General features: G+C 38.2%; 12 protein-coding genes across 23 annotated transcripts; 6 read left to right on the top strand and 6 right to left on the bottom strand.

The window, feature by feature from the left end:
- Positions 1–7,648: 7,648 nt before the first annotated feature.
- Positions 7,649–9,046, top strand: LOC148844900 (uncharacterized). The gene has a single exon (XM_088954257.1). It carries the CDS (start codon positions 7,649–7,651, stop codon positions 9,044–9,046), a length of 1,398 nt encoding a protein of 465 aa, XP_088810383.1.
- A 27,051-nt stretch (positions 9,047–36,097) lies between these two features.
- LOC148844899 (protein RETICULATA-RELATED 4, chloroplastic-like) lies at positions 36,098–46,080 on the bottom strand. Its single transcript, XM_088954919.1, has 8 exons — positions 45,233–46,080; positions 42,747–42,815; positions 40,981–41,112; positions 40,774–40,827; positions 40,603–40,647; positions 37,278–37,417; positions 36,528–36,653; positions 36,098–36,439 (listed from the first exon to the last, which is right to left on the bottom strand). Exons 1-8 carry the CDS (start codon positions 45,767–45,769, stop codon positions 36,391–36,393), a joined length of 1,152 nt encoding a protein of 383 aa, XP_088811045.1. The 5' UTR covers positions 45,770–46,080; the 3' UTR covers positions 36,098–36,390.
- Positions 46,081–68,095: 22,015 nt separating this feature from the next.
- VLN2 (villin 2) lies at positions 68,096–84,671 on the top strand. Its single transcript, XM_088953672.1, has 22 exons — positions 68,096–68,609; positions 69,382–69,512; positions 69,961–70,060; positions 71,944–72,012; positions 72,209–72,445; positions 72,535–72,712; positions 72,858–72,990; positions 73,127–73,286; positions 73,360–73,510; positions 73,590–73,690; positions 73,810–73,968; positions 74,922–74,990; positions 75,068–75,136; positions 75,251–75,388; positions 76,275–76,403; positions 78,780–79,106; positions 79,201–79,341; positions 79,420–79,545; positions 80,256–80,318; positions 81,886–82,120; positions 83,701–83,894; positions 84,095–84,671. The coding sequence occupies exons 2-22, from the start codon at positions 69,457–69,459 to the stop codon at positions 84,206–84,208; spliced, it is 2,949 nt and encodes a 982-aa protein (XP_088809798.1). The 5' UTR covers positions 68,096–68,609; positions 69,382–69,456; the 3' UTR covers positions 84,209–84,671.
- A 9,423-nt stretch (positions 84,672–94,094) lies between these two features.
- Positions 94,095–95,336, bottom strand: LOC148844897 (F-box/kelch-repeat protein At1g57790-like). Its single transcript, XM_088954252.1, has 2 exons — positions 95,009–95,336; positions 94,095–94,795 (listed from the first exon to the last, which is right to left on the bottom strand). The coding sequence occupies exons 1-2, from the start codon at positions 95,334–95,336 to the stop codon at positions 94,095–94,097; spliced, it is 1,029 nt and encodes a 342-aa protein (XP_088810378.1).
- Positions 95,337–97,778: 2,442 nt separating this feature from the next.
- LOC148844896 (Chlorophyll A-B binding family protein) lies at positions 97,779–103,739 on the bottom strand. Its single transcript, XM_088956217.1, has 6 exons — positions 103,511–103,739; positions 103,255–103,421; positions 100,087–100,233; positions 99,543–99,675; positions 99,238–99,330; positions 97,779–98,116 (listed from the first exon to the last, which is right to left on the bottom strand). The coding sequence occupies exons 1-6, from the start codon at positions 103,691–103,693 to the stop codon at positions 97,814–97,816; spliced, it is 1,026 nt and encodes a 341-aa protein (XP_088812343.1). The 5' UTR covers positions 103,694–103,739; the 3' UTR covers positions 97,779–97,813.
- Positions 103,740–103,885: 146 nt separating this feature from the next.
- Positions 103,886–111,083, top strand: LOC148844895 (large ribosomal subunit protein uL1c-like). Its single transcript, XM_088953509.1, has 7 exons — positions 103,886–104,450; positions 104,799–104,978; positions 105,073–105,127; positions 108,130–108,257; positions 109,521–109,604; positions 110,363–110,488; positions 110,586–111,083. The coding sequence occupies exons 1-7, from the start codon at positions 104,094–104,096 to the stop codon at positions 110,721–110,723; spliced, it is 1,068 nt and encodes a 355-aa protein (XP_088809635.1). The 5' UTR covers positions 103,886–104,093; the 3' UTR covers positions 110,724–111,083.
- A 3,265-nt stretch (positions 111,084–114,348) lies between these two features.
- Positions 114,349–121,486, bottom strand: LOC148844894 (Adenine nucleotide alpha hydrolases-like superfamily protein). Of its 10 annotated transcripts, none has more exons than XR_016102445.1 (8): positions 121,042–121,485; positions 117,204–117,552; positions 117,025–117,111; positions 115,550–115,671; positions 115,387–115,465; positions 114,876–115,281; positions 114,686–114,747; positions 114,349–114,588 (listed from the first exon to the last, which is right to left on the bottom strand). XR_016102445.1 is itself a non-coding variant. In XM_088955664.1 (8 exons), exons 1-7 carry the CDS (start codon positions 121,365–121,367, stop codon positions 114,699–114,701), a joined length of 1,413 nt encoding a protein of 470 aa, XP_088811790.1. In that variant the 5' UTR covers positions 121,368–121,485; the 3' UTR covers positions 114,349–114,588; positions 114,686–114,698. The 10 variants fall into 10 exon arrangements, 8 of the variants coding, with proteins under 8 accessions (XP_088811790.1, XP_088811791.1, XP_088811795.1 ...); XM_088955664.1 differs by having other exon boundaries at positions 114,881–115,281; XR_016102444.1 differs by having other exon boundaries at positions 114,519–114,588; positions 114,855–115,281; positions 121,042–121,486.
- Positions 121,487–122,509: 1,023 nt separating this feature from the next.
- On the bottom strand, positions 122,510–190,610 carry SMC5 (structural maintenance of chromosomes 5). Of its 2 annotated transcripts, none has more exons than XM_088953670.1 (30): positions 190,404–190,610; positions 190,028–190,205; positions 189,790–189,943; positions 187,090–187,163; positions 181,484–181,633; positions 181,165–181,269; positions 180,943–181,088; positions 154,216–154,327; positions 153,927–154,082; positions 153,201–153,322; positions 152,963–153,107; positions 152,772–152,837; positions 151,065–151,193; positions 150,882–150,980; positions 150,554–150,719; positions 150,331–150,476; positions 150,181–150,244; positions 148,720–148,844; positions 144,972–145,049; positions 136,717–136,789; positions 134,553–134,656; positions 125,775–125,891; positions 125,627–125,704; positions 125,247–125,346; positions 125,104–125,158; positions 124,942–124,990; positions 124,762–124,849; positions 124,586–124,658; positions 122,966–123,069; positions 122,510–122,879 (listed from the first exon to the last, which is right to left on the bottom strand). In XM_088953670.1, the coding sequence occupies exons 1-30, from the start codon at positions 190,439–190,441 to the stop codon at positions 122,824–122,826; spliced, it is 3,150 nt and encodes a 1,049-aa protein (XP_088809796.1). In that variant the 5' UTR covers positions 190,442–190,610; the 3' UTR covers positions 122,510–122,823. The 2 variants fall into 2 exon arrangements, with proteins under 2 accessions (XP_088809796.1, XP_088809797.1); XM_088953671.1 differs by having other exon boundaries at positions 190,039–190,205; positions 190,404–190,601.
- Positions 190,611–190,959: 349 nt separating this feature from the next.
- On the top strand, positions 190,960–199,161 carry LOC148844892 (uncharacterized). The gene is made up of 6 exons (XM_088953668.1): positions 190,960–191,062; positions 193,541–193,667; positions 193,768–193,817; positions 196,053–196,119; positions 197,725–198,021; positions 198,815–199,161. Exons 3-5 carry the CDS (start codon positions 193,797–193,799, stop codon positions 197,979–197,981), a joined length of 345 nt encoding a protein of 114 aa, XP_088809794.1. The 5' UTR covers positions 190,960–191,062; positions 193,541–193,667; positions 193,768–193,796; the 3' UTR covers positions 197,982–198,021; positions 198,815–199,161.
- An 8,716-nt stretch (positions 199,162–207,877) lies between these two features.
- On the bottom strand, positions 207,878–209,984 carry LOC148844891 (phospholipase A1-Igamma3, chloroplastic-like). The gene has a single exon (XM_088953468.1). The coding sequence runs from the start codon at positions 209,561–209,563 to the stop codon at positions 208,040–208,042; it is 1,524 nt and encodes a 507-aa protein (XP_088809594.1). The 5' UTR covers positions 209,564–209,984; the 3' UTR covers positions 207,878–208,039.
- A 16,856-nt stretch (positions 209,985–226,840) lies between these two features.
- LOC148844890 (uncharacterized) lies at positions 226,841–230,556 on the top strand. Of its 2 annotated transcripts, none has more exons than XM_088952952.1 (3): positions 226,841–226,942; positions 228,440–229,998; positions 230,147–230,556. In XM_088952952.1, the coding sequence occupies exons 2-3, from the start codon at positions 229,447–229,449 to the stop codon at positions 230,267–230,269; spliced, it is 675 nt and encodes a 224-aa protein (XP_088809078.1). In that variant the 5' UTR covers positions 226,841–226,942; positions 228,440–229,446; the 3' UTR covers positions 230,270–230,556. The 2 variants fall into 2 exon arrangements, with proteins under 2 accessions (XP_088809078.1, XP_088809079.1); XM_088952953.1 differs by having other exon boundaries at positions 226,842–226,978.
- A 39,927-nt stretch (positions 230,557–270,483) lies between these two features.
- Positions 270,484–272,657, top strand: LOC148844889 (uncharacterized). Its single transcript, XM_088954905.1, has 2 exons — positions 270,484–272,209; positions 272,323–272,657. The coding sequence occupies exons 1-2, from the start codon at positions 271,649–271,651 to the stop codon at positions 272,443–272,445; spliced, it is 684 nt and encodes a 227-aa protein (XP_088811031.1). The 5' UTR covers positions 270,484–271,648; the 3' UTR covers positions 272,446–272,657.
- Positions 272,658–288,358: the final 15,701 nt, after the last annotated feature.

The raw sequence follows: 288,358 nt of genomic DNA, 5'->3' as shown, positions 1-288,358 counted from the left end.
TAGAAGAAGCAAGCACAATTTGTCAATGGTCATTGTCCACCCAGCACCCACACACACAGTTGTAAAAATGCACTCTATTTTCAACGGTCAAAACCGTAGTGATGCAAAAGGCCAAGAACACCGTACACGTAGACATGATGGTGAAGTAATCCATAAACCCTTTGATTGGCTTTTTGGACGTGGTAAGTAAAGTCTGAGTTATACAGTAGCAGATTGCTCTGTCTCTGACCCTCCAAAAAGTTCTTGATCAGATTACTACAATCGTTCGTTCTAGTACAATTCAGAGATAGCCTATCACAGGGTGGGACCCTGTAACAGATATAATTGATAGTGGCCAAAGCAAGTATCATTGTCATTTGTCAATCTGTCATCGCCACAGTATTAGGGTGGCTTCTCTAGACGGTTCCCTCTACTTTTGCCATGTAAAGGAATCTTAGGGCAGATCCAAACCGTCCATCAGAAAAGGGGTTCTCTCCATTTTTTTTTTTAATTTAATAAAAGATTTGCTTTTAACACGTGGCAAGATCTTTTTTTTTTTTTTTTTTTTTGCCTTGGAACTTGCCTCATGGGTGAAGGACTGAGCGAGGAACCGTAGAAATTCCTTTCGGACCCAAAACATGTTGAAGATTCCATGGTCTCCCGGGAAAGCTCACAGATCCAAGGAAGACAACTTGCCGTTTTGTAATCCAAATGATACCAGGAATTCTTCTGTCCAAACATTATTTATGGGTCGATTTCAGGCGGGAAAACTTAGCCACATGCCCGAATAAGCTCTTCTTTTGTCTCATGAAAGAAAGCCTTGTGATTGAAAATTTAGATGGTTAATGTGCTTCAGGCAAAAATTTATAGGATTGATGTGAATTGTCAGAGCTAATACATGGTCAATTAACCCTTGTGGTCGAAGGATTATGGTTTCGTTTGGTTTCTTTGTTGAGGAAAATTGCAGAGGCTCATATTATTTAGATTGTTACTTTTTTTGGTGGTGATCTCTAGTTAGTTTTGGTATGTTTTGATCGGTCTTATTGGAAATTGGATTGAGTTTTGGGTTCTATAAGTTTTCCATCTGTTTCTTATATTCAATGAAGAATTGCCTTTCGGCATAAATAACAACCATCACCCTTGTGGTTATTGTGTGTATCAAATTGATTACATTAAAGTGCATTGTACTGGTAAATTTATTGGTGAGTTTCCTTTCCTATACAATGGGGGTAGTACATCTCTGTCATTTTAAGCTCGCAACCTTGGTCGCAGTTGATCCCTGGTCTATGCTACAATGAGTCAGAGATCTTACCAAGTGAATTAATTAGTTTTCAATTACCATCCCACCAACAATTATAGAATTATACTAATAATTATATATACACACATACACACACGATATATTACCGATATATACAACGGATGGTACAACGGATGCATTTCAATGGTTTCATATATCAATAGGACATTGGAACGATTTGATTCATATTGTATGATATGCATCAATATGTTGAACCTTAGTTAGAAGTGGGTTTTGTTTTATCATGTCAATAAATAATTTTTCAGAAAGATGAGGGGAGGTGTCAATATTTATAGAAGCCTTAGAGGAAGTTTAAGGGTTTTTTATATGTTTTTTCCAAGAAATCTGCATTGAGGTTGCTTCAGGTAGCAAAGGCAACATGGCCAAAGATAGAAGAATGAGGAAGGTTTGGATTATTGCAACTTTTCAATTTAGGAAGAAAAGTAATTAACCTGATAGAAGGTAGTCAATGACATATATATGTTAACCAATTGGAATGAAAAGTCAGTGGAAGGTTTCCCTATGAGGTGGTGATTGGGATGAGTAAAAGCACCAATAGTGAATGTAGATGGGGTTTTCCATTTTTCTAAGAAATACTTGCCTCTTTATTGGGGATGTGCCCTAACCACAGGGCAAGAGCCTTAAAATGAGGTTTTTGAAGGGATGGCCCTGACCCAACGGGACAATTTACAGTGAAATCGACATTCAACTCAATGATGGGGTTTGAGCTCTCAAAGAGACAAATGGGAATTAGGAAAAATTAACTGTTACCCAAAAATTAAAATATTTTTGTGGTTTCTTCTCGGTGGGAGATTACCCACAGAAATGAGACTGATAACTAATAAACAAAAACTTTAACATTTTCAGAGATTTCCTATTAACAAAACAGATATAGATGTTAGTAGGTCAATCCTGTCCGTGGCCAGATCCAGACAAAATAATCTGAATCACTTGAGAACAAACATGTGGAAATAACAGATTGTAGGAGGAATTAATTTTCTTACTGTACGAGTAATATAGAAAAACAGAAATGAGAGAACTTTTAGGGGATATTTGCTAATGTGAATGATTTTATTTTCTAAAACAAAGCCATTATTACTGACATAGTTGTGTTAGAAAACAAAGACATTCACATTGGTGGACATTCTCTTAGTAATAAAATCCAAAACATGGAACAGATGATGTAGAAAGCAAGAGACTTAAAACGAAGAATGGGCAGAGTTGAGTTAGACAACAAGCAAAAATGGGTCAAATGGAAACCACTAGGCATGACATGAAAATAAACTTTAATGCTTTGGGGCATAGAATGGCTCCACAACTATTGGTTGCATTGTTAGAGATTAAAAAAAAAGACAAAATTATCAGGCTCAGATTTTATATGTATTTACACTGCACATATTTGTATTTATACTCCTTCTAAACTGAGTCTCACTTGCAAATGTAAGTAGGTTAGGAGATTGCATCATCAACATTGTGGAGGCTTGGATTACTAGGGCGGTGCGTCAATTAAGCAGCAATTAAGGTCTCTACAAGCAAATAGAGTATGGATAGAAGGAGATTCAAAGATGATGATAGACTACCTCAACAATAAGGACCGGGACAGCAATGAAGATGGAGAAATTGTGTTTGGATCGATAATGTTCTCGTGAGTAGCAAATCTGAACTGAGGAAATATACTCACATATACTAGGAAGATAATCAAGCAGTGGATAGACTAGGCAGGGCAGAGAGTGATGGTGAGGAGCCTCCTTATAAAGTTGATTTAGGCCTTGTTTGGAAGTGCTTATTTAACAAATAAGTTCTTATCCTAATAAGCATTCATAAGTGCTTTCTGAAAAAGCTCTTATTTTAAACTGGGGCAATATAGTTATTTTTTTTAAATGACATGGCGGGCCAAGACAAGTCAGAAAGCAAATAAGGGCTTATTGAATAAGGCTTAAGAATAAGCCCAAAATTTTAGTTTCTTGAAAATGGGCTTATTTTTAGGAAAATGCACTTGGTTTTTTTCACCAAATGCACATAAAGTGCCTCTTAATGTGGTCGTGGCCTAAAATAAGTACTCTCAAACAGGTTTTAGATGACATCATCATTATGGGCTAAAGGTGTGTTTGGTTTATCGCTGTTTATACCTCAAATGTTTTGGATTGATCAATACAAATGGGTGAGAGTAGAATAAGCAATAGGATTAGTCATTTTAGGTTTGTACAAATAGAAATATGTAGAATGCAAAAGCCTTGTATTTTGTATTATTTTATATGTATTTGTATGTTATATATTTGTATTTATTTATTTGTGTTCTTTCCAAATTGAGCCTTATGCACACTTAGTGAGCACATTAGTAAGAGCACACAATTAGTATGCAACACCTGTCCTATAACTATGCAGTCTATGCTTTCAAAGCCCACCCATGTAATGACCTAAGCATGCTTGTGGGACAGGTACTGTTGCACATTGCTTGTACGTGTGTTTATTTAGAGCTTGTTTGGTATGTCTTTTTGCACAGTCTTTTGATTGATTACAAGTTAGGAAAACCGATTTTTGGTCTATTTCCGTTTGGCGCACGGAAGATTTAACCACCAAAAGACAGAATGTCAAAAAGATACGAAAAACCCATTTTGGGTTGATTTCGTGAAGCTCCAAATGAAACTTCTCACGTCTTTCGCATTTTATTCTCGCGTTGAAAGACGTGCATCTGCCAAACCTGCTTCGAGCTGCTAAGATCTTCATGTAAAAGCTCAATGCATCTTTTAACTGTCAGATCTACCAAATATCTTCCAAAAAAGACACACCAAATGGGCCCTTAGTGTATTCACTAAGTATGCCTATCAGATCCATACTTCTAAATATAATGATTATCCATGGACCATACAGAGATCAAGACGTGTGGGACGTGACTCTATCTTACAGCTCCTAACAATACTCGAAATAAACACAACACAAAAATTATAAAGGTTTGGTATCATTGTTGTTTTTATTTAAAACTTTTTGAGTTGATCAATACAAATTGGTTTGCAAATACATATTCTCACAATGCATATGAGGATTACTTCAACGGGAAAAATGCATGTCTCTAACTTGCAATTGAATCGTCACCTAAGAATGGCAAATATTTAAGGTGGTTCGATTTAGGAATACAAATACAAATATATAGAGTACAAAATCTTGTATTTTGTATTATTTTATATGTATTTGTATTGTACATGTTTGTATTTGTACTTCTTCCAAACTGAATTGCGGTAGAAAAAATATTTGTCTCGCATATTTGTATTAATTAACCCAAAGCATTTAAAGTAGAAGCAAGATTCAAAGTATCGAAATTGGCAGATACATCAATAGGGCATACCAGCTAGTATCAGCCCCTTTTTTTAAGCTTTTACTTTTTTGTTTTAGTTCAGAAGGGCCGATTTAAGTCCCGGCTACCCTCTGAACCAGGCCCTGACCTGATACAACCCCTATAAGGGCATATCGGGAAAGGCCCAATATGATACATATCAGCCAATATGAGCTGATAGATAAGGATTTCTTTGAACCTTGGATAGAAGCAACAATTGATAATACCAAACTACCAAAATTATCAGTGTAAGACAATGGATACGATTAGGCTTGGTTGGTCCAGCGTGAACCCGTACGTGTCAAACCAAATTGGTCCAACTCAATATAGACATTTGATCTAGTGGTTACCCTTAGCCATTTGTGCTAATATTACTTCCAAAGAATATTTTATAATATTGGTTAATCAAATAACTAAAGGAAGTAATATAATTAGGGGCACCATACCCATTTGATTGGGGGAGACCCTCTCTCTATCTGATCACTGAAACCTCCACCACTATTCCTGTACCTTCAGAGATTGACCACTGCGACCATGAAATCCACCGTGCTTACAATCACTTTATCAAACTTTAGCTTCATCCTCCATCCTCTTAACCCCCGATTTGATCTCAGGTCTCAACTACAACGAGTCAGAGATTCGACCAACGGAGCCACCATCAGTAAGAATCAAATTTAAGTAAAGATTACCACAATTGTCTGGCATTTTTGCCAAGTTTTTCAAATCTCATTGAATGCTTGAAAGCAACACGGGCATCTGGTTGAGTGAGCTCATAGCTCATGTGGATCATTCTAGACTCACCACTGAACGATCCCCAGTTCCCCACCAAAAAAAATAGACTAATTTATTTAACCATCTCAGCTCTAGGTAAATTATTTCTTACAATTTCACTCAAATGTAAGTACATATATCTCTCCACAAGTCCACATATCTCTAACTTTTGCCAGATAGGTTTTTCAATTCTCAGACTCAGACTCAGTAAATGCTTCCAGGCAATGGGCAGTTGGGTCAGCGAGCTCATGTGCTTACACTTTACAGATGATATGAATTCACCACTGAACAATAAGCCCCACCTCAAAATAGACTTTTATCGTCTATCTTAGCTGCTGCAGGTAGTTTTTCTCTGAAACTTCTGCCAGATTAAAATTTTCAATCTGAACTCACCATGATCATGACTGAACGTCTAACCAGTTAGCTGTAGGTAAATTATTTCTTTTTATATTTCACTCAAATCTAAGAAAACCACTCAATATATCTCTGAACATTTTGCCAGATAAAGTTTTCAATTCTCAGTAAATGCTTCCAGGCAACATGGGCATTTGGCTGAGTGAGCTAAAGTCGTGTTCTACATATGGTCTGAAATTCACCATTGGACGAGCCCCACCTCAACACAAACTAACTTTAACCATCTTAGCTGTAGGAAGCTGCAGATGATCATGTCGGCAATCTCTTAAATCGGACCCATTTAATAGTAATTCCTTTTATCAATGCAATTACAATCCATTAATGAGAGAGAGAGAGAGAGAGAGAGAGCGCATCTGTAACCTTGATTAAAACTAGTGATTAACAATGAATTTAAAATGAATTAAGAGGAATAATCACGACTTTTGGTGTCAACTGGGTCAACTCGGATCAGGTCATGAATTCCCTCTCGGAATCTTAAAACCGCAAATCTCGATAACGGCAACAGAAACTGTAAACCATCTGGCAAATGTATTCTGCTTATTTTGCAATAAATAATACACTCTTCCCTAAACTAACCCACAAGTGTAGGATTTCGAGGGCTTATTAAAGGGAGAGATTTCCCTCATAATCACTCATCAGATTCATTACTCTATATAACACCTTCATCCATCCAGTAATAGGTCCCACGTGGATGACCTACCAATTTTGCCACGTGTAAGGATGTTGTGAATTATGATGGGAAAAGAGAGTAGTTGATCATTCTATAATGTGGTAGGTAAATTCATAAAGCCAGAGTTGGGGAAAAGACCTTCACTTCCAGAGTTCCAGTGTAGTAAAACCTTTCAGTTTCAGACCACGTGGCTAGCTGTTTCTTCCAGCCTTCCCAATTTAATGAGCCCATCTCTGTGCTTACGGAACAGGACAGAACTGACCCATGGGCCATGGCCCATCCATCCTCCTTTCATTTCGACCATTGAAATGGCACATCTGGACCCACAAAACCCAAATGGCTCCACACTCCACAGTCCACACCAGTATGCAGTATGATCATTTCCACTAAAATCAACCCATGATGAACCCTGGAAACTTCACAGCATCCAAATATTTCTACTTTGTATGGTTAATAAGATCAGCCAACCTATTTACCAATCTTGGAGACCCATGGCACCCAATTAACAAATTACATTGGTGGGACCCATTACTTGATAAATCAAGCAACTGGATGGCTGACACTTGTATGCATCATAAAGGGTTTGCAAATTGCAACTATCATGCCCCCCACATCAAATCAGTTAAGCCCTTATACTCACCTCGTTAATGTGCGTATGCCTAGTTTGATGCTTCCCTTTCAAGCTCCAAGCATTAATCTTCCACACTTATTACTCGACGTCTTACTACTTTCTCAAATTTGTATCAACGCTCTTTCCTTTCTGTGCTCTGCTCTGTCTGTTTATGTGATAGCCCTTCAACAAAACTATCATTTTTACTCTTCACGGTAGAAATAAAGCAGAGCCCAAACAAGCAAAGACATTTCTGTCACTCTCTCACAACTCATAAAAGATAGAACACAGCGAATGAACAACAGATAGAGAGAGAGAGAGAGAGAGATGGGCATCTCTGCCAAGGCCAAGAGCAGCAGCGAAAGCTGGGGTTTGGGTCTTCTCTTGGTGTTCTTTCCAGACGACGAGAATGGCCACGACCACGACAAATACATCGACAAGAAGAAAAAACTGCTCACCTCTTCTTCTTCTTCCTCCTCCTCCTCTTCTTCTTCACCTTCTTCATCCTTCAAATCTACTGGTTCTATCAGATATGGTAGTAATAACCTCCTCCTCAGCAAAGCTCAATCAACAATGTCCATTTGTGCTCTTATAGTCTTCTTTACACTCCTCGTCTTCACTCTCTGCACTTTCGAACCCACTCAACCCAAAACTAACGCCATTAATTCTCTATCTCCATCCAAGACCAGACTACCCAGAAGATGGCTCGCCGAGAATTCCAAAGGCTACCAAAATTATAAGAGCAAGAACAAGCGGCCTTCCTCCTCTTCTTCGTGGTTTGCTTCTATTTGGAAGAGGGAAGTTCGTCATCAGAAATCTAAATTCGTTTCGGATTCTTCGGCTGCTCTGCAAGGAATGGGAACTCTGTTTAGGAGAGGAACCAGAGCAATGAGTGATCTTGTTGTGGCTCATACCAAGGAGGACGTTACGGATGACGAGCTTCGCTTGTTTATGAGAAGTCTGCATCGATCTGGTCTCACTGCGAGATCAGATGTCGCGCTTATCTTCCCTTCTTCCGCTTTAGCTTCCCCACTTGGCATTTCTTCGAATTTTTCTTCTGTAATTCGGGAAGAAAACGATTCGTTCTTGAAACTCGTCCGCCATTGCAGAGACAATAATACTAGTTCGACTACCGGGAAGTTGGTGGGTTTTGATGTAACTCAGTTTGTGAAATCGGACAAGAAGGAGAAGAAGGTGAGGGAGCCATTGTGGGGGCGGCGGAATCATGCGAATTACAGCAATCCAGGAGGTGGCGGCGGAGATGAGTTGAATGAGTTGAGTTGGGGATCGGTGGTGGCTTTCGAAGCCGCGGAGCTTGACCCGGAGGGCTCGCTAACCGGGTTCTTAGACCATGTGCCAATGGCATTGAGGAGGTGGGCTTGTTATCCGATGCTACTGGGCCGAGTCCGGCGGAACTTCAAGCACCTTATGTTGGTCGACGTCAAGAACGTATTGATACTCGGCGACGCGCTTTCCCGAGTCAGGAACCGGAACTCTGAATCAGTGTACTTATCATCGACAACAGCGACAGAAAATCCGCACGGAAAGCACAGCCGGAAGGACTCGGAGAAAACTCAATCTCATAATCAGAAGCCATTGACGGCAGCAGTAATAATGGGCGGAACTCGAGGTGTCCGACGGTTATCAAATGCGATGTTGACGGAGATAGCTAAAACTTCAATGCAGCACAAGAGCAAGAACTCCATCTCCGAGTCAGGGCTCTTGAATCAACTCGTTCAGAACGGGTTGTTATGGATGAAGAACATAGAGATAGTCACTGCAACCGAGTCCATCCCCGATTCGACTACACTCGTAAGTCGAAAATCAAATTCTTTTACCTCCCCATCCACCCCGTCGCTTCATTCAATTGTTCATCACGGTAATAGTAATACCAATATCTATTCCATTCTTCTCAAAGAATTCTGTTCATCTGTTACCAGTTCTGTTTATAGAGACTGTCAATTACAATAAAAACATATTATACTTTGATCAAATAATTCTATAGAACAGATAATGTCTTTTCTGGGTTTTTATTTCTTTTTAATTGGAATAAGACATTCTTTTCGCTCCTCACACTTGGCTGCTGCTTTATTTTCTATGTTCATTGAAAAATTGTTAGTATGTAAGCTCGAGAGAGCCAACTCAACGAGTCAACTCACCCAGTCTGCCGAGTTTTTTTTTTTTTTTTCATTTTTTTGTGGCAATGGGTCCCATTTAAGAAGTTCTTTTACACCAGAGATCAGCAAGGTTGGGTGATTTAGAGCATGATTGAAATGCCCATGACCATGAGTTAGTGGGTCCCACAATCCGGAAGTCTATAGTAGACCACTCTTGTGGTCTACCTAAGGACTCTTTGGATTGTATATTGTATATCCAGATTATTCTCTTCATTAATGAGTTGTTAATGGGTATCGAGGAGCGTGAACGGCAGAAAATGAGAGATGAAGAAGGTTGGATTCGGCGTTTGTTTCTACTTTCTAGAGTGAGAAGAAATTTTTTTTTTCTTTCCCCTGGAGAGAGAAAGGGAGGGAGAGAGGGGGGAGTCATGGAGGGAATGTGAGGCAACTAAGCTTAGGGAGTAGTAACCTCATTGACTAATGCCCATGTGCTCATCAGGTGATAATTTCCGCCTTCTTTCCTCCATTCCTTTGATGGGTTGGCTTTTGCTTTTTAGCAACAAAACTGCCAAACAGACCCAGACTCAGACCCAACTGAATTGCTAATTATAAGTTGGGTTTTGCTTGTTCTACAAGGATTTTAATGAATTGGAAGTTTGGAGCAATACAAAACTGCTTCGTTACCCCCAAAACAGATCTCTTTCTTCTAAAAAAGGTTGAAGTCAGTCTGGCCTTCTCTCTCTAAATTAATGAGTTGGGAAAGCAATGAAAAAAAGTTGCTCATGGAAAATTGTAGGCTGAAGCCAGAAGGGAATTGATTGACAACCTCAAGTACTACATATGATTCAAAGTTCATGCCAAGTAGACTGGTCCATACAACATTACAACATTATTGGTCAGAGACGTGATGTTCACATTTCCCTGACTCTAGTCTATAGAGGTGGTGGTCCATTGATGTAGCTATTCATTTATTATTATTGATGAGTGAATTGTGGATACCTTGGAAAGGAGAGAGAGAGTAGAAGAGTAGAAGATCTTTCAGGAGAGAAAACATTCTCAGCTGGCCCAACAATCTTTGGTGTTTTGTGAGATGTCAATTGTGACTTACAGTTTGGATTGTGGTGCTCTGCTCACAAATTTGTGATGATGATTAAATCTGCCCATACTAAAACACAAGGCACCGACGCAAATAATAGATACCACGTGGAAGAATAGTATCCAAATAGTGGGCAACACGTGTCAATATATGTTCCAATTGGTGGGCCAAAACAAAAGGACAACATTGATCAATTTTTCTTTTTCTTTCTTCTAACTTGATGGAGAGGTGGGGTTGGAGAGACAGAAAGATAAAGCAGACAAAGGATTGGTTTCAAAGGTTCTTGTGAGCAAGAATCCATATTTCGTAACCTATCAATTTATATGTATCGTATCAGCAAGTCACCGAGGAGGATAGGCAGGCCTAAGACAAACTCTCTAGCCAATTTTGGAAATAATAAAGAGAATTAAAGGTCCGTTTGGTTTGTTGGAATAGGGGTTTGAAATTGGAATTGAAATCGGAATGGTTTATTTTAATTGCAAGTTCTGACTATTTGATTAGGTGAAATTGGAATCCCATTTTCATTCCTAATCAACCCCCTCCCCCGAAAATGAGCTAGAATCCATTCCAATCAATTCCAATCCAAACAGGTAATGGAAATAGACCATTCCAAAGGATTTTGATTTTGATTCTAATTTCAATTGTGAACCAATTGAAACATCTGATAGAAAGGTTATGGCATTTTGGTTGTACCAATATTTTGAACCATGTCTGTGAGTGATTCTTTGTCATGTTAATTTGCTTTGTTGGAATTTAGTGTTGGGATTCATGTATGAATAATGTATGGCAGTTGGAGAGGAATGAGAGGTGCAACAGACTATAGTGACTTATAACTCAATATTAAGTGATGTTCATCTCTTGTGTTTAAATACTAAGCAGATATACGCATGGTAGGATGAGAAATAGAATAGAAAGGTCTAAAGGGTCACCTCCCATGGTGATGAACTGATGATGTTTTAATGTAAGAATAGAACTGCCTTAAGTATGTGTTTGGTTCTGTTAATGTTTATTGAATAAACATTTGTATTTACATGGTGTTTGGAAGTGGGCACTTTTGGGACCAATTTTCAAGAAAAAATGCCCATGCTTCCGATACTCGTTTTTCACAAAAAAAAAAAATGCTTCTACCACGTAGGCAATAAGCAACACAGTCTTTTTGGTAAGGTGATTTTCATCACCGTTTTTCATGTATGTGCTGACAGGTAAGCACCATATGGGATACACATCAGTCAACCGTTGAGGGAAACAATTCACCAATGAATTTGGCGTTTCATGCATCAGCAGGGTCCCGATTTTCAAGGCATGCTCGATTTTTTAATAATCGACTGAACCAAACAATGAGATACATGGGCATTTGTTAAAATGCCTATGTGGATCCGACATGACACTATTTTCTTGAAAAACGGCCACGGTCCAAACATCCCTTTATTTGCTGGTAAAACCAAGAAATACAATAATTACAATCGTTTATGACAATTAGGCACCTCTATGCTCCACATCAGTGTAATAGTGAAAAAACGTTTGATGCTTTGTAAAAGTTAAAAAAAAAAAAAATAACTTCCATAAACGGTTGGCATGTAAAAAAACCAAAATTCACTTTTTTTATTTTTAATACATGCAAAACAACAAGAGAGAAAATGCTGAAATGACACCGACAAAAAACATTTATTGAATAAACCCAAACCGAACTAAACACCCTCTAAATTAACTTGAAACACCCCCAACCCCCACCAAACCCACTCCTTTTTCTCTTCGGGCTACAGTGCGACTGCATACGGGAATTCGATTAGTCTTCACCTCCAGTAATTTCCCATGTGATTAATGGGATCCGGATCATTTGCACTTGCACTGGATTTGTGACAAGTGTCCCTTGCACGTGCTTAGATATTGAGGTATAGGAAAAAAGTATATTATGGTGGGATACTTGTCACACACTGAATGATATTATAGGGAAAAGAGCATATAGTGAAGAATAGACTTGTTCAGTCTATTAGAAATTTGGAAAAAGGCAAACCTGAACTCAACCTAGGTATAGTTAAGAAGTGCAGGAGATCGGGAGTGGCAATTATAATTATATATGTTTCATTGGACTTAATACTAGCTTAAAAAAAAAATCAGTAATTATCACTATAGTTCTAAATCGTAAGTGCAGGTTTCATATATTTTTTACTGACATGGAACATTATTGATTTTACAGCCTACTAAATAGCCATCGTGTTCAATTAATTCTTGCTCTTATATTTCACATGTTCACAGCCATTTTGTTTGTTCCGAGGGTCCATACACAAATATGATTAATCCAAGGTAGAGAAGGCAAGGGGTTTAGGGAGGAATTTATAAATTTTAGACCTTTTCTCCCTCTTCACCTCTTCCCCAAAATTCATAAAAGCCGGAATTTCAAAATCTAAACCCTTTGTGCATATGAAAATATAAAATTCTCACGACCTTGTTTTGTTCGTATTTGAAAGTGGACAAATCATATTGGGTCCAAAATCTATATCTATTTTTTTGTTATATATAAGAAATAAATAAATATAAATTTTTTCAATTATTTAATTGAAACATGTAAAAAATGCATTAATTATCAATTATCTTTTACATAAAATATAAAATAGTTTTAAATTTAACAACATATAATACATAAATTCATATGCCTTCAAATAATGATTTAATTATAATTACTAGGTGTATTTTAGTAAATTAAATCTACAGATCGAGGAGGATCAGGCCAGGTTGAGGGAAGCTTCTGTAAACTTTCTATTAATATCACAATTTTAATCTAACCAAACATATCCTTCGGAATCCTGCCTGCTCACAATTGGACAGGATATGGGTGTCCAATTCTCTACATGAACCGGACGATACTGGGATCAATCATTCTGATATGTAGGGCCCATATGTACAGAAGTGATGACAAATAATATAAAAATAGTAAGTTGATTAAAGAATGGGCAAAGTCACAGAGTCACAGAAGCAGTAAATGGGGTCTAAGCTAACTGTAACTTGCCATGTGATTCACATTGCAGAGGTTGAGGTCCCACTAGGCCCATTTGGTAGATCAGGCCAAATTCATAATTACAGATGAATAATTCCAAGAAAAGACTTTTGTTGGTCATTTGAGGCCTCTCTGACCAACAATGTATTGTCTTTTTTATTTTCTCAGTTGAAAAATCATTTCTTATATGGACTAATAATTTGAAGGTGGGCCCCCATATTCCAGCCAACTGTATGGCTGAATTGGCTTTATGTTTAATAATTTGTTAGTGCTCGATTCATGGACTACTTGGCGCTAGATTCATGGATCGGATCCCATCGGTTTCGGTTCAGTTGTAAAAGAAAAAAAATCAACGCTTTCATAGGAGTGACAGCTAGCTGAGTTTTTTACGAGTTATTTGAGTTTGATTGGGTTTAAATCGAGCTTCGAGTCTAGGTCAGACCTAATAAAGCTTGGTTCACGAGGATTACAATTTTAATCAAGTTTCTACAAATATACATTTATACATATTCACATATATATATATATATATTTTATATATAATAAAAATAATAATTGGTTATTATAATTATTAATTTTTTATATAAAATTTTTACTTTTATAAAGCATTTGACTCATAGTCGAACTCGAACTTATAAACTTTTGATTCGAGTCAAATTCGAGCTCAAGTCTCTAACTCGAATCAAGCCTTAATACTATCTTGATGAGTCGAGCTCGAATAACTATATAGATAATTTGGCTCAGTTTGAATCCACCCCTACTTTTAACTAGATGGGAAATTCGGTACTCATTGACCAAAGGTTCTAAATATCGATACAGGTCGATACACTCTACCGACCTATCGGCCTGTACCGATGCTCTTTTTTTGTATTTTAATTTTTTTTTTTCAAAACTGATTCAGAAGGATCAATTTAAGTCTTGACTACACTCTGAATCATGGTCTGACTTAATACACCCCCTATAGAAATGTATCGAGAAGGCCCAATATGATACATATTGGCCAATACAAACCATACTTAACGATATTTTGAACCTTGGACCAAAAATTTAAGGCTACGCCCTAAGCTTGTAGGAATTTGGCCAGTTAGCCGCCCTGCTCAATTGGACTTAATTACAGCTATTCCTCTACACATTTATTTGTACTCTCAACATTTCTTTGTACTTTTTTCATACTGTCTTTGAGATTGCCGCTCCCATTTTTTTAATGGATTGTGCTGATGTTTGATACTATTCTATTTCTACCTTTAAAGTTTTTGAGCTTTGATCAATACAAATTGATGAAATGAATGTGTGGGATTAAAATAGTATTAAATTTGATACTTTTTACGTAGAAACATCAATGCTATCAAACACAACCTATAAAAGATGGTTAAAAGTAAAACATCTACCAGCAATATGTTGTAAGTTCAAGGGGTTAAAGCCTAAAAGAACGAAGACAAAAATAAGAAATGATTTAATCATTCATGATTAAACAAAAGGTGTTTGGTGATATGTAATTGTTATACTTTCTTTCTTGAATCTTGTTAAACCAAAAGAGAGAACATGGTCAAACATAGTACCATAAAGCCAAAATATGGTCAAAGAGGATAGGTAGGCCCTACATTTACCTTTTTGTTCCTAGCACCAAGCTAAAAAATTGAAAAATTTTGCAAATTGGGTTTTTTGTTAATTCGTTCTAGATGGAGGTATCTATTTAGTCCATCAATATTATTTATTTATTTACTTATTATTTAAATAGAGGGTGGGCCTTGGCCTAACTATTAATATTGGATTGCTCCATTATAATTTAGATCATCAAGATTTAAGTCTTGGAAAAAGCTTCTTTGTATGTACAAGAATATAGCTGTGTACACCTATTCATCTTCAGACTAGTATTGACAGGAGCGTCGTGCATTGGGTAAGGATAGATTCAGTAGGTGTTTGGCATCGGTGTTGGGAATATTGTGTTGTTTTCTGAAATAAGTGGTGCTTAATTTTATTTGGAATCGATGCTGTCATATAGGCTGTTTTCTGAGAAAACAATACTAGTTTTGTTTGGTATCAGTGCTGGCAGCAAGGTTTTCAACATGGTCTATATTATCCAACGTCCAGTATAATGCCATATCATTGCACCATTTTCTCATTGTTCCATACCACACTTTTCCAATTTCCAAGGCATGGTCTGGAACAATATTTTTTCTAGAAAAAAGATACCAAGCAGGACAGTGTTGTTTGAAGTTTCACTTTCTCTTATGCAGTTTTCTAAGAAAATGGCATCAATACCAAATACCCACTCAATGCTCACAAAATTGTGTTCACGCCACTTCCAATTTCGCACTTGCTGTTCTTATTTATTGTTTGAATAACCAAATTATTCCTTCAAGCTATTGTTTTGTTTTTATTTAAAACTAGTAGTTGAGAACTGATGGTACGGAGGGAATAGGCATGGCATCATTATTGTTGTACCCATGTAGTTTGAAGTGCTATAAGGAAATTATCAAACAAAATACAATCTCAGACTTAGGGGGTGTTCTGTAGTGTGGATGAGAAATTGGTGGGTGTGGACCGATCCACACCACACTACAGAAACACCACTATGGGTGTGGACTAGTCCTATCCACACAGTTTGTCCACACCACACTTTTTATGATTCCATGTATCTCATGTACATGAAATTAATAATATACACAGTTAATCATAAATATGTAACTTTTGCATTTTGTATGATAAATATTTAAAAAAATGCATCAATGAATTAATATTAACAAAAAAAATATATCAATGTTTTTATAAAACAAAAGTAAAATAATTAAAAATATATAAAATATATATTAAATATTTAAAAAATATATATTATTTCATTGATGTTGACATTCCCAGTGGTGGCTTGAATGGGTTTGTTTGTGCTTTGCCTAATAAGTTCTATGGACATGAAAATAATAACTTCCATATTCAAAAACTAGCTCTGCTCTCATCTGCAAAGCAGGTGGTGGAGGTTAACAGGGAGTATCATCCTATTGGTGACCCAGCTCTGCTCTCATCTTAATGAGTATCGTCCTATTGCACCTAAATAAGTATTTTATTTCATCACTATAATTGATTCTTTGTTTTCTTTTATTTTGCCAATCTAAATTCTTGTGTTGAGATTATTGTGTCATACGACCAATTTTATTCACAAGTAGTAATAATGTCAAAGATTGTTTGAATCACAGGAAAATGTGATAAGTGGAATTTTGTGCAAATTCATAGGTATAATTTGGTTTTAAGTATTTTCTACCTATTTTTCATAGAATAAAAAGAAATCTAAAATTTGTAATAGAGTTAAATAATGGAAAAAAAATATGATCAAGATAATAGGAGAAGAATAAAAGAGAGAAAGGAGAGAAAAAGACTACAATGCAATACCCAGAACTAAAGAACACGCATGTTGGAGATTATGACCACCAACCAACCAACGCAAAACCCAGAAAGTAACAAAAAAACCAATAAAAAAACAGGAAAGCAATGTAGAGGTTCGGTGAAGAGAAAAGAAAAGAGAGTATGTTGTTAAAGATAAAAAAAGGATGCAACATGGGTCTTACCTTCGGTGAAGAATTTGGACAGCATCGATGGAGCACAGCGGAGGCAATGGAGCACGCAGAGGCAGTGGAGCACAACAGCAGAGGTTTGACAGAGGAGCACAGCAGCAGAGGCGGTGGAGCACGCAGAGGCTGTGGCGGTGGAGCACAACACAAGAGGTTTGGCAGAGGAGACCTTGAACAAGATGTAAGGTTATAGATACTGTGTGTGAAACACATTATCAAAGGCAACCCGTGGAAGAAATCCATCCACGAGAAGAAGTCGTTGCCGAGAAATTAGGGTGTGGATGGGGCTGGTCCATGAGATAATGTGGACCAGTCCCATCCACAGTGAACCGAATGCTACTTTCACCTCGTGGCATGGACTAAAATGGTCCATCCGTGAGATGTAAACAGTAGCGAACAACACCTTATTTACCCTCCATCGGTGGTCATTCCTTAGCCCAGCCCGGCCGGGCCTAGGCTTATATTTCAGGTTCAGAGTGCAAGAGGAACCAGAATTTGACCAAAGCTATGCCCTTATAATAGGTCCCCTACTAACCCTTTTTGTGTAATGCGATTGTCTGTTCGCGATTGTGTTCATGTTTTATCTTGGTTTCGACTACATTTTTATTTTATTACTTGTTCTAGAACTAGTAAGCCATGGTTCTCAGAAAAATCCCTATGTTTTGAACATCACAGGTGATAGTTTTTTAACTCAACCATATGATTTAAAAAGAAAGTTGGTGTGATTAAGTGATTCTACGAATCTTCGGTAATATTCTTATATTGTATAAAATGAAGGGTTTAAAGTATCAATATAATACTTCCGATACAAGGCGTATTGTATTCGTATCAATAACCATGGGTACCGAATGCTATGACTAGGTATATATCCCATGAGCCAGGAATATGAGACTCAAGCTTGAAAGTACACACGGGACTTGTTAAAATGCAATATTATTGTATACACTTAACAAAATATATAAGAGATAAGTAGACTACACTCCATCTCAGAATTTTGAATTCAACTGCTGACCTATAACAATTCAAAATTTCAAATACCTCCATCTATAACACCAATACCCGCTTATGTATTAGCATCAATTCCGAGCTGGCACCTACCCCAATTATACGGTGGAACTAAGATTTATTGGGATGGACTGAATAGTAAAAACCCCAATATAATTATATATATTTTTAACATATCATATGTATTTTTATATATTATATTCTATATATTTTTAACATTAAAGTATATTTTAATGTGTTATATATTATTATTAATATATATGATAAACAAATGACCTTAAGATCAAAGTTGGATGGTGATATAGATGAATAGCTTCTATATCACCAATGAATGTTGGTTGTTGTTTTATTGATTTGTGATTACATTTGTCTTCACAAAAGCAATTTTGGAAGCATTTTTTTCAAAAACTAGGGCTGTCAATGGACCGGGTGTAGGTATTTGACCCGATCCAATGCATGTCGGTTACATATAGTCCGGATCCAAATAGATCCAAATTCGATGGAAAGGGAATCCAATTCCATTTATTTTAATGCAAATGGGTCTGATGGATATGAAATAACAAAATTTACATGAAACTAATATATATATATATATATATAAAGAAACTACAGAAATGTATCAGAAATTATAGAAAAGATATAAAAAAATTTTCTAATATGCTGGCAGTTATTCTTGTGGATTAAAGCAATTGTCGATCCCTAAACAGGTTCATCTCATAGAGGCATAACTAAAAAGTGGGATGAATTCGATCTTATTCTCTCATCATGTTATAGGCTTATACTCAAAGCTAAATTAAGTAAAAATGTAAAATGGCATCGCTTGAGCTGTGCTAGCGATCAGACTAAAGAAACCTCCTTCTCTATGGTCCCTGCACTGCAATTGGCTGTCCTGACTTTGCTTTCTTGCTGCGTACAGTGAATATGAGTTTTTCACTAAGGACATCTTAAAAGGGGTGTGCTTTAAAAATAAAAAGCCCCCCTAATTTATATTTGGACTCAAATTTTGATATATATATATATATATATATATATATCATATAATATGCACTGAGAACTTTGAACTCAAGAGTCGAAGATCTGATCTTGGAGTCAATAAAACCTTGTGATGTAATTGTTTCTGATCACGTATCATTTTTTCGTGATGTATTAATTTTTTGGTTAAGTACCTCATCATTTGATATGCTCCCAGGTGGCCTGTGGCTCAGAGGATGAAGTGGAGCTCCCTGGTGGTGAGCTGCCTGGTGGTGAGCTACCTTGATGAGCTGTTTGGTGAGCTGCCTTGATGAGCTGCTTGGTATGCTGCCTTGGTGACGAGCTCCCTAGTGTAGTGCGACCCGACTGCTCCCTGCATGAGATAATCTACTCCTCTTTGTAGACGGCAGGAGCTGAGGAACCTGCGAGAACTGAATCAAAGAACCCAGGGGTGTTGACCCGGCGGGGTCACAATGGCTAAGTTAGAGAATGAGAGAGCTAGAGAGTAGGGGTTACCATCCTTTTTTCCTCCCTCTCCCCTCTGGGGGGTGAGGTCTTTATATACTAGAGTCCTCATGGGTTACTGTAACGGTCACTGGATCCCTGCTGTGATGGGACCTGTTGCGTGTTAGGTGGGTGAAAAGCCTTCAAACGGTAAGACTCGTCACATCCCATCGGAATCGGGGTACGGTGGTGAGCTCCTCAGGGTTGTCAGGTTGGCGCCTGTGTCAGGCGGCCAGGTCGGTGTCTAGGCCAGGTTGTTAGGTCGGTGCCTGGGCCGGGTTGTCAGGTTGGTGCCTGTGTCAGGCCACCAGGTTGGTGCTTGGGCCAAGTTGCCAGTTTGTGCTAGGGCCAGCTCGCGCCAGGGCTAGGCTGCCAGCTCGTGCCAGGGCTAGCCCGTGCCTATGCCTGGTCGTGCCTGTGCCAGGCTAAGGGTGAGTTGCCTGTGGCGAGCTGCCTATGACGTGCTACCTGTGGTGAGCTGCCTTATGGCGAGGTGCCTGTGGCTAGTTTGAGCTGTCTAGTTGTCAAGAGGCTACACATTTGGCATGAGGTGCTAGGTGTCACAATTTCACTAGAGGGCCAAATCCGCCCACATCAATTGCCCCCCACTCCCAAGCTGAAAGTAACTCGGTGAAGGAAGTAGATTTCTCCTTTCGGCCCATAATTCAATGAGCTCGTAAGCGCTGATTCAGTTTCTTAGGCTTTGGGAGCTGCTTGGAAGCGAGCTGCTCGTAAGGCGCTGAGGTCTCTTCCAGTTCGGTACTGTAGCCCTTAGGCTCTGAGAGCAGCTTATAGTCCATTCTTGTTGACTTTGTCCATGTCGACGAGGCAGCTGGCTCTTGAGCAGTATCATGGCCCTTAGGCTTTGGGAGCGACTCATAGTCCACTCCTAAACTTTGTCCATGCCTGAGGAGGTAACTGGGTCTTTAGCAGTAGTGTTGCCCATGCCATAGAGGCAACTGGGTCTTTCAGCAGTAGTGTTGCCCATGCCGTAGAGGCGACTGGGTCTTTCAGTAGTAGTGTTGCCCATGCCGTAGAGGTGATTGGGTCTTTCAACAGTAGTGTTGCCCATGCCGTAGAGGCGACTGGGTCTTTCAGTAGTATTGTTGCCCATGCCGTAGAGGCGACTGGGTCTTTCAGTAGTAATGTTGCCCATGCCGTAGAGGCAACTAGGTTTTTCAGCAGTAAATGTTGCCCATGCCATAGAGGCGACTGGGTTTTTCGGCAGTAATGTTGCCCATGCCGTAGAGGCAACTGGGTTTTTCAGCAGTAAATGTTGCCCATGCCATAGAGGCGACTGGGTTTTTCAGCAGTAATGTTGCCCATGCCATAGAGGCGACTGGGTTTTTCAGCAGTAATGTTGCCCATGCCATAGAGGCGACTGGGTATTAAGCAGTTAATGTTGCCCACATCGTAGAGGCGACTGGGTTTTTCAGCAGTTAATGTTTCCCACATCGTAGAGGCGACTGGGTTTTTCAGCAGTTAATGTTTCCCACATCGTAGAGGCGACTGGGTCTTAAGCAGTTGTATTGTGGCCCATAGGCTTTGAGAGTGACTCGTAGTCCACTCTTCTTGACTTAGTTGCTCCTTGGAGACTTGTTTCTGAGATTGGTGCCTTCTCAGTTCGTAAGTTTGTGCCTAGGCCAGGCCGCCAGATTGGTGCCTGTGCCAAGTCACGCCAGGTTGGCGTGCAGGCCACGCCAGGCCGTCGAGTGGGTGCCTTAGAGATACAATTGCATTGCATCCACCTTGTAATGCGGGAGCTTTAGTTTCTTTGAGTTTATAAGAACTGGAAACTATAAAGCGAGTGCTTCAGTTCCTAAAAAGGTGAGGACTTAGCTTTCTGGGAGAGGACTTACCTTTTTATAAGATAAGAACTTAGCTTTTTGTTGGATGAGAACTTAGCTTTTTGTAGCGTGTTCCCACAGACAGCGCCAATTGATGGTGCGCAATCTGGTCACTCCTAGCTGGAAGTGGTTGCTCTCCTACCTGGCGTTGGAAGAGATACCTACGAGGAAGAAGAAAGAACCCGGGGGGCTCACTCGATGAGAACACTCCGATGGTTAAGTAGTAATCGGATTGAAAGCTGAGAGAGAGAAAGAGAGTTGTAGAGAAATCAAAGAGCTAGAGTGATGATCACGCAATACCTTCACCTCTGGGGGTCGGGGTCCTTATATACTAGTATCCTGACATGTCAGGGGCAACCGCCTCTGAATCTCCGCTACGGCGATCTATTGCCAAATAACGGCTTGGAGTGGTTAGTTGTTATTTGGCAGAGGTGATCGTTGCAGAGTACAGTCCTGCCAGACAAGAAACAACCTCTAGGGTTGGCAGATACAACGCCTCCAGGCGAGAGACGTGGGTGCAGTCTTCAGGTTTGGCAGGTACGGTTGTCAGGCAGAAAACCCCCTGTGATACTATTCTGCTGCGAGCTACCTTACACCGAGCTGCTGGTTATGCGCCTAGGTGCTTCTAACCGAGGCAGGTCTCCGAGGTAGCCTACTTAGGTTTGGACAGGAGCGAGCTTATTCTAGTTAGGGAGCTGACTAGCTTAACCCAAAGTGTCTTCAGTTCAGGATTCTCCCTACTTGAGAGAGTCTTAGCTCGGGGCAACGGAGTATTATCTTGTAGCAAGTTGTCATTCATGGCGAGCTATCAGACTAGGTTATAGCGAACTCGTTACACAGAGTTGGTGCGAGCTCGTTACGCTGAGTTGGAGCGAGCTCGTTATGCTGAGTTGTAACTTATGTTGAGTCACGCCCCTCGTTATGAGATTGGACCAAATCACCTTCCATCAGTTAGTTAACTATATTTTGGCATGTTTTTAGAGAATTAATCTTATCATTTCTGAGTTTTTTGCAAATTTGCAGAGGAATATTCTGTTTTAAAAATGACTTTTGAGTTTTTGATATATATGAAAATTGCTTGAACTAATTCATTTTTGGGCTCAAAATTCAATAAATTGATGCTGAACCCGTAAATTGATGCTGAACCCAATAAATTGGGCTCAAAACTCAATTTTGTGCTCAAAACTCAATAAAGGGTAAGGGTGGTCAGTGGTCCTTAATGAAATCAAGTGCCACTTGACCCAATAAATTGATGCTGAACCCGAACCCGAACCAACTGTATGGCTGCATATCCTTCAACAGTTAGGAGCTAGCGAAGATGTTTACCTCGATGAGTTTAGTCTAATTGAAAACTATAATTAATGATTAATCATGAATGGTGCAACTTCTTCAGCATTTAATTTTGACTATAGTAATTTTACATGATCAATACCACCCCAGCCATTGATTTAGATGACTATTTTGTCTATCTCTATCTCATATTTCACTTGGGTCGGGCGACCCAAATCCCAATCAATAGAAAAAAAAAAAATCCTGACATAGAGCCTAAAAGATCTAAGAATAAGACCAGTAACTGATCCTGTTATTAAACGGGTTTATTAGTTATTAGGTCTGACGCAATAAAACTTCAATCCAATTAATGCCTCATTCGTATTTTGGTAAGTTTTTCCTGTGAAACATTTATTTATCTATATATATATATATATATATTATTCATATAAGTGCGAATGAAATATATTGAATTTTAGAATTTTTATTAGACAGTTTTATCCCTATATTTTGAGGTCTTTGAAGGGTATACATGTAACTATAATTTGATAAAATGTTGCATATTAATTAACACAATAAAGAATGAATAGAACTGGATATTGGTTTTGTCTAAAAAACAGCTAATTAATAAATATAGTTGGCATTACTTTTTTCTTTATAATTGATATAATAAATTGAGGCTGATCGCTTTAGTATATGAAGCCTAAAAAGAAACATTTAATTACCCCTTGCAACTAACAACAGCTATAACCTATAAGGCAGTAAGGGGCAGTAGCAGAATCAAAAGCATGAATGGATCAATTTTTACGCCCTCAACTCTAATACAGCTACAAAAAACCTTGTCTTCTCCTAAACCGTATATCCCCCTGGCCACCTAGAGGGAGAGAACCTCCGCTTACTAACCCTCCTCCCTGCTCAAAAAACCATGGCGACACTTCATCTCTGCACTTCTCCAGCACTGGCACACAAGTACCGACCGACCAACAGCTTTGCCTTCAGCTTCAAGCCACAACGTCTCGGACCAGTCGGCCACTCCTTGTCTACTGTAGTTCGGTTTTACAAGGTGACAATCGAACACGATGGTCATGGCAGACAACCATTGATGTAGACCTAGATGAAACTATCCTCGCCAAGGCACTAGACTCCAGCTTGACCGTCCCACATAACTGTAAGCTTGGTGTGTGCATGATGTGTTTGACTCGACTGGTGAGCGACGAGGTTGATCAGAGCGAAGGCATTCAATGATGATGTCGTTGAACGCGGGTACTGCTCTGTGCTTCCTACCGTCGATCTGATTATCACATTCGGACCATCCATGAAGAACAATTGTTGTCGATAGAATTGGCAACTGCAAATGATTAGGTGCAAAGCAGCGGATGTCTGTACCTATTACTTCTCCCCCTCCCCCTTTTTTGTAATTTGGACACTTGGAGAGAATAATAGAATGAAGCTTGTTATTTTAGTTTTACAACCTTTACTTTACTGCAGTTGTTTATGAGTTTTGAGAGAAATAGATTGATTGAAGATTATTAGTTTTGTTCTTACAACTCACACAAAACAGTCTATATCCATATAGGATTTTAAAATCAGAGAAAGGACAAAACTTAATAAAATCCTTCCAAGGTTGACCTCGAAAATGAGAATAGGTCGATGGAAAAAATACAAAGAAATGTACATGCATTCAATAAAATGAAATAGTAAGAGCAGAAGAGAGGTAATATGCCCAAACCATCACTCAATCAAGATTATGGGTCCAGTTTGAGTAAAACCCGAAGAGAAGTTAAAAACCACTGACTTGATAAAAAAAAGTCCAACCTAGACAATTGGACCATTGCCCCATTCGACCCGGTGATTGGGTCGTGGGTTGCATACTAACCATGTATGCAAGCTTTAGGAGGCCTAACTTTGCATTTTGATGTCCAATTGTGGTGATTTTTTTTTTAGGTAATTTTTTGATATTTGTACATCCCAATGTTCCATATCTAGTTATTTTTGTCAAATCCCCTTTTTTCCTCAAATTGCAATTTTTAATATTTTTATGAATAAAAAAATTAAAGCTAAATAAAATCATAAATTAGACACCCCATTTTTGTGTTGTTCAGTCATTTTGCAGCACTTTGAGCTTCAAGCATGCTTTAGCTAACCTTTCAACCGACTTGGGGGCATTTTTGGAATTTTATAAAAGTTAGGGCCTCAGAAATCCGAGACCATAAGTACGTAGAGCCAAAAATCCAAATCCAATAATACTAAGATCACTTGAATTTGACACCGTTTACCCCTTCATCTTAAGACCCGAAATCGGAACCAATTTCGATCGTCCAATCGGAGTCATTTTGATCCTAAACCTCATTTCATGTCAAATTAGAAATCCAAAAGCATATGTATATCACATAAATCAAAATCCAATGACACCAAGATCACACGAATTTGACACCGTTTACCCCTTCATCCTAAGACACAAAGCCAAAATCGATTTCAATCGTCCAATTGAATTCATTTTGATCCTGACACCTCAGTTCATGTCAAATCAGAAATTTGACACCATAGGTACATAGAGCCTAAAAATCCAAATCAAACAACACCTCGATCATTGAAATCTGACACCATTTACCTATTCACCTTAAGACCCAAATCCAGAGTCGATTCTAATCGTCCAATCAGAGTCATTTTCATCCTAAACCTCATTTCACGTTAAATCAGAAATCCAAAACCATAGGTGCATAGATCCCAAAAATCCAAATCCAATGACACCAATATCACCCAAACCTGACACTGTTCACCCCTTCATCCTAAGACTCGAAGCTAGAACCAATTCCAATCGTCCAATCGAAGTCATTTTGATCTTGAACCTCATTTCACATCAAATCATAAATCTAAACCATAGGTACATGGAGCCCAAAAATCCAAATCCAATGACACCAAGATCATCCGAACCCAACACCGTTTGTTCCTTCATCTTAAGACCCGAAATCGGAACTGATTTTGATCATTCGGTTTCAGTTATTTTGATATTGAACCTCATTTCACATCAAACCATAAATGTAGGGAGAGCCCAAAAATTCGAATCCAACACTAGTTACCCCTTCATCTTAAGACCTGAAGCTGAAACTGATTCCGGTCATTCGATCGAGATCATTTTGATCATGAACCTTACTTTATGTCAAATTAAAACTCTAATACCATAGTTACACAGAGCCCAAAATGCCCCATCTCTAAAATTATATTGAGTAGGTGGTCTTTGACTTTTGAAATTTTTATTGGACCACAAATGCCCCATCTCTAAATTTTGAATTGGAAAACAATATAAGTTAAAATTGTTATTTTACATCTTCATTTAATGCTTTTATACCATTATTAAAAGTGTGAATAATGGTGTGGAGCTTTTGTATTAAAATACCCTTATTTTTTTAATTTAATTCCTCTCTAATTGTGATGGCACAAAATGCAATTTGAACTAAATTTCTTCTCATTAGATTTCCTCTCATTTAGTTGTGTTATTAACTCTCATTCCTTTATTGAATCCTATATTTAAGATATTATTTTTATAAAATAAAAAATATAAATTTTGTCAATTAGATCTACATGCAATGCTTTTAACGATATAAATACATGTTTTTTTAAATTTATCCAAAAATGAAACTATTTTTCCATCATCGTTGGTGAGTAAGCAATTCAGTCATCTAAGTCAAGTGGGCTAATCCATGATGTCATAATGAAATAAAAACTTTCAAAATATAAACAAATAACAAATGTAGAAAAATTGGGTATACACACACACTTATTAAAGCAAAAATAAATATGATAAATAATAATTATTCTTATTCATGGAAAGCAATCCAAAAGTAAAAAAATATTTTTGTGGTGGCAAGTCAACAATTCAATTCAACCTTTTGAGTTAAATATGTCAATCTTTAATATCATAATTAAATAAAATGGAAAAATATAAAAAAAAAATAAAAAACATTATGTACTGATACAAAAAATTGTAAATAACATTTAGGCACCTATCTAATATTTTTATATTAATCATATTAAAAAAATAAGTGTGATAAATAATAATTGCTTTATTGATGTTAGAAATAAAATATAAAATTTAAAATCAAACTAAAAATGAATTTGTTTTATTGGTGGTAGGTTAACAATTCAACCTTTTGGGTGGTATGTGTAAATCATTGATTTCATGATTAAACAATAAAAAAAAAAGATAAAAATATAAAAAATATGAAAAAATAGAAACTCAATAGAAAACATTTGGACACATATCTAATATTTTATATAAATCATATAAAAGTTAGACACGACAAATAATAATTTTTTTAACTTTTTATTGATGATATAAATAAAATACAAAATTCAAAATTAACTAAAAAGTGAAATTGTTTTCTTATTTGATGGTAGATCAAATCAACACTTCAGGTCAAATGCATTAACTTGTGAAGTTTTAATTAAATAATAAAATTTTATTTTAAAAAGATAAAAACACAAAATTATACAAAAAATATATACATTATATAGAAAACATCTAGGTATATCTCTATATTAATAAACCATAATAAGTGTAACAAATAAGAATAATTTTATAGACATAAAAATATAAAAAGAATTTAGAAATATATTATATACTATCATCATTATAAAATTTGTCACGTGCAAAGCACGTACACAAATACTAGTCTAGGTAAGTCTATTTATCCATGTTTTATTTTTTAAGTAAAAAAGAAAATGACCATTTTAGTCTTTTAGCCATAAAAATCCATTATTAAAAGGGATATTTTTATCCCATTCAAATGTTGGAAACTTTCCCTGTGGTGGGAAAGTTATTTACCCATGAGGTAAGTGATACCCAAGAAAATAAAATTTTCCCGATCCCCACATTAACCATATATAGTATGGTATTTGGATCATCCATTAGTATTAGTGTAATAAGTACAAATTAATGTGCAAGTAAATATTAATCATATATGATATACGATATTTGTATTTAATTTTTATTAATTTATGAGATAATCTGTATGGAATAATCTTTTTGGTAAAAGAAGTTATTCCGCACAGAGAATGTCACATGAACCCCTTCTAAGCCGTAATCAGCAGCTATCCCTCAACATGATACATGTTGAGCATTTACTTCCACATGCACTAGCATAATAGAATGAAAATAATAAGGGCACATTTGATTTGTGTATGGGAATTGAATAGGGATTTGGATTTGGATTTGGATTTGGATTTGGATTTGAATTTGGAATTGGAATTGGAGTGAGTCATTTTGATTTTAAGTATTTAGTTGGATAGAATCAAAAATCTATTTTTATTCTTGCTGGAATGATATTCTCCCATTTTAGAGGAGAATGGCTATTCCCTCCCCTCATTTGAAATGAAATTTCATTCTAACTTATTCTAATTCTAATTCCTGTTTGAATATAGGCGTAGGAACATTTCGATTCTTAAAGAATTTTGATTCCAATTCAGATTCCGATTCCGACTATGGGACCCTAAGTTTTATAATGTGTACAAAAAAGTTTTACTTGTATCAAATCTATAGCTGCCCCGGTATGGGCTCTGGACCATTGACAATCAAAGCCGGACAAAAGAGGACAAAATGGAGAAGGGCGTCGCTTAAGCCCAAAGGTTTGGGTGCCCCACGGCCCACGGCCCACCTACAGGATATTGGCCATCGTTTCCTGTTCCTCGTCCCCGGTGGTGTTCCAGCAAAAGTGGGGCTCTTGTCCACCGAAAGCGGTGACAGCAAGTGTCCTCCGGTATAGTACCTTTCCGGCATCAAAGATTCAACCATCAAATTAAACCGAGGGAAAAAAAGTTAATTTCTATGGTACCTCTGTCACGGAGGTGGAATGGTTATTATTTTATGGTCTATTTGGCAAGTCTTTTTGAAAAGATTTTGTGTAACTCTGACAGTTAGTAGACGTATTGAGCTTCTGACATAAGATCTGGGCAACCCAAAGACCGTTTGACAAACGTGTAACTTTTCGTACATCATTTCGGGTCTTTCCGTGTGAGATTAAAACGTGAAAGATGCGAGAAGCTTCATTTGAAGCTTCCTGAAATCAGCCCAAAATGGGCTTCACGCATCTTTTCGGCGCTCCATCTTTTGGCAGTTAGATCTTTTGTATGCTAAATAAAAATAGACCGATTTTCGATCTTCCCGACTTATAAACAGCCCAAAGATCATACGGAAAGACATGCCAAACGGGTCCTTATTGTTGAATATTTATACCGTAGAACTCACTACTTGGGGCTGTTTCATCTGTTTCAAATGGTCCAGTCACAAGGTCCCATTACTGTCATAAAATTAATGTTTTTCTTTTTAATAAAAAAAAGGTAATGTTTTCAAATTTTAATGGGTGCCACATAGGATATTGTGCTTCAACGGCCAAAAAACCTATTTGTTAATTGTTAGAATGTTTTAAGTGAGAAACGAGCGAAAACAGAAATACCTAGAAATCAGTGTAACTCATAACCACTTGAAACATTAAAAAGGTATTTCAAGCAAAAAGCTAGTGTTTCTCGCAATGATGACGTGGCATGATAACAACATTGTCAAATGCCAATGTAACCTTTTTAACATCTCTCCTATGTAGGTGAACCATTGCATGCTGTTTCTAGTGAGGTATTGCACTGCTGTTTTCGGTAGAAAATACATCACTGAAAACAGCCACGGTACGGTACCAAACACCCACTGAATCGCCCAGTTGGACCAATTGATTCATCATCCAATCAGGTTTTTGGGGTCATTTAGCCTCTAAAGTCTAAACCACTTGCTAGCAAAATGAAAATTGTTGATTCAATACCCAACTGGTTAAACCATTGAAGACTCATCTAATGAGTAATGGATTAGATATTAATTCTTCTTTTTCTTTTTTACTTTTAGCCATTTCCATTATCAATAATGATAATTCTGAATGGAATGACTTATTTAGTGGATAAAATAATTAAATATTAAAATATTTGACAATTTAGTAATCAATCTAACTTTTGAGATAAAGTGGATGAACAGAAAGATGTATAGCTTTTTATTTTTATTTTAGTGAATGAGCTTTCTTTTTAAATATTTTATTATTTAATTACTTTATCCACTAAGAGACAAAGCAATACATTATTCAATTAGAGTGAAATCAACATTCTCAAGCAAGCCCCAAGTAAAAGAAAGTTTTTCTTTTCTTCTATTTAAACTTTAAAGCCATTTAGGCAAATTCCTTTCAACCCAAAGTCTGATCAGTACAAATCATCAAGAACTATTATATAGAATATGTTACATACATGTTTGGTGAGGACTGAGGAGACAACCAGTCAAGCACGGCTCTTTTCTGAAGTCAAGACTGGTTACATGGTTGGTGGGAGGGATGATGTTGTCTCCCAAAGTAATGGGCATTTCATGTGGATATGTCATTGGGTAGAAATTAGTCATGGGAGGTGACATTTTGAGTCAAATATTGGGAATAGGATGTAGAGATTATGACCATTGTTATATAAAAATGAGCTCTCTCTCTCTCCTAGACATAAACACGCAACTTTTGGACACAGATTTCCTGTGGTTCGATTCATTTTTCGTGTAAAAGTTTTTCGGTTGAAATAATGTCAGATATTATTTCTGCTCCTTTCTACCCTTTCTAATTTATATAAATTTCATTGTAAAATGAGAAAGAAAAAGCATATTTATTAACTCAATCTAGTTGAAACGAACGGAGACAAGGGAAAATATTTAAGGGAAAAAATGACTAGGAAATGTTAGAATTTAAGAAAGTAATAGAAAGAAATAACCTAATTTATTAGCCCAATCTAGTTGAAACTGGGTGTAGATGGGCCGGGTTGAAGTGAGCCCAAGAGACTAGTTACTACTAAGGGTGTCAATGGACCGGTTTTGGATTGGACCCCATCCAAATCAGAATCAATTGAATTGGACCAGTCCAGACTTAATGATCCAAAATATTTATCGGATTGGACTGGACCTATTCCATCCGTAATGAATTTATATTGGATTGGGTTGGATTGAGCTAATATCTGATCCATTGATAGAAGATAGGAATATAGGTGTCAATGGACCAGGATAGGATTAGAATTAATCTAAATTAAAACAAATTTGGACAGATTGGATGGTCCAGACATTGAATTGGATTGATCCAAAATTATCCAAAGTGTTCATTGGATTGGATTGGACCTGGTCCATTTGTAACGGACTTGCATTGGACTGGATCGAATTAGACCAAATCCAGTCCAATTGACAACCCTAATTACTACTTTGTCATAAAGCTAGGCTCAAACACTGTAAATACAAAATAACTGGATTGGGCCATTGATCATAGGTCGAGTTTCTGCTTTTTAATATCAAACTCAGTTTTAGGCCCAAAGTCTGGTCCAAGGCAGACTAGAATTATTTCTTCATATATATATATATATATATATATATATATATATATTAAAACAAAGTGGTCAAGAATTTTTTTCCTTTTTGTATTATTTTTTATTCCATGTCATTTTTGAAACAACCAATGAGATGCACTTTCTAAGAACCTAAATAATCTCTTCTCCTAAAATTTCTCCTAAACTACCCCCAACTTTCTCCAAAATTATCTCTAATTTAGTAGAGTTTATCTCCTAAATTATCTCTAATTCCTATTTATCCTCTCCCCTACTTTTTATCTATATCTATCTAAATAAAGTTGATGAGGGCGGATTTGTCCCTCCAATGATATTGTGACACATGGCACCTCAAAACAACTAGGTGACAACCGAAACCACTTTGGCAACAACTTGCCTTAGCCAAGTTGATGGTGTCCCACCTGGCGGTCTGGCACAGGCGCGGCCTAGCACGCATTCTACTATGAGAGTACTGACTTAAGTATCGGAGCGACCTCACCGGGTTAGCCACCCCGGGTCCTCTGACATTTGGTTCCTTGCAGGTCTCTAAAGAGCAACGAAGTTCATCAATCCAGCTCGTCACCAAGCAGCTCTGCACCTCATAGGCAGCTCGGCACCTCAGCTCGGCACTAGGCAGCTCACCACTAGGCAGCTCGGCACTAGGCAGCTCACCACCAGGCAGCTCGCCACTAGGCAACTCCACTTTGGCCTGAGTCATCGACCACTTGGAAGTAGACCAAATGACAAGGTACTTAGCCAAAAAATTGATACATCACCAAAAATCGATACATCAATTGGCGTCTGTGCCAGGCCGCCAGGTCGCGCCAGTGCCAGGCTGCCAACTCCCGCTAGGGCCAGGCCGCCAGGTCTCACCTGTGCCAGGCCGCCGGGTGGGACACCATCAACTTGGCTAAGGCAAGTTGTTGCCAAAGTGGTTTCAGGTGTCACCTAGTTGTTCTGAGGTGCCATGTGTCACAATATCATTGGAGGGCCAAATCTGCCCTCATCATTTGCCCCCTCACTCCCGAGCCGAAAGTAACTAGGCAAAGGGAGTAGATTTATCCTTTTGTCCCGGAATGAATAATTTGATGAGCTCGTAAGTGTCGATTCAATTCCTTAGGCTCTAGGAGCGACTCACAGTCCGCTCCTTGATTTTTCCCATGCTAAAAAGGCAACTGGGTCTTATACGACGAGGAGGTCTTCGCTAGTTCGGTATTTTGGCCCTTAGGCTCTAGGAGCAACTCATAGTCCACTCTCCTTGATCTTGCCCATGCCGAAGAGGCGACTGGGTCCTATGTGGTAATTTAGCCCTTAGGCTCTGGGAGCGACTCGTAGTTTACTCTCCTTGATCTTTGATTTTGCCCATGCCGAAGAGGCGACTGGGTCTTATATGGTGAGGAAGTCTTTTTTCAAATCCCCAGTTCACACCAGGGCCAGACCGCCAGGTCGCGCCTGCGCCAAGCTACCAGGTCGCGTCAAGGCCAGGCTGCCAGCTCGTGCCTATGCCAGGTCGCGTCTAGGTCGCCAGGTCGACACCTTAGAGCTACGACTATGTTGCATCAGCCTCGTTAGTGACGTCGGTTACCCACTCACCATCTCGCATGAGTGCTTTGGAACGCTCGACCGACAAGGGTGTCTATGCAGCCTGTTGGCCGCCTACTCCCGCGGAAGCCACGTAGAGCTCATCTTTATAGAGGGTACCTCGCGAAGAGGACTGATGAGGTTTTATCTGAGTTGAAATAAAGTTGGTAGAGCTGCTTAGTCTATTGGCCATCAACTTCCTACAATCTTTGAGTTCTAAAAAGTGAGGACTTTGCCTTTTAGAGGATGAGAACTTAGCTTTTTGTATTGTTTCCCACAGATGGCGCCAATTGATGGATCGGTTTTTTGTGCTAAGTTCCTTGTCATTTGGTCTGCTTCCAAGTGGCCGATGACTCAAGTGGAAGTGGAGCTACTTGGTGGCAAGCTGCCTAGGGGCGAGGTGATTAGTGGCGAGCTGCCTAGTGCCGAGTTGCCTGGTGGTGAGCTGCCTAGTGCCAAGATGCTTGGTGGCGAGCTGCCTATGAGGAGCCGAGCTACCTAGGAGGTGTCGAGCTAACTAGGTGCCAAGTTGCTTGGCGACAAGCTGGATTGATGAGCTTCGTTGCTCTTTAGAGACCTACAAGGAACCAAATGTCAGAGGACCCAGGGTGGCTAACCCGGCGAGGTCGCTCCGATGCTTAAGTCAGTACTCTCATAGTAGATTACGAGCTAAAAATCATAAAGTATGAGAGCTAGAATTTTTTTACTTGCTTACTTGCCTCTGTGGTTGGTGCCTTTATATAGTCATTGCTTGGCGTGGGCTTCACGCACAATATCTGAGATTTCTGCAAGGTCGTCTAAGTGGTTTGAGATTCCTAGAGGTAACCACCATGCACGTTGACCACCCTCCAGATCGTTCGGCATGTGGGGTAACTTCCAAGGATCGTGGGAGTGTTAGGATATGCATATCGAATTTGTCGGTGAGCACGTCTCGCAGGTCGCTAGGTCGGCGCCTGTGCCAGGTTGCCAGGTCACGCCTAGGCCAGGCCGCTAGGTCACGCCTGTGCCAGGTTGCCAGCTCGCGCCAGGGCCAGGCCGCGCCAGTGCCAGGCTGCCAGTTCGTGCTTGTGCCAAGCTACCAACTCGTGCTTGTGCCAGGCTTCTACGTCGCGCTAGGGCCAGGTTGCCAAGTCGCACCCGTGCTAGGCCGTGCTTGTGCTAGGCCGCAAGGTGGGACACCATCAACTTGGTAAGGCAAGTTGTTGCCAAAGTGGTTTCGGGTGTCACCTAGTTGTTCTGAGGTGCCATGTGTCACAATATCATTGGAGGGCCAAATCCGCCCTCATCAAAAGTTTAGATTAAAAAAGTTAAGAATTATTTAAATATTCTAGCAAAATTATATAATATCTTTAAAATATTTATTAAAAACACAAAATAATTTTATATTTTTACAAAATATATCATGAAATTATGTACTAACAATTTAAATTATGTTTTTCTGGATTATCAATTTAAATGTTTTTAATTATTTAATAATATGTAATATCCTTAAATAAATAAAATTCAAATAACAAAAAAATTTAAATAGTTTATAGATTATTTAAATATTTATCATTACTAGATTTTAAATAGTTAAAATGACGGAATTATGTAATAAATTTAAAAATTCTAAAAAGTAGAAAATTAATTATAACATAATATTGTAAATAACTAATTTCACTTATATCAAGTAATAATTCAACAAAATAACTTTCAAAAAACTTAATATTTATTACTGATAATTTTAAACTCTTAATTTGTATTTATTATATAATTATATATATTAAAATTAATATTTATTATATTTCAGTAATTATTTATTGTTTTCGTTATAGATGTATTTTCAATGATTTGGTAAAATTTATTTTGTTTTGTTATTTAACAAAAAAAATCAATAATAATTGGAGATTAAACTACTATTATTGAATTTTTTAAATTTAATTTTTTGTACTTATTGTATTTATTATATTTTTGTTATAACTTATTGATTAATTAATAGTTATTAGAGATTAAACTATTTATTAGCTAAGTTAATATATTTTTAGTACTTATTTATTTTTGTAATTTTTGTAATTTTTCATTACCAATATATTTTCAATAATTGTGTATTTTCGGTTAAATTTTCAATAATAATTGGAGATTAAACTATTATTATTTATCAAAGATAAGACTATTATTTTAGCTAAAAATATGAGTGTTCATGAGTTGGTTCAGTCCAGCCGTGAGCTATTTGGCCAACAAAATTGACCTGGTCAAGTTGGGGAGTTGGTTAGATGAAACCGACTAACCCTTTTGTGAAAATCGATCCACTCAAGTTGTATCGGTTTGGGTTGGCTTTCACAAAAAGTCAGTCGATTCAAAAGATTTAAACTTAAAAATTAAATTTAATTTTAAAAATTCCAGTGCAATTATTAAAAATTAAATTTAAAAATTAGATTTATGAAATAAAACATTTTAAACTAAGAAATATGGAAAATTTCTCACTTTTTCATATTAGAAATTATATTTAAAATCTAAAATATTAATACAAAATTAATAATGAAATTATGTAATAATAGTATAAATAATGATTTTATGGATAACTAAATTCTATAAATAATTAATATTTTAAATTTTAAATATTTTACAAATTTTTTTATTTAATAACTAAATATTTTAAATAACAAAATATTTAGCATAACTAGATTTTAAATTGTTAAAATAAAGAAATTATGTAATAAATTTAAAAAAAGTTCTAAAAAGTAGAAAAATAATTATAACATAATATTGTAATTAATAATAATTTAATATTTTTACACAATATTCTAAATAACTAAGTTCTATTGTATCAAATAATAATTCGAGAAAATAGCTTTCAAAAAAATAAAATTTACTAATAATAGTTTTAAACTCTTAATCTGTATTTATTATATAATTATATATATTAAAATTAATATTCATTGTAATTTAGTAATTATTTATTGTTTTTTTGTGATAGATGTATTTTCAATGATTATGTATAAATGTTTTGTTTTCTTATTTAACAAAAAAATTTCAATAGTTATTGGAGATTAAACTACTATTATTGAATTTTTTAATTTAATTTATTGTACTTATTGTATTTTTGTTATAACTCATTGATTAATTAATATTTATTAGAGATTAAACTATTTATTGACTAAGTTAATATATTTTTAGTACTTATTGTATTTTTGTAATTATTATAAATTTTCATTACCAATATATTTTCAATAATTGTGCCAATGCCCATTAGCCCATTACCATCAACGGAAATAAGAAACCCTCATTGGAAAAGTGAGAAGTGAGTTGTGCGATTGTCCAATTCGTCTTCAAGAAGTTGAGAAGAGAGAGTGGATGTGGATCAGTAGAAGCAAGAAGGAAAAGTCTAATATGGATACCCAAAAGATTGTCCTATCAAACTCCTTGGCTGGTTTTAGTTTTTGCTAATTCTTACTCTTCTTAAAAGAAATGAATGATATATGGATTGAAAGTGTGGTTCTGTACCCACATTGACTTTCCATCTCTTTTCTTATGTCTGATACTTGGCAGTGCAGATAATTCTTCAGCTGTCTAGTTTCATTCACGACCAAAAAATGTCAGCATAATTGCATTTGCACGCCAGGTAGATGCTAGCGTATCTTTGGAGGTAACGGGAAACAACTGAAATATATATATATACCTTTTTTTTTTTTTTGGGGGGGGGGTGGGTCAATAGAAATAATTAGAACCAACTATCAAAATGAAAAATATTTGTTTTTCGGTAGTCAAAATGTGAAGGCCGTAACACAAGCTCCCCCCACTTTCACAACACAGGCATGACCTTTTATGGATGCTAATACTACAAGAAACAGCTAATTTATGCAACAAAAAATATGCTCAAAGCCAGACACACGAAAGATCAACCATTCCCTTGATCTCATGAAATTTCAGCAAAAATTGGTGTCCACTTGAAAAGGAAAAAGAGAGAAAATCTAAGAGAAATAACGCAAACAATGCAATCCTCTGGTCTGTGTTTTACTCGCGGACTTTTTGAATTCCTACCCAACGGGCATAGTCCACCCACCTGTTCAAACAAAGCATCTCTGTTAGTGATAAACTGCAAAAAGAGAGTCTCAAATCGGTTGTGATGAAATTTCAGAAGATTTTCTTACATCAAAGACCCCAAGTATGTGTTGCCTGTCCGGACCGCAAAGCAGATTGCACTCAGTAAAAGCTTGTGGTGGTGTAACAAGGGTTCCAAAATCCGTTGTTCAATAACACCAGCCAGTACTTGGTACCTGTTGAACAAAAAATGATAATCAGCTCTATAAACTACAACTACAAAGGAATCAACCACAAATCCATTATAACCGAGTATTTCCTGGAACCCAGACCATTCTTATGTCACGTGATGAATATGTACCCATACATATAGTGCCTGCTTCTGGCAGGCTTTAAACCAGCCACCTTCAGCTAGGAGTCTGTCATAGCTATGTCCTAGGACCATTAGCTTTGGAATCAAGTCCAATTGTGTTAGATCATAATCTGTACCCGATGCATATCCACATCCAGGTGCAGCTAAATTATATATTTGCCTATGCCTCTCTGGGTGTACATGGACAGTCTTCAAGGCAGGAAATATATCCCCTTACAAGTTTACAATCATTTCTAATAATACACTGAAAAAATCCACCAATTAATGTTCCTTTTTACCCAATCTTATATGTGAATCATATCACATTGTGATCCTGGATGAAATTGCTACCCTTACAGCAAGAATACGAGGTTTCTAGAACAAGGCCACATAGAATGATAAATGATTGGCAAAAGCTCTAACTACAGATGAAGGGAAACTGAAAATAAGGATTGCAAGATGACATAGCATAGATAAAACAAAGCAAACACAATGGCATTCTTCATACCTAAGGTTGCTAGAAACGGCCATATAAACACCATAGGCAACACTGGTTGATAATAAAGGGACATCCTCAGCTTCACCAGCAAAAGACTTGTCAACAGTCTTTCTTGCATTTATCAAGGCATTGGTTACACCTGTACCAACCTGGAAGAAAAATATTCAACTTTCATCATGTACTTGCATTTACACAATTCGAGCCTTAAATACCTTTTTATGATGTCAAAATGATCTAAGATTGGGAAAGATAAATAAAAAGGGTTGAACTTTGTAAGTCTAAGTGCTTTAAAGAACAAAATAATTATAGATAAGATTAAGGGAATTGTATCAATCTCAAATATCAGAAATGCACAGAAAGTTACAGCCATGTGTAATAGAGAAGCATTAATCACTCACTTTAGAAACAATATACTTTCCCAATGAATAAAATCCTGATCATGTCCAAAGAAGTTAACTTGAGAATCTAATGTAGGTAGAATAGTAATTGGATGAAGCCTCAACAACACAAACACACACATCAAAAATACCTTAGAATATATTAAAAGCAACAGACCCCCCCCCCTTTTTTTTCTTCAGTAACAGTGAATTTTATTAATAAGAAAAAGCTAAATTACAAGGTAAGGAGCTAAAAAATCTTAACCTCCAGATACCCTATAAACCCGAATTCATGAAACAATTACAAAACAGCCCAAAAAATTGAGTTTCTGTTCACCCCTTGCCTAGCTAGACCATCTGCCAGTTCATTAGCACTTCTCACTATCCATGTACAATGGATTTCAATATCCTTGGTGAGCCATTTGAATTTCCTCTTTTCGTTGCTGTATTTCCAGAGTGTAGAACTGTCCTCTTTTAGCCAATTTACTACATTTCAGAATCACCTTCTATAATCAGTTTTTTACAGTTCATTTCCTTGGCCTTTTGAATCCCTTCAAGAGCTCCTAGGATCTCAGCCCTCAGAGAATCACCCACCCTAATTGGACCAGAATACATAGCTAGCAGGTTCCCATTTTCATCCCTTATTACTCCCCCAACTCCGGAGGGCCCTGGATTACCCATGCTGCTGCCATCAAAATTCAGTTTGGTAAATCCCTGAGGTGGAGGTGTCCAACAGGAATTTGAGGTCTTCCTGATTGAGCCTAACTTCACAATCTCCTTCCACTTTCTGGCCATCTCATCAACTGAGAACACTGCAAACAGCTCCAAAGTTTTTAACCAGTGAATCACCCTAATGTGGATAGTTTCCAGAATTACTTCCAGGCTTCTCTCCTCAGCAGAAAATACCCTTAAATTTCTCTCCTCCCAAACAGTCCAACACACTGCAGCCCTACCACATCTCCACATGATTTTGGCCCTTTCGGTTAACCCATTAGGCATGGAAGTAAATAAGCTTTGCACATCCAAAGGGGGAGTCCACCTGCAACCAAACTAGCAAGAAATTAATAAGTGATATCCAGACTCACCATCAAATTTACAAAGAACACACCAGTGAGGAAACAAGCAACTATTGGGTCTTTTCTTTGAAGTAGATCCCCTGTATTAACTCTTTCCAGAAAGGCTTCCCAACAGAAGCACCCAACCTTTGGAGGAATAGGTTGACACCATACTTCTTTAACAGGAAACGACATTCCAACAGGAGAAGGGGATAGAAGGGCCTTGAAGAAAGAGGCACAGGAATGGGAGCCTGGGGAGTGAGTGTCCATATTCTACTATCTGACTTCGATGGCTCAATGAAGATCCCTTCCAGAATGGATAATAAGGTTGAAATGCAGGTTAACTCTGTGTCCCTGGCATCTCTTCTCAAGTTCAAATTCCAACCGAACCCAGAAGGAAAATTAGAAGGAACGAGAAAGGAGGAAATCGGTTCATTTTTAAGGGTAAAGATAGCAAAGAGGCTTGGAAATTGATCTTTCAAAGAGGAGTTCCCAACCCATACATATTCCCAGAATTTAATGAGGTTACTTGAGTGTAATTAGAAGGAACGAGAAAGGAGGAAATCGGTTCATTTTTAAGGGTAAAGATAGCAAAGAGGCTTGGAAATTGATCTTTCAAAGAGGAGTTCCCAACCCATACATATTCCCAGAATTTAATGAGGTTACTTGAGTGTAATTCATACCTGACCCAAGGATAGGACAAGGGCAAGATGGCTTGAATAGCTTTCCAAGGAGAAGCTCTTGTAGTCCTTGCTAAGATCCCGGAGTCCCATCCATTGCCTGCCAGCCCATGTATACTTTCCACTATCTTAACCAACAGTCTTTCTTTCTCCAATGAGAATCTCCACAGCCATTTCCCCAACAGTGTTAAGTTCCTAACCCTTATATTCCCAATTCCCAAACCCCCATCCTTCTTGCATCTACATACCACATCCCATCTGACCCTATGGTCCTTCTTCTCCGCTCCCGGCTCCAAAAGAAAGTATCTCATTAGTTTTTCCAGCCTACTAGCCACCTTAGCCGGAATCTTAAAAACTGAAAGGAAATAGACAGGAAGGTTGGCAAGAGTAGACCTTATCAAAGTGATCCTCCCACTGAGAGATAAATAATTCTTCTTCCAGTTGGCAAGTCTTTTTTCGAACCTCTCCACAATAGGGGCCCAAAATTCACCTTTCTGAGGATTATCTCCCAATGGTAAACCAAGGTAGTTTAAGGGCCAATTGGAAACTACACACCCCAGAATGTTTCTACATTCACAAACCTTCCCCTCGCCCATATTGACTCCAATTATAAAACTCTTCTCAAAATTTACTCTAGGGTTTTGACATTTGCTCGAAGAGTTGTATGGTGAGCTTTAGGTTTCTAATCCTATTGATGTCCCCTCCTTCACAAAATAGAATTGTGTCATCTGCAAATTGAATTCAAGAAGGTCTGATATGCCCTCATCCTTTCTTTTTGTTTCATACTTCACTTTTCTTCTCTAATACAATTTCCCGATCAATGCTGATAAAAAAAAAATCCTGATCAAATACCAGTAAAAAATACAAAAGCTAAAACAAAATTTATATTCCTAGCCTATTTTCCTTCTCCGCATTCTTTAGTCTCAATTCGGAAACAATATAAATATAAATATGTACAGTGTAAATAACTAAATAAATACAAAATACTAAGTTTTGTATCCTACATATTTGTATTTGTACTCATTCCAAACTGATCCTTATGTTTCCGTTTTTACAAGCTAATATGCTTCAAATCTTAAAAACATTATGAAAAGTCAACAATGAAAAAAATTAATAGGACAAAGGATAAAAGCCTCACAGAAGAATATATAAGTTTCCAGAGGTTAAAACCACATAAAAGGTTTAATCTAAATCAAAGGGTCTCCTAAGAAAACTGATATACCAGAGATGCGCCGGTTCCAACTGCAAAAAGCTTGGCTCCATTACGCTGCACAAAAGATCCAATACCACAAGTTAAGACGATGCATTTGGAAATGATATTTTAAATATCTGTGATTTAATTCAATAAATACATTTTTCAAAAATAAATCAATAAAGCATATATCAACAATACCACTATGGCTCCTATTCTCTGTAAAAATGAATAGGATGTTCCAGCCAATGCAACCTGCAGACATGATTCCAATATCAAGTAACTGTATAAGAAACAGCTACTAATTCAATGACTTACTCCCCCCCTCCCCCAAAAAAAATAAAAATAAAAATAAAAAAAAATAAAAAAAAAACTAATTCAATGATATCTGCATAAATAAACAGTAACCTGAAAGGCATTATCAGGACAGCTGTGGAAGAACTTAGCAATAGATCCAGCACTGACTGCAAGAGGTGGCCGAAGAGAAACTGTGGGAGCAGGAAGCCAGACAAGCATAAAATCTGCAATTATGGCCATAAACTAAGAAAAAAATTGCATTAGCTAGATAAATAAACCAGTTTTTTATCAATAATATTAACAAATAAATCAGTTCAAAAAATATCATTTCAACTAATGAACAAAACCAGAACAATTATCAAGATAAGGGCTTTTTGTATGCATAGAAATCGGTATGTTTTGGACTATTTGTATTTATTCCCCATTATTTTTTCAGATTCTGTATTTATACCTCCGAGTCATTAGGTTAATCATGCCAGCAAGGTTGCACCATGTACACTCTGTTTGTCAACTCCTTTTCCCAATTACAGTTCCAATGTTCCATAATTTTTTGTTTCTGCAGTTAGGGGGTCAAATTTTGTCTCATCATTGTGATGTTTGGTATCATTAAAATTGTTATTCCATAACCAATTAACAAAACTAAGATCTCGCATATTCCATGTGATTTGCAATTTTCAGAAGCTATAGCCACTTTACTAGAGACAGGATTGGGGTTTTCACAAAATTTATTTTAATTAAACCTTCTTTATGTACTTTCTTGGTTCTTCAGAGTTAAATTGATGAATAAAGTCATGTTCTAATCAATATATTGAGATTTCCAATTAATGGTAAGGCGATGTATACATCTTCCTCTTCTTTGCCAATTTTTTCTTTTTTTCCTTCATCCCCAATTTCCCACCCCAAGGTTCCATATAATCCACCCCTACACTTCAGTCACCAAATTTCAATTCCTTAAAACCAAATCAGCCCTTTATAGAATCCCAAATACATACCCAAAAATCTACCTACATATTCTTATATTCCCAAATTCCATTACACATAGATAACCATATCATAAGTAAGCTATGGTCACTTTACAGTGTTTATTACTCATTAGCTTGAAAAAAAAAAGAAAAGAAAGTCAGGCATCAAAAATATTTTGAATCTTTTCTATCTTCACTCAAATGAATGAGAAACATGGTAGGACCCCCATGGCTTACTCAATGAGAGCACACTTGTCTGATTGACACTCTTACATACAAGTGATCCACATTTTTTTATATAAACAAAAAGACAATCATATTTTGACGTTTTAAACTGCAAATGACCAAAATAACCAGAATCTGAAACATTGGTAATATTTAATGAGGTAATAACTATAGAAGTAGATTTTTGTATTAAGGGTACAAATGTGAAAGACCTATTGATGTAAGGGAATAAATAGAGAACTGAAAAAACAGGCTTCCCCCCTTGTAATTTTTCTTTTCTGCTGTTTGAGTTCTCTTTCCTCTGTGTAGTACATCTGCTCATGTACTTCCGGTTTTTTCTAATGAAATCTGGTTAACTTTTTCTCAAAAAAAAAAAAAAGAAGAAAACACAGGCATATAATACAATCAATTATCTATTCTACCAATGAAAGCAGACAAGTAAATTGTCATCCAAGAAAACTAACCTATTTCACACACTTCCTTGTGGAAGTCGGGTTATTGTAATAGACATTCTTCTAATACAGGACCTACCCCTCTAAATTAATTTAATAAACTTATATATGTCCTCTGCTATACAAGCATAATAATATTCCTGTAAGAACTTTTCAAGTGTCCAACAAAGTCCAGCATAAACATAACCAAACAAATTTTAAATTAAGAATTCATTTTACTGTTAAGAAAAGGGCATACCACATCAGCTAAGACAAAATCCAACTCCTTCTTAAAATTCTCTCTACGTCGGTCATACTCTGCAGCAGTCTGGAGTCATAACTCAAACAGATTATGATTTTATAATTGGAGGAACTTTAAGAATAAAATACCAGTAAAAAAAGAAGTCAAACAAAGAACACAAAACGATAACAGAAAACTAATTAATAAAATGCATTAATAGGCTTACATTTTAGAGAAAAATAACTATGGCACAGTCAACCTCATAAAAGGTACATAAAGCTAAGCTTAACAAGTGATAAAGGCCATATCCAATGTTGGTCCCAGCACCCAGCTATCAGGGGTCTTGGGAGGGGTAGACTGGATATGGTCCTAACCTACACCAGTAATGGCCCATAAGACTATAAATATACTAATCCTTATGAAATTCATCATCATCATCTAAAACTTCTCCCAACTATATGGAATTGGATAGCTATCTATGTGAAGGTTAGGGAGAACTCTCTTGCAGTTAGAAGATTTAGAAAGAAGAGTAAGCACCAAGACGTTTTGCTAGATTGAAAAGGAGTCTTTGTGGGATTGGACCACACAAGAGGCTATTGAAACCTTGGAGGATTCTACGGAAGAAGAGAGTTCTTGGTCTGGTTTTTTAGGTTTTGATGGCTTCTTTGACTCATTGGCTCTTTTTAAGGACTAGGGTTATAGGTGCATTTTCAAATTCTGGTTTGGAGGTATCTCTCTTGCTTTGAGCCAGTCTTGGGTGGTGAGTTGTTTTTTTTTTTCCTTTTCTCAGTTTGTTTGTGATGAGTTGGTGGATTTGGACTTTTGTTTTGTTTTGTTTTTTTTTTCTTTTTCACCTTCCAGGCTTCCTTGTATCCTTTCTTTTTTGTCTATTAATAATTTTTATTTTATTACCAAAACACTGGAGCATATCAGTCAGCGAGCAAAAGTCCATGCTTGAAAACCAATAAACATAAAATCTAAGTTGAAAAGAAAATGATTAGGTGTCTTCAAGACATAATTTAGTCCAAAATAACTTCACAATTAAGCAACGAAGCATCCAAAAGAAATGACAGTCAAGCAACAACACAAGGCTAAGCTCATTCACCGGAAATTTTCATTCTCATCAGTTAAAATTACATATTTTAAACTTAATTTTAGACCAATAAACAAATAGTGACAAGGAAAAAAAAATAAGTTGTTCAATAAACACTATTGAGAATACTTATGAATAGGAGGCATCAGTTTCACAGGTCAACTTTGGAAGAAGTTAAGACTGATGAAACATTATAACAACAAAGCATGTTCAACACTATACTCAAAATTCTACCTAGCAAGTGGACCTTTTTTTCAGAAGCCTGTTGACCAAATTAAATTATAAAACATTCTTTCCATTGCCTATTTCAGCAATGAAGATTTATCAATACATAAGAACTTTTTTTGAAACCTACATAAGAACATATATACAGGATAGCAAAATCATCAATAATATGGCAATAGTTGCTTCAATTCCCACTTACTGAAAACCTAAACCTATTATAAGTGAGAAAATGGATATACAAGCATCATATATTTGCCACTTTATTAAAAAAAGGCTATTTTTCTGGTATCAGCTTAAGATGGTTGCAAGTTTCATTCTCCTCCTGTAATAGTATCCAAGTTGCAGTCAGGACAAGAACATCTTCATGGTATAAATAGAAATCCTTCATTGGGATTCCACAAACAACAGTCGATAATCTTGACCACAGAAAATAATAGAAAACCAAATGCAACCAAGTACATAAGCCTGACATATTTCACGCATTGCAATTATATTTCCTAAAACAAAGAACCTACTCTTATTGGTACCCGGGTGCAATTGAAGTTAAAGAACTGTCCATAAATGAAAAATATTTCAGAAAATTCAAGGATACCCCACATACATTCTTGGTAATCAAATACTAGTACCCCAAAGCATAGAACATTTGACCCCACCACCAGTTTCATTACATTATTCCATTTATTATCAGATTCAACAAGCAACTCAATTTTCCAGTTCCTTAAGGCTCCATTTGTTAATTTAAAATAGGCTGAAAAGTTCTCAATTTGTAAAAATTGCAATTACTTCTATGCCTCTTCTAAAGCCGAAACCTTAGTTTAATCCATTTTTGCATGAAAACAAGCTCAGCCTAATCTGATTTTCCCCTTTACAATTTGATTCCAAGACTTCTGTCAGCACAAGCATCCCCCTTATAAGAATGAACCAGTTAGAAGCTCAAAATAGTACTTTCATTGAAAAGCTAAACTTTCAAAACCAAGAAGAAGAAAGAAGCTTCAGAAATCCACTTCCAAATTAAGAAATTACCATTCATACAGGACGACCCATAAAACAGCCACTACATTAGACGCATTACTGGTTCACAAGATTATTTGAAGGAACCCATATGGTAAGCATTTATTATCAGCCAACCAGTTTATTAAAAAAAAAAACATAGAAATAAGGAATCTAGCAGAAGAAGAACACCAACCTTAGTGAAAATGCCAACGCCGCACTCCATGGTGACCTTAGCCAAGAAAAGATCATCAGCCAACAACCGTTCCTTAAACCCCCCAAAATGAAGCAACCACCGAAATACCGGTGACTTCTCCAGATCAAAGTAGCGAAAAACGATCTCTCCAGGAATCCTTCCAGCCTCAATCGCCGAAGCCAGATCCGACGGAATACTATCCAAAGACCTCCCAATCTCTGCTAGCGCCAAAATCGCCTCCGTCTTGTTCTTGTCGCCGGAATCTCCTCCTTCACCATGACCACCACCTCCTCCGCCACCACCACTGTAGTTCCCGCCATTTCCACCATTGCCACCGTTACCGCCCGAGAAAACTAAAACCATAGGCTTCCGACTCTGCTTCACCTGCCACGTCAAAGGGAAGCCGGAGACGGCTGCGTTGGTGGCAGTGGCAGCGATGCGGGGGGTAGTGAAAGGAGAACCATAGGATGAACGGTGGTGATTGAGCTTGGGGAAACCAACAGAGCGTGCCGGATTGAGCGTGGCGGAGATCGCCATGGCCGTCACGTTCGATTGGTGGTATCGCTGTTATTCTCACTCGCCCAAACAGAGTTTGAGAGAGAGAGAAAGAGAGAGAGAGACTGCGTTTGGAGGTGTTGTTACTTCGGTGGTTGGAGGGCGAAGAAAACAGTGAGAGAAGAAATTGCGAACTACAAAGAGCACGCGCGCAGTTGCCAGTTGGGTTTCTTTGGGTTCCTGTTAGTTTTTCAGGTTAGGTCTTCTTCTTGGAGTCAACGGGCTAACACAGTGCCGTCGGATTGGAATCTTTTTGTCTAAAGATTTGATAAACAATATTCTATAGCCACGTTGAGAGTAACCCATTGAACTAGAATCTTTTATATTCCCATTCTTGGGTTCTCGGTCAATTCCACCAAATCACAAAATGAAAGATTCTAATCTAACGTCTCATATCTAGGAAAGACAGCTGTGACTGTCCCCTACGAGGAGGGTAGGTTCAGGGAGGGTTAGGTTGGATTCTGGTTTTCCGACAATCAAGGAAGGTTGCCTGAAGAATGATAGTGGGGTCCATATGACACGTGGGAAGACAGCAGAGCTTTCCTTTTGGGTCTCTATCTATGAAAAACAAGGCAAAGATTCTGATCCTACTGATAAAAGTGTAGCAGCGATATTTGAAGAGGAAAAAGTCAAAAGGAGACGGTAGGGAGAAATGATGTTGTACACAAACATACATTCATTCTGTTTTCTCATAACACGTGAACCGTTGGATTCAGATACATGAGTTCGTGATATACCGAGTTAGCGGCAAGGATTCTGAGTCAGACTGTCGATTCATTGAATTGACAGCTTCGACGTTCGGATCCACTGTCCCTTACCTATAAAACGCAATTTAAATTGGGAAGTGGGATATCAGATATGTATGACATCGGAGATACATGGAAATTTAATAACGGCCGGGTCAGACCCGTCTCGTAAGGACTAAGGAGATCCACATCGTAAATTGTTCTAGGGTTGACTTGCGCCCAATCCAAGCAATGATCTTAACGATCTGTTTGGGAATCCTCATGGCTAATTAGGACGATTATATTTAAAAAAAATCCCTCATTTTAAGTAATTTATTTTTTTTAAAAAGTAATTTAAAAATGTCAAGGATTTGACTCCTTATTGAGAAATCTGTCTTTGTTGGGGATCCAGGATTGAGGATCATTTTTATGCCTGATAGGATTGGGGTTAAGGAAAGGGATTTGTTTCAAAGTCAGAATAGGATCCAAATTTTGGTCCTCATGGGCTTTCAACCTTTTTCATTGTCTATGTGTTGGTTATTTTTGGCACGTGTGTGCAGATCTACTATCTATAAGACACTACAACCATACATTGGAAACATCTCCCATAAATGATAACATGCAAGTATGGGAAATGAATGACGACATATATTATGGCTGCACATTGAAAATATGTGAACTTATAAATCATGGCATAGAGGGGTTAAGGGGGCAGAGATGGAGCATGGTGCACAAGAGGTCCATTAACCATATCATAGAAAACTTGCAATTATGTAATGTAAGTTTAATCCTGTGCCTCCATTTTTTGAGGGATGTCAAATGACAATCTCATCTACCGAATCATCGACGTCTTCATTTTTAGGACTGCTCGAAATTCATTCACTTAATCAGTTTTGAGTCAGTTCTAAATCGTGTTATTAATTATTACAGAGGCCACTGAAAAAAAAAAAAAAAACAATAGAGTAAAAGATAAATAAATAGATAAAAGAAAAGAGACGATGAAGAATCAGCTACTTTGTTTCTTTTCCATGATCTTTGATCATGACATGTATAACAAACGTTTGTTACCATGTGCTGCTTCATGGTTTGAATCTTTGGACCAAAGAAGCTTGGCATCCTAGTTATACTTCATTGAAGATAGCATATTTCGAGCCCATGGAAAGTAAGATCCACAGTTTCCATACAAGGAAGATCTACTAACAAGCCCTTCCAAACGGGCCCTTGTCTTGGGTTTGACCTTTAGCCTCAAGCATGTAACGTAAAGATTCTGAAGGTAACCAGAAGCCTACTTTCCAACAATATCAAACAAAACTTGGCTGAAGCATCAGTGAGGTTTTCTTTTTAACAGTTCTTACAAAAGCACATACGCAGATAGCCTCCTTGCATGACAAGGAATATTAGAAAAAGAACACACGCAACAAATGCATTATAAATAGTATGGGTCCATTTAATTTATAGGAATAAGGGTTCCAATTCCAATAGTTTGGTTTGGTGGAATAGCATTCCCCATTTGAAGAAATGGTTCTTTCCTCCCTCTCCATTATGAGAATTCCATTTTAGCCATTTCCAATTCTGATTCTCGTCCAGACCAAACAAATGGAAAGAATAGACCATTCCAATTTCAATTATAAAGGCAAGGTTTTAAAACCGATCCAGAACTAGAATCGTTCTGGCCATCAGTTTCTGGGTCAACAGTTCGACCGTCTGATTTGAACGAATGGTCCGTTCCAATTGAAAAAAATAAAATAAAATAAAATAAATAATTACAACAAAAAACAGCCAAAACCGTTGAAAGGGTCGAATGGGTTGACAGTTCAACCACTCAAATCAGTGGGTTGCTGACCAATGATCAATGGTTTTTAGCCAAAAGGCTAGGTTGAGGGTGAAATGGCACCAGTTGCCTAAATGGTTCTTAGGCCGAATGGTCCGACTGTCCAAATCAATAACAATTCAAAAACACTGTCTAAAGGATTCCAATTCTAACTACCAATCAAACAGACCTTGTGTTCCTAGAAATGTCAAATGGGTGGGGTAAAAGGATCGAGGTCAAGCTCACCAAATGTCTGACTTAAGAAAAGTATAAAGAGAGACTTAGAGGTTAGCTCCCTCAAAATTCCCATTGCGATGGTTGTTTAATTTATAGAAGAAAGATCTTAGTCTTTTGCCTTTTTTAGAGCCTTGTATTTGCATCAAAGTCATGAGACCATCTCATTTGAATAAGCTGCTTTTCATGAGTTTGAAGCAAGCTGACTATTTGCGGTGGGCGCCCCCAAAATTCAATCTTATGCTTAATTAGTTAATTTATGATAAAATTCTAGGGAAACAATTTCTCCCCTTCCCACTCCTTATAAAGAATATTGTATGTGGAGCCAGTGCAACCAAATTTAATATAGTTAGATGTGATTATCATATTACATGGGTACATAATGTTTTAGCTAGAAATGTCACGATGCCATTAATGACTTTGTGAACGCTTTTTAATGTCAATTTCTCTTATATAGAATAGATAATTAGATACTACCTGAATACCATAAATAAATAAATAAATAAATAAAACTCTTGCATAAAAATATGGTGGAAGATAGGCGTAATAAGAAATTATTTAAGCATTTATAATTCAATAATAAAAGTGGTATTAAACAGAATTAAATAGAATGGATTGGTATACATAATTTTTTTTTCAGAAATAGGTTAATGGAAGTGGTACTAAATAAAATGGAATGGTGTACATATTTTTTTTTTCAAATATAGGTTTCTTAGGCCTGTGTAGCCCCTGAAATAGGTCAAATTCCCAAAGCTCTATTATTTAGTGTATCGATGATGACCCATTAATACGATAAGTAAGTATTACCCAATGCATGCATGATGACATTTTTGAACTTTGTTTCTATGCACTTAGTTGCTCATTCGTATATAGGAATGGCAATGGTGTGGGTTCACGGTGGCGATTATATTCTCTGTTCTCGTCCCTAATTCTTAAATTAATCCTCATCTCTGTCCTCGATCTCAATCAAGGATAAAGTTTATCTTCCATCCCTGATTCCCAACAAGGATGGGATCCGTGGGGACCCGAATCTCCGAAATGTTTTCAGATAATAGTATTTTTTTAAATAATAAAAATTTTAAATTATAAATAATATTTTAAATATGTTTTATTATACATATATATAATATAAATAATGTAATAGTATATTTAATATAAATAACATTTAATATATATAATCGGAGTCGGAACGGGGCGGAGACCTCAATCCCCATCCCCATCGGGTCTGGAAAGTTGGATCCCCGTCAAGAATAGGAAAAATTGCCATCCCTATATGTAATGACTGATCATCTATGCATGCAAGTGTAACCCAATGTCTTGAACCTCCAAGTTGAAACTGGCTAGTCAGACATTAATAACAATAATTCTCATTTATCGTATTTATTTTGTTTAAATATGATTAATATATAATATAATATCCATATTTTTGTATTTTTCTTAACATTTTATTCGTTTTTTATCATTTTATTATTTTCATTTATAATATAATTCACACTTTCACAGGTGTATGACCAAGTACAGCTGCACAGGGTTCACCCACTCATATGTCATAGCTCATTTTTACTATTAAAATTATAGTTATATTCTTTTATTATGCATGCGTCGGTGTACACTCATGCAACGCAGACCCAGAATTGCAGATCTATGGTTGCATGCATCACAACATCAGGCTTATCTTAATTCCATTTAAAGAAATATTAATTTGTCATGGTCATTACCTAGGTCCTATGCAACGCCTAAAAAAAAATTCAATGATACTGGTAGCATAGTCACTGCAAATGCATATGAACTTTGTACAAGTTTTGTACACGCCAGAGGGGCGGCACAAACAACAACCAAACGAAAGAAACCATATAACCAAAAGACCCAAAATAACGGGCCCAGTCTATCATAAGGCCTAAGCCCAAGAAACTGAAAAACACAAGATGCCAAACATAATACATACACTCGGGATTTTCTATCCACAAACTGTTTCCAAATGCCGGTCTAGTGTCAAGTGGGTAGGGGATGTGGGAACAGTTAGGCTGTGTTTGGTTTGAAGGAAAAAAATAGGGAAAAGAAGGGAAATGTAAGAAAATTTTTATAAATCTTGTATAAGTTTCCCTATATTTTCCTTCCTTTCTTTATCTTTTTCTTCAAACCAAACATAACCTTAATGGGTAGAACTGTAGGAAATCTTAGCTCAACACAACAATCAGTGGCAAGCCATTTGGGATCTATCCAAAAGAACCTTACCCACGCTTACCCATATTATCCATAACTTTGCTTGGCTACAAAAGTATCAATTCACCAAAGGCATGTTGGAAATTGTTGAAGACTGATAAATCACAATCAGCATTCTATACTGAGATTTGAAGCTAGTTAATTGAGAGAGGATGGTATAAATTTATATGATCCAGCTGAAGAAATGATCTAATTAAAGAGCTGAACAAAGTAACAAAAAAAAACATAATGGTACTAAAAAAATGAAGTTTATGTAACTGTAACCAATAAAAAAGCAAAGTTAGCAAAGTTTATACAACTGTGACAACTATTGACAATTACAATATTAGGGGAATTTCAAAATCTTTATTTTATACATGTTTGAGAGGCACAACAAAAGCAAAGGGGTGTTCTTTTTAGGGGGGAAAGTTGGCCAATGGGATTTTGATTTCCATTGACCAAAAATCCCATGTTCTTTTTTCAGATTTATGTGGGGATCAAGGAAAGTTTATTTTCTTAGGTACCAGGTAAGTGATACCCATCTCTTAGGTGTAAATAACTTTCCCACCCTGGGGGAAAGTTTCCAACACTTGAAAGGAACAAAAATGCCCATTGTAATAATGGATTTTTATGAATAAAATGATCATTACCTTATTTACATAGGAAATAAAAGAACGTGAGAAAATATATTTACCCGGGTAAATCTTTCCTGGGAAACAATTATCTGAGTAAGTGCATTTACCCAAACAAGTAATTTACCGAAAATGTGAGCGGGGTCTAAATATGAGACATGCAGATTTTTGAAATGTGGGGTTTTATTTTAATTTCTATGCCTTCTTTAGATTTCTCTTGTTAGGAAATTGACAAAGCTATTATGATTAAAGAATATAGAAGTTGATGTTAGCAAAGATGGCAAAATGGGTAAGTTGGGAACCTCCAAGGTGAATTGGATTAGGGTCCCACACTACTCCCATATCAAGAGGCCTTATTAATGGTGTCATTAAGGACATCTTGTAATGGCTTTACATGTTGGATCAAATTGAATGCTAGCTTTATTAAAGCGGGGGATACATGGCTGAACATTACTCAAGCATTTAATGATTCTGAGTGGTTGGCCACGATCATAATGCCCTTTAAGGCTCAGTTTGGAAGGAGTGTAAATGTAAATTTGTAGGGTGCAAATACATACAAAATATATAAGGTTTTACACACTATAAATTTTCATTTGTACTCATTCGAAACTGAGCCCAAGGGATTAAGGCCAAGCGTAAAATATTGCAAAAGATGAGGTTACCCTTCAAGGTGGCCACGTGTCGATTGCTGATTGGAACATGTAACTTTGGTTGTATCAGAATTCAGAAGTATTTAAACCAAATCCCCATCTAATATCAGAGCCATTGCAGAATGTCCAAGAGAAAGCTGAAAACCACACTGTTGTCCATTATTGTAGCAGCTCTCAGGAATTATTCTACTTCACTTCATAGGCCAGTCACAGTGAGATCAATCTCATCAGGCCAAGATGATATATACTCAGCTGAAGGCCTCACTTTAGGTGATTCATTCAAGCAAACCTGATCAAGATTCAAGACCCTTAGTCTATGTTTTGAAGGAAAAGATAGGAAATTATCTTTACAAACCTTGTATTGATTTCCTTACTTTTCCTTTCTTTTTTTCTATCTTTTCCTTCAAACCAAACATAGCTAACCTTAATGTTTTCTTGCTATTTTAATTTACTTGTCATAGATGAATGGATCAAAAAACTTGTTTCCCCTCCTCTTTCTTTATTTGAAGCATTGACAAGATCAAATATGCCAGGACACTCTTGTAAATATCATAATATATACCCTTACCTCTGAGGAGCTCCAAAAGAATAAACCCAAAACTAAAACACCTCCCTTGTAAGTGACAATTGAAGCTTGGCTATATTACGGGTGTCATGAAAGGGAGTACAAACCTAGCAAATCCAAATTCAGCAAATATGCTTTAAAATTCTCATGTAGAAGGATATTAATTGATTTGATGATCGATCCAGTGTAGGAATTGCAGCTCATAAGATTTGGGCAAATAAGCCAAGCCCCTTCTTGCTCCTTGAGCTATTCAAAACCTAGTTTTCTAGTCAAGTGAAGAAGCCCCATCAAGCTTCTCATGTAACAAATGGTCAGGTCTAGCTAGGCGCCTGTTCTTCATGTAAGAATAGTTTAAAGCCCCATCAAGCTTCCCAGCTGCATATTTGGCGAACATCCCATCCATGTATATTGTTATTCATGAGGAGATGTCCCAGTACACGGTGGAATGTGTTGTAAGGTTGGTGTGAGACTGTGAGGAATAAACTCTGATTCCTGGGGAGGTGTAACGTGTTTTTGATGTACGGCTGTAGATAAAGTCAGCACTTTGTGATCTTCAGATCCTAGCTCTTCATGGACTGTAATTTTAAGCTTTAAAACTCCTATACTGAAGAATCCCTCCTCCTTGGGGCCAGTAAAAGGACACTACAAAACGACCTTTGCAAGAAAATGACAACTTAATGATTCACTAGGAAGCAAAAAATGGATTTAGGTGCAGAATTGCTCCTTATGCCACCCTTACGGCTCCTTGGGCAACTTTTCACTCAATTGGCCCTAGAAATAATACAAAGTTAAAGCAAAGGCTAGGGCCTTTCGTATGAGTTTCTTTTTCCTTTTTGAATTCATACTTGTTGCTTTTGAAATAAAGGTTCGGTTCTGCTGATGTAGTGATGTGAACTTTAGTCCATGTAAAGAAGGCGATGCAAGAAAATGGGGACCGAAAGAGAAACAGCTAGCCAGAAGCCTAGAAAGAAAAGAGTGGAATAGCTAGGAACCCATCACCAAATCAGCAGGACCACACATCAAAAATAATGGATGGTCAGGACAGATTATGATATAAAGTTCAAATGTGTTAAGACACATTCCATTTAATCATATATCTCTGTTTGATTGTTGTACGTAGTAATTGTTTTATTTACTTATTTTTTATGCACTCACTTGCTTTCACTAATTACAGAATCTCCTCTGTTGGGGTCATTGCTTGGTTCAATTATAAAATCTCAAGTTGACAAGAGTGAAAACATAAATAGTAACTAATCCTGGATAGCTAGGACTAATATTATGGTCCTTCGATAAAACCAGTTATGTGTGGAATAAAATTAGCCAATTTTCTTTTTTAATCAAGGGGCTTTAAGTTACTAAGGATGATGGATGAAGTTTTTATCATCACATTAAGGACTGTAATAGTAATTTGATAATGGATATTCACATTAAGGTTCTGTTTGTTTTTTGGTAAGTTATTTATTTAGGTGGATAAGTCTTTTTTAGGAAATATTTACTTAGGTGAGTGTATTTATTCATGTTCTTCTATTTTTCAAGCATAAAAAAAGGAAATGACCATTTTAATCATAAAAAATCATTATTAAAAGGGGCATTTTTGTCTCATTCAAGTGTTGGAAACTCTCCCCCACCCCCCCAACCCTCAAGTGTTTGGTCGAGTGTTTCCCAACCATTTCAAGCACCACTGAATGCCTTGAATTCTTTGAAAGCAACTTTTGCCGAAAATGCCATTTTAGCATTTTTTCTTTTGCTATAGAATAAAACAATTTTGCCTTTTTTTTACTTATATGATGCCTAATGGCACCTAATTGACACAAAACAACACTATAAAATAGCACAGAACCCAAAATTACTTTACCGAATTCTAATGATATCAAACATTGCCTTAATTTAAGTGCCTATTTGACATGACTGAACTAAAGATTCAGCTAAGTTGGTTCAGTTGTTCTCAAGTGCTTTAGATAAGCTTTTCAAAAAATGCTGACATGGATGAGTCTGAACCTACTGACACAACACATTGCTGGCTACACTTATCCAGCCACATATATGAAGCATCGGTTGTATTGTGGTCACTGATATTCTCAATGTGCAGCTGGATGAGTGGGGCCAGTGAATCCGGACTCAAAGAGAATAGCCCTTCAAATGACCGACCAATATTCGATCTGGGCTTTCTATATTTTATACTGATCCCACCTCAGAAAGCAAGAAGGCACTACGACCTCCCAAACAAGCACTAAAACATAGGTTTTCAATAGCTTCAAAAGAAATGGCTACATCATTATTCCAAGTGGTAAGCATAGGATGGGTGAGTGATGGGCCCAATATTCTCTATATCAGCAGGAAGTATAACATCATATCGCGCAATTATATAGAAGTACTTTACAGGAACATACAATATTGAACAGTTATCCTCCTCATGTACATAAAATTCAACACTTTGTATTTTGTACCTTTTGTTAATATATCCATTTGATGATTCCAACCAAACAGGACCTAAACTCCATTTTAGCAGCTGGCCCATTAGAAGGGGAGATCAGCTTCGGTCAATGCAAGGCCCGTTATAATACTGTTCAAACAGCCTTTAGGCCCTTTACAGCCTTGCATCGGGAACATCTCCATACTTCTGTGCTTTATTTTATGGGAGATATTCTCAATGCAATGCTATAATGACTGTTCAAATGGGCTTTGCACTGACTGAAACCGGTTTCTCAAAATAATGACCCATACTAGAAAAAAATTGGGTTAAGTACACTGTAGCCCAATGCAGAATTCTGAATTACAATCCCCCATAGTCTACTAGTAGCTCCCCTATAAGCCACATCTTCTCCGTGGATTTAACATCAATCCATTATTACGATTCATCCCTTATACGGTCGGGTTAAAAAATTCTGAGCTGAATTGATCGATCATTCTCCAAAAAAAAATGTTCTTAGTCAATTTTCAACAGAAGAATCTATAGTGCCAACATTCCAGTCCGTCCACTCGTCATACTTGAGGGGATACTTTTTGTTTGTATTCTTTAATCAATTAGTTTCTTAAAATAAGATTTCTTTAGGAAAATTTATATTTTTCAGGTTTTTCACACTCCCAAATGCTGTGGTGGAATCTGAAAGAATGTATGGCATCCTGTGTATTTTGTGGCTAGTGCCATTTTGGTTCCCGAACTTCAAAATATGATAATTCAATATCCGGATTTTCAAAACATGATAATTGAGTACTTATCATTAATCAGTAGTTAACATGTCATTAAATGACATTTGAAAAGGATATAAATGCCTTTTAAGTGATATTTAAAAAATAATTAAAAAATGGTCAAAAATTATTGATTGGATCAAATGGATCGACGGTTTGACTGCTCAAATCAATAGATTATTGACCGATTCAACAATTTTTGGCCATCAAATTTGAAATAAAATCCCGTATTGATAAAAACAAAATGGGCTCTTGACAGCGCATCCCTCCTGTGAATTGGAAACATCTCCTCATGATAATATATACAATATAAATACATACATATTAATAAATTAATACAAAATAAAAGGTTTTACATTCTACGTACATATTTGTATGTATTTATACTCCTTTTAAACTGCGCCTTTAGAAGTCAGAACCAAGGGGTGAGATTTAATTTTACTATAAATTTTTCATTATCTGATCCTGCAGAGAATTTAGACATGAAACTTTCAAAAAAAAATAAATGGATAAGGAAAAGAAAAGGAAAAATATTGGAAAAAAATAAAACCTTTGATCGACACTCTGAGAATGGGATGCTGCAGAAGTGATAATGCATAATCGAAGGAAATGCAATTGGATAGAGTTAATATACAGACAAAAGCAGAAAAAATAAGATATAGAATATGAATAAGACAAAAAGGTGATCATGAATTGGAAAAATAAATGTTATTACTTAATGGTCCCCATAACCTGGGATCTTAGAGCTAGGGATGGATTGGAGACAGACCTAACCTTTTGGCATTTTCTTTCTACTTTTTTGGCATGGAGTGGCTGCTATTAGAGATACCTAACTTTAAAATTGATGTCAGATTGTGGGGCTAGTGATAGGGGACGCCCCCTTTGGCACAACATGGAGAGCCTGTGGGGATGTTTGTCAAGTCTTTTTCAAGTAAATCTTTCTATTGTGTCAAAGTCATCGTTTTCGAACTGTCGTTGATTCGGACAGTTCGACTCTTTGCCCCAATAACCATTCAGGCAATCGATTATATTTTACCGTAAATTTAGTTTATTGTCAAAAATCGTTGAATCGGTCAATAATCTATTGATCGGGATGATCGAATTATTGACCTGTTGATCTGTTTAATGATTTTTGGCCTTTTCTTTATTGTCAAAATGGGCTATCTATTTGAACTGGACAATCGAACTATCAACCTAAAAATCAGTGGCCAAAACGGTTCTATTTCCAAGTTGTTTTTTAAAACCAAGGTGAAAAACTGCATGAAAAAATGTACCAAATACCCTCTTTTTTCTGCAGTTTGAAACCTTACAATCAACTTGACACAAGTGGCTACTCTTAGAATTGAATCCACATTTTGTTCAGTTACATGCTATAATGTTATTATGCTTGTTTTTTTTTTTTTGTTCTGTTGTTGTGTTTATTGTTCTTATTTTATTCCATGTTCTGTTGACTTTGTTATACAATATTCAAATGGTAGGGATTTTCTTCTGAAAATCTAATAAAATTTCTGTCCAAGGTTATATTATTGAAAAAAGGGGGGTGTGTGCCCTGTATTTCAATCCCAGCAGGAAAATATTTTTGGCAAGCAAAATTTTTGTAAAGGAAGATATTTATTTATGAAAAATATAAAGCTCAGTTTGGAAAGAGTACAAATGCAAATATGTACAGTAAAAATACATACAAAACAATACAAAATATAAGGTTTTGCACTTTTACATATTTGCATTTGTACTTCTTCCAAACTGAGCCTAATTGTTATTCATTTTTTTTAACATTTGAATGCAAATGTTAGGAGCCTCACCTGACAATTTAAGCTTTTAGGTTGCACAGTTCCTTCAAATGATATTAATCTATTTAGACAACTGATCCAGTATTTAGTCCTTATTACCCTCATTGTAATTAATTAAATTTTAATATAAGGTGCGGAAGCTTATAGGATATTTCATTGAGAAAGAGTATAGTCGGAAATTATAATCAAGTCTTATCAGATCAGATCTAATGGTCCCTATGTTATGAGCCCGGGCGTAGGATCTCGTCACGGGGCGGTTTGTGGGGAAAACTCCTTGCCTTCCCTTGCCCTTCCCTTTGCGAGTTGACCCTATGGTGGCGAACTGAGGGGGTGATTTGTTCAAGAGATCACCCTAACTCTCCTAAGCACTTCCTTGGTCGAAAATTCAATGTCTTATTCAAAATTCGATACTCCTTTAAATAGGAGATTACAGGAGGGTTTCCTTCTTGTATTCGGCTAGGGTAGTCCCTCTCTTATCGCAACTTAAACTTCTATCGAAACTCAAACTTCTACTTCTAAGGGGAACACAAAAATAGGGGATAAGGGAAAGGTACAACTGGTGTGGGCCCACCCGGATGAGCTGTCGTGTGGGCCCCACTCTACTACTGGCGTATGTGTCTCACCTTGCTGCTGCCATGTGGTGCGTGCCGCTGCCGTGTGGTGTGTGTTGCTGTCGAGTGCTACTGTCGTGCGGTGTGTGTTACTACCGGGCGGTGCGTGCCGCTAGGCATGCGGCTGGCAGACTGTACTGCGACACGCTACCCGGGCGGTACGTGCCGCTACGCGCGCTGCTGCATGTGGTTGCGACGCAGCGTGTTGCCAGGTGTTATGTCCATAACATTACACCCCTCTTGGACAACGAGCTTGTCCTCAAGCTTGAGGTCGGGGTAGTTGTTGTGTAGGTCGGTCTAGGGAATCCAAGTGGCCTCTACTGATGGTAGTCCGTCCCAATCTACTAGAATCTCGAAGGTGCCCTGATTGATGCGTGATCGGACAAGAGCTCTAGGTTGGAGGATGGGTCTGCCATCCTTGAGAGGGGGTAGAGGAGGCACTTGCATTGGGGGAGTCCCTGTAAAAGGCTTTAGTAGGGACACATGGAAGACGTCATGGATTTTGTTGTGCTCTGGTAGTTCAAGTTGATAAGCAACCTTCCCGATCTGTCGAAGAACCTTGAAGGGCTCGTAAAACCTTGGGGTCAGCTTTTGGGGGCCCCGTCGTCTGAGGGAGAGCTGCCGGTAGGGCTGGAGCTTTAGCCAAATGAACTGTCCTGGCTGGAAGGTGACTTCGCGGTGGTGCTGATCATAGGCTATCTTCATGCGTGCCTGTGCCTGCTGTAACCGTAAGGAGACTTCAGCCAGTAGGGCATCGCGGTCTTGGAGGCTGCGGTCTACTTCTTCCAATCGTGTTGAACCCAGTTCGTAGGAGAGAAGACGGGGAGGGTCTTGCCCATACACCACGCGGAAGGGAGTCATGCCAAGAGATGAGTGGTAGGATGTGTTATAGCAGTATTCGTCCCAAGGAAGGCGGTCCACCCAGCGTCGTGGTTGGTCCCCTACGAAACAACGGAGGTACATTTCTATGGTGCGATTGACAACCTCCGTTTGGCCGTCTATCTATGGATGATAGGCGGAGGAAAAGGCTAGTGTCTTGCCCTGTAATTTGAATAGCTCCTTCCAGAAGGTGCTAGTGAAGACTGCATCCCTGTCACTGACGATGGACTCGGGCAGACAATGTAGGCGAAAGATGTGTGTGGAAAAGGCATGGGCCACAGAAACTGCGTTGTAGGGGTGGGACAGTGGAATGAAATGAGCATATTTGGAGAAGCGGTCCAGCACTACGAATAAGATGGATTTCCCACCGACTTTAGGCAAGCCTTCAACGAAGTCCATAGAGATATCGGCCCAGATCTGCGTTGGAATTGAAAGAGGCTGTAGGAGTCCTGCTGGGTGTAAGTTCTCCCACTTTTGTTGCTGGCATACGAAGCAGTTCTGGATGAAATCCCTAACCGAGCCTTGCATGCCATGCCAATGAAAGTCTGCACGGACGCGGTGTAACGTCTTCTGAACCCCTTCATGGGTGGCATTATGGATGCTGGCGAGACTGCAATTCTTGCACAAGTCTCTCCATGTTGGTGATTGGGGCAACACGCTCAAGGGACAATCTGTTGGGAGATATACCCTTCCTTTGTACAGCACAAGTCCCTCGTGGATGGTCCAATTTGGTTTGGTCGTGCCTGACTGCAATTCTTGCACCAGGTCTCTCCATGTTGGTGATTGGGGCAACACACTCCTTAGGTCCTCCAGTAGGGTCACGCGGGGCTGGGAGACCGCGCAGAGGTGTGTTGTGTCCTCTTCATGCCTGGACAGCTCATCAGCGGCCCGGTTAGAGGCTCCCGCCTTGTGGTCTACGCGGAAGTCAAACCCTAGCAGTTTGCTTGCCCAGTGTTGTTGGGGTGGAGTAGTAAGTCGCTGCTCTAGAAGGTACTTGAGGCTGTAGTGATCTATTTTGACAACGAAGGGCCTGCCCCACAAATACGACCTCCAGTGCTGGATGGCCTTGGCCAGTCCGATCAATTCATGTTCGTAGGCCGGTAGCTTGAGGTGCCGATTTGCTAGTTTGCGGCTGAAGAAGGCTATGGGGTGCCCTTGCTGTTGTGGTACTGCGCTGATGCCTGTGCCAGACGCATCACACTCCACCATAAATTCTCGGTCAAAGTTTGGTAGTTGCAACACGGGGGTCGTGGAGAGTGCGTCCCTTAGGCTTGTGAAGGCAGTGTTAGCTGCTTCATCCCATTGAAATGCATTCTTCTTCAACATCTTGGTTAATGGGACCGCCAGGAGTCCATAGTCCCTTACAAACTTGCGGTAGTATCCCGTGAGCCCCAAGAACCCGCGAAGAGCCCTAATGGTCTGAGGCTTTGGCCACTCTCGAATGGCTTGAATCTTGGAATTATCTACCAAGACTCCTTCCCTGCTGACTATATGGCCTAGGTAAAGGACCTGCGGCTCTCCAAAGGAGCACTTTGTTCGTTTTAGGAAGAGCTTGTGTTGTCGTAGCAGCTCCAGAACTGTCCTTAGGTGACAAATGTGCTCCACGCACAAAGTGCTGTAAATTAAGATGCCGTCGAAAAATAATAGGACGAACCTGCGGAGGTGGGGCCGAAATACCTCGTTCATCAGGGCCTGAAAATGTAGATGGGGCATTGGTGAGACCAAAAGGCATGACCAGGAATTCAAAGTGGTCGTGATGCGCTTGGAAGGCTGTTTTCTCCACATCTTTAGGGGCCATTCGGACCTAGAAGTAGCCTGACCTGAGACCCAGCTTAGAAAAGTACAGAGACCCTTGGAGCTCATCTAGCAATTCGTCTACCACTGGAATCGGGACCTTGTCCTTGACAGTTCTATTGTTGAGCTCCCTATAGTCCACATAAAATCTCCAGGTGCCGTCTTGCTTTGGCACCAACAAGACTGGTGAAGAGAATGGAGAGCGGTTGGGGCGTATGATTCCCTGTTCCAGCATCTCTGTACACTGCCTCTCTATCTCATCCTTCTGTAGGTGTGGGTAGCGGTACGACCTCACGACAACGGGTCCTGCTCCTGGTGTCAAGGGAATCCGATGGTCACACGACTGGCCAGGTGGAAGGCCCTTGGGCTTTGAGAACACATCTGAAAAATCGGCAAGAAGCCTCTCCATCTCTACAGTGTGTAAGGCGTCGCCATGGAGAGTATGCACCCGAGGTTTTCTTGCTCTCATCTTGGTCCCTTTCCATGCGACCTGTCTCCCATGTAAGTCAAACGTCATGGTCAAGGCACCGAAATCCCATAGGATAGGGCCGAGGGTGATGAGCTACTTAATTCCCAGCACTATGTCGAACTCATCTAGGGTCAGTACAAATAGATCTGCGATGAATGGTTCAGAATCCACCTGGATTTGGATGCTTCGGCAGATCCCTAGACTATGAACTCTCTCCCCGTTTGCTACAGCCACTTGGAGCCGCAGTCTGTCTTCCATTGGCAGCTTCAGTTGGAGCGCAACCTACTTGTTGATGAAGTTGTGGGTGCTCCTTGAGTCAACCAGAATCCGTACCTGTTTTCCTGCCACCTGGGCCTGCAGCTACATGGTTTGGGAGTTTTGGATTCCAATGATGGCATGGAGGGAGATCTCGGGTTCTAGTGCCGCCTGTTCCTCTTCTTCCTCCTCTAGCTCATCTACCAGAAGGTAGAATAACCTTTTGCAACGGTGGCCAGCTGAGTACAACTTGTCACAGTTGAAGCATTGGCCCTTGGCTCGATGCTCTGCCATCTCGGCCCTGGATAAGCGTCTGATGGGAGGTGTTGTCGTGCTGCTACCCATGCTAGTTGCATATCGGGTAGTGTTGTTGGTGAAAGGACGTTGTTCCCTGTTGGCAGCCATCGAAGGTCCTCCTGTGGTAGACCTTGGGTTCGCCCAAGTCATTGCGGGACGCCCCATGCTAGATGGCCCTCGGCTGATCTGTAGCTTGCGCTCGAAGGCTCGGGCTAGATTCATTGCTGTGACCAAGTTGGGTGGGCTCTGCATCTCCACATCAACTCTCAGAGGTTCCGATAGGCTGGCTGTGAACATATCCACCTATTGGTCTGGCCGAACTGAAGAGGCTCTGGCGAGAAGGGTCTGAAACTGCCGCTGATACTCTACGACAGTCCCGATCTGCTTGAGATTAATGAGCTCCCCCAAGGGGTTGCTTGTTAATGGGGGTCCGAACCGGAGGGCAATACGACTTGAACTGGTTCCAACTAAGGCCTGGTTCTTCCTACTCCACTCGGTAGAACTAGAGTTGTGCTTCATCGGTCAAGTGGAATGCTGCCAGCTGACCTTGTCCTTCTCTTTCGTGCGCTGATTACGGAAGAATTGCTCACTGCGGTACAACCATCCCAGTGGGTCACTGCTGCCGCTGTATGAGGGGAACTCCAGACAACTGTATTTGGGTATGATTGCTGCTATCAGGGTGTCATTCGGTCATCCATCGGAGCCCTCTGCCCGATCTGGGCGGCGGCTGTTGTTGGTGGCTGCCCCTTCAGGGCTCCTTTCCCTAGTGGAGAAGTATAACTCCAGTAGACGCCGAAGTTCCCTGACATCCTCTTTAACTTCTCTTACTTCCGCGTGATTTTCCACGAGATGGTGTTCCAGCTTGTGAACCTTGGATGATAGCTGCTCCATGTTGCCCATGACGCTTGGCTCTGATACCAAAATGTTATGAGCCCGGGCGTAGGATCTCATCACGGGATGGTTTGTGGGGAAAACTCCTTGTCTTCCCTTGCCCTTCCCTTTGCGAGTTGACCCTATGGTGGCGAACTGAGGGGGTGATTTGTTCAAGAGATCACCCTAACTCTCCTAAGCACTTCCTTGATCGAAAATTCAATGTCTTATTCAAAATTTGAAACTCCTTTAAATAGGAGATTACAGGAGGGTTTCCTTCTTGTATTCGGCTAGGGTAGTCCCTCTCTTATCGCAACTTAAACTTTTATCGAAACTCAAACTTCTACTTCTAAGGAGAACACAAAAATAGGGGATAAGGGAAAGGTACAATTGGTGTGGGCCCACCCGGATGAGCTATTGTGTGGGCCCTGCTCTACTGCTGGCGTGCACGTCTCACCTTGTTGCTGTTGTGTGGTGCATGTCGCTGTCGTGTGGTGCGTGCTGCTATCGAGTGCTGCTGCCGAGCGGTGCGTGCCGCTAGGCGTGCGGCTAGCAGACTGTACCACGGCACGCTGCCCGGGCGGTACGTGCCGCTAGGCGCGCTGCTGCCTGTGGTTGCGACGCAGCTTGTTGCCAGGTGTTATATCCATAACACCCTATTACAAACCCTAAGATGTGGGTTAGGAGTCTATCTTGACCCGACCAGGCCCTTATTCATTGGGAAAAAACTTTAGCTGTTGCAAGCCGATAGCCTATGCTGTTGAAAGAATTTTTGGGAATGCCACATTACCATGAGAATGGGTAAATTAGTAATTATATATATTAAAATTGGTCCTACCATGTCAGCAGTCCTCTCCTTGCTTCAAACCCCTTCTTAATTTTCTATATTTTTTAAATTTTTTAAATTTTTTTAGTTCCACATATTTACCCATTAAACCAATAACAAAATCACATATGCTTAACTATTTCTAACAACTATAAAGAAAGAGGGATTTGTTTTTCTAATGTTTAGCAAAGTGGCACCACTTTCCCCCACTTCCTCTTAAATTGTCTCTAATTCCTATTTATCTCCTAAATTATCTCTAACTCCTATTTATCTCTTAAATGATCTCTAATTTGGTAGAGTGATTCTCTCCTAAACTATCTCTAATTCCTATTTATCTTCTCTCCCGCTTTTTATCTATCTATCTAAAGAAAGTTTCAATTTAAAAAAATTCAGAACTATTTAAATGTTATAAAGAAATTATATACTAAATTTAAAATATTTATTCAAAACAAAAAAATAATAGATTTAATAATATTCATATTATTAATAATTCAATATTTTTACAAAATTCATCATGAAAGTTTGTAGTAACAATATAAATTATAATTTTATGAATTATTCAATTTAAATGTTATTCAAATAAAAAAAGTAACATTAAAAAATAAAAAATTATTTAAATATTTCAATAACTAAAAATATTAAATAAAAAAATTAAAAGTAGCTAAATAATATAACAAAGTATTTAATATTATGTAATAACATTAAAATAAATAAAATTCAAATAATGGAAACTTTTAAATATTTAAATAACAAAATATTTAACATAACAAAATTTTAAATAGTTAAAATAACAAAATTATGTAATAAATTAAAAAAAATCTTAAAAGTAGAAAAATAATTATAATAGAATTCATAATATTCATATTAATAATAATTTAATATTTTACAAAATTCATAAAATGACAATGATGATGAGTCAACTTTTCGAAAGAGAGGGGTACTAATAATAATTAATGAATTCTAGTTAATTAATTTCAGTTATTAATTATTAATTATAATAACTCACTAGTAATAACTAATTACTGATAATAATTTCTTATAAAAATTACTGCTAATACATAACTACTGATATTAACTAATTACTGTTAATATTTCTCATTATTAATTCGGAATGATAATTAATAACGATTTTCATAATTGTAGTTAATAATTCAGAAATAATAATTATATATATAAACTCATATTAGTTATTTTGAAAATAAATATTGAATGTTAATTATTTGTATTTATATAAAATAATTAATTATATTATTATTATTATCAGTAATTATAATTAACTTATATTAATTAATATGATTGTAGTATTATTATCATCAATAATTATAATTAATTATTACTAATAATAATGATTTCTGATAAAAATTTATTACTGATTATAATTACTTACTTATAATTAATTCCTTAATTATAATAATGATAATTATTGGGATATAATAATTTTATATTTATATTAATTCATATTATTTTTTTTATAAATATATAATTGGTGTTAATTATTTACATTATTATTATTATTATTATTATGATAAGTAGTTATAATTAATACTGTTACTATTCTCCAATAAATATTTCATTTCGTGGAAGTTAAATTATAAACTTTCAATTATTCATTATTGTTAAACTAAAAGAATTATAAAAGAAATTATTATTTTAGGAATTAATTAAAAATCGTAATTATAACAAATTAATTACTTCATAATAATAATAATAATAGTAATAATTTAATATTACTGATTTCAAAATCAATACACACATAATAAGAATATATTATTAGTAAATAATAGTAATAGTAATATAATTATATTGATTTCATAATTATTAATATATTATTAATCTATATTACTCAATAAAGACATGGAATAAAAAATATTCAAATTACCACTAAATGAATGAACTAAAAATCTATGAGTATTCTAATTGACTTGAATTTGACACATCAACATGCCCAAAATTATAATTTCTACCTGCATTTTCTATTTCTATCTCTCAATTCCCATGATTCAAACATACGATTAGATTATGTATAGGTTTTCCTATCTTTTCCTAAAGATAAATTCTAGCCAGTCTATGTGCATTCTGGGGAGCTTGGACTTAAAATCCATAACCATGACTGACCAAAAGAAGCGTTGCCACCTAACTAGGAGGTGACTTCCATACTTAGGATGGTCCCATTATTCTCCTTTCTTTCATGTTTCCTCTGTTGGATGGGCTTCGAAGTCCTAATTATATTATTAGTTGATTATAGCCATACATGATGATGATTTGATTATAGTATATTTTTCATCTCTTACTTTAGAGGATGGATGCATTTGGAAATGTTGTTTGGCATTGATTGTTTTTCTTAACAACTCTTTGAATGATTTTTTTTTTTGCTTTTTTACCTCTTCGAATGGATATCATATATGATTTTTATACATTCATATGTCCATAAATATTAAGCACTATTGGTGATATTGTTGTAAACATCCATCTAAGTTTACTATTTTATAAATAGATTAGTGATTTCAAAATTATTGATACTTTTTTTGGGGTGATTTGCTCAATAGGACATTGATTTTTTATTGTTAAATAGTAAATTTCAAATTAAATGATACTGTAGTTGCCCCTTAGTATGGGGTCATTGTCTAGATAAAAAACATGGTAAGTCTCTTAAATCAAATAAAGAGCCTACCCTAAATGTCTATTATAAATAATTAAAAAAATAAAATAATTCATATTAAATCAAATAATTACTTACTCAAAACTACTAAATTAAGTTAATAATAATAACAACCAATTATTTATAGAAATAATTAATAATAATAACAATCATCAAGTACTTATTTAAGTAAATAATAAAAAACAAAATAACAATCATCACTTATCATTAATGTTTATTCAAAGCATGCCCCATAATAATTACCAAATACATAATTAAACCTTAAATAAGAATCAATATTTATTAATAGTCATTAAAATTGTTAAGCCAAATCATTAATGGTTATTCTAAAATGGAAAATGTGAATTAACAAATCTATTATATAATAATTATACTCGGTTGAAAAAAATTTTAAGTAAATATTTAAATAATTACAAATTTAGTTAATATTATTACTAAATAACAAAAAATTTAAATTAAATACTAAAATAAATTAATAATAATAATGGTTAAATTAAAGTAATAAATGTTTCAAGTTGAATTTAATGACCCGTATAATTTTGCAGGTTTGACATATAAGGGTCAATTTATGTAGACCCGTACATATATATAGATTAACTTCCCCGTACTTAGTACGGGGTCATTCACTAGTTGGGTGACAATTTTAAGCTATTTTGGTGGATAATTAAGCAGAAGCTTTTTATTAGCTTGTGATTTCTATTTTTTTTTGGGTTTAAGGTGGGGGCCACATTTTAAAAATTCTAAATTCCCTTTTAAATGCCATTAATTAATGACCTCAAAGTTATGCTTTAAATTTATCCATAAGCCTGGATAATTTTTAAACTATCGGATTGAGCCTTCCCAAACACAGCCTAAGAATTATATAAGGCTTGGTTTAGAAAGATTATAAATACAAATATATACAATGCAAATATCTATACTGCTTGTAAAAGAGCAAATGCCCATTCTTTTTGGAATTTTTATTGGATATTTTCTACTTCTTTGTCTAAAAATACAATAGGCATAAAGAGGATGTATATGTCATTTACTCCGTTTAGAAACTATCCACTCAAAAAAGTTTAGAAACTGCCCATAATACTGAGACATGCAAATGTACATACACGTTTACTAATAAATTTAAAAATACAAAATACAAGTAAGAAACACTGTGGTCTAGGACAAATTCACACTGGTGTAGTTATGAATTGATACAAATTAGACATTATACATGAATAAGATGGACAAATTAGTACTTGGAATTAATTAATGCTTCACATTCTTTTGTCTTGGAAGTTAGAAGGTGTCCTCTTGACCAGGCTACTTGCCTTACTTGATAAGGAAGTGGGACCCCCTTGCAGAATGGGGTGGGACCCATATACAACATATCAGAATTTGATTCAACCAAGGTAGGCCCCTATCATGTATTAGGTGCATTTTCGTCATCAGAATTTGATTCAACCAGGCTGGGCCTCCTATCTGTAATCCAACGATAGAAAATGGAAGATGGAAGAACAAGACCTGAAGATGTTAGATGACCCCACATTATGATAAATTGATAATGGTGATGATGACGATACCGAGTCACCGAGTTGACTCGTTTGTACCAAGTCAATCGACGCACCTGACACATAACCGTTGCTCCGTTGGTTAGAACACGAAAAGTACGGGGATGAATGGTGAAATCCGCTACGCGTTGGCCTAAAACATCATGGCCTTTGGATATATTTTTGGAGCCCACCTTACGTCACTAATCCATTTCAAGGTGGGCCACATCAAAACATCGAGGGCTGTGATTCACGACTTTAGCCCAAGGCTACGCAAACGGTCGTAGCAGATATCTATTTCTCCGGTTTCATCCCAGATTCCCGACATACGAAAGAAAAAGGAGCCAAAGCCTAAAATCAAGGAAATTGTTTGAAAAAAAGAAGCCATATTTGAATCTTCTTTATCGGTTTCCAGTTTCCACCGTTGCCGGTGCCACCATGACCGGATCTTCAGGTTCCTAATTTCCTCACTCTTCCTTCTCCTTTTATTGCTTCATTCCCTCGCATTCCCCTTCTCCTACTCATCCCTTTTCCGTCTCTTATCTAACAAATTTAAAGAAAAATTCAAGTATAAGAACAATTCTCTGAAATCTGAATATCTGAAGAAAGCTAAAAAGTAAGAGATAGATAGATAGATAGAGAGAGAGAGAGAGAGAGAGAGAGAGAGAGAGAGAGAGAGAGAGAGAGAGAGAGAGAGAGAGAGAGAGAGAGAGAGAGAGAGAGAGAGACGAGAGAACCAGAGTGCAATTACTCGTTTTTTGTTAAGCTTTTGCCAGCTCTGCATCCCTTCTCACCACATTCCGGCCATCTTCTACTCTGCAAGGAGAGATAAGAAATCGCCGGTATGTTCGGTTTGCATTCTTATCAATGAGATTCTTTTTGATTGCTTATAAGTTTGCTGTTTTCGATAACTGCAGTAGTTGTATGAAGATCTGGTTTACCTTAGATTCTTGTTACGTCAATTTAATTTGTTGTCCAAAAATATTTAATGTTAACTGTTTTAGTCATTTTTACTTGATAATTCATAATGTCTTTTTTTTTTTTTTTTATTGTGGAAAAAATTGGAGGCTTTTTCCTTTGGTGTTTCTATCGTGCACTGTACTGATTGATACATCGTTGAAGTGGATTTTTCTGATGGTTTTGTGTTCGTTGGATTTACTTGATGTTTTGCAGGACATTGTATTCCTGAATCCATCTGAACTAATACTGAATTGTAATTGAGCATATTAGATGCGCCTATATGTTTTTCATGTACTAATGGATATTCTAATTGTGCATTGTCTTTAAACGGAGTTATTGATTTTTGAGTAATCTTCTTAGATTTTTCAGAGGATTAGGAATATCATGGATGCATTTTTTCATTTTATAACTGATTATTGCATAACTTGTAGATCTATGGTCGTTGGTTTCTCCCTAGTATTGCTTCCACAAAAAAAGTTTCTCTACTATTGCTTATGATCTGTCATACCACTTCTAAATATGTTTGAGGCTTATTCTTTTTTTAAGAAATTCATAGTCATGTCAATGTTTTCTTTTTCTCTTTTCTTTCATTTTCTGGTTCTTCAGTATCTCATATATGTTTGTGTTGTGTTTGTTATTTTTTGAAAATTTTAGACACCAGAAATTTGGGAATTGGAAGGCATCCTCTGAAGCCTGTATAAGAGAGATTGATAAAGAAACTGCTGCACAATGGCAAGCTCTACAAAAAATGTGGATCCTGCATTTCATGGAGTGGGCCATAAAGTGTATCCTTTATATGAAAATTCAAATGATAAATGTTTTTTTCTGGTATTCAGCTACAGTCAGCCAAGTGCATTTTTCTGTCTCCTGCTTCCTACTAACTGGAATGCTTGGATTTTCTCAAATTCCATTATTGCTTGGTGCAGTGGTAAAATCTCAGCTTGACAAACATGAGATTGTGTGTTTCAGTCTGAGAGTGACCACTTTGTGTAAGAAAGTGTCAATGGTTAGGTCTATATCCACTCCACCTCCCGCCCTCAAGAAAAAAGAAATACACTAGATAGCTAGGACCAACATTGGGTAATGACCCTTCTTAGTAAAGCTACAATTCATGGTTGCTGATCCTAAAAAAATGAAAAATTTTCTGGTATTCACTAAATTGCATTTGGACCTTTGTATGAGAGAACAGGAATTAGTGCAACTTTCTTAGATTTTCTACTTAACATTGTACAGTGGGACTGAAATTTGGCGAATTGAGAACTTTCAGCCAGTTCCTTTGCCAAAAACTGAATATGGTAAATTCTACATGGGGGATTCGTACATTATATTGCAGGTACTTTAAGTCAGTCTATTATATTTGTTTTTAAATTTGGACATGTTCCTTTACTCCTATCCTTCTGTCATTTATGTTTATATGCTTGCGGGTAATTTCAATCATATGTTTTGGTTCTCTTTTTCTTCTCCTCTTCTCCTCTTCCCCTTCCCCTCTTTCTTTCCTGTTTTCAACTTAAGTGCTGTATTTTATTCCTTTCTTCTGTCTTCAGTGTTCTTGGACAATCTAAATTCTTAGCACTGAGTCCTATGTCACTTTATACTAGATGGTATTTTCTTAATATCATCTTATATGTGGTAGAGACTTGGGATGAAGTTAGAGCTCCCAAAGAAAAGGCATTTACAGCTCTGTTCACACAGATCTGATTTAAGAAAGCTCTTCAAATTTCATGCATCAAATAAAAGTTGAATTACATAAAATGGAAAGTACCCATCACATAATTATATAATATGGTCAATTTATAAAATAATTGATTAAAAACATATATGCACATTCCTAAAACATCTGCAACAGCTATTTGGGCATCTGATACAATAACTATGGCTAATAGATTTACACTGATGGCCAGTTAGGGAGCCTCTGGTAACTTCCCAAAGCTCCACCGATTGGTTTCTATTGGCTGTAACCATTCTACTACCTGCTGCTTCAAAATAAGTGGTCTCTACCCCCAGCTGCTGCCTCAGGCCCAAGGATTAATTTGTCACGAAGTGTGTTTACATTTACAGAGTTTGTTTCGTGAGGCAGCCTCGGTCTGTTTCCTGTAATGATACTCTTATATATTCTTGGAAACAAGATTTCTTTCTCTTTTTCATTAGTTCAATCCAATTTCCGTTATTGATAAAAAAGAAACTGTGCTACTGGTTTATAGAGTGACTTAAGGAGTGAAGAAAGGGCCTTGCACTTTTTATATGTCTTATTTTCAGATAATGGAATTCTCAGTTACCGGCAAAATAGGTGCTGTTAATTTTCTTAAATATTTTTTAAGTACTCTTGCATATAAAATAAGTGCTTCATGCTTAAAAAGTCAACTGCACATTGGTTCAGGAATTGACCTGAACCTTTTTTTAATCAATAACAAGAAAATTTCATTAATTAGAAACAATGTACATTAGGGAGTGGTAAGCTCTCTTCGCTCATCCAAAAAACATACTAAAAATCCAGAAAATTACAACTGAGCCCAGAATAAAGCCGCCCTTTTCACCCCTTGTTTGGCTAACCCATCAGCAAAGGAATTGACACTTCTTTTAATTCAGAACACTCTAACTTCAATGCCCTGAGCCAGCCATTTGAAAATTTTCTTTTCATTACTATAAGCCCATAGTCCATGTTCATTCTGTTTTGCCTTCAACCAATCCACCACCAGTTTGGAATCCCCTTATATTATCAGTTTGTTAATTTTCATCTCCTTGTCTCTTTGTACACCTTCCAAGGCTGCTAGGATCTCAGCCCTAAGGGAGTCACCAACTCCAATTGAACCTGAGAAAAGAGAAACTAGATTCCCTTCCTCATTCCTTATCACTCCCCCAATGCCTGAAGGCCCTGGATTCCCAACATTACTTCCATCAAAGTTTAGCTTAAAAGTTCCATTGGGAGGAGGGGTCCAGGAATTGACCTAAACCTTTTTTTGCAGCTTATTGACTGTCAGTACTGTAAACTGTATGGTCTGGTCATTCCTTATATATGTATCCGATTTTGACACATTTCTTTAAGTTGGTGTTGCTTCTTATTTTTGGAATAATACTGCTCTTTTCTGTGTTTGATGAACTGTTTTTTCTATAGATGCATTTGCAATTATGCACCCAATTTCTGTAAGTCTAATGTTATGGTGCGAAGTGTACTCTCTTTTAGGCTTTTTATGAACTCATCTAGCAAATATGCTGCAGACAACCGCTGGAAAGGGAGGCTCTCATCTATATGACATTCATTTTTGGATTGGGAAAGACACGAGTCAGGTGGTCTTCTAGAATTGCTATTATTCTGCTTTTATTAGTTTTTTTCCTACAATGTCCCTGATAAGGGCTATTACCTACCTAATACATTGTCACTTGTAATTATCTATATATTATTTTTATTCTCATCAATAACATTTAACAGTTACTGAAAACAATCTGTTCTAACTCGAAGCTGTAATTTCCGAAATTGTGATAGGATGAAGCTGGAACTGCAGCAATCAAGACAGTTGAACTTGATACAGCCCTTGGAGGGCGTGCAATTCAGCATAGAGAACTCCAAGGGTATGAGTCAGACAAGTTCTTGTCATACTTTAAACCATGCATTATTCCTTTGGAGGGTGGTGTTGCTTCTGGATTTAAGAAACCTGAAGAAGAAACGTTTGAAACTAGACTCTATGTTTGCCGAGGAAAACGAGTTGTCAAATTGAAGCAGGTTTCAGATATTCTCAACTTGAACCTGAGGCACTTATTTTTTTTAATCTGGGATGAAGGGAAAACGTGATATTATTTCATGTCACGCAGGTTCCCTTTGCTCGCTCGTCACTGAATCATGATGATGTGTTTATCCTTGATACGGAGAACAAGATTTATCAGTTTAATGGTGCAAACTCCAATATTCAAGAAAGAGCAAAGGCTTTAGAAGTAATTCAGTATTTCAAGGACACGTATCATGAAGGAAAGTGTGACGTTGCAATTATTGGTAAGGCCACCTATAATTTTGATGTTTTGTTTTCTCACATAATTTATTTTCTGAATATTTTAATATTTTATGTTTAAATTTTGTACCTATATCTGCATGCATACGTAGTTCTCTTTAAATATCTAAATAGTGTTTTTTATGCTAGATGATGGAAAACTAGTAGCTGAGTCAGCTTCAGGTGAATTCTGGGTCATTTTTGGTGGTTTTGCACCAATTGGGAGAAAGGCTGCAACAGAAGATGATGCTATTCTGGAGACTACTCCTGGAAAACTTTACAGGTATTTCTAAAAAAGAACCTTGCTGGTAGTTTATCTTCTATAGTTCTAATAATGATAGTATCCTGAATTTATGTGCCCCATGAAGTGTGTAACTAGTCAACATATGATACTAACATGAAATTTCTGGTTACTGTAGCATTACTAACGGTCAGGTGACGCCAGTGGATGGTGCACTTTCAAAATCAATGTTGGAGAACAACCAATGCTATTTACTGGATTGTGGTGCTGAGGTTTTTGTCTGGGTTGGCCGTGCCACACAAATGGAGGAGAGAAAATCTGCTAACCAAGCTGCTGAGGTAGAGCACTTATTTCCATTCCTTCATGATAATCATAGCATCAGACATTCTTATATATACTCTCTGCTGTCAGGAATTTATTAGCAGCCAAAACAGACCAAAATCAACGCACATAACCAGGGTTGTTCAAGGGTATGAGACACATTTTTTCAAGTCAAATTTCGAGTCATGGCCAAGTGGATCAGGTACTTCTGGTGCTGAAGATGGAAGATCAAGAGTAGCAGGTACTATCACTTCTACATTTTGCAAGTACATTTTTTCCTGAGATGATAATTTAATTGTTAAATTATTTTCATCTGTTAGCAATGCTGAAGCAACAAGGTGTTAATGTCAAGGGAATAACAAAAAATGCCCCTGTTCATGAAGAAGTCCCACCTTTACTTGAAAGTGGTGGAAAAATTGAGGTCTGACTATCCCCATTGTCTTGTTACTGTCTTTCTGAAAATGACATGATCTTTACAGGATTACGAATGAAAATATATTATTGAAAGAGATGAAGTGTGAAGTCCACTAGTTTTTTCAGGTATGGCGCATTGATGGCAGTGCCAAGACACCTGTTCCTCAAGAGGAGATTGGTAAATTTTACTGTGGAGATTGCTATATTATTCTCTATACATATCATTCAGGTGATAAGAAGGAAGAGTACTACTTGTCCTGTTGGGTGGGGAAGGACAGTATCCAGGTAATTTAAGTTATTCTGGACATGCTACATGACAATTTATTTTTGTGCCCTCCTCATGGGGCACGTCAAGTGTCAAGGCCTATATCTTTCTTATGAAAAAGTTACTTTTGTATTCCTTGGGAGGCAATCCTATGTACTGCATTTTGATTCTAATTACCCCATTGACCCCCTTTTTTGTCTTCTTATCTAATGAATGATGCATCAATTTGGATGGAGTTAAATGTAGAATAAGAAACCTTGCTTTTCTCAATTCATAAGCTGCAAGAATTAATTTCTTTTATATGCATGTATCTTCCAAAAAGTTATGGCCCTGGATAGAGTGGAATGCCAGAACAAGGTCTCTCTAACCCACCTATCTAGTTGGGACAAGGCTTTGTTGAGTTGAGCATCTAAATTTTTGTCTCCAAAGGTTTTTCTTTAGATGGTTGCACTGGTTTTGTTCAGGTACATTGATGTATAACACTAAATTTGGTATATATTTTTCATTTCAAGGACCACAAATGTTTCTACATGATTGGTCCCCCTACACCCACCCCACCCGAAAAAGAAAAAATCCACCCATCCCTTCATTCTGGTAGAGGCTAAAATCCCATTATGTTGTGCCATTCTGTTCATACTTCACTGCTCAAGTGGTTCTTACACAATCCTTTTGGTACTTAAAACTCTCTGTTGACTAGTTATCCAATCTATCTACAATCTAGTCCTTCCTCCTAATTGTAAGACTAGTTTTCCCTGCAAGTATACATTTTGCTTGCTATGTATCCAATGTGTAACTGTTTTTGCTGCTGCTAGAATAATATTTCCACCATATCTCTGGACTGTCCGGTAGCCAAAAACTATACTTGTGATTGAGTTCTACTTGTCTTTCACACAATCCTAATTGCTAACTGTAAGTTGATCTCATATTTTAGACTTTAACCTTACTTTTATGTCATCCTATTACTCAATCTCAGGAGGATCAGATGATGGCCATGCAGTTGGCTAATACAATGTTTAACTCATTAAAAGGAAGGCCTGTTCAGGTAGCATGTTTTACCCTATTTGAATAAAGGTAGGGTAGGTGACTTAAATTTGGTATTTACCATTAAACTTCCTGCAGGGCCGCATTTTTCAGGGAAAAGAGCCTCCACAGTTCATTGCGATCTTTCAGCCTATGGTTGTCCTTAAGGTATGAGATATTGAGCTTGAAGGACCGACTCTGTACAAGTAATATGTTTACTCAGAAATTGGACTGTTATAAGTTAGATGCTTATTTAATGGGAATTGCTATGTTTTAATCCAGGGTGGACTAAGTTCTGGTTACAAGCAGTTTATAGAAGACAAAGGTCTAAATGATGAGACTTACACTGTTGATAGTGTTGCACTTATTCGTATTTCTGCAACATCTGTGCATAATAATAAAGCAGTGCAAGTTGATGCGGTATGTTCTCATTATTTTACTACTTCCATTATGATATTTTAAATTGGAGTTTGCTCATATGATCGTATCTTGTAAGACTACGATTAATTAGGGTTATAATCGGATCAGATCCAGCCACATATGAATCCAATCCGACTACCGGAAGAATCCAAATACAATCAGATCTAGGGGCATAGGATTGTATTTGGATCCTGATGGATTTTGGGTCATGTTTAGTTTTAATCCGACTCTGTTTTATTGTCTTTACAATAAAGAAAAACTATAAAATTAAAAAAAAAAAAGCTATCAACTTAACAAGGGATTTTGTTGGGGTAAGGCTTGGGTGATGATGATGGTTCCAAGCCTTACCCCAATTACATGGGGTTGGCTACATGAATCCTGCTTTGCCATTCTGTTCTGCTTATGCCATATACATTGTTAAATTATAGGTTCTTAAATCATTTCTTACTACTTTCACCGATTCTCTTTTTGGTCCACCCTGAGCCCTTCTACCCCCTTTAGCCTCTTCTACACACACACACACACACACACACACACACACACACACACACACACTTGCATGCACAGCATGCTCAGACATCCTTTTACCATTTAGAAGTAGGCTGTTAAAATTACTACCCATGTTCACTTTACTCATTCTATATGCATCTGCATGAGCCCCAAAACAATTGTTCCATATTCACTCCTTGGCAAGTGCATCAGACATGGAATTCATGCTGAAATGAGAAGACAGGGGATTTCTTTTTATAATTTATTCACTAGTATCATATTTTTGTGCATTTCTAGTCTATTTTTGACTTTTTGTTTCTGTTACATCTCCTGCATCAGTACTAAAAAAATCAGATTTATTTTGTCATTTGTTAATGTATTTTCTTTTCTCATTCAGGTGGCAACATCTTTGAACTCTAATGACTGTTTCTTTTTGCAATCTGGGTCTTCAAATTTTATCTGGCAAGGACATCAAAGTACTTTAGAGCAACAACAATTAACTGCAAAAATTGCGGACTTTTTAAAGGTATGTAGTTCAGTTTGTCCTTTATTTTTATTTTTTCTATTCAAAATCTGGGTTGGGGGGGAGGTGCAAAACAGATTGCACGTTCATCATCTTTTTTCTTCTTAGTAGATACATAAAGATAAAGAACAGTATAGAAGGAGAAGAAAAACCAACATATGCCAATAAAATCTGAAAGCTTTGGAATATTTGGGGTTTCTCTCACTAGTAAGTTATAACAATAAATTTCTGATTCGTTTTCTCTGATAAAAAACCACAGATGCCAAAACCCAGAATACCACAAACCACCACTCTCCAGATACTACAAGTTCACACCAAACGGCTTTTAACCGTGATGGGCATTCCATTGCTTCCCCTGTGACCCACAAATCTCTCAGTTTTTACTAATTTCAACCATCATCCCAGTGGATTCTAGCTACTCCTTTACATCTACCTTTTGTTATTTTATATCTTATGTTTTAACTGGAGCATTGCCATAGTTCTTTCTCTTCAAAAATCTGAGATTTCATTTTTTTTTTTCAAATTCTTCTTTATTTTTCTCTTACTTATGTTTATCTTAGGAAAGTGGTGGAAAGGAAAGAACATATTGAAGAACCACTACAGTTAAAACCTCAAAAATTATTTCACCTGCTTATGTCATGGTAATGGCATTCATATAGAAACTAAAAGGCCACTACCCAATATTGGTCCCAGCTATCTGGGGTCTTGGGAGGGGTAGACAGGGTGCGGTCCTAACATTTGGCATTCTTTGCACAAAGTGGCCTCCCTCAGACTCAAAACCGTGTTTTCGCCTTTGCCAAATAATTTGAAGTACCGGATAATGTAACTGGTAAGGTGGTAAGGAAAAATAAGTTCAATCATTTCTAAGAGAGGTCTAGCTAAGGAAAGATGTCCTTGTAAACTGACTTTTGGTTGATGTGGTAGATTTTTTTTTTCTTTTCTTAGTTTTTTTGTGTGTTTATGGGGGTAAGGAGGGAGGTATTCTTTTTGACTTTTACTTGTATTAATTTGTAAATCTTATCATTCTAAAAGCCAATAAGATAAATTGGAAAGACTACTTGTATTTTATAATTTATAGTTTTTTCCTTTTAATTTATTTCAATTGATAATTTAAACTGGATGACATAGAATATTTTTTTAACTATATTATATTGTTCTATTAGTGATCTTTACAAAGGTGAGGAGTTAGGGTGGAACCCATCAAACATGATACTAGAGTGGATTTGGAATCTGGAAACTCTGAAGAAAATGGTGGTAATTAGCAGGAAAACTAGCTTGTCTTTATGAATGACAATGGGGAGGTAAAGGTTTATTTCTCAGTGGTTAAGGAATCCTGTTGAAGAGAGTGATAGCTCAAAAAAGGTCGCAGGGGCTGAGATAAGCGAGTGGAAATAATGAGTGAGAGGTGGAATCTTTGTACCATTGATCCACATTTTAAAAGGCAGCAAGGCCTATGCCTTGAGGCAAGGGAGAGTTAAATCCCCTTGCCTCACCCACCTTGTATCTTTAGCAGCATACACCTCATCTATAAAACCTCAAAATTTAAAAAAGAAACTAAAACATTAAAATATTAATCTATCATATTCTCCAAAGTTCAAGAATACTTGAGTATTTGTTTGCGCACACTCAAAAATCCCTCATAATACCTCTCTTAGCCCCAAAAAAATCTCTTTGATTTTCTCTAACTTAATAAATATGGTAACACCAGTATGCTACTCTATGTCTCAATGTATCACATGTAAAAATAACTTCTCCATTCAGATGTTCACCCATGACATGTGACAATGGGACCCATAAGTCTACAAACTAAAAATCACAGTTAGTTCTTTCTTTAACTCAAGAAAATAAAATATAAATTATTAATAATAAAAATAAAACAAAAATTTCAAACTATTTTTTTATCTCACAATCTCACTTCAAGTCATTAGTTCCAATAAAGAAGTTGAATATGGATGCAAACTATTTATTTAAAAATTTTATAAATGAATTTATATTGAAAAAAAAGACAGGAAAGAAGCATAAAAATCAATATTTAGGTAGGAAAGGTTGTAATGTAAAATAAAATACAACATAAAATTAAAAAATGTAATATTAAAAGGAATACACATGTAAAGAGGGGACTTGATCAAGATGAATCAATTGTACTCCCAAAGGAAATATAAAGATATTGATAAAATTATCATGGATCAGTGAATGATAAAAAAAGATTTATTGGAAACCCAAAAGATGTGTTTAATTTTTCGTTTGTCAAAGAATGCCAATTGATTTGTTTATTTAGTCTTAGTAATATTGCAATGAATTTCGTAATATTAAAAACATCCTCTCTTATCATATTATGATTTGGATAATCAATTCTGACGTAATTTCTTAATGATTCAGCCAGGAGTTACTTTGAAACATGCCAAGGAAGGAACTGAGAGTTCGACATTCTGGTCTCCATTAGGTGGGAAGCAAAGTTACACAAGCAATAAAGAAACACAAGAAACTTTTAGGGATCCTCACTTGTATACTTTCTCATTCCTTAATGGTTGGTGCTTAATCTTCATCTTGTTAGTCCAAAATATTTTGTTGTCTATAAACATTTTTCTTTTAATACCCTTAGTTAACTTTCGGTATAACTGCTGGATAAAGCTGATCATTCTTTTGTACTTGTTTTTCCCCTTTCAATACTCGTACCACCATGCTGCTTTGCCAGAAAAGTTTGAGGTGTGCCCACGGCTTCAAATTTCAGTGAAACTTTCTTGTATTTTTATTAGGTATCTTAGGTTTTCTATTAACTGTAACTGTTTCTACTTTGTAGGTATCAGAAGTTTACAATTTCTCTCAAGATGATCTACTGCCCGAGGACATTATGATACTTGACACACATGCTGAAGTATTTATTTGGGTCGGCCAGTGTGTGGACAGCAAAGAAAAACAAAAGGCTTTTGAAATTGGCGAGGTATTAATGCTTTCAGGACTATTTTCCTGGATTATCTAGTTTCTCTTCTTTTACCTCATGCAGTGCAGTATTTTTCAGAAATATGTAGAACTGGCAGCAAAATTGGAAGGTTTGTCTCTAGAGGTACCGCTTTACAAGGTCCTGGAAGGAAATGAACCATGCTTCTTCACAACATATTTTTCATGGGATTCCTCAAAAGCTATTGTATGTGCTGCAACTATGGAACTTTAATTTGGTTTAGCCTGTAATTTTTTTTATTTTATTTTAACATCTTATAACTTTTTCGCTTGAAATAATATAGAAATTTGTGCTGTTGTAGCAATAGTTAAAGAAAACGCTAAAATAGGAATCATATTAATCATTGCATGGGGTTTACCTTGATGAAAATTTAAATAATGCTACAGGAACAAAATATTAAATTCAGCGGGTTAATATTAACCTTTTATAGTTATGAATCTTCCCCATCAAAGTTGCCAGCGCTGCATTATTTCTTTGAACAACCTCTATTTATTATGTTTTTATTTAATTTTTATTTTTTTTGTGCTTCATGCATCTTACTCAAAATCCACTAGAATCTTCACCATATTGTGAGCGATTCCTCTCAAAATCTCCAAACCCTTCAGTGGCATAACCATAAAACCAATTAAGACTGTATAATGTTTAATGAATATGGAAAAAAACAATTTTCACAACTTGCATATTTGTATTGTAATTACTTAATAGGTTCAAAATGTATAAAAATGGTCCAGTCCCCTTCATTTCACTGAGATTATGTCAATCAGAAACAATGCCATGAGAAGTGATTTATTTATATTAATCTCTATAATCCAGTGTTAGGTTCTGATACAAATTATCTATTGCTTCTTTTAAGCATATGTTCCACATCAAAGATGTTTTCCTCTATGAAATTGCAGGTTCATGGAAATTCGTTTGAAAAGAAGGTCTTGTTCCTGTTTGGTGCAGCACATGTTTCAGAGGTGAATGCTTGATCTGGTTATTTAATTCCATTACACGGATGAAATTACACAAATTGTCTTAGTTTTATAGTAGGAAATTCAGACCATCCAGTTGAAGTGAAATATGCTTGAGGATCGGTGGACTACAAACATTGGGATTATATGATGCCCTTAGGTGTTTCACTTTCTTATGTTTAACGGATGCCCTCGCTTTATATTACTTTACTGTTCATATACAATAAAATGATTGCTTTGCTTTCGAGTTGCATTTGGAATTTAGTCAGCCAACAGTGATAGCTTTACTCAAGTTTCATCATATCACTATGCCATTGAAGGGCTCAGTTTTTTCCCCGGTGGATAAGAGGCTTTCTGAAGGTTTCTGTTTTGAAACAGTAGATTTCTTTCATGCCTCATTGATTATACTGTTCTTCACGGTAAAGTATGAGATATGTGTTGCAACAAAAGATATTACAACTGAAAGAGTTGAAAAGAAGTTCTAGAGTAATGAGTTTGAGGGAATTTTAGCTCATATCAAGGATATAAAAATGTCTTGGGGATTTGAGATTCAAGGGTTGAATACCCTTATCATAATAATCAAATTGGGAGTACAAAATTCAGTTCAGGTTATAGTCATATATACATCGGGAACTCAGGTTTAAAGATTACCCAGCCAAAGATAACTGAATGAAAAAGGGGTTGGCACTTTTTTTTTTACTCAATTGGAACTGTCTACATTCCAATAGTTATTGCATTATTGCTTTGTGAGTTCTTCGAGTTCATTGATAACTCTTGGGGATGCAACGTGGGCGGGCTGGGATGGGTTTAAGGTCAACATAGGCCCAACCCTAACAGTTGGGCTAAGATCAGATCCTGAGGTCAAATGCCATCTATCCAACCCAGGCTCAGCCCGAACTAAAATTTGACATACTTGGGTTGGGCTCAGGCCTGGGCCAACTTGAGGTTTGACACTCAAGCTTGATCAGGACTATTGGGTCCAGTGTGTTTAAAATGGTCCTAAGACTACCTTAACCATTAGATAGGAATAATTTATGTATCTATGCTTGTGTGTGTATATATGTACATTATGTATGTATGCATGCATTTTTTCATGTATATTAGTATGTATGTATCTGGTATGTGTATGCATTATGTAGCTGAGCTAGGGTCAGGTTAGGCTCGGTCCAGGCTTGGGTTACTTAGGTGCTAGGCCAAGGCCCAGCCCAAGGACCCAAAATCCAAGATTAGGCCATTTAAAATTTCAGGTTGGGTCCGTCCAGGCTTAGGGCCCTCTCAAGTTGCACCCTTAATCACTGTTACATCAAGGATTTTGTAAGTTGTTGTTTATTACTCTTCTAGGGTACTGAACTCAACACAACTTGATGTTTAAAAGAAGTGTTATTTAACAAGTTACTGTGGAGTTTATATTGTATGAAGGAATACAGATTGATTGGTTCTGTTTTAATAAGAAACCCTACTGAACATTTCATTTCAAGATTAGGATGAATTTTGCCTTGTTACCAGGTAAGGTTCCTTTTAATGAATGACAAGTTTTGGTTGTGATCTCTCTCTCTCTCTATTGTGGAGCCAGGATAAGTCTGGATCATCAAATCAAGGGCCAACTCAACGGGCTTCAGCTTTAGCTGCCTTAAATTCTGCATTTAATCCATCCAGTGGAACAAAATCAGTTGCCAGGGTATCTACCAAGGGTGAAGGATCACAGAGAGCTGCTGCTGTAGCAGCTCTTTCAAATCAACTTACTTTTGAACAGAAGCAGCGGCCATCCGATGCCACTTCTGCAAATACACCCACCAGGAGTCCTACTGGTACGGGAAACAGCTTCTTTTTTTTTTTTTATGCTTGATTACATATTATCTATTAAAGACTTCCGCATGCAGTAACCAGGAATCTGATTCAGTGAACCCAAAAAAGTAGGATTAGTGGACATGTGTTGTATAAATAATGCGTTATCATTCATTCATTCATACATACTTACATACATATCCATCATCTAAGCCTTCCAACTATATGGGATTGGCTACCTGAATCTTGTTTTGCCACTTGGCTGTTCAGTGCCATATCTATGGTTAAATTATCATCACTCAAATCATTTCCTATTACTTGTACCCAAGTCCTTTTCGGTATGCCCCTAGTTCTTAGCCCCCTTGTTCAAAAAAAAAAACCTCTTATAGCCCTTTTTTCAACTTGTAACAGATCACTTTTTCTAATACACATGCACACATAATTACATATTATGATTTTTAATATTATTCTTAAAATTATACTTTCATAGAAATATATAAGCACACTTAAGATTTTAAATTACAATTTACAATTGACAATTAAATTAGCAGTTTCCTATTTTCCACCTGGTCGCATTAGTTTCTTTTTCGTTATTTTCCTCATTCAATGTTAATTGGAAAGGTTTAATGAAAAATGGTCATAAATTATGTTTAATTTGGGAAAAAACACAAATATTAAAGTTCCCTATTGGACAGTTAAATTGTTGGACAAGTGTTACCTAGAGGCATTTGTTAAATTGTTGGACCAGTGTTACGTAGAGGCATTTGGAGTGAGAATTCGTAATTTTGGAGAGTTCAGTTTCAGTCAGGGCAAAGCCCATTCAAGCAGCCTTTACAGCCTTGCATTGAGAATATCTCCCTGCTTATGCTTATGTGCTTTATTTCATGGGGAGATATTTCCAATGCGCAAAAGGCGGTTGGAAGGGTGTGGGCACGGGCTTGCCCTGATGGAAGCCAATCTCAATTTTGGAGAGTCAACACAGAGGGCATTTTGGCAAGTCCCCTTGAATCGTACTGTAGCTGAGTCCAGCATCTATTTTGGAGAGTCAGACATGAGCCAGACTTGAAAACAGATGCCAACTTGTGAGTTTCCTCCCTGTAAAGGTTGGGTGTCCATGCAATAGTGCCCTTTATAGAAGTGTGCCACTTAGGTTGGGGTCAACTAGACCATCTGGTTTGGCTCAGCATGTCCAATACAAACTTTTATTTATTTATTTATTTTTGGTTAGGTTGAATTGATGAACTTGTAGTCTTAAGGTTGCCAAGAAAAAATCCATGGAACAAGCAGAAAGAAAACTAGGAAAGTGACAACCCCCATCCCCCGGGATTTTTATTACCCAAAAAAACAGTAGGCTACAAGGCATTTTGTAGGGGCGCCTTTATATCATGCCTGTTTTTGCATACATGTTTGTTGCCTTATTAGGCAAGGCGGTCAACTTTTGCTTTATGTTGGAGAAAACCTTGCAAGTTCAAAATTATAATCAACCATGATTTGAAGCTAATCATCGACTCTTCTTGGTATGTCAAATCGGGTCTCATTTTTGTGAATGTACTGTCTATTTCCCTAGATTAGAATGATATTAATTAACATTATTCTATATCAGTTGCGGCTGCCACGAAGAGTGAACTTGCTCCTGAGACGGAGGATACTGAAGATGTTCAAACCAATGAAGAGGACTCAGAGGTGAAAGAAGAGTCAGAACAGCAAGACAATATAGTTGAAGGTGTATACACATACGATCAATTGAACACCAAGTCAGAAAACCCAGTTAGTGGAATTGATTTCAAGAAAAGAGAGGTTTGTATGATTACCTTGTATCTTTTTGATATTCAATAGTTGAGAAGTTATCTACTTTTATAGAAGAAACAGATATGTTCTTGAAATAGGACTGCTTTATTTTTCTTTGCTTTAACTAATCCTATGGAATGTCAAAGACAAAATAGCGAACCTATTTTATTTGATCAATTTAATTGCTAATATATGCTCAATTTTATCAGGCTTACCTGTCTGATGAGGAGTTCGAGACTATACTGGGGATGACCAAAGAAGCATTCTACCAGCAACCAAAGTGGAAGCAGGACATGCAGAAGAAGAAGGTTGATTTGTTCTAAATCAAACCAAGTAGTGACTGCTGGATTTTATCCATCATGCCTTTGCTATCCTGCTGTCTGTTGAGAAATTTGGTAACACTGAAGTCTTGAGGGGCTCCATCTAGCATTTGATTTTTGCTGGTAATGAAGTTAGTAGCTGTCATTTTCCTATTTATCATGACTTGGTAATACCAAGTCTGGGAAGTTTTCTTAATTTTCTTCGCTTTTTTGTCTTTTCTGTTCAGTTTTTATTATTTTTTGGGGTGGAGTGGGGGTTTAATTAAGCTGCTGCCGCTATCCCTGTGATAAGCAAGATTTGTAGCTTTAAGAGAGCAGCATGCAGGCCATATTCTTTTATTTGTACATGAGGGTATTACCATTTGATGCCCTCAGATTGATGTTTATCAAGGGGGTATATATGTTCGTTGTACTCCTTATCGAATTTAATTAAAGAAACCCATTTGTTTCGTTGAGGTTATCTATATATTAAATCTTATTCTTTGTTTCGTAAGCCCCCCATTTAGTGTTGAAAAAATCTGCTCCTCACACCGGCCTCAAAGCATGTCCTGACCGTATGTTGAGAATATCTTTGTATTTGTACGTCTTATTCATAGGGAGATATTTTCAATACACAGTGGGATGTAATTGATGTGAGGATCGTTTTGCGAGGAACACACCCTAATTCATGGAATACGGTCAAGGTGCAGACATTGTACTTATTTCCAACATGAAGCCCATGGCTGTTTTGGGGGCCATGTTGGTAACAAGTCCATGATGCATGGAATAATGACTATGGTGCTGGAAAAATTTCTAAGCAATCCAGATGTCCTATCAATACTTTACAAAAAAGAAAAGAAAAGAATGTTCTCAACGTACGGATATAGTGATATGTGGGTAGGATTCTTATAAGTAGAAAATCTGATTAAAAGTAATAGGTTATTAATGACTTGTATCCAACGTGTTTGGAAATATCAAGAGATAGGGACCTTGTGGGAGAGTGGGGGCACTTCATCCACAAGTCATGAATTAATTTCTTACTACTGACCTGTTAACTGGTGAGATTATCTCCTTGGTATTGACCTGTTTACAACTATAACTAGTCAAACCTAATTTAGTTTCCTACATCACATGAAAAACCAAGCATAATGACTTCTAAGGCATTACATTGGTGTGGATGATATAAACTGTGTTTTCTCCACTCTATTTGTTGATTCTAAATTTGCACCGCTTTATTTTTACATTCTCTCTCATATAATGTTGAAGGATTCCAGATCTCTTACCCATAAGAACTCTATCCATGTCTATCCATAAAACACTATCTCTGTGCATTGGAAATATCTCTCCATACATAATAACATGTAAGAGAATGAGATATTCCCATATGTGGCTGAGATGTTATATGGGTAGGTGTGGGTAGGAAACCGGACTCTGAGACCATTACACTTTAGTTTCCATTTTACTCCTCAGTCCCCCCAAACAAACAACCTTCCTACAGTGTCACATGTCAGTGTGTTACTTGTTTTCTTTCGGAAGCCATGTTACTTGTTTTCTCAAGTAGAAAGGGGATACTGGTATTTCCTTGTATAGTTCAGAATCACAAGTCTAATTTTACACTGTTCTAGACTTTAATTGGAATTGAGTGGGGGGGGGGGTGTCTTTCGTGCTTGGGACCAGAATCTAATCGAACAATAGAAAAATAGTTGAATAAATTAGAGTTGGGAGTGTGAATTGTATTTTCCTAGTTGAGATATGAAACTAATTAGAAACCTCGACCACATGGCTTACAAAAAACCGCCAATACTTGCCTCCTACTATGTTGGAGGACAAACGTTAAATAATCCTAAAATCTAAACTCTGACTACTGGTGGTTGTTAAATGTCTCGAGGCATGAGTTCAATTTTCTTCTTCAATCTCAGCACAAGAACTACAATCGATCTTCCTTGCATAGATTTTGCTTATGACATTTTAGGGGTCTCTTTCTCAGCTTCACCCACTTGCTCAAATTGCGTAGTTTTCGCTCATTTTGATTCCAATATGAAGTGGGAAAGCGGGAGTTTTTGATCCCTCACTCACTAGGTCAGAAGGGTTGGATTGTTTTCCCAAAGATCACAAGACCTATAATATTTACATTCTTTATAAAGATTTTTTGCGGTTTTCATTGGCCGCATAGGAAATTCTCAGGCTGAATGAGTCGAGGTTAAAGACTTGAAAGTGGAAGGAAAGTGGGAGCAGAGGCCAAATGCAGCATTACACTTGGATTGAAATTGAATCAAACATTGGTAAATCCTGATTGAGTTGAGTTGGCCTTGGCCGGGGTGATGCCTGCGGTTTGAGTTGAGTTCGGATAAGGAAATTTATTAGTTTAATTGTAGTTGTATTGTTGTAATGTTAGAGTTAATTTGAAAAATCATTAAATGAGTTTCAGTTTGTAAATGGGAAGTCAAAATGCTGGGGTAGAATAGCTGTGACTTAAAAATATTAAAAGTCTAGTTAATGGGGCTAGACTCTAGAGTAGTTCAAGAATTAATTAATCAATCCTAAGTAGTCTAAAAGTCGAGTCTTGGTTAACTTTTTGAAATCCTGAGAAGACCCAAAGTTCACTTTAGTTGCATGTGGGTGTTTAAATCTGTATCCAAATATGTAAACCGATTATTTTTAACTTCCTAGATTTTAGAAGTTGTATATCTGAAGGCTAAATGAATATTGATGTTTATACACAGAATTTGAATAAAAGTCCATATTAATTATAAGGAAAGTGACCAGTAATGTAATTAGTGGTCATATTAATGTATACATTAAGGCTAATTATATAGAAAGAGTAATCCATGCTTCCATATTTGCTAAGTTTTGTTACTATTAATGGAAAGGAAGAAGGTATGTAAATTTGCACCAAGCAATTAAGGTGCCCACAGAGAGGGATCCTAAGGCCAATTTGATCCTTGGATAGGGTACCTTCTTGATTGGCCATGGTTTCACTCTGGTCCATACCAACTGCCATGATTGACCACTTGGACCTTTTATGCCTATTGGACCATGCTGGAGAAGTTGTGTTGGGATCTATAGGCCTCATTACACTGGCATGTTCATTCGTAATTGATTTGATTATATAGCCTGTTATACACAATTGTATGAGCAGTAAATCCGAAATCCCAACTACATTCTGTGTTTGGAAAACCAGATTGAAGATCAAAGAGGGCTGGTTCTGTATATGTTTGCCAGTTTAACCGGGCAGATTTGCCTCAAAACGCCAGGTTTTCATAGACCCAGTTCTTGTCCAACCCAGTTCAATTGGCTGTCCAAGTACTGTTTTCAGAACATTGACTACATGGGTTAAGTCAATAGCCATATGTTCATCTGACCTTAATACCAACACTATTGTTCTGGACCTCTTTTGGAAGAGGTTCAATCGGCTTCCCAACATTTGATGCTATTATTAAGCCTAGAAAGGCTCTTAGTGAAAATACTCACATTGTGATAGTAAAATACTGAAAATACGGCTATTGAAATAAAAATCAAAGATATAAGAAACAAAATAAAGATATTATTTAACTTCTTTTCCTTAGTTGCATCTTCTTTTCACTTTTCTTGTTTAGCTCGAACTTTATGCCATATGTTTGGTATTTTCATGTTTTGTTGGCTTATTTTCACCATGTTCATTAATTTTTGATGATATGTTTTATTTCTTGTTTTCTTGAATTTTGTATTTGACCTCTGATGGTGATTTGTATTTATTTTTTGACCCAACGTAATAAAATTAGAAAAAATTGTTAGACACTAATATTTGCATAAACAATAATTTGAATAATTATTTGGCAAAATTGTAATTTGAATAATCAAGATTTTAATATCAGAAAAAGAGAATCAACTTGTAATTGATAAGAAATTTTGTTACAAACCAAAATTATTGATTACTTGCTATAAAATTTGTTGAGCTGGCTGACTTTACAAATCGGAACAATTGTACATGATCATATATGGTCCAATATTGATGGACAGGATTGTATATTTGGGTCTCCCCCAACCTTTTAAGGTCTTCTTGGATTTTGGACCTTTTTCTTTTTCGTCTATGAATAGGTCTTAATTTGGCAGATTTGACCATGATATGTTAATATCTATGCGATATGAGGAGGGAAAAGGATGGAAGTAATTAACAAGTGAATTTTAATTGTTTTTCATACTTAGAGATTGAAGAATTGTATATATATATATATATATATATATATATATAAGGGAGAGAGAGAGAGAGAGAGAGAGTGAGACTCACAAACAATCGTATAGAGAATCCTTTAGATAAAACCCCAAAAAAAATCTTCCCAAAGAAACAAAAATTTTTGATCAGAATCCATAAAAATCCCATCTTTCCTATGAATTAAGGGGAAAAAACTCACCTTTTACAAATTTCCAAATCAGATCTATGAAATAAAATCATTATTCTTCTACTTTCACATTCTTAGAGCTAGAAGGATGAGGAAACAAGGGCGGAAGCCATTAACAAGGGAATATTAATTATTTTTCTAGAGCAGTATTGTTTTCTTATTTAAGTGGTAGGCATGATAAGGAATCTCATTCTTCTTCAATATTCATCAAGGAACTATCATATGTGAGTATACTTTACTTTTATGGATAAAAGTGTTTGGTTTGTAATAAAATTTTTCTCAATGTGTAAAGATACTTACACACATTATTGATTATTATTTGCTATAAAATTTGTTGAAATGATTGATTTTACAAACCAAAACAAGTGTACATGATTACATGAGGGTCAAGATAAAGTATAGGCCGGAAACCCAGTTTTGTCACTTGGATTGGTGAAACAGGAGTCATCATATGTTCTTTTAACAAAACAATAGACCAAAACAGCAACAAACTTTGGTCTGCAATCGGATTCAAGATTAATGTTGTTGTATCTTCAACTTGGAATAAAGCAATGTTTTAAGTGAGAAGAAGACAAAGAAGAAACAAGGAGCAAAGTAAAAACGTTTACAGAGAACTCTTCTACAAAGTTGAATAGAGCCAAAAAGAGATTCTTGTCAATGGTGGAGTTTAACAAAGCCAAACTATCTGTGAGAAAGCTTCGCACCTATGAACTACATGCATAACTGACGTGGAGCAAAGTGAATGGGAGTGCATTTCGACATCAACCAAACCGAGTGCGGTAAATCCGGATTCGACATCAATCACCATTACGAGAAGATCGAAGGGCATAAGATGGAGGAAGGGAAACGGAATAGATACGAGAAATCCGAGAGGCTTTTGTTGATCAAGTTACGAGATACCTGCAAGTATACTTGTTCATGGGCCAAGTATTCCGACAGGTAAGATTGGTACCACTCGTTCTTTTCAAACGTGACATGAATTTAGGTCTATGGATTCAGGTCCAAAACACTTAAAGCGTGGCTCTTTTTGGGTCGGGCTAAGACTTTCTCTAAAAAAGCCCAATTCAAAACCAAACTTGATTTGATAATATATTATATAATAAAATATATAATGTTTTTTCTTTGATCCTCTTCTCTTTTCTCAAGACATAATTGTATCTTTCATTATTTTTGGGTTTTGACATCTTTAATATAAATAAATCAGTTTTGTTATAAAAATAAACAAATATTTTTTTCCCAATTTCTTGCTTGGACTTTGGGCTTTATATGAGGGTTGGGCATGGCTCAAGACCTAAGCCCAATAATTAGATCGAGCTTGGGCCTAAATGTATTCTGTTAATATAGAGGCAAAACCCAACCCTTGAGTATGTCTTCTTACAAATATGGAGTGTTGAGTAAATTTTAATTATACACGGGTGTTTTCCTTAGACACCCCTATCAATCTTTTTGTATATTATTTCGCAGATGTTGTTTTGTATTTTTGTTTGGTGGTAATTGGTAAAGGGATCATTTGGTATTGTGGTTGTGATTCTAGAATGCCCACAAAGAAAATTCTTCTTTTACATTATGGCATGTTTTGGACTAAGCTACATTTGCTTCTAAAATTGAAGAACACTATCAGTTCTAATCTATTTCCTTTTTAAATACACCTGAATCCCTTTTCTTCAAAAAAAAGCTACACTTTAATATCCTCTCTTGTCATATGATCCAAACATTCACCAAGGAGGAAGGAGACAATTTCCGTAAGACCTTTCCATTCTTACTTAGCTTTGCCATGCACCCACCTTTTATAGCTTCCTAGAGTGTTTGCGAGAAGATCCAATTGACCCCAAAATCTTCTAACAAAAGATCAAACCTGTTTTCTAAAATTATAACGCAGGAACGGGTGACTATTAGTTTCATTTACCCTTTTGCATAGCATACAATAAAGGGTCCTGCACTATCATTCCTCTGTGTTTGAGTTTGTCTTTTAGAGGGGGCTTGCTGAATTCAAAACTTCTTGCTTGGGAAGCTAGGGCTTTCTACTCTTAGAATATGATGATCTTTTAGGAAAAGATTTAGCGGTTATTTAGTAACAGCCAAGTGGCTGAAATGAATGGCTTAATGTTTTGTTTTTTAGTTGACAAAATAATTGAGGGCATAATAATCAACCTAACTTCAACATCAGCTATTAACAAGAATCCCTTCAATTAAATTTCACTAAAAGACAAAACAATAATCCATTCAATTTAGTTACTTCAGCTGTTATCAAACATCCCCTATGAATCTCATATCCATGGTCTAGTATGTTGATCCTTAGTTACTTAGATGTTCACGAAGCATTGGATGTTGTTACTTCATTGGCAGGTGTATCCATAACTAACAATGACACATGTAATGAAGTTGAGCTTCCATGGAATAATTTGGTACATGCAAGACAGAAGAGGAAAAAAATTTGTAATCATGTTGTTGATCTTACTACTTTACATTCTCAAGTGGAAGATTCTCAAGTGAAGACATACAAAAGAGGATATGGGCTAAGAAGTAGATCCAAGAGGAAAACACAATGGACTCCTAAATGATGCTTGTCATCAATTAACTCTACTTTGGTTCTAAGTATATACAAATGTAACTGTTTTTACAAATGCTTGCCATTCTAAGTAACATTTTGTTTTTCCTATTTAATATGGATTAATTTCTCTTATCCTATATCAATTCCAATCTTTGTATGTATTTTTAGTTTTACTAGATGATTTATACTGATAACACCTTTTTTAGGAAAGTATGTTAAAAACCATTCGGTCTGTTCAATGTCAGATGGTTTCTAAGTCTATAAATTAAACACCTTTCGGACTGTCTTATACCGGATGTACACATATGAGAATCAAATAGAAACATGTGGTTTATTGGGTTCTAGATGCTTTTAATTGTGTAACTACATGCAGATCATCTGGGGATAGATGTTTGCAATTGTAATTGATGTTTCAAAACTGAAAACAATCATTTGGTCTGCTTAATGTCAAATGGTTTCTAAGTTTGTAAAAGGCCATCCAATCTCCACTAATACTGGATGGCCAATCATATGCAACATGTGGTATGTTGGGATTTAGATGAATTTGAGAGTGTATCTATTATTTTATCACCAAGGTAATTGATGAATCAAAATTGTAAGCTATCATTCAACGCTAATGTAATGTCAAATGGTTTCCAAGTTTGTAAAACACCATCTGGTCTTCCCTACACCATAAGGTCTATATACTTGTGAAAATTATATACAACCTTAGGATAAGTAAAACACCATCAGTTATGTATTTTGTCCAATGCTGCCTACATCTGTTAAACACCATCTGTTCTTCTATATACCGGATGGAAAAGCAATGATATATTAGATTGCAACATTTACTGGGAACTTCACTTTATGAAGAGTCTTGAAATTCGCACCCATTCTTTTGAGACTTGATCATATACATAATTTCCCGTATTAGAAGATTGTTGTTTACAATTTGTTTCTTGTTTAAGAAGCTTGAACACATTGTAGAGACTAATCTGCTTATAAGTAGTTGCATTTATACATGGCTGCTCTTCAGAACAGCCATAAAAGCATACAAACTCCTATCATTGTGTTGAAAGAAGTAAATACAATCTGCCTTTATCCCTATGCAGTTGCACTTGCAGATGATATTGATACCAAACAATCCATGCATCCTCCAATCCAGAAGGTTCGACCTTCGAGGCTTTTTACCACTGTCCAAACCAATTTATAGAAATCAACCTTGAAGATTTCAAAATTGTCCACCTCATCAAGCGCACATTTGAAAACAATGAAGATGTCTCCTCAAGAATTTACCAAATAAAACTGTCCTACTATGGTTTTTATATCAATTCCAGGATCCTGCACTTCAAATAAGGTTATGGTGGCAGTAGTAACAGCAAACAAGATGCAAGGCTCCTCTGATCTAGGAAACAACATCACCACAAACTTACTGAGATCAGATTCAGTGGCTGTCGGATAACATGTCAGAGTGGAGCCGGTAAATCGAAACGGATGGCTCCAAATTCAATGGCGGTAGCTGCAATTTTACCCGTGTAAAAGGACTCCAGAGAAAACAGTCCGAGCCAGAGGCGGAGAAATTGTCATCCCATAACGTCCTTCTGGCAGGTTGAAAAACATCCGGTTATGCATTTTCCTCCCATGCATGAAAACTAAAAAGGGCGCTGCTGATTTAGGTGGAGCTCGGAAATACCAGCCTTTCTCTATCGATTCTTCTTCTTCTTCTGCCTTCAATCCTTGGCTCTGTTGCACCTCTCCTCCGTTTATTCTGCAATGTTAGCAACGATTAACACCGAGTCGCTAGCTTCCTATTCCAAATAAATTCAGTTTCGACCTATACAGGTTTGAGGTTGTTTTCCTAGTTGTTAAATACAGGAAAAATTAAAAAGGATTTCCTAGTCGTTTAATAACTGAGATTTCGGATTTAGATTTGGAGTTGGAGTTGAATGGGTATTGGGCCGTGTTGGATGGGAGTAGGATCACAAGTTGTTACTCTGATCCAGTGACCAGTGGGTTGGATACGAATGCTGGGCAGTAATTACTATTAGTCCCCACCTTATTCACTAAAACTTTATTTAATTTTTTTGAGTCATCATGTATCCCAATCCTGTTTTTGTTGCTTTTTATTATTATTATTATTATGGATGTGATAATTGACTTGCTAAGGATTCTGTTTTAATGAATAGTATACTAGACTGTCTGGACATTTGGCTTTTTGCTCCTAGTTTTGACTGAACCCTAATCTAAGCAATGTAAGTCTATGTTGATTTATCAAAAATAGCAACACTGATTTTGGTTTTTAAAGCAATTGTAAATCTGATATGAGGTCTATGTTATGATTTTTCAAAGAAAAGAAAAAAATAGGACAAGGTTTGAACCTGCATTTCGGTCTGCCTTTTTATTCAGAAAACGAAAATCAATTTGTGGGAGTCTTGTATTTGGGGGTTGGCTGTTGAGTTAAAAAACTAAATTTCAGATCTGGTTCAAATTTGGGTTAAACTGATTCGTATGCTAATTTTTGAATGAGGGAAATTCAACCCACTAGTGATCTGTTGTTTTTTAAAAAATAAAAATGGAATATATGTTCAATTTTTTTCTGATTTCTATTTTGTAAAGAAAGTTACAAATTGGATTTTCAATTTGATTTGCATTTTGGAGTTCTGAAGAAAAAGAACAATTCCCAATTTGATTTCTATTTTGGGTCTTCAAAATGGTTTTTACAAGCCTGTTACAAATATGAAGGATGTTTCTACCATTTGCATGGAATGAATGACTTAACCGTAACTGTCTTAACATCCTTTTAATCTTTTTAAATTTCTTCTCCTTTTCTTTAAAGGTGTTGGGACCTCACAAAGTGGTTTGGCCTTATTGCCTACGTCCACGTGAGAGATAAGATATATTCATCATTTCTTCTCGACCCAAAGAACAAAAAAAACCTTAACCCTACATACAAAAAAAAAAAACTTTTATATGTAAACTTCTTGAGAGACCGCACCAACCGTTAGCTCATAGGGCTCACGACCTTCCTAATTATACCAGTGGAGTTCTTTATCAGAATATTCATCAGGCTTCGACTCAATTTCAATCCAAGTGCAATGCCGCATTTCCCGTGTGCCATACAAATCCTCACGAGAGCAAAAATTTCCAAAACAACTGTACTTCCGAGTTGCCAATAGTAAAACACACCATCTTGGCCCTGAATTCTTGGAAAATAAATCTTGTTTTCTGTTCCCTTTCTCTGAGCCGGCGTCAACAGTGATGCAGTACGGCTGACGAAGAATGTACAGTTATCCAAGCTCACCGCTTCCTCCCACTTCAGCCTGGACTCATTCAGCAGCCTGAGAACACAAATTGGCTTTCCAATGCGACCAACGAAAACAGCAAAAATCTTCCCATTGCACTCGGCCATGAAACTATTGTGAATGGAGATATTAGGTCCTATGACCTTTGGAAGAACAATCCAACCATTCTCACCTAGCGAGGGATCAAAAGCTCCCACTCTCCCATCCTTACCCAAACAATAGAAACGTCCTTCATGGAAAACTGGATTGCTGTTGGATGCCACAAACTTCACTTTATTCTTGTTTTCTATTCTATAATTAGTCCAGTCGCTTTCTCCCCAACGACAGACATAGATGCTAACAGATTTCGGACTGCAATCAAATTGAGCGAGAACTACGCAATCTGAGCAAGTGGGTGGGGCTGAGAAAGAGACCCCCAAAATTTCACAAGCATAGTCTATATCAGGAAGGTTGATTGTAGTTCTTGTGCTGGGATTGAAGAAGAAAATCGAGTTCCTGCCTCGAGACATTAACAACCACCCGTACTAGGCGTGGCGGATGTCTGCATCCACTAATTCGGGGATTTCAAACACATAGTTGTTGCTGTAGATCGGGAAGAAAAAATTGCACAGACCTGCGCCCGGTGATGTAGCTTTTAAATTCCGTCGGAAGGACAAAAGACATGGACTAGAAAATCGTTTCAACGAGGTTGCAGGAGAGAGCGTGAGACATGGACTAGAACATCGTTTCGACAAGATTTCAGGAAGCGAGCGGGGTGGAGGAGAGATCTGTAGCCACGCTTTACAGACGAGGCGGAGGCGAATGCAATCACCCATGAATAGACCTAATTGAACCAACTCAATGAGATCCCTGGGGAGGTCAGCCCACGGTCTTTTCTCATCCTCCATCTCTTGCTTCAGTTCTGTTGCTACTCCTCGCTCCTCAGCTAACTTCATCGCCATGTTCTGCGCAGGACGCGACACCGGGAATAAAGAAAGAGAAGGAAGAAATAAACAGTGATTGATGGCAGATCATTCCATATTGTATCTCTCACGAGTCACGTCACGAGCATATATATATAGCCGGGGACCGGGGTTTCTAATTTGTTTCATATCTCAACTAGGAAAAAGCCAAGTCACACTATTAAGTCCTAACTAAACTCCAATGGTCCAATCCAATTCTAATTCTAACTACGTACGTACCATTGATTCCTCCATACACATCGGGCTGTTAATGGACGGATATGGGCCCAATCCGACTCGGTATAAATCCATTACAGATGGACCGCGGGTCCAATCCTATCCGACCAATTCTAGATTGGTCCAATTCAATGTTTAGATCATCCAATTTAAACCTGGTCTATTGACACCTGTACTTTTTTGTTCAATTTGCTCCCAGTTTAATATAAATTCATTAGAAATGGATTATGCCCAATCCAATCCAATGAATATTTTGGACCATTGAGTTTGGACTGAAATAATTTAATATGTATTATTGGTCTGTCTTCCAATCCAATTAAATTGCTTTTGATTTGGATGGTGGGCCTCTCCCGCTTTCACGTTTTCAATTATGCCATGGATTGGGTGCCATAATATCTGTTTTCTCTATACCCTTCGAGGGTTTTGCATAATTGATTCAGACTCATTTGGTAGGGAGACACTCCAGGTGCTCGTGGTTACCTATTTTTGTCTCAACACGCTTAACATTCTTTTTTGGTTATATTTTTCATTGCTGTTACTTTTTCTATTTTGTAACCTGAGCATTTATGAATGAATTTGCCTTTAGGTGTCAAAAAAAAATTGTAATGATTAAATGCTCGAAAGCTTTTGCCTACTGAAATTATTTTGGAAGACAGTCATGGCTTGATCCTTACCATTTCTCTATATTCCCTTTGGTTGATTTTGTTTCTCCATAAAATGAATGGGAAAAATTTCAAACCAAAATATTTCATTTATTATTTCCATCCCTTGCAAAATCTTGCTCTCCACCTCTTAATTTGTGTTGATGTAAAACAAGGAGATGGTTTTCAATGTAAAAAGTTAAAAATGTAGCTCAAATATTTTAGCCTGTAAATTTTTGTACGTTTTACTTTGAATAAAAAACAGCCTTATACTCCTGCCTCCCCACCCCCACCTCTTAAGAAGAAAAGAAGCCTTACACAGCCTTTGTAGTAAGGCTGTGAAGAAAGGGAAACAATTCAATCCCTATAATTAGGGATGGCGATTCAATTCAGCTCCTTCAACCGCATCAACCACACAACCCACTCTACATGGGCCATAATTGTGTTCTTCGAAGACTCTTAAGTGATGGAACATTACCAAATTGGATAAAAGACTTGGGACCTCCCTGAGATTTCTAAGACATGGTATTGGAGGGACTTTGGACCAATCAAAGCACCCGTAAATTTTGATTAATACCACCTAATTGGTTACCACTTTTATGGTGCCACTTGATTGCCCGCAAGCCTTTTTGGTATCATAATCAAACCCTAAATACTTACAACCCTCTTTTTTTTTCTAACAGGACTTATGCCTCCCCAGTCATAATAAAATGCCGTTATATTCAACAGAATTAGAAAAAGACTATTTTACCCTTAATTTTCATTCAAATTTTCAAAGAGAGCCACTACCATTGTTCTTCTGGGTGGCTTTGCCGATACCACCCACTTCTGGTTCATCATCATTACTCTTGGTTGAAGAAGCCAGAATTTTCAATCTAAGTCTGAGCTCAAATGGCAACACAGTTTACGTGGCAGATTGAAGATGCTGGGATATATAGTTTCAGGGTGCTGAAAATCCAAATTCCATTTCATTGTTCAAATTTTCAAATCATAAAAACAACTTTCTATCAAGTTACTAAAATTCAGCCACAATGCCGCCATGATCGACAATGAAAAGAGTATTTATATATCAAGATTCAGCTTCAACAGAAAATGACAACATGGAAATGGGTGCAGGATGGGTTTTTCTATCTCCAAGCATTAGCAAGTTATTCCATTGACTTCAGCTTTTATCAGTCAGCATATGTGATACTATTCCTTGAAAGACTTGTTCAGAGGATAATGGGGACTTCAATAATGATCCTGATGTCAGAACCAAAATCTGCTCTCAATATTTTCTTGTGTTGGCATTGGCTGAAGCATTGCTGCTTTTGTGGAGAAAGCATACTGGGGGCGGAAGGTCATCTATTGATGCAACATTAGCAAATTTCTAGGTTTCTCTTTCTAGAATATTTCTTTATTTACTCGTGCTGAACAATATTATCAATTCATAGGCCGTCCAAATCTTACCAATTCTATGGATTGATGAAGAATATTTTTCTAATTTTGATGTTCTGTTAAAGAATGATTCTGAGCTCCAGCGAATATATATATATATATATATATATATATAATGATGACGTGATTTCTTTACACTCTTAAAAATTAAAAATGAGAACTTTACATGGACGTAAGAAAGGAAAGTATATTGTTATGGAGGGGATCTGAGATGTGTTCAAGAAGATTTTGTAGAGGACCTTTACCAGTTAGAACTGCTTGGAGATAGAAACCTAACCAGGCAACCATGGCTAAACGCCCATTTTTTATCTCTTTCACCTTCAGTTCTTCAAAAGCCACTGGGTCCTTGGATAGGCCCAAAGGGTCAAAAAGTGTACCTCCAGGATAATTGATGTCCCCTGGCAAGTATATTCCTAGAGGCTCAAGGGCTTCAATACCGCAATATCTTGCATACTCAGGTCCCACCTATTTACACAAGTGAAAATATATATATATATATATATATATATATTTAGAAGATTAGAAGCGTATCAAAGTTTTCAGTTACAAAAGACAAATCTTGGTCCCTATGGTGGCCAATCATCTTCTCAATGTGGACCTCAAACCACCTGTTTTGTTGGTTCGGTTTACATTCAGTTTATAGATGTTCAATTCTGACCATTTAATTTGTCTATTAAATCATTCCAAGAGGAGGGGGTAGTCTAAGATACCCCCTTTATATGGTATACCATCTTTTGAACCATGAGCACGAGCATAGGCATGGCAACTTCTTGGCAAAACAAAACTTTTTTTTTTGGAAGCACTACATGAAAGCAGAAGATTATAAAGAAATTGTCAAAAAAGAATCCAGACATGAGGATCAGATATGCATCAAACTTTTACTATCCACATGCTGCACTGGGATCTGAGACCAAGATGGTACTTCAGCAAGGGAAATGGTGAATTAGATGGTAGAGATTATGATATATATGATTGAGTTCAAAATAACAACTCAGTAATTCCCAATAATCATGGATAATAGCTGATGAATGTGATAAAAAGAAACATTAAACAATAATATGCATACTATGATATCGGAAAGGCATGATATCTAAAAAAATAACCAATTAACTAGTATCATCAAAGTGGTTACCAATAAGATGGTATTCATTGGGTTTTGATTGGTCAAAGCTCTTCCAATATATATATATATATACATATATATATATATATTGGTTTGGGAATATATATTGTTAATTATAGATCCATGGTTTGGGAATAAAATCAACTCTTAAGCATTCTATGCACATGCATCCAAACTGATTGGACCTCATGGATAAGAAAAGGCATCATCCACAAGATTTTACAGATTAGATGGTTAATATCATTTGTTAAGTACATACACCAAGAGGATTTTGAATGCTGGAAATGGGGTTAGGAAATGCACTTTAATGATGGATTTCAATCCCTTACATGCATGCAAATTTTATGAGACATAGGATAGAAATATTCTACCATTATGATAATATTGCTCTATAGGGAAAAAGAAAAGGAAAGAAAGAAAAGGAAAAATATATAGTAAACTTGGTACTTCATAAATTTATTACCATGAGAAGGGCTTGGCATATAGCTATAACGATCACTCCTTGGCTTCCAGCAATGTGAAGCCCCGGGATGCCGAGGTAGTCAAGAGTATCCCCCTGGTGGAATGTATGCAAACAAAAAGGAAAATCACTTGAGTTTTCCAAAAGAGTTTCTAACTGACTCCTTCCAGTTAAAAAATAAGGAACACATTACGTTCAAAGCAAGAAGGTAGATTTAAAATGAAAACTCAGTTTATGCTCCAGGGAGATGGTTGACTGCATGGAATAGCTCCACAATATATTAATGAAATAGAGACTATGTCACTTACCTTGAGTTTTGCATAGCCAACACGCCACCATACAGGCTCAACAAAGTGAACAGTGCCTGACAGGTCCAACAATTCGGGAATCAGAGCACCAAGAGCTGCAAGCATAGCCCATCGAGCATGCAGTATTTCAAAGCTGCAGAAAGGAATAAATACTATGTTCATCCTTTGAAAACTCAAATTCCAAATTAATAAAAGCTTTTACATCCTGTTTTCTGCATTAGGAATGAGATATAAAACACAAGTAAAATAAGTTTTAAATGAATCATGTTTAGATGATGCATCTCATCCATGGTTACAAGGAAGTAAGAACCAATATTAACATTTAAGTGTGTTTCCAATGGAACACTTTCCGGGACCACAAGTGACTTGCTTTTGCTTTTGCTTTTCTTTAGTTCTAAACTTTGCTACCTAGAGGATATCAGTATAAAATATCCTTGACAACACTAACACCACTAGTTTAAACTTAAAATTTTGTGTATGGAAAAATATCAGAAACAGACAAGTATGATATGAAAATAGATGGAGAGACAAAAAGTCTTCATACTTGAAGTATTTCTGAAAAGCAACGGGATCCTTGCTCAGGCCCACAATGTCAAAACCATAATCACCAGGTAGTTCTCCTGTGAGATATGATGGGTAGTCATACTTGATTGGACCAAGCCAGCGAGGACGTTCTTCTCCATACCAAAAACTGCAGGGAGACCAAAGATCTTATCATGAAACAAAACAAGTTTAATTAAGACCAAAATGCAAGGAAAAATGAGAATCTAGTTGTAGATACACTTAGAAACTGTTTCATAGACAAGTATTAAAATTGTTTTTAACCTCTAGAAAAAAGAATAGGAAAACAAGAATACAAAACCAAACAGCTGGTAATGCTAGTAGTACATATCAGAATGCATTCCATTCTCCTATTTTAGAATCCCAAGAAAATGTTATATAAACTAAGAAAAAATCAATTAATGAAAGTAAACCATCAATGAGGTCATGACTAGAATGCATCATATAAGATAATGATAAATATCCATCTTAAATTGTCAATGAGGTCAGTACATATCAGAATGCATTCCATTCTCCTTTTTTAGAATCACAAGAAAATAGTATATAAACTAAGAAAAAACCAATTAATGAAAGTAAACTATCAATGAGCTCATGACTAGAATGCATCATATAAGATAGTGTTAAATCAGTGTTCACGCTCTCTTTAATCAGCATTATTGGGATGAGGTTGGCCCAGATCTACTACAGTTTGTAAAATCAGTGTTCCGAAATCCACAGTTAGTCAAAGAGGTAAATGATACCGTGTTAGTGCTCACTCCCAAGAAAATGGGAACAGCTATTCACCTGATTGGACTCACGAATGTTCCCTACAAAGTGATGACTAAGATCATCTCCTTCAGATTGAAACAGTTCTAAATGATCTCATCATACCTTTTCAGAATACTTTTTTGCTGGGAAGGCAAATCCATGACAACAGAGTAATTGCTACAGAGATTGTTCATTCTATGGGGAAGTTGAAGGGTAGGGAGGTTTCATGCTTAAATTGGATTTATCTAAAAACTATGGAAGAGTAGAGTGGGGCTTCATTCCGTGGAGCCTAAAGAAACAAGGCTTCTCTTCCCATTTTCGGTCACTTATTCGGGTTTGCATCTCAACTTCCAACTATTCTATTCTAATCAAAGGAAATGTAGAAGCATCCTTCAAGTCTGAGAGAGGACTTCACCAAGGCTGTCCTCTCTCACCGCATTTATTTATTCTTTACATGGAACTCTTCTCCAGGATGCTCACTAAGAAGATGGACATTGGGGAACTTCATGGTTTTAAGCTTTCCAGAAACTGTCCAAGGCTGAATCACCTCATGTTCACAGATGACATACTTCTTTTTTGGCAATTGTTCCACTAGCGAATTTATCAACATTAAGATCACTCTTGAGGAGTTGGTAGATGCTCAGGTCAAGAGGTAAACCTTACAACGTCTTCTATATTCTTTAGTAGAAATGTACATCACAAAAATAGAGGGACTTGCCTGTCTGATGAGAATAAACATCATGAATGGAAAGGAACACTACCTTGGAGCCTCACTGTTGTCCAATGAAAATTCTTATAATAACTGGAAGTTCATTGTAGAGAAGTGCCAAAATAAGCTTAAAAGTTGGAAGACTAGCTGTCTATCCCATTCAGGAAGAGAAACACTAATAAAGTCCAATATTACCTCTATTCCTTCTTACTTTTTGGCTACACAACAGGTTCCACATTCAATCTGTTCGCAAGTCAATGCCATTGCCAGAGACTTTTGGTGGGGCTTCACACCAGGAACCTCTCATATCTACATTCATGGCTGGAAAAAATTCATGGTAAGAAAGGATTTGGTGGGCTAGGCGTTCACATTGCCAGTTTGAGAAACAGAGTACTTTTCATGAACCCCTATCAATGATGTCAGCATATTCACCAAAGGGCCCATCGTGATGTGGCATTGCTGAAACATAGATGCAAACAAGTGAAGGAGGGAATTAAGATCAAACCGGTCTTAATGATAGCTGCTGGCCATGAACAAATTGCTGAGCTTGTAGAGCTAAAACTCAAAAAAAAAAAAAGAAAAAAAAAAAAAAAGAAGAGACTCTCCCAGCACTATGAACAGACCTAGTTACTAATTGGTCTCCTCCACACTACCCTTTTGTTAAATTAATGTTGATGGGGCTACAAATGGACCCAAGTCTGGCATTGGTATAAAAATGCAAGACCATCAAGGGAAATTCTTGGTTGGCTGAGCCATTAATACAGAAACAGCTGATCCGGAAGTTTTAGAAGCTAGGGCCTTTCAAGAGGAACTGATGGCAAAAGACCTTCAGCTCAGTCATATCTACCTAGAAGGAGACACACAGAAGATTGTCAACACCTTGTTGGATGTTCACTTGGATGTACCTTGGCGGATCAACACTACATTTGCATGTACCATCTCTAGGACTGTTACTTGGTCCCTTCCTGATTTTCCCAGGCCTGTACTGGACAATGAGTTGATGCAATGAATTTGCCTACGGGATTTCCTTAAAAAAAAAAATTGTAAAAGGAGAAACATGCGTTGCATGTCCACATTGATAGAAATGCTTGTGAGGCTTTCCTTGCATATCAGGATATTGGTAAAAGTTTATGTATGCACCATAACAGAATCCTCTTTCATTCACTATAACAAAGATAAGATGTTATAGTAAAAATAAGATAAAATAAAAAATCCGAATTTTCTTTCTTGGTAATACAACTTTAATTGTCAGAAATTTATAGTACATTGCAACTTCAACTACATAAATCTATTTTCTCTATCATAATTACAGATCATTTTAATACTCTTCAGAGTTAAATCGTCTTATTTTTGTTTGTTCCATATCATGCTCTCATCCAAATGCAACAAAAAATTATATTCGTAAAATCGTTGATAATAAAACGTAAAGAAAAAGGAAAAATGAAATTACAGAAGAAAGAACCAAGACCACATTTTGAGGAGGAAAACAAACTTGAAGTTTGAACCTCAGATGCTAAGAAACCCGGACAAACATTGATTTTTCTCAGAAATAAGATACACCTCAAGGATGCACATCATATCACATGTAAGAAACAATTAAAAGGAATGGAAAAATACTTTGAATTAAAAAACAATACTTTTAAAAAGAATAGATAAAAAATTCGAGTGCTCTGATATTCGAATTAATTTGATTACCTCTCTTCTCTCGCTTTCTTGGATAAAGCCTTGAAATTTGAGGAACTCTCAATTGAAGCCTTCTTCGTCTCCTCCATTCGCCTCTGAAGCGTTGCTCCTATTGAACTGTTAGCTATGGCTTTCACGGCAGTGAAAGGAATCGCAGAGAAGATGAGAACTCCAGCGAGCTTCAACAAGAACCCGAAAGCATATCAGAACTTAAATAGGTATAAGTCTTCAATTCCTCAATTACACAAAACCCTAGAAATGCAGAGACCTCTTGCCATGATGCTCTGCAACCTGAATAGGACTTCTTGGGTCTGAATCTGAAATCACGATTTCGAGGTTTCAAATGGAGGTGGTTCAAAGCGAATCCTTCATGATAACCCAGAAACAGAGACGAAGCAGAAGAAGAGAGAGACGAAGATGAAGCCTGTAGTGTGAGCAGAGCCATGGCCATTTACTTTGAGTGGAGCTCGATGATGACACGGAAAAAATGAAATTTCTAGTGAACTAACGGACCAAGCGGTTCGACGACTCCTGATTAAAAATCGAATCGATGAACTACGAACCGGGTCTAATTATTAGCCGTCTGATATTTGGAGGATGCAACGCTTTTATACCATATCTTTGACTATAACGGATTGGACGGCTATGATCATGTCATTGGATCATCATTTTGTCCTGGACCTCTTAGGTGGATCCTATTTACAATACTTTTAACTCATGGTACACTGTAACTATTGGTATACTAAAAAGTACTAAACTGTTACCTCAGACCCGATTCTTCTTCTTATCTAGCTTTTCTGTGGACGGATAGCTTCGGCTGACTGTGAAGTGTGAAGTGAACAACAGCAACAATGGCTTCTGCTGCTTCTTCTCTGATGTTAACATACGCCTCTCCAACGGTTTTTCCTTCAGAGACCCCCTCTTTATGCTTCAAATCAAGCCCCGTCTCCCCTTCCTCAAGGAGCTTCTCCGTCTATCCGTTAGTTTTGCAGAGCAGAGGAAGGAAATCTTTTAATTGGGTTCAAGTTTCTTCTAGGAAAGAATCTAAATTTGATTCTTCACTTGTCGTTACGGCAGCTGTTGCTGCTGAAGCAGAGGTAGCTGAGGACGTCGAACAAGAGGGCACCGAAGGCAGCGCTACTGCGATTGCGCCGGCTCCGTCGAAGCCTAAAACGGGGAAAGCAGCATTGCCATTGAAGAGAGACAGAGTAACCCAATTCATACTTCTCATCTAATTCTTGTTGGTATTGTGAATTATGACTGTTTTATGTGAATTAGTTACTTGGTTTTGCTTGATTCTAGTATTTATTGTATGGGTATGAGGTTTTGGATTTTCTGGTTTCTATTTTTATTGAATTATCAAATAACATGCTTAGTTTTTATATGGATTTTTTTGTTTAATTTTTTTGGTCTGCTTCTCTTCCATTTAATTCCTTTATAGTCTTTCTGGGTTTTGTTTAATTTTGTGTTGTTGGTCTCCATGTATTTTATTTGTTTATTTTAGTTTCATTTGCTGAAATTTATCTTATATTTTTCTTTTTGGTTTGAAATTTCAGACGAGGTCTAAGAGGTTCTTGGAAATTCAGAAGTTGAGGGAAAATAAGAAGGAGTATGATTTGCCCACTGCTATATCACTTATGAAGCAAACGGCAAAATCTAAGTTCGTAGAGACGGCGGAAGCCCATTTCCGACTAAACATTGACCCTAAATATAACGACCAACAACTGAGGGCTACTGTAAGAATCTCTTTTTTTAGATTTTGGGAAGTGTTTTTTTAGTAGGTTGTTGATCATTAGAGGTTTCTAACATGTCTTCATCTGTTTTTGACAGGTGAATTTACCTAAGGGAACTGGTCAGACTATTAGAGTAGCTGTGCTTACTCAAGGTGGGTTCTCTACTTGTCACGTTAACTCCTTGATTTAGGATGAAGCAAAACAGAAGAAAGATAAATGAAAAGGAAAGTAAAAAAATAAATAAATAAAACAAGGAAAAGGGCAATATGCAAGGAATCAATATAAGTGACTAAAACTGCAGTATAGGGTCTGAAAGAATCAATTTAAAAGTAATAATTTGAACTTCTAACAGTCTCAATTTGAAGATGTGAATAAGCAATATAATCCCTCGTGTTTATGGGTATAGTTGTCCAAGGGTTGTATATTATTAATGTCTCTCTGTCTAAGATGCCATCTCCCCACCCAACTAGTATTCATCTTTGCTTAACAGTTGAATAGAACATAAATCAATGACATATCATGACAGGAACATTTAAGTACCTAGGTAAAATTTTGAACTTGTTGAGAGTCAAGTGGAAGATCATTTGGCGTAGAAGCAGTTATATGAGAAGGCAGATTAATAATTGATGTTTCATATTGAAATATTTATTGTCACAAGAGAACACAAAAAAAGTGTTAAAATAACTTGAAAGGTATGGTTCTGCTTGCTTTCAACCAAGTGAACTATGCAAGAATGGATTTATTGGTTTGAGATGCCAACAGTCTTTGTATAACACTTCTATTCAGTCTAAAATTGTGCCTGAATGATTTTTGCATAAAACTGTAAGGCCACTCGAACCCCCCCCCCCCCCCCCCTTCACAATATTTTTTTTTTCTTATTGATCAAAAAAAAAAAAAGAGGAGTTTTTCTTTTTCTTTTTTCTTTTTTTGAGCAAAGTTAAAGTATCAATGTATTGATGAAAAGGTCCCTTGTACAATAAGAATCTGTATACAACAAAACAGAAGGACCTCAAAAAAAAGTCCATCGTGAAAAAATTACAATCAGATATATCCCCTTTAACCTAAAAGCTTAAGCTGTTAAGTGATGTCCTTGAATAGGTTATATTCTCTAACATGCACCCTCACACGAAAGCCCATTGTCTTGAAGCGTGGACAGCACAGGCCCACCCATACCTTGTGCCGAAATTTAATTAATTGTAATGGGGGTGACGAGAATCAAACACTAGACCACTTGGTCAAAGTGGCTTTGATATCATCTCAAAGAACTATTCAACCTAAAAGCTTAAGCTGTTAAGTGAGGTCCTTGAATAGGTTTTATTCTCTAACACTGACAAAATCTACAGCTGATATGATGACTTCAGCTGCAGAAGAGGTTTTATAATCAAAGACCCTCCTGTTCCTTTCCAACCAAACCGCCCATAGAATTGCTAAGGGAATGGCAGACCAGCAAGTTTTCCCTTTCTTAGTCAACCCTTGGATCTGCCAAGCCTCCAGGCAGGCTTTAACTTAGGCTGGCATGCACCAGCTAACCTTCAGACTTCTTAAGAAATGGCTCCAAATCTCTGAGGCAAAACTGCAGTGTAAAAACAGGTGGTTTGCTGATTCTGTTTCTCCACCAAAGGCTACATCTCAGGTCTCTACAATTAAAACCTTTTTCTTATCAACATATCTTTGGTGAGGCATTTCTCTAATGCTGCCCCCATACAATACTTTAGAGGGAGCCACGGTACCCCAAATGGCCCGGCTTGGGAAGGGAGTTTCAGCATCTCCCTTTATGGCATTGAAGAAAGATTTAACTGAGAACTCCCCACTTTTGTTCCCTTTCCATACTAGAGCATCTTCAAATTGCAAATTCAAAACCTGGGACTGAAGCAAAACCAAGAGATTCCCTACCTGTTGAATCTCCCATTCATTGAAGTTCCTTCTGAAGGTAGGGGCCCAGCAAACAACATTACCCTTAACACAAATGCGTCTGCAACCACTGCTTCTTTGTCTTCAGCCACATTGAACAGGGTAGGAAATAAATCCCTAAGGGAGTTTTCCCCTGTCCAGGTATCCAACCAGAACTTGATCCTTTTACCAACTTTAAATCTGACTTCTCTTCTGAGCAGGTTGGAAACTTTGCTTATACCTTTCCAAAGACTGCAGCCATTGGTTGGCATGGGTGGACCACTACCTCAATCCCTTTCATCAGCCCATATTTTTCTGCTATGACTGTCCTCCAAGGGTGTCAGGCTTAGTAGCAAACCTCCAAAGCCAACTTCCTAGAAGAGATATATTAAAAGATTTAAACCTCCTTAACCCCAATCCCCCTTGAGATAATGGTTTACAAATCTAACCCCAACCTCCCAACCCCCCTCTTGATGAGTGCTACTTTCCCTCCTTTGGAGAGATACCTTGCTTTCCAAGTGGCCAACTTCTGATCCATTCTTTCTATTATTGGGTTCGGAATGGTTTTTGAATTGCATTTGGCAGCCAGGGGTAACCCTAAATACTTTGATGGTAGCTTACCAACCTTGCAGCCTAGCAAGTCTGCCATCCTTGAATGTTAGCTGCATCCCCCACAGCTATTAACTCACTTTTAGCAAGGTTCACCTTCAGACCTGAAATAATCTCAAACCAGTACAGAATGTACTTTCAAATTTAGAACTTGCTCTTCTGAAGCCTTACAAAAGAAGAGAGTGTCATCAGCATACTGTAAGATTGGGATAGAAGTCACATTGGGCTTCACCTGAAAGCCTTCCAGCAGCTCTCCCTCCACAGCTCTATCAACCAACTTACTCAAACCTTCCATTACTATTAAAAAGAGCAGAGGAGACAACGGGTCTCCTTGCCTCAAACCTCTAGCACTGCTAAAATTTCCTTAAGCTGTCCCATTTACTGGCACTGAGAATCTAGGAGTTGAGTAGCAAACCTTCATCCAATTTCTCCACTTGGAGCCAAACTGCATTCTTCTCATCAAATAATCCACGAAGGACCAATTAACATGATCATAGGCCTTCTCTATGTCAATTTTTCAGATTAGACCACTCTCCCCAGTTCTTAGTCTGGAGTCTAGAAGCTCATTTTCTATGAGCACTACATCCTTTTACAAGATGAGTTTATTGCTTTAGTCTCACTCTTGATGGACTTATTTAATTTTGATTTTCAACAGGTGAAAAGGTAGATGAAGCAAAAAATGCAGGAGCTGATTTAGTTGGTGGAGAAGATTTGATAGAACAGATAAAAGGTGGATTCATGGAGTTCGATAAATTGATTGCTTCTCCAGATATGATGCCCAAGGTTTTATTCTGCTCATTTTGATCTAAATTATATAGCATGCAATTTCATGTTCACCAATTCTCAAATTTCAAGAACAAAGTTTTCTCAGTTTTCCTTATCAATGAAATACTTACAAACTAAAAATGAAAGCATATTTGCAGTGAGGGTTGTGAGTTGAAGTTTTCTCTATCATAAAATGAAAACATGGGAAGGGCTTCAGTACATGGACCTCTTGGTATTGAGCTTTCCATGCCTTAAAAACATTAAACATGTGGGCCCTACTATTACAAAAATAGAGAAGAAGCGGATTCAGTGGTTGATACAAGTTTGAGGCAGAACCAAGAAGATTTGGATTGGGTGGTGAAAAGAATTTCAAAAATGTGGAAGATATGGTTCCACATAGATTTGAATCTTAGAAACAGGACTCATCTTGCAGAGGGCAAATAGTTGGAAAAGGCATTGATGCTGTTAACGGTTATGATGAATTGGACTATGCCTTGCATGTGATATTTGACTCTAGTGTCAAACATGCCCTACTTCTGGAAGTCTCCAGGGGGCTGTTCAAGTTGACTGTCCAACTTTTTTTTTTTTTTTTTTGGAAGTCTCCAGGGGGCTGTTCAAGTTGACTGTCCAACTTTTTTTTCTTTCTATCTTTTTTTGTAGGGAGGGGGAGAGTACCTAAAATATTTGTATTTTAGTCTTCAAGTACAACTGCATCTTCTTTTTCCTTCTAATTTGGGGGCAGGGGGTTATAACATTAGTCAACTATATCATTACAATAGTCATATATTATATAATGTTTGGTTGGTGTAATGGCGAAATATTGGGTTGATAAGCATGAGAGAGTGAGTTAAAATCTGAGAGCAGTTACTTTAAAAAAAAAATGCCAAAGGTTAGGTCTGTATCCAATCCACCCCTCCCAAGACCCCAGATTGCTTGCTCTTAATTTTATGCAAGTTTTATTATATTGCATTATTACTATAAAAAATTATCAAATGTTTTTCCAGTTTATTTTTCTTATGGTGCTTATCTTAATGGTTAATGTGATTTTGATGTTATATATTCTAATATTTCTGAAGATATTTTTATAGAAAAAATGACATAAATTCAAGCAACATGTTTTGCAGTATATTCCATAGATGAGAACACATGTTGGCCTCTATCCATTTTAAAATCAGTATATTCCATACATCAATCATGAAATTTTGTGTGGTATTTGAGTTCTGTGGCTTGGCATTGTACTAACATGTTAACTTGACTCTGGTTGATTGTTATTCCTTTCAGGTTGCCAGTCTAGGAAAGATTTTGGGACCACGAGGTCTCATGCCAAATCCAAAAGCTGGTACTGTCGCAACTGATATACCCCAGGTATGGTCAAAATATTCCCATAACAGTTTTCTACTAGTGGTTCCACTGACATTCCTGATTAAAGGATTATAGTCTAGTGAGCTCCTATATATTCTTCACGAGGAACTATGATTTATCACTGGCTTTTTCTTCATCTGCTCTATGCCACTTTGGTAATGGTCAGTGGAATTTGGTCATCTTCACTTAAGATGAATTTTTGGATAAAGAATATTATGAGAGAATTGAGGATCCAAATGGAGAGATAAAAGATGAAGACAAATATAAGTTATATTTACCTGATCATGTTGTCAGATTTGTCACAATTGAGTATAATCAAGATCTATTATATTCCATGGAAGAAAACCAAAACAGATTTCTCCTTAATTAAACTCCATATTGAAGACTAAATTAATTCAACATATTTGAGACAAATCAACTGACATCATGATGGACTGGATCTGGTAATATTTAATGTGTCAGATTAAAACTTGTTTGATCACTTGGTGTTATGCAATTAGATGCTAGAAAATGGAGAAAAAGAAAGCAATATCTAGGTTCTTTTGTCTGGTTCCGGAGATCCATTCAAATTGAGACACTGGGTAGACTGTTATGAATTCTATAGCAATGAAAAGAAGGGTTGAGTTGAAACTGTTGACAAAGAACATAATGATCTCTGAGAATTGAAATCTCTTGAGAATAATTGGCAGTATCTTTTCTTTTTCTATTCTTGGCTGCATCAAGATTGGGATAAATGGAAATGTTTGGCTACATTTTTTCAGGCTATTGGAGAATTCAAGAAAGGGAAAGTTGAATACAGGGCAGATAAAACTGGGATTGTTCACATACCTTTTGGGAAGGCAAACTTTTCTGAAGAAGATCTTCTAGTAAACCTGATAGCAGCAGTAGTATGTTCTTCCCTTCTCTAGCCTTAAACATAATTTAAAATGCATGCTCCACATGAAATTTGCGTTTATTTACCATTGGTTTTTTATGCCCCTATAGAAATCAATAGAAGCAAACAAGCCGTCAGGTGCAAAAGGAGTATACTGGAAAAGTGCACATATATGCTCATCAATGGGCCCGTCCATTCGGTTGAATATAAGGGAGATGCTTGACTACAAGCTTCCATCTAATGTCTAAAAGAGTTCATCTGTTCCTGTAAAGTTTGTTTTCTCGTGTTTTATTTAATCGTCTTTGTTGATATTGGCTTTGAAGTTTGCTGATGATTCAGAAAACAAGATAAGGCAAGGACAAGGATGAAGAACAAGAGGGAGACCTTGACAGGTATTTTCTGGTCCAAATTTTGCTGCAGTGGGCCTGCATGCTCTCTCCTTTTACACTGCTTAAGCAAGATCTTGTATAACGACAATAATCAATGTTATCATCATTTTGTTCCATTAGGATCTTCCAAGGTGGATAACTATTAATGCCATTTTCTAACTCCTTGGTGCTCAAACTTTGTGATATCAATCAAAGATGCATATACTGAAGTTTCTCTTACCATTTTGACTTTGGCTCAGCCCTCTCTAACAAACAGCGGGGACCATAGAAAAGAATGTTTTCATTAAACCTTGGAGGTTTAATAGACTAAGCTTAGATGATTACTTTTGTACCATTTGGAATTAGAAGGCCACAGTTTGTTACCTCTTTCACATCTAAAACCTTTATCCTTCTTGTTCGTTTGTTTTCCACCTCTAAAACCTTGTCTGTAACATCCAGTACATTACTTTTGCAGATACTCGCGTTAAATAAACCCTCCAAAGCTTGTTCTTGGTGATTCCTCTGTGGGGTCATCGAGTGCTGAGCTAGGACCCAATTGAGTGGGTCCCCACCTAAGAGATTGCCTTATTTGGGAACCGTGTTATTGTGGTTGTGGGTCCCCTTAATTTGAGATTAAAAAAAAAAAAACCGATGGTCCTTATGGTGGACTTCCCTCAAAAACTGTTGGCATGGTGTAAAACCCATAATGCCAGGTGAGCTCTTGCGTTAGGGTCCAACCTCCGACTGGAATAAACGCCAAAAACAAGATGGATGTCTGGTAGCGTGGTGTTGCGTCTCCGATGTGATTCTGTTTCAATCACACATGAACGTAACCGACAATTATGCTTTATCAAATCATAATCCTGATTGATAAAGCGCAAGGGGCATATACAACACCACCATATCAAACATTGCCAATTAAGGTCATGCCTGGGTGGCTGGGTTTCGTATGGATCTTATTCCGATTATGAAATGCCCTCTCAAAGGAGGGCCCTTATCAGGAGACAGAATCCTGCCAACATGAGTGCAAGTGCAAGTGATGAGTGTTCGGCCCCAATTATTGTTCAACGATTTTTGTCGTACCTCTAACCCGAAGTTTAGATGCTACGCCTCTTGATATTTGGAATATAATTTGAAGTAATAAAACTATCATCAGATCGATGGGAATTTCCAATCAAATTTTACTAGGGGTTGTAGGGATGTTTGCAAGGTGGCAGCCAGTTGGTTGGTAAGGTCTCTTACTGGTTGTAGTGGAGACTTGCGATCAAATCCCGCCTGCACTTGGATTGGGGGATGGGTTACTTCTGTTATGTAGCCTGTTAAATGATATAAAAAAAAAAAAAAAACAAAAGGGATCAAATTGGATTGGATCTTATCCATCGATATACGGATTCAAATTAAATTCAGCTTACAGTAAAAAATTAAATAGTATCAATAAATCAAAGTAAAAAATAAATATTATATTAAATGAACTAAAAATGATTTGATGTAATATTTTAAGAAAAATCTATGATGCTAGAATGAAGATACTGTAAAGACTTTGACCAATCAAAATCCTCATGAATTTTGATGAAAACCCCCTAATATTTTTAAGAAAAACCTATTGAATGTATGTTTCTCCAGTATCATGACTTCCTTGCCACTCTGGATCTGCTTCCCACTATTTGTTTCCACATCTATACCCATGGAACACTGCCACTGTGTATTGGAAACATCCCCCTATGAATGAGAAGGGAGATATTTCCAAGTGCAGCTGTTATGTCATGTAGGAACAACTAGTGGGTAGCATATCTAAGCCCATCATAATTGAACCCTATATGTTAATGAACAAAATGAATTGATAATTACTTGTATGAAAACTTGTACATATGACAATTTAGTAAAAACTAAAAACACAACATTGAAAGTTTAAAATCAAATCAATTCTACTGATAGTATATATGACTATATGAGCATATATATTTAAATCAAATTATATCTGATTGGATAGGGGTGTATCCACATTTTATCCAATTATAAATGGATAACTCAGATCACCCTTAATAGGGTCGAATTTAAATATAAAATTCGGGCAATTGGATACCACTTACACAAATAAAATAATTAAAAATTATTATTTAATAAAAATAATTAATATTAGTAATTTTTAATAAAAAATAGTTATTAAATATTAATAATTAATACAAATAAAAAATAATGGTTAATAATTAATAATTAATAAAAATAATTTATAATTAATAATAATATTATTATTTCTACTCACCGAACCACCATTGCAAGTTACAGCGGCGGTGGTAGTGGCAAGAAGAGAGAGAGAGAGAGCGGCAGAACCACTGCAATGCTGCAGTGGCAAAAATACAAGAGAGAGAGTTCAGCGGCGGTGGAGCTTCGTAAGTCGCAATGAAGGTTTGATTCAAGTTAAATGAAGATCAAAAACATGTAATATTAAAATTTTTTTAAGGGCATTTATATCTATCATGCACCTCTCAATTACATCTCAACACACAAGTGCTAGGCTATTAACTTAAAATTTTAGATCTGAAAAAAAATTTCAGATTGATTTTCAGACGTAATACCAAACGAGTCTGGTGTCTGAAAAGCAAAATTTTCAGACACCAGACCTCTGAAAAGTGCTATCAAACGAGGCCCTAAACTGGTCTAATCTTAAACCGGATCAAGTTGAAATTGGTCGAATTTTGTATTCAGGTTGGGTGGCCTTTATTCATGCCTTTTATATTTGGGGGATATGGTAACATTTTAAATGCTCAAGGAGTGGTGGGTATTGGAGTCTCGATCGGTTTTTCTCACTTTGGAGTATGGATGTCGACTTGTTGATCCAATTGCATGAAGAATAGCCGAAGGTCCATCTACAGCATGGAGCCGGTTGTCTTGGGCCGTTAGACTGCCAGTGCTCATGGCTATGGAACCCACTTGGACAGTGGATCCTGAGGCACATTATACCATCGAATCAATGGAGGAATTATGTAGAAAGCACGAAATAGCAAGCCATAATTCAGATTACAGACCGTTTCTAATCCCTCTCGAATATCATTCTCAACCATGGATACCCATTTTCAATAGTTTCAACAGTGCAAACAGGATCTTGTCCTTTCCTCGTTAGACTTGTAATTTTGATCTGAACAAAGAAATAACTGCATCCCCTTTCTATAAATTTCTAAGTTGCACATTCACCTTTTCATCAACATGTCTCAATACAAGCTTATGTACTCAGACAACCCAATTCCATAATCACATCTGTGTATACACGGAATGTTGAAACACTCACGTGCATGTGAACACCAATTCCACACGAGTGCAATACTTTTCACTTAATAAACTACCTTTCAATCAGTATTTTCTTCAGTTCTGTAGCAACCATGCAATGTTCAAGTTGCAAGTTCTAGATGAAAACATCATTATTCTGGATCAAAATCAGGGTATGCAAAAGGATTTTGAATGCTGCACTTCAAACAAAAAACAAAAAGAGGAATCTTGAATGTGGAGATGATCAAAAAACTGAAATGACCTATCAAGTTTGCATTTCCATCAGTGAAACAATTCTTGCATCTTAAATAAACTAGAGTAACCCTTATCAACTGTAAGGTTCATAAACAATTACAATGCTACTACAATTTCAAAGAACAGGGAATCTAGCTTCCAAGCATTGTAGAAAGATTTGTGACTAAGATGATTCATATTGGTATTGATCTTTGTGCTTAATTGACAGTCTTCTGGTACAATTTCCCTAAGCATGGTGTGTCATAAAGGACAGAAAAACCAATCAGAAACAACCATTAAAATAAACAAAAAGCTACTTATGATGATGATGAAGTGCCGGTTACCACAAACATCACTTTAGGTTCCATTCTCATCCTCTGAAAGCAGAAAATCTTTTATTTGTTCCCTGCAAGTGCAAATAAAGTTGAAATTACTAGTGCTTTCTCCTGTGTTGGATGGGACTAGATAACTCATTAGTCATAAAGCAAAAAACAGAAAGGAATTGAGGAGCACCATAGACTGACAATGCTACACCTGACCTTAGCAAGTCCTGGTCCCTAGAGATATGATACTTTGCACGATCAATCATTGGTTTGGGAAGAAGTGAGTAAAAATGCTCCTTGGATGATGATTTCTTTGGTAGTATCTGAAACTGGCAACTAGAACAGCAGCTTATACCCAAAATATCAGCACTGGTTTCGCAGTGTCTTAAATTGCTTTTCAAGCTCTCTGAATCCACTTTATTCAGTGGGCTATTGCAGATTGGACAGAAAAGCTCTGAGGGAATAGATTCATTAGATTTAGGGTTAAACTTCTTATGGCGCCTTCGGGAGGACACATGATTGTTGGGATCATCAGTTTCTGGTAGCCTATTGAAATGAAATGGAGTAAGCTTTTCTGCTGTTCTTACTATAGTGCTCTCTCGTGAAGGATTTTCTTTCTGCAATATAATAGCATCTTTAGAGAATTTGATGGAATAGTTGTTACAGGAAGGGAATGCAAGCCCCCTACTAGAAGACAAATTAAACAAAAATCACTCATTTACCTGCAAGAGAGTTACAAATGATGACACCAAAACATTGATGCCAGAACCAGAACCATCAAGCTGCTTAACAATCTTCAAACTGCCCTGCCAGAAGTAGATCTAGACCATGATTCAGACATAGCTGGGTGGAAAAGCCATAGCATAGAAAGTATCTAAGACAAACCTGTCATGACTACAGATCATGTTAAGCTCCTGTATAAGACAGTCCCGAAGAGGAAGAACCACTGGGATCTCCCACCTTGCATCAACATACTGTATATCTGCTGGTAAAGAGTAACCTTGGCCCTGTTGAAACCAGAGAAAGTAATAAGATCTCTAGGCCAGTTGATGCAAAACACCTACCTCCCTTATGCCAACTTCCAAGGCTCATATCCAACAGCCAAGTCACTAGGATGGATATCTTGGCTAATGATCTGGGAGTCAGTTTCTCCAAGGAAAGACCAGGCATTTGATTGAAACCAGGCAACAAAGAATTTTTATCCAATAAAGGAACATTAAAAAAATTTCTTTTTGGTCCTTGGAGCTTTAATTCAGTGTTTTAAAAGATTTTAGACACCCTTTCCTAATTATACTGCAACTTTTATGGTTGGTAAAATACATGTAATACCACTGACATCTGGATAAACATAAGCTAACAGTGCATGAATAATGACGTGTTTTCACCTTAGCAGGCTTAGCTGCTCAGCTCATTTGTATATATAAAATAGAATAGGTACTAATATATATAACCCGATGTGGTCATTTGTCTATCCCAATTTATCTTATGCTATTTTATGTAGAAACCCACATTCTAAGGGCCAACATTCCCAGGAACAATGAAAATAAACAAAGCATTCCCTGAGAAACCTAATAATTCTCATCACCAACAGCTGCTGTTGGATATCACAGATTTCTCCCCATTGCACTTATAGACACAGGATACTTAAAACGGATTCATCATTAATCACCCTTCGCACCAGAGTGATAATAAAATGTCCAAATAAGTTCATCAGTTGAAAATCCTAAAGTGACTCCATTCAAATAAGTTTATGCCTAAAATAGAATCACATTCTTTTGATGCACAGTTGACAATCCGTGAAGCATCTTTTCAAATAGAAAGGTTTGCAAACCAAGTGAAATCAGTTAATTTCATTTTGTCTTACATAGAAAGGTTTAAACATATTGAAGGCAATGAGTTATACGGAATGCGTTTCTTCCTTTTTTTGTTATTTTCTTTTATAAATCAATAATGGGAATTTACAAAAGAAAAGAAAGGGAGAAAACATAGGAGCCAAATAAACAGACAAAACAGACCTGAGAGGAGCCTGATGAAAGCCAACCACTCCTGTGGTGGCTGAAGAAGAAAACAAAGAACACAATCTTTTCTTTTCTTTTTTTTTTTTTTTATTCTTTTTGAAAAGGAAAGAACACAAGAATTTAGATCAGAAAAATTATTTCATTTTACAAATTAATTTCTTCTGCACATTGGTTAAATGGATTAATGAAATAGCATAAGGTAATGCAACCATTTCCACTTGGTCAATTGCAGTTTTCCTGCAAATAGAGTTTTTAATAACAGTTTTATAATAATCAAATGAAGGAGATTGATACTTCCAAGTCAAGGAAAATTTATGAACTATATATAAATTGATAGCGAACCTTTACAGTTGCTGAAATGACATGGCAAGCAATTCTTGATGCACATGATCCTAAAACCAATTTGTTGTAGCCATTGTCAAGAGCAATCTATCAAGAAGATAAAAAGAAAAGGTTCCATGAAAAAACAGGCTCCTATTCATTATCCTAAATATGCAAATGATTTAAGAAGTAAACTGAACCTTTTGTAAGGACATCATACGCAAACGGTGCACAAGATCTTCTTTCCCAGTGTCATCATCAATGGCATGCAACAATTCCTTCAGCCTACTTGTTTCACCCTTGGAATCCAAAGAATAGATATTCTCAATGGGTACAATATGCAGCTTTTTTTCTGGTGGAGCTAAGCTTGACACAATCAATCTGATATCTTGAATTGCTTTTTCATATTCATGAGAAGGAATAGAAGAAATAACAGTTTCATCAATAAAAGCAACTCCAACACCAAATACTGGCAAAGATCTATCTCTGCTGGCATCAAAATTCATCTGTGCTTTCTGTTGCATCTCATGTACAAATTGTAGAACCACCCTAAAATGGAAATGCTTTTCTTTTAGGGAATAAATTCAATGTAAAAAAGAACTAATAAAAAAATTCAATGTAAGAAAGAAGGTCAATTTACAGAATCAGAAACATGTATTCCCCTAATTAGATGAATTATTTTCCTCTCAAGCCAATAAAAGAATTACCCCTTGACATGGGAGAAAGATTAGGGATAGAAAATAATACTCATAATCCTAACAGAAGGAATAGTACAATCATAGGAGATGTTGAAGAAATTATCCCAGAATGTACAATAATAAGAATTCAAGTGTTGTGATAAGCAACAAATTGCAATAATATTTTCCTCATCCTGAAAATTGTAAATCAGAACATGGTGATTTTGGACTCTTTTCCTGGTAATAGACACTAGGAATGAGAAGTAATACATCTAATGAATGGGAGGCTATAGTATTCAGATATTAAAGATCTTGGAATGATGTAATCTTTATTTAACCCCACTCAGATGAGACTCTTCTGTATGCAAAGGAGATCACAAGGGAGTTTGTCAACCTTATCATTATACCATTGGCAGCATGAGAAGTGTGATGGAAAATGATGGAGAGTGTTGGATCTTTGGTGGAGAAAGTGGTCAACCACTGACCTTGCAATGTAGTGCCCAAAGCAACTGTTACTTTCAATGGAAGTAAGGAGTTGGAAGAAGATCCACAGCCCCTCTAAATCTCCAAAATGGTGGATACTTCCTCCTCCCCTAGGCCCTTCTAACATGGTGGAAACCCTTCCTAGAAGTCAGTCCAGCACTAACTAAGGGCAACCATGAGACCTCCTTGTCTTTAGCATTTCAAATCTTGCTAATTTAGGTTGTTGTTCTATCTTCTTTGATGGTAGGAGGTTTGGGCGAGGGTGAGAGGTTGTGAGATTACCTTTAAAAAGAATAATTAAAAAGGACCCCCAAAAAGGCTATTCTACTTCCAACAAGAGGTGATTTGTTGTAATCTAGCAAGGAGGTACCACCGTACCAGAGTTGGAGAAGGTAGGAAAATCCTTTTTCAATAAGAATGGAGATGGGAAAATGGAGTTTTTTCTTCAGAACTTCGGGAAAATGGGATCAGTTAAGAAGCAGAACAGGAACCTATGGCTGCATGGGCTTAGTACGCTGGTCGCCGGTAGGATGGTGAAAACTGCAGTGGCTTAGGGGAAGGTAGTATAATTGAAGATGTTGAGTGCGATGCAGCAATTGTGGTCCAAAAGCAGGAGATACTTTCCAACATGTGCATGCTGACCATGCCATAGAACCAGTGCTCTTATTCTTTGAGATTGTTTTGAGAAAATTTAACCAAAATTCATTAAGTAAAGAGGACGTACATGAGAAGATGTACAAAGCAGGGGAAGAACCCCTACAAATTACAAAGGAGGAATCTTGTCGCTATACAAATGCTCCAAATGCATGCCACAATTGGCTAAGCCATCTGCAGTATGATTGTGTTCCCTAGGAACCCAAACTAAATTAACATTTAAACAGTGCAAAGAATCCCTAGCCTCTGTCAGATAGTGATTCAATCACCAAGGACCCCCCTCTTTGTCTCTTAACCATTTTACGGACAATCAATTATAGAAACACTGAATGTATGGATTTGCTCCTCTTCCCTTACACTTATAGGTGTCCCTGTAATTCATAATTTTTTATCATTAACAATCAGAAATGTTTTTATGAAAAATTTAAAGATAGTACGTAAGTATAAAATACCACATTCAGAGCCACTAGCTTCTCCCCTAGAACTTTAAATTAAATAATACTGCCTAACCTTGATTGGCAGGCCCCACATATAGTTTGGTCCTATTTACCCCTTCTCTTGCATATGTATTGGCCAGGGCATTTTCTGCCCTTGTAAACCACTTCATGAGATATACAGGTTAGTGGAGAAGAATTTAGCTTACCTTAAAACATGTCTGAACTCCAAGTAACCACTTTATTTACATTCATCCACCCCTATGATAACCAGATACAAATACTGGCACAGACATGGATATGGGAAAAGGGGATGTAACTCTAAATTTCCTAAAATCCCAGACATGGATAAGGATGCAGGTATCCATAGTATGCTTATACCATACTTCCATATCTAGTTTTTGAGGCTAATTGTCACTTCTCAAGACTTGTGTCTTGCTAAATTTAATTGAATTTCCAATAAATCATAAATGCAGATTTTTGAAGTATAACATGTTAAGATATACCATTTTATACACGTCTAAAGTATTAATGTATTGAGAATCTATAGAAGTGTCCATGCAGTATTAGGTGTTGTATCAGGTACATATTGTGCCTGATACTGATATACTAGGCATGTACAGGCATCTGGGTGTCACAGATCCACCAAGTCACCACCTTCAAGTCAACTCTTACCACCAAATCTGATATGCTTGGAGATTAACAGATCCTAAGACAGTGAACTGAGAAAATCTTTTCCCTAATTGAGTTGCCAACATCAATGGGTCTGGAAAAATAAGGACAATCCCCATCTAATGATTTCCCCTCTACCTGAGTTCCCTGGATTGCCAAGACAGCAGGCATAAAAATTTAATTTTAGGAAATTTGGAGGTGGCTGTAATTCATTATATACTTATTTGAGAATATGTACAAATGGAGAAACACAATAGAAATAAAAATAGTCCCAGGTAAGGATGCAACTTGGGTCGGGTTGGGTTGGGAGTTTGTTTAATTTTCAATGGGGCTGAACCCTAACCTGAGCCTGATATAGTTGAAATTCTTTAAGCCCGGCAACCTGATTTGTAGCCCTCATCCCAGGTCAGCCAACAGACCAACTCCACTACATCTACGTATATTATTTCTTTATCCCGCCACTACTGCCCAAAAATAGAAGGTCCACCAGACGTTGCTTCCCTATTAACCCCTTCCCTAGCCAGAACATCCACCACTAAATCAGCAGATCATGGAACTCATTAGAAAGAGTAGTTCAACCTAAGAAGCTTAGAATCTCACCTCTGTAATGTGATGTTTTAGGATCCAAGGTCCAGGCTCATCCCTCCCTCATTCATCTTATATAATTTTTATGCCATTGAGACCAAAGAAACTGCAGAGTCTAACTAAGATACAGGTGATATCATCAGAACGTTGTGAATTCCCTAAAGCAAGATGGTAGCTTTACAGGATATTGGTGTGCAAAAAGCATCCCGAATGCATGCGATCAACAATCTTGCATTGCTTGACTGCAGACCAAGACAGACCAAGCTCATCAGGCTTGACATCCATAGCCATCCCGGCTATTAGTTCATCTTCTATCCAACCTAAATCTATATGCGATGCCATCCTCAATCTCTCCCTCGATTAAAGTCCAAATTCTTTCTGATAATTAAAGTTTTTTCAATAATTAAGCCAGAAGCAAAAGCGAAAGAAACTGGGAGATCAAAATATAGATAAAGGTATTCTTCAAAAGGAACACTTGCCACAATAAACACACAACAGAAAGACAAAAAAAGAAAAGAAAGAGGAAGTGGAACCTAGAGGAAGGACCACCGGAAAAGGCAACGAGGATATTGTCGAAAGGGTTAATCATGTCATGGGAAGTGACGGAGAACTTGAACTTGCCGAAGAGAGAAGAGCGGAAACAGCCAAGGCAAAGGTGGGCTTCATCCCCAGTGATAGCTTCATCCACCTTGCACTTGAAGCAGAGATTCCGATGCTCAGAATCTTCCTTAACTGGAGGCGAAGCAGAACCATTAGCAGTTGTAGTAGTTGCAGACTCACTCCGCTTTTCAAACTCCACCGCCTCGTCGTCATCCTCCTTGTAGCAACCAGATTGGCATACTCCTGTAGTACACGCCATACTCCTCTTTTTGCTTCTTCTCCCACTCACGTCTCTCTTTTTGGGTTACTAACTTCGTATCGACTATCGAGTGTCGAAGCCCTCTCTTCCCAGTCCGGAATCCGGATCGGTTGCGTTTGGACCAGTGTTTTAAAAACCGTCTCGGTGGCTAAAACGGTTTCCCTCGGGTCGCGGGTATATATAATAAGGAAAATTGAAGATTAGTATCCAATAATATGGCCAGTTGATAAACTTTTAAAATGTGTTAATTTAATACCTACCGTTAATCATTTATCAGTTGTGTATCAAATAACATTATTATAACTTAAAATTTTTAAAAATATCAAAATTATTCTTCAAAATAAACGGTATAAATAAGATATCCAAATTCAATCAATTATAATATATAAATTCAATTTGATTATATCCAATCTCAAATTTAAAATCAGAATTTCGAATACAGTTAACAACCCTAAGGTATCCATGGGGCTACAAATACAATTAAAAACATTACACACCCAAGACCCAACAACAAAACACTATAAACACCAAAATAAAATTAGGGGTGCACCATGCCATTGAATTGATGTTTTAGAGCTTGGGTCTCTCAATGTTTTCCTTCGACTTCAATCATATGATAGAGAGAGAGAGAGATCAAGGTGATTTTAAGCCTCTTACACCTTTAGAATACTAAGCATTTATTTGATTACATTCAATACATTTTTTCCAACTTGTGGCCGTTAGCCTATGCAAATAGGGAACCTATTATATTTTGTATTAACGTATCTATTTCACCGTCAAAATATAGTAAAAGTTCTTATATTGTAAAATCTCGACTATATTTCTCTGTTTTACTGCTGCAATCCTACGACTTTGTTTTCCATCCCTTGCTCATAAAACAAATAAAGCCCATTGAAAAAGAGATCACATTTCCTCCGCACAAGGGGCTGCCTCACAATGTCCCACAGCGCATGGTCGCATCTCTTAATGATGACATCATCAAGTCTGGTACTATCATCAGGAGAATGGTCTTCAGTCCCGACTTTGACACTTGGAAACAAATCCCAACTAGACGGGGACCTGGACCTGGGGAGGCCAAGGCATTTAAATACAAACGATGCAGGGGAATTTTCTTAAGCGGCAGTCAATGATACAAAAGCAGGTTGAACGTAACAGAGCTATTTCATTTAAGCCAGGGAAAACAAGTGCTTGAATTAAGTTAGTAGGGCACAAATCAGGATTAGTGAATTGCACGGTTTGCACCCTATACAGATATACTTGAAAAATAAACCTAATGTTCCAACCAATTTACATCAAAGAAAAAAAAATACCGAAACTGAACTAATTTACAAAAAAAAAGGAGAAAAAAACTACCATTCTTGTCACAGGGTACATAAACTTCCCACCACGTTAGTTTCAGCTAATTGGGCTTTGGTGGGTCTCATTAGCACTTCTTTCACCCTCTGAAACTCCAACATTAACACTCACCAACCAAGCCCATGATTGTTCTCCAACATCCTCCATTACTCCAGGCTGAATTGGAAATAGACAAACATTTCAAAATAGGCATGAAGTAACAAATAAATAATTAATAAATCTTGCTTCACTAGCACTGTTACCTTGGGAAGGCTCTTCAATCCAAGGTCCATTCATAATATTCAGAATACTACATGATTCACCATATTCCAGGTCTGGCAGCAGCTTTGGGGTAAGTAAAAAGCATCTGATATGGTGACAAACCAAATGTCAAATGCTGGAGGAATATAAATAGGAAGTGATGCAGGCCTATTCAGTGTTGCCCATAGATTCAAGGATTCAAGGACAGTTGGTCTTTATTGTCCTACTAGCAAGTAAACCCATGCAATACATGGGGTTCAATAGAAATTTGGTTAGGTTTAGGTTGGCAAATTTGGGTTTTGACATTACTCAAAAAAAAAAAAAAGCTATTTGGAAATCAGTTCGGGTCCAAGCCAGGGTCCATGTCTAGGGCTAGTCTTGCCATGGCTCTTAACCTGACCCTTCTAATTTATACCCTTACTTAAGGGAGTCAAAAGTAGTCAAGAGAGATTTACGAGGAAGGGCAGAATTAATAGGGAAGGGGAGGACTGGAGGGGATATTTAATAGGGGTAGAAAGAAGGGCAGATTTAATAGGAGAGAGAGTTGTGAGAATGTTCTTATTAAAGAGTAAGGTTGGATTTAATTAGAGAAAATTAAGCCCTAAGAGTGTTTTATAGCAACTTCTTATATTTTTTAATAATTTAATTTAGAAATATATAATCACAATGAGAGATGGGAGGAGAAAGAGGTCAATGTGAGCTCATGGTGAGAGAACCCTTCACTTCTCCTCTCTCTTTCTAATATAGATACAAATTAACTTTCCAATTATTATCTTCTTATTTTGGGAGTAAAAGGCCCTTTTTTAGTTAAATGTTACTTTGAGTTGTCACTTGAATGCAGTCTTAAGAGCATTTTTCTTGCTGGAAATGCTCTTGGGGTCTTTTTTCATATTTTTCTTTTCTGGAAAAGACACATTATCTGCAGTTCACAAGAGCTATGCAAACCCAACCTCACTATGAAGAAGTTAGGGATCATCTAGGGAAGGTGCTTGCAGTTTTAAGCAAGGACGTGAGCTCTTGTTCTATCAATATTGCAGAAGCTTGGGTGGCGCTTGAAGCTCATAGGGTCGCGATGAGGTTCATAGATAAAGAATTTTATTAAAGGAGATTCGAAGATTGTGGTGATGGTATTAAGGGAGCTGAAGACCCCCTTGGTGCATGAGTGCATCAAGACTATTTTTGAGAATTGCCACAATTTGTGTTTATGATGCTGTCATCTGTATGTTGTTCTCATGTTTTTACTTTCTAGAGAAGCAAAATTCTGCTGCTGATTGGGTATAGGTTGGCAGTTCATTTTTAGTGATGCGTGGGGGAGGGTACCCCCCGTTTTGTGTAGCCTATGCTCTTTTTCCATTTTACTCAAAAAAAGTTAGAGATGTTTTTTTTTTCCTTTTCTCATAGCTATGTCATGCTTCCTGGATTACCTTCTAGTTCTGTTCTGTTTTCTTCTTTATTTTGAGAATTTCACCACATTTTGGTGCTAATATGGCCCTGCATGTGCTAGGCAGAAACTAGGCAAGCTAGCCTAGTAATTTACAGATCAGACATGATTGACTTTTAGAACTTCGAAAATTGACAAGCAGCAATTTACCAGTGAATGGAATAAGGTAATTGGTTCTTACTGTGGTGTATTTGGTTGGCTGGCTGCCCTGACTAGTTGCTGGAACATTTTCCTTTCATTTATAGGATCCATTCCTGAACCACAGAAAAGAAGGGGGGTGGGGGGATAAACCATCATGTGGTATACAATTTTCAACAAAAATCATGTCAAATATGTATGCATTATATGCTAATTTACCTTGGTTTATCTCATCAACCACACGAAATGGGCAGTTAGTAAGATCTTGTAGTGAAACCAGATAGAGAATGGTAGAAACAGAGCGTTCCTATAAAAAATGAAACCTCAAATTACAGTATAGGAAAAACAATATCATAACGCAAAATGAAAAACCACAAAGAGTACGGTATACTATGATACCCCCCCAGACTGATGGTGAGCACTCAGCACTTTCAGTTGTCCTGTTTGCCTGACAGTATCAATATAATGGAAGGTGACAACTTCAGAAAGTAAGCATGCTGCCCCAACCAAAATGCCTTAGAAACAAAAGAGTGTAGGAACTAGCTCTCAAAATTATATTACCTAAATTTCACTTTTATAAGTATACCATATTTGTCAAAGTCCGTGTCATGCTCATCTGAAATGCACCACCAAAACCAATAAGAAAGGCTGTGGAACTTTCAATGAGTATATTTGATCATGGCAGGAAAGTTTCAACAAAATACCCAAAGAAACTTCTCCTGCAACAGCCATTTCTTGAAAGTTGCGACTGAACGTCTGATTTATGTGGCAAACAAGGTTTCTCAGATTTGGAAGCCAGCTTTCCTGCATAAACACTTCAATCAGAACATCCTTAAAAAAGTAAAGCAAATAGTTGACTATTTTGGCATATTAACTCAGATCAGAAACAAAAAATACAAATAAAATATGGAGTTAAGAAGGAATGGAATGTTTGAGTGGTCAACTTGCCACACACAGAAATGCTGCGAGTCTATGTCCCTAATCAATAAAATTCTTTTTCTTGACAGAATACTAACTATAACTATGCCTTCCAAAATGACAAGTGATGATATACTTCAAAAACACGCTTGTACACCTCTCTTACCTTCAGGGAATCAATTTCAGCCAAGCACCTCTTTAGTTCCTTGTTATCAGCATCCAATTTCATAGCCATGGCTTCAATCTGTAAGAAAATGTCAGCACCTATAAATCATCACAAGCTCATATATAGAAACAGATCCAGCAGCAATTACCTTATGCTGACGGGTTTCATATTCTTCCAAAATGTTCTGGTTTAGAAAAAGAATAGAATTGGCTTGAGAATTATTGTCCTGAATAGCAGCTTCCAATTCCTCAATAGTACCAGGCATCTGGTTTGACATGGGATACAAATATTTAGACTATACTATTTAAGGATAAAAAAGTAATGGGGTTCAATTTAAGTAAAATATTTCAAACTTCTAAGACAAAGTAATCATCTGAAACAACAAACTCGCTTGCAATGAGCATAGTTCCTGTTAGTGTAGGGGTATTTCTGTCTTTATACATTGATTGATGTTGCTGATCTGTAATGTTGTGTTGAAATATGTGCTCTCAAGTAAGGGCACATAGGTCTTTTCAGTTATGTTTTAATAATAATATAAATACTTACTGGCTGAATGGGAGAAGTCAAGTTGACTCTTTCAGTTCGAACCAGAATTATCTCTTCTCTCTTTCTCTCTTTCTCTATCACTCTTTCTTCTTCTACATAACTGAACTCAGTTAGGCCGAACTCTATGGCAGACCTGAATTCTAACATGGTATCAGAGCAGGTTAAATCTGCCTAGATTTCTGCTTGCCTAGGGTTCATTCTCTGCGCACCCTATCTAGGGTTTTCCTCTTTTTTTTTCTGTGTTTGATTGGAGATAAGGGAAAGGGCTGAAAAGGAGTGATCGCCCTCTTCCCTTGGGGGTCTCTATGCCTCCAATCAGGTCGTATGTTGTCGGTTGCTGTGATTTCTGAGATCGCCCTCTCCTAGTAGAGGAAGAATAGAGGGCCGAACCGTGTATGGCTGTTGTGTGTGAAGCGGCTGTTGTGTGTGGACTGCTCTCCTGCTTGCATGGGTGTTACTTCAGCGATAAGGTAAGAGATTTTAGTCCTTGATATCAGTTATGGATTAAATAGAAGGTGTGTTTCAGATCATTTGCTAGTGTTTCGGCCAGTAATGTTAGACAGTTTTGTATGCCCTTAGCTTCAATCAAAATTGATGTACTTTATGAGTTTATTGTAAATGAATAAAAGTACATATTTGATTCATGTTCCCTTGGTATGTTTCTGTGTATTACCCTTAAACTGGACACTTATTGAGACTCGTGTTAGTTTAGAATGTTCACAGCCAGTGGGTCGGTCTGGGGAGACCTATCCTGACAAGGCTGACACTGTGGTGCCATCAAGTCGGTTGGGGTGGCTTGTCTCAGCTACCGGGGTGAGACCCTAGGCACATACAGTGTGGGATTAATTGAATCTTTGAACTGGACCAGATTTCCAGTATTGCCCTGGACCATGGAGATTGATGGGCAAAACTGGAAAGTTACACCCGACCCCTAGACTCGATTATGATACTGCACTAGGTGTCGGATCGGGCTGTCTTTGATGTACCAATCAGTGAGATCCTTAGCGGGGGTCAAAACCTGGGTATGTTGGGACAATCCGAGAATTCATCTGAGTGGGTGATCATAGTGACAGGATCAGCCCCTTTGTCGAACAAAGGTAATGATCAGGGATGCACTCTCACTGTTGGAAACCAAGACTGCCGGCAGCCGATTTCAACCGTTGAAATTTGTTTTGCAAAGTATATTTTATATGAGATATAAAAGTATATACATTATGGTTTCTAAAATGTTTGCAAAAAGGTTTTAATTCTCAGGATCCATATAAGTGGAGAGTGCAACACTGTTCCTTGTAGCCGAGGGAGAGGTCCTCTCTTATCGGGCAGTGTATGATCATTATGGGCTGAGAGGTTAAGTGTAAGACCATTGAGGATAATACCTGATGGGCTAATCTTGCATCTGCCCACAGTCCCTGGGTGTTACAAGGTGGCTTGGCCCAGGGACCACTTAGGGTAAGTGTTGGGCCCATAGAGCCTATTTGATGGGTTTCAGGGGGTGCACTGTCTTAACAGTGTATTCGACCAGGCCTTGTAACAAAGGCTGGGCCGAACCCATGTGGCTGATGTGTAGATCAATGCTTGGGTCCCACGCCATACAAGGAAGCCCAACTGGGCAGCAGTTAGGAAGGTTAAGTGAGCACATAAGCTTAATGGGCCTAAAGCCCATTTCGAACTGGGCTATTAATTTAGTTAATTAAAGGGGCGAATTCTGAGATGGATTAGCAGTTAGGATAGGGTCTTAATCCTATCCACTCAGAGAGTCCAGATCTGAATGTGATTCAGATCTAGAAACCTCCTAATAAGATTAGGATAAAGCTAATCTAATCTGTAGATAAGATAAGGGTTTATCCTTATCACTAGAAGAGAAGGCTGATCCAAATATGATTTGGATAAGCACCTCCTAATGGGATTAGGAGCTGATCTTTTCAAGTTAACAAAAGAAGGAAGGGGGCGGCAGCCTTGAGAGAGACCAAGAAACACATCAGATCCTCTTTAGTGCTGAAATCAAGAAGAGAGAATTCTGCACCCTGCGAATACTCTCTTGCCGCCCTGTTTGCCAGTTCGATCTCCAGCTGTGGGAGAAGTCAAGATTGGATCTTGACATAAGTTCTTTGAGAAAGGACTAAAAAGGGAAGCTGTGCTCACGTTCCATCCTGCTGTTTCTTGTGAAGGACAGAGTTCTTGGGAAGAACACTGCTGATTCTGCTCCATCCTGCACTGCGCCATCTTCAGTGGGAGTAGTCTTTGGATCCTTCCTTGGGCGTGAACACCTTCATTGGGAGATATTACTTCTCCGTATCAGGTATTATTCTCTCTCATTCCTTTTGGTTCAGATCTGGTTCAGTTTAAGGTTCAAGATTGATCCTTGAAAATATGATTTTCTAAATAGGGAATGTGATTCCCAGTTGAAGGGAGAGAAAAAAAAATTTTGACATCATGGAAGAACATGGAGCCACTGGATAGCTCTAACTTTTGAATTGTGATTCCAGTCATTGGTTTTGAATGGGGAATGAAAGGGACATAAAAACTAGGCCTCTAATCATAAAAGAAAGGTGAACTGAGATCACCCTCCTCATTTATGAGTCTGCAAATTAGGTGCATTTTGATACATGAGCCTTGCTTTAACCTGAGTGATGACAGTTTCAGAAGGTGCTAGCATGGTGCATCGATGTACACACACCTTGGTTGGAGCACAAGGCAACCCAGGAGTTTGCCCAACCATACTTTTTTTTCTTTAGTTACTTCTATATACTGTCATGTGTATTGTGATCTACTACTAAAGAAACTTGTTATTGTTGCTTGTAGCCTGACCTTTACACTAATTATAGTGTACTGACTTTAAAAGGAATAAAAGCAAAGACATGCCTGAAGTCCTAGCTTAAGTAATGCGACTAAGGGAATGACAAAGTGAACATGTTGAGAACTTGAGAGGACTTGAAAGGCAAGAAGTGATTATACAAATCATAACTAGTTGCAGGTATGTATACTTTTCTCTCTCTTTCTTTCTTCACTGAAACAGGGATCAGACCTTTCTCCATCTTCTCCACATATTTTCATTCTTTCTTTCTTCTTTTCCTCCTGTTCTGTTTTGTATTGATTTCTTTTTTTCCTCCTTCAAACAGGGGATCCCCCTTCTCTTTTTTCTGATTTGCTGGAAAAAGGATATGCTCTATGCTGTCTGGCACAATCTTCTTTAATCTTTTCCTTTAATTGATTGTGGTTCTTTTCCTTCTTTTTTATAATTATACAACTCTTTTAATAGAACATAGCTGAACTGTTTAAGTTACTAAAACATTGAACATGTTTGGTAACTTGTCTGTCTTCTATAGATTTGGATTGTTGCTTTTTATAAATGTTGAATTATTGATGTCTTTTATGAAATATGGTCATGGATTATCATATGGAGGTCTATATGCGGATTTTATTTAATTTAGAATCCATATCTACATATTTTTATATCTGAAGCTTTATTTTATTTTATTTTACATTTCAAAAGTTGTTTCACTTTGTTCGGAAACACACCTTGCCTTGTGCCTCATGCTTAAGGAGTTTAGAAGCCCTTGCACTTTTGTTGCCTGTTAAAAGGCTGTTTATCTTTAAGTTTAGTACTGCAGGGGTACTTTGGTATTTTCCACATCTCTCTTCTCTCTTCTCTCATCTATCTTCTCTCTTCCTTTCTTCTTCTCTTCTGGACAATATGGTATCAGAGCGGGACTGTCAGATCTGAAAGGAGATCGAGCAAGCCTCTTTTCTGTCTTCTCCCTTCGCCAGCTACAGTGTGGTTTATTGAAGATCCAGATTTTTTTTCAGCATCGGACTGAAGTACTCTCTCTACCTTCCTCCTTTTTTATTTTATTTTTTTGTGCTTGTGTGCCAGGACAGAACCTGTAATAGGTACAGTTGGTTGATGTGAGGTGATCAGCACCTCCTTTCCTTTTTTGTGGGATTGGCTGATCCCTGTGATAGACTGTAGGTCAGTGATGAGTTGATGACCTTTATATGCTGTGACAGCAGCTATATTTGATTTGTAGGTCAAGAGAGGACCTGTATATGCTGCGACAGCAGCCATACCTGATTTATTGTAGGCCTGTGATGACCTGTTAGTGCTGTAACAACACCTTTTTTGTTTGAAGAACTGAGCTTTAAAAAGAAAAGGAGGGGAGTAGTTGTCTCTAGTCTCCTGGTGCAAAGAGTTTTTTTTGGGGGTGTTAGACTGCTCCTTTCTAAGGTTTTTGTTCTCACTTGGAGTGTAACCTGAAACTGTGATTATGAGTGGTGAAGATTCTGCTACATCTGGTGTCTCCTCAATGCAGAATGGAATGAGTGGAGGTATGGATTTATCCTTCCCTATGACTGTCATACCCCTGGATAGCTTAAATTATTTAGAATGGTCGAGGGGGATCAAGCTATACACTACTTCAAGGGGAAAGATAGGGTATATAAATGGGAGAATTAAAGAACCTAATTCCGGGAGTGCCGAGTATGACAGATGGAACCAAGAAAACAGCATGGTTATGTTTTGGCTTTTAGTGTTTATACAACCTCAGGTGAGAAGGAACTTTATGTGGGCTAAAACAGCTTATGAGATTTGGGAACAGGCAAAATCGACCTATTCTGAACTACGTCACCATGCAAAAATCTATCAATTACAGGCGGAATCATTCACTTGTAAACAGGGGGAGAGGATTCTTTTTGTGTACTATTCAGACTTGACCTCTGTTTGGAAGGAGTTAGATCACTATCAGAGTGTAGACTGGAAGTGTGATGAAGATGCAAAAGCGTACAAGAAACTTGTTTCCCAACAAAAAGTGTTTGCATTTCTCCATGGCTTGAACCCTATGTATGAATCCATCAGAGTCCAGATCCTAGGTAGCAAGGATCTTCCATCTTTCTAGGAGGTTTATGCATTAGTACAGTAAGAAGAAAGTAGAAGAAATTTAATAAATAGTTATAGAGGGGATGCAATTGTGTTGGTAGTGAAATGGAATGCTATTACAGGTGGAGGAAATCCTTTTAAGGGGGACTTTCAAAAAAGGGTGGAAGACAAAGACAAACTATGGTGCACACATTGCCAGAAGCCCTAACACACCCGTGAAACATGCTGGAAACTTCATGGGAAGCCAAAATGGACTCAGGAATTGAGTAAGAAGCAAGGTTCAGATCTGAATAAGAGGTCAATACAGCAAGGTCCAAGAAAGTTCACCATAGAAAACATGGCTACTCAAGAGAATCAGCCCCCTACTACTACTAGTCTACTATGATTCGGACACACACCTCTAGTTTTGACCCAAGGGAGGATATTATTAATTCTTTCCGTGACCATTTAGAACTCTATGGTAGAGCAATTCGTCAGATGGATGCTTCTCCTCCATCAACTTCATTTGCATCTACATTAGGTAACTCTGCCACGACTTTCCGTGTATTGTCTCATTCCCTCGACTCTCCTTGGGTAATTGATTATGGAGCATCAAAACATATGACTGGTAAGTCCACTTATTTTTAGACCTACCACCTCCTCTCTAGAAGAGACAAGGTGAGACTAGTTGATGGTTCACACTCTACCATAGTTGGTCAAGGAACAATTTCTCTTCCCTTTGGCCTCACCCTGACTAATGTTTTACATGTTCCAAAATTCCCTATTAATTTGTTCTCTGTTAGTAGTATCACTAATTCTTCTTTAAACTACTCAATGACCTTTTTTCCCTTCTTATTCTGTGATCCAGGATTTGGCCTTGGGGAAGACGATTGGTAGAGGACATATGGTGGATGGACTCTACATGCTAGAGAATAAGGCTAGTCTTACAGTCATAGAGTCTAAGAGTTAGTCTGGTATGAGTCAAATCTGTTTATGGCACAATCGTCTTGGTCATTTGTCTTTTGAGTCTTTAAAAATGGTGTTTCCAGAGTTATTTAAGTCAGTGTCAGTGTTAGAGTTTTCATGTCAAACTTTTCAATTGAGTAAGCATTGCAGAACTCATTTTTCTTCAAAGAATAATAAATCCGAATCTCCTTTCCACATTGTTCACTCTAATGTTTGGGGCCTTGTTACTTTACCATATGAGAGTGACTACAAGTATTTTAATACCTCTATTGATGATTACTCCAGATATACATGGGTATATCCCATGCAAACAAGGGATGAAATACAAAAAAATATCCAAGATTTCCATTGAATGATCTTCATCCAATTTCAAACTAAAATTCAAGTTTTTCAATTTGATAATGGAAAGGAACATTTTCATAATGATCTAATGGAGTTCTTTGCTTCGCGTGGATCACTTCACCGTAACTCATGTGCCCGAACACCACAACAAAATAGTGTTGTTGAAAGAAAGAACCGACACCTTCTTGAAGTGGCCCAAAGGTTACTCATTCATATGAATGTCTCGAAACGTTTTTGGCTTGAGATTGTCCTTTATGCTACCTATCTCATTAATCGTATGCCCTCTCACTAGTTAGAGTGCAAAGCCCCACATCAACTTCTTTTTCCTAAGGCTCCTCTTCTTTATATTCTTCCTTGTGTGTTTGGTTGTCGTTGTTTTGTTCAAAACCTAGTGCCCACCCGTGGAAAATTAGACCCTTATGCTATTCCTTGCATCTTCTTGGGGTACTCTTATCACTCAGAAGGGATACCGGTGCTTTGATCACGATTCTTGGAGGTATTATGTTTCCATGGATGTCTCTTTCTCTGAGAATGATTATTTCTTCCCTCTTTTTCCTTAGGGGCAGTGTAGGGATAAGGAAAAACCGGTTCAGCTCCCTCCACTTCCTGGTCCTACTCCCTTTCGTGTTTTCTTTTGACGTCACAAAGGCCAACCAAGTTCAAGAGTTGTGGAGCATTACCACCAATGCCATCAAACTCTCTAGGGGTGGATCCTACCCAACTAGGTACCTTGGTTCCCATTCATGTTCCTGATCCTATTGCCATTGATACCTCTATTGCTGATGACCTTGACCTTCCCATTGCTCACCGGAAAGGTTAGGTCTTGCACCATTAAACATCCCATTTCCCATTTTGTTTCCTATGAGAACATTTCACCTTCCTTTCAGGCCTTCCTTTCTTCCATTGATAGTGTTTCCATTCCTAAGAATGTGGTAGAAGCTCTGTTAGTGCCCGAATGGACAGATGCTATGAAGGAAATGATTACTGCTTTACATAAAAATGGACATGGGAATTGGTAGATCTTCCTGAGGGGAAGGAACCAGTTGGATGTAAATGGGTTTTCATAGTAAAACATAGGGCTGATGGCACAGTGGAGCTGTATAAAGCTCGTTTAGTGGTAATAGGGTTAAAATAAGTGTATGGAGTAGATTATGAAGAAACTTTTGCACCTGTTGCTAAGATGAACTCCATTAGTCATTTTCTCTTTAGCTGCTAATCTTGATTGGGACCTCCATTAAGTAGATATTAAGAATGCCTTTCTAAATGGTGAACTTGAAGAGGATGTGTACATGGTACAACTCCCTAATTTCCAAGCTCAAGGACATGAACAGAAAGTGTGCAGGTTAAAAAAATCATTATATGGCCTGGTTTAGTAGGTTTCATGTAGTTGTTCAACAAATAGGATACAAGTAGTGTCAATCTGATCACATATTATTTGTGAAAAGAGGGAAAGGAAAAATTGCAGCCCTGATAGTATATGTTGATGATATAGTTATTTATTATTTGGGTTGGCATGAGTATATGTAATGCTAAAGGCTAGGCCAATAAAAATCAATTGTAAATTTTCACTTAAACCATTTTCTGATACAATTTCTCACTAAATAGCTTATTTATTTATTTATTAATCAGCAGCCATTTTGGATATTCTTCAATGTCCCAACTGTTCATGGAAATTTTAACATGTAATTACATAATGCTTATGCAGTGGTTACATAAATACATTGCAGAATATGTATTACCATCACGAACATAAGCTCACTGGCTTGGGTTCAAGTCGTATTTCAGGATTATATGATTTCAAGCCTAAATATCTCAAATTTAGGCTTGGATTTGGATGCTAAAGACCCTTGCAAAACAAAGGAGGCATGCCCACATTTTCAAGAAACTAAGTACATGTTCTTTTGGTCCATCTACATATGCATTATGAAATGGAAACATGTGCATTATGAAATGGAAACATGAAAAGAGAAGAAAAGACGTTCTGATATGAAGAGAAATGACAATGCCATTCTAATGAAAATGAACAGAACAGTACAAATGGACAAAGTCCCTTCCCAGCACCAAAAAAGTCGTTACCCAATGCTGCCCAAGCTTCTTGCTGGGATTTACCATCAGCATTTTCCAGAAGTTACAAGTCAATCTAAGAATATCATCAGAGCAATAAAAGATATATTTGCAGATTTGAAGTGTACTGCAAAGTATTTCAGTTAAAAGCCAAACCTCAAGAAATGCCTGTTCAAGTTCTGGTGTGATCAAGGCAATTGATTCTGCATGCCTTTTGGCAGCAGCTAGCTGCTGTCTGCAATTCTCTGACTCCTTCTTACCTGTATAACAAACAAACTAGTTAAGTAAAAAAGAATTGAACATAAAGCAATACGTAATTCCTCATCACATGTACCCCATTTGAGACACTGACCAGAGAACCATGGAGAAGAAATAAGTGACAACAAAAACAATTTAAATTTAAAAAAACCAAGAACAATTTAAGCTTTATACCTTTGCACCACTGAACGACAAAGAAAGAAATTTCAATTCAAAATAAGGATAACCACCTGAAGAATTACAAAACATGTAGCTTTTTGGCTTTCCCAAGAGAAACTCTAAATCAAAGGATGGCAAATTAATCTTTTGGATGCCTATCAGTTGTGCAACTTGGGCAGGCCCAACCAGACCAACCTGGCCCCAAATTTTACACAGGCTAGACCTGGATTTTTGGTCCTCAGTCTGGACCTGGGCTCTGGTCTTTTATTTTCAAGCTGGGCCCAAGCCTAGCCCTAGACGCAGCCCAAGCTCAGTCTAATCCTGGACAAACTTGAACCTGGCCCAACATATATACACAATATACAGAATTCCTGTTTAATGGTTTTTATTGCTGATACTTAAATTTTGTGCATTTTTTAATACATTGGCCTAATAGGCTCACCTAAGCCAATTGACCAACCCAAGTCCAATCTGAGAGTATCAAATTTCAGTTCAGGTTGGGCACATCGGGCTTGACCTTGGCTCAGTCTGGGTTTGGGCCTTAAATCCAAGCCTTGGGATTGGGCCTCAGTTGACCTTAAAGCAAGCCCAGCCTACCCAAATTGCACACCTACAGCCCATCCTCTAGTAATGCTTACTGACTTTATTAGTGTACCACTGGTTTTTGACAATTTGCATGATTCAAAAGCATGTCAGTAAGAATGTGAATGTAGCAGGCTATCCCCGGTTTCTATAAAGGAAGCTGTGCGTTTTTGTACCCTCACTACTTCAGAGCTGTCAAGCTCAATTCTGAAATCTGTTCTCCCATATTTGTGGTGCTTAACGAGATATTGAAGGTTGGGATTATTCAATTCTGAAATCTGTACACAGGTCTGATGAACTAATGGCAACTCCACAAGATCAGATTTTTTTCCTCTCAAATGATTATCATCTGGATGAGAGGAGTCTGATGGGCCTCGCAGATGAACACTTCAAGAGGGGCCTGATGGATCTCAAGCACCAGTGATCCAACAACAGATAGTCCTTCCAGAAATGAACTAAGGTGGACCATGTTCTATTAGGGAACTTCTTTTCCCAGATGATTTGTAATTTGTGAATCTCTTTCTGTCAAGTTCCCTGTTTTAAGCAAGTGAAAATGATCATGGGGTAGATTCTGTCACAGAGACACAGATCATAGGTCTTATTCTGAATATTGTACATTCTTGGAAGTTAACCTAGCTACTTGGCGGTTTGAACAGGAAGGATAAAAGTCCTACAATCATCATTTTTGGAAGAAGAGAAAAATCAGGTTTGAGATGGGATAAAGGAAGCAAAAGCAGATGAAATGAGACCTTACATTTGCAAAAGAAACAGAGAGAGAAGGACAACAGAATATTGCTCAAAATAACTCAATTCTATTTTTTTCTATAATCAAATTCTCTACTAACAAATTTAGAAAAGCACATATAGATTATAGGATGGATGATTGGCTAACTCATTTTCCTATTTCATATAAAACTCAAAGAAGATAGAAACTCTAAACTCAATCCCATCATGCACTAACACCCTATCAATAAAATGACCATAACTTCTAAAATTCACATTGGATAACTAACCAAAAAACATTTTGGAAGACACCAAAACCATGTAAAATAGAGAAGTTCTATCTCTGAAAAAAAACCCAAAAGAAAGTGGTATGATTCAACTTAAGGTCCAAGAAAACTTTGTACCTTGTTCACTCGACAAATCATCTACAGATCTGAATTTTGCAAAAAAAAAAAAAAAAAAAAACGAATACAAAAACAACTCTCTGGAATGCTGGATCCCAAAAACATTAGGAAACTAAATATTTTCCAAACTATTGATCCTATCAAACTTGTTCAAATAAAGAAATAAAAGTTCAAAATTAAAAATAACAACTTACAGTATTCAAGGTGCAGAGATGCTTGCATAGCAAGCTTTTCTTGTTGCTTGAAGTTGACTTCCAGTTCCTTTATCTAATTCATCACCAAGGCAAAAGAGATTTCATAAACATGATCAGGCAATAACTAAAATTTAATATACAGACATCTATTTGGCCAGAGTATGTTTGCAAAACCAAAATGAATGTAATATGAAGATCATGCAAAGAAAAGATATAAGCACATTATCTTCTCAAAGTCAAAGAAAGTTCACTTTAGGGTCGAAAGGAGCAACAGAATGAGGATTTAAGAGAATATTTGCAGCCAACACATCTTTGTTTGTAAGTTTCCATCGGTTTCAAGAGGTAACTGCTAACAAATATGTATTTGTGGCTCTACATATACACACATAAGCATATATACATACAAAGTATGTTTGCTAGCATGCAAACAGGCATAAACACGCACAAATCTATGTTATAGTGTTTGCAGTAAGGAAAATAGGTACCCAGAGACCCCAGTTATATTTCATGTTTGTGTGCACACTTCTAATTACAATGGTTAGCATGGCAGCTGCAACCTAGAACACCATATATTAAAAGAACATTTGGTTCCTCAACTCATCATTGCAGTATGATTTCACACTTTTCACTATGAGATCCCATTAACAGAATCATGCCCATAATAGGAGGTACAAGTTCTATGCATTTGCTTTTGAGAAGAAAAGGAGAACTATAAATGCAGATTTGCATGCTAGCAAACATACTTTATAAATGCAGATTTGCATGATATTCGGGAAAATAAATCTTCCAACTTACTCTAGTTCCATGAGCAAACACATTAAAATAACTTTACAGGAAAAAATAAAAAAGCCTGGTACTCAATCTTAAATAATTCATTTTCTGCTCTTATAAATGCAGATTTGCTACTACCAATTTTAGTGAGCATCTCTAAACAACCTGGGAATCTTCCATGTGGCAAAGTAATTTAAAGCATTGTGGAATATGCTGAGATATATTTTGGAAACATTTTCCAAGTATCCGCATTCCACAATTAGGTGCAACTATAGATAAATAAAGACTTGAATGGCCATCATAAGCATACATGGCATGCCAGACAATGGATGGGGTGCTGGTTTTGATCCTAGGGCATCACGGTCGTCTCCTTGGAAAGCAATTCACATCTTACTACATTCCTTCCTCTTGAATATCAGGTATGATGCTTGTGCAGGTAATATAGTGTGTTTCTGAGAAGATGTATGGTTTGGGGATACTTCTCTTAAAGACAGATTCCCATCTATTTATTCCCTGCCTCTCAACAAAAGGAGAGTAATATCCTCATTGTATGGCTAACTCTTTAGTTGCACAAAGTGTGATTCAGCCCCTTTGGACACCTGCGGCACAACAAAGAATAAAATTGAATTTCAATGGAAGCTCATTGGGAAACCTGGGGCCCTCTGGAGTTGGGGGAATTTCCAAGGATGGGGAGGGCAGGATGCAAGCACTTTATTCTTGCCCAATAGGCATGGGAGATTCCTTAAGGTATGAGATGGGCCAAGCAATGGGGATATCAAAACCTTGAGGTAGAGGGAGACTCTAAACTTCTAATAGGATGGCTGCAGACAAAAAGCTTGGGTGTATGGGCCCTTAGACAACAGATGAGGGAAATACTTTGCCTAGAAAGGGAAGTGGGAGTAATTTTCAAATGGATAAGGAGATCAGCCAATTCTGTAGCTGACAATTTGGCAAAGTAGGGGACTCCCAGGGAAAGCTCGTTTTGGGCTATATTGTAAGATTTGAGATTTGTATGGGGTCAACAATCATGCTCTGAACGGTTGACACTTGTATTTAACTGTTATTTTAATGAAAGTTACCGTTTCCAATATAAAAAGACTTGAATGGATAACATTGTAGGAGAAATAACCAATATTTTTATTATGAATGTATGTTTTTGAAAATTTACTTAATATAATGCCTTATATAGGATCCCAACTATACTGAGGTTTTGGGAGGGGTGGACTAGATACAGTCCTAACCTTTGGCATTTTTTGCACAAAGTGGCTGCTTTCAAACTCGAAGCTGCATTTGTCAGTCCTTTGTTCTCCTTTATGTTTCCTTCTTTGAGAATGTGCCCTTTTTCTTTGCAATAATCTCCTAGTCTACTCCACTTTCTTTATTTGTCCCCCTCAACTTGTGTCTCTTCTTTCCACTATCTGTCCCTCTTCTGTTCAAAAAGCCCTTGTATTTGTATCCCCTGATTGGATGAACATAATGGATGAAGAATTTCATACTTCTGAATCCAACCACACCCGGAACCTCACCTCCTTTCTCACAGCAAACAAATAGTAAGGTGCACATGAGTTTACACTGTTAAACATTGCCATGATGGTAATGTTGATCACTATGAAGTATAGTTAGTAGCAAAGGGGTACACCCAGACATATGGGGTTAACTATAGTATATTAAGACTTTTCTTCGGTTTCCAAAATGGGTTTTGTGCAGGTGATTGTTTCCTTGGTTTCCCATTTTGGTTGGTCTTTGTTTCAGCTTGACATTAAGAACACTTTCTTCATGGTGAGCTTCAAGAAGAAGTGTATATGGAGCAACCTCCTAGTTATGTTGATCAAAAGAAGGTAGAAAAGGTGTGTAGGCTTAGAAAGGTGGTTTATCGTCTAAAATGCAGAGGCGTGACAATATAGTGTTGATCAATGTCACTATAGTGTTGATCATGTCACTATAGTGTTGATCATCCTCCTAGTTATAGTATAGGAGTTTGGATCATGTCACTATAGCGTTGATCATGTCACTATAGTGTTGATCATCCTCCTAGTTATAGTATAGGAGTTTGGATCATGTCACTATAGTGTTGATCAATGTTTTAAAACGCGGAGGCGTGACACGAGGCGTTCCACTACCTAGAGGCGTGAGGCGTAGTTCAGAACGCAAGAGGCATAAGCCTCCCGAACACAAGGAGCCGTAAGTCTCCTTAAGAGGAGGGGGGTTAGGAGGAGGAAGGAGAGGATGAAGAGGAAGGGGAGATCTCATTTTTTCTTTATTTTTAATAAAAATATTTTATACAAAGAAGAATAAAGATGCACAACATTAGTTGAAAGGCGAAGACCCCAATTGAAGGGGTAGGGGCATACCACTCTCTTTCCCCTTATCTTTTCTTCCCTTCCCTTTCCTTTTCTTTTCTCTTTTTTCTTCTCTTTCTTTTTCTTTCCCTTCCCTTTCTTTTCCTTTCTTTTCATGTTTTCCTTTTTTCTTTTTTTTTGTCTTTTTATATAAAATGTGCATGAGGCACATGAGGCATACGCCTCTAGCACGCCTCATGAAAAAAGCGCATGAGGCGTACACCTCTTGCACATGAGGCATACGCCTCAAAGGTGTTAGTGCCTTTGTCATATGCCTCAGGGCCATTTAGGAGCGCCTCCGGGCATACGCCTCCCACACCTTTTAAAACACTGGTGTTGATCACTCAGTCTTTAGTAGAGATACTTCATTACGCAAGATTTTCTTGTAGTATATGTTGATATATTATTACAAAGAGCGATACATGAGGAATCGATAAGTTGAAATAGCTTTTGGAACAACAACTCCAAACCAAGGACTTGATTTCTTGGGAATTGAGGTGGCAAGGTCTCAGTGGGGAATCTCCCTTCACAGTGGAAGTATGTGCTTGATTTGTTGGATTCATGCTTACTACGAACTAAACCAATTGAAACTCCTATTGACCCAAACACTAAGGTAGTTGATAGCAATGTTTTAATGCCTCCGATTGATGGTGCTAGTGGTGGTGGTTCATCAACAACTCTTCAGTCGTCTCTCTCCCCTCTCCAGTGGCATTGTAGACTTGGTCATCCGTCTCTTAAGGCTTTGAAGCAACTTGTTCCAACATTGAGTCGTCTTTCTACTATGGATTGTGAGTCGTGTCAGTATGGGAAACATCGCCGGGTTTCCTTTAGTCCTAGAGTCGAGTATCGTTTATCAAATCCTTTTTCTTTGGTCCATTTAGACATTTGGGGTCCAAATAAAATAGTGTCACACAATGGATACAAGTACTTTGTCATTTTTGTTGATGATTATTCAATGATGACATGGCTTTATCTTATGAAAGAAGTGAATTATTTTCTATTTTCCAAAAGTTTCATGCTGAAATCCGCACTCAATTTGGTGTCCATATTAAGATCCTACTTTCAGATAATGGTTGAGAATATTTTTATACACCATTTCAGCAATATTTAGAAAGCTCGGTTGAGAGATTGAAAGATCTCTCCGGGGTGGCTCATAATAATGTGGTGTAAGTGGGTTTACACAGTCAAGTATTTGCCTAATGGTAGTGTTGAGAGATTGAAAGCTCGGTTCATTGCCAAGAGTTATTCATAGTTATATGGTATTGACTACATAGAGACCTCTCTTGTTGCCAATATTTGTTTTGTTTGTGTTTTGATCTCCCTTGTTGCTATGTATGATTGGCCCTAGTTTCAGCTTGATATCAAGAATGCTTTCTTGCATGGTGGTCTTCTTGAGAAGGTATACATGGAGCAACTGCCCGGGTTTGTTGCTCATGGGAGGATGGTTAAGTGTTTAAGCTCAAGAAAGCTATTTATGGACTTAAACAATCCCCTTGTGCATGGTTTGGAAGGTTCATTGTAGTGAAAAAGTTTGGCATGAAATAGTGTCAAATCGACCATTCAGTATTTAGTTATGATTCTTATGCTGGGAAGATTTTGTTGGTGGTATATGTGGATGATATTGTTATTACTGGTAGTGATAGGTTTAGGATTGATAGGTTGAAGACTTTTTTGCATGATCACTTCCAGACAAAGGATCTTGGCAAACTAAAATATTTCTTAGGGATAGAAGTAGCAAGGTCCAAACATGGTATTAATTTGTGCCAGAGGAAGTATGTCCTTGATCTACTGGATGAGACAAGGTTGTTGGGTGCCAAACCAGCTGAAACACCTATGGAATTGAATGTTAAGTTGAGTAGAGATATGGGTGAAGAGTTTGAAGATCCAGGAAGGTACAAAAGGTTAGTGGGTAAACTAAACTACCTAACTATCACTCGACCAAATATTTCATTTGCAGTTGGTGTGATGAGTCAATTTATGCAGAATCCTCAGGTTCCTCATTGGGATGCAGTTCTAAGGATTGTAAGGTACTTGAAAGGTGCTCCGGGTCGTGGTTTGATATACAAGAGTGGAGGAAAACTTGAAATAGAAAGGTACACCAATGCTGATTGGGTTGGTTCTGTACCTGATAGAAGGTCGACTACAGGTTATTGTACCTTTCTTGGGGGTAACTTGGTGACATGGAAGAGTAAGAAACAGACAGTGGTGGCAAGAAGTAGTGCAGAAGCTAAACACATAGCCATGGGCCCATGGCACATACAACTTATGAGCTGGTGTGGTTGAAGAACCTTCTATAGGAGATGGGGTATTCAATTGACACACTGATGAAGCTTTATTGTGACAACCAAGCTGCTGTTCACATTTCCTCCAATCTAGTCTTTCATGAGAGAACAAAACATATCGAAGTTGATTGCCACTTTGTGAGAGAGAAGGTTCTTAGTGGAGTAATAAGTACAACTTATGTTAACACAGGAAGCCAATGGGCAGATCTGTTCACCAAAGGGTTGAGTCAGGCAAGAGTATACTACATATGTAACAAGTTGAGATTATATGATATATACTCTCCAGCTTGAAGGGGAGTGTTAGTGTTAATTATGTAGGGGTAGATTAGTCCTTTTGTTTATGTTTAATATGAGGTGTAATACTGAGTTAAATGATGTGTCCCATACTTAAGTAGGGGCACAAGAGTCATTTTGTATTGGAAAATAGAAATATTAATACATCCTGGCCGACTAGAGGACTGATTTTTCTCTCCTGTTCAAACCAGATTTCTCTCTTCACTCTTCTTTTTCCCCCTCTTTTCTCTTTCTTTCTTCTTTATCTTTTCTTCTCTGATTAATCTGAAACCATCATGTATACAGATCTGAACTTTATCATAAAGCAATTTATTTGATAAATAACATATATAAAGCATTTTCAAGCATGTAAAACCCACAATCTCTTTTTTTCCTCAATTGCATTACTTCAAGTAGCTAATGTGATGTAAAACATATTGCATTCCTGATTCTATGAGCCGCCTTTGTACCAAGCCCCTAGAGGGAAGCCCAAACAAGTCCATGCTAGGGTCTTAAATTCTTAATTCTCACATAAAAAATAATCATTTTATAATTTTAATTGCCTTTTAAGAAGATATCTTATTAGAATTAGTGAATGAGCAACATTAGCGAGTAGGGGGTTCTCGGAGTTAGGCGCATAGGCATGTCTGCGCTGAGGCGCAAGGCACATGAAAGGGCTGCACCTATGACTAGGAGAGGCACATACCCTAAAATGTGCCTCGCCTATGCGCCTAGGTGCATCTTCTAAATCACTGATTGATAATGAGGGGGAGCTATTGGATGATCTAGAAAGATACAAGAGACTAGTGGGAAAACTTATCTTATTATCACTAGAGAACATAGTTCAAACCCTTCTGCTCTTCAGGCCTTCTGTTCAAGTTGGAAGATTCCCTACACAACCAGCCATATTTCTGCTGCATTGAGCAATGATGTGGCTAACTCAAGCAAGTTGGCACCTGTACCAAGTACCTACTGCTACTTCCTTTCCCCACCCCCACCTCCTAGCAAGGCTCCTGAATTCAAACAAATTTGCATGCTTGAGAACTTAAATGATGCATGGGAAAAACTTAGAATCAGGCTAACCTTTCCTTGCTAGGTCACAAGATTCAAAAGCAAAGAAATAGACAGAACAGGGGATGGAAAGAGAAAAAGAAACTAAAAATGGTAGGAAAGCCCTAAAAAATAAAACAACATACACAAAGAGCCAACAGCTTCACAAGGACATATATATTAATACCCTGCAAAAGAACTGGAGAACAATCACCAGTTACACCAACTATTTTCTGGTAACTTCTCCACTTCCTTAGCATACAACTTCCTTCTTTTCTCCTTTCTTGATTTTGTTCAGTTGTACCATCCACAAAGAATTATGACATCCCCTTCCCCTTCAACATGGAAAATGTGAAGTCTGTCATTTTCCCTCCATATGTACTGAGCACCCTCGACTTCTAAGTCTACCAACACTGATATTTGGACCTTGCTTCCAGCTCCTGTCTTAAACTTCCATCTTCAAAGCTTTCTTGAAAACTATCACTAAATTTTCCTTGTTATTAATCATGAATCATGTTAGTAGTAATGCTATCACAAGATCTTGGCAGATGGGTTGGAGATCAGTCAATACTGCCTAGAAGTCCAGGATAGGCCAATGAATGGGTTGAATCACGAAGCAGGCAATCTGGTTTGCCACACTATTACATATTGGAATCATGTTACTTAAAAGTTTCTTAGATCTGTTATCGATAAAAAAATAATTGGAGTCAACCTTGAGTCCTTGCAGAAACAAACCCCTTCCCCCTCCAACCAGACACCATCTAATAATAAACCTGTCCGAGACAATTCCCTCAAAACTCCTCTCCTATCTTCACCTTGTTAGCAACTTCTCTTTTCTTGGTTACAGAAGTCCAGCCTTGAACATTTCTGCTAGGTCTAGCTTATTCACCAATCCTCACTTGCCCCGATTCCTTTTTACCAAATATATTGCTTCAATCCATCTTTAAAATCTGATTAAAGTGATATTCATGCTTGATATCTCCTACTTTGCCCCTCATGATAGTATGCAGACAGATTCCTTATCAGAAGATTCAGAACCACCAATACACTCCCAACTAGATTTGCAAGGGATGCAAATATGGTATAGGGAAGAGAGACTGAGAAGATGTGCAGATAGGAGGTTTTGTGTGATTGTATTACCTCTTAAAAGATTTTGGGACATTAATGGTTTGTTTTGTGAGCTAGGATTAGGGTATTCCCTTCAGATGTATGAGGTGCATCCTCCTCTGCATACTTTTTGTTTTCTCATCTTAATGAATGCATTATTTATCAAATAAATAGATAAACAAATAAATTTCTTCCTCCCCTTAATAAATATCTTATTTATGAAGTAAATAATAAACAAAATAAGGCAACACTTGTCAACTAAAATGAAATAGTGCACTCACTCAAACTATCAGCACAAACAAGAAAACTGTTCCCAAGACCCAAAAATTTACTCTAGTCAATTAATGATGAATATGCTGCAAAGCTCAAATAAACACATATACATATCATAATCGCCAAAACCCCATAGTGACAAGAAAAGTTGCTAGAGTACCTTTCTGTCAAGCTCAATGGATGACAAGTGCTTTACGGTGAAGTTCCGTTTCAAGGAAACAGCTTCAATCAATAAATTCTAGAAAAAAGGAAATTACCCAAGAAAAATAATATATCAGAACTCAGAACACAAAGCTCAGTAAAGAAAATTGCATGCAAAATATCAGACATCATAACCATATAGTCTTCTATTCTTTTCCTTTTTCTAATCATGAGTAATCAAAAAGATTTATTAAGAGGGTATGATTTCATCAAGGGTAATAGAAATTGGGGCATTAGAGGCCCTGATTGTTCATCTGACTACAATAGGCATCAATAAGGTAAGGGGGCATAGGTAGTACTTGCAGTGTTGGACTGAAGTCCAGTGGGGGTGCTTCATCAATCATCAGAACCTCTTCCTCAGAATTATCAGACCTGGCCTCTCATAGGAGATAACTCAAGTGGTAGTGAATTGGGGATCAATGGTATGTTGGTAGAAAGTAAGGAGAGCCTGGTGGAGGATTGCAATATCAAGGGTGGTGATGTAAGGTTCAAGTTGGTAAGGCCCTGGGCATATTTTCCTTGGGTGGTAACTGGTAAGACATATGCCAAGGTGACTTTTCAGCAACTAGATGAGTGGGAGATAAAGGAGAAAAGGGCAGTGGATGGGGACTTGTTTTCTAGCGGTAGTGGAACCTTTGAGTGCCTAGAGGAAAGGGAAGGGGGAGAAAAAGAAAAGGAGGCACCTAAAATGGTGGTTTTACAAATGTCATCTATGGGAGGTTCCTCTAGGAGCACTAGAGGATGTGAAATGGGCATCTGGGGCATTGTTTGCAGTGTTGCAAGAACACTAGCCTTCAAAGGGGACTTGCAAATTGGCATGTATCCACAAGATGAATCTTGTCCAACTCCTGAAAACATGTTTTAGACTCAAGTACAGGGCTAATCAAGAAGATTTACCGAAATGCTTACCACACCAACTCTGCAAAATTACAAATCCCCACTCTAGAAGCCTCTAGTAACAGTGGTCCAACCATTTAAACTGTCAAATAGGGGACTCTAATACATGGTCCTACCATTTAAACATAACTTATGATCCATTGTATAGTGGATCTTTTCCAACTAACATTGATATATTGAAAACAATGAAACAACTAGTATGTCCATGTGGCAAATAGGCAAAGACTGTTATTTTATGTGTCAATTGTAAATTGTAATTTTTTTTTTGAAACTGTAAGGTAAATTATAACTTATTATTTAAGTTGTTATATAGCAATCAACCCATTACCTAGAGACAATGATGGGTCCATTAGTTATGTTTAAATTGGAGAGAGAGAGAGACATACAAAAAACGGAATAACATTTACTATATCTAACCTGTGACTTGCTTACTGGTGCGAACGGATCACCAGTTCAACTAGCTGGGCCATCGGATTACTGATCAAGTCAACCTTTTTTGCCAACAAATAATTCAGAGGGTGAAATAGACCTGGAAACATGACCCAGTCACAGGTAAAATGGTCCAATAGAATGGTTAAACCATGGGTAGAAAACATTGCTTATTTTATATATAAGAAAGAAGATGCCCTAATATTTCAATCTGAGGGCTCAGATCTTTTGATGATCTGACCCATTTGACCCAAATGGTCAATCTAGTGACCCATCACCTAGTAAGAAACCAGGTCAATTTTTAAAACGCTTTTAAGAGGAATAATAAAAATCATAGCATTTAATATAGACATCATCATCATCATCTAAGCCTCATCCCAACTATATGGAATCAGCTACATAAATCCTGTTCACCATTCTGTTCTGTTAAATGCCACATCCATTGTTAAATTACGAGCGCTTAAATTATTTCTTATCATTTGACCCATGTCCTTTTTGGTCTGCCCCTAGACCTTCAAGCCCCTTCAACTTGTAACAGATCACTTCTTACAGGTGTTGTAGGCGGTTCTTTATGCATGTGACTAAACCATATTAGTCTACTCTCACCTTTTATCAGCTATTGGAGCTATTCCTAGGTTCTTTCAAATGACTTCATTCTTAACCCTATCCTTTCTAGTTTTTTCACTCATCCATCTCAACATACACATTTCTACCATACTCATTTTTTGTACATGTTGTTTCTTGACTGCCCAATATTTTATATAATATAATAATTATATTCACCAAAAAAGCATGGGTTGAAGTTGCTAAAAGTAATATGGATATGGCACTAAATAGAGATGGAATGGCAAAAAAGGATTATTTGAGGGATGCAAAAGGGAATGTGATAGCTGTGTTCTGGCCCAATCGGAGTGGGAGATTCCTTGAGGGCTGAGATATTAGCAACCCTGGAAGGGGTACAAAGGGCTAAAGACCTGAAATATTAATAAACTGATCATACGAGACTCTGAGACTGTAATGAGATGGATAAAAGAAGACAACTTGAGGCTTTGGAACTACAGAAGTGAAAAGAGGAAATTTAAATGGCTGACTAAGGACATTGAAGTCCGATGCACATGGGTAAAGAGAAGTGCCAATTCATTTACATTGAAGTTTGACAAGATCCCCCCCCCTTTCAACTAGTGTTATTCATCTTCATTCTTTTTAATACAAAAGGTTTTTATTAAAAATAAAGAAAAATGAGATCCTCCTTTCTCTTCCTCCTCTTCTTCCTCTTCCCCCTCCTCTTAAGGAGGCCTACGCCTCATGCCTCTAGGTAGTGGAATGCCTCGTGTCACGCCTCTGCGTTTTAAAACATTGAATAGGAGTTTGGTTTTTTGGGTTCAGTTGTAATTGCTCTCGTATTTGGGGTGTATGTTGGCAGTTTTGGACTTTTGGGAAGTTAAGATATTTTAGCCCCCCACCTCTGTAATCTTTTTCTTAATCTATTAATGAATCTTTCTTTTATTGATAAAAAAAGGATTCATGTAGCTAACCCCATATAGTTGGGACAAGGCATAAATGATGATGATGATGATATAATAAATTAAAATAAAATTTTATTTATGAGAGATGTGTCCACGAATCCTGCTTTTTTGAGTTCATCATGTTGTCTAATGAAATAAACTATATTTTATGAGAGATGTGTCCATGAATCCTGCTTTTTGGCACCAAGGGATGTAGAGGAGCTCCTAACAGGTGATTTGTTTGTACTCATCAAAAAACAAAAAAAAAAAAACAGGTGATTTCTTTGTGTGGCAGGCTATGCTAACCAAATAGAGCAGCTTCACATACGAAATTTGCACTAAAAATTGAACTCTGATATAAAATAGCACCTTGTACAGGTATCTGGGTATCATAGGTGCAAGATGTGGTGGTAAGGTGCAGAGTAGTATTTTGGGCATTTGGGGAAGCTTGCAGGACACTATCTTTGCAGGTCAGGTGGATTTTGAATTTTTTTATCTCTTTGGGTCTAGGAGCAGCCAGTGTCCACTTGGTTGGTAATTTTTAAGTAGGGCAGGGACTTACTATACCTACATATAGTTTAGATCTTTCGCTTTGGCCACAAAAGCATATTTTGTTATTTTTTTTCTAATAAATTTTATCTTACTAAAAAAAGTTAAGAGTATGTATTGAGATGCACAAAAAACTCAGAGGACAGATGCTTTATGTTCATACCCTCTACACACACAATATAGCATGTTAGCATTCCAGACTTCCAGTTAAACAAAACCCCTTCTATATAACCTGACAAAATCCTTAAGCCCCACATAATTTTATGCTTGTAAAAGATTATAATCACACACACGATAAGCAGAAAATCTGGGTGACTACGACCTCACCTTCATTTCAATAGCGGTTTTGAACCTTTGCATATTTAACATTGCAGCTTGATCAATGAGCTTTTTCATATTTGCCTCTAGGTTGTCTTCCTTCTCCAAAGACTCTAGTTTTTTCTTCCTTTGCGCTGGAAACAATACCACAAATTAATATCATTCAAAGAAAAACTGAACTACAAGGTAAAAAGGTGAAAAGGTGACCAGCTAAACACTTCCCTATATGCAGTGTTTTTAAAAGTGCAAGGCACAAGGCAAGGCGTGCGCCTTTTTGAACCAAGGTGTAAAAGTTTTAAAACATTTCAAAAAAATGCATAAGAATGCAAAAAACAAAAAAGAAATAAAAACCAAAAAATAAAAAACATTAAAAATAATATTAATTAAAAAGTACAGATTTTTTTAGGAAAGGTGACAGTTTTATTAATTAAAGAGAGAGTACATGAGGAGATGTACAAAACAAAGGGGAAACCCCAGAGGATTACACAGGAATCAAACTATTTATTACCGTATAAGGCATCCAAATGGGCACCTATTTTAGCTAAACCATCTGCAACAGAGTTTAAATCCCTTGGAATCCAACTCAAATTTGCATTTAGCAGTTCCAGAGAGTCTCTAGCTTCTGTCAAAAATATAGCCCAAACTCCTGGATGTCTTAAATGTTTGAAAAAGCCTATTAACTCAAATTAAAATGCATAAACATAACACAATAAATAAGGGTGTCAATGGACTGGTTTTGGATTGGACAGACCAACAAGACATATTGGATTGGACGAATCCGGTCCAAAATATTTATTAGATTGGATTGGGTCTGGTCTGTCCGTAATAAATTTATATTGGATTGGATTGGATTAAGCCAGTATCTGGTCCATTGATACAAGATAAGAATATAGGTGTTAAATGGACTGGGTTTGGGTTGAAACCAATATAAATCAAAACGAATTTGTACAGATTGGACGGTCCATACATTGAATTGGACCAATCCAAAATGGTTGGACTGGACAGGATTGGACCAAATCAAGTCCAATTGACACCCCTACACATAAAGCATATGCAAAGTTAAAATGTAAAAATAAAATTAAACATAGTATATAAAACATATTCAAGCACTCAACAATTTAAGCATGTGAAGCTTGCAAGCTCTTATTTGGGCTTAAGTTCTTCAGTATAACAAATAAAACAAATTTAAAAAATATTACTCAAGAATTTAAGGCCCTAGCGTGGACTTATTTGGGCTTGCCTCAAGGTGCTCATCAGGGGCTTGGGGTCTCTAACCCCAACCAGCCACCATGCTTAAGAAAGCACAGAAAGAACCAAATTTAACAAAGACACGTGCCAGTGCTGTGACACAAGGTGCACCAGGCACACCAGGTGTGTACCTTTCTAAAGTGGTTGCACCTGGGCCTGAGCAAGGCACAACCCTTGAAATGTGCCTTGCCTATGTGATTTGCCTATTAATAAAATACTTACCTATACGATTTTCAATGTCACGGCGTTTTCTCCTCTCATGCTGTACAGTGTTAGTAATCTCCTCCTGCATAAACGAATAATAAATTGAACATGTACAAACATGCAAATTACATTAATGCCTTTTTTATCTTTATTTTCATTACAACGTACACGCTGTTTAATAAGCTTAGCAGTTTCATCCTCCAAATGTCTTTCTTCAGTCTGAAGTGTTTTAAAACTCTCCTCTAGACCAACAATGGTCTCTTCCAGTTCCTTTTTCCTGGACCTCAGCTTTTCAATTTCACCAACATCCGTACCTGTAAAATGTGACAATATAAGAGTATAAATATATGTAGACCACAGATTGTGGAAATAAAAGTTTCTAGATACATACCACTAAGGAAAAGGCGTGAAGGAGGTACTGGTTCAACACTAGCTGAAACATGGCCACCATATCTAGAAACTGACCACCTATAATGATTATCTGGGGTCCAAAGATCAAAAATTTGTAGCCGTGGGGCCTCATCAGCCTTTTGATCGGTTTCCCTCGTCCCAATATACTGGAATAATATTTAAGAAGATACAGACATAAAATCCATCAAACCAAAATGTTCTCTAAACACACCTACCAATTTCTGACATCTTGGAATATGTCATCAAATACTGACATGCATGTTTCATTAATTAAACTTAAAAAAAAGAAGAATAAAAAGTAAGCATACTGAATAGTCCAATCCAAATTGGTTGGTCAAAACCTCCTTGACAGCAGTAGGAGCATCAAAAACTTGGTCAAGCCTGGAATTGATGCCCAGCTTGTCCATCTGCTCAACATAATGTAATGAAAACCTAAGTGAAATGATTTATCAAAAACTACAAACAGAATTGAGACGCCCAATGATGACTACCTCCTCAGAAATTTCAAATGGTACTTTATTACTGCCTCCATCCCCCACATAATTTAAAACTGGAACACCAAATGAGCTCAAGCTTTTGACTAGCATGTCTCTATCAGCAGCATCCTGAGTAACAAAGGACTGCAATTCACAAATATGCAAAAAATGGCAATCAGAAATATGTATGGATACAAAGAAACTTAAAATACATCAGCAAAAATCACATTCATATAAAATGCCGATAATGAGTTAAAAACATAACACATCACAAGCAAATCATAGATACAAAAGATTTTGACAACTCTGAACTCTCATATTTTCTACATGTATTTCTGTTGTATACTTAGCGGCCATTACTTGGTATAATAGTAAAAACCCAGCCTCGTATGTGTGAGAATGCAGATTCATGTCCGAGAGAGGCCACTTTGTGCAAGTTTAGGACTGTATCCAGTCTACCCCTCCCAAGTCCCCATACCCAAAAAGCAATCAATATTGGGTAACAGCCTTATATTTCTTTTGTATACTTGATTTTTTTTCTTTTTTGGGAGTTTTTTTATCAATTCTTTTTGGGAACATTTATATTCTAAAATCTAAACTAAGATCATGCAAACAGACTATGTGAATGTTTTAAGTTAAGAAAAAACATGAGAAAACTTATCATGGGTGCTCTTTGGTATCTAATTTTTGGTGTAAATAATTGTTGATTACTAATTTACAATGCAAACAAAATAAAAAAAGGAGTTTTTTACTTACAAAACACATCACCTACGTGCTCCCTAGTCACCTAAATTCACATTGGCACCTGAAAACTATAGTTGAGGGTGAGTGTAGAAGGGATGAAGAGTATTTGCCACTTATTTGTTTTCGTCTTATTTATGTCCTATTATTTGTTATATAGTCCTTGAAAACATATTTATATACACATTGGCCCCTCATAAGAGCTACCTTGTACTTGTACAATGATTGATTCTTTGACACCTGTACATATGTTTCTCACACTGTTTCACCCTCAAGTAGAGTGGTCTTTACCAAACCTAGGACAGATCAATTTTATCCAGGTTTACAAATACTTCCTACACCAGATAATACATCAATGAGATCATAATTAACATATAGCATGGCATAATTGGATAATTCTTCCAAAGAGGGGTCGAATACTTATATTGTGGAGTTGGGGGCTTCAGAGATGTTTTATCCTTTCTCTGAGATCTTTCCAATCTGTACACTTGTACACATATTGGGTAATGACCATTTTACATCTTAGTTATAGATCAAAAAAATTATTTCATGGTGATTGACCAATGGTTGTCCTCACTCATGCTTCTACAGAATTACCAACAGATATAAGCAAAAAAAGAATTCTACAAAGAACATACTCAATAGTCCAAAGGATCTTTAGACAAGTACAAACATGTATACCATGGCCTTTGATGGTACCCTAGAAATATTGAAAATCTCAACAAAGTGTACAGGCTATGGGACTCCAGATAGCTATGTTACAAATAACAAGGGTTTATGGGTCTCTAGAGTGCATAAGATGGATCAAGGAAATGCTGAAATAAACAAATGAAAATATGGTACTGTAAAAGGACATTTATTGAAGCAGATGTGAGGCTATCAAGAAAAGATGAAAATATCTGGCTGTTGGTAGCTAGAATCACATAAACAAGAGCTAAAGAAAAAAAAATAATAATAACAACAGTTGGGGGAAAACAATACCCTCCATGCATAATAAGGAACATGGCTTTCTAGGTAAGCTGCATGAGTACGACTTGAAACATTAACCTGAGAATGCAATTCCAAATGAAATTACGAAAGAACAGAACTGGCATTCATTTCCTTAACAAAAGGATAATCTGCCAGTTAAAAAAAAAAAAGATAATCTGACTTTAGATAGAACATAGACCTACCTCAATAAGGACAGGACCATAAACTTCCTTGTTTAATTCATGACGATGTTCCTGTAACCATTGATAAGCCTGAAAAATATTTTCAGATCCTGAATTTTGTAAAGCCTGTAAAAGTTTATTAGTCATATTCTCCATATCTCTCAATCTGCAAAGAATGCATCAAAGAGGTCAAGTAGGAGTTGTTAAAATAAAAGATGGACAATCCAATCAATGAAATGTTAGCCAAACAGAACCCTACTTGTCTAAGCACTGTCTAAGAGAAACCTTCTTCTGATGTATAAGTTTTTCCTTTTCTGACTTCTGGTTTCTTTTCTGAATTGCAGATACTTGCAGCTCCTTTATTTGAGTAGCTAATCTATCCTATTAACAGAGAGTTACACAGTCATTTCTCAGTCATGTCACGGACCAGAATCTAATCTTAAGCTATATGAATCAATCCAATATAAGATCTCTTAAATATGATCAGCAATGAAAACATAAATTTTAGTTCCCAAGTATTTACTTAATGAGGGGCTAGAAGGGGTATGGGTAGACAAAAAAGGACGAGTCAAAGTAGTAAGAAATGATTTAAGAGCAAATAATTTAACAATGGGTATAGCATTAAACAGAATGGAATGGAGAAACATGATTAATGGAGCCAAATCTATATATCGTGGATAAGGCTTGGATGATGAAGATGATATTTACTTAATGAATATAGCATGTAAGGGTTACTTGTTGATACCATCAGAAGTTCAGAACTACAAGGACAATAAAATTAAGAAAAGATGTAATTACATGTTAAACTGATAAATCATCATCATCCATGCCTTATCCCAAATTACATTGGGCCATTTGTACCGATAAATATCAACCCTAAAATCAGTATCACATTGGAACTGCATAATAAATTCATCTTATTAGGATCTACACATTGTAAGGTATAGCCTACAGAAGCAACAAGAACAAATTGATCCAAACACACCAGTTCATTCCTGGGAGGCTCATAGGTAGGCAAGCTTTCAAGTTCTGACAGAGCAGCAGCAAGTTCGTCTTTAGCTCTAGAGATTCTTTCTTGACGAGAATACTCTTGCTTTCTTAAGTCTTTCATTTCTTCATATTTTCCTTGTATTTGCACCCCCTTGCATATACAAGCAAACATGTTAAGCACAATTTGAGTACATATCAATCCCCCCCCCTTTTCCAGAGTAATATTGCACTAGCAATAGCAATAAACAAAATCACAAGAAACAAAAGGAATATGTTTGACATACCAAACGGCTTTCTGTGTCTAGGATTTCCATACGTTTATTGTTGTTGTTACTTATAAGATTGCTTACTTTTTTACAAGCAGCTTCTTGTTTTAACTTCACTTCCTTCTGTTTCCTACAAAATCAATTATTTCATTAGTGGTTTGTGCCAAACAAAACACCCAGAATTACAATATTAGAAACAAAAATAAAATTAGGCACATTTCATAGTAAAAACAATCAATATGTAACATTGAAATGACACTTAAGAAATTCTTGTAATAGTTATTCCAGTTCATCAAAACCATTGAAATGATCAAAAGGAAAAAGAAAAGATCAAATTTTCAATAACCTAGACAGAAAAAAAATAACTCCACCTCCATGAAAGAATTTGAAAACCTCACATATATCTGCGAACTCGTATAAATTCTAAATTAAAGGCAGAAATGCCTCTTAAGAAATATGGAATCCAGAAAATCCCAACACTTGTCAAAAGGAAACACTACCCCCTCAGTAAACCCTACTTGGATTACCAATCCCTCAAGTAGCCTATGCCATAGGCGCTGTCTCAGTACCTACCAGTCTTTAACATGAAAAGTCCAGACAATAACATATGAAAAAGCTGGAATTAAAGCCTCTCCAACCCAGTGTTTTAAAAGGTGCGCCCATAAGCACAAGTGAAGCACATTCTAATGTATGTGCCTGGCTTGAACCCAAGTACGACCACTTTCAAAAGGTGCATGCCTAGTGCACCTTGTGCCTCAGCCCAGATGTGAGCCTTTTTTTGAAAATATGTATTTCTTTATTATTTTTTTAATTTATATTTGGTTTACAGCTTTGTAATAGTTTATCAACTTCTAAATTACCTTTTTACTTTTGTTGTACACTAAAACTACCCTATTAACTTCTAAAATAAACAAAACCAAAGACCTTGCAAATACCTAAAGCCTTGGTTCATGCAAATAGGAAAAATGAATACATATTAAATAAATTATTTAAATAATAATAACAAGTAATTAAAAGAATAAGTAAATATACCACTCAAGAAAGTGATAGATATTGAATAATCATAAAATAATAAAAAATGTTAAAACATTTAATAAATAGTAAATTTAATAATTAAAAATAACCAATCAATAAAGCAACTAATAATAAATAATTATAAAATATGTAAATACATTAATCAAAAAGTAATGCATATTAAATAATTTTGAAATAATAAAAGAAAATTAAAAATGATTTAAAATAATGAGAAATGTTAGAATTATTAGTAGAGTAATCAGTTATTAAATAACAGTTGAAAATTAATAAAGTAATTAAATAATTAGTAACATTTAATTATAAAAAAACTATAAGACACATTACTCTATAAGATACCTTTTGGGTGAAGGTGTGTATGGAGAACTAAACTTCTGATTTTTGTGGAGTGATTAAACCCTGACTAATGGACTTGAATAAATTAAACCAGCAAATAGTTGTTTTCTGATTTAAAAAGGTGGAAAAGAAAGAGAGAAGGGTCACGAATAGAAGAGGAAGGGAGAGAGGAAGAGAAGAAGTAGGAAAGAAAGGGTTTAGCTAAATTATGTTTCTAGCCGCCCACTAAGATGTATTTATATTGTAATCTATTACAATGACTAATTACCATAATACCCTTACTTAAAACAAATGAGAAAAAGGCAAACAAGGCCCAGCCGGCCTAATTATTCTAAATAAAAAATAAAATAAATGGCAAGTATATAATGTGGGGTTGGAACCCCACAAACACTAACATATCAGCTATCTTTACACTCCCCCTCAAGTTGGGAGTAGATATTTGTCATACCCAACTTGGGTAAATCTGTCTCCAATCTGAATTTTGTGACCGCTTTAGTAAAGAGATCAGCTAGCTACATGTCAGAGGTAACATAGGGAAAACACACTTCTTGAGATGCAACACGCTCTCGAATAAAATGTCTGTCCACCTCGATATGTTTAGTCCTATCATGTTGTATTAGGTTATGGGCAATGTTAATTCTGCTTGATTATCACAATATAACATCAAAGGTTTCTCATAGTCAATTCCAAGTTAATCCATAACACTTCTGCAACACCATTGGCCATGGACCTGTATTCAGCTTCAGCACTAGAGCGAGCAACAACATTTTGTTTCTTGCTTCTCCAAGAAACAAGGTTCCCCCTTACAAATGCACAATACCCCAAAATAGATCTTTTGTCATCAATATATCCAACCTGATGGAGCGCGATCCGGCTGGTCTTAGCTGTCCGCTGCCTTGCTTCCGAACGGGGTGGTAGGGAACCTGAAACGGAGGAGATGGGAAAGCTCTGGGGGGAACCCGGTGTAGAGGCTCCGAAGCTCAAGTTAGAATCCTTCAAAAGCAAGGTAATACCAGATAGCACAAAGTTTGCATACCTCCGTTGTCGGGGGGCAGGTGGCTCTTATAGTCACTTCGTGCTACCGCCAAACGTCAGATCCCAAGTCAGTCAGGCGCGGCGCCCTTGGGCACGAACTTCCTTAGTGCCAGGCGTGGTACGACTTGATTGGTTTCGGTGCCAAGTGATGCGAAGTGCTGAGCGAGGCGGTCTTGAGCTCAGAGGTGTCTACAGGTCAGTTCGACGAGGTGTATTCCGAACTGTTACAAGGTGGGTCAGTTCGGCGAAGTGTATCCCGAGCTGTTACAGAGGGTCAGTTTGGCGAAGTGTATCCCGAGCTGTCACAAGGTGGGTCAGTTCGGCGAAGTGTATCCCGAGCTGTTACAAGGGTCAGTTCAGCGACGTGTGTCCCGAGCTGTTACAAGGTGGGTCAGTTCGGCGAAGTGTATCCCGAGCTGTTACAAGGGTCAGTTTGGCGAAGTGTGTCCCCTTGTTCCCGCCTAGGCTTGGCCCCTTTTGCCGAGCTGTTGTTTCTGCCACGTGTCACATAATAGAGAGGTCGGGCCAAATCTTCCTTCATCAATTGCCCCTCACTCCTTGCGCCGGGGATCTTGCCATGGTGCGGGGAGTTTTCGCAAGGTAGCAGGTGGATTTGTCCCGTCCTTCGAACCTTCACTGCACGAGACGCTTTTGCTAGGGTTCTTTCAGTTTCCGAGAAGGCTGGAAACGTGCTTAAGAATGCTGGTGGTTGTGACAGCGCGTGTTTTAAATTTCAAACCAATTCGCGCCGCTAGGACGTGACAGCGGGTCATTTCGAAAAGGCGCGCTACTGCTGTACGTGCGCGGGCGACTGTCAGAGAGACGTGTGGCGCGTCAGTTTCGGAAAGACGCGTGTCGAAGCGACGTCAGTTTCAAAAAGACGTGCGCTGTCGTTTCGCTTTTTACGGAAAGACGTGCACCAATCACGTCTCGACCTTAGGGGTCGTGCGATCAGTAGGAACGTGGGCCGTCGGATCGTCTTCGATCTGCACGGTCGATTCTTGGTTACTGTAGCTATAAATAGTGGGGGACCCCGGTTGTTTTGTCACTTTTGCGGTTTGTCTACTGAGTTCGCGTCCAACCTTTCAGCTCGCGTCCAAGTCTTTTCCAGCTCGCGTCAAGGCTAGTTATACAGTCTTCACGGTTCTTTGGCTTTTTCTTCAAACTTTCCAGTGAGTACTTTCTTGAATTCGTCTTTTCCCCAATGTCTAGCTTTGATAGCTCAGACGATTCTTCGAGTAGGGCCGACGTAGGTTCCACCAACCGAGCTGTGTCCCCAGACTGCCTCAGTGATCCTGAGGTGGAGCTTGAGGACTATGAACTAGTGGGCCGAGTCGCTTCGGGCAGTTTGGCGTCTACCTCCCGCCGAGGTCGGATGCTAGACAGGTTTGGTCCTTCGACCATGACGCCTGAGGGGCTTCAATCCATACTTCTGTCTTACAATCTTCCTGGGGGGTACACATATTTTATTCCTTCGGGTAGCTTTCCTTGGGAACACGGTCCAGACGAGATCGTGATTTTTCGAGAGCAGCTCGCTGCAGGGTTGCGACTTCCTTTCCATCCCCTTCTCGTCGAAGTCATAAACCACTTCGGTGTTACCATTGGCCAGCTTCATCCGAACTCTATTCGGAACCTGGTGGGGACAATTTCCCTTTTTTGCGAGCAGAACTTTCCCTTAGACTTAGAGATATTCTCCTCTATCTTGATGCTCAAGAGACAGGCAGGTTCTCTTCCTGGGGGGAGACGGGCGTATTACCTTTCTCCTCGCCAGGGTTTCAAGCTTCTGCACGATCTTCCTAATAAGGTCCCAGCTTGGAAGCGGGACTACTTCGGCGTGCGAAGTGCACAAGGATGGCCCTTTCAGACCGGGTGGGGTGACGCCGCTCCCGATTTGGGCGTAACTCTTGATAAAGAGACGGTGAAGGGTCTCCGGCAATGGGCACGGCAAGGCTTAAAGTGCCACCACTACTTAACGGAGGCCAAGCTTATTGCAGCCGGCCTGAGTTCAGGTAGGTTTCTAGCTATGCGGTTTCTTGCTTGCTTTGTTATTTCATTTTTTCTGATGTCGAACTCGTTTCTGTAGGTGTGATGGACGCGAAGAGAACTCATGGGGGGCGTTTGTTCCAAGGTATGAAGAGGAGGAAGCGGGTCGCCAAGCGAACTCGTACCGAGTTTCCCCTGGATGAGGAGCCCCAAGCCCCAGACCATACGCTAGAGGATCTACCCAGGGAGCCCGAAGTGACTCCACCGGTGCACGAGATTGCCGAGGCGCCTTACGCTGAAACCACTCATACGGGCGCTCCTGCGTACTCAAGTGCTCCTGCTCACTCCGGGACTGCTCATACGCGGGCTGGGCCCTCAGGCTCGGGAGCTCAAGGGGAGTTTAGGAGCGTGTTGACGCCGAACTACGCTCTTCAGAAGAGTAGGGACGCTACTTTCCCTGAGGAGGTCGCGGCGTGGACCGATCTTCCCTTGAATCAGGTCGCTTGCCGCGCCGTAACACATGCCATGGTGGTAAGTTAGATTCTGTCTTCCTTTTTTATTCTGTTGCTTCTGCTGTCATTTGCTCACTTGTTTCTTTTGGTAGGTGAATTCTTCAATTCATGCCTTGGCTACCCAAGTGGAGAGGAGCTCGCGACAGGCGCGAGCTGCTGGGGCTACCGCTCATGCTGCTGAAGAAGCCTTCCGTGCTGCAGAGGCAAATACCCGGGCTGCTGAGGCGGCTGCTTATGCTGCTGAAGAGGCTGCTCGCGTCGCGATGGCCAGACAGGCGAGGTCTCAGCGTGACGCCGAGGCCATGGGGGTAGTTGTCAAGCATATGGCGGACTTGAAGTTGGATTTGCAGCATCAAGTCGAATATCTTCAGGAGGACATCAGGGAGAGAACACTGATTTTTTCCCAAGGCATTGAAGACGCCAAGAAGAAGGCAGTTGAAGACTACATTGCCTCTCCGCGTTTTGACGATCTGATGGTGGACTCTTACAGGAGGGTGTTCAAGTTGAGCCGGTGGATGATCCGGAATACGTACCCCAACCTCGATGTAAGTGCCATAACCATTTCGCGTATAACTCAGGAGATGGCCAATGCTGCCGATGGCGAGCCGAACTCTAAAGGAGAGGCAGGGCCTTCGGGTGTTGTTGAAGTGCCTTCCGATGGCGAAGAAGTGGCTCCGGGCATGTAAATTTTTTTTTTTTTTTTTTTGCCAATGTACTGTTTCTTGCAATGGAGTGTCTTTTTCCCCTTGCTCATCTTCCCCGAGCTGTTTCTTTGCCAGGTCTTTTATGCCGCGAACTGATTTTTTGCCAAGCTGATAATGTGCTGTCTACGCAGAAGTTCCTCGGCTTGCCTTGTGGCACATAGGGCCTGATTTCGTCCACTTCGCTAGGTGGTTTATAGGTAGTATCGCCTTAAGTTCACGATGTTCCACGTTCGAGGTACTCGTTTGCCTTCCAAGGTTTTGAGTTCGTATGCGCCCTCGAGCGCTGTTTTTACTTTATAGGGCCCTTCCCAAATAGGTCCAAGCTTGCCGATGCCGGGTTCGGGCACCATAATCTTACGGAGGACCAGGTCGCCGACTCGGAAGCTTCGTTGCTTTACTCTGCTATTGTAGTAGCAAGCTACCTGCTACTGATATGCCGCTGTTCGGATGTCCGTGAGGTCCCTTACCTCGTCCAGTAGGTCGTGGTTGGTGCGTAACTCGTCTCTGTTCGTTCGATCGTCGTATGTTTCTAATCGCAACGTTGGTATTTCGATTTCCGCCGGGATCACTACTTCAGTGCCGTAGGTGAGGTTGAAGGGGGTTTCTCCCGTGGCTGCTTTTTCGGTAGTTCGGTGAGCCCATAAGACACTTGGTAGCTCTTCGGCCCACAATCCCTTAGCTCGATCCAGACGTGCTTTCAGTCCGCGCAAGATGGCTCTGTTCATTACTTTCGTCTGACCGTTTGCCTGCGGGTGCGCGACTGACGTGAAATTTTGCCGAATCCCCATGTTCTGGCACCTCTTGGAACTTGATATCCTCGAACTGTTTGCCGTTGTTGGAGATTAGTACCTGAGGTAACCCGAACCGACATACTATGTTCTTCCAGAAGAAGTTTTGTATGTTTCGAGCCGTAACAGTTGCCAGAGGTTCGGCTTCTATCCACTTCGTAAAGTAATCTACTGCCACAACTAAGAATTTTCTTCCGCCTGGTGCTGGTGGAAATGGCCCTAGGAGGTCGATGCCCCATTGTGCGAAGGGCCACGGGCTGGCAAGGTATTTGAGGTCGAAGGCGGGTTGATGGTGGATGTTAGCGTGCTTCTGACACTTGTCGCATTTTCTGACGAGCTCGACAGCTTCTGCCTTCATCGTTGGCCAGTAGTATCCTTGTCGAAGTGCCTTTTGGGCGAGTGCTCTGCCCCCCAAGTGTCCGCCGCACAGGCCTTCATGAGTGTCGCGGAGTACGAACTCGGCTTCGGTAGGTCATAGGCAACGCAAATAGGGGAGCGTGTACGACCGTCGGTATAACCGTTCGTCTATTATGACGTATTTGGCCGCCTGGCACTGCACCCTCTTGGTTGCATTGCGTTCTGCAGGGAGGGTTCCGTCTATCAGGAAGCTCGCGAGTGGATCAATCCAGCTCGGCTCTGCTTCTAAGACGGGAGCGACCTCCTCTGTCCCCCCGAGAATACTAGGCCGAGGTAAGCCCTCTATGTACACAGTTCTCATATTGTTGTGACTCATACTGGCTAACCGGGACAGAGCGTCGGCCTCAGTGTTTTCTGACCTCGGGATTTGCCTGATGATGTGTGACCGGAAGTTGAGCAGGGCTTCTTTTACTTTGGCCAAATATGCGATCATGGAGAGATCACGTGCTTCGTATTCGCCGGTAACTTGGTTTACCACGAGCTGAGAATCGCTGCAGATGACCAAGTGTTTTGCCTTTACCTTTCGCGCTAAGTCCAGCCCGGCGATCAGTGCTTCGTACTCTGCCTCGTTGTTGGATGCCGCGAACTCAAAGCGTAGCGCGTATTCTAATTTTGTGCCGCCCGGGCAGCACAAGACTATTCCAGCTCTGTTGCCTTGCCGGTTCGAGGAACCGTCCACGTGAAGGATCCAGGGCTCCTCATCCCAGTTCGCGCTTCGCCTAACCAGGAGAGATGCCACACTGGCTGCTACTTCACAGGGTTCGGACTCTATGGGCTCAGGAGCTCCGGGTTCGCCCGAACTGGGGACCTCGGGCTCGACCTGTGGGGCTTCGTGGTTGAAAGTGCACTCGGCGATAAAATCTGCAAAAGCTTGGACCTTGATAGCGGTTCTCGGTTTGTAGTGGAGGTCGTACTCGCTGAGTTCGATGGCCCATTTCGTCAGTCGACTGGAGACCTCGGGTTTGAGTAAAACTTGTCTAAGAGGTTTGTCAGTCAGGACGATGACGGTGTGAGCCTGGAAGTATGGGCGGAGTTTCCGAGCGGCTATTAATAGGGCGTATGCTAGTTTTTCTATCTCCGGGTACCTTGCCTCTGCTCCCTGCAAAATTTTACTAACATAATAGATGGGTCGTTGGACCCGGTCTGTTTCTTTTATCAGTACCGAACTGACCGCCTCGTCGCTCGCCGAGAGGTACAGTTATAAGACCTTGCCCACCTCGAGCCGGGCTAAGGTTGGCACACTAGCAAGGTAACCTTTCAGTTCGTCGAACGCGAACTGGCAGTCCTGGGTCCACTCGAACCCTTTGCCTTTGACTGCCTTGAAAAAGGGTAGGCAGCGGTCTGCTGACATAGACAAGAAGCGGCTTAGAGCGGCTATGCGGTCGTTTAGCCTCTGAACCTCTTTTACTTTCCGAGGTGGTTTCATATCTAGAATGGCTTTTATCTTGTCCGAGTTGGCCTCAATACCATGCCGATTGACAATGTAGCCTAGGAACTTGCCCGAGGCGACACCGAAGACACACTTGTTGGGGTTCAACTTCATGCTAAACTGACGCAGGATTTGGAAAACAGAATCTAAGTCTTGTATTAACTCTTGTGAAAACTGAGTCTTGACGACCATGTCGTCTACATAGCACTCTATCTTCGTACCAATCAGGGGCCGAGATAGCCTATTTACAAGTCTTTGGAAAGTCGCTCCGGCATTTTTTAGTCCGAAGGGCATGACTTTGTAGCAATACAGGCCGAACTCGATTATGAAACTGGTTTTTTCTTCATCGGATGGGTCCATCCTAACTTGGTTGTAGCCCGAGTAGGCGTCCAGGAAGCTTAGCAACTCGTTTCCCGAGGTCGCGTCCACTAGGCGGTCAATTCTGGGGAGGGAGAAGCAATCTTTCGGGCAAGCTCGGTTTAGGTCGGTATAGTCGACGCACATGCGCCACTTGCCGCTTGCCTTTTTTTACCAACACCGGGTTGGCCACCCAGCTCGGGTAATGGACTTCCCTTATGAAGTTTGTTGCGAGGAGCTTCTCGACCTCCTCGTCGACCGCTCTCCAGCGTTCTGGGGCTAAGTTGCGTTTCTTCTGTCTAACGGGTCTGACTGCAGGGTCAGTATTAAGTTTGTGAGTTATCAGTCCGGGGCTAATGCTGGGCATGTTGGCCGCGGACTAGGCAAAAATATCTAAATTTTGAAGTAAAAAACTCACCAGTTCGGCTCGTAGGGGGTCTTCGATGGAAGCTCAGATGCTTAGTGTGCGAGCTGGGTCCGTAGCTGAAGTCGGGATTGCGACAGTTTCCTCCGTGGGCGAAGCTCGTTCCTCACCTTGCTCCGCAGGCCGCTCCAGTTCGAGGTCGTCGGCCACCTTGGTTTTTCCCTTCAGGGCGGCAACGTAGCACTTGCGGGACTCGAGCTGGTCGCCTCGCGCTACCCCTATACCGAAGTCCGTAGGGAACTTCATGGCCAAATAGTAGGTGGAGACCGCCGCCCGTAGGATATGCGTGATCGGCCGCCCTATTATGGCATTGTATGGGGAGGGGGTCACGACTACCAGGAAATCATGGTTGAGTCTGACCGCACAAGGCCATGTGTCGACTTCCACAGGGACAGTTACTTTTCCGAGGGGCCTGACTTCCTCTCCGCTGAAACCCACCAGGGGAGTGTTCGCGGGCTTCAGCTCGCTCCTCTGTAACTGCAGCTGGTCAAATGCTGATTTGAAGAGGATGTCCACTGAGCTGCCCGAATCTACGAGTACGCGCCTGACCTCGAAGTCGCTGATCCTTAGTTTAATGACAAGCGCGTCATCATGGGGGTAGTGGACTCCTCGCGTGTCGTCCTCCGTGTAAAATATTGGTTCTTCGATCTTTGGTCTCTTTGGGGGGTTCCGTTCTTCGAGGACCGCTTCGCGAACTGAAGTCCGGGCTACTGCCGAGGTACACCCGGCTACCACCGAACCTCCCACTATTACAAGGATGGTTCCCCGAACTGGCCTTTCTTCCGGAGGCTGCTTCTGCAACGGTTCGGCAGGTCTGTTGCTAGACTCGGGGGCATCCTTTTCGTGCTCCCCTTGCCGACCTGCTTTATTGTTATTGTTGTGCTGTACAAAGTTTCTCAAGTATCCGCGACGGATGAGTCCCTCTATCTCGTCCCGGAGGTTATTACACTGTTCGGTGCTATGACCATGGTCTCTATGGAAACTACAATACAAATTCTTGTTTCTCTCGTTCGGATTTCCCTTTAGGTGAGGTGGCCACTTAACGTACGGAGCGTCTTTGATCGTCATTAAGATCTCTGTCTGCCTCGTGTTTAACGGCGTGTAGTCCGTCCGAACTGCTAGGGGGGCCCGGAAGGACTGGTTTGGCTTCGGCTCCCGAATCGGGATTTTTCTATTCACCGAGTTGGAGAGCTCGCCTTCTCTCTTTCTTTTCTCGTTCCCGCCTTTGGTTCGTTGGTTGATTTCTTCCTCTGTCCTCATGAACTTATCCGCGAGTTTGAGGAATTCGGCCACGGTTGCGGGCTGGTTGGCCACCATGTGCCATTTGAATTATTTGTGCGTCACCCCTCTTTTGGCCGCCGCGAGCTGCACTGCGGGGTCCAACCGCGGTATCTGCAAGCATGCTTCGTTGAACCGCTTGATGTAGCCCCAAATAGATTCTCCTTCTCTTTGGACCACTCCGAAGATGCTCTCCTCTGTTCTGGGGCACCGACGACTGGTGACGATGTGCGTGGTGAAGACTTGCACGAACTGGGTCCAACACTTTATCGACCCGGGGGCCAGGTTCCTGTACCAAGTGTGGGCTACCCCCCTGAGGGTGGTGGTAAAGGCCACGCACATGCACGATTCGCTGGCCCTGGCGAGGTGCATTTGGGACTGAAAGGCGTCAACGTGGTCGTTGGGGTCGAAGGACCCATCGTACTTGTCCAGCGGTGGGAGTTTGAAGTCTCTGGGTAAGGGGACCGCCAGGAGTTCCGATGCGAGGGGGGAAGGAACTGAGAGAACCGGGGCAGCCCCTACCTCGTCCGAGCTCGTGTCTTTGCCTCTGAATTCCAACAAGGCACGGGTGGCGGTTCGGCGACTTCACCGGCGCCTTCGCCGTTGAGCGGGCCTCATGCTGGCGCTGCTGGCCTCCGTGTTACCGAGCTTGATGGGCCCGGATTGCTGGTAGTCCGCCGCCAGGGCGCTGAATCGGTTTTCGGTGAGCGGGAGCTCGGGCTTGGAGCGCCGGGGTGCCGACCTCGCGGGAGAAGCTCCCGACCCGCCCGCGGGTTGCGAGGCGGGGATGACACTTTTCTCTCTTCGTCCCGGGGACGAGGCCTGGCTGTTAGGGTGGTTCTGGGGCCGGGAGGCCTTCGCCTGGTGGGGGCGTCCATCCTGCGGGGAGGCCTTGACCGGCCTCGGAGCGGAGTAGCGAGGCGGAAGTAGTGGTTGGTTCAGTGGCAGTTGGGGGAACTGCTGTTGATAGTGATACTGGGAGATGTTGTGCAGCACTCGGTGCTGGTGAAGCTGGTGTTGCTGGAACTGTTGCATTTGGGCTTGCATTGCCCGCATGCACTACATCAGGTCCTCCAACCGGTTTTGGCTAGCTGCCAGGGGGATGGCAGTTGGTTCAGTGAAGGTTGTCTCAATGGGGGGAGGAAAGGGGATGCTTGTGGTAGGAGGGTTTACGGGTGCCACTGCTTGTGGCGCATTCAGGCTGGGGATCCCATCCGCCGAAAGGGGGATGGTGAACTGTCCAACGCACACTACGGGGACTTGAAGTTGCTCCCCGGTGGCGTTTGTCTCCATGCCACGTCCGGTGTTGCTGGAGGAGGCCATGAGTGTTTGGTTTTTTGAAGAAAAGGGGTTATCGAAGTTTGGAGGGAGGCTTTTTGAAGCGTGTTCCCACAGACGGCGCCAATTGATGGAGCACAATCCGGCTGGTCTTAGATGTCCGCTGCCTTGCTTCCGAACGGGGTGGCAGGGAACCTGAAACGGAGGAGATGGGAAAGCTCCGGGGGGAACCCGGTGTAGAGGCTCCAAAGCTCAAGTTAGAATCCTTCAAAAGCAAGGTAATACCAGATAGCGCAAAGTTTGCATACCTTCGTTGTCGGGGGGCAGGTGGCTCTTATAGTCACTTCGTGCACTTGTCCCGGGGCCCTTGTCAGGTCAAGTATGATTACCCTTGTGCTTGTCAATTCGGCCGTCGTCCTTTCTGCTGAGACAGAACCGTCACTGCCTAACCGTCATCTAACTGAAGATGGCGGTGTCAGTGGCGGTGGCAGGTGGCCGTTTAGGGTGCTACCGCCAAACGTCAGATCCCAAGTCAATCAGGCGCAGCGCCCTTGGGCACGAACTTCCTTAGTGCCAAGCGTGGTACGACTTGTTTGGTTTCGGTGCCAAGTGATGCAAAGTGTTGAGCGAGGCGGTCTTGAGCTCGGAGGTGTCTACAGGTCAGTTCGGCGAGGTGTATCCCGAACTGTTACAAGGTGGGTCAGTTCGGCGAAGTGTATCCCGAGCTGTTACAGATGGTCAGTTCGGCGAAGTGTATCCCGAGCTGTCACAAGGTGGGTCAGTTCGACGAAGTGTATCCCGAGTTGTTACAAGGGTCAGTTCGGCGACGTGTGTCCCGAGCTGTTACAAGGTGGGTCAATTCGGCGAAGTGTATCCCGAGCTGTTACAAGGATCAGTTCGGCGAAGTGTGTCCCCTTGTTCTTGCCTAGGCTTGGCCCCTTTTGCCGAGCTGTTGTTTCTGCCACGTGTCACATAATAGAGAGGTCGGGCCAAATCTTCCTTCATCACAACCCAATCAGCATTTGTATACACTCCTATCTTCATGTGTCCATTGTTCTTGAAAAGTATGCCTCTCCCTAGGCATCTCTTCAAGTAAGCAAATATCCTTTCCACCGCAAAAAGGTGAGTGGTCCTAGGAGAATGCATGTACTGACTGACAACACTGATAGCATATGAAATGTCTGGTCGTGTTAGGCAGAGATAAACAAGTTTCCAAACCAACCTTTGATACATAGCCCTGTCCTCAAGAGGTTCTCCACCTTCTGCACTTATTTTATGGTTCAACTCAATGGGTGTGTCACCAGGCTTTACTCCTAACTTTCCAGTTTCTTCCAATAAGTCAAGGACATACTTTCTTTGAGAGATGAAGATGCCATGCTTAGATCGAGCCACCACAATTCCTAGGAAATAGCACAGTTCTCCCAAGTCTTTTACTTCAAATTCTTTGTGATGATTCTACTTAAGAGCATCTATCTCATTAATATCGCTTCTAGTCACCACAATATCATCCACATAGACAGCAAGTAAGGTCAAAGAAAAGTTTGTCTTCTTAAAGAAGAGAGTGTGATCTGATTGAGCCTGCATGTAGCCGAACTTTTCTAATGCCAATCTAAACCCGTCAAACCAAGCTCTCAAAGACTGTTTCAGCCCATACAAACTTTAGTTGACAAACTTTCTTTCTAGCTTTTGTATTGTAAAAACTGGGAGGTAACTCCATGTACACCTCCTCCTGCAAATCTCCGTTTAGAAAAGCATTATTGACGTCCATCTGAAAAAGTGGCCAAGAGAAGTTTGCAGCCATAGATAGTAGGACTCTAATTGTGTTCATCTTTGCAGCCCTTTGCAACCAACATGTTTTTTCCTCTTAGACTGTAAACACCCATCTGCATCCAACATGTTTCTTCCTCTTAGACTAGTCAACTAGTTCCCAAGTGTTGTTCTTAATAAGTGCATCCATCTCTATTTGCATTGCTTCCTTCCATTCAGGTATCAGAAGAGCCTCTTGCACTATTCTGGGTATAGGAATGGTAGCAATAGATGCCAAAAATGATCTGTAGGATTCTGAGAGACGACCATAAGAGAGAAACTAGGAGATACAATGAGCAGTGGATGAAGTACAACGATGCTTCCCTTTACGAACTGCAATTGGGAGATCAAGGTCATCTGAAGGAAAGGATTGAGGCTCAACAGTGTTAGGTGAAGTATCTGCAATAGTGGGCTCAACAATGGGTGTAATGCCTGGATCTAAAGCTGTAGAAGGTGTTGGGATCGGCTTGGACTGCTGTGAACGAGAACCAACCTACCTCTACCACTGTCTGTGATACACTCTCAACTCCCTACACTTTTGACAACCCTCTTCACGGCACTCCCCTTCAACAACTGGGATAGGTAATGGAAATTCTAGGGCTGAAATCCCTTCCTCACGACTCTCCTCCTGAGGAGAGGCCCTAGGATAGTAGGGCATATCCACAAAAAAGGTGACATCCATGGATACATAACATCTTCCTGAAACAGGATCATAACAACAATACCCTTTTTGATTTTGTGCATACCCAAGGAAAATACGTTTAGCAGCTTTGGGATCAAATTTGGAGCAATGAAGTCCCAGGATTTGAACAAAGCAAGTACAACCAAAGGTTTTAAGGGGAATAGTGAACAAGTCCTTGTTTGGATAAGAAGATTGAATGATGTTTTCATGTCCAAAACTCGTGAGGGAATTCGGTTAACAAGGTAAACAACAGTACGGATTGCATTCCCCCAGAAGCGTATGGGAACATTAGAGTTGAGCATAATGCTTCTGGCTACTTCCAAAATATGTCTGTTTTTACACTCAGCAACCCCATTTTGCTGAGGTGTACGGGGACAAGTGCTCTGATGAATAACTCCATCGTCTAGAAGATATGATGCCAGGGGTTTTGCAAAATACTCCTTGGCATTATCAGATCTGAAAATTTTGATCTTGATTTCAAATTGGGTCAATACCATCTGATGGAAAGCTTGGGTCAGTGAAGGAACCTCATCTCGAGAGTGCATGAGGTATACCCACGAGAAACAAGTATAATCATCAACAAATAACAAGAAGTATCTGTACCCCCCATGGCAGGAGTAGGATATGGCCCCCAAACATCAATATGCACTATTTCAAATGGAATATTGCTTCTTTTATTGCTCAAAGAATAAGTTGACCTACAATGTTTTGCAAGTTAGTAGCTTTCACACTTCAAACTAGACACTTGGACTGATTCAAACAAACTTGGAAACAGACTCTTCAAAGACCCAAAGGACAAATGACCTAATTTGTTATGCCAAAGCATAATCTGACCCAAAGACTAAGAAACAATCTCCAACTTCACTTTCCTTCCCCTGTGGATGCTCAAGCAGGTAATACTACTAACTGAAAGCAAGTTAGCACTAAGCTTAGGGACATGCAAAACTGAGGACAAGGAGATGGCATCCGCCAGCCTGATGTCTCCCTTGCCAGAAATAGGAACAAGAGAGCCATCAATAATAGACACTTTGTATTTGCTTGGAGATAAACAATAGGTGGTAAACAAGGTGGATAACCTAGTCATATGGTCAGAAGCACCTGAATCTATTACCCAGAAGGGTCTAGTATTACCTGGGGCTGAAGTGTGATATGCTGTAGCTCTTGTACCTGAGGTAGCAAAAGCTGAAGTAGGAATGGCAGGAGTAACAGTTGAAGACTGAGATGATGACCCGGAAATACCAACTTCATTCTCCAATTGTGTCAAGGCAGCCCGGACAGCAGCTAAGGCATCTATAGATGTGGTTCTTGTATTGGAAGATGATGCACTGTCAGTGTTGGCTGCCATATTAGCACTTTCTTTCTTATTTCTGAATCTAGTTGGAACAAGATGGGGATGCAACTTCCAACAAGTATCCCTAGTATGCTTGGGCTTCTTACAATGATCACAAAACATCTCCCTTTTATCTTCCTTCTTTATTTCCTTTCCTGATCTTTCCCAAATTTCTGTTTTGTTGCTACTAGGGCTGATTCCATGGGTTGAACTTGTAACATCACTTTTCTTCTACTCTCTTCATTGTGCACTAGTGAATAAGCCTGAGACAAGATCACACTATCCCTGGTAAGAAGTTGCCTTACTATGTCAAATTCTGAATTCAGACCTGCTAGGAATTCAAAAACTTTGTTTGTTTCAACCAGCTTGCTATAGGTAGTCGCATCTCTCTAACTCTCCCATTCAATGGTTTCCAAATGGTCAATTTCATGCCACAAAGATTTCAAAGTAGCAAAGTAAACGGAGATTGGCTTCTCCCCCCGCTTGAGATTTTTCACTTCACACTTCAGTTCATAAGCCCTAGCAACATTCAGAGGTTGGGAGTAGGTATCTTTCATATTATCCCAAATTTCCTTAGCCATTTTGGCCTATAAATAATTTCGGCTAATGTGGGGCTGCATTGAATTACACGTCCATGTCATCTCCAAATAGTTCTCTTGAACCCATTTGGCAAGTGATGTGTCTTCGCTTGCTGGTTTCTTTATATCCCTTGTTACATAGCCTAATTTACCTCTACCCCCAATTGCCATCATGGCTGATTGTGCCCACTCCAAGTAATTTGTTCCATCGAACCTAATAGTTGTAATTTGAAAAGAACTTTCAATCATACTTCCAGCCCCTAAAAAACTTTCCCTTGGAGTCTTGAATTCACTTCCAACTTTCTCCATTTTAAAGAGGATGTTAACAATCACTACTAGAAATCAATTTCAGATTATTGGTAACTCCCAAGAAACACTCCTCAATTGACAAGAACACCCAAGAGCCAAAAAACCAGATTACTGTAGCTACTCAAGAACCAGTCACGGTCACAGAAAAAATGGGAGCAATAGTTGACCGTGGGATTTCACAAAGAACTTAGAGAAACTAGCAGATATATCAAAAAACGGCTGAATTAAGGTCGACCTCTGTCGGAAAACTAACAGCAATAATTGACATAAATTAGAACTGCCAAAAAAAAACTCCTTTCAAGGTCGATCTCTATCAAGAAACCCTAAAGAAATGGCAAAGGAGACAGAATTCTATTAACCATTGCTTCCAGAAGGTTAAAAAATGTTCCCTTTAAGGTTGATCTCAATAAAGATGTGTTCTTTCTCAGAAAGAGTTTGATTGCCACCTTTAACCTTCAGATTAAGCCCTAATCTTTGAATTACCTGACTTCTCAGACTCTTCCTAGTCACCGGGCACTCTCCAAAGGTCGTGTAACCTCTTGGGCACAATTCGAATCTCCAGTGATCCTCCAAGAATCAGGCGAAGATGCAATACTTCAGATTCAATAACTTATCATGCTATCGACTGGATTAGGCACACATAAGAGCCCTAAACTGCTCTAGTTTTGGATCTGATACCAACTTGAATAAATTAAACCAGCAAATAGTTGTTTTCTGATTTAAAAAGTAGAAAAGAAGGAGAAAGAAGGGTCACGAATAGAAGAGGAAGGGAGAGAGGAAGAGAAGTAGGAAAGAAAGGGTTCGGCTAAATTATGTTTCTAGCCGCTCACTAAGATGTATTTATATTGTAATCTATTACAATGACTAATTACCATAATACCCTTACTTAAAACAAATGAAAGAAAGACAAACAAGGCCCAACCGGCCTAATTATTCTAAATAAAAAATAAAATAAACAGCAGGAATAAAATGTGGGGTTGGAACCCCACAAACACTAACAGCTTATCAGCTATCTCTACAGAATTTTGGTGAGTTTTCGAAGCAGTTTTGATAGGGGTGCAAATGGATCGGATCATCATGCAATCCATTCTGAAGTCTGATACCATATTGTCAGATTTGGATATCCCCATTTCGGATTTTAAGATCAGATCGGATAATCAGATCCAATTAAAAAATTGAATCAAATTCAGATCACCACCCATCCGATTCGATATATATGTTAATTATTTATTTATAAATATGTTATTTATATTACATTTCTATAATTTTTTATATTATTTATTCTTTTATAAAAACATGTATATATATGACAAAAATAGATAAAAAAATACTTCTATTTTTTGTTTTTCATTATTTTAATTGTTTTTTTCTTTTCCTTTCATTTCAATAGTTTTTAAATTTTTTTAAAAATTAAATCGGATTGGATCAGATTCGGATATCCGACATCCTAATCGAATTCAAATTCGAATCAATAATTATGAGATCGGATTGGATCTACAATGTATCGGATAGGATTCAAATATACCTTGATTCAAATCCAATCCAATCCGTTTGCATCCCTAAGTTTTGAAAGTCCAAGAAGGTTCTTGTAGAATCATCCCAAAACCTAGCCAATCAAAGAAAAGTGTGTTAAGGGACAAGGAGAAGGCTACAGCCTGCCACTTGGAAATTAGGGACTTCTTTTGGACCTCTTTAGAGATCAATCCAAGACGAAAGTGTATCTGTGAAGCCTGGTAGGAGTGGTTTCTTTCTCTCGGGTTGTGGGGTTTTGTGAAACCATAGATTAAGGTGATCCAGGTATTGGTTTGGTGACAGACCAATGCTTCTAGGGTGATAGTATCCATTTTTTGTTGTCGTTTGCCTTCGTTTGATCAATGGAGCAATTTGAAGTTGACTTTGAGCAAGCTTCAGAATATGGACTTGTTCCAATAGGGTCCATAGACACCTTAATGAACACTTGTTCCAATAGGGTCCATAGACACCTTAATGAACACTGACCACAATTAAGGTGGATGGAACCAATTACCTTGCTTGGCCATAGTTTGTTCGTATCCATGTTTGTAGTAGGAGGAAATTGAGCTATCTCATATAGGAAGTAAGAAGCCAGAAGAGACAGATGCCCTTATAATAAGGGGATGCAAAAAAATTATACGATGATTGGTTGGCTGGTGAATTCCATGCAACCACATATTAGTTAGCAATACCTATGGATAACTTAAGCAAAGGAAATCTAGGATAGTGTAGCTAAAACCTACTCCCAAAAGATGAATGTAGCTAGAGCATACTAGCTAAAGAATGAAGTGAATATTCTGAGACATGGGGAGAGACCTCTAGCCATGTACTATTCAAAGCTAAAATCGCTGTGGCAAGAGATAGACCTCATGGAAATAGTTGTCTAGAAAAGTACCAAGGATGCAAAGACCCACAAGAAGCTAGTTGAGAGAAATAGGATGCTTGAATTTCTTACTAACACAATCCAGAGCTTAACATCAGTAGACATAGCATTCTAGCCAAGGATGAAGTCACTCTCTCTCAAGCTTATGCCATGGTGAGTGGTGAGGAGAGTAGAGGAAGGTGCAACTTCTGGAGGCACCTACAAATCACTTCGCCCAAGCAGGGAAGAAGTCCAAGACTCTAGATGAGAAGAAGGAAGTCGTTTTTAAATACAGTAAGAAACCAAAGCATACCAAGGATACAAGCTAGAAATTGCATCCTCATCTCCTAGCTACAAGGTTTAAGAATAATAAGAAGCCTGAAATTGGGAATGGTAAGAATGGGAAGACCAATATGGCTACCATTTTTGAAGGTGATAATGGATTCATAAATGAGAAGTCAACAATGGAGCAATTGGTGGCAGCAAAGGCCGATTTCGAATAATATTGCTGGCTTATAACTCACTTAGAAGCCACTATGGCGACATCCAATTATTTAGGCACTTCATCCTCCACTACATTTGCTCACCCAGGTACTCGTGCCACTACAAATCATGTGATTGTCTCAAGTAACAATAGGGTTCTATGGATTATAGATTCAAGTGCTTTTAACCATATGACTAGTGTTTCTAAGTTATTTCATACTTATCAGCTCCTTTCCAGTAGTAAGAAAATATTCCTTGCCGATGGCTCCCTTGTACATATCTTGCAAGAGAGACATAAAACCTTCTAACTCCCTTACCCGTCTTCTGTTCTTCATGACTCTGAATTTAGAACTAATCGTTTATACGTTAGTAGTTTAACTAAATCATTGAATTGTTGCATAACCTTTTTTTCCTTCCTATTGTGGTTTTCAAGACTTGAAGCTTAAAAGGTAATTGGGAGTGGCCATTAGGCGAATGGGATATACCTGCTAGATGCTCCTAAGAAAAGCCATGTGCAGCCTCAAAAGTTTGCTTTGAAGTCTACTGTATTTTTTGTTTAGATCTTTGGAGTCTACTGTATTGGAGTTTATCAATCAGATCATGTTGAGTCATTTCCATTTGGATCACCTTTCTCTTTCTTCTTTAAGTCATTTGTTTCTAGAATCATTTAAGAAAATAAGTTTGTTAAGCCTTCCTTGTTAGTCGTGTCAACTTCAAAGCATTGTAGAAACTCTTATCCTTTAAGCAATAAAAGATCAAAATTTCCTTTTCACATTGTGCACTCCAATGTGTGAGGACCATAAGATAGATTAGGGGTTCTAATTAGAGTACAATGACTAAACTGCCCCCTAAGTATGGGACAAGAAGTCTACAAGAGATATATTAGAACTGCCACATAAGCACATAAATTAAACTGAATGAAAAGACTAATCTGCCCTTATTTGGCTAACTCCAACACTCTCCCTCCAGATGGAGAATATATGTCATAAAATACCAGCTTGTTACATATATAATTCACTTTCCCTGAGCTTAGACCTTTTGTAAACAAATCTACCCACTGATAACCTGAGCCCACCCTGAGCCCACATGTTCTGTGCTTATCTCTCCAGCAAGGACTTTCTCCCTCACAAAGTGCCAATCAATCCCTATGTGCTTTGTTCTCTCATGAAAAATAGGATTAGATGAGATTTGAATTGCAACTTGATTATCACAGTACAATCTCACAGGTTTGTCCGTTGAGAATCCAATTTCTTGTAGGAGGCTTCTCAGCCATACTAATTCACAAGTAGTGTGTGCCATGGCTTTGTATTCGGCTTCAGCAGTGCTCCTTGCCACAACAGTTTGCTTCTTACTCTTCTATGTCACCAGATTTCCTCCAAGGAATGTGCAGTAACCTGTAGTAGATCTTCTATCCGACACGGAGCCTGCCCAATCTGCATCTATATACCCAACTACCTCAAGTCTTCCTCCTGGTTTGTACGATAACCCACGGCCTGGAGCTCCCTTTAGGTACCTTACAACTCTAAGAACTGCATCCCAGTGAGGCATTCGAGGATTCTGCATAAATTGGCTCCCCACACTGATTGCAAAGGAGATGTTTGGTCTTGTGATTGTTAGATAGTTCAGTTTCCCCACTAACAATCTATACCTTCCAAGATCATCAAATAATTCACATGTATCACTGCTCAACTTAGCATTTGGTTCCATAGGAATTTTAGTCGGTTTCGCACCTAATAGTCATATTTCATCCAACAAATCAATGACATATTTTCTTTGACACAGATTTACACCTTGTTTTGATTTGACTACTTCTATACCCAAGAAATACTTCAACTTCCCAAGGTCTTTTATTTGAAAATGGTCTTGTAGGAAAAACTTTAGTTTATCAATCCCCAATCTGTCACTGCCAATTATGATAATATCATCCACATAGACTACTAATAAAATCTTTTCGGCTTCCGAATCATAGTTGAACACTTAGTGGTCAATTTGACATTGTTTCATTCTAAAATTCTTCACCATTTAACTAAACGTCTCAAACCAAGCACGAGGAGATTGTTTCAACCCATAAATTGCCTTTTTCAGTCTACACACTTTACCATCCTCCCATTGAGCAACAAACCCAGGTGGTTGCTCCATATATACCTCCTCCATGAAGACACCATGAAGGAAGGCATTTTTAATGTCAAGTTGAAACAAGGGCCAATCATACATAACTGCCAGGGAAATTAAGACACGAACTGAGACAATCTTTGCCAATGGAGAGAAGATCTCCATATAATCCACCTCATACAACTAAGAATAACCTTTAACAACAAGGCGGTCATTCAAACGCTCCACACTGCCATCCAGTAAGTATTTAACAGTATACACCTTACAACCCACAACATGCTTACCCGGAGAAAGAGTAGTGAGCTCCCATGTGTGAGTATGTTCAAGGGTAGAGAGTTCCTCCTCCATTGCTTGTCGTCACTCGGGTGAAGTAAGGGCCTCTTGGACATCCTTAAGTATAGAGATAGATGACAATAGAGAAACAAATTGGCGATGTGAAGCGGAAAGGTGAGAGACTAAAACAAAATTGGAAATGGGATGTAGGGTACAACTACGTTTACCTTTTCATAAAGCAATGGGGAGATCAAGCTCTGAAGGTTCGGGGACAGGAGCAACAATAGGATCCGCAAACAAGGTAGAAGCTGGAGGAGGTGTCGGTGTTTGTTGACAAGTATACGTGTCGGATCAGTGGTCGTTCAATAGTAATTTGCACTGGAGGGGGTGAAGGATCAGCCCCAACTGGAACAACCGAAAAGGGATCACGGACTAGAAGAGGGAGAGGAAGCAAAGGTGGAGATAACGATACTTCAGGTCCCAAGAAGAACAGGATGGACTAAAAAAAAGTGACATTAGGATAGACATAGGACTTCCGAGTAATGGGATTGTAACACTTATACCCCTTCTAGGTCCGAGAGTAGCCAACAAAGATACACTTAATAAAATAGAAAAGGGAGACCGACCATGAAGGACGAAAAAGAGCATTCAATTAATAAGGAAACAAGCAGTAAGCACAGCATCACTGCAAAATCGTTTAGGAACACTCATATGACGAAGAATAGACCGAACAGTTTCAAGGAGATGACGGTTCTTTCGTTCAGCCACCCCATTTTGCTGAGGGGTGGATGCATATGAAGTTTGATGAATGATGTCATGTTGTTCTAAATACTATTGAAAGGAAGTAAGAAAGTATTCATGACCATTATTTGAGCGAAGAACTTTGATTGGAATACTAAATTGCGTAACTATTTCAGCATGGAATTTTTGAAAAATGGAAAATAATTCACTCTTTTCTTTCATTAAATAAATCCATGTCATCATTGAACAATCATCAATAAAAGTGACAAAATACTTGTAACCATTATAAGACTATTTTAATCAGACCCCAAACATCTGAATGAATTAAAGCAAAAGGACTCAACAAACAACTATCAACCCTAGGACTGAAGGAAACCCAATGGTGTTTCCCATATTGACATGACTCACACTACAAAGACGGCAAATAACTCAAAGGCAGAACTAGTATCTTGAGTGCCTTGAGAGATGGATGTCCCAGCCGACAATGCTATTGTAGATGAGTGAGGGAAGTCTGAAGTGCACCTAACGATCCACCACCGTCAAAATAATACAATCCACCGGCTTCATGCCCCCCACTAATATTCTTCCCTCTCTTGAGATCATGAAAAACACAAAAGAAAGGGGAAAATGTAATAGAGCAATTAAGGGTCTTAGTTAATTTACTGACTGACATAAGATTGAATGGAAATTTAGGTACATATAGAACTGATGATAAGAAAAGGGAAGCCATGTCAACATTACCAACACCACAAATGGGAGAAGAGGAACCACTGACAAGGGTAACAGTTTGAGATGTGGAGGTTTTAGAGAGGGAAGAGAACACACCTGGAGTCCCGATCATGTGATTAGAGGATCTAGAGTCAATAATCCAGGGAGGGGATTTGGATGTTAGACAAACTATACCTAAGTGTGCAAGGGTGGTTGTAGATGTTGTGAAGTAGCCTAAAGGAACCTCTCATACTCATCGCACGGTACACTCATCATCTCCATCCCGAAAACAGATGTAGATGTGGAAGGTGTGAGATCTGTCTGTTGGTTACCACTGACATCAACATCACCAGCTACTACATGATTGGCCCATGTAGAAGGTGGGCCATGGAGATCATAACAAAAATTCACTAAATGTCCTTCCCTACCACAATGGGTGCACTTCCTAGTAGAGTTACCTTTTCCTTTACCACAGCCTCCCCTTGAGTCACGACCACCACCACGGCCAAATATGGAACTACCACAACCTCCTCGAGATGCAATGTCCTCCCCAACTAGTACCACGTCCACCTCCTCAGGCTACTACAAATCCTGATCTATCAGATAGTGTGGTACTCTCTGTAGATCCCAAAGAAATCCTGTGAAGCTGTGCAAACACTTCCTCAAGTGTGAGAAGAATAGAGCCCCCTAATATTTGGGCTCCAACTTGTTCGTACTCTAATTTCAGCCCCACTAAAAACCTAATGACATCAAGTTGCTCCCTCTATTGTTGTTGAACCTTAACATCTAGAGTTAGGGGATGATAGACATTGAGTTCATTCCTAAGGTTTTTCATGCTGGCATAGTACTCTTCTAGGGTTTTATTCCCTTGCTACATATCAAAATACTCCTAATAGAGCTGATATACCTTCATAGTACTATCCTGCCCAGAATAAAGTTTCTTGGCATGTTCCCATATGTCCTTAGTTGTATCTAAGAACATAAATTTGGCACTTATTTTGGGTTCCATACTACTCCATAACCATATCATGATTTGAACATCTTCCTGTTCCCAGTCATCAAACCCTGAAGAGTCAACCGATGGTTTATCTTCCTTCACGTGTTTCACTTTCCTCTTTGCCTTGAGAAATACTTCTACTAACTTGGCCCATGGCACATAATTCTCACCATTAAGTTTAATTAAAGTCATCTACATACCCAGATAGTCGGAGGGAATCATCACACCAGGTTTCTGATCACAACAACCATCTCCAGTTGCTGCCATGATACCCTCCCAATGTTACTTCTAATGCTGAATCCCTAGTCACCAACTGAGTACTGCTGTCAGGAGTTTGATGTTTCAGACACTACAGCAGTCTCCAAACACAAACAATAGGTTCACAACCAGTCACAATCAATCACCAATATGTAAACTACCGCTCAGATTAAGAGCTTGATGTTTCAGACAGGTTCGGCTACCATTTCAGATTAGAAAAAAAGGTAAACTAGCATTCATACAGCAACAACAAATCAAAAAAAAAAACACAGACTTTTGTCCTTGTTCACACCACTACTGATTACACAACCATAAATCACTATGACAGTAATTCAGCAACTCAACTAACCACACACAAACCCTCTTGAAACTGCTCAATAGAGGGTGAACATCATAACCACCACCACACAACTAAAGCTGTCACACATGGTGATAGCAATATGGAACTGATGGGCTAGGACTGCCGCACCTTCCTAACCACTTGAAACAGGGACTGCAGCAGTCCTAAAAAAAAAAAAGAAACTTGCTGCAGTAACTAGATTGAGTACCTCAGATTTCGCAGCCCAGAGAAGAACCCAGAAGAAGGAGAAATCACAGAATATGAACCTTGGTGCCACAGCCTTCTTCTCTTTTGTTTAGCGCTCTGATACCATGTTATTTCAGTAGCCTCAACAGTTCGAACCAGAAAATAGTGAAGAAGAAAAAGAAGAAGAAGTCGAACTTGGTAGTCCAAAAACCATACCAGTCAACCATAAGATAGATTAGGGGTTCTAATTTCTAATTAGAGTACAATGACTAAACTGCCCCCACTTAAGTATGGGACAGGAAGTCTACAAGAGTAATATTAGAACTGCTACATAAGCACATAAGTTAAACTGAATGAAAAGACTAATCTACCCTTATTTGGCTAACTCAAACAATTTGCTATGTTCTCGTGATGAACTCTCTAAAAGCGTGAAGTTGTTTCATGAGCTTATCCTTACATAATTTGATACCCATATCAAGGTATTCCATTAAGACAATTTAAAGGAATATTTTGAGAAGGGTCTCCCTTGTTACTTTGACAGTTTTGGAGTTGTCCACCAAAGTTCTTATATTCGCACTCCACAATAGAAGTGGCTAAAAGAAAAAATCATCATGTTGTCGAGGTTTCTAGGAGCGTATTTTTTTTCTTCTAATGTTCCTATGAAATTTTGTGGAGAACCTATTATTACAACCACTTATTTAATCAATTGTATGCCTTCTAGGGTCTTCGGATTCAAGTCACCTTTTAGTCTTCCCTTCCCTAATTTTGAGCCCTTTTCTCTTCCTCTACGAGTGTTGGGTGTACTTATTATGTCCATGTTCCTAGTAGTCAACAGCATAAGTTTAAACCCAAGGCTCAGAAGTGCATCTTTCTCAATTACACCTCCACACAATAGGGGTACTATTGTTACAATCCCTCTAATGGCACACCGATTTATATTTATGGATGTTACATTTGCAAAGTCAATACCTTTTTATCCAATTTCTTCTGAGGGGGAGCACTCTGCTGACTTGTTTGATATTCCTCTCCTTATTTCGGTTCCTATTGATTCCACTAGTGAATCTTTTTCTGATCCTCCTATTGTGTCATCACCTACTTCCTCTACTCCTATTCTTGTTCTTCCTAGTCATCCTTCCTTTTCTCCTCTCCTATCCTTTAGAGGTGGTATCACAAGTGTAGACACGAGTAGATTGCTCCCCTATCTTCTACCGAGCCTCATGCACCTCCAGTTGCTGAAGAGACGACAGATTTTACATCACCACTGCAACCTTTCTTGACCTTGACCTTGCCAAATGGAGGTGCACTGCAGATTGTATCTCTAAACACCTTTCCAATGGTTTACTTTCCCCATGCTTTTTAGTCTCTGTTCCTCGTAGTGTATCCCTAGATTTGTATCAAAAGCACTATTTAAACCTGAATGGAGGGTCACTATGAAAGCTGAGATAAACGCATTGCACAAAAATTATACTTGGGGATATTGTTGATTTTCTAGAAGAAAGGAACTTGTACATTGTAAGTGGATGTACACAGTCAAATATCATGCCGATAGAACTATTGAATTCAAAACTAGACTAGTGGCAAAGGGTTACACATAGATGTATGGTGGGGATTAATTAGACATTCTCTCCAATAGCAAAGATGAACTTTGTTCGAGCGCTTCTTTCATTAGCAGCCAGCTATGATTGGCTTCTCTATCAGTTGGGTGTTAAGAACGTCTTCCTGAACGGTGGTCTCCATGAGGAAGCCTATATGCCCCTACCTCCAAGTATGTATGGTAAGGAGATGATATATATGCAAACGGAAAACATCTCTATATGGATTTAAGTAGTCAACAAAATCTAGTCTATGTAGGAGCACCATTGCAACAAGTGGAGGCTAAATATGCATAACAAAGGATAGAGTAATATCATGGAGAGCACTACTTGACCAACTAAAAGATTATTATATAAAATCATATTCTTACACATAACAAAATAGTATAATTAACCAACATACTCTACAGGTTCTTTGAGATCATTTAAAATCTTAGCAGCTTCATCCAGCTTTTTTTTGGCATCACTCTCCCGTGCTTTTGCTTCCATGTATTCAGCCTTTTTCATATCATACCTAAGCCAAGGTAATTTCTTTTTCATGGCCTTAACCTATAAAAGACAAGGAAAAGATGTTACAACTTAAGAAGAGTTGTAGAGTGACAGTTATATGACGCTAAGAAACAACCTTTGCAAGCAGTTCTTCTCTTTGACGGACACGCTCCACATCTTTTTCTTGTTCAGCATTGAGTGCCTTCAGCTGATTCAAGGTATCTCCATTTGCCTTCACAGTCTACAAAAGCATCACTACAGTATATTAGCAATCATAACTCATCAGACATTCAATATCAAAACTTTTTGATACTATATCTAGGAAAAATTTAAAAAATAAAAGATTGCTTACTTGAAATGTGAAGACAAGAATGACCACATTTTGAGGCCAAGTAGCAGATGAATGAATAAAATTTGATAAGTTTACAAAGAAAAAGGTTAATTTATAAACTCACAACTTCAAGTTTCTTCAGCTCACGGCTTTTATTGACAAGAGCATGATGTTGAAGAGGTAACTGAGGATCACCAACAGCCTTTTCAGTCTCTTCTAGAAGTTGTACAGGAGTTAGCTTAGCAAATTCACAGACCCGGTCTTGAGGTAAGAACTAAAAAGAAAACAAGAAAATTTTAAAACCATAATTTCATATGAGCTTCCCATAGAGCCAAATTTATGTCAAGTATACAAGGTGAATGGGAAAAAAATATGGACATTAAGAATATTAAGCTAGAAAAAACAATTCTATAAATGTATATAGGATTTAGTACACATGGAAAGAATATGATAATATGGACTAAACAAAGTTATAAAAGAGACTAATAAATTTCACCATAGCCATCTAAATTTAAAAATGAAAAAAGGCTTTCATTAAACATTAAGGATCAGTTTTGCCATGCAAACTCAGAATCAAAGTTTCATTATATGCTAGCAAATTCATACCAGTTATATTGTTTTTCAAAGCTTTCATGTCCATTAGACCGTTACCTTTTCTTATTTTTACGAGTAATCAAAGAAAATGATATGAGGTATAACCATATATGTAAACATATAACTATACTGATCAATAAGGGTATGACTACATATGTAAAGATACATAGAAAATAGGGGAAAGCAATAATAACCCCCATAAAGCTTTACAGTGTACCACACTGTACACCCAAAACAACATACCAATTGAACACAATGTCTCTCCTAGTTGGGCATGCAATGGAGGAGGAAATGGATATTCTTCAAGCAAAATGTACATGGAAACTTATTTCTCCCTTCCAAATAAGCATATAATTGTGTGTTGTGTCATTTGTGTCATCACATCATCATCATCCAAACCTTCCAACTATATGGGATCAGCTACAAGAATCCTGTTTCACCACTCTGTTCCGTTTAATGCCATATCCATTTCTCAGTGCTTAAATCATTTCTTACTACTTTGACCCATGCCCTTTTTTAGCCTACCCCTAACCCTTTTAGTTACTTACAACAAATCACTTCTTATAGATGCTGTCAAAGGTCTTCTATGCACGGGACTACACCATCTTAGTCTACTTCCTTATTCTATCACCTATTAAAGTTACTCCTAGGTTCCTTCAAATGACTTCATTTCTGACCCTATCCTTTCTAGCTTTTTCCAATAATCCATCTCAATATACGCATTTCTTCCACACTCATTTTTTGAACATGTTGTTTCTTGATTGCCCAACACTTTGCTCCATACAGCATAGCTGGCCTTAAACTGTTTTATAGAATTTTCCTTTTAATCCAAGTGGTATTTATCTATGACATAAGATTCCAAATGCACCCCTCCATTTTGCCTATCCTACTCTAATTCTATGGGCAACATCCTCCTCAATCTCTCCCTTGTAAAGAATTATTGATGAGAGAGATTGAGGACATCACCCATAGAATATAAGTAAGATGGGCAAAATGGAGGGGTGCATCCAGAATCATATGTGATAGGTGAATGCCACTTAAATAAGAGTGGGACATCTCCTAGATGGATATGTGGAATGTCTAAAATCAAGCTTAGTAGCAAAAGGATATAGTGAAACTTAAAACATTGACTAATTTGAGACATTTTATCCAGTTGCTTAAGCTTTGATCACTGTGTGTTATTATTTTCCTAGATGCTAATCTTAGGTGGCTATTGTTTTAACTTGATGTCAAAACACTTTCTTGCATAGTTATAGGATTATGAAGAGATATATATGGCGCAACCATGAGGAGGTATAAATTTGGAGGTATAAATCTGGAAAAGAGTTGCGTAGCAGGTATAAATTTGGAGGTAGGGGAGGTCGAGGCTATTGCGGAGTGTCTTGAGTGTTCCACCTCTGCTTGGCCTATGTCATATTTAGGGCTTCCTTTAGGGGCAAATCCTAGGGAGAATAGATTTTGGACCCCGGTGTTAGAAAAGTTTGAGAAGAGATTAGTCTCATGGAAGAGGAACTATATCTCTTTAGGAGGAAGAATTACCCTAATAAGAACTACCTTGGCTAACTTACCTACCTATTATTTGTCTGTCTTTAGGATACCAATTAGGGAAACTAGGAAGCTAGAGAAGTTGATGAGAGACTTCTTATGGGAGCCGGGACAAGAGAGAAATGATCATTTGGTTAATTGGGAAATTGTCTGCAGAAGTAAAGAAGAGGGGGGTTTGGGAATTGGGAGGGTAACTAGAAAGAATCAAGCTCTGTTAGGGAAATGGTTGTGGAGATGGCCTTTGGAAAGAGAGAGATTGTGGCATGAGGTGGTGGGAAGCATTCATGGGAGGTCAGAGAATGGATGGGATGCTGGTGTATCGAGGCAAGCTAACCTAGCAGCACCTTGGAAGGCTATTCACAACACCCTTCCTCAATTCCTCAATTTTATCAGGTATGAAGTTTGTTCTGGCAACTCTATCCATTTTTGGGAGGATATTTGGGTAGGAGACTCACCGTTAAAGGATTTGTTCCCTTCGCTTTTTTCTATTTCTTTGTACAAAAAAAAGGTGGTCTCGAAATTTGTCTCACCTTTGGGAACACCCTTAGATCCTACTTGGGATTTTGGGTTTCGTAGAGGACTTAGGGATGCTGAAATTGAGTCTCTTTCTTTGTTGCTTGGGTGTCTCAATCAGGTTTGTTTGGATCCCTCTAAGCCAAATAAGAGGGTTTGGACTCCTAGACCCAATGGAACCTTCACTTGTGCTTCTTTTTTCAAGTCCATCTCTCAACTTCCTACTCACCAACCCTTTCCGTCAAAAGAAATTTGGTGTAAACTAGTCCCCCAAAAAATTATGGCTTTTTGTTGGGAAGTTTTCCATGGGAAAGTAAACACTTTAGACAACCTACAAAAGAGAAGACATTTTCTCTGTATCTCTCCTAATTGGTGTATCCTCTATAGAGCTCACGGTGAGGATTGTTACCATTTATTAGTATCTTGTCCCTTTTCTGCAAACCTTTGGGCTTGGCTACTTTCGTTGTTTGGGGGTAGTTGGAGTCTACCAGCAGAAGTTCACATGCTCTTCAACCATTCTACCTTTTATTGGCCTACAAAAATAGGGAGAATTATGTGGAGATGTGCTCGTGCTACCTTGACTTGGACTCTTTGAGAGGAAAGGAATCTCAGAATTTTTCAAGATAAGGAAAGGAACTGCCAAAATTTGAAAGACTGTGTGTTAAACAGGGCAATACATTGGCTGAAGACCTTGGAAATCTTTCATCAATTCTCCTTTAATGACATTTGGAGAAATTGGTCAACAGTAGCAAGGTGTTCATCTTTAAAGGCCAAATCAATTACAAGCCGGTCTCCTCCACCCGAAAGCTCAATTAAGTTGAACTTTGACGGAAGCAGCATGGGTAATCCAGGATTATCCGGAGTAGGGGGTGCTTTCAGAAATGAGAAGGGAGAGTTTTTGTTGCTCTACTCAGGTCCTTTGGGAATTGGAAATTCCATCAAGGCAGAACTTTTAGCTGTTGTACAAGGGTTCCAATTTGCAAACCAGCTGAGGGTACAACATCTAATAATCGAGGGAGATTCCAAAGTGGTGGTGGGTTGGTTAAAAAATTCTGAAGAGGCTATGTGGCGATACAAGAATGAAATGAAGAAATTTAGTTAGTTGACAAGGAATATGTTGGTCACTGTACAGTGGGTGGGGAGATCAGCAAATACCTTGTCAGATGTGTTAGCTAAGCAAGGGGTAAATAGGGAAGAATTATTTTGGACTCAGTTGTGATTCTTGTTCTTCTTTCCTAGTTTACTTGTAAGTTTCAAGGAGGGGATGCAGCTCGCGCCTCTTGTTGGGATGATGTATGAACTCACTCTAATTTGTTTCTAAATCAATAAACTTATTATTATTCATCAAAAAAAAACATGAGGATATGCTGTCCAAGAGGGACTGGACAAGATGTGAAAGCACAAGAAGGCTATTTAGGTTGAAGTGGTCTTACCATGCATGGTTTGGTTGATTTAAGTGAAGTGGTGCTGAAAATTGAGTTGAAACAGTGTCAACCTGATTACTCGGTGATCAGCCATCATGCAAGCTTGGTAAACTGTTGGTTGTTTATGTACAAGCTACTGTGAATTGTAAAACTGAAATTATTTCTTCAACATCACTTTCACAAAAAAAACTTGTTTACTAAGGACCTGAACCGAGGAAGAGTAGATTACATATGCAGCATACTGGGACTATATAATATATATTCTCCAGCTTGAGGGGGAATTTTATGAGCCAACTTATAGAGGCCCATTTTAGTCTTTTTCTCTTTTACTATTGAGTATAATGTCTCTTTTGTTTGTTGTTAAGTTGTGTAGCCCATACATAATTAGGGGCACTTTAGTATTTGCACCCAACTTTAGTAAATCTAAAAATAAGGGTCAGTTGGGCTAGAGTTGATTTGATTTTCTGTCTAGCCGACTTCTTTTTCTCCTCTCCTTGCTCCTCTTCATGCACTTCTTTTCTTATTGATAAACCTAACACTACAAATTCTCTACCAAGTCTGAACCACAATTTCAACATTTATTAAATATGTAAAACGATACACTTTTTTTATTAGTAACAACTCAATTCTATATGTTAAAAGAATAGCATATACTTACCCTCCTTGGGGAGTTGGGACTTGGAAGCCATAACAGCTGATATGCTGTTTCTTCATGATTGCTGCACATGATACATTGACACACTAAACAAGCTTCCTTACCATGCCAAGGCATCAGCCAAACTATTAGTTGACCTTTGTATCCAATTGTAGGCTGTCCTCAATGCTATAGCCAATTGCTTTATTTCCCTCATGACATATTAACATTTCCAAAAGCCCCATACTGTAGTCCATGAGACAGGAAACAATTACACAAAAATCCCCTACCACCACTAGATTCCTGTAATTTAGGATTTGGATTTGACCGATCTCAATCCATGTAAAGCTGCCATTTTCTATGGACAAAGGGTCCAAAATATAAGGCCAATATATCTCCATTAGCATTTCTAAATACTTGTATACCTGAGATTCCTAGATTTCACAAACTACAATCATCAAAGTTAAACTTGATGGTATAGGAGGCCAAAGAGGACCAAGGAATGTTCATTCAATCCCCCCCCCAACTGAACTAATGTTCACTGTGATGCCAACGGTCTAGCCTCTCTTCTGATATAGTAATGTAGTGACCTGATGGCCCTCAGATCCATCTACTGCCCAACCAATAATCACCTAGAAATCCACCTCAACTCCAAGTTCAAACCATGATAAGTCACCAGAATAAGACAAGTATCATGATCTCACATACTGTCATCTAAAAGGTTTCCCCATTCCAATAGTCACTAGTTTCTCAAGGCAAGAACCCTTAAAGTTGAGCTTGGTCGTTCCTGAGGGAGAGAAAGTCCAGCTCTAAGCAAAAGCCTGGCCTTGAAGTGACACAATATTATATAATGCAAATTGCATTTCTTAGTAATCAGTACAGTTAAGAACAGTGTAAAGTATAAAATAGAAAAGAAAAGAGCAGGAACACATTGTGTATTATTACTAGCTAGTAACATGGAGCCAGAGGCCCTTCAATTTTTTAGTTTCATTTTCAAGAGGAAAATGGTTAAGAACTTACTTGAGTCAAATTGTTGACTTGGATGTTGAACCTTTGACTTATTTCATTTATGTCTTTCTTTGGAACTGCCTTGCCTGAAATTAAAAGAGCACATGATAAATATTGAATACCTACTTTCTGATTTAATATGCTTCCTTTATCGATGTCAAGATCTAAGGAGGAAAAAAAGAGAAAAGCTGAACAATTTTTATAGAAACACAAATAAATCAGGCTATAGAAGCATACCCAGTTCCAAGTTAACCAGAAATGGTAATATATCAAACCTTATAGCTGAATTTATCTGCCTCCATTTATAGGTAACTGATCAAAGAATTTTATTACGAAAAACACTAATTAAGTTGGTTACAGATAACTATGTCACACTTCTTATGTTAAGAAGGAAGAAAATGCTAAAACATTAATTAAATTGGTTCCAGATAATTATGTCACACTTCACTTAGTATTAGAGTATATTTGAATTTGGAGGCAAAATTGGAATTGAAAATTCCACAAATTACTAAATAATATAGTTTGAGTTTCTTTTTGGTTGTGCAGTATTTTGGCTTCAAAATCCATGTTTTAAAATGTTTGAGAACTATCATTTTAGGAGACCAAGAGTCTTTTCCCAAATTTTATAGATTTCTTGCTCAAGCATTTAGCAACATGTATTAATTATCAAAAAAAAAAAAAAAATCAGCAACATGTATTAGTCTAGCTGTTAATCCAGGCCACCAAACCACTCCAACGAGTCTGGATCTGCTATGACCCCAAAACTATGGTCATTGCAGTATAGTGTATACCCAATGACCATCATCCACTTGCCCTCTCTTTCACGAGAAGTGTTTCCTTGTGTGAAGATTAGTTGAGTACCTCTATCCTCCATTTAGACTTTTTTTCCTCAAAATAATTGAAAATAGCCACACCCTAACCCATCTGCTAACCCAGTCCCATAAAACCCCCTCTTGCAGAATCCTCTCTTCTCTCTCAAAGAAAAACCCTCTCATTCACATTCAACTTCCTTTTCTCCCCCTCTTGCAGGGTCCTTTCTTCCCTATCTTCTCTCTCAAAGAACCCCCTCACCCACATTTACTTTTGTGATTAATTGCCCATATTAGCACTAATGCATTTGGACAGAGAGGCATCTCCTTCAACCTCCAGTCACATGCCAATGAAACCCTGAGGACTGAACTGGCAACTGCTAATGGCATTTTGGCTAGCCATCATCTACATATTCTGAGGAGATATGTTTATTCCTTTTTTCCCTTTAAGGCTCAAAGCCTCAAACCAGCGATAGCCACAAGTGGGATTGTAACTTTAAAAAAGGCTTCAGCCATTCATCACACCAGTCCATTAACCACTGTAGAGAATGTAATTTTGTGGAAAACAACGGGAACTAGGTTACAATAAATACAAATAAACTAAGTTCTATAAAAGATGAAAATTTAAGAAGGCCGAGTTCAAAACTAAACCAGAGAATCATTACAGATACCATGAGCTATGTTACATTACGTCAGAATTCTTTTTTTTTTCAATAGTCAATATTGTCAGAACTCTAGATGCATAGCACAGAGATACAAACAAACTGTTTTTTTCTGTGGAGAAACCCATTTTTCATTCTTCCACTCCTGATGAAGCCTCGGCAGAGAAAATGGATATCCAATCTCATTTCCAGTGGTATCCAAATACAAAAAGAAGCTTTGAAAGACTCAGAGGTGGCCCATTTTTTGAGGTTTTGCAGTGGAGCTTTATGGAATGACTCTAGCTGAAAACATTTGATAAATGAGAGAGAGAAGAGAAAAGAAGAGAAGAAAAGAGAGAAGAGAGGGAAGGGTCCGCAAGAGTGAAGACTAACGGAGGATACAGGCACTGCTAATCTTAACTCAAAAAGACGCTTCACATAAAAGAGAGAAGTTCGGCTTCGGTCAGTGCAACACCCATTCGAACAGCCTTTACAGCCTTGCATTGGGAATATCTCTATACTTATGTGCTTTATTTCATGGGGAGATATTCCCAATGCAAGGTTGCAAGAGGCTGTTCGAACGGTGTGAGGACGGGCTAGCACTGACCAAAGCCGAACTCAAAAGAGAGTGCAAGTGGCTGGTGGGCATTGGGTACATTGCAATTATTACTCCATTCCAACATTGAAATAACAGCCCCTAGCAGTTCCTTCATATTTGATGCAAAATATGTACTTAAATGGTCTTAGATACATGGGATTCTATTTTGCACATTGACAAGGATTTAAAACTTAGTTTCAAGTAGTGGTGCTTTGTCCGAAGTCAAAATGAAAATTAAAAAAAAAACAAAACTTGAAAAAAAAAACGTTGTTTTACATGCAAATCAAGCATGCCATAACAAGAATTGGATGCACGGAGAAATACTGTGAAAAATGGGCATGGAATTTCCCATATGACACAGGAAAACAGATATAACTTCTAATGTCCAGGCTTTCAGCCTATGTGCACCGTAGTTGGTGTTCTGAGCCAGTTGCTGATACTCTTGAGCCTTAGCAGTAGTTCCATTAATATAAGAAAAGGGCTCCAGTTGCATGACATTAGCTTAAGTCAGATGACCAAAGCATGAAAGAGCAGTAACAAAGCCTAATTTATGAAATTTACTTGAAAAAAAAAAAAAGGAAAAAACAATAAAACAAATAAGTGAATAACAACAATCTTAATAGGAGGAAAAAAAAAAAAAAAAAAAGATGATTAGAAATCATGCCACTCAACAGCCACTCGGATTTGTTGCGTATATCTATTTTCCTTGTAATAACGATCTGCTCCTCTAGAGTGTCGCCCCTCAATGTAATCTTAATATAACCAGACTCCTCTCCACGCTTCACAAAAGCTCCAATACTAGAAGCCCTTCCAAGAAGCTGCACAGAAGTAAAACACTCCACTTGATCATAGTATTAAAAAGAATTAATTTTTATTACATACAGGAGGGCCGGCATTTCAACCTGAGGCTCACCACCAAGGCCGAGAGAAATAGCGCAAACGAGCGAACTTTTCCCCGATCCATTTGGTCCGACTACAACGCTTAGACGTGAATGGGGCTTGCATTTCAAGTGATCAAAGGTCATGAAATTATTCAGTTCAATCTCGATTATGTTTCCGGGCAAGTAATCATCCTCACCTCTGAAAATCCACTAAAAATTAGTTCTTTTTGGGAAAAAAAAGAGCATATTTTTCGAGAATATTTCACCAACAAAAAGAGATAAACTGCAAAATAGCTAAAGACAGCGTGCAGAAACGTGACGTTAAACTGCACAGTGAGACTGTAACACTGAACAAACGTAGTGAGAAAGGGCATGGATGGAGAAAGGACACGAATACCTTGTAAGCTTGATGCGTTTAGCAGAACGTTCGGCCATTGCTTAGGGCATATGGTTCCTATGGTATTTGGCAACGCAGAGCCATCGTCTTCAAAACCCTAGTTGAGTGTGCAGTTAGGGCTTCCGCGGTACCAAAAATGCTTGGAGGGGGGTGAGGATTGGCGCCAAATCTGAAAGCGGGAACGTGGAACCGGATTCCTATTCAGATAGGGACCCTAGTCCCTAATCGATAGGTTTAAGCATCTTGGTCCGACCGACACCCAACAGGCCGAACCGAGAGAGAAATGTTGCAAACAGCCAAGCCTTAAACCGGATGACCCATTGAGTCTAAATGCCAAATCGTTTTCCATTTGTGGATGGGTCATCGATTCAACCGTCCAGGTTAATGGTCAACCCATGCCGTGACTGACAGGAATACAAAAAAGTTAAAAACCGGATGACTCATTGAATGAGTTACATAAATCATCGGTTCAACCGTCGGGTTAGACGTGCCGTTGCCATTATGGCGGGTTAAAGGATGACCGGTACCAAAATTGTGACCGGTTGAACTTGTGAGCTCAAAAATCCTTCGAGAAGCAAGACGAAAATGCTTATACTCTCCGAGTTAACTCTCGATCTCGAATTCTCGATGGAGAAGAAGTAGAACATGACGATGAAGAGGTCTTCCCACTGGTTCTGTACACCTCTCCTTCTCCGTTATTCTATCCAGCAATATTTGTGTTATATTATAGTTCTTATCGGGAGGTTCTTTGATGCAGTAGGGTCGAAGATGTATGAGTGGAGTAGTTCAGAATGTTGGGTTTTTCTTCTGATCATCTCGAGTAAAGAGATTTCTTTTATTCTTTACGTAATTTTTTGGGTGCTGTTTTTGGGTTTCTTTTTTCTCTTATACATTTTTCTTCTTAAAAGAAAAACTGGTTTCGAGTCTATTGCTGCAGAGCGATTATTGGGTTTCTGAAGACTAAAATAGCTATATATAACCTAGATGGTTTTCCCTTCCCTCTTTTATTTTGTTTATTTGCATGATTGAAGGTGATTTTTGCTTGACATGACCGATGGTGGTTTTATCTCTTTCCATTTAATTTGCATTCTCACGTTTAGTTGGTGGTATTAAAAATTTTATTTTTTTTCCTATAATAGATGTACTACCTGTCCAGTGAAATTTTCAGTGCAAGTTATGCCAATCTGTCTGTTAATGACAAATGATCTTGGCCTATATTTCGATGGCCTTTGAGTTTGAGCATAAGATGCTGCGAGAATCAGTGTACGGAGTAACCAAGTATCTGATATATTTTGCATATCAGGTTCAATCAAACGTCTGATATATTTTTGTTAATTAGTTTTGCATGCACGTTCTTACATTTGCAGTTGATGTATGCTCGTTTACCTTTGTTCCATTCTCGCATGATGATGAAACATTTTACTATATATTGAATCATGCAGATTAGATGCGTGAGGCATGGATCTTAGGATTAAGGGCGTCTACTAATCGTTGACTAAATTTGATGGAAGTTAACCCACAGAAATTTCAACTGGATTTTTTTTCCTGGACAGGAGGTTATACAAGACAAAGGTCCAAGAAACACCTCTCATTTCTTTGATTCTGCTGGATATGAAGTAAGAAAACTATGATTTGAACAAATCAGTTGGGGGTTGAGGAGGGTCCTCCAGGAGCTTTCAGTCAATGTTTATAGATGTAAAGATTATGGGGTTGCTAAATGGTGGTTTCATTAATGTTCAAGTAGTGTGGACTTAAAATGAGGGATTAGGGAAAGCTAAAAGGAAAAGATTACAAATTCTAGGGTTTAAACTGGAAGAAAGAAACATCTAAGGGAATAAGATAAAGGACTAATAAGGCTACACAAAAAAGAGTTGACAACCAGAGGTATTTCACCTCTTGAGCTAGAACATCTTCTATCCTAAAATTGCCTAAATAGAGTCTGACCACTAATTGATTGAGAATAGGGTAATGCCAAGAGAGGTAGCTATGAGAAAAACATTTATCCAATTCATTATTCTCTTGGTATGTGTTTGGTTCCATTTATGTTTACTGAGTAAACGCTGCCACATAGGCGCCCCACCAGTAAAGGCCTCATTATGCACATCCGTACGTATTGATGTTTGCAAAAAGCAAACATCGATTGCTGTGCGCCTCTTCCATTTCAGGAAGCTTCATTTTGGAGCTTCCCCCAACGGTAGGCGTTTATTGGCACCTTTGCTGATGTGGTGCCTAATGGCGCCTATGTGTCATAAACGCCCTCATTAATTGTTTTTCTCGGTTTTGCAGCCACACAAGTACAAAATGTTTGCTCAATAAACGTAAATGGAATCAAACACAAACTTGATTGCAGGAGTTCAACTTTCATTTATAGATGTAAGGTTCAACCTTCAAGTAAACACTAAAAGTTTTGTAATTTTCTTATACAAAACAAAACAGAAACTGAATCTCAAATAACATCTGAATAAAACTATTCCAAATAATATAGAACAGCACTTAGGATAATTGATTTTAGTGATAATCATCCCAAATGATGTTTTATTAATTGAGCAAAACTAATCTAAACAACAAGAAACAGCACTAGGTTAACTGATTTTAGTGATAACCATCACAAATATTTATTAATTGGATAACATTTTAAAGGTAACAAATCAAGGATTTTGGGTTTATTTTGACATAAAAAATGAGGCCACAATTAAAACTATGGACTTAATGGACTATAGCTGTACCATTGAGCAACAATAAACAATCAAAAGACTTTTAATAATTACTAAAAGTATTTGATGATGAGCCTTGCACTATTGTGGTTATGACCTCAGTATTTTTCTTTTGTTTAATGGGTATTCTACAACAATTTGTTAAGGAAGCTTTCATCACAAATTGATTCATGTCAATGCTTTTTTGAAACTTTCAAATCATTTTAGGTTTCATCTCTATACTGTTCTCTCTTTTAATCTGTTGTGTCCCTTATTTAATATGTTTTTTGTATGCAAGTAAAGATTGCAAATTGAGTTATGCAAAATCTTTTAACTGTTGTGTTGCTACATTTATATTTAATTTTGCTGTCTGGGTGGTTGAAAGTTTGGAAGAAACAAGAGAGGGGGAGAATGAATTCATCAAGTGCCTCTGGAATTTGGCAGGGGAGATGGAGGTTGAGGCTTTTAGGCACTTCTTCCCGCTTTCGTTTCTATGAATATCATCTCCTTGAATCCGTACACCCTGATGCCAGGCCACTTGGAAGAGCTAGAGATACCACTGTGGCTCTTGGTTTGTTAAAAATTCTTTTACTGTTTGCAGTTATTTAGAAAATATTTTTTTTAATTATTGATGTTCATGTTTCTAGTTACAACTTTTTATTTCATTCCAGGGGTTGTAGAAGCTGCTGATGGGTCAGCAATGGCAATGATTGATTGCACAGTAAGCACCTTCCTTTTTTTTCTTTGTTTCTTTTCTTCTTCATATATTCTCTCCCATTTTTTTCCTCACTCCCCCTCCATGCCCAAAATTCCTTCATATATTATTGTAAGGTAACAATGCCTTTGGTATTATGATATTTTCTAAACTTTATTTTATGCATAGACCATGTTGGCTGATATCAAGATGGAAGTCATGACTCCTCTATCAGATTCACCAGATGAGTGATCCATAGGTTGATTCTATCCAATATATGGGCACTTTTCTCTTATTCTTTAGGCTCAGTTTGGAAAGAGTACAAATGCAAATATGTACAGCATAAATACATACAAAATAATACAAAATATAAGGTTTTGCACTCTACATATTTGCATTTGTACTCCTTCCAAACTCAGCCTTAGCAATGGCTAAACTATTTGTTCATCAATTGTTAGGTCTGGAAGGCCAGCTGAGGTAGCACCACTTGTTGGTGCCAACACATGCAAGGTGTGAAAGAGAGATGGGTCCTACACTCCTACTGTATCACTCTTCTTTCTTTATTTTCTTTATCTTTTCTTTATCCCAGGGGAATTTCTTTAATCATAAATATCTAGCCATGATGGTGGGAGTTGATTCTTTGAAGACGCCCCTTTAATCTTGTGTTTATGGTTCTAATTTGTGGGCTAGGGGGTAATATGGTATCTAAGCATTGAACAAGGATAAATGGGATTTCAATTTAGTGTCATTAGTGGATTTCTGATGAAGTTTTATGTTTCAAGTTTATAGACCTGTATGAAGAAGAATCTCATGTGATTCAAAGAAGAGCTTCACAGGTTAGATTCAGTAGCAGTATTTCATGCATTGAACAATTTCTGATAATCTAATTATAAAATGAAAAAGTTCTGATAATCTGATGTATAAAAACTTTATTGTTTTTTTGGTCACATTTTAGGGACTATTTTCTCAGTCATGAACATCCACATTTTTTATTTAAAGAAAAACAGTAAATGAACTAACATAAATTTACATTTAATAAATGATCGAAGGCTCTTTTCATATGGGAGAAATTCATTATTCATATTGATTAGAATGCCCAAGTAAATTTCTAGGTGATCAAGGTGTAAGTGGAGGAAACTGTACTAGCCAGTTGGTAGGACTCAAAAGTCCAGACCAACCTATCAGAGTATCAGGTAGAATGATATCAAGATTTCAAATTTTATTGAAATTTTCAAAAAATCAAAGCCTTTACATCACATTCCATTTTGAATTTCCACCAAAATGAAAGAATTCTTACATTTATTGATTTAAGTTAAATAGGAAAGGTTTTCAAAGATTTATGTAAAGGAGAAGAACTATGATGTAGTATATGATGCATGAGAGAGATAAAGGAGAGTTGTGCCAGGTTGGCAGCCAAGTGACCTCAGACTAAAGGGCCTCTATTTCAGCCAAGCGACCTCTAAGCCCTCAGACTAGAGGGTTTCTACTTCAGACAAGTGAGAGTAATGAACCCAACTCCCAGAAAAAGTGCTAACTTCAGACATGTGGCTACCCATCAAAAGAACAAAATCACTTCAGAAGATGTGGGACCATTTTATTCTTTCTAATAAATTACAAAGAAAACCTGATTTAATCTTTTAAATCAAATAAAAATTTCTATCTAACAAAAATTAAAAAAAAAATCAAATAAAAAACCTAACTTAATTCAAAACAAAAAAACCGAAATAGTTCGGTTTAGTGGCCCCATACATAGTACAGAGGTCATTATCTAGTCAAATATGAATTGATAGATAAAATACAAAACTAACAAGATAATTTGATTAAACAATTTTCTTTTCTTCCAATTCGTTCATAATCTTAAAAAATGGTGCAGTCTCGAGGGAGGTTGAGACCCATTCAAAAACCAAAATTCAATAACATGGATGAAATAGACAAAGGAATATCTGTAATTCTGTTAACAGTCCATTAAGGGAAGTGAGATATCAGACAAGCCATAGTGCATGTGCCAAGTCTAAGGTGAAGGAAGTCAGCAGCCAGCTGATTAGCTTGAATAGAGAGTTGATTGAGTTAAGATGGAACCTGAGTGTCAATATTGTATGTCTATTTGTATTCTAGGCAAGATTTCTCATCTATTGATCTTTTAATTACTCAAGTGTTTATATTGGTCTTATTGGATAGTCAATATACATATGGTGGCTTACCAGTTTCCATTGGTTTCTTTGCTAGATGTAATGTTTTGCTCTGACTAGTTACCTGTTGCAGTTCTGCAATGATCAATTTAAAGGAACTATCTTTAATCAGCGGAAAGGCGGTGTAGATGGCATACTTGGTAATGGGTTCTAAATTTCTAATATGTGGATTCTTCAATTATACTTACAGAAATCTATATGGCATTCCTTAACTATATTTTTGCATTTGAGCTGATCTTTCTCTTCTAATCGTAATATGCCAATTTTCTAATCATTCTTAAAACACCTACTTTTAGTTTATTCCGATGTTTATGGCTACTGAAAAACTGATATTATTAAAACCTAGCAAAGGAGATCTTGAAATATCATCATCAGTTTTGTCTCCTTTATTTTGGATGACAGTGAGACATGCTTTTGTGTCTTGTAGGACATATACTGTCTGGATGCAGATGGCGTTCTTTTTAATGCAGCATTACTTTCTGCAGTTTCTGCCTTCTCTCATTCTAAGATATTCTTTTTATTATTTCCTTCATTCTATGTGCAAGCTTCAACTTAATTGGACTTAAGATTTCTTGTGCCTGTTAACTGAGTTCTGGTTTTGCACCTAAATATGTTTTCATAAGAGCCTTCATAAGTTTCCTGGTCCATTGAGTGCGATACAGGCTTCATTTATGAGTCTGACATGTATGATTTTATTTGATGCATCAGCTGCTTATTTTAGGCAAACAAGTGACTTGAAATCCTGGCTCACTGACAGATAAGAAATAAACTACCACAAAGCTGACCTGTATGATGCCACTTGAGCCACTTTATTCTGTCATTTAGTTCACGTGAATATTTGTTGCCAAGATCAATTAGTAAAATTCTAAAACCTTCCAACTTATATTTTGGATCAGTTTGCTACCTTATTTTGTTGCTGTGTGCAGAGAGGCACATCTAAGTTGAATTGATTCAAGTGAGCATTGCTTGATCGCTATAATACAAGGAACTAGGTAGACCTTTTACAGCTTTAAAAGAATCTTTCATGGTCAACAGCTATCATGCTGAACGGAACCATTAGAGTTGTGGCTTGTCTATCCTATTAAACACCCTCATCTGTTTGATTTAACGAGAATATGTCCCTTTCCAATCTGTTGGGCAATTCGGAAGGGAAACAATGGGATAGTTGGGAGAGGCTCTTAGTGTGTCTTTTTGTGTGGATGTTGGTAGCTTATTGATGAATTGGGCTTTGGTGCTTGGTGAATCCAAGAAATTCAAAAGGACTTTGTTTATAATCAGTATATTCATCAGATGTAGAGGGTTGTATATTATGAAACTTTTGCTAGGCTTCAGCTTTTTTGTACATCTTCTCTCGTTATCCTTGATAAACTTTTTGATTACTCATAAAAAAAAAAAAAAGATGTAATGAGAGTGGTATCTGGCATGCATCTAAGTTGTGGAAATCTCTTTCTCAACACATGGGTAGAAGACTTATGAGAATATTATCTGGCCTTATCTACATTATAGACAGCTCTTTTGGAACATGTGCAGAAGGCACCTATACAAGCCCAATAATTAGAATTTTTCAGGAGGGATAGAGATCATGTGTAACTATGAGGCAGTGGAATGTAAATTTTAGTTTAGGTTTTCCCACCAATTGTGACCTTGTCATGTATCTTAAATATATTCAGATAATAAATTTGTTAAATCTTTTAATTTTCCTACCAAGTTGTATTAATTATTGTATTTTTCATTTTGACTTGCAGTGCAAACTCTGGCTGTTTCTCTCAATGATGATGGAAGAGTTGTAATTCTGTCAGGGGATTCTGAAGAAGTTAAAAGATTCTGTCAACAAAGAGAAGAGGAAGCTTACCTTGAGTTGGAATTGCATTGCCTTCTCATTTACATGCATTATTTACTAGAAATGCATATTGACAGATCCTACTGCAGAGGAAGAGTCCACTATGGAAACTCTCATCACCGTGTTATTGGATTCGTCCAGTCAGCTTGTGTCCTTGTATAAGCCAGGTGGATCAATTCTTCCCCATACGGCAGCTGTTCAGGTTTGTTGGTACCTTGCTCCAAAATCCAACTTTAATGGTATTAATACCTAAAACTCAAAAAGGTTCATTTAGTTGAAGAACTTCAAGTGAGTTACCATATTAAATGTTCTTGAAGGTTCCAACACCATGAACCCCTCAATCTTGTTTGACTATGATAACATAGAGCTTGCTTTGCGGTATTCCTGTTTTAGGTTGAAATGCTGCCACACCAGTGCCACAAGAAGTTCGATTTTAACATTCAAAGAACATATTTGATAGAGCAGACTAAACTTGAAATGAGAACACCACATTTTGCATTGGTTTTCATACATAGAGGGTGTTGGGAAGAAACATTAAAATGTTCTTGAATCTGCAGGGTGCACCTACTTCATTTGTCCTATGTGGTACCTAATGGCACATATGTATTTGGCACAATAATAAACTGTTGCACTTCATGTTTTGTCCCCAAAACTTCTTTCTCTGTTCCCATTGAGCTTGAAACACTGATTCAAACTGAATTTTCTTAGCTTGAAAGTTGAAACACCACTTTACAAAGCACCATCATAATAATACATAATACATTGTTTGTCAGAACACTCATTGCAGTATCTGGATAAAAAGTGATACTGTTAGCAATTTGTTGTATCCATATTAGAACACCATTAACTTCTGGGGGACCAGATAAATGGAAAATAGGGTCACTTGAAGTAATGTGAAGAATCCTGCTAGTATCATACTAATGCAAACTATATGGTGATTGCTAATGACTGTTATTTCATTACTGATAAAAAAAATGGCTGTTATTTCATTGTAGGATTGTATTGCACTTACAAGGCAGAGAATAAGGAACTTCAGAAGATTCTAAATGAAGCACTTTCTGAAATGAAGTTGAATAGGTCAAATACTAATTTAGTGGGTTGGGTTGACAGATTTTCGCAGTTGACTGGAAACAGTTTTGTTTCTAAATGATACATCATCTTATTTTAGTGAATGGTGGTGGAATGGGAGTCACTAACATAGTTTAGCATCATGAACAAACTCTGTTGTTATGTGCTTATGTTCATATGGTGGAATCTGATGGTCATATGATGCCACGGTGCAATTTGATCATCACAAAACGGGTTGGGCAATGCAATGGAGTCAATTTACAGTCTTAACTTGAAAGTAACCGTTAGTTCATAGAATCCTTAGGAGTTAGGCCTATATAAAGATGTGACCCACAATCAAGCCAGGTTATTAGAAACACGGCCATCTATATCTATATTAATTACTAGCAAGTAAACCCATGCATTGCATAGATTAAATGGAATTTTGATTAGGTTTGGGTTGACAAATTTGGGTTAATTTGGACATCAGTTCGGTTTCATGTTTAAGGTTAGTATTGGTTTGGTTCTTAACCTGATCCAGTCCATCTAATTTATACCTCTACTTTATTAGAAAGAGCCAAGGGGGTTGAGAGGAGGAAAGGAGGAATTAGTGGAGATAAACATTGGCAATAGGAGATTGTATCAAAAAAAATCAACAATAGGAGAGAGTTAATAATCATATTAAAGGGAGTAATGATGAATTTTATTAGAGAAAATTAAGACCTGGTTTTATTGTTGACTTATTATATTTTAATAATTAAGTTAAAAAAATAACAACATAAGGAGATTACAAATACATAAAAAAGAGGGAGACAAAAGTTCTCTCCTCAATTCTCACACAACCTCCTCATTTCTCACACGTAGTTATTGTTTAAAATAAATTACTAAAATACAATAAGTCACAAGCTCTCTCTCTCTCTCCCCCCCCCCCCCCCAAATTGATGTCAAAACCCAAATTTGCCAACCAAATTGCGTAGGACAGTAATAATTTTTTTATGAATAATAGAAATTTTATTAATTCAGAATTTGATTTAGAATTTTAGCTTCATACAACATCCCATGGAGAGGCGTGAACTGCAGCCTCTCCCAAGTCCCAACAGCTCGCAAGTAAACTAGTAATAAATTACATAAATCACAGTCGAGTCCAAAACAATTCTTCCCTATTTATCCTTTGCTTGGCCAATACATCAGCCAAAACATTTGACAATCTCCCCACCCAATGTATATAAACCAACATATTCCTTGTCAGCCAATTAAATTTTTTTAATTTCATTCTTGTAGCCGATATAGTGTCATTGTGGTTTTATCGGTCAACCCACCGCCACCTTGGAATCCCTTTAATGATTAAATGCTCTACCCCCTATTGATTTTACTTCCCATTATGATGTTATGACTCCATACAAATATCATATAAATGATTTTACTTTCAACCTAAAAAATGATTGGGCACGCCACACCACGGGTGATTTAGTTTGATATGGCCACACCCATTTTGCATCTCCTTGTGTGCATGGGCATTGATGAAACATGAAGAAGACTTTGATTTGGGGTAACCCAACTGCTCTAATCTTTTTTTATGGACAACTTGACAAGGCACTTTCAATGCAATTTTAGTTTCATTTCCCACTGACTATTATCTTGTAACACGATAGAAGATGAAGCCTAGAGAGGGGAGAATAACCATTTCCCCTATCTTTTGGGTCTACTCTCCACACGAACCCCACAGGACATTGCAGCTATATATTAGGAACATCTCCCGTATTTGTATATTATCATTCATGGAAATATGTTTCCAATCTGCAGCTATAATGTGCTGTCAGGAGCCAATCTAAATTCATTTGGCACCAATACTTATACTATTGAATGCCGAAAAATTAAAAAATTTTAGGATGTCAATACATCGAAATTTCAAAAAAATCATTAAATAACCTCTGGCCTTTGACTATGATACCCAAACCCATGCAAGAACTTATAACCGATCAACCAGCACCGTAAAAGCGATAATCAGTCAAAGGCCTTCCTGTATCATGTCTTTTGGCATCATAATTTTTTCGTCTATGATAATTTAATGATGACCCCTAGTAGTAATTTATTAGCAATGATAAATTTTCATTAACCCCAAGGATACTGGTGGAATTTACCAAGAAGCAAATGTAATTTGCTTTCGAAAGAACCTATTTATTAATTCACAATAAAGGAGATTAAGTCAACCTTCACTTTTGTTTTCGATCAAGTGGCCTAGGGAAAGGTGGAATAAAATGGGCAAAGAAATTATTTCCAAAAGAAAGAAAAGAAAAAGGATGCACCCAATTGAAAGATACTTTTGGATATTGGATGCATCACTCACTCAGTAGTTGATGCAATAATCAGTATATGCACTTGCATACTTGCATATGATTCAATTCCATGATATTCGTAGTGGTGTGTTACTACTTGAGCACTTTGCCAATATATTATGATTTTTGCTTTACAAAATATAAACAATTGTCACATCAGAAAAATGTATATTGTTTTTGTTTTTAGAAAAGTAAAATCATACAATTTTTTTGATGTTTGGGCATTTCTTGGGGCAACAAAAGAATCCCAAATTTTCATTAAAAGTTAAAAACATAAGGCTGTATTTGTTTGCGGTGTAAATACAAAACTACACCATGGAATTTAACAACGGTTAGATTTCTGAGTGTAAAAAGCAAACCGACTTTATACTCATTTTACACTCTTATGTGTTTGGACAATTGATGAAAAAGATAGCATCGCTAGCCTTCGATTGCTCAATCCCTCTCCTATCAGAAAAATGCATACTGTTTTTGTTTTTATAAAAGTAAAATCATACAATTTTTTTTATGTTTGGGCATTTCTTGGGGCAACAAAAGAATCCCAAATATTTCATTAAAAGTTTAAAACATAAGGCTGTATTTGTTTGCGGTGTAAATACAAAACTACATCATGGAATTTAACAACGGTTAGATTTCTGAGTGTAAAAAGCAAACCGACTTTATACTCATTTTACACTCTTATGTGTTTGGACGATTGATGAAAAAGATAGCATCGCTAGCCTTCGATTGCTCAATCCCTCTCCTATCAGAAAAATGCATACTGTTTTTGTTTTTATAAAAGTAAAATCATACAATTTTTTTTATGTTTGGGCATTTCTTGGGGCAACAAAAGAATCCCAAATATTTCATTAAAAGTTTAAAACATAAGGCTGTATTTGTTTGCGGTGTAAATACAAAACTACATGAAATTTAACGACGGTTAGATTTCTGAGTGTAAAAAGCAAACCGACTTTATACTCATTTTACACTCTTATGTGTTTGGATGATCGATGAAAAAGATAGCATCGCTAGCCTTCGATTGCTCAATCCCTCTCCTATCAGAAAAATGCATACTGTTTTTGTTTTTATAAAAGTAAAATCATACAATTTTTTTTTATGTTTGGGCATTTCTTGGGGCAACAAAAGAATCCCAAATATTTCATTAAAAGTTTAAAACATAAGGCTGTATTTGTTTGCGGTGTAAATACAAAACTACATGAAATTTAACGACGGTTAGATTTCTGAGTGTAAAAAGCAAACCGACTTTATACTCATTTTACACTCTTATGTGTTTGGATGATCGATGAAAAAGATAGCATCGCTAGCCTTCGATTGCTCAATCCCTCTCCTATCAGAAAAATGCATACTGTTTTTGTTTTTATAAAAGTAAAATCATACAATTTTTTTGATGTTTGGGCATTTCTTGGGGCAACGAAAGAATCCCAAATTTTCATTAAAAGTTTAAAACATAAGGCTGTATTTGTTTGCGGTGTAAATACAAAACTACATCATGGAATTTAACAACGGTTAGATTTCTGAGTGTAAAAAGCAAACCGACTTTATACTCATTTTACACTCTTATGTGTTTGGACGATTGATGAAAAAGATAGCATCGCTAGCCTTCGATTGCTCAATCCCTCTCCTATCAGAAAAATGCATACTGTTTTTGTTTTTATAAAAGTAAAATCATACAATTTTTTTTATGTTTGGGCATTTCTTGGGGCAACAAAAGAATCCCAAATATTTCATTAAAAGTTTAAAACATAAGGCTGTATTTGTTTGCGGTGTAAATACAAAACTACATGAAATTTAACGACGGTTAGATTTCTGAGTGTAAAAAGCAAACCGACTTTATACTCATTTTACACTCTTATGTGTTTGGATGATCGATGAAAAAGATAGCATCGCTAGCCTTCGATTGCTCAATCCCTCTCCTATCAGAAAAATGCATACTGTTTTTGTTTTTATAAAAGTAAAATCATACAATTTTTTTGATGTTTGGGCATTTCTTGGGGCAACGAAAGAATCCCAAATTTTCATTAAAAGTTTAAAACATAAGGCTGTATTTGTTTGCGGTGTAAATACAAAACTACATCATGGAATTTAACAACGGTTAGATTTCTGAGTGTAAAAAGCAAACCGACTTTATACTCATTTTACACTCTTATGTGTTTGGACGATTGATGAAAAAGATAGCATCGCTAGCCTTCGATTGCTCAATCCCTCTCCTATCAGAAAAATGCATACTGTTTTTGTTTTTATAAAAGTAAAATCATACAATTTTTTTTATGTTTGGGCATTTCTTGGGGCAACAAAAGAATCCCAAATATTTCATTAAAAGTTTAAAACATAAGGCTGTATTTGTTTGCGGTGTAAATACAAAACTACATGAAATTTAACGACGGTTAGATTTCTGAGTGTAAAAAGCAAACCGACTTTATACTCATTTTACACTCTTATGTGTTTGGATGATCGATGAAAAAGATAGCATCGCTAGCCTTCGATTGCTCAATCCCTCTCCTATCAGAAAAATGCATACTGTTTTTGTTTTTATAAAAGTAAAATCATACAATTTTTTTGATGTTTGGGCATTTCTTGGGGCAACAAAAGAATCCCAAATATTTCATTAAAAGTTTAAAACATAAGGCTGTATTTGTTTGCGGTGTAAATACAAAACTACATGAAATTTAACGACGGTTAGATTTCTGAGTGTAAAAAGCAAACCGACTTTATACTCATTTTACACTCTTATGTGTTTGGATGATCGATGAAAAAGATAGCATCGCTAGCCTTCGATTGCTCAATCCCTCTCCTATCAGAAAAATGCATACTGTTTTTGTTTTTATAAAAGTAAAATCATACAATTTTTTTGATGTTTGAGCATTTATTGGGGCAATAAAAGAATCCCAAATTTTCATTAAAAGTTTAAAACATAAGGCTGTATTTGTTTGCGGTGTAAATATAAAACTACACCATGGAATTTAACAACTGTTAGATTTCTGAGTGTAAAAAGCAAACCGACTTTATACTCATTTTACACTCTTATGTATTTGGACGGTCGATGAAAAAGATAGCATCGCTAGCCTTAGATTGCTCAATCCCTCTTCTATTTTTTTTACTCCAACATTGAGCATGATCTTCAAAAGCCGGTTGCAACAAATAAAAGTAAGAGAGAGAAAGACAGCATTGGAGAGAAAGAGAGAGAGAGACCTTAAGCTGGATCTTGGAGACCTTAAGCTGGCAAATGCAGTAACCTTTCAGGTTTCAATATCTATGGTTGTAAAATGTGTCTTAGCTTTGAGACTCCTTCAATCCCATCAAATGCCATGTGTTTTCTCTGTACGGTAATTTCACACAATGACAAGGGAAAAGACATCATCATCATCACTTCATCATGTTCTAAGTCATATCTCAATTATATATATATGGGCAGTGTTGTACATGGTCCTCTTATCCTCTAAAGTTCATGATAAATTAACTTATCATTACTTTAGATAAAGCAAACAAACTCAGTATGGTTATATCTAGGCTCTGGATCTTAAAAATTAGATTTTTCTCTTATTTTAATAATATAAAAATCTACAAATAAATTTTCACTTTTCATCAGATCATTATAAACAGGCTGAGGAGTAGAGCAAGGCTTAGATCTAATGGGAAGCATGGGAGTTAAATACTTAATATTTCTTAGTATGGTTAATTTTGGTTAAATTATCAAAAAGTAATTAGTGATCTTAAGCCTCTTAAATTTCTATCGTCGTATAAGCAATGCGTCACTTTATTGCGGGTTTTGAAAAAGCTTAAACTATTAGGTGAGGTTTCTTTTATTTTTAACACTATCTTATCCTGAAATTTAATTAATTATAATAAAGATGGGAGATTGAATACTAGACCAATTGGCCAATGTGGGCTTTGATACCAAGGAAAGCCAGCCCATCATCTCAATATGGTTCAAAGCATGGTTTTCGAACTGCCATTGACCCGGATAGTCGGTTTCCTGGAAACCATTCAGGTAATCGGTTCCATTTTACCCCAAATCCAGTCCTTGACAAAAAACTGTTGAATTAGTCAACGATCCGTTAATCCAGACAGTCGACCTGTTAACCCATTTGACCCATTCAATGTTTTTTTATTTTTAATTTTTTTTATCAGAACAGACCATCCATTCGAACCGTCAACTCAGAAACCGGTGGCTAAAACAATTCTGTTTCCAAGTCATTTTTTAAAATCATGGTCCAAAACTCTTTTCTATCTTCTACAGCTTGCTTTTAAATCTATTATTTAAAAGCATCAGAAGAAATCAATTTTACTGGACATAAAGAAAAATGAGACAGGAATTATCATCTTATTGTTTTTTACCCTCCAAGCAATAATGTATGCAAGTTACTGCTACAAAAACATAATTAAAAACTTAGAACTTCATTCAACTAAAGGCTCCAAACTTTTAGTTCAACTCAAAGTGTAAGTTTCCAAAATAGAAAGATTTACCCAATAGCAACAAACTCCCAATTATCTGACCTAAAGCACCCTGATCAACTTCAGAAAACTTAAACAAAATATTTCAAAAATAGTTTAAATAAAAATTCATAACCGAAAGCTGTAAGTTTGACTAAAACAGTCAACGTACTATTAATCCAAAAAGGCTGTTCTTTATGAATCCAAATTCAGTCCTCACAAAATTTGTTCTCACAACACTTGAGAACGGTCTGAGGATAGATTTTGTAAGGACTGAATCCAGCGTTGCTCTTTTTACTCTATTTGGATGCTTGATGGATATTAAATTGATCACTTAATGGAATAGTTTGTGGGTTTTGATATGACATTATGATCAAAAGTGTCGGCTTAAAGTTGAGGATGTATTCTACTTTCTGCACGAATTGTTTTTATTTTTTAAAGGCAGTTTTAATATAATAATAAAAAGATAAGTTTTCCTTAGTTTTATTATATGTTGGTGTCATGCATGTTCTATTAGTATGGGTTATAATATAATATATGAATTTTTTCTTAACTAAAATAATTTTACATTAAATTTAATCCCTATGTAATTGAGAGAGCAATTGAACTATTTCTTTTCAAAGTAGCAGCAAGGCTGACTCTGTTCATCAACAAACAATTAAGAAGAAGCTTAATATCTTCAACTAGAGAGGGGGATAATTTGACCACTAATGACTAACAAAAGATTTATGCCCCGTTTGTTTTCACTTACCTGGGTAAGTATGCTTACCCAGGCAAGTGCTTCCTAGGTAATACTTGCCCGGGTAAGTGAGGTTCCAATGTTCTTGTGCAATACAAGTTAATTAGGTAAAGAGAGAGGCAGAAGTGAGAGCGTGTGGGTAAATTGCTTACCCACCTTGTAGGAAGGTATTAGTTACTTGTATAATTGATACTCTCTGAAATCTTTGATTACCATGAGACCCAATATAGTGACAAATGAATATGGGAATCATGGTGGTCAATTTACCAGCTGACTAACTTACCCCCGGCTACTACTTTGCACCACATTCAATTCACTCTCATCAAGTTTTATGATTAAGATTAAGATATTTGTTGTCTCTCATTAAATCTCATATTTAAGGTATTTTCCATTTTTTCTCACCAATAAATTCTACTAATTAGGTTTGAATTCAATAACTTTATCAATATGAAACCTATGCTTTTTAAAACCAGCCTAGTAACAAAATTGTTCTTCTACCCCAATAGTGGGTAAGAATTTATAAATTAATGATGAAAATGAAATACAAAATTTAAAACCGGCCCAAAAATGAAATTGATTTCCTATGTGGTGGTGGATCAACAATTCAACATTTGGGTTCAAATATGTTGACAATTGATTTCATTATTAAATAATAAACTAAAATTAAAAAAATATATAAAAAATATAGAGTTTTATAGAAAACAGTTGGGTATATCTTCAATATTTTATATTAATAAAAAATAAGAAAAGAATAATTGTTTTTATCCATTATGGAAAAAAAATACAAAACTTAAAAGTGACCCAAAAATAAAATTGTTTGGTTAAACTTTTTATTAAAGAAACCTTTTTTTTTTATTTTTGGATTGTGGGGAAATGTCTTTGGATGTTCCCCTAGGGCTTTAGGCATTTTTTCAATATTCAGCTTATTATATGGTGTTTAATTAATGGCTCCTAGCTGTCGCAAAAACATTAAAAAAAACGTTTTTCAACAACTACTTTTTCATTTTTGCAAAGGAGATGCTGTACAAAATGTTTATTAAATAAAGGGCAATTAGTGGAACTGAGGGGTCCCAATGGAAGAAGATGATGGTTAATATATCTGGTTAAACTACATTTGCAAAAATACATCAAAGTATAATTTGTCCTGTGTAAATTAATCTATAGATCAGTAAGCAGACTTACATGCAGCATTAGATCGAATCCACCATAGCTGAACTCTTTTACAAATGAGTTCTAGACAGTCACTGAAGATAAACATTCCGTAATGATATAGAACCTATTCGGCAATTGGTTTTGTCAGATCTTAGATGGGCAGAATGGTTCTGTTAAATCAATGCTTTAATTGCCCAGCCCTATCTCTTCACTTGGCTTAACCAGTCGTTCCAGCATTTCAAACTGGTTTTTGATGCATGGAATTTAAGGTCTACGATTTAGACTTTAATACTAAACCATTTATGAACCCGTTCCCTGTTAAGCCTAACTGACCAACTTCGGCACAGTTGAAATAGACTTCAAACCAAACCAGGGTGAGATTTGTTGGGAATTCATGGTTGGGGTCCATTACATATCTTGATAATACGAACAAGATAAATACTACGAAGTTCAGATGAGACGTCTCATTCTAGTTTCTAGGTAGTGATGAATAAGCAGTTATTTGGCTGTTAACATCAAATTAAAGATGCCTCCGCCGATGACTTGAAAACCTTGAGGACTTGTTCAACATAGTGGGCCGTGTCGGGCGGATGAGCCTCCATCCTGGGTCTCTCCGGTAAGATCCACCGGCCGTCGGTTGTCCTTACCATCCCCTTGTTCTCGTCCTGCCGCCAAAAAGGCGGAACGCCGTAGTCTACCCTTAAGAAGTCACAGCTCTTGTTAACAAGAGCGATGTCTCTCTTGGTTGCCAAGCAGAAGCGTCGTTCCTTGCCGTGATAGCCGTCGACGAGATGAATATGAACTTCAAGATTGTGTGCACAAAACAGATCGAATGTGGGCTTCAGAAACGGTGAATGCGTATGATCCAAAGCAAGTTCCAACCCCACGTGTGCATAACTCCAAGGGAACGACATCACCTCTTCCATGTATTTCTGAAACTGAAATTTCTCATTTGCAATGACACCTGGCACAGTAGGCACCTTATCGTGCACGTTGATCACTCTAGGAACCTTAACACCGAGTTCGTCGCATCTCTCCTTGAACTTCAGATTTCCGACTCGGGGTCCGGCGAAGGAGAACACCGTGATCGGAATTCTAGACTGACTGTGCCCGCTGTCTCCAATGTTGAGTTTCATCTCAGCAATGTCATAAGCGCTTAGTAATGCTAAAGCAGCTCCAAGGCTATGGCCTGTGATTGTAATACTCAACTCTTCTCCTTTGTATCTCTCAACCAAACGCTTAATTTCAGCTAGTATTTGCTCTCGGGCTGAGAATGAGCAGTAATTGCACTTGTGTTCTTTCTTCGTGTACAAGTCAAAGAAGCCCGATTCGATCTTGATTGATGGGTCATCACCGAAACGAGCCGGATGAAGAATGTCTTTCAGATCATGGATCCATTCGAGGTAGGTCACAGTGCCTCTCCATGCAACAAGGATGTCGCGTCTCCCCAGACGCTTAATCTCTTGCTCGTCAGTGGCGACGGCGACGTAGCCTATCCAGTTCGCGTGGGGGCTCCAGACGCTGCTAATCTTGGCCTTCTGGAAGAAGTTTGGAAGGTTGATGTTCGTGGTTGCATAGACGTATCTGCTTACTTGATAGCCCAGATTTGTCATGTAAAGCTTTTGGAAGAAATGGGCACCTTGGTACTTACAGGTTCCGCAATACTTGGAACGAGGATCGAAGTCGAAGGAATCGTAGCAGGCTTGAGCGAATTCTCCGTACCGGATGATCTCCTTGCGAAGAACAGGATTCATGGGGTCTAAGAGTCCTTCCCAGTCGTTACAGCCTTGAATTTCCTGCCAAATTTCTCGCAGCGGCTTCTCTTCCTCCATGACCAACTTCTCAGCTTCCTCGACGACAATTTCCTCATCTGAGATGGAGGTCAAACTTAAAACTGATGAGCACTTTAGTGACGTTCTTGGCTTCAGTGAAATGGGTTTATTGGAAATGATAAGATTTGGGGTTTGACTGAGGTTCCATCCTGGCAAAGATGGAAAGAAGCATTTTGGCTTAGTGAAAGATAGAGAAGGAGAAGCCATGTGAGGATACTTACTTTTTTTCTGGAGGATTCTTGATTTTTTTATATATATGAGGAAAACTCACAGCAAATATCTATTAGATTCACAACAGTTGGGGTTGGGGAGGGGGGAGGGGGAAGACCAGGGGCTTAAAGGTAGAAATGTGGGGATTGACTGTCAAAGCCTTTTTTTTCTCAGTAGAAAGTTTTTGACATCTGATATGCATGTTTGATATTTGTAAGAAGAAAAAGAGTTCAAATCAGCCCCCCCACAACATCCCACAGCACATCGCCGCTGTGTATTGGGAAAATCTCGATGATGATATCATTATTTCTGACATATCATTAGGAGATGTTTTCAATACACGGTGGAGATGTGCTTTGGGACGTTGTGGGGGACTGATTTGATCTCCAAGAAAAAGGAGAAGAAACAATACAAAAAAAAAAAAAAAATCTTTTCTTTCTTTCTTTCATCATGGTGCATGCTGAACAATCGAGAAAACCAGTTAAGTTAAATCAACTATGTTTGATTGCAGTGTAATTTTATTTGCATTAGTACAAATACATAAAAGTGAAAATGAAAAGAATGCAAATTTTAGTTTAATTTTCTTTGGGTTTTACTTCATTCTGTTTCAAGTTTTATTTTACTTTAATTTGTATTGCAATTATAAACAAAATAAGGTAAAATTTGAAACAAAAATAAATCAGAATTTACACCTAATTAATCATTTCCAACTACCTAAATTAATTTACATTGCGACTAAACACAGCCTTGAGAATTTGAATGAATGAATGTGGTATTTGGTAAAAACGTGGGATACCAAAGCTGTTTGGCTCTCTCTCCGTCTCTTTCTCTCATTGCACGGGCGTTGAAGAAGTATATGGTGGCCACTATTGAGAGGTTCCCATTTCTACAATGAAAAGGTGAAGAGAGGAAAGGCACATGCACTTGATCATGAGCAACAACTTGAACCCCAGTGGCAGTAGTGGTGACTAGTTATAGGCTTGGAGGCAGGTTGGGTCCAGATTCTATCATTCTCAAAGGCATTCAAATTAACCCGTATTCAAAATGTGATTCTATTCAATTATATTCCTGTTTATTTGGGTGGACCCAAACATATGGCTTATTTGATTTTGATTCCAGAAATTTGGTTTTAAGCTGAAGCAATCTGTGTTGTCCCTTTTAACTACTTGAGTACTGTTCTATGGTTATAAATACGAAAGTGATCAATAATATATACAAACAATAATGAATGAACTGTCCAAAGTAGCTGAAGTATCACCAGCAAGCAATTAGGACTCGTGAATGCTTTCATACTAAAATTGATTACAATCTTATTTTAATTAGGACTCATGAATGAACAGCCCGAGCCTGTAGTGGTTACTTTATTTTAATTATAGGAAGTTGTAACACGAGCTTTTTTTTTTTTTTTTTTTCTTGAAAGCCAATAGATTACAATCTTGAAAGATAACAGAATGCAAAAAAAGATGGACACATAGACCACGTATGTATGTGGTTAACAGTTAGGGCATGTGTAGCCAACATATGAGCGGCTACATTACCAGTACGTGCAACCCAATTTACTGAGCAGTGAGAGAATTATCTAATAAAAAGTCTGCAATCTGTGATCAACATGTGAATCTGCCAAGGAGCGTGAGAGCCAAACTCTTACAGACTTGTAGTCACAATTGTAAAATCTCCCTCAAGAATGATGGAAGAGAGCCCCAATTTTAAAGCAAACAAAAGGGCCGCATGAGCAAATTTAACTTCTAATTCTTCTAGGGAAGCTTTAGGAACTTTAATGGATCTGCCATAAATAAAAGCTCCTGAGTGATCACGGATCACAACACCTAAACCCCCATCTAATGACGATAAAGCACCATCAAAGTTGATTTTATGCATAGGAGGGATAGGTTTCTGCCAAAAGTGGGAGGAGTCATTCAGCCTTGAGATGATAGTATTAGAAATATCCACATTAATCAATATAAAGCATCAAATCTCCTCCAGTTGAGACTAGGCCTTGAAGATAACTGTCATAGATTTAAAAGGTTGACTTTCCATGATTGTTTTACTTCTAGATTTCCATATTTGCCACATGAAAATGCTTCCAATAGTAAAATATGATAACTGGCTTTCATTAAAAGGAGAGTCAAGTTCAAACAATGAAATAGCCAATCCTGTAGACTCCAGTCTATATGTTCATAAACTTTTAGGTTCAAACATGATGCAAACCAAACTGATCTGGTCATTGAATAACCAAAAAATAGATGGTGAATGGTTTCAATAGTAGTGCCACATAAGGGACAAGTAGGGTCAATTCCAGTAATATAGTTGGCCAATCGACTAGTGTTAGGAATAGCATTTGTTAAGCATCTCCAAAGAAAGAATTGTACCCGTAGTGGCAAATGTTTAATATGCCAAAAGCTCTTCCACATTACTGTGCCAAAAGCATAACATGCATTAGAATGGTGTACAACATCAGATCATAAGAGAGTGTATATGGAAGACGTTGTAAACCTCCCATGAGGAGCAAGTGTCCAAGCTAGCTTGTCATCAATCTCCTCCACATTTGTTGGTAGAGGTAAGGTCTTTATGAGTTGCATCGTAAAGGGATCAAAAAACTGAGAAAGTTGTTCATGCACCCAAGATCCAGTGTGAGGGTCAATAAAATATGCCACACGTAGTACAGGCATCTCATGAGGTAGAGAAATATTGGTTCTAGGAGGAGTCCAAGGTTTAGGCAACCAAGGATCAGCCAAGGCATCTATAGACCAACCGTTCCCAATACACCAATGACAACCACTCTTAAGTAAGTTTTGCATTTAAGCATACTCGTCCAAATGTAAGTCCCTGTGCTTTTGGAAGAAATGGTCGAAAAATTCTTTTCTTGAAGGTATTTGGACTCCAAAACCTTTACCCATAGATGTGAATGCTCAGTCAAAAATCTCCAGCATAATTTAGAGATAAGGGAAATATTGAGACGATGGAAATCTTTAAAACCCAAACCTTCTGTCAATTTAGGTGTAGTAATATCAATCCACTTGTGCAAATATAAATGTTTCTTATCATCAGAAAAGCCCTACCAAAAATTGCGGGTCAAAGATGTAATTTGTTGACAATGGGAAGATGTGAGCAATTTAGTGCTCATGATGTATGTATGTAGGAAGAGTAGACACTGCACTATGAAGCAAAATTGCCTTACCCACATAAAAAAAACAACGGCCTTTCCATCCTTCCAATCTTGATTTGACCTTTTCAATCACCCTTGAACCATCATCTTTACAACTCTTAATGTCATGAAGACTACACCCAAATATAGTTCGTCACCCCTCATTGTTTTAACCCGAGAAAGGATGTTAACATTCGACGATAACATCTATGGACGTTAGAGCTAAAAATAGATGGATGATTTATCATAACTGATTTGTTGACCTGACCAAGAACAAAACATGTCTAGAATTTCCTTAATTCGGCTGAGTTCTTACATAGTTCTCCATATCACCAGCATACATTATGTGGTTAAGCACAATTCCACTTGTCCCAAGTTTAACCCCATGCAACTGTCCATCTTCAAGGTCCCGTAATAATAGTTTGGATAAAACATTATCACACAAAATAAATAAATAAGGTAAAAGAGGACAACCTTGGCGTAATCCTTGATGAGGTTGAAAGGGCTAAGAGGGAATCCCATTCAACAGGACAGAAAAATAATCAATAGAAATACAGTTCAAGATCAAATCACAAAATTGTTCAGAAAATCCTCTTAACCGTAGTGCATGCATCAAAAAAGGCCACTCCATTTATCATATGCCTTGCTAAGGTCTAATTTCAAAATAAATAACCCTTGTTTGTCTTTCCTTTTCTTTATAGAGTCAAGAACTTCAGAAGCTATTACCTGATTGTCTATAATTTGTCACCTCAGATTGAAAGCATTTTGCATTGGTGATATGAGACGGGACAACATACTTTTATCTATTTATGTTGCACTAATGTGTTTCTACTACATTGTATAGGTTTTTTTTGTTATCTTATATTCACATTGTATACTAGGATAAAATAAGCCTCTACAGTTTTCTAATTAGAAGGTCAAAATACGTTCCTATATACAATTATCTTCTATATATATATATATATATATTTAAGATTAAAATTAAATAAAATCAACATTGTATTCATTTTCCCAGTTGTCATGACTAGCTAGCTATACCTGAATAAGGCGTGCATGCACCATTCTTATATTATTTTTGCTGTCACAGATTGATGAAATTAGAAAATTTCGCTTGCACTATGTGTGACTGAAAATAGATGCTCACCATAAGGTTGGTAGGGTCATTATTGGATGAAGAAGTTGGGCCAACCACCAAATTCATCCTTTCATTTATTTATTTGTTTGTTTATTTTTTATTGGAAGGTGAGGGATAGGTGAACTGATTTAGCTATGGAGATGTGGATTAATAAAGAATGCATGATTCTACCAGGAAATAGGAGGGGTAAAAAACAGTATCAGCTACCACCTACCAGCATCTTGTGCAAAAAATCTTCCAAATCTTTAACGAGAGCATCTATTGACCATTCCAGAGATTTGTGAATCCATTCTCCTTGGTAATGTTTCTCACTTTTATTACAACGAGGTGAGGGGATTCATTACCACCCCGATTTGTGGAACTATATATATAGTCGCATAGCTGCAGTACTGTGAAGCTTAAAAAGATTCAGAGCATCTTTCAGGATGAAAGCTAATAAGAGAGATGATACAAAACATCCCTCTCCCTGCAGCTTCACTCTGCATCACTTTCAAGGATTATTTTTAAGACACAAAGCCTCCTACATGTTAGGGCTGAAACCGATTATCCTGGTCTTCAACTTCAACCATTAAACCCCCTATTGTATCACCAATTAATCTCCTTAAGCTGTGTTTGGAAATGATGCAAATAAGTGTGAATGTAGATATGTAGAGTGTAAAATGACTCATATAAATTACAAAGTTGGATTAGTTTTGCACTGACAAATTTATCTATTTTTAGTTGTAATGGATCAAACACTAATTCCAATAAAGCATACGTCTTTTTTTATCAAAAGCCCACTTGAATGCAAATTTACTTCTTTTTTATTGATGTACTTTTATACCTTATTATCAATGTAAATATGCATTTTAAAATGTATTTTCTGTCATTTGTCAATGCCTAAATGTAATGTTGCCAAACACAAGCAAAAGTGAATCAAAGTGGAAATTTACCCTGCACCGAGATTTACACTCCATTTGCATCGTTTCCAAATGCAGCCTTAAAAGCAATCGGACACCAAGCATGGAGAGGAACTCCAAACACCCAGATCCATCAAGCAACCTGTAAGTAGGGGTGTTAATTGGACTACATTTGGTCTAATTTGATCTAGTCCAATGTGAATCCATTATAAATGGACCAGGTCAAATCCAGTCCAATGAATATTTTGGGCCATTCTGGACTAGTCCAATTCAATTTCTGGACCATTCAATCTATTTAAATTTGTTTTGATTTAGATTGGTTCCAACTCAAACCTGGTTCATTGACACCTATATTCGTATCTTATAATAATGGACCAGATATTGACTTAATTCAACTTAATCCAATATAAATATATCAGGAATGAACCAAGTCCAATTCAATCTAATAAATATTTTGGACCAGATTGATCCAATCCAATATGTCTTATTGATCCATCTAATCTGTCCAAATTGATTTTAGACTAAACGGGTCCAATTCAAAAAACGTTCAACCGACACTCCAGCCAAGTTTTGCTCGAATGCAAAGCTCCCTCTGCTTCAATCGCACAAGTGAGGAAAACTTCTGGACACTAGCTGTAGATAGAACCGAGCGATCAAACAATTCCCGAGGAAAACGTCATGCTCCCAACTCCCAAGTGCCCTCCTCTAAGATGGCAACTCTGAGACAAGCACCCAACACTTGAACTCTTGTAATAATGTAATCCCTCCTCAGAAACACCCAAAACCATCTTCCAATACTTTATACTTTATGTAGTAAGTTTTCTGAAACTGCCAATCTTAGGTAATACAAGTAAAATTAACTTTGATGGTTTACAGGGGGTTTTGATTTGTCAAAGCTTATTTTTCTGGTGCCATGTCTTTCTCACTTTTTTATAGAGTTGATTCTAATCTAATGATTAAAGCAATGTTTTCAAATCAACCCATCCATCAATGGAACCATTTTTGTCTGTCTCCGCTTGTGGAGTCAGTAGTTCAACCATTCGGCTTGAACGAGCTGGTATTGGCAAGCATTTCAGTTTCCGGTATTGGGTCCCATTTCAGTTTCTGGTAATGGGTACCATTAGGTATCATTAATTGAGGTTCCAAACCCCAATTAAAATTCAATAATAAATTAATAAAATAATTCTAGATTTAATATTGATTTTTAAAATATCTCTATTTTTTTTTTAAATTTTAAAACTTTAGGATTTCATAATTTCATTTCAAAAGTATCCTTAAATTATCATAATCCAATACCTAAAATACTCCTAAATTCCTATAATCTTATTTTTAAAATATTTACAAATTAGATTATTTTTAAGTGATTGTCTTGGAATAGAAAAAATTTAGGGATTTACTCTGATGGAGAATTTTATATATAAAATAATAAAATAAATTTGAAAAAATTATAATAAAATGTATACAACTGTTTATATATTTATCATGTTATACCGTATTGGCCCATGGGCTTGGACCCCAAAGCTTGGCATGGCCTAGTTACGATACCAGACAGGCCATACTAGTCCATTGGTGGCCCAGCCTGTGTCTCAAATTATACCTGTGATTGTCAAATTTAAGAGATCAAATCAGCCCCCCACAACGTCTCACAGGACATCCTGTCATGTATTGGGAACATCTCCCAAGAACAATATAAGAAATGATGATGTCATCATCGAGATTCGGGAGATATTCCCAATACATGGTGAGAGTGTGCTGTGCATGGAATGTTGTGGGGGGCAATCTTGTGGGGGGATGATTTGAACTCCAAATTTAAAGAAAAAAAAATGTTAACTGAGGTTGAGCAACAAATATAAATCAAGGTCACTATAAAGTAGGGTGCAAGGCTGGAGACTTGGTTTTGCTCCCCACTCCAACTGCACAACACATTATTGTCATTTATGGAGAGATGTTTCTAATGCAGGCTGCACTATACTGTTGGAGGCGCTCTAGGGAGAAAATCCGGATTTGTAAGACTGACGTTGGAAGTAAGACCAGTCAGGTGGCCAATCAAAAGAGGGTCAGTCATCTCATGAACGGTTTGGATCAGCCACATCATCCCTCCACATGGCAGAGATACACTTAGATTGTCTAGGAAAACTTCCTACTTGACTCCATTAGGCAATCTCTTTCCATATAATTGTATGCATCTGTATTTAAGGATTTTTAATAAGTTCCTTTCCTTTTATTTATACAATAGTGAGTAAGTTTCCCTTGACTTGTGGCAGCTTTGACTAGCTGGTTCGCGCTCTCACTTGGGGTTAGGCTGGGCTTGGAATGTTGGGTTGGGCCTTATGTAAGCGGAAGATATGGACAGATCGTCAAGTATCTAATTTCAAGAGTTTTCATTTTGGAAGTTAAGCCAAACTGGATAAGACCATACATGTAAAAGACCTAGCAATTTGGTTGGGTGGGTCGGGTTTGGATTGGGTCAAGACTTTGCAGGTTGATTTCGGGTTGGGTTGAATTTTGGGTTGGGTCAGCACATGTTAGACCCTAACACTAATTGTTCGGATTAGGGTTGACCCATGCGTCAATTCGGGTCATCTCTAAAAATAATAGAAATTTTAAAAAATAAAGAAAAAAATACATTAAAAATGTCAAAATTAAAGGATTTAAGCTTAAAATTCCAAACATAAAATAAAAGAACTTGAACATTCAACAATTCAAAGAGCAAATGATAATGAGTAAAGACTAAATGGTAAAGATGAAAGAGAGAGAGATTCTAACAATACATAAATAGTCCCAGTTATACCTGACAATCAAGTTGACGGGTTGACCCATGACCCAACCCAAAACCCATTTTTTTCCGAATTTGATTGGGTCGAATCATTTTGAAATTCAGATAGCTAAATATGAGACCCTAACCCTATTGTTTCAGGTCCGACTGGACTAGATTTGTGGGTTGGGTGAACTTTTTGCCAACTCTACATGTAATGTATGCCAAAGTTTAGGATAACAGGTGGAAGCCCACTTAGTGGGTCCACTTGTGGGAACATCCCCTCTAGGCTTTAGTTCTTCTAGAAAAACAATATTTCAAAGATCAAAACAATGATTTTTTTATCTTATTACCTATACAAAAGGGAGTCTATTCCAACATATTCCAACATAGCCCTTTTGAAGATGAGCTCATTCAACATACCTCAATTCCAGGTTTTGTTTGTTAATTGGGCATACAAAAGGGGAAAAGGGTATTAATAAAAATGGACCAAGGTTGAACCCAAGAATCATAGATCTTCATATAAAAATTAAATATTAGCTTTGTAACCACTTTATACAATTAGCATCTAGGATTCTATTTACTAGTAGAAATAAATAATTCCAGGAGAAGGGGAACAAGTTCCAAAAAATTTTATCACAGATGAACTTTTCCAATATTTCTACAATACTAAGTTACCAACATGCAATATTCTTTCGAGTTTATCTTTTTTTCTAGTGAAGGTGCTTTCACTGCTACTGCAGATGGACCATATCTAATTGGTGGAGTTGTGGATTTGGAGTTTTTTGTCATATATAAATTAAAGCTATTTTGTTTGCTATGGATCATAGGGTTTTTCTAGGGTCTTGATAAAATATGATTCTCAGATAGCTGTGTCAATGCTTCAAGGGTCATCTTTTAATTTCTCCTATAATTGTTTGGATCTTATGGATAATATTTTGGTTATGTTTGGTTGTGTGGGAGTTTATTTAAAAGCTGTCACATAAGCATGCTTATTGTGCATGAAACCACTATTTGGTTTCAACAATTATCAAATAAACACTAAAAAATGTAAATGCTTGGATTTATGTGCATGAGACAATTGGGGAAATGTAAAATTCTTGTTTCCCCCAATGCCCCAGCGATTCCTGAAATGAAATGTTTATGTGGCATATTTTATGGGGTTTTAATCTGAGGTGTAAAATAAGAAATATTTAAAGTAATGCCCAACCAAACAACAAAAGCAAGAAATGTTTAAAGTTTTTCAAACAAATGTTTGAAGTAATAGACACCCATCTATAAACGCCCATGGAACCAAACACATACTTTTATCTTGCCTTTGTTTTCTGAACTTCGATTCTATATCTTTTTGGTATGTAAATAGGAAAGATAATATGGTGGCTCGTGTTAGAGAGGCCAAAACTCTTGGGGAGGATAAGTACCTCAGCTCAGCTGCTTAGCTCATAATAAAGGAGCCTCTATCCCCAAAGAATATTAACCTGAAAAAAAAATAGAATATTATTTACTTATTTTTAAGCAAATTTTGCTGGAATCTCTATTCATAAGGCTGCATTTGTTTTAGGTGTAAATTCAGTTTTACACCAATGGGAAATGTGAATCGGTATAGTTGTTGATGGAAATTGGGACTGATAGATTTTGAAAATTTACACCGACTATGGTTGGTTGTCAAGGTGTAAATTCGGTGAGCTGGGATCTACTGACGAAACCTAAGATGGGTTCTACTGTAGTCAACATAGAAGGCGGAGGGAAGCAAAGGAAGAAGAAGAAGAAAAAGGAGGAGGAGAGAGTAAGAGAGAGAAGGAAGGAGAGATAGATAGAGAGAGAAAGGTCGGAGGTGGGTTCACAGATTTGCCGCTGCAACTGGTTGCAGTGACAGTGATGGAACAGAGAAAAAAATGGGGGGGGGGGGAGAAGAAGAGAGAAGGAGGACAGAGAGAGAGAGAGAGAAAGAGCGAGAGCTAGAGAGAGAAATCTCATACTGCCGCTGCAACTGGGTTTTGCCGCTACTGCCCTAGGTATAGATCCGCCTAGGGAGAGAGAATTCTCATATTGCCGCTGCAACTAGGTTTTGTTGGTAACGCACTAGGTTTAGATCCACCTAGGGAGAGAGAAATCTCATATTGCTGTTGCAACTGGGTTTCACCGCTGCTGCCCTGGGTTCAAATCTGCCCTGGGAGAGAAATCTCATATTGCCGTTGCAACTAGGTTTTGCCGCTGCCGCCTTGGGTTAAAATTCAGATCTGCCCTAGGAGAGAGAAATCTCAAACTACCACTGTCGCTGCTGGGTTTTCCTTCTGGATGTTTGATGGAGATGCATCGGTGCTAGCAAGAGAAAAAACGACAAGAAAGAGACATTAGTTTTACACTGACAATTTTGATATATATTTTACATCAATTATCACTGTAAAAAAAAATTAAAAATGAGTTTTACACTGATTTACGATGTAAAATTACACTCTTTTCAAACATGTGTAAAATCGAACCGGGGTAGTTTTACACCCCGGTTCGATTTTCCACCCCAAACAAACGTGGCCTAAGGCTCAGTTTAGAAGGAGTACAAATACAAATATATAGAGTGTAAATTTGTGTATTTTGTATGTAATTGTACTTTACATTTTTGTATTTGTACTCTTTCCAAATTAATCCTAAGGCTGAGTTTGGAAGGAGTACAAATGCAAATATGTAGAATGCAAAACCTAATATTTTGTATGTTTTTATGTTGTACATATTTGCATTTGTATTGTTTCCAAACTGAGCCCAAAGCTCTGTTTGGAAGAGGTGAAAATTCCAGTTCAGCACAAATATGCATCCTGGGTCGAATTTGCAAGCATTTGGAAAGAGTGTAAAAATGTGTTGAAGATTGGTACAATTATGCAGTTTTGTCAGAAAATGCATCGATATTGTGGACAAAGGTTACTTCTATTTTTTCCAAGCAAATTTTGCTCTCTTAAGCAATCCTGGGAAACAAGCCAACCATTTGCATTCATCGTCACAACTTTATATAGATTTGAGATCCTACCTTCCACATCCGACGACAATGGTTGCTATTGATGTCTGATATTTGTCGTCGGTGACTTCTCTGTGTCTTCAAGATTTCTTAAATCTATATCTAGATTTGAGATCCTACCTTCCACATCGGACTCAAATCTGAACTAGAAATTCACCATCATAGCTTCATCTTCAACATTAAGTCCAGATATTGTTAGATATGCTTCTTTTGCCTCCAATTTGGATGTGCAGCCACTAATGTTCGATTTTTGTCGTTCTTTTTCTTCATGTTCATTTCGCTTCTCCAAATCGGGCTTCCCCTCACTACATCTACACTTTGACTGGTAATGTATCCAACCTCTTTCACAAGTTAGATCCAATCTGATTTAAACACCATTCACAATAAATTTTTAAATGAACTTATTTTTCAGAAAATTCAAAAACTTATTCATGTTTTAATGAAATTATTTATATTATATTTTGAGTTATCAAATTAGAATAAAATTTTAAATTATTAATTTATTTATTTTATTAAAAATATTTATGTTTGTTATTTTTATCAATTATTTGCTCTCAAATAATTTCCACTATTTCAAATTCTATTTATATTATTAAGTTTTAATTTTTTTGAAGAAATTATCACATGAGTCCCCGCTAGTCTATATATATACTAAAGTAGAACTTGCCATGATAGTAGAACTCTCCTTGCCCCGTTACCCAAATCGAGCAATTCTAGAGGGGGTGCAAGATTCCCTCTAGAAGTACTAGGTGTTGCCACCTAACATGGCTTATCTATCTTCTTATTTTTTTTTCCTTTCTTTTTATTAGGAAACTAACCAACCCCAACTTTCTCTTAAATTATCTCTATCTCTCCCTAATTCCTATTTATCCTATCCCCCACTTTTTATCTATATATCTAAAGAAAGTTTCAATTAAAACATTTAACAATTATTTAAAAATTATAATGAAATTATGTGATAACTTTTAAAATATTTATTAAAAACTAAAAAAATAATTCAAAATTATGTAACAAATTTTAAAAATTTTCTTAAGAGTAGAATAATAATTATAATAGATTTCATAACTTTTGAATTAATAATAAATTTGTATTTTACAAAATTAAAAAGGAATTATAATAATTTTATATTTAAATAATAATCCATAATTTTTTAAATTAATAATAATTATATAATTATGAAAAAATCTATAAAAAAATATTCTCCAAAACTATTTAAATAATAGTCCGTTATTATTATTCAACTTAATAATTATTAAAATTTTAGGAAAATTAAATTAGGAAATTAATCTATCAGAAATTGTTTCACATTTATTTAAATAAAAATCCATTATTATTGTTTTATTAAGTAATTATGAAACAATTTAGGAAAATTATTAAATCTATCCACACCTATCTAGACCACTTGGTTGACTCAAACCATACTTGGTTTTAAATTAATTAACAACAAATTATTTACTTTTAATTAAAATTAATGTTATTTATCATAATTAGATTAATTTACTATAATTACATCACTTTGATTAATAGTAAATAATTTTGGCTTAAAAAGTAAATAATTTACATTAATTCACATTAATTTATTGTTATTGTAAATAACTAATTTACCATACATTTTTCTAATCAACAACAATTTCAATGATTTTAGGAAATTATCATAAAATATTGTAATTTTTTGTTAGTTAATTAGTTATAGAAAATTATTAGAAATATAGGGATGTCAATTTTCACTATAAAACTAGGGCCCTACCTTGCCCCACCCCGAACAGGGCAAGTTTTTTCAAATTTTAAGTAGGGATGGGGAAGAGACAAGGTGGGGATGAAGAAAATATTTTGCTCCTAATCAGGGATGGGGCTTGCATATAATTCCCCAAACCCGATGCTAAATTAGTAAAATATCAGTATAATTCATATTGACTTTTCAAACATCTCTAAGTTCTTCTCATATTCTTATAATCCTAGGATCCCACGATTCCATTTACAAAATGCCCCCAAATTGTCATAATCCAATTCCTAAAAGACCTCCAAATGTGGGATCCTATCTGTCAAATCATATATCCTATTTGTAAAATATCCACAAATTAAATTATTTTTAGGTGGTTGCCTCGGGGTGGGGAAAATTTGGGGATTGTCATCCTTGACAGGGAATGGGTGCCTTGCCTCGAACCTGCCCCACCACTGGGGATGGGGCAGGGATGGGGTAGAGTGTCTTGACTACGGGGGTGAGGGACAGGGAGGAGTGCCCCATCTCGTGCATTGCACAGGCCCCCACTAGTATATAATAGAGTAGAACATGCCATGTCAGATGACCTCTCATTGCGCCATTACCCCAACAGAGCAATTGTAGAGGGGGTTCAAAATTGCCTTTAGAAGCCCATGGAGTTGCCATCTCAACCTGCTTTTATCACCCTTTTTTTTCTCATTTTTATTAGGAAACTAACTATCCCCCACTTTGTCCTAAATTATCTGTAACTATCTATAAGTCCTATTTATCTCCTAAATTATATCTAATTCCTATTTATCCTCTTCCCTACTATTCATCTATATCAATCTAAAGAAAGTTTCAATTAAAAATTTTAACAATTATTTAAATATTATAATGAAATTATGTAATAACTTTAAAAAAATTAAAAACACAAATTACAATTATAATAGTTTTAATAATATTCATATTATTAATAACTTTATATTTTTTTTGAAATTCGTAATGAAATTATGTAATAAAAATATAATTTATATTTTTATGGATTATTCAATTTAATAACTAAATATTTTAAATAACAAAATATTAAAAATAGCTAAATAATTGTATAACAAAATATTTAATATTATGTAATAACTTTAAAATAAGTAAAATTTAAATAACAAAAAAGTAAATATTTTACATATCATTGAAATATTTAAATAATTAAATATTTATCATAACTAAATTTTAAATCATTAAAATAACAAATTTATGCAATAAATTAAAAAAAGTTATTAAGGGTAGAAAAATAATTGTAATAGATTTCATAATATTTGAATTAATAATAATTTTATATTTTACAAATTTAATAACAATATTATGTAATAATGGTATAAATTATAATTTTATGGATTATTAAATTTAATAAATAATTAATATTTTAACATTTACATAATAGTATTATTTAATTAATTAAATAATATTGTAAATATCTAATTTTTAAATACTTTAAATATAAAAAAAATAATAACTAAATCAAATTTTATATGTTATTTCAAAAACAAGAAAAAGAGATTAAATCATGAAATCATGTTATAACTTTAAAAAAATTTATCAAAAAGACAAAATTAATTGCAATATATTTAAGGGCATTTTACAAAAAAAAAATTAATAAAGTTTTACATATTAACAAAATGAGATATGTTTTAAAACAAATTGCAAAAACAATTAGTGGAACAAAAAGTCACTTTTTTCACCGAATTGCACCTCGTTAAAATCCCACCAACAAGGCCATTCCTGCCCATTACTCTCTCTCTCTCTCTCTCTCTCTCTCTCTCTCAGCTATAGCTTAGGCCCAGGCCCGGGCCGGCCTGGGGTTTTGGGCTTGAAACATAAGCCCTAGCCCAGGTCTATACGGGCCGGGCCGGATTCTAGGCCAATGACACTCATATATAAAACATTACATATCCATATATTAAATGACATAACATGCATATAAACTTATTTTATTCATTATATAATATAAAATATTACATATAATATAAACTATACATGTCATGTTATAATATTTATATATAAAATATATAATATAATGTAAAATAACATGTATACATATGTATACATTATACACATTTTTGTGTAAGTTTAAATATATGCGGGCTGGGCCATGCTTGAAGTATTAAGCCCAAACCCGACCCTAAAATTTGTGGACCTGATCTGGGCCTGGACTCAGGCCAAGCCTGAACACAAAACCTAGGCGTATGCCCGGAATTTCTGGGCCGGGCTGGGCTGAAATGATCACCCCTAATCTCTAGTGGTGGAAGTGATGTTGACCAATATCGTAACAACAGAGGTACTTGTACTCAATATTATGGAAGTTATGTAAGGTCCTCTAGCTTACAAAGTTGAGATAGAAAAACCAGACACAGTGGAGTAAGGTTTAGCTGAATGCAATATCTCCTCACACAAATGATACCTATTTATAGAGCTGTAAATTGGGTGGCTCGTTATAACCCATATATATTATGTATATATTATATATTATATACTATATATAATAATTATATATATATATATATATATATATATATATATATATATATATATTTATATGTATAGTTGTATATGTAATAATAATATATAATAATATATAACATATTAATATATATAAATTTTTATTTTCAATTTTTATACTATTTAATTCCAATTGTATTATATTTTTTAATTTCATTTTATTATTTCATATACAAAAAATTGTATACATCAAAATCCATAGAAATAAAATTTTAAGATTTGTTTCACTTTTTGTCTATTTTGTTAATTTATTTTAAAATTATCATTATTTTTTTAATTAAAAAAAGCATGAAAGGCTTAGCCCAGCCTAATCCAATGCTCCGCCCACAGCCCAACCTAGCCTACAGCGCAGTCAAGGCCCTTTTAGGCTTGCGCAATGGGTTGTGAAAGTCCTAACCTTTTAAGTATCTTAGAGGGAGATCACATCTCTGCCCTACAAGGAGCCACCCCACTACACACACTTCTAATAATAGTACCAGTCTCGATGATATCATCATCAGGAGATGTTCTCAATACACGGTGGAGGATGTACTGTGGGGCTTTGTGGGGTGGAGATGTAAACTCTCTTAGAGGAGGCAAGCATGGCCCGACATATCTTTCAGGCCAGGACAGCTCAATTTACACATCTAACGATATACTTTTGTAATAAAATAAATGGGACCTATAACTATTTAATTAATTTACCCTTATGGGCCCCATATATTTTATCATTGGCGTGAGGATGGCCCCAATCTAGAATGTGGATGCATGGAGATAAAATAAGGGGTTAATTAATGAAACCTCTCCAGTACTTTGTTACAATACCCAACTTTATGCTAATAGCATTGTCCTCTCCAACTTTCTGACACTGTTGCATCTACACTCTTCAATTGCCCAAGCAATTAAGCCGAAGGACGAAGGAGATAAACATGTACATCTTACACTTTGCCAGTGGAGTCGAGTGGTGTCTTTTGGGTGTAGTTTCATTTCACCACACTTGTTGTTTCAGGAAGCCACGAATTTTCTTCATTTCTCTGCCTAATCTTTGTCGTCATGATAATCACTATACAGGATCGGGAACGTAAATCCTTTCTCTTTTGTTTACCTTATTCCTTCTAAAGGAGGGTAGTGTCAGGATCCCAAGGATATGTTATAATTTTTTTTTTTTTTTATTAAAATCTATGATGAAGAGATTGTCTTAAACCAGACACATAAGGAGGGCTAGAATCATTTGCATTTTTTTATGAGTGTAATTTTTGCTTGAACTTACTCTATCATGTAGTTTATAAATAATTTCCTAATATATTATTTTGTCTATTAACTTTAGTTTCTAACTTTATTTGATGTTTTTGGAACAGAACAATAATTTAAAAGGGTTTACTATGCTTCATTTATATCATTTCATAAGGCTCAGTTTGGAAAGGGAAAGAGTACAAATACAAATGTGTACAGTATAAATACATGTTTAGAAATACAATATACAAGTAATGTAAGTTTTGCTTTTGCAGCCTACTCCTTCCAAACTGAGCCTAAATTATTTCCCAATATTTAATTTTTACCATATCTATGAATTTTACATTATTTTCATGTGATATTTTTGACACTTCTGACATGTTTCCCATATTTCTTGTTGGAACGGGTGGCCATAGACCCTCGATTTGGAATCCTCAATGTGTAGGAGAATCCACTGGCCATGTGAAAAGCCACACGTTGATGGAGTAGCTTAATGATATCATCTCTCTGAACACAATACAACACACACCAATTATAATTTTTGTTATATATTATTATTTATTTTCTAGTAAAAATAAATAAATCAGTTTTCTATAAACTATTTTTGACTTGTTCACAGGGTGGTTATTGGGTCTAAGTTGGATCCATTCAGCTATTGACTAAGTCAGCGAGAGGATGTTTGGCTTAGAATGAGCTGAGTGATCATGTGGTTTAAAACCATGATCATTGAGACACTTGTCTCAATCCGAAGGTGTAGAACAAGATAAGTGTTTGTGAGTAAATCTTTTGCAATGGCTCTTATCTCCTTTTTCATAGGAGAGACGTTGTGGCAATTGCCTATAAAAGGGAATGTGCAGAAGTCACAAAGCCCTTCCCAACAAAATTATTCACTTTATTGGAAGGCTATCAAAACCTCCAACAAGGTTCTGCCCAATTCGGATTGTATCATCAGCTTTGTGAAGTCCAAGGTTGTGTTCAAGTGTTGTTGGATCCATCAAGTTCAAGTGAAGTTACTCTTTATTTGCACTTTATTTTGTCCCTATTCTGTTATAGTTTTTCATTTCTAACATTATGTGATGTAAAAAATACAGTCTGGATGAGCTGGAAACAAAATCATACACCCTGAACTACCTATTATGGTTGAATACATCAGTGCACTATGGCCTCATCTGGGACCCATCTGTACTAAACACTGGCATGTCCAATGGCCATAGATAGTTCAGCCAAGTGTGTATGATTTTGTCTCCAACTAATCCACTCTCTTAAAAATAGTGTCTATTACTTTCTCCTAAATGGTGTATTGTTCTAAGGGGGCATTCTTTTTTTGTATTTTGAGAGGGGGAAGTTGGTCAATGGGGTTTTGTTTTCCATTGACCAAGAATCCCGTTTTTTTTTTCAGATTTATGTGGGGATTAGGAAAAACTTATTTTTCTATGTACCACTTGCCCGAGAAGTGATACACATCTCCTAGGTGAGTAAATAACTTACTTACATAAGAAATAAAAGAACATGAATAAATGCACTTACCCGAATAAATGTTTTCCAAAAAAAACCTACACAGGTAACTATATTTACCCAATAAATAACTTACCAAAAAGTAAACAAAGCCTAAGTGTAAAAGTGGTCAATCAAGATGTAAATTTGGCACTTTAGTTCATTTTTTCCTCTACAAAATACCTTACACCAAGGGAACCACCACCCCAGTTTACACATGCAACTCCTTAAGAGTGATATAGTATTTTACTTCTCTTTCTCCATTGTCTCACTCTCCAATATTTACTGCGGACCATATATACTTGATACTCCCCTTCAACAAAAAGCAGTGTAAAATCTGAACCAAATCGATCAAGGTCTGCCACCGACTTTTCTGATAAAAAACCTCATCAGCTCACTTTGGCTGTTTGGAAGAAATAGCCTGAACTACTTTGTGAACCTTTACACATGATATTTTAGTTAATTAGCTATCACCAATCTCATCTCATCTAATCCCAAGACGCAACATTAAAAACAGGACAGCCAAGTCCGACCACGACATCACATCACATGGGCAGATTGTTAATTAACGAATTTGGACTTCACCCTTCCGGGTTTCTTCTTACTCACAGTGCCGGTTGGACCGGATGATAATAATAAATTTTGTTCAAATTAATTAATTCAGTATGAATCATATCATAAAATTATAATTTTTCCTTATTATCATCTTAAATCTTATCCCAATCATATGACATTCGTTAGATGTTTAGCCATTTCGCATTTAGTTTTATATCTGTTGTTATGGTTAAATTATAAATGATTAAGATGGTATTTAGAAGCGTGGACTTTTTTGGGATCCATTTTCAAAAAGAAATGCTCATATTTTTAAGACCCGTTTACAAAAAAAATGTTTCTGCCACGTAGACAGTGAGCAATACTATGTCGTTTGGTAAGGTGATTTTTATCACTGTTTTTCATGTATGTGCTGACAGGTAAGCATCACATAGGATACACATCAGTCAACCGTTGGGGGAAATGGTTTATCGATGCATGACACGCCAATCGGTGGAATCCCGATTTATGAAGCATGCCCAATTTTTCAATAAATGCTTAAACCAAACATTCATATATATGGGCATTTGTTGAAATGCCTATGTGGATCCAACGTGACACCATTTTTTTGGAAAAACGACCGTGGTTCTAAATATCCCCTAAATCATTTCTTAGATGGGTGTAACCTTTTGATTTCATTAGCTCAATCTAAAGCCCTACCTGAATTCTATCACAATGCTGGGTTTGATATAAATATATAATCTCTCATGTTGAAAAAAAAAAAGAAAAAAGAAAAAAAAGAAAACTATTGACTTGACTAGAGTTTGGAACCAATGCCTTTCTCTTTTTTTTTTTAAATTTTCTGAGACCATACCATGAAAATTCGAGTCTGAGAAAATGCCAACTTTTTTTTGTTTTATACTATTTTCAACAGTATGCTGATGTGGCAACAATCAACAACAGTCTTAAACAAAAAATAGAAAAATATTTTCTAAGAAAACAGCATGAAAATGCAGCAGTATTTTCTCAAAAACGGCATCGGTTCAAAACATGGCCTTCATCAATGACCCATCTACTCATATAGCACAATCCTTGACACATTCATCATACATGTCCAATGGTGACTTGTCCACCCGAAGGGGGAAAAACGGTTCAACCTCTGGTTATATTCTCAGGTATAACCATCCAATTAAGATTTGGATATCCTAGCTCCAATCCCGGATTCGACCCGATCTACCATACCCATCAAATTCTAGGTGTTTCTAGACCCTTCCAATAGACCTCATACATTGGATTGGGTCATTGAGTAAAAATTCGCCTACAAAAGAGGGAGGCAGCCACAGCCAATAAGGGGTGAAAGAAAGTGAAGCCAGGCCTCTCAGCCAGTAGCACCAATACTGTATCTGAGCCAGTGCCTACGACAAAAGAAAACGAAAACCAGCAGACCATGACACCTGAATGGAGCGATTGTGGCGCAGCCGGATCAGACGGCAAGCCCGGCGGTGGCGTCGATGCTCGGGAGCGCCACAAGATCGCCGAACGTGAACGCCGTAAGTCCATGCGAGAGCTCTTCCTATCTCTCCATGCTCTCCTCCCTCACGCCAACACAGTCCGGAAAGAACAGTCGGCCATCCTTGACGAGATAATCAAATACATCCCCTTAGCTGCTGCTCGCCTTCGCTTACTTCAGAACCGAAGGAATTCTCCCTCCAGCTCCGGCATCTCCAAGGCCTCGCCGACTGTTCATGTCTCCGACCGTAACTCGACCTCGCCCAACTCTACAGACTGCGACATCCGAGTCGCTCCCGAGTCTTCCTCCTCGGTGGCCATTCGTATACGAGGGGACCGCGTCAACGTTTCTTTGTCCGATACCAGGGGTAATTCAAAGGCATTCTTACTATCTGCCATCTTCGATGAGCTCGAAGCTCATCGACTTGAGCTTATCCGATCTACCCATTGTCGTGATGGAAACAAAATACTTCATCATTCTGAAAGCAAGGTCTGTGCTGCTACCCAGGATTTAATTTGTTATGTTCTTTTATTTTTTATTCTATGAACATGATGATGCATTTATCAAGGTCGTTACCCATTAAACTTTTTCTAACTATATGAACTGGGTTTCATTTATTGTTCTATTTTGATTACAGATTTGCGATGGGTTGGATAGATCTCCAGCTTTGTTGAAAGCAAGGCTGCAAGAACTAGCTTGCAAACTGCACCGGCTTAGAAACTCATCCTCGCTTAAGGGATCTTTTGACCAGCTAGACTAGACTAAATTGATTCACGTCATCATTCAGCTATAGTCTTCTCTCTCTGAGTCTTTGTCTTTCTGAAGTTGATAAATGTAATTAAATAATAGTCGGGATCAAGGGATTAAGGCTGGGTTGAGCTTTCATCAATCTCAAGTTGTTTTTGTTGTTTATGGCACCCCATCTATCCCTTCAAATCCCGAAGAGACGGCTTATCGGGAAAAAAAAAATCACGAAGAGGCGTTTAGATTAAAAAATAAAAAATTGCCATTGAAATGAAATATGAATGGATCGTCCGTTCTCATTTATATTGTTCTTGTTATCAGGACAGCTTATCTTTCTTTAATTTGTTTATGGAAATTATTAGACCATGTGTTTGTCCACGCATTAATCTATGATATCTGCCATTGAAATGAAATAAATGCAAGTATGCAACAAAGCTGATCATGGAACGGCATTTGTCGGTTATTTTGCTTTCCGGGTTCTGTGCCAAACAGAAGGCGAGAGGATACCATTTATTTTGGGACTTGTGAATCAATCCAGATGTAAGCAAATGCCCATTTATTTATTATTATTATTATAATAATAATAAGGCAGAACAAACTTATTTGAGAGCTAGCTAGCACATAGTGGCTGAGTTATCCATTTAGCCACTTGAGATTCATGGATTGATTTACCTTAGATAATCAAACCCGCCTTGATTCACTGCAAATCAATTCTACAAACTTAAGTTAATTAGGCGAATGACATTATTAATCTACTTACTTAATTTGACTATGATTTGCGAAATAAATTACTCAAAGTACTACCAATGAATAACAAGCTCATCATAACAACGATAAAGGAAATATAACAGTATCGGGAATTACATGAACTAATTAATGTGGAACCTAACTAATCTAGGCAATTAAGATCAGCAGACAACCTGTGGACTGTGGTCACTGATTTTAGCCATTTCTCATTTTCAGTCAAAGTTAAAAATTCCAAGGAATGAATTTGATGGAGGCATTTAATTTTCAATCAAATTAAGTAATTGGGATCAAGTATGCACAGCATAATAAGCACTTTCTAAATATTCTCATAACTATCAATAGCTATTTTTAATACTTTTTAAGTGTAGGTTAAGAGTATATTTTAAGTGACAGGTGTTAAAAAATTTTCTAAATACTGATTGGATGTATTTATAATGCTGTGCCTACCTGATATTTTTTCTATGTAAGGCAGTAAAAAAAAAATGAATCCACTTAGACTATGTTTGGTTTGAAGGAAAAGGCAAAGAAATCCATAAAGTTTTTCCTATTTTTTCTTTTTTTTTTTTTTCTCTTCTTTTTCTTTCAAATCAAACACAACCTTAATATCTCATATTCGTATTTGTTTAATTAAGGATAAATTATGCCTTTTAATAATTAGACTTGTTAATGCATGTAGAACCAAATATATTGAAAGCATGTAGAGAACGTAAGCCTAACAAAACCACTATAAATTACAATCCAGAGCCTCAATCGTTGACCACTCAGCTATGAATATATATACCAGATACCCAAAATAAGAGACCCATGAAGAACGTGCGTGGAAGTTGCCATTTCCCAATCTTCTTGTATACGTGTTAGCTTTATGGGGAGTTTTGATTCCAGACCCACGTGCCCATGTATCCTTATGCCCATTCAAATCTGAAATTTGATCGAATTGTGTTAGTTTATTCCAATCTGACGGTTGACTATTTGTTTTGGCGCGTGTTGTCAGGGTGATCAACGGATGGAAACAGTTCCTGAAGTTTACACTGGCTGCTGGGCAATGCAGTGTTGATAATTTGTCATAAATCTATCATTTGAAAAGTGGAAACTTAGAGGGCCATTATTTTCCGGCCGGCCTACTATTTGGAAAATTGCACCAAGAAATTATATTTTCCACAAGAGCGGAGAAAGTAAACTTCTCAGTAATTCTTGCATCCCAGTCGTGTCTTGATTTCTGGATGGAAAAGTCCAAAGTCCATACGCTATGGATTGAAACTTTAATATCAGAAGTAATACATTCTAGCTTTTTGGTGGCAGACTATTTGGCCTGGCAATTGGATTGGGTGGGTCGGGTTCGGGTTGGGTTAAGACATTTTGAATTGATTTTGGGTCGGATGGGTTTTCGAGTTGGGTTGCCAAATTCTTAACCCTAACCTTAAATGAATGGATTAGGGTTGATCTATGGGTCAATTCAGGTCATTTTAAAAAATAAATAAAAAAATATATGAAAAATGTTAAAATTAAAGAAATTAATCTTAAAATTCTAAAAATAAAATAAAAAACATGAATATTTAACAATTTAAAGAATAAAGATTAAAGAGTGAAAACTTCTAACACTATATAAATAGTCCTAATTAAACATGACAAATTGACAATCAAGTCAGTAGGTTGACCCATGACCCAGCCCAGTTTTTTCCCGGTCCAATTGGGTCATTCTCAAATTCAAGACCTCAGATAATTAAATATGAGACCCTAATCCTACTTTTCCAGATTGGATTGGATCGGGTTCACAGGTTGGGTTTTTTGGCAGGACTCATTATTTTCTAGTTAGGTGATTCATGATAAACGTTCCAAACATTAAAGTGTTTAAGTTATTAATAGTATTTAATATCCAAACCTATAATCTAAATCCCAGAGATAAGATTTGATTTTGCTTGGCATATTCAGCATCAAGTTTGATCTTCGATTGGAGGTTAGAAGTAAAGAAGAAGAGAAGGAAGGGAAAGATCATCGGGCTAAGTCTGTGTTAGTGCTTTGGTGGTGCTATTGCTTTGCACTTAACTCAAGAGGAGGTCTTTGGTCAGTAATTTCCAGGGAGAAGAGTTAGAATCTTTGAGAGAGTGATTAGAGTGAACCCAGATTTACTACTCACTTTTTCTACCCGCATTCTTCCCATTCTGTACTCCAGCAGCTGCATATCTCACTAGAGCTGTTCATGGGTCGGGCCGGGCTTCCGCTCTGTATTAACAAATTTTTCTAAGGCTCGAGTTCAAGCACGGCCCGACCATCAGGCCTACAACTTGGGCATGAGCCCGGCCCTCATAAAAGGCCCGAGCCCGAAATTTATCCTGTGTTGTTACTATTGCTGAAGCGACTGAATAAAGAGAGAGAAAGAGAGAGAGAGAGAGAGAGGAATTATAAAGAAAAAAATAAAAAAATGTATATATTAAATTTTAAATATATATTTCAATAAATATTATATTATTTATATATTTTATATAATATATAAAATACATAATATGTATTTTATAAAATATATAATGTTGAATCGGGTCGGGCTGGGCTTTTTTGACAAATCCCGAGCCTGGCCCGTAACACAATCGGGCTTACTGTATTAGGCCCGGGGTCAGGCCCGCGGGCCTAATTACATGACCAAGCCCAACTGGGATGTGGTCCAAGTCGGGCCGGGCCATCAGGCTACTTGGCCCATGAACAGATCTATATCTCACAATATAAAATGGCGATGTATGGCTGCAATTCAAAGTGAATAGAGAGTAAATCTTTGACTCGAGAGGAAAAGGGATTTTTTTTTTTTTTAATTTGGCGGTTTTCTGGCAAATCTCCGGTGTTAGTTTGTGGGTGTGTTCTGTTTTGTTTGAACTGGGTTCAGATCGCTTGGACCATATTGTATATTTTTCTCTCTTTTCTGTTTTTAATAATCTTTTTTTTCTTTATTCTTCATAAAAGAATTGATCTTCAATATATCTAATTTGATTTGACCCTATTAACTCCAGCCCATATATCTAATTTGATTTATCTCTGCCCATTTATTTAGTAGCTTGAATGTATGGAAATATATAAAGTCATTTAGGCTCAGTTGAGAAAGAGTACAAACACAAATATTTACAGTGAAAATACATACAAAATAATACAACACATAAGGATTTTCACTCTACGTATTTGCATTTATACAACACACATGGCTGAGTTGGCCTTGTGAGACACATGGCCGCCCAACCATCGCTGCCCTGCTACATCATCCTAGCTTGGCCATATCGGCCTAGTTTGGCTGAGCTACACTATTACTGTGACCCTCCATCTTATCCTCCAGTCACGTCAACTACACGTCGCATGGATGAGCACGACTACAGATAATGAGGAATAAGGAAGACGACTCCGCTAGGGAACAGGACTATCCCGAAAACCTCGATGGCTAACCTCATCCCGACAACCCTAAAAGCCTAACCCGACTAGGACACGGATCCTCGGCTATAAAAAGGCACTCTATGCTCGAGGAAAGGGATCTAACTTCTAACACCCGTACTGCTACTTAGCTCGGACTAGCATCCTTATAGCTCGGCCCAACTATCTACCACCCCTACTGACTTGAGCGTCGGAGTAGTTACCCGGTGATAACTCCTCGAGCCTTTGATTTCTACTTCCTTGATCATAGGTCTTGAGGCGTGGCCTCGTCCTTGTAGCTCAGCCCCGCTCTGCCAGCAAGGAATTATCTGGTTGCTCTCCTCAATTCGTGCACCACCTCAGATTGAGCAGCATCAGATTGGCACCGTCTGTGGGAACTGCACAAAAAGCCTTTACCAAAGGCAGCATCATCCTTCGCACGCGTCGGTGCACTCAGTTCGTGCACCCCCTTGTGCACCTACACGCACGAATCAGACAAGGGCATAGCACGATCCAACCAAGAAAAGCAAGATACAACAAGAAGGTCGGCCACCTCCATCCGCTCTCATAACAAGACACACCAAACCACATGGATCCTTGCCAAGGAAAGACTTGGCAGACGAATGCCACCTCAGGTGGTCTTCGTCGCCGAGTCCAGCTCTGTGAAAGACCGTGCCATGCACCCTAAGAAGGAAAGGGAAATGCACACCGCGGCCCTGGACCAAAGGGATGACGAGATTCGAGAACTTCGACAATGCTTAGAAGAGCTAGAGCACAACCAAAGAAGCACGACACCGGCTGTAGATCAACCCACACCACCGGCCGTGCCCACAGCCAAAGAACCACCCTTCACCCAGGAAATTGTGGACGGCGTACCTTCCACAGGATGGCGGGCACCTCAGCTTGATAAGTATGATGGAAAACTGATCCTGTCAACCATATCGAGGCATTGAAGGCTAATTTAATGTTGTATGAATCCTCCGAGGGCTTGATGTGCAAAACCTTAGTAGCCAAGAAAAGCAAGATACAACAAGAAAGTCGGCCCCCTCCATCCGCTCTCATAACAAGACACACCAAACCACGCGGATCCCTGCCAAGGAAAGACCTGGCAGACAAATGCCACCTCACGTGGTCTTCATCGCTGAGTCCAGCTCCGTGAAAGACCGCGCCACGTGCCCTAAGAAGCAAAGGGAAATGCACACCGCGGCCCCGGACCAAAGGGATGACGAGATTCGGGAACTCCGACAATGCTTAGAAGAGCTAGAGCGCAGCCAAAGAAGCATGGCAATTGTGGACGACGTACCTCTCACAGGATGGCGGGCACCTCAGCTTGATAAGTACAATGGAAAACTGATCCCGTCGACCATATTGAGGCATTGAAAGCTAATTTAATGTTGTACGAATCCTCTGAGGGCTTGATGTGCAAAACCTTAGTAGCCAGTTCACAGTGAGTCGTGGGAGCGACTGGAAACTCAGTTCAGTGCTCAGTTCACAGTGAGTCAAAAGCATTAGAAGACCTCGACTAGCCTCATGTAGGTGCGATAGAGGAAAAACGAGTCCCTCAGGGACTATCTAGCAAGATTCAACAAGGAGGCACTACACGTCATGAACCTAAACCAGTCTGAGGTTGTCACCGCTATTCAACACGGCCTTCGCCCATCCCCATTCAACTTCTCCATCTCCAAGAATCCTTCGCAAACCTTGGTTGTGCTAATGAGCCATGCGCAGAAGTATATCAACATAGAAGAAGCACAGACACAACTATGGGATGAGGAAGAGAGGTTCAACAAGAGGAGGAGAGATACTGAGGAGCGGAAGTCAGAAAGATCAGATCGAGACCATAAGAGGCAAGACCACTGACCCGACCACAGACCACAGACAACCACGCCGACCTATCGAAACTTCACGCCACTCAATATGCTGCGGTCTGAAGTCCTAATGCAAATTCACGATCGCAACTACGTTCGTTGGCCTGAAAAGATTAAAATGCAAAGCAACAAGAGGAATCGCAACAAGTATTGTGAGTTCCATAGAGATCATGGCCACGACATGAAGAATTTCTTTGACCTACGCAACCACATTGAAGACCTAATCAGGTGCGGATACCTCGGTGGGTTCATCAAGGGTGAGAAACCGACATAGGAAGAACAATGCACGGAGGATGCTCGACCACCACCCCAAGCTCCCCCTGCTAGTGTGATCCACGTCATATCAGGTGGAATTGCCACATGAGGGGAGAGTAGCTCGGGGCACAAGAAGTATGCGTGACTATGCGAAATCAACAACTGGGGGCACAAGAAGAAGTGCGGCCAATCTATCACATTCACTGACAATGACCTCCGGGGGGTTCAAATCTCGCATGATGATGCCTTGGTAATCACAATCGAGGTGTCCAATCTTAAGATAAGATGGATCCCGGTTGACACGTTAGTTCTGTCGATGTATTCTTCGAGGGTGCATTTGAAAAGCTCTGCATCAACAAAGAGCGCCTCACCCCCGTTAACACTCCCCTAATGGGCTTCTCTGGGGAGTCCCTCATGCCCACTGGGAGAATAACCCTTCCCCTACTGATTGGAGATGGTGACATTACTACAACGACCATGGTGGACTTCATTGTGGTTCGTTGCCCCTCTTCGTACAATGGCATCCTCGGTAGGCTGACCCTTAATGCTCTGTAAGTTGCGGTCTCCACATCCCATCTTGCCATGAAGTTCCCAATCGAATATGGCATAAGGGTAGCACATGGAGATCAAAGAACTGCGAGGTAGTGCTACTTTCTCTCTTACCGTGGACCATGCCTGACCGCAGAAACGCTGATGACAAAAGCTTATGACTTAAGGGACGAGGAGAGGACATAGTGCGGCCAACCTATCGAAGACCTCATCTTGGTGCCGCTTAACAAAGAAGACCCCAAGAGGACAGTCCAAGTTAGTTCTCTCCTAAATGATCGCCTCCAGGAAGAGCTTATACAACTACTAAGGGACCACACCAACGTATTTTCCTGGTTGGCGGTAGATATACTAGGGATTGACCCCCCAAAGTCATTAGACATTGTTTGAACACCGAGCCCCGCTATCGACCTATCAAGCAGAGGAAGAGGAGCTTCACAACAAAACGGTGGCAAGTGATTGCAGATGAAGTACAAAAGTTACTCGATGCCAACTTCATTCGGGAGGTCAAGTACCCCAACTGGCTGGCCAACGTGGTAATGGTGAAAAAAGCCATTGGGAAGTGGAGGATATGCATCGACTTCATTGACCAAAACAAAGCCTACCCCCAAAACAACTTTCCTCTACCAAGGATCGACCAACTTGTCAATGCAACGGCAGACCATGAACTCCTGAGCTTTATGGATGCCTTCTCAGGGCACAATCAGATCCGAATGCATACCGATGACTAGGAGAAAATAGCTTTCATCACTGACTGTGGCTTATTTTGCTACAAGGTCATGCCCTTTGGCCTCAAGAACGTCGACACCACTTACCAACGGCGGGTAAATGAGGTGTTCAAATATCACAATGGTCAAAATGTAGAGGCATATGTCGACGGCATGCTAGTGAAGAGAAAAAAGGATGAGTAGCACCTTGCCGACCTAAAAGAAGTCTTTTAGTACCCTCAGGAATTATAAGATGAAACTGAACCCAACCAAATGTGCTTCCGGGGTCGGCTCAGGTAAATTCCTGGTGTTCATGATGGCACAAAGGGGGATTGAGGCAAATCCAGAGAAGATACAGGCCATCCTCGACATGCAATTGCCCTAAACCCACAAAGATGTGCAATGACTCAACGGTAGAATAGCCGCCCTTAGCAGGTTCATGTCCAAATCCATGGACCGTTGTCTGCCCTTCTTCAAAGCCCTAAAACAACCAAAGGACTTACAATGGACCGAGGAATGTGAATGGTCCTTTCAATAACTGAAGCGGTACCAAAGTTCGCCACCTCTCCTCACTAAGCTAAGACTAGGGGATGAGCTATTGCTCTACCTCTTGGCCGAGGATGAGATCGTCAGCTCGGTACTGATCAAGGAGGAAGACCAGGTACAGAAGCCGAACTACTACACCAGCAAAGTCCTTGGTGGCACGGAAACCTGGTACTCCAACTTGGAGAAAATGGATCTAGCTCTGGTCACCTCGGCCAGAAAGCTCAGACCATACTTTCAGGCCCATAGTATTTGAGTGCTCACCGACCAGCCGCTTAAGCAGGTTCTCCAAAGGCCGGAAGCATCTGACCGCTTAATCAAATGAAGCATGGAATTGAGTGAGTTCGACATCGAATATGCACCCCAGCCCATGATCAAAGCTAAGTCCCTAGCTGACTTCATTGTCGAATGCACATTCACCACTGAGGATCCTGCCCCACTACTGTAAGTATGGACTCTACGCGTAGATGGCTCATCCAATCAGCAAGGTAGCGGAGCCGACCTTATTCTCCTCGACCCAAATGACACAGTGTTAGAGCATGCCCTCAGGTTCAATTTTAAAGCGTCCAACAACAAAGCTGAGTATGAGGCTCTGATTGCCGGGCTACGTCTCGCCCTAGACCTGGGAGCTCGAAGAGTAGAAGCCTTCAGTGATTCTTAGCTAGTAGTTAACCAGATCCATGGACAATTTGAGATGAGAACGCCCATGATGGCAAGTTACCTATAGAAGGTGCAGGAGCGTATCCACCGACTTGAGCACTTCAACATCTTGCAGATTCCACCAGCTAAGAACATACAATCTGACGCGCTATCCAAGTTAGCCAGCTCCTCGAGAACCGACCTCAGCAAGACAACACGGTTGGATACTGTTGCCCAGCTGAGAATCACGCAGATAGCTCTCCTTATCCTTCCGGTACATAACGACCCATCCTAGATGGACCCCATAGCACAGTACCTCCGAGAGGGCACCCTTCCATAAGATCGAATATAAGCAAAGAAACTCCAACAAAGATCATCTCGGTATTGCCTTATCCAAGGTCAGCTCTATCGCCGCTCACACACTCTCCCCTACCTGAAATGTCTCTCCTCATCTGAGGCAAACTATGTCCTCAAAGGAGACCATCTGGCGCACACACACTGGCACACAAGGCACTCCAGCAAGGTTATTTTTGGCCGACGATGAAGTAAGATGCATCCTAGCTAGTCTGGAGTTGCGACAGTTGTTAACGACACTCCAATCTCCATCATCGACCTACAGTTCCCCTGAAGCCAATCACCAGCCCATGGCCATTCGTGCAATGGGGGATGGACATCCTCGGCCCCTGCCCCACTGCGGTTGCTCAGAAAAAGTTCCTCCTGGTGGCGGTGGATTACTTCACCAAATGGGTGGAAGTTGAAGCTTTGGCATGCATTACTACGCATAATGCCCATAACTTTTTCTAACAAAGCATTGTTTGCAATTCGGTATTCCGCGCATCCTCATCATAGATAATGGGACACAGTTCATTAACCGAAAGTTCAAGGCCCTCTGCTTCGACCTAAAGATCGACCATTGGACCACGGATGTACATTGATCCCAGATAAATGGGCAGACCGAGGTGATCAACCGAACCTTGCTTCACGGCCTGAAGACTTGGCTATACCAGGCCAAGGAACTGCCAAGCATACTCTAGGCATACAGTAGTACTCCGCAGACAACCACTGGTGAGACACCCTTTAGCCTGACCTACGGAGCCGAACCTATGGTTCCTATAGAGATTGACTCTCCAACCCTCCGGACCGATCTCTTCAATGAAGACCAGAATAACGAGGATCTCTGCGCATTATTAGACCTGATCGAGGAAGCCCGGGACCGAGCATTTATTAGAATGGTAGCACAACAGTAGAGGATGGAAAAGTACTACGACACTAAAGTCAAAAGACGTGAGTTCAAGATAGGTGACATTGTCCTTCGCAAAGTCATAGTGCCCGTACTCAGAGAAGGAAAGCTCAAACCAAACTGGGAAGGGTCGTATAGAGTCACCAAGGTTATTGGTCTGGGCACCTAAAGGCTCGAAGACTCGGATGGCCGACCAATATTGAGGAGTTGGAGCACAAGAAACCTTCAGATGTACTATCAATGATTCAGTATTAATAAAGAGCACCTTGTTCAAGCAAAATGCTGAGCGCCCGACACACCACATGTGCACACACACCACTACACGACTGAGCTACATGACCATGCTAATGCGACCACACATGTGTAGCTCGGTATAATCCATTGACTCAGCTAAACTCTAAACGGCTTGAGCCCACAACGCATAGCTCGGCAGTGCAACACCGACCTACCTAACTCAGCTGACCTACGAACGGCTTGAGCCTAAAGCAAAGAAGAATGCCCCTGCCCCTCAGGGCCTGAGGACGGTTAACCAAACTCCGCTCGACTACCGACTAAGTCGGTCAGAGCTAGCTGAGCAACGGCTAGCCCTCAATGGGCCCCAAAAGGATCCCGAGACCGAAAATTGAGCATCCCAAAAACAAGAGCTTGGAATGCACTCCTGCTTCACCAATTGAAGGCTAAAGATCTCGACCAAACCAAGCCTCGGCCAAGGAAAATCTAAGGAAACAAAAATAAAATATATAAGTTGCACACAAGTTTGGAATAAGAAAATTTCATTAGGTTAAAGTAACTAGTACATTAGACGAAAGCTCGACATACCGAGCCACTACAAGAGCAATAAAAAGAAAAAGAAAGGACCCTTGGTAGCTCAATCCGTGGAAGGGAAGTTGGTGGCCTCGTCATCCCCATCTTCATCAGTGTCGTCGCCTCCGCCTTCCCCACCAAGCTCATCTGAGGCTGGGGGCGTTTAATCGTCATAGGCTTCCCAAGTCCATGCAACATTGGCTAGCTCGAGACGGTGAAGCAGCGCTCTCCGTTGGAAGATGTTAAAAACTGCTTCGTACGAATCCGAAGCATACTAATCCATGTCCTCCCGGAGTTCCACTGAGTTCTTGTACCATGCTACCGCCTCCTCGGCGGCCTCTTGCTTCAACCGTTCCCTCTCTGCCTTGAGTTCGGTGATCTCGTGCTTTAAGCCACGGACCAACTCTCCTTCCTCGACTAGCCAAGCCTTTAGCTTGGCCACCTCCTTCTTCAGTTCAGCAAACCGCTTCCCCGCTGCCTGAAGCTCGGCCAATTGCGCCTTCAACTGCAGATACTCGGAATGTTCCTTCTCATACCACCACCACAACTCATGAAGGTGATCAACTACAGCAATGGCCGAGCATGCGTTCTGCGGACACCAGAATCAGTTTTAGCACGTGGAAGCACACTCAAAACAACAAAGACACTTAAGTATGAACTTACCTGCTATCTGTGATCTAACCTCTGTTTTGTAGGATGGAGCGTGCGAACAGCCCTGTTTAACTGATTCTTGGTTTTCTTTTATCAGTTATTTAATTTTATATTATTTTCTTGAATTAAAGATTTAATTAAAAATCAAACCCTAGACCCATTCGAACCAAGATTGGTTCAAACTGTTTGGACCAAATCTAGGGTTTAATCAAGGCTGAAAGTCAGCCCTAATTTTCCCACTAATGGGCCTGAGGATTGATATTTAATTAAATGGTTAATTTGGCCCAACCTGTAAAGGCCCAATTTTAAATAGTTAAAACTACTAAAAGCCCAATTCAAAAGATAAAGCTATATGGGCCGAACTGGGTAACACTAATTCAGCCCATATACCTAGATAATATTAATGTTTAATATTATGGATTTAAAACGGGCTTCCAATGGGCCTTACAGATAATTAATTGATTGGATCAATTTATCCCTGCATGAGATGTTTGGATGTGTGATGTGCTGCATACATGGGCCATAAGTGCTTGGCCCATGCTCATTCGACAGTGGCTCTTGTGCACACCATGGCTGAATGCACATCATTGCCATAGTGTCCCTTTTGGTCATTGGATGACCTCCCTCAGTGGTGGTCCCCACACCTCATCAAGAGGTTACGTGCAGAACCCTAGCTGATTTAAGGCCCACCGAAATCTGACTTTATGAAAGTTAGTGGGAGCCACTTTGGTTTGACCTAAATCAAACTAGGGCGTAATAACTGTTCCCTCCAACTAATATGAGTGCACGTGATAGGGAGATTCATATGATGAACTCTCTAAAGGCCTTCCATCATTAGCATGAGGATGGGTCCTTCAGTAATGAGGAAACGCACCAGAAAATGGGCTATCCATTTGTTGTTGGACTTGTCTGAGTGTTTCATGAGTTGATAGGGGCGTCATAGACCAATGTGGGAGGGGCTTCACCAGAAAATGGGAACTCTCTCACGGTACCTTGGCGTTCACGAACATGATGGGTAAGCACTCACTGGATAGAAAGGTTTACCTGAAAATGGCTCTGAACCTTGTCTGATAGAGGCCAAAGGGAAAACTCATATGATGAGTGGATATGATCCTTCATAGAAAGGTGATGGGGTTATGCAGCTGAGACAGTTGGCTCCATGCACCCTATGTGATTTCCCACATTTCCAGAGACAACCCATAGTCTCCATCACTAAGAAAGGAGGGAAATCTCAGAGATGCATAAATGGAAATGGATCGTAGATTAAAATCCATATCTTTGAAATGAACATGAATCAAATTAGGTTGTGGACTGATGTTTGCTCTTTTATCAGAAAATGACAAACAGATCTTTTGCAAAGCTTCTTGACGACAACAACCTTAAGGGCCCAAACTATGCCGATTGGTACAACAACCTTATGCTGGTCCTAGCTTCTGAAAAGCTGGACAAAGTGGCAAAGAATCCTACCCCAAAGCATCCGGGTGATAGGGCTTCTGAGGCCCGAAGGAGAGACTATCAGGAAAGGGAGGAGAAAAACTCCTTTGCCCGGTGTTACATCATTGCCTCCTTGGACAACCCAATACAGAGGCAGTTCGATCAGGTCGAACTTGCCAAGGACATATTGGACAGTCTCAGGACGATGTATGAAGAGAAAAATCGTTCTACTTGACAAAAGGTCTTGAAACAGTTCATAACCGCACAAATGTCCAAGGGCCAACAAGTTCATGACCATTGTCTTTGGATGATGGAATACATCAACAAACTGGAGGCTCTTGGATCTGGGCTGGACCTTGCAACCCAGATAGATGCTATCCTTAATTCTTTGCCTCCTTCCTTTAATCCGTTCATCATGAACTATAACATGAACAAACTGAATGTCAGCTTGCAAGAGCTCAGCAATATGTTGCAAAGAGCCGAATAACTGATTAGAAAGGATGAGCCTGTAGCTCTGCTTGTTGAAGCTAGCAAGACGGGCAAGAGAAAGAGAAAGGCAAAAAAGCCTCAGAAGAAAGCCACTAAGGGTAAGAAGCAGAAGAAAGACAAAGCATTGGATGTCTGTCACTTTTGCAAGAAGACCGGCCACTGAAAAAGGAATTGTCCTGCCTACCTGGAATCCAAGAAAGGTAATTTCGAAACTTGTGTTATAGAAACCAATTTATCGGTAGCTTCTGCGTCCTGGTGTATTGACTCCGGGGCTTCAACTCATGCGTGTAACTCACTGCAGGGGTTCAAGGTAAGTAGAAGGCTGAGTGAAGGAGAAGTCACTCTCTACTTGGGGACTACTGCAACTGTTGCAGCCGCGGCCATAGGAACAGTGGAGTTATTTTTAGAGAATGAACTATTGTACTGAAAGATTGTCTTTATGTACAAAATTTAAGAAGAAATTTGATTTCTGTCTCAAAACTGTGTACAAATGGTTATTCTATCTTCTTTAGTTATACGATTACTATTAAAAGAAATAACAGATTCATCGCATACGGAGAACTGGAGAATGGTCTCTATGTTCTACATCCTTCTCTAGAAACTAACATAACCGAAACTACGTCGGCTGAAATCCCCAAGAAGAGAGCCCGTGATACAGTTAATCCCACGTGTCTGTGGCATTACCGACTTGGCCACATCGGTGTTGACCGAATCACAAGGTTGGTAAAGGATGGTCCTTTGGATTTTCTAACTGTAGAAGATCTTCCCACCTGTGAGACTTGCCTACAAGGCAAGATGACGAAACGACCATTTAACAGTAAGCCTGAAAGATGTACAGGCACACTTGACCTAATACATACTGATGTATGTGGTCCCCTGGGTGTTAGGACATGGAATCAATACGTGTATTTCATCACCTTCACAGATGATTTCTCACGATATGGTTACGTGTACCTAATGAGACACAAGTGTGAATCCTTTGAAAAGTTCAAAGAGTTAGACAAGAGGTTGAGAAACAGTTGGGAGAGAAATTAAAGCCCTTCGATCTGATCAAGGTGGCGAGTATCTCTCTGACGAATTTAGAGACTACTTAAAGGACAATGGGATAGTATCACAATTAGCTCCTCCTGCTACACCACAACTTAACGGTGTTTCAGAGAGGAGGAATAGGACCTTATTGGATATGGTCTGGTCACTTCTCATACACTCAGAGTTACCCACATCCTTTTGGGGTTACGCATTAGAGACTATGATTTACGTGCTGAATCGGGTTCCAACCAAATCGGTTCCGAACACTCCATATGAACTTTGGACCGGAAAGAAACCAAGTGTCAGACACTTGAAGATTTGGGGTTGTCTAGCACACGTTAGAAGAACGAGTGCAGACAAGTTGGAATCCAAGACTAGTCGTTGTCTATTTGTAGGCTATCCAAAAGGCTCTGTAGGTTACCTTTTCTATGACCCACGTGAGCAGAAAGTGTTCTGCAGTCGAAATGCCCAATTCTTGGAGACCGATTACATCCTAGACACCCATCGTCAGGAAATTGTTCTTGATGAGGAGAGCTCAGGAGCAGTGGGAGATGTCCCACAAGTTCCAGGTAGTGACCAACCTAGAAGATCCACTTGGGTATCCAGGCCACCAGTCTGTTATGGTTATGACTAGGATAGTTACCTAGTGAAAACCTTGAATAGTGAGGAGGATCCTGTGACTTACGCGGAAGCTATGTTGGACAAAGATTCCCAAAAGTGGGTGGAGGCCATGAGAGCAGAGATGGACTCAATGGAGACCATTGGAGTCTGGACTCTAGTAGATCCGCCCTCCGGGGTAAAAGCAATCGGTTGCAAATGGATTTACAAGAAGAAGAAGGGCCCCGATGGTAGGGTTGAGACCTTCAAAGCTCGTCTGGTGGCGAAAGGGTGCACTCAGAAAGAGGGCATCGATTATGAGGAAACCTTTTCGCCTGTGGCCATGCTTAAATCCATTAGGATCCTACTAGTTGTAGCAGCATACCATGATTATGAGATTTGGCAGATGGATGTCAAAACTGCATTCCTGAATGGAGATCTTACTGAAGATATCTATATGTAGCAGCCGCAAGGCTTCATAGTTGCGGGTTAGGAAAACATGGTATGTAAACTTAATAGATCCATTTATGGACTTAAGCAAGCTTCTAGAAGTTAGAATATCCGTTTTGACTCTGCTGTCAAATCGTTTGACTTCGAGCAGAATCCGGATGAACTTTGTGTTTACAGGAAGTACAGTGGAGATAAGGTTACCTCTTGGTTCTGTATGTAGATGACATTCTACTCATTGGGAATGATGTAGGAATGTTGACTATGGTGAAAGTATGGCTTTCACAGCAATTCTCCATGAAAGATCTTGGAGAAGCCTCCTATATACTAGGTCTTCGACTCTATAGAGATAGATCAAAGCGGATAATAGGATTATCCCAATCTGCCTACATTGACAAAATAGTCAAAAGATACAACATGAAAAACTCTAAGAAAGGAAATGTTCCTTTCAGGCACGGAGTCACTCTCTCTAAGAAGATGTCTCCCAAGACTTCTGAGGAGATTGATGGCATGAAAGACATTCCCTATGCCTCTGCCGTAGGGAGCATCATGTATGTCATGCTGTGCACTCGTCCTGACATTGCTCAGGCAGTGAGTGTAGTAAGTAGATTTCAGGCCAACCCAGGTAGGAGCACTGGACTGCTGTGAAAAACATACTTAAGTACCTTCGAAGGACAAAAGAGTTTTGTCTAGTATTCGATGGTATCTCACTACAGATCCAAGGGTATACAGATGCCGATTTCCAGTCGGATCCAGATGATAGAAAGTCTACATCTGGATATGTTTTCACGATAGGATCGTGTGCTGTTTGCTGGAAAAGCAGCAAACAGGGGTCCACTACAGACTCCACGACCGAGGCCGAGTACATTGCCGCAAGTGAGGCTACCAAAGAAGCCGTGTGGATGAAGAAGTTTGTTCACGAGTTGGGAGTAGTTCCGTCTAGCACATCACCCATCCCATTGTTGTGTGACAACAATGGAGCTATTGCTCAGGCTAAGGAGCCACGAGCCCACTCGAAGTCGAAGCACATTGAGAGGAAGTACCATGTACTAAGGGAGATTGTTGGTAGAGGAGACGTCCTGATTCAGAAGGTAGCATCAACGGAAAATGTAGCAGACCCATTGACAAAGCCACTGTCACAGAAAGCGTTTGAGAAACACGTGGAAAGCATGGGACTCCGGCTAGTACCTGATTGGACCTAAGTGCAAATGAGAGCTGTTAAACAGTTTTGTATGCCCTTAGCTTCAATCAAAATGATGTACTTTATGAGTTTATTTTAAATGAATAAAAGTGCATATTTGATTCATGTTCCCTTGGTATGTTTCTGTGTAATACCCTTAAACTGGACACTTAATGAGGTCCGTGTTAGTTTAGAACGTTCGCAGCCAGTGGGTCGATCTGGGGAGACCTATCCTGACAAGGCTGACACTGTGGTGCCACCAAGTCGGTTGGGGTGGCCTGTCTCAGCTACCAGGGTGAGACCTTAGGCACATATAGTGTATGATTAATTGAATCTTTGAACTAGACCAGATTTCCAGTATTGCCCTAGACCTTGGAGATTGATGGGAAAAACTGGAAAGTTACACCTGACCCCTAGACTCGATTATAATACTGCACTAGGTGTCGGATTGGGCTGTCTTTGATATACCAATCAGTGAGGTCCTTAGCGGGGGTCAAAACCTGGGTATGTTGGGACAGTCTGAGAATTCATCTCAGTGGGTGATCATAGTGACAGGATCAGCCCCCTTGTCAGACAAAGGTAATGATCGGGGATACACTGTCACTGATGGAAACCAAGACTATCGGCAGCCGATTTCAATCGTTGAGATTTGTTTTTGCAAAATATATTTTATATGAGATATAAAAGTATATATATTATGGTTTCGAAATGATTTGCAAAATGTTTTAATTCCCGGGATCCATATAAGCAGAGAGTGCAACACTGTTCCTTGCAGCCGAGGGAGAGGTCCTCTCTTGTCGGGCAGTGTATGATCATTATGGGTTGAGAGGTTAAGTGTAAGACCATTGAGGATAATACTTTATGGGCTAATCTTGCATCTGCCCACAGTCCCTGTGTGTTACAAGGTGGCTTGGCCCAGGGACCACTTAGGGTAAGTGTTGGGCCCATAGAGCCCATCTGATGGGTTTCAGGGGGTGCACTGTCCATAACAGTGTATTCGGCCAGGCGTTGTAACAAAGGCTGGGCCGAACCCATGTGGCTGATGTGTAGATCAATGTTTGGGTCCCATGCCATACAAGGAAGCCCAACTGGGCAGCAGTTTGGAAGGCTAAGTGAATACATAACCTTAAATGGGCCTTAAGCCCATTTCGAATTGGGCTAATTTTATTAGTCACTTAAGAGGCAAATTCTGAGATGGATCAGCTGATAGGATTGGGCCTAGACCCTATCCACTTAGAGAGTCCAAGAATTTAGATCTTGAAGCCTCCTAATTAGATTAGGAGATGGCTGATCTAATCTACAGATAAGATAAGGGTTATCCCTTATCACTTAAAGGGACTTCTAATCCAAATATGATTTGGGTGAGCAACTCCTAATGGGATTAGGAGCTGATCCCTTTGAGATTATAAAAGGAGGAGGGGGGCGGCAGTCTTTAGACGTGCAAGCTACACACTCTTGTTTTCAGAGCTGAGATTACTAGAAGAGAAAAATGTTCTCAATGCATACCAAGATGTATATATAGGACGTGTTATGTGAGGACAGATGTGAATTCTTCCACAACCATCTACAGACGTTACCAGAAGACTTAATGGCACCTTCAACATTTTCATACTTGTTGCCATTCATGGGAAATGATTCAAGTGCTTGTTATTAGTGTATTAACACACTTTTTTGCATTTAGGAAATTCTCTCTCTTAAAGAGTACTTCAACCCTCAACTCGAAAAAAGAAAAAAAAGTTTGAAGTCTCTAGTGTCCTTCGGGGAACAGAAGTGACACAACTGTGTGAACGGCAAGACTTTGGCATATAGCTAACAATTTTATTTAATAAGATAATATTTGGATCTTTGGGGTACCCATTTCTCCACGCTCCATTCGTGATGAAATTTTATTTTAAACCACATTGTCAGAAATGTTTCCCTTTATCATATACGTATATGTTTGATTTGATTAAAAAAATAAGAGAAAAACATAAAGTTGGTGGATCATCATAATCACCATCTGAGCCATGTCCCAATTATATTGGGACAGCTACATGAATCTCATTTTTCTGTCTCATTCTGGTGACAAACATACACACATAATCTTTTAATATTTGTTTTAAATAAGTTTTCTCACTTTTTGCATTGTTTTCTCATCTGATGGAACTATTCTTTATATATAAAATCTTTCAAGAGACAAGAGATAAGATTGATAACTGTATAATATTGAAGCCAGACCTTTATATTGTTGATAGCTGTATGCGGCATGCCCTCATTACTGATTTTAGAATTTTTTTTCTACACAGAGAGAATGGGCATAGCTAACATTATTAATTAGTTGGCTACCTTATTGTGACATTGATGCGTATCTAATAAAGGAATGAGCATATGCTGCAGAGCCCTCTAATTAAATGGTGGTCATCCTGGGCTGGTCTAAAGGAATGTGGACAACCAAAGAAAGAATAAAAAGGGGACACCCTTCAAGGAGTTGCTTGATTGGGGAAGCGCTTTCCCATACTTGAAACTCTCCTTCCCGGGAAGCAATCTTTCTTTTTCTTTTTTTTTTAATACTTATAACCTGGTTACAGTAATTATGGTTAAAGACAGAAGCTGCCTAGCTTTAACCAGAAAATATTTAGGCACTGGTAAAATTTTACTTTCACAAGAAACTGGAGTAATGACTACACCAGCTTATTGCTGATCCCAACTCATTTGATCCACCCAATTCATTCATCTTGGAACTCATCTGTACCACCCAATCTATTGGTGGGTCAATATGAGTCGAGTAACCCATTAGGGTCAATAGAAAAGGGTTAAGGTGGCTTGGGTTGAGGGTATCCATCAGGGTTAGGATGGGTTGGGTTGTGAGGATTAAGATGGGTTGGGTTAAAGTCAGTTCTATCTATACTTGCCAAATCTAAAAAACTAAACAATAGTTAAAATAACTCAAAACTCAAGCCTCTTAGTGCATTCATATCCCATTACAATTCCAAAGCACCATGCCACATGCCATTTTGGAATTAAAAGTGAAATAAAATAGATTTTATTAACTTTCGTCTTCACATGCAATTTTACACAAAAGCAATTTTACAAAAGCAATTTTGTAAAGTAATTTTATGAAAATGACTTTTATAAAAGTACTTTTATGATAGCATAAAAGCACTTTTATGAAAGTACTTTTACGAAAGCACTTTTATAAAAGTATTTTTATATGAAAGCACTTTTACGAAAGTACTTTTATAAAGTTATGCTTTTTTTTTTTTGCATTTTCTGCAACTTTTCTATATTTTTTGAAAATTTCTGGTATTTTCTAGATTTTCTACAATTTTTTTGGTGCTTTTCTACATAACTTTTGCATTTTTTGGGTGTTTTTCATGCATTTCCTGCACTTTTCTAGTATTTTTTGTATATTTTCTGACTTTTCTACAAAGGTTCTGAATTTTCTGCAACTTTTTAATTTTTTTTTGGCATTTTCGTTATTTTCTGGTATTTTTTGTATTTTCTGCATATTTTTCTACTATTTTTTACATTTATCTACAATTTTTGCATTTTCAGGTAAATGGGTTGACCTAACTCGTTTTTGTCACATGCTAGTCTTGAGAGAAATGCTATAATATTATACATTTATTATATTAAACAAAAATAAATATTATACATAAGATATAATTTTATCAATATTGGAAATGTAATACGAAATTTAATGTCAACCTAGAAATCAAATTTTTTTTGGGTCGTGGGTTAGTGGTTTATGTCAAATGAATTGATTGATGATATGATGGTTAAATAATATATATTTAAAAAGTAACAAAAAAGTACAAGAAAATCAAAAGAATATATAAAAAATTATATACTAATTTTGTCAAGCAAAAATTAAGTGTGATAAGTAAAAATTATTTATATAATGTAGATGAAATATATAATCTAAAACTAATCCTAAATCAAAACTATTTTCGTATCTAAATGATGGATCAATGATCCAACTTTTCAAAGAAATTCATGATGTCATAATTAAATAATAAATATTTAAAAAAGATTGAAAAAAAGTACAGAGTTTTGCCAAAGACATTTTGGAGCATTTCTAATGTTATATAATCCTCATATTAAATAAAAATAGTTGTTAAGACAAAAATTGTTTTTATTTAAGACAGAAATGTATGTAACACAAAATTTAGTATAAAAATAATAATAATATAAGATTTCTGCACGTGCACATTTAGTACAAGTTTTTAATTCTATTTTTAGTCATATTGTTATTTTTATTAATTTTCAACTTAAATCTTAACTATGATATGTCTAAAATTCAAGTAATTAATATGAAAAAAAAATTCATACGTGCAACATATATGCTTAATTACTAGTATATATATATAAGTGGGGATTCCCACGAGGCAGGAATTGAAGGCCCCATAGGCCAGGGAGTGCTTTCTCCATCTCTAGCCCCATCCCTATGAACAAGACAAAAGTTTCCCCATACCCATACCCATGTGGAGAAAATCATTAATGTGGATGTCGGCTAATGAAGAAAATTGCCATCCCTAACTGAAATAAGAGTTAAAATTTTATTTAAGCTTAGTTTAAAAAAAGTACAAATACATACAAAATATAAGATTTTGCACTCTACGTATTTACATTTCTAGTCCTTTCAAACTGAGATTTGTGGAATGTTGGAATTGCATTTTGCCATTTCTATCTAACATAATACCAATTATAATATAATAATTACCAACATAACACAGTATTTGACATATTTATATTTCTATATCTGTGCATTTGAACGTCTCTCCACCCCACCTCCCCATCTCTCTCTCAATGTTTTTCGAAATGAATGCCCTTTGTAAGGCTTCAAAGGCTTCTTCCAATCGAATGACCTTTTAAAGAGGAGAAATGTGGATACATTAGATGCAGAATTCTGAATTCCAGCCTCCCTACTGCTAACCCTCTCCCCCATATGAATTTGGCATCAATTCACGGTGAATATGCATTCCCCTTTACTTTGGGGCCATAAAATTCTGATATGTATTGATGGGTCATTGTCCTTATTTTAAAGGTCTCAAGGAATATTTGACAGTTTTATGATGGGACAAGTCTGTACATTTGAATGAATGTCCTTTGTAAGGCTTTCTTCCAATCGAATGACCTTTGACACGTGCTAAAACAATAGCAATCAGTTTCATAGCACGTGGAGGTTTACTTTATTTTCAGGTTATGAGGTTACCTAGGGTGTTTTTTGGTAAAATATAAAATCTTCCAATGAGGTTCATGACAATCATAAAAGACCTCCCAACTTCAACAAACACCTAGATCCCTTGTAGTTTTGAAGGAATCAGCAGTTTATCTCCCTTTTGTTATTGTCGTAATGGAAATTTTAAACTTACAAACTTGTCCTTATTGCTTGCTTAGGACATCTTTCAATATAATTAAAAATGTATTTTTATTAGCATAATTAAAATTGTTAAATTTGTCCCTCTAAAGTCTAAACTTTACTCGACTTAACGAGTTTACAGAGTAAAGTTACTTTACTCTTTTAAGTTTGACTCAAGGGTTTTTTTAATTAAAAATTAAAAGTTCTTTTGGAGGTATTTTAAAAAATTTACATTCAAATTGATAGATACAAAGGTAAAATGGGTATTTTCAAAAAATAATACATTATGTCAACATTTTCTCCTAGCACTATGATAAAAGGGAGGTAACTCTAAGTTTTTTTTTTTTTTTTCAAAACTATAGGGGTAGATTCGAGTTGAGCCGAGCCGAATAGCTAGATATTCGAGCTTGGCTCACTAAGGCAATATAAGGCAAGAGCTCGAGTTCGAGCTCGGCTCAGCTCAAGTTCAACTTGAAAAAAATATTTTATAAAAATAAAAAGTTATATATAAAAAATGATTTTTATTTGATATCTACAAAATTAAGAATTATAATAATTAGTCGTTATTATATATAAAAATAAAAATATTATATATAATATTTTTAATATATATATATATATATATATATTATTCTCATGAACCAAGATTTATTAGACTTGAACTCAACTTGAAGTTCAATTGAAACCGAACCAAACTCAAATAACTCGTGAAGAACTAGACTCGTAGCCACCCCGTGTTTTTGTAATTATCAAAAACCTCGGGACACGTTTTTACATCTTACCTTTTTTTTTATTTGTAGATAATTAAATGTTGTTGAGACATTAGTGCAAGGGCACATCCACAAATGACAAAACATTTAAATTTTGAAAACTACTTTTACTGTACTTTTTTAAAATGTCAAACCACTGTTTTCAAACATTAATGCTACAAAAATATTCTAATCTAGCTACCTTTTTAAGACATGGATGTGAAGGCAATATATGGTAAAGATATTTTCCTTTTCGTGTAATGTGGATTTGCAGTCTGCAGTATGCATATGTGCTATGTATATTATCTAATAAAATAAGAATACCAACAATAATCAACAATTGATGAACACTTTCTACCATACAATAGGTGAAGTGTCATGAACAATTAGAATGACTAGTCAGTGAGCTTATGGCTCAGTTTGAAAGGAGTATGAAAATTTCCGATAGGTATTTTATACTCTGGCTAGAGTGTCAATTTAGCACCCGAACTATAAAATGCGATAATCTAATATCTGAATTTTCATTTTGTGACAATTTAGTATTTACCGTTACTGGACAGTCAGTTATACATATCACGTAATCTTATGTGCGATTTAAGACATTTGAAAATGTCAAAATTATTCATAAAAATAAAATTCAAGAAAATGTGTTCCTCTTTTTTTCTCATTCGAAATTCGAACCAGTTTCTTCATAAAAAATATGTGTTCCGCATCTTTTATTCTCACTCTCATTAGAGTACCAAAACGTTTGAAGCTCTAAGCCATGAACGCGGGAGCCTTTCTCCTCTCGTTTACTCCCAACCTCTCATCCTTGCAAACTCGCAAGAATTCCAGTCTTCGCACGACTTCTCAGAAGACTGCTTTTTCTCATTTGAAAACTGAATCCCACGTTTGATTTCTTTCTCTCAAGCATCACCGTGGCTTTCATGTTTCCTGGAGAAACTCCAGTGCATTGGAAGGATTTGGTCGGAAAGACATTGGTAGAGTCTTGGCTGATGTCAAATCGGAGCCCTACGACGTTGCCGACTCGGCGCCGGAGTCGGTTAAGTTTCCGAATGGTTTCGGCCAGGTTGTTATAGCTGAGGACAGTTTGAGTCTTTAGACAAGGGGCTTCCTTGGTGGGAGCAGTTTTCCAAGCGGTGGGTCATCATAATTCTATGTTTCTCTGCTTTCCTGCTTTGCAATATGGACAGAGTAAGCTTCTATTTAATTGTATAGAAATGAACATTTTTTTTAAAGCAACAGAAAATTTTTCATTAACTAAGAAGATCACCAAACCGCTCAAAACTAAGGGTATCAATAGACCGGTTTTGGAATCAATTTGGACGGATTGGATGGACCAACAAGACATATTAGATTGAACCAATCTGGTACAAAATATTTATTAGATTGGATTGGACCTGGTCCGTCCGTAACAAATTTATATTGGATAGAGTTGGATTAAGCCAATATTTGGTCCATTGATATAAGATAAGAATACACATGTCAATAGACCGGGTTTGAGTTGAAATCAATCTAAATCAAAATGAATTTGAACAAATTAAACGGTCCAAACATTGTATTGGACCAGTCCAAATTGGTCCAAAACATTTATTGGATTGGATTGGATTGGACTTGGCCCATTTATAATGAATTCACATTGGACTGGATGGAATTGGAAGAAATCCAGTCCAATTGACACCCCTACTCAGAACAAAAGCAATTGGCCTGTAAGTCTAAGTACAACAGCTTCCTTCGTTGAAGCCCACAAGAAAATAAAGAACAGAAAGCTTTTATAAATTACAGCCAGACCTGGTTATCCCCAATCCAAACAAACTCTCCCTACCCATTTCTGGCCAATTCACCTACTTGTACGTGTCAGGGTAGGACTGAAAGCTCCACTCTGTTGATGGAAAAGAAACTGACTCACCCATGATCCACATGAGAGAATTTTAAGGGAATGCCATTGCACTTCCTCTCTAGTTCTTCGACCTCATTTCTTGATGGTGGATGAGCCCTAGTTACATAGAGCATAAAACTTGGATCACCAGGAGATGATTTTCTGAACTTGTTGTTAGGAAGGTAAACTTCAAAATCCTGTCTCAAATCACTAATCTGCAAAATTTTAAGTTGGTTGGTGAAGGAAAACTTGTTCACCAATTCACTGTCTGAAAATGTACTGGTTTTTGTTGTTCCTTGAAGAGCAGAGTTACAACCATTATTACTCTTCATTGTTCAAGGGACACCATACCGACCAACAATGTACCCAAGGGACTTTGGGTGTCTGTAAACCTCAAAAGTCCCCCAACAGCACCCACTCTTTCCTTCTGCAACCTTCTCATATAAATCTTTCAGGAAAAGTGTTGTATCATCAACATCCAACAGATGCAATGCCCCTATTTCTGCCAAAAACAAGGTTTCTTCAATTGTTCATAGAGCTTTCCTCTTCGAACTATTCCTATTGTTATCCACATTTTGCCTTTCTTTTCAATAACCTCAGCCATTCCCATCTCTGCATTCCAACGAGCCTTAGATGTATCTTTCCTGAATTGCAATTTGGGGATAGAACCGGATGTATATTGAAGTTCTTCATCATTCAACTCTTCTGATGTAACTTCCAGATTAGACAATCCATCAAATGAACTTGCTAGATCTTCAATCTCCATTATGCCAGTTGTTGGTTGTATTTGCTTTGTTCCGAGGACCGATAACTGCTGGTGTGAGCTGCAAAGGGTTCTTCGATTAGAGTTTTTGCCGCAGTTCCGCAATCATGGACACTGGTGTGCGGTGAGTGGCCGGTGGGGTGTTTTGGGTTAGGGCTCCAAAGAGAGAGTGGGGAGCGTTCTTCCATTTTTTTGGTTTTTAGAATCTCAGTAACTACAAGTGTGAACAGTGGTTCCCACTTGCATTGGTCGAAATAGTTGATGGGTATTTAGGTCTTTTTGTCTTCTAACTGACGATGAATTAACGTCGGGTAGTAAATTGTTGCAAAATGAAAGCTCGAGTACTAGATTATTGCATTTTAAAGTTTAGGTGCTAAATTAGCACTCGAAGCAAAGTACAAAATACCTATGGAGAATTTTCCCTTTGTATTATTTTGTATATATATGTATATTTATATTATACAAACTGAGCCTATATAAGTAAAAGATTACTAACTAGTCCATTGCTATGTAACTAGGTTGGCAGTCCAAAGCCAGCTAATGCATATATAAGCCAAAAATGATGTACGATGTCTCAGCATTAATTGACTGAAGACCTGGGGAAGCAATAAGAAACTATTCAAATATCCATATTTTAACAGTAGATATGGCATTGTCCATACCAAGCTAATAAGCTATATATCAATTAATTACGGAAAAGTACTGACAGATCCAATACAGATTTCTAATTTTCAATGCAGAATTATAAACATTTAAAATGTCAAAAAAAACCTATTCTACATGAATTAGCATCAATGTCAAATTGACACCCACCCCAATTATACTTTAGATTTAAAAATTCTAACCCTGAGCTGAACCATCATTCTCCCTTAATTAAATACATGAAAAATGCAAAGAAGAAGACTAGTGGCCGGGGAATTTTCCCTGAATGATAATTATGATGATCATGTTTTTTATTCCACTTATGTCTCCTTCGGTTGCATGGCATTCACAAGTTCAGAAAGGCCGGTCAATACATGGTTAAGTCCATTGGTGGAGCCTACTATTGTTAGCACTCTAGAAGAAGCAAAGCAAAACCCTTATTCATATATAACTTATATATGTATTCTAGACAAATGATAACTGTAATTCTTTTTATACTAATATTTGGTAATTTGAATATTTTAATTGAAAATTGCTAGTAATGTTTCTTTAGCAACGGTTATGATTAAAAATCATTGCTGAACATATATTTCTAAAAATGATTTTTTAAGATTAGCTATTACTATAGAATGATTCTAGAAACCATTGTTATAGATTGGCTCTAGTAAATTATTCCTAGATTTAGTTTCTACACTTTATAACTATGGCTTTCATTATGTAGCCATTGATATATGTATTAAATAAGGCCCTGTTTGGCGTGCCATTCTGAATTGGCTGTCGGCTTTTTAGAAGACTAGCAGCTTGTGTTTCAGTCTTTTTTTGTTTAGTCAGAAGAAAACGTTTCTGCCGAAAGACCATGCCTGGAAAAGACACGAAAATCTTGATTTGAACTGATTTTGGGAAGCTAGAAATGGAGTTTCTTGCTTGTTTAAGTCTCATCTTCGTGTGAAAAGATGCATTTCCAAACAAACGGTATGTGGGCTACTAAGATCTTTATGTAAAAGCTCACACTATCTTTTGACTATCAAATATTCTTGAAGATCTTTCAAAAACGGCCCCTATCAGATCTTCCAGAGGATCTTTCAAAAAAGACCAACCAAACAGCTCCTAAATCCTTGTAGTCTTTTTAGCTATAGTTCTACATGTGACTATAGATGTTCTAGCAATGGTGCAATCAGTTTCCATTCTAATAGACTTGTTTTGCAATAACAATTGTATGGAATGTTTAGGAAACCATACTGGACCTGCTGGTTGGACTGGCTGACCAGTTGTCCAAGGCCCTGGCCAGTTTGGTCAAATCCCAAGAACCGTAGTTCTCAAAAAAAAAAAAAAAAAAAAAAAAAATTGGCCAACAAAACCAGTTAGCCAATAAGTTTAACTGAAAACCAGTGAACCAGTCCCAATTTCATAAAACCAGGTCACTAAATAATTGACATTTCAAGATGCTTATGAAGATTTAAACCTATGACCTCTTATTTACATGCATTGCTTTATTACCATTAATCAATTCCTTTATTTGTGTTAATTAATGAGTCTTTGTTGAATATATTACTTTATTATACACATATTTTAAAGAAAATGCGAATTAATGGACTCGAACCTTGGCCAAGAATTTACCATCTATCACTGTTGATACGAGTGGTTAGATGCCCTCGATTGGAATAACCTCGATATAAGGATAAATCCTATGACCGATGGCATAGTCTACACCAATGGGTAAAAGTGTCTTTATGTCAACATAGTTTGCTTGGCAAGATCAATAGGTTGGTTAGATAGTTGAAAATTTTCTGACAACTAATCCTGTCTAGTGAACACTTGTAATTGATCCAACAGGCAAAATAGGTTCAACTGATGCTAAAACCAAGCTGACTTCGTAACTGTTGGGATTCCCCTAACAGTAATATTTTTTCTCAACGTTAAAAGAAAGCCCACACCTATAAATAGGGACTCTTGTTGTGAATACAAGACACAGAAGTCGGGTCTTTGGGAAATAATCCTCATTTGGACGTCTTTTATGCTGAGTCATCATTGAGCCCTTTGGTGTTTTACTAAAGTGCCAAACAAGTGTGTTTTGCCTTTTTGTGTTTTTAGTTTATCTTTGTATGACAGGGGCTGACAATCACAACGTTTAAATTTAATAAAATTTGTAAAACATATATTATATATAGCATCTATACGACCAACATATATACTACTCCATTATAGTTCAACCTCGAGTTTGACCTCAATTGAACCTCTAACCTGTAAGCCTCTTCTTTTCCAGTTTTATTAGGGCTGTTCATAAGAAGGCCCAATCCGATCAAACCGACCAACTCGAACCGACCCAATCCAAGTCAGTCGGGTTTTCATTAGCACCGGTTGGTTTCGGGTTATACAAATTCATAAACCGATGGTTCGAGTCGATTTCGGTTTTCTTGTGTGAAAATCCAAACCGACCTGACCCGAACCGATTTAGTTCCTACTTAACTAAAAACTGAAATATCTGAAAATACATATTCCAATATCTATATCTAAAAAATATATATTATGAAATATGTCAGATATATATTTCCAGAAAATATATATTCCAATATATTTGTATGTATATTTTTGTTTATATATATATATATATATATATATATATATATATAAATTTCTAAAATACATATTTCAGTTTTAAATATATTTCCAGAAAACTAAGTGGCCATGGGGGGCATGGATAAACTTAGAGCCGAAACCGACCCAAACCGATCCAACCCAACTCAAACCGACCAGGTCAGTTTTACTTAACACTGGGTCGGTTTCGGTTTTTATTTCAGATAACCCGACCAAATCGGATCGGTTAGAAAAAACTCATTAAACCAACCCAACCAAACCCGTGAACAGCCCTAAGTTCTATGTCCAATCCAGTTATCTGAAACATTGATTGTATCATTTGCTAAATGATAATTCTAATAGCAGTTTTTCTAAATTATTATTAGAGCATATTGCCATAGTAGAAATTGCCAATAGATCTTTAGTAACGATTTTAAGAATTTATTATAGTGGTTACTTACTTTTGGTTTGATTTGTGAAATAATAAAAAATGGAAACGTAACAATGTGAATCAACATCAAACTTAATTAAATAGAACTGAAACTTCCGTTAGCCACCTCTTAACTAACTCCCCATTAATTAGAATAAAAATAAAAAGGGAAAAGAAATCCCCCTTCAAAAAAAAGAAAATGGACGTGTTGATCCAATATATGCAAATATCTAAGAAAAAATGGAAAAAGACATCCCATCTAAAAACAGAAAATTAGTAACTCTCCTCTCTCTCCCCCAAAAAGAGCAAACCATCTTCTTCTTCGACTTTTCTCTCTTTCTCTCATTTGGTCATAGAGTTGATGTCTTTCCTAGTGACAATCCTTCTACTATTTTTGTTTTCTCTTAAGCTTTTTAAAATCGAACAAGTCAGGGATTCAGTTTCCGGGTTGAATGGTCCAATCATTCAAACAGAGCAGATGGGCCCGTTCTAACAAAAAATAAAACCAATCAAACCATTGAATGGTTCGATCGCCTGTTCTACTTCAAATCTTAGTTTACTTCATTCGTATCATAATTAAACAATATAAGATAAAATTTGAAGCAAAAATAAATTAAAATTTCCATCCAAATCATTTTCACCACCATAGTTTTGTATTAGTGCAAATTATTTGCACTACAACCAAACATAGCCTTAGGTGCTTGGTTTCTCTAGCCGAAGTCATTGATAGGGTTCAAAAGGACTCTGATATGTAGCAAAAGTGGGAACAACAACCAAATAAATTTACACTACAACCAAACACCACTGCATGACACCTTAGCGCCACACGAACAGTTGCGAATCTCACTAAGTCAAAGAAGTGCACCCTGAAACCAATTCGAGCACCTCATATATAGCTTGGGCACCTCGGGAGAGCGGCTAGCAGCACCTCATCCACGGCTGACTTGTGGTACCTCATTAGTACCCATCCAAGGGGCCTTACCATAAGGAGCAACCTCCCCCAAATGACTTACTGATCTGACTAAGGTCTAGGTGGCGACCTACGAGATGTGCTCGTTGACCTCCTTTGTTTACGTTTTATCACTCCCAGGTCCTTCATAAGTCGGCTCCTGCACTGATTGTTCTAGAGGCAACCGGATAAGACACAAAAGCCTGGTCCACGTGCGAAACTACCTTTGAGGACTTCAAACCAGTAAGTCACGTCCTCCCCAGGATCTCGGATGCGGTGCATGAAGCTCACGCCAACCGACACTTATATAAAGGCATCCCCATTTTCTAAGAGTATGCACAATTTAGCTCTCATAGCTCGTTAGCTCTCTCCAAATTCTTCGCTGACTTAAGCATCGAAGTGCTTAAATCACTTGCAACAGTTTTTAGTAGTTTTTTTCTCTATTATTAAAAAATTGCAAAAATGAAAAAAGAAAAATGTAGCACATTTGAATTTATTTTATTTTGTTGGAGAGTATGGACTTGGGAGTCCGGATCTTACACAGATAACACAGTGTGTCCTAACCTACGTGAATAAGGATTTTCTGCCAATAAAACATGCTCCAACCTTCTACTAACTTTATCTAACACCACTCCTCTCACCATGATAGAGGGTTGGAACTTATTTTGTTGGTAGGTGATCTAGATTTGCCTTATATCGGGAACATCATTTGTATTTATATTTGTTATTCATATGAAGATGTTCCGAATACACAATGGGATGTGGCTATGAGGTTAGTGTGAGCCAGTGAGAAGTAGGGGTGCTCATGGTTCGGCTAATCAAACCGTATGCTTAGTTTTTAAACCAAATTGGTCCTACTAGTTTCTGAAAAACTGGAAATTGAAACTAAACCAAAGTTGACTAGTTAACTAGTTGACTAGTTCGGCTTATCAATTTTTTTATTTTTTATATTTATAATATATATTAAAAAACATATAAATATATAATAAAAAATAGAAATATGTATAAAATACTATATTTTAAATAATAAATAATACAAAAAATATATATAATATAAAGAAATATGTGTATATTAGTCGGTGATGTAACCGTTTCCGGTCATGTATCATTTTTTTGGCTAAGTACCTCGTCTGCTCTCAAGTGGCCTGTGACTCAGGGGCTAAAGTGGAGCTCCCTGGCGTAATGCAACCCAGTTGCTCCCTGTAGGAGGTGATCTGCTCATCTTTGTAAGCGGCGGGAGATGAGGGACCTACAAGAACTAAATTAGAGAACCCGGGGGTGGCTACCCGGCGAGGTCACTCCGATAGCTAAGTTAGCACTTAGTGGAGAGCTAAGAATGATATTAGAGAATGAGAGAGCTAGAGAGCAGAGGTTACCCATCATTTTTTCGCCTCTTCTTTGCCTATGGGGGGTAAGGTCTTTATATACTTGAGTCCTTGTGGGTTAGGTGGAGCAATTCTTGGATTCCCGTTGTGATGGGACCTGCTTTCGTGTTAGGTGGGGATAAAGCCACCAACTGGTAAGGTTGCCCATTTCTGCCTAACTCGGGGAGTGGGTGAGCTAATATAGCCGTTACAAGTCACAATCCCGTAAAATGCGGGGTACGGTGGTAAGCTCCTCGGGGTTGTCAGGTTGGCGCCTGTGTCAGGCCGCCAGGTTGGTGCCTGGGCCAGGGCGCCAGGTCGCGCTTGGGCTAGGCCGCCAGCTCGTGCTAGGGCCAGGTCACGCTAGGGCTAGGGCGCCAGGTCGCGCTTGGGATAGGCCGCCAGCTCATGCCAGGGCCAGGTCGCGCTAGGGCCAGGTTGCCAGCTCATGCCAGGGCTAGGTCACGCCAGGGCCAGGCTGCCAGCTCGTGCCAGGGCCAAGTCGCGCCAGGGCTAGGCTGCTAGCTTGTGCTAGGGCCAGCTCGTGCCAAGGCCAGGCTGCCAGCTCGTGCTAGGGCCAGCTCGTGCCAAGGCCAGGCTGCCAGCTCGTGCTAGGGCCAAGTCGCACCAGGGCCAGGCTTCTAGGTCGTGCCTGTGCCAGGCCGTGCTTGGTGGGACACCACCAACTTAGCAAAGGCAAGTTGTTGTCAAAGTGGTCTCAGGTGTCGCTTAGTTGTTCTGAGGTGCCAGGCTACATGATGGCGAGCTGCCCAGCGGCGAGCTAACTGTGGCGAGCTGCCTGTGGCTAGCTACCTGTAGCGAGCTACCTGTGGCAAGCTGCCTAGAGGTGAGCTACATGGTGACGAGCTGCCTGTGGCGAACTACTTGAGGCGAGCTCGAGCTGTCTAGTTGGCATGATGTGCTAGGTGTCACAATGTCATTGGAGGGCCAAATCCGCCATCATCAGTCGGTTTAATTAACTGTCGGTTTTCTATATTAGTTAACCAAAGCTGATTGATACTTTCTGTTTTTTTTTTTTTTTAAATACCGGTTTGAAACCAAACTGACCAATTCGATTAATCAAAATTTCAAATCAATTTTAGTTGATTTTTTTATTTTTCTTACTCACCTCTAGAGAAGATCCCAATTTGATAGTAGGCCATACACATGTTGGGATAAATAAGCTACATTCCATTTCAGAATTCTAAATTAAACTGAGACCTAAAAACTTAAAATTATAAATACCTTCACCCATAACACCCATACCCGTCCGACCTGACACCTAATCCCAACTGTGTGGTGGAGTTAGGATTTAGTAAAAACCCCAAACATCTTTTACCATGTTGGTACACGGTAGCGACGTGCTTCACTCACCAACCTGAGCTTTCAACTCGATTTTCATAAATATGAAAAACACATGGCAAATTTATTGTTAAGTCCACATCTCTATTTGGAAAATAGAAAGGGACAAGCTGTGAACGACAGGCCTTGACAACATATAGGTGTCCACTTTTAGTGGTTCTCAGTTTGACACATAGCCTCAGTTTCCAATAGTTTAATAATACAAATATGTAAATTTATTGATTGCATTATTATTTGAGACAATGATATTTCAGGGTCAGAATTTTTAGGCTTAAAATACAATTGGGGTAGGTGTCAGCTCATAATTAATATTAATTCACGGGCATAATGTATAAAATGGGGTTTTTTGGCATTTTAAATGCTTATAATTCTACAGTAGTAGTCAAAAATATGCATTGAGTCTATCCATACTTTTCCATTGTTTTATCATCTGATGGAAACTATTTTTCTTACAAAAAACAAACAGTAGTGAATTATAAATCTCTTGTCTAGTTGTATATACACAAAATCTTGCATGAGACACAAAAGATGAGATTGACCTGTATAATATTGAAGAGATGGCGCTTTATTGTTAATAGCTATATGCTGCGTGTCCTCATAATTTATTGATTTTGGAATCGTTTTTTTCTACACAGAGAACGGGCAACCATAGATGATTCAGCACCCATCACGTCTGTTTGTTTCATCTCTTGTCTGATTGGTGCATGTGCATATGATTATATGATGAAGAAAAATTCTGCAGAGGCCTCTTAAGTGGTGGTCAGTTGGTACAGGAAGGTGGGACTACCAAAAAGATGCAATGCCTCATTAGCAAAATTCAAAATATCGATATGATACCTCTTATTTTGCGCAGTGTTTCTTTTTAGTCCTGAAACACATAATAAAAAATACTAAAAAAAATAGTTCGACTATGATATGGATAGGAAAAACAAATGACCAATAAATTGGAATTATAAACATGGTAGTGAATCAGGTGTCATTTATCAAATGACCAATAAATTGGAATTATAAACATGGTAGTGAATCAGGTGTCATTTATCAAAATTTATGGGTCAGCTTTGATTGGTCAAAACTTTTTCTTCTTTCTTCCTTTTGTTATACTAGTTAGCTAATTAGTAAGTAAACCGTAAACGAATGTTTTAAAAATCAACCCAAAGGTCGAACCATTTCTGCTTCCGGATCAAGGGTCACCGATTCGACAAATGATATAGACCGTGTCACATCAATGCATATATGTATTAAGTATAATGTGTGTGTGTGTGTGCGCGCATGTGCGTGTGCATGTGTATGTATATATATATGCACAAATATATATTTTAGCAATAAATAATGTATAAATATATTATATGTATTATTTTATATTTAATTTATGTTATTTATTTTAGTTTTTAATTTTTTGTTTATAAAAGAATATCAAAAAATGCAATTTGATGCCAAAGTAATGTATAAATATCTTCAATCATTTCCCATATTATAGGGAAAAGTACTATGCAATTCACTACAGAATTCTGAATTACAGCTCCCCATAGCCTACTAGTAGCCCCCCTATATGGCTATAAATTGCATCTTGCAACTTGATGCCAAAGTAATGTATAAATATCTTCAATCATTTCCCATATTATAGGGAAAAGTAATATGCAATTCACTACAGAATTCTGAATTACAGCTCCCCATAGCCTACTAGTAGCCCCCTATATGGCTATAAATTGCATCTTGCAACTTGATGCCAAAGTAATGTATAAATATCTTCAATCATTTCCCATATTATAGGGAAAAGTACTATGCAATTCACTACAGAATTCTGAATTACAGCTCCCCATAGCCTACTAGTAGCCCCCCTATATGGCTATAAATTGCATCTTGCAACTTGATGCCAAAGTAATGTATAAATATCTTCAAACATTCCCCCTATTATAGAGAAAAGTACAATGCAATTCAATACAGAATTCTGAATTACAGCTCCCCATAGCCTACTTGTAGCCCCCCTATACGGCTATAAATTGCATCTTGCCCGTGGATTTAGCATTAATCCACGATCAGGATTCATACCCCCGTATGGTGGGGCTAAAGAATTCTAAGCCGGGTTGATCAGTCATTCTCCCTTACATTATATGATGTTACTAATAATATATAATGATACTCTGACTTGACTTATTAGATATAATAATATATGTATATAATATTAGTTGACATGTATTGCAAGCCTGGACTGAAGAGTATTAGGCTTAGGCCTTGGCCTGAACAGAAAGCCTAGGCCCAAGCTTAAAACTTTTGGGTTGGGTGAAAAACAATAATACCTATTTAATATCAATATAATCCGCACTATGGCCTCTTTTCACTTTTCGAGAATTTACTTATCCAAGTAAGTATTTCTTAGGAAAAATTTACCCAGGTAAGTGCATTTATCTATGTTCTTTTATTTTCTAGGTAAACAAGAGAATAATTGTTTTAGCCATAAAAAGCCATTATTAAAAGGGAAGATTTTGTCCCATCCAAGTATTGGCAATGAATAGCATATTAGCTGAACTTGAGAGCTATTATAGTGGTTGTGAGATCAACCATTCTTCTCCATGCCATCCATAAAAACAAAGTAAAAGATTAAGAGGCTGTTTGGCAAGTCTTTCTAGGTAGATCTTTCAACAAGAGGAAGCATTGAGATTTTGGAAAGATCAAGACAATCGGTTTGCATCATGGTCTAGTGGGTTATTGAAAGTAGTTGGAAAGCTATTTTCAGCATAGAAAGACCAAAAGCTTCATTTGGAGCTTCTTGATTTTTGGCTTTTTCAATTTTTCCACGTGCTTGTTTTTGCATTGTTTGGTCTATGTAATATGAACGGAGAAAAAAAAACTATCTTTTTATCTTTTGAGATTCTCATAGACCGAAGTATACACGGAAAAATTGCACCAAATGCCACCTAAGTGAATAAGTGATTATAAACCAGCCACATGCACTTTATAATCCATATATAAGGATGGCAACTCGGCAGGTTTTGTAAATTCTAGACCCTATCCACCTCCCTAAACCTCTCAACCTATAGCGGGTTGGATTTTGAGAATCCAAAACCTCCCCACACATGAAAGTGCAAAACCCTCCCCGCATTCAAGGGTAGGGGTGTATTGGGTTTAGAATCCGCATCTAATTTCTTATTATTTGTTGTCATGTATAAACAATAAATAAGTAAAATAGCACAAATAAACATCAAAATTTCTAATTATTTGATTAAGACATGTAAAAAAAAAACATAAACTAGCAATTGCCTTTCATATAAAATTTAAAATTTATTAAATTCAACACATAGTATATAAAATTATGCAAGTCAAGGAGGGTGGGGTTTAATCTAATACTATATCCTATCTGTACCTATAAGGATTATTGTAGAATCCCAAAACCCATACACGCTCAAAACCTGTCATTGAAAAAAAAAACCGTCCAATCGGGAGGGTAGGGTAGGGGCTGGTACCCTTGGCTTTGGTTAGAAATTGCAATCCATACCCGTATTGTCACAGGTGAAGCTTGGTGAGGTGCCATCAGTGTGTCAGTGTATTGGGTGGATTGTTGTACTCTTTTTGTAAGGGGGATTTTGCCAATGGCATTTCTTGTAAATAGTAGTACGATTTTCCAAGAATATAATGTAATCATTTGTCACTCCCCCAAAAGCTTAAGCTACTTTTTGAGGGGAGGTAGGTAGTTGAGTGGAACTAAGATGTGTAAAGGTTAAGCACGAGATCCTCTCGACACCAAATTGTGTGCTTGTGCTTGCCACTTTCCATGCAATATAAAGTGCCTTTTTACTAATTTGTGTGCCTTGTTGTTGCCTTTGTTGTCTCTTTTATTGTTTCGTAGGGTAACTCGACCAATTCGAGTGCCACACGGAGCCTTGCCAACCAGCCCCATGATAGTTGGTATCAGAGTCGGTTTGCACACAAAGCATGGTTCCATCCTACTTGCCACAGCACAATCTGCCCCACGATGTGCCCACATTGCTTCTTGCACAATGAAGAAGCGAGACATCCATGCTGAGATCCAAGAAGGGATCTCTCAGGTGTTTGAGCCCGATGATGAGCCTAAAGGTGGCTCGCCGAAAGACAAAACCACCACATCCAAGCCTAGTAAGCGCGACAAGTCCGTTGACAAACTCGCCACCATGGACAAGAGCATCATGCGATGCAAGGTAGTTGTAGGTGAAGCTCATGATCGTGTTGATGAGATCCACCTCAAACTTGAGAGCCTAGCTGTAGTCGTTGAGAGATTGGAGGAGCACTCTAGCGGCACATCCCACACATTGAGTAGCATCCCCCTAGAAGGTTTAGTGACTTGCCTTCCAACTCAGCTCGAGGACCTGAAAGGGGAGGTGACCCTTTTGAAGAAGTTGGTGGTCAGTGCTGCCAACGCGGTGACCACCCCAAGACCACCCAAGATCAAAGTTCGTGAGCCTACCCCTTACACAGGGGCCTGTGATGCCCTAGAGCTTGACAACTTCCTATGGCAGATGGAACAATATTTCTCCACCACTGAACTAGTGGAGGAGTCAACCAAGGTTCACACGGTTGTTATGTATCTTACTGATGTTGCTATTCTTTGGTGGTGCAGGAGATGTGCTGATGCAGAGCGAGGCTTGAGCTCCATTGACACTTGGGCCATGTTCAAAACTGAGATAAAGCATTGATTTATCCTGAGAATGTGGAGTACTAGGCCCATCGAAAGCTTAAGAACTTAAAACAAATAGGCTCTTTGCACAAGTACATGAAGGAGTTCTCTGCTCTGTCGCTCGAGATCATCGGCATGTCAGACAAGGACTTGCTCTTCAACTTCATGGATGGCCTTCAACAGTGGGTCAGACTCAAACTTCAACGACGAGGTGTGAATGACCTTGCCACAACCATGGTGGTTGTAGAATAGTTAGTGGACAATAGAAGACCTAACAGAAATGGGCCGAGGCCTAACAACTTCCAAGGCCAAGGCAAGCCAAGAGGAGACAAGAAGCCTTACTTTGCCCCAAAAGGATCAATTGGATACAGCAAGCCCAATGATGGGAGGAGCTGGAGAAAGCCCGAGGGGTAGTCTAGCTTCAGGCATGGGAGCTTTGCCAAAAGACCCCCTCCATTACCATGCTTCCTTTGTGGAGACAAGCACTAGACAAGGGAGTGCCCAAATTGAGGAAAGTTGAATGCCCTCTTCGCGAAGCTCAGTGATGATGAACATAGTGATGAGGAGAAAGAAACAAAAGAACCAAAGATGGGGGCCTTACAGAGATTCAATGCCTTGAAGATGAAATGGACCACCAAAAAGACTCAGATGGCCACATAGAAGGGCTGATGTACATTGGGATATCCATAAATGGGAGGCCTGCAAAAGCTATGGTTGACACAGGCGCCACCCACAACTTCATCTCGGTGGAAGAGGCACAACACCTAAAGCTCATTCCAACTAAGGAGATGGGGTGGTTAAAGGCGGTAAATTCTAGTGCCAAATCCATCAAGGGGTGGCTCATGGAGTAGAATTACAAGTGGGAGATTGGTAAGGGCTTGTTGATTTATCTGTAGTTCCTATGGATGATTTCCAAGTTATCTTGGGCATGGATTTTCTATCTTAGGTGAAGGCGGTGCTCGTGCCCTTCCTCAATTTTGTTTGCATCTTTGAAGAGCCCTTGCCTTGCATGGTACCAATCATGCCTAGGGTTGACCAACCAAACGAGTAGTTATCAGCCTTGCAGCTCCAAAAGGGTGTTCGAAAGGGCGAGGCTACCTAATTAGCCACCATGGTGAACCTTGATGCAAAGGACTCAGTTCTAAGAAGTGTACCCCCAAAGGTCATGGCCATTCTGAGTGAATTTGCGGATGTTATGCCACCACAGCTCCCAAAGACATTGCCTCCCAGGTGTGAAGTTGATCACAAGATCGAGTTGGAACCAGGTGCCAAGGCCCTAGCTCGCCCTCCATATCGCATGACTCCTCTAGAACTTTTTGAGTTAAGGAAGCAGTTGAGTGAGTTATTGGAAGCTGGGTTTATCCAACCTTCCAAGGCTCCTTATAGAGAACTAGTTTTATTTCAGAAGAAACATGATGGCTCACTTCACCTTTGCATTGATTATCGGGCTTTGAACAAGGTCACCATCAAGAACAAGTACCCCATCCCTCTAGTTGCAGACTTGTTTGTTTAGTTGAGCCATGCCAAGTACTTCACCAAATTGGACCTGCGTTCAAGCAATTATCAAGTCCGCATTGTTGAAGGTGATGAAGTCAAGACCACCCGCGTCACAAGATATGGGTCATTTGAATTCCTTGTCATGCCTTTTGGGATCACTAATGCCCCAACCACTTTTTATACTTTGATGAATCACATTTTTCATCCTTACCTTGATCAATTTGTTGTTATTTACATTGATGATATTGTAATTTATAGTAGTTTAATGGAGGAGCATGTTGACCACCTCTGCATTGTATTTCAGGTACTACGGAAGAATCACTTGTATGTGAAGAAGGAAAAATGTTCATTTGCTAGGGAAGAGGTGGCCTTCCTTGGGCAGATCATCCACGCGAGCACCATCAGCATGGACCCTACCAAGGTCAGTGCCATTCAAGACTAGGAGCCCCCTACCACATTGATAGAACTCTCTTCATTCTTGGGGCTTGTCAATTACTGCAAGAGATTCATACCAAGGTACTCAGCTCAGGCTACCACTTTGACTAGCCTCCTGAAGACGACATGTGCATGGAGATGGACAGAAGCATGTAACTTGGCCTTTGAAGACTTTAAGAAGGTTGTGTCAGAAGAACTGGTGCTGAACCTACCAAACCCCAACAAGCCCTATGAGATGCATACTGATGCTTCATACTTTTCTATTGGGGGTGTGTTGATGCAAGATGGCCACCCTGTTGCTTTTGAAAGCCGTAAGCTCAATGAGGGTGAACAAAGATACACAGTGCAAGAGAAGGAGATGACAACCATTGTTCATTGCCTCTGCACTTGGTAGCATTATCTTCTTGGCTCCCACTTTGTTGTGAATACTGACAACATAGCCACCAGCTACTTCCAGTCTTAAAAGAAGTTGAGCCCAAAGCAAGCACGTTGGCAAGACTTTCTGCCCGAGTTTGACATGGCATTGGAGTACAAGCCTAGACCTATGAACAAGGTTGTCGATGCTCTCAGCAGGAAGACAAAACTAACTGCCCTCTCCTCCAACAAACCATCCGTGTGCTAAATTTCAGTGGACCTCAAAGACCGCATCCGAGAAGGGCTCAAGAAGGATCCGTAAGCTAGTAATCTAATGTAAGTTTCACGTGAAGGGAAGACTCGGCGATTCTGGGTTGAAGATGATCTCTTACTCACTCGGGGTGATCGAGTGTTTGTTCCCCGGGCTGATGATTTAAGGAAGAAGCTTCTTCGGGAATGCCATGATAGTCTTTGGGCTGGACATCCTGGCTGGCAGCACACCCTTGCCTTATTGCAACATGCTTATTATTGGCTTCGAATGGAGGATGATGTGAGAGAGTACACTAGGACCTGTTTGATCTTTCCAACAGGACAAGCCCAGTCACCAGAAACCCATGTGATTACTTCAGCCATTACCTATCCCTATGCGCCCTTGGGAGAGCATTTCTATGGACTTCACCAATGGCTTGCCCAAGGTTGGAGACTATGCTTCCATTCTGGTCGTAGTTGACAAATTCTCTAAGTATGCAACTTTCATTCCTACACCTAAGTCATGCACCGATAAGGAGACAACATACTTAATTTTTAGGCATGTTGTCAAGTATTGGGGCGTACCACAGAACATTGTCAGTGATCGTGATCCCCGCTTCACCAGCGCAATTTGGGCTGAACTCTTCAAGCTCACGGGATCGTAGTTGAATTTCTCTAGCAGCAGCCACCCAGAGTCACATGGACAGACAGAGAGAACAAACTCCCTCTTGGAAGAATATCTTCGGCACTTCATCTCCGCCACACAAAAGAATTGGGTTCACCTCTTGGGCATCACGCAACTCCCCTACAATGCACAAAAGACCTCGACAATGAACAAGAGTCCATTTAAAGTCATCATCGGCCAGCTGCCACAATGCCCACATACATTTGCAGTCAAGTACCAGGGAAGAAATCCAAAAGCATTCACCTTCACCAGGGATTGGAAAGAAAACCGCTTCCCTAGAGATAGCCTCCTGAATAATGAAGAAATGAGCTGACCAGGGAAGAAGACCTGATCCCTTCCACCACCCAAACAACCTTCAACTTTTTAGGAGAATTCACCCTAGTCTCCTTACGAAGGGCCTTGCGAGATAGTCTCCCGAATTGGACAAATCGCCTACCATCTCAAGCTACAGCCAATTAAAACCTTATCATGCCACACCCTTGATGACACCCGAAACCAATCCAACCGACCTCCGTAACTTTCGGACCACTTGCCATTGCGTGTAGACGTCTGGCATATAATTGAGTCGGGACGCAGTAGCCAGTAGATGGATATGGTCCAAAAGCCGCGTCGCATGTTCCCAAAGAAGGAAGTGAGTGCTCTCCCTCTCCACATGTGCTGTAACGAGAATGACTTATCGGCGGCTTCCGAACAAAGCTGGCTTTTACCCAGCTGATGATATTTTAACTGTAAGCACATCTGTTGGGATTGGAAGGTGCAAATTACCGTCTCCACCCAGAATCACGAGACAATTTAATTTGGGTCCTATTAATTGAGTAGTTAGCTTGGGTGGAACTCTGGTGTCCTGAGTCCTGACTAGACTAGATATAGTAGCAGTAGCTCCTATTAGAAGTTGGGAAGAACCATCAAGAAGAATGGCAACTGCTGAATGGGGCAGCGACTGGGACGCAGCGGCATTAGACGGCAACCCAGAAGCAGGCGACGTCAATGCTCGAGAGCGTCACAAGCTCGCCGAGCGTGAGCGCCGCAAGTCCATGCGAGAGCTCTTCCTGTCACTCCACGCCATCCTCCCCCACGCCAACACGGTTCGAAAGGAGCAGTCGGCAATCCTCGACGAGATTATCAACTACATCCCTATAGCTGTAGCTCGCCTTCAGGCGCTCAAGAAACGCAAGAATTCCTTCTCCCCCTCCGCTTCCTCCATGACCAAGCCAACTGTTCGCATCTCCAACCGTAACTCCGCCTCCTCCAACTCCACTGATTGCATTATCCGACTGGTGCCCGAGCCGTCGTCGTCGGTGGCCGTTCGGCTCCGAGGCGACCGTGTCAACGTGTCTTTAACTGACATCAAGTGTGACGGACAGACTTTCTTACTGTCTGCATTTCTGGATGAGCTCGAAGCTCATCACCTTGAACCGGTTCGGTCTACTCACTGTCGGGATGGAAGCAAAATACTTACTCACTCCGAAAGCAAGGTTGGTTGGTTGGCTTGTTTCCCAGTGTAACTTCTCCAAGTCTTTGGCACACATTTCTCAGCTTCTGATTTTCTAAACTGGGTTCCTCCCCATCTCCTCTTGTTTGATTACAGATTCCCGATGGGTTGGAAAGATCTCCAGCTTTGTTGAAGGAAAGATTACAAGAACTAGCTTGCAAGCTCCAGAAGTTAAGAAGTAATGTCTCCCTCAAGAGATCCTTTGACCAGATTAGTTGATATCCTTTAAATCGCTTCTTCTTATTGGGAAGAGCTAGCTAGAAGAAAAAGAGAGAAATTTGATGCAAAGTTGTGTGTTATGGTCTGGTCGATCTGCTTCTTGTTGTTGTTCAATATACATGGTATGTGGTTTGAATTGAATCACTTTGTTCTAGTTTATACCATGTAATGCAAATGAAATTAATATTGTCCTCTCCCTAGTTTTAAGCCTAGCTTGAGTTCCACAATTTTGTATCGTATATACTTTTAATTAGCCTTCAATCGTTGTGCTTGTGCATGCATCATAAACACATACAGGTTGCAGGTCCCTGGCTCCATACATACATAGTATCGTACTATCATGCATGCACACGACACATAGGACCTCCTCACGGGTGCTGGAGTGTAGGACTACGGTACAGATAAATCTAAAATTAAATCGAGCCACAACACAATTGCAACAGTTCTTATAAGGACATTTCCTTCGGAAAGCAGGAGCCAGACTCATAAGACATTTCCATTTGGGTAGAGTTTTGGTTCGAGTCCAACCCAAGTATTTTTTTTTTTTTATATGTATTAATTGTTGCATGAATTTATATTATTACCAAATGAGTTTTTAATTAGTAAAGTTTATTTTTAAGATTAATAACTTTTTATTATTTTTAAACGAAACTTAAATGGATGTTAAATTTTATTTAGTAATTATTAATTCCATTACTATTTTTTTATTAGTTGTTTGTATTAACTTTTATTATCTATAAATGGAATTAGTGTAACTTAAAAAATAGATAGACAGAATAGAGGTGCCCGTGTACAATATATAGATAGATAGAATATATACCCACGTGATGCACGATTTTGAGTTCTATATCTTCCATGATTTGGTAAGATTTCATTACATTATTGGAGTTCTATAGCTTTACCAATGCAAGCTAGTTGATTTGGTAAGATTTCATTACATTATAGGAGTCATTTCTTTATAATGAAATATTACTCATGGTTTTTAAAATCGACCTGGTGACCGAACCGGTCAGGGGTCCGGTTATCAGGTCGAACGGTCAAATCGTTTGAATTGAACGCTCGGCTTGTTTTGGTAGAAAAATAAAAAATAATAAAATAAAAAATAATAAAAAACAGTTAAAATCGTTTGAATGGTTAATTGTCCGGTTCAGCGATTCGCTGATCAAAATCAACAGTTTTGAGAGAAAATCTGGCTTTTAGGGAAAACAAAACTGGTCAAGGGACCGGTTTCCAATTTTTCCGGTCCAACGGTCCGGTTTTGAAAACCATGATATTACTTGTAGGGGAGCCTGTTATGTTGTCAAAAGAATAATGGTTATAGGCTTTCATAAATTGCTAAAGTAAATAGGCTTTTCACAAGATGAATGCTAATTTACCATTGGAAATTGGTCTCAGAGAGAGCCTACGCCATGATCAGATTCCTTGAAACCATCTATAATATCTACATTAGTTGCAGAGATTTTAAAAAGGTTTAATAGAACTTTTCTCCATCAATAAAATTTAATTTACAAAAAAAAAAAATGGTGGTTCCTACTTGATAAAAAGCATGCATTGGATGGGTGACAAAGTTGCATGTCTCATATCCATATGTCCGACAAGTTCAGATTTACTCCCCACATGTCCCATGAATTAAAACATACAAGTACAAAAATGTTACCATGTATAATTTCAAGCCCTATGCTTTAAATGCTATAGATATTGCATATTAATGATTTAGACTGAGATAAGTAAATGATATGCAAATATTTTTCATTTGATTCCAACGTTAAAAACATACGCAATACACAAAAAAGTTGTGTATTGCATGATTCAAAGGGAAAATACTCTTAAATATAAAGGCTGTGTTTGGTTGCATTGCAATTTTATTTGTATTAGTACAAATCTATGAGAGTACAAATGAAAAAAAAAATGCAAGTTCTTGGTTAATTTTGTTTTGGGTTTTACTTTATTCTGTTTCCTGTTTTAATTCACTTTATTTGTACTGCATTCAAACAAAATAAACTAAAATTTGAAACAAAAATAGGTCAGAATTTACACTTAAATCGTTTGCACTTGCCATAATTTTGCATCAGTGCAAATTTATTTGCATTGCAACCAAACACAGCCAAAATGTTTCCAAATTAAATCTCATTACTTAGCATTCTGGTGAATTCAAGAAACTTGAACCTTGATTTATTTACATCGTAAATATAGGATTTGGTGCAAAATGGTTTTTGATGAAGTCATCTCTATGGTCAATTTCAGCAGAGTAGCTCTTAATTTGCTATTTGACAAAGGAAACTCAATGTTTAGGTCTTTAGCTAGATTCAGTTTGGAAAGAGTTTATTACAAATACAAAGAAAAGTAGCACAAATACACGCACGATTTTGCACTCTATATGTTTGTATTTCTACTCCTTCCAAACTGAGCCTCTTATTTTAATTTTTTTTTTTAATCTTCAGTTCTGAGGTCATGTGCATCATGTTGCTAATCCTGTGTTTAGTCGCATAGAGAGAGGATGGTGGCTTACCAAGATGAGAGATTGGATTAGCTGAACACGATGGCTGTTTTATAGGCTGTGCAACCAATATTAACGCTCCACACCGTCATAAATAACCACACAATTTCTCACATGCGAATTTGGTCTGGAGCTCAAGGCTCTGTTTGGTTTGTGGGAAGATTTAGATGGGATGGGAAAGTATAAAAATTTACACTTCCATTGTTTGGTTTTAGATAAGAGAAAATAAATGGGAAAACACTATGACGAAGAAGAGAGGAGAGAGGGAGGAAGCAGATATGAGTTCGAACGGGAAGGTAGCAGATCTGGGTTCAAAAGGGGTGGTAGCAGAAGAAGAAGAAGAAGTCGCTCCATTGCTCTGCTTCTGGGTTCAAACGGGGAAGGTAGCAGATTTGGGTTTGAAAGGGGATGTAGAAGAAGAAGAAAAAGAAGCTGTCGCTGCTGCTTTGTTTCTGCATTCGAACGGAGGTAGCAGATCAGGGTTCGAAAGGGAAGGTAGAAGAAGAAAGACCTGGGTTCAAAAAGGGGAGGTAGTAGATCTGGGTTCAAGAGAAACCACCGCCACTGCTTGAATGGAGTTTGCGGATCTGGGTTCGAAAGCCACCACCGCTGCTCTACTTCTAGGTTCAAATGGAGGTAGTAGATATGGGTCCGAAAGTTGTCACCGCTACTATATTCTGCTCTGCTTCTATAAAAGTACTTTCTTAACTTTTTCGACCGGGGTCGCACGGTCGGTTTTGATGCGACCCCAAATCCACAATTTTGGGATCTGAGATCCCACACTTTTCTCATCCCATCCCTCTATTTCCCTCAAACCAAATAAGAAAAAAAATAAATATTTTTAAAATATTCTTTTTTTTCATCCCCATCCCACAAACCAAATGGAGCCTAAGGCATGACGGCAACACCAGCTGTACCTTCTACAGTTCTTCACTCGAAACTCAGCTCCTTCTCTTTGTCAACTGCAGCTTTACAAGAGCAGTTTGGCAGCTTTGGCTTTGTCTGCATGCTCAAATTGGAATCTGACCTTACAAGATTATAAGAGTTAACATTCTAACGCTATGTTTGGTTTGAAAGAAAAAGTAGGAAAAGAATAGGAAAGAAAGTGAAACCTTTTACAAATTTTGTATAAGTTTGCCTGCATTTCCCTTTCTTTCCCTACCTTAGTCGTATGCCTGAATCCCCCCACAAGGCAGATTGCATTTCCTACGACGGGTCGCAGGACAACCCCAAGACCCCCCAGTGAGTGATTTATGAACATGCATTGCTGACGTGTTCAAAAATCACTAGGAAGTCTTTTTTTTTTTTCCTTATTTGAAAATCCTGCGATGGGGTCGGAAATGTGATCTCCCCACGAGGGCTGTGATTCATTTTTTTCCCCTTTTCAAAACAAGACAGCAACACACTAATAATTCTCCTCTAAAGTAAGTTAAAGTAACACTTGAATCCAAATTTACACTGAAGCAATCCAGCTGTGTACCAACGGATCCATCCTTAGTTGGCGAAAAAAACAAAGATCAATAATATAGAGATTTGGGCTAGCATCACTTTGGAGAATTAACGTGCAATAGAATTGAAAAAATGAGCATGCCCAAATCCAAAGATTCCAATTTTCATCTGATTTCAATTCCATTTGATTCTAATTCTGATTTTGATTCCAATTTTCATTTGAAATAAATAGATTATAAAAATAAAGCATTCCAATTCTGATTCCAATCCAAATTCGGGTTCCAATTACACACGGAACAAATAGACCCTAAATCACGCACTAATTTGGCTCTCAATTCTGAAAAGGACACTCATGCAATAATGGATGTAGCTTTGCTCCTGGGAGAGGACTCTGTTAACTCTGCAGTCTGCATTGACAGTATTTGGACACTGTCTTCTCGGTTGTTATAAGGGACAAGGGCAGGGCCACAACCCACTAAAATCCTTGAATTCTTGTGGTCCTGTCTTTCCAGGACTTTTGGGTTCTTCTATCCTTGCTAGATTCTGAACCAAAACTGTGGGTCAAGATCAATAAATAATACAGCACTTTGATCAAGTAGGATTTATTATGGCTACACTTGGACCATTTAGCCACTTAGTTTTGTTTTATCCCATCCACCGACGATCCCGGCACTCCAATTATCAACTCGTTTTTTATGTTTTAAATTACAAGACTCTGTCTGTTTTGGATCAGACAATTGAACTATTGAACCAGAAATTGGTAGTTAATGCTGTTCAAATTCTAGGTTGATTTTTAAAACATTGCTTTTAATTAATTCCATTCTTTTGCATATAGGGTGATGCTAGACCATTATTTTACTTTTTATTTTATTTTTTCATAAACAAACAAAATAAGATCAAAATTAAATCAGAATTTACACTCAACCTATTTGCATTTTTATACAATTATACTATATCAATGCAAATAAAATTTACACCACGAACAAATGCAGCCTTAAAATTAAATCCTGTTCTCACCATGGTTTTTAAAACCAAACCGGTGACTGAACTGGTCAGGGGTCCGGTTACCAGTTCGAACGGTCCAACTGTTCAACCCGAACAGTCAGCTCGTTCTGACAAAAAAAATTAAAATTCGAAAAACGGTCAAAACCATTCAAACGGTTCAAACGATTCGAACAATTAATCGGCCGATTCAATGGTTTGCTGACCAAAATCAATAATTTGAGAGAAAAATAAAACCAATGATCAATTCCCGATTTTTCCGATCTGACTATCCGATCCAATCCGATTTTGAAAACCATAGTTCTCACCGTAGGGAAGAAAACCAATTCCGGCCCCAACCAGAAATGGGCAGGCCAAGCTAACAACAATTATTAGTTGCACTGCACGTGGACTTACTTATATATTTTAATATGGGTGCTGCTTGCCACATTTTGAAAACTTTTCTATTGTACTTCTATAAATGCCTCAGCTTTGTATTAATGAAATTTAGACAACCACGTTCCTAAATATTATCATTATCGATACTATTAAAATGGTCTAATTTAACATTTATAAAGTTGTAAGGCAAGACAAAATCTTTATCATATGCTATCAAACAGACATGCATGATATCAATCCCTCTTGAATTTCATAAATAATCATCTGATTAGTGATATTGTCCGATCTGATGTGTTCCAAATTGAGGATATGATTAATTAGTTCCGTCAATAGGACAAGGCCGATGTGAAAGAATGAAGTCGTGCACTGAGATCTGTAGTTAAGAGAGTAGAGGCTTGAGGAATTATTTCCTGGATAGGCACTTTGATGTTCAGGTCAATAGGATAAAGAGAGATGTCGCTAGGACGAGCAAGTTGAGGTAGTACACGGTTTTTCCAGCAACGAACCAAAAATCGTGGCTAAAATACTATATATATAGCAATAGAATATACCGTGGCAATAATCCCATTTTTTTGTATACAACCTGGCCATGGTTTCCTGGTCGTGGCTTAAATATAATTTATTCAGACAGTTTTTAATTTAACTGTTGCAACACATCCTCATTTTTTATTAAGAAAATGTTAAACCGTGGCAATTTAAATTGTAGAGGTTCTAAAATTTAAAAATTTCGGCTTGCGCGCATTCTTGCTCCCGCGTCTCTCTCAACTATCATCTTCACTCTTTCTCTCTCTCTCTCTTACACATTCGAACTTGCCCCAACTCTCTATCAGTTGAACCCATTCTCACTCTCTCTGAAAAACATGGGATTCATCATCAACAACGTCCATTACTTGGCAGCTAATCTTTACCTTGCAAGAGAGCAACTCCCAATAGGGGCCTTTTGAGAGATTGGCACCTCCTGACTTCCATTTCTTCAGCCCTTTTGTCAGTGAATGGCTCGCTGGCATTCTGCCAATAGGGTCTATTCTCTCAATGTCCGCATCGAGACCAAGACAAAGGTAACATCTCATCAATTTCCTCATTCTTTTTCCTTACCCATTAATTTGTATCTTAATGATGGGTTTATATGATTTATTATTTGGGATTTGTCTTTTCTGATCAATACACCCTAATAAAATCTACTTTGTCTTCAATGCCAACTGAGTTTACTTTTTTGCCTCCTACGGTTCTAAGCTTTGATAGCCAACCACTTGTCTAGATTATTATTATTTCAGTGGAAAATCGTATAATCAACTAATTTGGGTGTTTGCATTCATATGATGAATAGATTACTATTTCAGTGGCAAATCCCAGAATCTATATTTTTTATGGAGGGTGATTTGGCCCGACCTTATAATATGGGGACACATGGACGTGACTCGACATAAGTGACAACTCGGCATCACGAGCTTGCTCTAACTCATCATAACGAGCTCGCTATGACCCAGCCTGATAGCTTGCCATGAATGGCAGCTCGCTACAAGATAATGCTTCGTTGCCCTGAGCTAAGAATCTCCCAAATAGGAAGCACCCCAAGCTAAGATTCTCCCAAATAGGGAGAATTCTGAACTGAAGACTCTTCGGGTTAAGCTCGTCAGCTCCCTAACTAGAATAGGCTCGCTCCTGTCCAAACCTAAGTAGGCTACCTCGGAGACCTGCCTCGGGTAGAAGTACCTCAGCGCATCACCAGTAGCTCGGTGTAAGGTAGCTCACTGTAGAGCAGTTCAGCATATCACAGGGAACTTTCTGCCTGACAATCGTACCTGCCAAACCTGGAGACTGCACCCACATCTCTCGTCTGGCGGCGGCGTGCCCGCCAACCCTGGAGATTGTTTCTTGTTTGTCAGGGCCGTACTCTGCAGCGGTCACCTTTGCCCAATAGCTCAGCTCTGACAAATAACGGCCAACCACTCCAAGCCATTATTTGACAACAGATCACCACAACAGAGATTCGGAGGCGGTTGCACCTGACATGTCAGGATGCTAGTATATAAGGACCTCGACCCGCAGAGGCGAAGGTATTGCGTGATCATCACTCTAGCTCTTTAATTTCTCTGCAACTCTCCCTCTTTCTCTCCCAACTTTTAATCCGGTTACTAACTTAACCATCGAAGTGTTCCCGCCAGGTGAGCCCCCCGGGTTCCTTCATCTTCTTCCTCGCAAGCATCTCTCGTCCGTCGCCAGTTAGGAGCACAACCACTTCCAGCTAGGAGTGACCAGATCGCGCACCATCAATTTTCTTTTTTTGCTTTTCATTCAATTTTAGTAGGCAACCACTTGTCTAGGTTAATTGGATTTATATCAAATAAAACTTTATTTCTTAGCAATTTAAAAATCAAACAAAAAAATTTTAAAATGTTGGATTAGTGGGAACCGTTCTGTCCAATAGATGATATCCATGTCTAGCACACCTATGTTTCTAAGATGCTCATGGCCAAACAAATGGAAAGTCCATTACAATCAATGCCTTTTAGCATCAACAAATTTTCCGTTGGTTTAAAATTGTGGAGGCTTTTCGTGGCCAAACAATCCTTCTCATCGTTGGCAAGAATCAAATAAGTAACAATATTGCAAACACCCAATTTGAATCAAATAAGATATCTTTGATGGGTGACTGGGTGAAGCCTAGGGAACCTAGGACTATTTGGAATTAGGAGTATTTAGGAATTAAGAAGGATAAATATGATTCTTTTGGAGCAGAATAATGAGCAATGTTGCATGATCTAAGGCTGGCTAAATCTCTCAACTATAAAGGTTTGCAGATTGAATGACACTCAAAGGTAGTAATCGCTTTGATAAAGAACAAAGCAGGTTTGTAGAAGATAACAGGCACCTCCATTTGGTGCCAAACCGTCCTCATTGGAGAAGAAACCTTCATTTTGTGCCAAGCCTCTATTTCTATCTTATCATCTAAGAAGAAAAACCGTAGAGGCATAGCAACATCATTGCTGCATAAGAGAATTAGGTTAGGTGATAGCCATTAAACACTTGTTATCACCTTACAAATTCCGATTATTTAGGGTTTTCTTTATTGGTTACATATGCCAATCTATGACAAAACTATGCCTATGACTCAATGTAGTGTAGGTCATGCATCAAATCTGACATTTTTTAGACAAAGTTATGCCGAGTCATTGAGTCATCATGTTCTTTTATGTTTCTTATTATTATTTAAAATCTATTAATTAGAACATTGTGCTTAAATAGGCTAGACCAGGTTGAATATCTACTTATCTATCCAAAGTAATTGGAAAGAAGGTGAGGGAATTTGTTTCCCTTTAGTTTTGTTTATCTATTTGCTTCTTTTTTACATGTCTAATTGTTTTCATGCTTAGTTTAATTATTTTGTGAAAGACAACATTTCTGGAATCTTATTACTATGGTCCCCTACCAAGCTTTAGATCCCTTGCAGTGTACTAGTGATGAGGGACACATAGTCCCACTATGTCTAGAAAATGGGAGTTTATGAAAAAACAAAGGAGAAAAAATGCAAGGGGTCTAAAATGATTAGATCATATGTTCTAATGTAGTGGTAGGTAGTTCTATTGTTTCCATTTATTTTAATCTTTTGACTCTGTTGTTATTGTGTTGCAGGTCTGGAGGCATCATTCCCATTTTTATGACAGTTAGAGTTTGGTACATATTCTTTCCTATGATCTTTTGTTTCTTCTTTTGTTGTTAGGTACATACTTAGATATCAAATTACTCTTGTGAACCAGTTTTAATACATCAAGTTACATTGAGATCACATTAACAATTACAATCAGTGGTTGTACACTATTGTTAATCCTGGTGGTTGAACTAGTGAAATGGTAACCTGGATGGCTGACCGGGTCTTGGGTTTTGTTAATGCTAGATTGCCTAGGCCTTGACTGCCAAACCTATTAGCCGATCAACTTTAAATGGTCTTGCTAATTCTTACTCCTTAATTCTTTACACTGCTTAGAACACATCATAAACATTATATTAGTCCTTAGTGTTAGACAGTCTTGTATGCCCTTAGCTTCAATCGGATTAGATGTACCTTTGTTATTTAGTGGAAAGAAATTGAAGTGCATGTTTGATTCATGTTGTTTGGTGTAATTCTGTGTAAGACCCTAAAACTGGACACTTATAGAAACTTGTGTTAGTTTTAAATGTTCCATCCATTGGATAAGTCTGGGGAGATTTATCCTGCCAAGGCTGATACTGATGTGCCACCAAGTGTTGGGATGGCTTGTTTCGTCCATCAAGGTAAGACCCAAGGCACATGTAGTATGGGATTACTTGAACCCTTGAACCGGACCAGATTTCCAGTAATGCCCTAGACCTTGGAACAGATGGGCAAAACTGGAAAGTTACACCTGACCCCTAGACTCGATTATGACACATCACTAGGTGTCGGATCGGGCTGTCTTTGATGTGTCAATCAGTGAGATCCTTAGTGGGGGTCAAAACCTGGACATGTTGGGGCAGTCTGAGAATTCATCTGAGTGAGTGGTCATAGTGATAGGATCAGCCCCTTTGTCGGACAATGGTAATAATCGGGAATGCACTCTCTCTAATGGAAACCAAACTGCCGGAAGTTGATTTCAATCGTTGGAATTTTGTTTTGCAAAATTAATATATATATATATATATATATATATATATGTATATATGTACGGTTTCAAAAGATTTGCAAAAGGTTTTAATTCCCGGGATCCATGTGAGTGGAGAGTGTGGCACTATTCCTTGCAGCCGAGAGAGAGGTCTTCTCTTGTCGGGCAGTGCTTGATCATTAAGGGCTGAGAGGTTAAGTGTATGACCATTTAGAATAATGCCTGATGGGTTTATCTTGCACCTGCCCACAGTCCCTGGGTTTTTATAAGATGGCTTGGCCCAGGGACCACTTAATATAAGTGTTGGGCCCATAGGGTCCATGTGATGGGCTCAAGGGGGTCATTGAGTCTTTCAGTGAATTTGGCTGGGCCTTATAATAAAGGTTGGGCCGAACCCATGTGGCTGGTGTGTAGATCAATGCTTGGGTCCCACACCATACAAAGCAGCCCAACTGGGCAGTAGATTAGAAACTGGTTAAACACTGAAACTTAATGGGCCAAAAGCCCATTTCGAACTGGGCTGATATGATCACCAGTTCATGGGGCGAATCTAAGATTAATGTTAGTAAAATGATTGGGTCTTTAACCTTATCCACTCTAAGAGACCAAATTCAAATTAGATTTGAATATGGTAACCTTCTGATAAGATCAGGAGTTAACTAACTTAATCTGCAGATAGGATTAAGATTAACACATATCCAAATACTGATTTGGATTGGGATAACTCCCAAAATATTGGGAGGTTTCTTAATCAAGAAGAAAGAGGAGAAAACCCAAATAAAAATATCAGATTTCAAACTAAGGGGTTTGAGAAAGCAAGAAACACATCTTGCATTTGAGATTTGATCTCTCACAGATTCCAGAGAGAAGAGACAGTTCTGCCCTCTTCATCCCTAGACTTCTCCTTCAGCCGCCGCCAATACTTGTTGGAAGATTGGATCTTTGTAGCAACAAGAAGTCAAGAAAGCAGTTCTTGACAATAGTCTTGCAAGAAAGGCAATAGGATCCAGTGTTCAAGGTTTCTAGAGGGTTCTTGTGAAGAATCCAGAGTGTAGGACGCACCCTGCTGGTTCCATTCCATCCATAGTTGTGTCATCTTCAGTAGGAGCGGATCTTGGTTACATCTTTGGGCGTGAACACCAACTTTGGGAGATATTATTTCTCCGGATCAGGTATAATCCTTCCTATTTCCTTTTGGTTCAGATCTGGTTTGTTTATGGTTCAAGTAGGATCCTTGAATAAAGTATTCTAAATTTAGGGAATATGATTCCCAGTTGGAAGAAGGTAGAATTTTTTTTGAAATTCGCCCCCCCCCCCATTCCGCACCCTTCTTGGCGTCCATCAGATGGATCCTACCATTCTTTCAGTGGTATCAGAACCAGGTTCGAATCTTGAACCAAAAGAAAATTAGATCTGACCAGCGCAGATGAACAGAAAATGTTCTGTCAAGATCTGCGCAAATTGCTTTCTTTTTTTCTTTCAAGAAATGGTTTCTTGTTAAGGGCGTTTGATCTAAAATTAATTTTGTTAAATCCAAAAATTTATTTAGAATTGTTCTTCATTTATTTTTTATTTAATGGACTGTTCGAACCTGGAGATCACAGTGCAGATTTGATGCAGATAGTCTGCGCACCCTTTTTTTTCTTCCTTTTATTATTATTCAATCTGTAAATAATTTTTTTTTTCTAGACTGAATGTATAGGATTTGATCAAGAATGTAATTAATTAATAGAAATAGGGTTTCTGTTTTTATTTATTTTCTTGATTAAAGAAGAAGGAAGAAGATGGCGGCGCTAGAGATTTGCAGATGGAGAAATCGCATACTACGATTTACAGTTTATGAAACTGTAACTTTTGTGATTAACCTCTGTTTTGCAGGTGGTACGAACAGTCCATAATTTGATTTGTGATTGTCTAAAATAAAAAATTATTAATTTCAGATCTCTCATGAATTAATTCTTGAATTGAAAATCAGTTTTAGACCATTTCATATTAGATTGGACCAAAACTGTTTGGACCGAATCTGAGATTCGAAGGGGGCTGTTTTCAGTCCATATTTCTCACACTGGTTATTCCAAATATGATGTTCAATTACAGGGATTAATTCGGCCCACCTAGTAAACATTAATTGTTAATGCTTTAAGTTTTAAATGGGCCATTTGATGGGCTTTACAGTAGTTAATTGATTGGATCAATTCTTCCTTTACATGTGATGTTTGGATGTATGATGTGCTGCGACCATGGGCCATAAGCACTTGGCCCATGTTAATTCGTTAGTGGCTCTTGCGCACACCATGGCAGAATGCACATCATTGCCATGGTGTCCCTTAAGGTCATTGGATGACCCCTTTCCACTTGGTGGGCCCCACAACCCTGAAAAAGGGATGTGTACGAAACCCCTAGCCGATTGAGGCCCACCAGAAATCTAGCTTTATGAAAGTTAGTGGGAGCCACTTTGGTTTGACCTAAATTAGAACTAGGGCGTAATTTTGTTCCCTTCAAGAAAATATGAGTGCGTGTGATAGTGAGATCTATTTGGTGGACTCTCTAAAGGCCTTCTGTCATTAGCACAATGATGGGTCCATCAGTAATGAGGAAACACACTATAAAATTGGGCTATCCATTTGTTGTTGGATCTGTTAAAGTGTTTCATTAGATGATAGGGGCGTCATAAACCGATGTGGGAGGGGCTTCACCAGAAAATGGGAACTCTCTCATGGTACCTTGGCGTAACCTGAATATGATGGTGTGCACTCACTGGACAGAAAGGTTTACCTGAAAACGGCTCTGAACCTTGTATGATAGAGGCCAAAGGGAAACTCATTTGATGAGTGGATATGATCCGTCACAGAAAGGTGGTGGGGTTATGCAGCTGAAACAGTTGGCTTCATGCACCCTATGTGATTTCCTACATTTCCAGAGACATTTCGTCATCTCCGTCACTGAGAAGGGAGGGAAAATCTCAGAGATTAATAAATGGGAATGGAACATAGATTAAAAGCCATATCTATGTAGGTAACATGAATCAAACTAAGGTTGTGGGCTAACGTTTTTGTTGTTTTATCAGAAAATGACAAATGGTCAATTTGCAAAGCTTCTAGATGATAACAAGCTTAAGGGCCCAAACTATGCCAACTGGTACAGAAATCTTATGCTGGTCCTAACTTCTGAAAAGTTAGATAAGGTGGTGAAAAATCCTGCCCCAGAACGTCCGGGTGATAGGACTTCTGAGGCCCATAGGAGGGACTACCAAGATTGGGAGGATAAGAACTCCCTAGCCCGCTGCTTTGTCATTGCCTCATTAGACAACCCAATACAGAGGCAGTTCGATTAGATCGAACTAGCCAAGGACATATTGGACAGTCTAAGAACAATGTATGAAGAGGAGAACCGTTCTACTCCACAGAAGGTCCTGAAATTGTTCATGACTGCGCAGATGTCCAAGGGGCAGAAAGTTCATGACCATTGTCTTCGGATGATGGGATACATTAACGAACTTGAAGCTCTTGGATCTGGGCTAGATCTTGGCACGCAAGTGGATGCCATCCTAAATTCTTTGTCCTCTTCCTTCAATGCGTTCACTATGAACTACAATATGAATAAGCTGAATGTCAGCGTCTAGGAACTCAGCAATATGTTGCAAAGGGCCGATGATCTTTTAAAGAAGGATGAGCCTGTGGTTATGCTTGCTGAAGCTAACAAATCGGGCAAGAAAAAGAGAAAGGCAAAGAAGCCCCAGAATAAAGCTGTCAAACCCAAGAAGCAGAAGAAGAACAAGGCATCTGATGTCTGTCACTTCTGCAAACAGACCGGCCACTGGAAGAGGAACTGTCCTACCTACCTGTGGTTATGCTTGCTGAAGCTAACAAATCGGGCAAGAAAAAGAGAAAGGCAAAGAAGCCCCAGAATAAAGCTGTCAAACCCAAGAAGCAGAAGAAGAACAAGGCATCTGATGTCTGTCACTTCTGCAAACAGACCGGCCACTGGAAGAGGAACTGTCCTACCTACCTGGAATCTAAGAAAGGTAACATCGAAATTTCTGTCATAAAAACTAATATGTTAGTTACTTCTGTGTCCTGGTGTGTTGACTCCGGGGCACTCATGCGTGTAACTCACTGTAGGGGTTCAAAGTTAGCAGAAGATTGAGTGATGGCAAAGTAACATTTTTCTTGGGAACGACTGCAAGTGTTGCAGCTGCGGTGATAGGAATCGTAGAATTAGTTTTTAGAGAATGAGTTGTTGTACTTAAAGATTGTTTTTATGTATAGAACTTGAGAAGAAATTTAATTTCTGTTTTTAGTAATATGATTACTATTAAATGGAATAAAAAATTAATCGCATGCGGGGAATTGGAGAATGGTCTCTATGTTCTACATCATTTTCTAAAAACTAACCTAACCGAAACTACGTCGGTCGAAAATCCCAAGAAAAGGAATCGTGATACAGTTAATCCCATGTGCCTCTGGCATTACTGACTTGGCCATATCGGTATTGACCGAATCACAAAACTAGTAAATGATGGTCCTTTGGATTTTCTAACCATAGAAAATCTTCCCACTTGTGAGCCTTGCCTACAAGGTAAGATGATTAAGCGGCCATTTGACGGTAAGCCTAAAAGATCTGAAGGCACACTTGACCTAATACATACTGATGTATGTGGTCCCTTGAGTGTTAGGACATGGAATCAACACGTGTACTTCATCACCTTTACATATGATTTTTCACGATATGGTTACATGTACCTAATGAGACACAAGTCTGAATCCTTTGAAAAGTTCAAAGAGTTCAGACAGGAAGTCGAGAAACACTTAGGGAGAGAAATTAAGGCCCTTCGATCGGATCGAGGTGGCGAGTATCTCTCTGACGAATTCAGGGACTACTTAAAGGACAGTGGGATAGTGTCACAACTATCTCCTCCTGCTACACTACAACTCAACGGTGTTTTAGAGATGAGGAATAGGACCTTGTTGGACATGGTCCGGTCACTTCTCGTACGCTCATAATTACCCACATCCTTTTGGGGATATGCATTGGAGACTGGTATCTATGTGCCGAATCGAGTTCCAACCAAATCAGTTCCGAAAACTCCATATGAACTATGGACCGGAAGGAAACCAAGTGTGAGACACTTGAAGATTTGGGGTTGTCCTGCACACGTTAAAAGAACCAATGTGGAAAAGTTGGAATCCAAAACCATTCATTGCCTATTCATAGGCTACCCAAAGGATTTTGTGGGTTATCTATTCTATGACCCAAGTGAGCAGAAAGTGTTCTACAGTCGAAACGCCCAATTCTTAGAATCTGAATACATCATGGACACTCACCGTTAGGAAATAGTTCTTGATGAGGAGAGCTCATGAGTAGTGGGAGATGTCCCACAAGTTCCAGGTAGTGACCAACCTAGAAGGTCCACCCGGGTATCCAGACCACCAGTTTGATATGGTTATGACCAGGATACCTACCTGGTGGAAGCCTTGACTAGTGAAGAGGATCCCGTGACTTACGCGGAAGTTATGTTATACATAGATTCCCAGAAGTGGGTGGAGGCCATGAGAGCTGAGATGGACTCGATGGAGACCAATGGAGTCTGGACTCTAGTAGATCCGGCCTCCGGGGTAAAAGCAATTGGTTGCAAATGGATCTACAAGAGGAAGAAGGGCCCCGATGGCAGGATTGAGACCTACAAAGCTAGCTTGGTGGTGAAAGGGTATACTCAGAAAGAAGGCATTGATTATGAGGAAACCTTTTTGCCTGTGGCCATGCTTAAATCCATTAGGATACTGCTAGCTGTAGCAGTATACCATAACTACGAGATTTGGCAAATGGATGTCAAAACTGCGTTCCTGAATGGAGATCTTAGTGAAGATATCTACATGCAGCAGCCGCAAGGCTTCATTGCTGCTAGTCAGGAACATATGGTATGTAAACTTAACAGATCCATATATGGACTTAAGCAGGCTTCTAGGAG

Source organism: Nelumbo lutea, chromosome 7 (genome assembly GCF_056320005.1).
Source record: "Nelumbo lutea isolate HS-2025 chromosome 7, American lotus-T2T, whole genome shotgun sequence".
In the NCBI taxonomy this organism is placed as follows: Eukaryota; Viridiplantae; Streptophyta; class Magnoliopsida; order Proteales; family Nelumbonaceae; genus Nelumbo; species Nelumbo lutea.
Note: the sequence above shows the minus strand (reverse complement) of the source record. Positions and strands in the feature narration are given on the sequence as shown.

Coding starts and splice junctions, on each gene's coding strand:
- LOC148844900 (XM_088954257.1), top strand. CDS start 7,649: ATGTCCATTTGTGCTCTTATAGTCTTCTTTACACTCCTCGTCTTCACT.
- LOC148844899 (XM_088954919.1), bottom strand. CDS start 45,769: ATGGCGATCTCCGCCACGCTCAATCCGGCACGCTCTGTTGGTTTCCCC. Junction 42,816..45,232: donor GCGTTGGCATTTTCACTAAG/GTTGGTGTTCTT, acceptor TTATGACTCCAG/ACTGCTGCAGAGTATGACCG. Junction 36,654..37,277: donor GCCGTTTCTAGCAACCTTAG/GTATGAAGAATG, acceptor TTTGTTCAACAG/GTACCAAGTACTGGCTGGTG.
- VLN2 (XM_088953672.1), top strand. CDS start 69,457: ATGGCAAGCTCTACAAAAAATGTGGATCCTGCATTTCATGGAGTGGGC. Junction 75,137..75,250: donor AGCCTATGGTTGTCCTTAAG/GTATGAGATATT, acceptor GTTTTAATCCAG/GGTGGACTAAGTTCTGGTTA. Junction 82,121..83,700: donor ACCCACCAGGAGTCCTACTG/GTACGGGAAACA, acceptor ATTCTATATCAG/TTGCGGCTGCCACGAAGAGT.
- LOC148844897 (XM_088954252.1), bottom strand. CDS start 95,336: ATGGCGATGAAGTTAGCTGAGGAGCGAGGAGTAGCAACAGAACTGAAG. Junction 94,796..95,008: donor AGCTACATCACCGGGCGCAG/GTCTGTGCAATT, acceptor TCTCTTTCTCAG/CCCCACCCACTTGCTCAGAT.
- LOC148844896 (XM_088956217.1), bottom strand. CDS start 103,693: ATGGCCATGGCTCTGCTCACACTACAGGCTTCATCTTCGTCTCTCTCT. Junction 103,422..103,510: donor GCAGAGCATCATGGCAAGAG/GTCTCTGCATTT, acceptor TTCTTGTTGAAG/CTCGCTGGAGTTCTCATCTT. Junction 100,234..103,254: donor AAGAAAGCGAGAGAAGAGAG/GTAATCAAATTA, acceptor GTCTCCCTGCAG/TTTTTGGTATGGAGAAGAAC.
- LOC148844895 (XM_088953509.1), top strand. CDS start 104,094: ATGGCTTCTGCTGCTTCTTCTCTGATGTTAACATACGCCTCTCCAACG. Junction 104,979..105,072: donor ACCAACAACTGAGGGCTACT/GTAAGAATCTCT, acceptor TGTTTTTGACAG/GTGAATTTACCTAAGGGAAC. Junction 105,128..108,129: donor AGTAGCTGTGCTTACTCAAG/GTGGGTTCTCTA, acceptor GATTTTCAACAG/GTGAAAAGGTAGATGAAGCA.
- LOC148844894 (XM_088955663.1), bottom strand. CDS start 121,367: ATGGCGTGTACTACAGGAGTATGCCAATCTGGTTGCTACAAGGAGGAT. Junction 117,553..121,041: donor TCCGGTGGTCCTTCCTCTAG/GTTCCACTTCCT, acceptor TTTCCATTTTAG/GGTGGTTCTACAATTTGTAC. Junction 117,112..117,203: donor GTATGATGTCCTTACAAAAG/GTTCAGTTTACT, acceptor TCTTCTTGATAG/ATTGCTCTTGACAATGGCTA.
- SMC5 (XM_088953670.1), bottom strand. CDS start 190,441: ATGGCCGAACGTTCTGCTAAACGCATCAAGCTTACAAG. Junction 181,634..187,089: donor AAGTCAACAATTTGACTCAA/GTAAGTTCTTAA, acceptor TTTTCTTTTTAG/TTCTTACCTCAAGACCGGGT. Junction 125,347..125,626: donor CTGAAATTGATTCCCTGAAG/GTAAGAGAGGTG, acceptor GTGTTTATGCAG/GAAAGCTGGCTTCCAAATCT.
- LOC148844892 (XM_088953668.1), top strand. CDS start 193,797: ATGGCAATGATTGATTGCACA. Junction 193,818..196,052: donor TGGCAATGATTGATTGCACA/GTAAGCACCTTC, acceptor TACCTGTTGCAG/TTCTGCAATGATCAATTTAA. Junction 196,120..197,724: donor CGGTGTAGATGGCATACTTG/GTAATGGGTTCT, acceptor TTTGACTTGCAG/TGCAAACTCTGGCTGTTTCT.
- LOC148844891 (XM_088953468.1), bottom strand. CDS start 209,563: ATGGCTTCTCCTTCTCTATCTTTCACTAAGCCAAAATGCTTCTTTCCA.
- LOC148844890 (XM_088952952.1), top strand. CDS start 229,447: ATGACACCTGAATGGAGCGATTGTGGCGCAGCCGGATCAGACGGCAAG. Junction 229,999..230,146: donor TTCATCATTCTGAAAGCAAG/GTCTGTGCTGCT, acceptor TTTTGATTACAG/ATTTGCGATGGGTTGGATAG.
- LOC148844889 (XM_088954905.1), top strand. CDS start 271,649: ATGGCAACTGCTGAATGGGGCAGCGACTGGGACGCAGCGGCATTAGAC. Junction 272,210..272,322: donor TTACTCACTCCGAAAGCAAG/GTTGGTTGGTTG, acceptor GTTTGATTACAG/ATTCCCGATGGGTTGGAAAG.